At 41.5% G+C, this 288358-nt stretch overlaps 7 protein-coding genes, 3 long non-coding RNA genes and 1 pseudogene across 31 annotated transcripts in view; 8 read left to right on the top strand and 3 right to left on the bottom strand.

Moving 5' to 3' along the window:
- The window catches only part of PAIP1 (poly(A) binding protein interacting protein 1), a 30417-nt gene extending 30022 nt beyond the window's left edge, over positions 1–395 (top strand). For all 4 annotated transcript variants that reach the window (XM_019464303.2, XM_019464302.2, XM_053906978.1 and 1 more), the window contains exon 11: positions 1–395. This exon is cut by the window's left edge and continues 806 nt beyond it. The gene's annotated coding sequence lies outside the window, so the exon portion shown is untranslated.
- A 3701-nt stretch (positions 396–4096) lies between these two features.
- Positions 4097–37758, top strand: CUNH5orf34 (chromosome unknown C5orf34 homolog). Of its 3 annotated transcripts, XM_019464293.2 has the most exons (14): positions 4097–5449; positions 8665–8898; positions 9058–9147; positions 12928–13574; positions 15312–15410; positions 16520–16643; positions 22623–22714; positions 23608–23677; positions 24943–25113; positions 25510–25604; positions 27290–27388; positions 31949–31989; positions 36330–36567; positions 37619–37758. In XM_019464293.2, the coding sequence occupies exons 2-13, from the start codon at positions 8704–8706 to the stop codon at positions 36521–36523; spliced, it is 1917 nt and encodes a 638-aa protein (XP_019319838.2). In that variant the 5' UTR covers positions 4097–5449; positions 8665–8703; the 3' UTR covers positions 36524–36567; positions 37619–37758. The 3 variants fall into 3 exon arrangements, with proteins under 3 accessions (XP_019319838.2, XP_019319836.2, XP_019319835.2); XM_019464291.2 differs by lacking the exon at positions 37619–37758 and having other exon boundaries at positions 4097–5525; positions 36330–36706; XM_019464290.2 differs by lacking the exon at positions 37619–37758 and having other exon boundaries at positions 4098–5449; positions 36330–36706.
- A 118-nt stretch (positions 37759–37876) lies between these two features.
- On the top strand, positions 37877–57774 carry TMEM267 (transmembrane protein 267). 3 transcript variants are annotated; one of them, XM_019464295.2, is made up of 3 exons: positions 37877–38540; positions 50788–51176; positions 55674–57774. In XM_019464295.2, the coding sequence occupies exons 2-3, from the start codon at positions 50865–50867 to the stop codon at positions 56007–56009; spliced, it is 648 nt and encodes a 215-aa protein (XP_019319840.1). In that variant the 5' UTR covers positions 37877–38540; positions 50788–50864; the 3' UTR covers positions 56010–57774. The 3 variants fall into 3 exon arrangements, with proteins under 3 accessions (XP_019319840.1, XP_019319839.1, XP_019319842.1); XM_019464294.2 differs by lacking the exon at positions 37877–38540 and adding an exon at positions 38559–38953; XM_019464297.2 differs by lacking the exon at positions 37877–38540 and adding an exon at positions 38953–39027.
- Positions 57775–73729: 15955 nt separating this feature from the next.
- Positions 73730–101947, top strand: CCL28 (C-C motif chemokine ligand 28). Of its 2 annotated transcripts, none has more exons than XM_019464299.2 (3): positions 73730–73861; positions 94268–94394; positions 101228–101947. In XM_019464299.2, the coding sequence occupies exons 1-3, from the start codon at positions 73798–73800 to the stop codon at positions 101418–101420; spliced, it is 384 nt and encodes a 127-aa protein (XP_019319844.1). In that variant the 5' UTR covers positions 73730–73797; the 3' UTR covers positions 101421–101947. The 2 variants fall into 2 exon arrangements, with proteins under 2 accessions (XP_019319844.1, XP_053762956.1); XM_053906981.1 differs by lacking the exon at positions 73730–73861 and adding an exon at positions 73908–73983.
- On the bottom strand, positions 82807–84379 carry LOC109275878 (uncharacterized). The gene is made up of 2 exons (XR_002084419.2): positions 83827–84379; positions 82807–83721 (listed from the first exon to the last, which is right to left on the bottom strand). It is a non-coding gene; the product is annotated as an uncharacterized LOC109275878 (long non-coding RNA).
- Positions 84273–86206, top strand: LOC109275879 (uncharacterized). Its single transcript, XR_002084420.2, has 2 exons — positions 84273–84703; positions 84949–86206. It is a non-coding gene; the product is annotated as an uncharacterized LOC109275879 (long non-coding RNA).
- Positions 101948–127178: 25231 nt separating the features above from the next.
- HMGCS1 (3-hydroxy-3-methylglutaryl-CoA synthase 1) lies at positions 127179–149274 on the top strand. Of its 2 annotated transcripts, XM_019464284.2 has the most exons (11): positions 127179–127323; positions 133104–133164; positions 139558–140015; positions 140341–140466; positions 140994–141158; positions 142517–142682; positions 143480–143650; positions 144124–144230; positions 145557–145682; positions 145915–146078; positions 147449–149274. In XM_019464284.2, exons 3-11 carry the CDS (start codon positions 139568–139570, stop codon positions 147536–147538), a joined length of 1563 nt encoding a protein of 520 aa, XP_019319829.1. In that variant the 5' UTR covers positions 127179–127323; positions 133104–133164; positions 139558–139567; the 3' UTR covers positions 147539–149274. The 2 variants fall into 2 exon arrangements, with proteins under 2 accessions (XP_019319829.1, XP_019319830.1); XM_019464285.2 differs by lacking the exon at positions 133104–133164.
- A 7957-nt stretch (positions 149275–157231) lies between these two features.
- Positions 157232–221234, bottom strand: NIM1K (NIM1 serine/threonine protein kinase). 3 transcript variants are annotated; one of them, XM_019464286.2, is made up of 4 exons: positions 220996–221234; positions 174396–175422; positions 160083–160351; positions 157232–158116 (listed from the first exon to the last, which is right to left on the bottom strand). In XM_019464286.2, the coding sequence occupies exons 2-4, from the start codon at positions 174685–174687 to the stop codon at positions 157367–157369; spliced, it is 1311 nt and encodes a 436-aa protein (XP_019319831.1). In that variant the 5' UTR covers positions 174688–175422; positions 220996–221234; the 3' UTR covers positions 157232–157366. The 3 variants fall into 3 exon arrangements, with proteins under 3 accessions (XP_019319831.1, XP_019319832.1, XP_019319833.1); XM_019464287.2 differs by lacking the exon at positions 220996–221234 and adding an exon at positions 205035–205130; XM_019464288.2 differs by lacking the exon at positions 220996–221234 and adding an exon at positions 196308–196401.
- Positions 216300–216920, top strand: LOC109275874 (N-alpha-acetyltransferase 20-like; annotated as a pseudogene).
- Positions 221235–230663: 9429 nt separating the features above from the next.
- On the bottom strand, positions 230664–261446 carry ZNF131 (zinc finger protein 131). Of its 11 annotated transcripts, XM_053906974.1 has the most exons (9): positions 261201–261443; positions 260817–260954; positions 260157–260295; positions 259028–259129; positions 251957–252101; positions 240916–241276; positions 240591–240813; positions 233299–233429; positions 230664–232580 (listed from the first exon to the last, which is right to left on the bottom strand). In XM_053906974.1, the coding sequence occupies exons 3-9, from the start codon at positions 260278–260280 to the stop codon at positions 231894–231896; spliced, it is 1773 nt and encodes a 590-aa protein (XP_053762949.1). In that variant the 5' UTR covers positions 260281–260295; positions 260817–260954; positions 261201–261443; the 3' UTR covers positions 230664–231893. The 11 variants fall into 11 exon arrangements, with proteins under 11 accessions (XP_053762949.1, XP_053762951.1, XP_053762945.1 ...); XM_053906976.1 differs by having other exon boundaries at positions 230664–232310; positions 240591–241276; positions 261201–261446; XM_053906970.1 differs by having other exon boundaries at positions 240591–241276; positions 260777–260954; positions 261201–261445.
- An 18474-nt stretch (positions 261447–279920) lies between these two features.
- On the top strand, positions 279921–280989 carry LOC109276035 (uncharacterized). The gene is made up of 2 exons (XR_002084488.2): positions 279921–280113; positions 280693–280989. It is a non-coding gene; the product is annotated as an uncharacterized LOC109276035 (long non-coding RNA).
- Positions 280990–288358: the final 7369 nt, after the last annotated feature.

The raw sequence follows: 288358 nt of genomic DNA, 5'->3' as shown, positions 1-288358 counted from the left end.
ATTTTTATTTTGTAGCATGAGTTGCATTGACTTTTTTACTAGAGAATTTTACTAGATCTTTGTCATTCAGGTTTTCATCTGCTTTATAATTGATACACCTTGAGGATCACTTTTCTAATACTTTTACTATAATGTAGTACCACCTCAGCCCTGTTTAAAAATATTTTTACCTAACGTCAAGTCTTTTTCCAACTAACTATAAAAGTAAAACTTCTGTACAAAAGGATTGCTTGTAAATAATGCATGTAAATAGTTCTGTTAATAACCCACTGTTTTACATTTGGTACATCTGTGTCTGCTAATACAGTTAGGTTTCTCACTTTTCTGCTTGTTTGTTCAGTCTGGATTAAAATTAGACTTTGAAAATAAAATTTAAATAGTTTTGTTTCCTCTAAGTTTTTGGAGTGATATCCTGATATTAAAGAATTTCTGTTGAACTTTTATGTGACATTGTAAAAGGGTTTGAAATCAAACTATGCTAGGAGAGGAGATAATTCTGTTCAGTGTGTGTGTTATTTAGTTCAATAACGAGTCTGCTTGGGAAAATTAACAAATGTAAAATACCTTTTAGATTCCTTATTGTAAAAGGGAAGTATATACATAGTTGGGGTTTTTGGAACTTGTAGTAGGATTCTCTTTTTCAGAATGGCTCCTGCGACATGGTAGATAATTACCTTCATCTGCAGTTCTCCAAGGACTGTGCTCCGTGTAAATCTTGGGGGTGGGGAAAAGGGTGTAGGGAAGGGGCAGTACATTAGACCGGGGACCAAGTACATCATAGCTGAGTATGCTCTAAACTTGTAGCAGTTGCTCTGTGAATAACCGTCCAGCTTTGTCCACTAGCTCATTGTCACTCACCACTGCTATACTCAACAGGTACCAATAGGACCTGGTTCAGTTCCAGTGTGTTCCAGTTAACTAGTGCTGCCTAAAAAACCACCCAAACTTAGTGTCTTCAAACAATAAGCATTTTATTCTCGTGAGTTCTTTGGTTCAGTGATTTGGATGGTGCACAATAGGGATAGTTGTGGGTTTGTGTTTTGTTTGTTTGTTTTCTATTCTGCAATGTTTGAGGCCTCAACCAGGAAAACTAAGGGCTGGAGGCAGTTCCAACAGCCGGGGGCTGTAATCATCTTGAGTCTTCTTCACTCACATGGCTGATGACTGGGCTGAGATGACTTGAAGATATCACTTAGCCAGACCCATCTACACATGGCCTGTCCGTGTGGCCTGGCCTTTTCACAAACATGGCAGCTGGATTCTGAGAGGGGGCATTGTAGAAGACCTAGGAAGAAGCTGCATTTGGAAGGTGCACACAGCCTTTTTTCCATTACAGTCTTGGTTCTAAGTGAGTCATTAAAGCCATATCAGATAGGCCATTAAGAAATGTGCGGACATGTTTTAAACTGCAACAGTATATCATGAAGAGATGGCCAGCGCTGTAATTGTTGGCCTTTAGAATTGCTGTATCTTCAACAGAAATATGGGTCCTAAGATCTTGTAGGTCTCCAGTGAGCAAGGACACAAAAGTGCTAATGAATGTCCTAGGCTTCTGTTCTGGTAACAAAGCACAAGTATTGGTTTGTACCAGCAAAATCTGGCTCGTGTCGTCAACTCTGACCTTATGTCTTTGCTTTCAGTGCCCTTCCAGCCAAAGACTACCAGGAACACACATGTATCTGAACAGGTTGGATTTAGTACTTTTGCAGTAAAGCAGAATACACACCAAGGGGAACTGTAGGGTGTGTCAGTGAGAGAGTGTTTAGAACCCATCATGGGGTTTAGGCTTTGGTTGGATAATTTGGGAGAGGGCCTAAGAAACTGGAGTTTCACTCTAGATTGGATAGGGTCAGGTATTCAATGACTAGGTATTTCGTGAACTATAGGACAGGTGGATATGGAGGAGGTTCTCATTTAAGAAAAAAAATCACACTTAGCAAGAGAAGATGATACTTGGTATGAAGGAGTAAAAACTTGTTCAGGACTGAAGGACTGAAAATCTGCTCTCACTGAAAAAGAAGTACCCTTGCTGTTAATCAGTCTGGGAGGACAGACACAGATAAAGCCAGCTGCAAAGTTAACAGGACACATTTACCCCAAAGTCATGCAGTTTTAACTGCCACCGTGACCCTTTGTATGGCCACTGCTTTGTTACCAATCCTGTCTTCAGACCTGCTTTGCTATCCCACCCATCTATTCCTGGGGATACCCAATTGCTAAATAGTCCTCCCCTCATGACATCACCACATCCCTAATTAATCCCTGCTTCTAATCCTGCTTCGGAAACAACATCCAACACAGAACCAGTATCCCTTCCCTCAGAACTTGCTCAGAATCCTTCAGCAGGAGTCCACATCTTACCAGTCGGTGCCCTCTGACCCCTGGTGTAGCAGGCCGTTTGTTTTTTCTCTGGAGTTTTCTCCCTTGCTTACAAGTCCCTATTTTAAGAGCCTGCTGGCTTGAGGCTGGTGATCTTTGGCTGACTAGACTTTGGTATACGTAAATAATTTGAGGTCACGTATACTGCTACTGTGTTGTCAGCCTGGCAAAGCACCAACCCTGGATGGACCTGCTTCACCCAGGCGGCTGGAGGCCATGTTTTCTGGTAGGTTAGTGCCAGTGTAAATTCATAATCGCCACCTAGGCTGTCAGCACTGCCAGCGATCTGTGTTTATTACCTTGTTTATCTCAAACTCTCCACTCTATTTGCTCCTCATCCCCTAAGGACTTGCTTCACAGAAGAAATAGGGCAGATGTATACAAATGCATCTGCGTTCACTTCATTTTTCCTCTTGTACAGGATGTATCCCTCCTCTTAAAGGCCAAGTATTCCACATGTGCCCAAAACCTGTGCCCTCTGACTCATGAACTCTCTTGTTACTTAGTCTGTACTTTTTCTTTTTTTTAACCTCTTTGCGTGAGCTGTCGAACATGTCATTCTTCTTGAGAGAAATCTGGCCCTTAAAATTTCTCTCTCAACTACAGTTCTATGCTTTCTAGTGAGATTTTTCAAATATCCCATTTTCTTCTACTTCCTATTTGCCCTTCAAACACATAGCTTCTGCTGCCACTATATACAACAGCCCTTGCTGATTACATTTATGCCACTAAATCAAGTAGACACTTGATTCTTTAGCTTGTTCTCTAGGCAATATCTGACACTTAAGTGACACCAAAATTGAAAACCTCTAGGCACCTGGAATAGAATAGCCTTTCTGGCTTTATGTGGTTCCCCAGTGTTTGTGGGATTCTCTTCCCTTAGCTAATCTATTGAGTATTGGTGTTCCTCAAAGCCCACTCCTAAACATTTTCTTCTGTCACTGTATCTTTGGGCTATTTAATCCTCTCCTAAAGCTTCAGTTAGCAGCTATCAACACTGACTTCCGGATTGGTTTGTTTCTACACTTTTGCTAACTTGCCATTTCCACTAGGACGACTCACAAACTTGAAGTCATGCTATTCCCTAAACTTTGTTTTCTTGCATCCCTCTTATTGATGGCACTGCTACCTATCCACTTGCTCCAACAGAACTGCTGGAACTGTTTTCAATGCCTGTTCAGTCATCCCCACGACTATCGAATTGATCTAAGTATTTCTTGGAGCTGTGCTCTCCAGACTCACGGTCTAATCTTGAGTCTGAAATGCCATCTCTCCTGTTGCTTTTTCAGACTATTGGGCTCCCCACATCTGTCCCTACATCCTACAATCCATTCTCTACCCAGCTGTTCCAGGTATCTTTCTAAAGTACAAATAGCATCATAAAACCCCCTTGTAGTAGACGGTTAACAAATAGGAGGTTCTTAGTCATTAGAGGGGAAAAAAGGTGGGAACAGGATAGGACCTAAGTACTGTGTGATACAAATTGATGTTACTGGTCAATGAAAACATGGCATCTGAGGGTCCCCTTACTATACTTTACATAAGCTTGAAGTCAATTTGCTTATCAGACTTTCAAAAATGGAGATGAATGTAAGGAGTTAGATTTCTCCCCATTCCTTGCTGTTGCCGCTTTTGCTTAAAGCCGTTGTAATAGTTTACCATTGCCTTTTTTTTTTTTTTTTTTTTTTAATGTCTATTTCTGAGAGGGAGAGAGAGAATCCCAAGCAGGTCCCACACTGCCAGTGCAGAGTCAGACTTGGGGCTCAAACCACAAACCATAAGAGTCGGACCCTTAACTAAGGCATTCAGGCACCCCTACCATTGCCTTTAAGATAGAATCCATAATTCATAAAACCATAATGATCTAGCCCTTACTTATCTCTATCACCCCCTTCAGGCTTTCTCTCCCCTAAAAGCCTCTCTCCTCTATAACCGTTCTTAAACCAAACTAGCTTTTTAAGGGTCAAGATCTTTCCTTCGGACCTCAGGGCCCTGTGTTACCTCCGTTTGAAACAATTTCACCTCCACAGTACCTGGCTAAACCTACCTACCCTTTGGATTTCACTGGAAATACTTCCTCAGCCTCAGGTCTGTCCACTACATGCTCTCACAGACCTCTGTATTCTATTTTAGGAACACTTACTACAACTGTGATCAAATTACTGTCTACTCCTTTCTTTCCAGTTCATCTCCAGTCCTCATCTTCTACCCTGGGTCTCACTCCCTGCTTTATTTCTAAGGTGACCAGCACATAGTAGGTTCTCCATAAATACTTAATGACAATAAATTTATCGGACACATCTACTTGCTACTTAGGAAAAAAGCGCAGATACATAGTTGAAAGATATTTTCTGATACCAAATTAGAAAAAGAAGAGGTCTCTTTGACCCAAATTTTTTTGGTTTTGTTTTTTTTTTACAGCTTTATTAAGGTATCATTTTTGTTTAGATTAAATAAGCGTTAGTCCACTAAAATCCACCCATGTGGTTAGCTCTTGGCTGAGCTATCAGATGCTGGTCCTCACGGGAGGAGTCACAACCAGGTGGGGCCGGTTCCAACCTTCGAGTATCGGAAGGAAAGATCAAAGAGGAAGCAACCACATTCAGGACTGGGAACGCCCACCTCCCCTACTTCCGGTCCCGTCCTTTGCTGGGCGCTCGACGGATTGGCCCCGGAACAGAGGGCGTGCCTGGGCGGGACTTCCGGTCTTTAGGAGAGGAAAGATGCTTCCGCGGGTTGAGGGAAGATTTGAACTGCTGATTTCCTGTGTTTACTTTGCGGGGAGGTGGTTGGCGTTTCAGCTTCTCTCCCGCTACTGACTCGACGAACGTCTCGGCTAAAAATATTCCCCCTGTGGCCTTATTCCTCTGCGCTTGTCACTGTTTTCTTTCATCAAGAAACATAACTTGTTGGTAATTTGTCAGATTCATGAAATATCCATCGAGAAGCAGTCGTGGGCAGACTTCAAGCATTTTGGCAAATTAAAACAGGGGCCGTTGATTGGCCTTATTTCCGCGACTTTTCATCTCAGAATTGCCGTGTTGAGTCCAAGACGTTGGTGGTTGTTTTGGTGAGGCTTTTTCTGTAACTACATATTGCCATTTTGAAAAATGAGGTCCAATTGATGTCAAGTACAGACTTGTCAAGTACGGAGATTGTTAAATATACTGTGACGTAATGTACTGGGTGGTGAAAACAAACAGGAATAAGACGGTAAAGATGAAGCTGAAATGTGGGTTGGAGCCGGATTATGTTTTTTTATGATAGGCTGGGAACTTTAAATATTCCACTGTTTCTTGTGTATGCCTGTTATTTAAGTAAATAACAACTATATCTCAGTAACTTTTTTTTTAATTAAAAACTTGGCCAAACATAGAGATCTTTTCCCATTCTATATTTCTATTTTTTTCTGAAATAGCAAGTAGACATCTGAGATATATATTTCTATTTATATGTGTTAACTATATTTCTATATGTTTACATATATGCAATATGAATACATGTATTGTTATGAATATTTATTGTTCGCTAAACGAACAAGTATGTAATCAAGTGTTGTAAAATGGTTGGTATGGTCTGGATAGTGGAAAGTTTCCTATAACAGCAATACTGGAAATGGATTGGAGAGGGAAGAAACTGGAAGAAGGTCCCAGATAGTTGCAGAAATGAAGGGGAAAGTTGATGAACTGAAATGGAAAAGGAGCCAGGTTCATAAAAGAAACCTACCAAATCAACAAGACATGTTATAGGTCTGTGGAGAGAAATATTGCTAACATTGAGATGCCATTAACTTAAATTGCAAATTCAGGAGGAACAAGAATTTTGAAATTCACTTGCTTATTCTTTCATCATTAAATAAATATTTATTGCACCCTTAGTATTTGCCAGCTATTGTTTTAAATGCCAGGGATACAACGGTAAGACAGATGAGGCCTGGTTTGATTGAGTTTATACCCTGGTGGGCAAAGTCAAAAAGCGACCAAATGAATAGAATCAGTTTTGATAGTGATAGATGCTATGAGTAAGAAAGATGAAATGGATAAAAAGTGATTGGGAGATGACTGGGAACAATAAAGTCAGGCCTTTGAGGAAGTGATATTTAAGCTTAAAAGACAAAGAGCCAGCCATGTGATAAGCCAGGGGAAGGACAGGCTAAGCCGAAAGAACAGTGCAAAGGTTCTGATATAGGAAACATCCTGTTTTAAAAACATTAAAAAGGCCAGTGTAGCTAAAGTGTCCTGAACAAGGAGAGAGTTATGAGATGACATTTGGAGAGGAAGATGGAGCCAGATTATGTGGCTGTTATAGGCCATGGTTAGGAATGTCATGTAAGTGCAGAATGGTACATTGTGAGCCAGCATGTGATAGATCTCATTTTTATTTTAAAAGATCTCTGTGGCTATTGTATGTAGCCTGGACTTGAGGGAGGTAAGAATGAAAGTGAAATTAGGGGATGTTGCAGAAGTTGCTTTGGTGGGAGTGATCATGTTCCATTTTGGTCATGTGGATTGAGTTTGATTAATTTAGTCATGTGGATTGAGTGGAACATGAAGAGAGGTCTGTCAGGCAGCTGGAAGCACTGGGAGGGATCTGGTGGATTTGGAAGTTCTCTAGAGAGAAGAAATAAAATTGTGTGGTTCTCAGGAGAGACCATATGGTTTAATGTTTACTTATATTCTGACATATTCTACAGAAGATTATAAGCCAGTCATATGTAGCCGATTACATACATTGAAAGGGGGTGAGACTCTTTTAAAAACCAAGGGTGGATGTAAAAGCAACACGGGTGTATATAGTAAGAAGAGATGAAATGGGGACTGAGGTCAGGTCTTGAATCCTTGATTTAAGAGAATGGTGAAAAGGAATGATTAAACTAAGAACAGAGGTAGGGGTGCTTGGTTGGCTCAGTCAGTAGAGCATGTGACTCTTGACCTCAGGATCATGAGTTCAAGCCCCACGTCAGGTGGGGAGCCTACTTAAAACAAAAAAGTCAAAAACAGGTAGATGTGGTGGGGTAAACCATGGCACTCCCCCCCCCCCCCGCTTTTTTTAAAAAAGTAAAAAGGCAGAGGAACACAATTCGGTGCAGAGAAAGGTAGATAACACTATCACAGTGACCAGTTTAGTAGGATGAAGACTGAAGTTACTGGGTGCAGGAAGACATCGGTGACAGTTCTGAATCAGTGCAACAATTCCAGCACGAAGGTGGAAGGAAACTGGATTGCAATGGATTGAAGATGGATGGGAATGAAAGTAGATAATGAGTGGATACTTTACTTGAGAAGTTTTTTGGTAGGAAAAAGGTAAACTGAGGAACGTTACTTTTTTCTGTCAGGTGAAAGTTGATCACCTGAGTGGCAAAAGATAATGTTCTAGAAGGGGTTGGGTTAGTGTTTAGAAAGGAAAGTCTTAAAAAGGATGATGTCCTAGAGGGAGGTGGGTAAGTGTCAGAGAGGATGGGGTTGGTGTTAGAAAGGAATCATAAGATTTACTGAACTTGACATTGCAATACTGGGACTGGCAAATGTGTTCCCTTGTTTAATCCTTGCAACAATCCTGTTACTGTCCCTCATGTTACAAATAAGGGAAACAGACAACTTGAGGCATTTAACTAGCCTAGTAAATTGTAGAGTATGAATGGAACCCAACCCTCTAATTCCCCTTCAGTCATCCCTATATGGAAAGCATAGGTGCTGACACATTCTAAAGGTAGGGAAAAAGAAATTGAATTCAGTGAAGTAAGAATGAGTCTAAGACACTCTATGATTAATTAACTTGCTCAGTAGTGACATGGAACTTCTTCCTTAATGTCAGACTAGGGACAAAAATCCAGGTATTGGGATTTCTTTTTCAGTACTCTTTTTTCTTAGGCCTGATAGTTTTGGCCTGCCTTTTGCATGCATTACAAATGATTTGCTGTATTCTTATGCAAAGGTGGAATTTCCTTTTATTTGAAATTAGTTACTGAGCATAGAATTTACAGAATTTAAGCTTCCGGAGAACTAAAGCTATTGAAATTGTAAAGACAGTTATAACTAGGTGGGCTTTCTTCTCCCTCTAGGTTATCTTCCCACCCTGGAGTAAAGCTCTAGGGGGTAAGGCATTGTTAAGGTTGTTAATTTCAGATCATTTAAAAGTATGTAGTAAAGTAATCACTTTTCCCCCAACAAAAATAAATGCAACGGAAATATGTTTTGTTTATGTTCTTAGAAAATGCATTCACTTTTTATGATAGAACTTTTGTACATTAAGGGAACAATTTGTGCTACCCTGTTTCCTATTCAGTCTTCTCCTTGGAAGGACATTTTATCCATAGTCATAGTAATGGCAGCTGAAGTGCGAATGGTACTTTATGAAGATGATTCCGTGCAAGTGCAATATGCTGATGGTTCCAGACTACAGCTTTCTCCTTGTGGCTCTGAATTTTTATTTGAAAAGGCGCCTCCTGTTTCAGCACATCCTTTAGAACGACCAGAAAGAATTCGTCAAAGGACACATTTTGTTATCAGCACTTACCGAGTAAGTAATGGCTTAAAAACAACTCTTTTTGGTACCAGAATATTGGTGAGGTAGTTAGAATATGGAAAGTAATTAGTATTCTAGATTACTGTCACTCTGAATTGATTTTCAAATTATTTTACATTTTTTGAAGGTTATGTTTTGTATTTCTTTCTGTAGGAGCAACTACAGCGAGCCCTAGATTTTCGAAATTCTTTTGCTACTTGCCCTTTTTTATCTGAAAGCATCATACCTTCTGAAAGAAAAAAGGTAATTTTTTAAAGCTTTTTTATAAGTAATATTTGAGGACAAGTAATTAGAAACAGGTAGTTTAATTTTTTTCTTCATGACACTTGGGAATACACACTGCTGTAGAATGCGTAGGCCTATATTGTTCACCAGACTATGATGTTCTGATATGATATATATATATATATATATATGTATATATTTCCATATATATCTTATATTTACATATATATGTGTATATATATATATATATATTTTTTTTTTTTTAAATAAAGTTTATTTACTTAGAGCATGAGTAGGAGAGGGGCAGAGAGAGAAAGAGAGAACACAATCAGGAGAGCGGCAGAGAGAAAGGGAGAGAATCCCAAGCAGGCTCCATGTGTCAGCACAGAGCCTGATGCAGGGTTTGAATTCACGAACCGTGAGAACATGACCTGAGCCAAAATCAAGAGTCAGATGCCCAACCGCTGAGCCACCCAGGCGCCCTGTTATGTTATGTACTGATTGAGACCCAGAAGATGCATAGTTCATCTTCCTGACCTTTTCTTTGTAGCCAAAGATTATACTCAGAATTTTTCAGATTAATGACTTTTTATTTTATATTCATATTTTTCTGTTACTAGCAAGGATTTTAGCCTTCTTCCTTTCACATCTGGGTATGAATTAATTTACCGGAACACTGGACATTTTATTTTTATTTTTTATTTAAGGAAACTCTACACCCAGCATAGGGCTCAAACTCACAACCCCAAGCTCAAGAGTTGCAAGCTCTACTGACTGAGCCAGCCGGACACCTCCAGGTTGATGACTTTTTGATTCTCAGCGGTGTCAAAATTAAGAAATTATGTGGCTGTTTTCAGTAGTTTATGTGCAGTTCATGTGTAATAGAGATGTGTATATTTGTAGGTATACATATTTTATTTTTTTGCTTATGTTCTATTTTGAACTTTTTTTAATGTTTATTTATTTTTGAGAGAGAGACAGAGAGACAGAGCTTGAGCAGGGGAGGGGCAGAGAGAGAGAGGTAGACACAGAATCTGAAGCGGGCTCCAGGCTCTGCGCTGTCAGCACAGAGCCCAACGTGGGGGTCAAACTCACAAATCACGAGATCGTGACCTGAGCCGAAGTTGGACACTTAACCAACTGAGCCACCCAGGCGCCCCTGAACTTTTACGAATAATAATAATGATAGCTGTCATTTATTGAGGATTTACTATGTGCCAAGAAATAGAAATGATATTAAAAATATTTAATAACACCAGTATGGCATGGGTCTCTGATAATCAAAGTGGGTATTTAGCCAGTCAGAATAGGTATATTGGCTGGATGTCATCCCCTTTATATATAGCTGAGGGAACTAAATCTCAGAGAGTTTACCTAACCTTGTTCATGGACATTTTCTAAGAGGTAGTCAGGATTTGAACCCAGTCTATTTGACTCTGAAGACTGTCTTCTTTTTTTTTTTTTAAGACTATATCTTTTAATTACTTTCCACTACTCGATAATGACAAAGGAGCCAAGAAAAATCGTAAGCTGTAATTTAGTGTATAAGGCTATTTTTCCACTATCTTTTGAGTAACTTTATTTGTTGAAACTGCAGTTTGCTGCTGATAGGGTTATTAGATAATCTAATTCTAGAAGAGAGAACTCTCTTAACTGACCACCCTTACAAGCCAGCTTTGCCATCAGTGAATACTGTACTAACATCTGTACATATAAATAGCAGTGTAGGTTTAAGAGGCTTTCTTTTCTAAATTTAAAGTTTTATATAAATGAAAGCTGAAATGTTTACCTGTTCGCAAAATTAATTGGCTAAAAGACCGTTAATGTGATAACGGCTGGTTTTATCTTATATGGAGAGATGCCATAGTTACTGGCACCTGTTATGAGTCTGTGCTATTGGTCAGGATCAGTTTACTTTTGAGTAATTCAGTTTTTAAAAATGTTGCTTTTTTTAGGGGCACCTGGGTGGTTCAGTTAAGCATCTGACTTCAGCTCAGGTTGTGATCTCACAGTCCGTGGGTTTGAGCCCCGCGTCAGGCTCTTTGCTGACAGTTCAGAGCCTGGAGCCTGCTTTGGATTCTGTGTCTCCCCTCTCTCTGCCCCTCCCATGCTCATGCTCTGTGTCTCTCTGTCTCTCAATAATAAATAAACGTTAAAAAAAAATGTTGCTTTTTAAACAACCTAGAATTTTTTATTTAACTTAATTAATTAATTATTATTTTTAATGTTTATTTATTTTGAGAGAGAACAAGCTGGAGAGGGGCAGAGAGAGGCAGAGTGAGAAGAATCCCAAGCAGGCTTCATGCTGTCAGCCCAGAGCCTGACATGGGGCTTGAACTCACAAACTATGAGATCATGACCTGAGCCAAAATCAAGAGTTAGACACTTAACCAACTGAGCCACCCATGTGCCCTGCTACCTAGAATTTATTTTAGCATATGGTATGCTAGGTGCTTTCTAGGATAGATAGTCTTAGTGTATTTGCTAACCCTTTGAGAGTACCATTTATTTTTATTTTTTTAAGTTTATTTATTTATTTGAGGGAGAGAGAGAAGGAGAGAGCTTGTGCGTGCTTTGGGGAGAGGCAGAGAGGGAATCCCAGCAATCTTTGTGCTGTCAGAGCAGAGCCTGAAGTGGGGCTTGAACTCATGAACCATGAGATCATGACCTGAGCCGAAATTAAGAGTCAGACGCTTAACTGACTGAGCCACCCAGGTCCTCTCTAGTACCATTTATTAAATCATTCTCCCTTTCCCTCCTTGTTCTGAAAGGTTATGTTATTACGTGTAGCATCTTAAGATGTGGTTGATTCTGTTTCCATATTACCTGAGTTGCTCTGTCAGTGATTTCTATACTAGTTCCATACTAATCATTTAAGTTATGATTGCTTTTAATATAGTATTGTTTGTAGTGATGTTTGTACATGGTAGTTAGTGCTGGTCTTCCCTCAGTATTCTTTTTCAGAGTAGGCGTTTGAGAAGCGTTGAAAATCTTTTTATTTCTGATTCATTGAACATTTTAAACAAAAATGTCTAACGCTAAATATAGTCAGGATAATTTTTTTATTTTTCTTCTCATTCTTTTTAAAAAATATCGATCGATTGATTGATTGATTGAGAGAAAGAGTGCACACATGTGAGCATGGGAGGGACAGAGAGGGAGAGAGAGAATCCCAGGCAGGCTCCACAAACCTGTTGTAGGGCTCTAGCTCACAAACTGTGAGATCATGACCTGAGCTGAAATCGAGAGTTAGATGCTTAACTGACCAAGCCACTGACAGGCACTCCTTTTCTATCTCTCTCTCTCTTTTTTTTAATGTTTATTTTTAGAGAGAGAGAGAATGAGAGAGAGAGAGAGAGAGAGAGAGAGAGAGAGAGAGAGAATGAATGAGTAGGGGAGAGGTAGAGAGAGGGAGACAGAATCCAAAGCAGGCTCCAGGCTCTGAGCTGTCAGCACAGAGCCTGACACCGGGCTCAAACCCATGAAGCTTGAGATATGACCTGAGCCGAAGTCAGACGCTTAACCAAATGAGCCACTCAGGCGTCCCTTCTCTCTCATTCTTTGTGTGTGTGTGTTTTACATCTCTTTCTGTAAGAGAGATAATCTTAATATCAAATATTCTTTAGAAAACCATATATATAGACCAACACCTGGCTCTCCATTTTTCATTCTCTCTAGATAGTAAAACACAAACAAAACTTTTAAGAGCTTTCTTATACAATATGTAAGCATCGAATGTATGGAAACATTGGACTGCTGACAAAATACTCCCCGTCTCTCTTTGTCTCCTCAACTCAGCGTATCTTCATTGACTTCTCAGAAGTCAGATGGCCCAGTCCTGATACTGATGATGGCATGCTGTGTATGCAGAGCGGCACCGTGAAGATATCATCATTAGATGGGCATGCATACCTTTGTCTGCCGAGATCGCAGCTTGAATTTACAGTACATTTTTTGTGTAAAGTAAGCCAGAAGCCAGATTCATCTATAGTATTGTCAGAAAAGAAGATTCAAGCCAGAAAGGACAAACTAGATGAAACAGCAGGCAAAATCTGTACATATGGAAGTTTATCAAGACAGAGACTGAAGAATAAAGAAAACGAACTTTACTATCAGACCATGAAATCCAAGGAACCTTTGGAGAAAAAGAGCTGTGTAAATGGAGCCAAAGGGAGTGGCGAGCCACCTCTGCCTGGTACAAAACACACGTGTGTATACACGTGGGTGAAACAATGCTGGCCTGTGGCCTCCTGTCCAGAGGAATGGAAATATCCCTTGTCTTTAGCACTGCATTTGCATAATAAAATCAGCAGTGTGTCTAAAATTGATGCAGCCATCACCCAGAATAAAACTTTGACTTCTGATATTTCAGAGGAAAGAGGAAAAGAGGTTTCTGTTCTTCCCAGGGCCCTGTTACTCAGCTGTCCTGTCCCACACCTGCACAGGTAATGGAAGAACGGCTTATTTGTCATAAAGCTCTTGTCAGAGCCAGTCTTTATCTAAAGATAATTTTTCTTTTGTAATAATCTGCTACCATTCATAAGGAAAGTTCACTCAGTGAGCCAAAACTTTGCTAATAACCGATAGTAAAGAATTTCCCTAGCCAATGTGTTCCTTATGTGTCTTACTCTGTGTCCACGCATTGAGTGGTTATGGAAGGCTGACTGACTATACGCTATATACTTTGTTAAGCACAGAGACTATAGAGATGTCTAAGCTATAGTCCCTGCTTTTTAGGAGCTTAGACTCTATTAAGGTCACTGTCACTGACAAGATGGTTAAAGTGTGGTAAGTAGTGGCACAGGGCTCTGGCAGTGAGCACAGAGAAGCCTCAGCTGCACCCAGTGGAGCCCGTTACCTTGTAGCTGGAGCATGGTTCCGACCAGTTGATGAGCATGGGTTCTTTCTTTCATACCTAGTCTCAGAGGCCACCCCTGTCTTTGGTTAGCTGACTATAAATCTATTTATGGAAATTTTTTGAAAAAAGGGGTAAACGTGGAGAAGCCTCTGAACACCAAATATAAACCTTTTCTCTCCCTAAGAGGTGAATAAGCTAATGGTTACAGATTTGTAACATGAACTTCCATAAGTAGTAGAGTAATAATGGTAATAGCTAACACAAAGCGTGTACGTGCCGGGCACAGCTCTACTGTAGCTACTTGATTCTCATAGTAGCTCCATGAGGAAAGCACTGTCATTGCCCCATTTTGTTGAGGAATCTGAGACACAGGAACGTGAAATAATCTGAGCAGGGTCACGTAGCTAGTGCTTGTAGAATTGGGGTTTGAGCCCAGGTAGTCTCCCAATATGTATGTATTTGTTATTTAAATACATATTTTAAATATGATTTTTCAGGCTGGTCATGATTATTTGGTTAAAATTGAAAGTTCTAGTATTATAAGTACACACTGAAAGAGATTTAGGCTTCTAAATTAACAATTTTCAGTAACTTGCCACTAACTTTGGATTAAAATCCATTATCTTTAAACATGGCTTAACAGGCCTTCCATTTTCTGGTCTCTTCCTACGTCTATGATCCTCACCACGTTTGCCCTTGCTTTTTCTACTCTTGCTAAACTGGACTTTTTACAATCTCTAGAATGCCTGTTCAAGCTTGGTTTCACCATTGCACCCACTCTTTCCTCTGCGAGGAGCACTCCTTTACCTTTCTCAGTTTGCTGACTTGTGCACGTCTTCTGGTCCCAGCACAAGCCTTTCTTCCTTAGGGTGGTTATCCCCAAGTTCCTAGACAGGATTAGGTTCTTCTACGTGTCCATAGCATCCAGTAATTCTCTTTTCTTTGTGTTCAGTGTTTACTACTTAACATCCCTGCTTGATAGGAATCTTCCCTGAGGGCAGTGACCATGTCTGCTTTTTTGGGTGTTATATCTGCAGTGTGCATAGCATAGATATTGCGGGAAATATTTGTTGTTTGGATCCTTAATTTATGTAATTGTGCTGAGATTGAATAAGAAGATTGTTAAAAATACTGAAGGAAAAAAATCCATGGAAAAATAAGATTAGTTTTCAGTTCCTTCATACACTTTTATATTAATTTTTACTTTTCTTGGATCTAACAAGTTAAGCCAGAAATAAATGTTACAGTTGCCCTATTTGGTTGATTTCTAAAGGTAATTTTGTTGAGCAACCAGAATTAATAGCTTGTATTTTGTCCTTCACAGGTGGAATTTTTGTGATTCACTTTCACAAGGACAGTTTGATGAAGAATATTCCTATCCTGAACTAGTGAAAGTGGTTTGGTACAAAGGTGTGACTTATCGGTAAGGCACCAGTGTTGGAAGTATTTAGTGATGTCTGAAGGGATGGGACTAGTCTTGCAGACAGACTCCCACAAAAGGACACAGTTTGGCTAGGGCCATCATTCTTATGTTTGGTCCTACGTTTTATAGGTCTTAAAACTTAGTTTTATTAGTGCACACAGGAGTCTTGTGACTAATTCACATTAACCATATTCACAAGATTTTTGTGACAACTCCAGAGCCAGTGAGGCTTAGTTTTGCTACTGAATGAAATACTTAGGTCAGTTATTTAGGATACCCCTTCCAAGCATCGGGGGATCTAGTTGTCTGAATTAGTCACATCAAAATGTTGCCTATTGAGCATGGAATTAGAGAAGATTAGAGGCTCCTCTGTGTCTGCACTATTCCATTGAATTATCCCTACCCCACCACAAAGTACACCTCTCTAGTGACTAGAATACTAATGTTGGCTAGATTCAGGGTTTTACTTCTATAAATAATGCTAGAATAGCATTGTAAGATTTTGTTCTTAGGGCTTTCCTTTTCTTGCATGAAAGCCCATCCCCTTCTGACAATATATTCTTCATATATTTCTCAGTAAAAACTGACTTGGCTGAAGTTTTGTACATTATATATACCCACTACCTTGATTATACTTGGCTACTTCAAATATGATTAGTCACCTTCTCTTAGGGATGGCTCCTTTTACACATGGCTAATCTCATTCATCAGGTATAGATTCTACTAGTTTGATTACTAAAGGATTATCTTATTTTCAGGCTCTGGTGTTGTCATATTTAACTCCTTTGCAGTGGGCATTTCTTTGGTGACTAGTATATGCCAGCTACTATGATTGGCAGAAGGGACACCAGGATGGTAAGATGCCTGACCTCCAGAAACTAGGCTTAGCTGTTGAAATAGATACATTAACTGATTCTGTGTGTTCTGTTTATTTTTTGCAAAAAATTTAATTTAGCCAGTTGGGTGCAAAGTATGAAATTATCTGTTTTGCTGGATAGGCAGAATTCCATATAGTACTTTGCTTTATTATTTTTTCTTTTTTGATTGCTCTCATTTATGTTTTAATCTTAATTAGAAAAAAAAATTTAATGATTACTTTTCTTCCTTAGACTTACCCATAAAAATGTGAACTCAATAGAGATTTATCCTGGAGATGGCTCTGTTTTCAAATCTGAGGGAGCTCATTTTGGGAGCTATTTTACTTATTATTCCATTCAGGAAGGATCAGAAGAGGTAAGCTGACAATGAGTTTTCAGCTCAAAAAGGCTTTTGTATATAGCTCTTTCTAAATAATTCTGAACATACATAGGAAATTTGATCTTTATATAATGTTGCTTGCCTACTACTATGCAGTCTGGAGAGTTAATACAACGTTACTGCCAGCTGTGGCACAGTGATTACTAACCACCTTATGTTTATTGCATTCTCCTCCTGTATTCTGCCAGTCATTTGCCTAAGTAATTTCCATTTATTTTTTTTTTTTAAGATTTTATTTTTAAGTAATATCTACACCCAAGGTGGGGCTTGCACTTACAACCCCGAGATCAAGAGTTGCACACTGTACTGACTGATCCAGCCAGGTGCCCTAATTTGTGTTTAAATCAGAAGTTAAATTTAAATTTCTTATGTCATAGAATTCATCAATACTAAAACCAGCAGCATATCTTTGAATTAATACATGCACATTAAAAGCACATTCTTTTTTCCCCACCATGTAATTATTTGCATGTTTAAAATACCTCTTAACTCCTGAATCTTTATATACAAGTAGAAAGTTGAACAAGGTTGTTCTCTGTTGTTGAAATAGTGAAATATAACGATATATTTAATATATCAGGCCGAAATGTAATCATATGGATATATTGTCAATAGTCTAAATTTGCTTGTTCCCAATCTGACATTTGACATCCACCCTTATGTATGGATCACCATGGTATCACATGGCTTTGCTTTGCAGAATGGAACATAATATATATGTTTTCTTTTTATATTACAGTGTGGAATTTTGAGTGATAAATTGTTTATCACTTGTTCCATCTGTACTTCCACTGCTCCCTCCACTCCCTATTTATTTTTAAGTAAATCCCAAATATCTGCATTCATTAAAATTTTAGAATGAATATTTCATTCATTTTATATATGTGTGTGGGGGGGGGTATGTATCTGTGTGTGTATATATATATATATACACACACACATACACACATACACACATACATACATACATGTATGCAGATTCCCCACTGGGTCCATTTGTAAGAAAGTATTCATTTATTCAATCAATACATCTTAACTGAACCTTCCTAGGCAGGCACTCTGCCAAGCACTGGGTGAAGACAAAGAACTCCTTCCCTCAAGGGTTCAAAGTTTAGTAGTCAGTCAGACAGGCCAAGAAGCACATGAAATGAAAGCATGACCACTGCTATGTGTGCGTGTGCGTGCTTGTGCGTGCGTGTGTGTGTGTGTGTGTGTGTGTGTGTGTGTGTAGTACATGAGATCATCAAGTAAACAGGCAAATAGAGTGGGTGTGTGCAGTTACACTGCTGACTGCTGTGTATTGAGAGTTTGAAAAAGTACAAGATAAATACTGTACATCTTCCTGGAGCTTCAGTTTTACTCAGAGGTGTCAGGGGGAGGGATGATAATTTTCATACTGAAGCAAACATATCATGGAGGAGAACATGAGCTTTGGGATAAAACAGAACTTCCAGATGACCTGTGCCTTTGTGGTAGACTGCTGAGGGCTTCACTCTCAGACCTCTGTCCACTTGAGTAAGAGATTTGGAAACAATTGGCTGTCTTTTCAGGAGAGAATTATTTGCTTCTTACTTTAACCCATACTCTAAAAATAAATTCCAGAAGGGTTAAAGGGCTAAATGTAAGAAACCAAAGTTTATCATTGTTAGAAGAAAATCTAGAAGAACAGTGTTTATAATCTTGGGGGAGGGGAGGTCTTCTTAAATACAGTACAAAACACCAGAAGGCACAAAATAAAAGTTTGGTAACCTTGGTAAACTTACGTTAAATTTTAAATATTTAATTTTTGTTAAATTAGATAAAGCCAAAAAGTCAAAGGTCTGGAAAAAACTATTCTGTACTATAAATCAGTAATAAAAAGACCAAAAAAATAAAAACCTCTCATAGAAAAATGAATAATGGTTAAGCCATAGAAAAGGCAATATAAATAACTTATAAACTGCTTGCATCAAAGAAATGCAAATTAAAATAACAACAACATAACATTTTTCACTCATCAAATTATCAAAAGGTTGTTAATATCTATTGCTGGCAAGGGTGCGGGGAAAAGGGTGCTTTCGTAGTACTGGGTTGGAGTGTAAATTGATTTAGCCTTCGTGAAGGACAGTTTGATAATACCAAGTTAAATTGGCTAGAAATTCTGCCTCTAGGTATCTATCATAGAAGAATATTAACACATATATATACAAAGAAATACAGCCAAGGATATGGAGTGTGGCATTGTTTGTAGGAGCGAAACACTAGAAGCAATCTAAATGTTCCTCAGTAGAGAGATGGTGAAATGAGAGATGGTCAGATTACAGGGTGCTTTTGTGGTGGCTTAAAAGAATGAGGAAGACATAGATGCATAGAGAGATGGAAAGATCTTCAAGACACTGTGAAAAAAGAAAGTTGCAGAAGAACATGTACAACAATATCTTCTGTGTAAAAAACAAAAACAAACCCCAAACCCAAATATGTTACTGTGTATAATACACATGTAAATGCACAGGGAAAGATTTGGGCAGGTAAAAACCAAACTGAAGCAGTTACTTTTAGGCGGGAGGAGCAGGGAGTGTGGGATTTTGTGAGGGAGGAAAAGTAGGGAGGGACTTAAATGTATTTTCTTAACTTTCTTTTTTTCCAAAAACATAAAATAAAATAGTAATGTACTGTTACTTGCATAATTAAAATTCTAAGTAGGAAAGATTGTCAAGGGCTCATGATGTAAGTGCCCTCATAGAGATAAGAATGTGGTGCTTTGGGACCACATAAGGGGAGGGGCACCTGACCCAATTTTGGAGAAAAGTCAACTGCAGGAAGACACGGCTGAGCTAGGAGATTTTCTTTTCCTTTCCTTTTTAAGTAATATCTACATCCTGTGTGGGTTTCAGACTCACAACCCTGAGATCAAGAGTCGGATGCTGTATCGACTAAGCCAGCCAGGTATCCCTAGGACCTATACTTTTAAAGGAGTTATACAAAAGAGGGATGAAGGTTGGAGGAATATATCACTGAGGGAACTACTTGTCCAACTCTTTGCATGTCTGGCTTCCTATCATTAACATTTCTATTTAAATGTCATCTCCTGGGGCACCTGGGTGGCTCAGTCGGTTAAGAGTCCGACTTTGGCTCAGGTCATGATCTCACAGTTCGTGAGTTCGAGCCCTGCATCAGGCTCTGTGCTGACAGCTTAGAGCCTGGAGCCTGCTTCAAATTCTACGTCTCCCTCTCTCTCTGCTCCTCCCCTGCTCATGCTCTGTCTCTCTCTCCTTCAAAAATAAATAAAAACATTAAAAATAAATAAATGTCATCTCCCAACTATCCAAATTAAAGGAGCTACTTTTGACACTATCATGATACCCTCCTCTTTTCTTCTTCATAGCAATTAGTGCTATGTGACATTTTCTTACTGATCAATGTTTGTTTGCTAACCCACTCTAGAAGTAAGCACTGTCTTGTTCAACGCAGTATTATTGCTAGAGCATAGAACAGGTAGATAAACTCACCTAACTGGAGGCTAGAGCCTGGGGCAAGGATGGAGTGTTGAAGGAAAAGAAAATGCTATAGATAGAGAATGCTGTAAAGAGAGTATTGAGGGGAATTTCCAGGGAAGAGACTAAACTGCTAAGTTGAGCCAGCTCATAAATGGGGCATGAGAAACCATACTGCTTTTGCACAAGTGCTGAAGGATTAAAATATGGAAGTGACATCATATTTTTGCTAGGTCATTTCAGAGGAAGATAAACTGGAGTGGGAAAGAGATAGTAGACCAGTTAGAGGACATTGATAGCAGTTCAGGGAAGAAAGTATGAGGAACCAGGCAGTGGTAATGAGAATGAAAAGCTAGGAATGGACACGAATATTAAGGAAACAGAACTGATGACTGACTGGATATTGGGGATGAGGAAGGGGTTGAAAATGATGGCAAATTGTTGAATAAATCAATGAGTGGTGGTGCCAGGCTCTGTGTTAAACCAAAATTTTATCAAGTCTAAATTGTTTTGATGACGGTTGCTTTTGATCTTACCAGGAGGTGTCAATAAAACATTTAAATTCTATTATATCTCAAACTCACCTACCTGAAAGTAAGATACTCTTAAGATGCATCCAGATTTCAAAGAGGCTAAATTAGGAAAACTGAGTATCTTAGAATTGAAATAGGGTAGTGGAAAAGACAAGAACTCTCAAGGAACTCAGTGTCCAATGAAGAAAGATGTAAATAGTTAAAATGCATTAGTTTGAGTGCCTATCATGTACTAAGGCACATTGCTAACAAATGCTAGGGATTCAGACAGAGGTCAGAAGAACAGATACAGCCCCTACCTTCATGAAGCCCCATTCTAGCAGGGAAGACAGACACTTAATAAAAAAACTATGAAATTGAAATTATGATGAAAACCAAAAAGCAAGAGTGGTGGGTGCGGTGCTTGTGGACGTAAGTAGGGGATTTCACCTATTCTGGGTAATGGCTTCCTGAGAGCAAAGAAACGCAGGAGTTAGACAAAGGAAGATGATGGAGGAGAGAGCTGAGATCCAGGTAGAGAGAACACACCACAGGTAGATCTGAAGTAGAGAAGGAGAAAATGCAGATTTTGAAATGAAGGTAATTCCATTTTTGACACGTTGAAGTTGAGATGTCTTTGTGATATTCAGTGGAGAAGCCTCATAGAGATTTAGATATTCAAGTCTATAGTCCAGGATAAAAGAGGAGGGACTATTTTTTGAGTAACTACTCTATGCTGAATTCTGGCCTGGGTGCTTTATATATGTATTACATCATTAATGCTCAAAACAATCTAGATGGTAGGTAGTATCCCCATTTCACAGGTTATAGGCACTGAGGTTTACAAAAAGTTGCGTAAACCTGTCCGTCATTATAGTTAGTAAGAGGCACCTGTGATTTGAATCCAGCTTTGTCTTCAAAGCCTGTCTTCTCTCACTGATGGTAAAGTATATATGGGGACTATGTTCTCTTGTGGTTCAAATTAGATCTGTACAAGCCCTCAAGCCTTAAAGGCTTAAAAAAAAAAAAAAAGTCTGAGAAAGGATACTCAAAAGGAATAACAAATTTTTTTTTTTAATTCAGAAAGCTGAGCTTGTAAATAATGTTGTCTTCTATAAACTGTACCGATAGTTCTTCCATTAATAAAATATGGCAAAATTGTATATTTGTTCAATTACAATTGTGTTTTTGTTTTTTAAAGTTTATTTATTTTGAGAGAGCGAGAGCAGGGAAGGGGCAGAGAGATAGAGGGAGAGAGAATCCCAACCAGGCTTTGCACTATCAGCACAGAGCTTAACATGGGGCTCAAATTCATGAAATGTGAGATCATGACCTGAGCCAAAATCAAGAGTTGGACACTTATGGGGTGCCTGGGTGGCTCAGTCGGTTAAGCATCCGACTTCAGCTCAGGTCGTGATCTCGCGGTCCGTGAGTTCAAGCCCCGCGTCGGGCTCTGTGCTGACAGCTCAGAGCCTGGAGCCTGTTTCAGATTCTGTGTCTCCCTCTCTCTGACCCTCCCCTGTTCATGCTCTGTCTCTCCCTGTCTCAAAAATAAAAAAAAAAACGTTAAAAAAAAAAATTAAAAAAAAAAAAAAAAGAGTTGGACACTTAACCTACTGAGCCACTTAGATGCCCCTGTTTTTGTTTTGATCTAAAGGGGAAAGGCAGCTTATAAGTTTTCTGCTAATGTGTAGGAAAATTAGTTCTGTTGCTATATTAATTTAAATATAGCCAAAACTTAAATTGGACAGTATGTTATAGGGTATTAGAATATAACTTCTGTAACTATCCATAAGGAATGCTAGACTTAAAAAAAATGGGACAATGGAAAAGCATAAAATACCTTTAAAAATATTATGGGCTTTTGGTTAAGTTAAAATAACTGCTTGCCTTGTCACAATGTAAATACATATTTCAAGAAAAAATAATAATGGCCAACATTTATTGAGATATTTTAAATTAATTTTCAGAAAGAAGAGAAAACTTATTCAGTAAATAACCTTCCTCCTGATAGACCAGGAAGTCTGTTCTCTGTGTGTTCTCTAATTAAACAGGCAACCAGGTAAGTTTTTCACATTCACCTGACTGAAGTGTTGTGTCTGAGAACCCTGATACATTTTCTAGTGGTTAGGGTAAGAGTAAGAAATGGTAGGTACAGTGGAAATATGTGTCTTTGGTAAAATCTGTCAGCTTTTCTGGTCTCTTCATCCACAAAATAAGGTAATCACATCATTGTAAGAGTACTGCTGGCTTTGAAATTTAAAGTTAAATGTGGAGAAGCATCCATATATAGCAAGCATGCACAGTTAGGAAGTAAGTGCCTTTTCTCTGGGTGAGTGCATCCTTATGGTGTCTTGGAATCAAGTTAAGGATTTGATGATAATTTAAAATTTTCATATATTTTATTATCCTCAGAGTAATAAAGATTCTGAGAGTATACAGAAGATGAAGTGCAGTTCAGTTCTTCGGTTCATATGTTTTTTTTAAAATTCTAATTAATCTGTGGCAGTCAGAAGCATGAAAGTGTATTCCTGAATTAAATTATTAATTTTTTCAAACTTATGTCTAAGCAACTTCCAGAATAGATTTGAAGGAACAGAATTGGTAATTTGATTTTTTATGGATAGTTGATTCACCTCCCCAGCACTCTTAGACTACACTAAACCTTTCAGGTGCTGTGAAACCATCACCTCCTAGAAAGGAGCACCTGAAAATTGTCTCCATTTGGAGTCATTTCATTACTAAAAATGAGAGGAGTAACCTATGTAAGATTAACACAAAGGGAAGCAATCACCTTCTAGGGGATTAAGGACTTCAGGAAGAAAGGAGTTCCAAATGTATTTTAGTGGAAATGAATTACTTGCCTAACATGTTGTATAGCAGTAAGAATGCATTGCTAGAATTGGAAAATGTGATTATTTGCAAATGTTTAAGCAGTATTTTTCATGTTCACAGAATTCTTCAGCACTGTGCGAAGACAAGGCTTTCTTTAAGCCATAACTATCGTATATGCTGCTGGAAAATGGTATCTTAAAATTATTATTATTTATTTATTTATTATTTTTGAGAGAGAGAGAGTGTACATACGCAAATGCACATGGGGGAGGGGCAGAGAGAGAGGAGACAGAAGGTCCAAAGTGGGATCTGCACTGATAGCAGAAAGCCCTATGCAGGGCTCGTACTCACAAACCGCGAGATCACGACCTGAGCTGAAGTCGGACATTTACCTGACTGAGCCACCCAGGTGCTCCAAAATTATATATATTTATTTATTTATTTTTGAGAGAGAGAGAGAGAGAGAACTCATGTGAGTGGGAGAGAGGCATAGGGAGAGGGAGACAGAATCTCAGATAGGTTCTACACCTATCTGTACACCTATCTACACCGCAGGAGCCCAGCGCCAGGCTAGGTCTCATGTCCTTGAGACCATGACCTGAGCTGCAATCAAGAGTCAGATGCTCAACCAGCTGACAGATCGTGAGCGGTAGAGGGGCAGGGAGAGAGAGAGGGAGACACAATCTGAAGCAGGCTCCAGGCTCTGAGCTGTCAGCACAGAGCCCAATGTGGGGCTTGAACTCACAAACTGCAAGATCATGACCTGAGCTGAAGACGGATACTTAACTGACTGAGCCACCCAAGCATCCCTATTAAAATTATTTTAAAAGCAAGATTTTTAAAATTGTTTTATTGTTTACATACATACCTCTAAGTTCAAGTTACTTTCATTGAAGTCATGTGAGAAATTCTTTGTAACATTAATATTGGTTTATTCAGAAAAATATCCACTTACTAGATAAACACTGCAAAATCTGGCTCTTATGTTATACTTTGCCTATAATTTGTTTTGTTTCTTTTTTCTCAGTGGAGGGGGAAGGGCAGGGAAATTGATAAGATTTGAAGTATGTCAAAATGTGGTTATTATAAACTATGATAGTACAGTATTCTCTGTTTCTATAACAGTAAAAGTAATTTCTTTAACATGGACTTAAAGGAAGTGATTCTCAAACTTTGAATTCTGTATCTGTACTAATTTAATTATAAACCTATATGTTGCTGTACTTCCTAAGTTTTGTCTGTGTTCTAAAATTCAGAACATGGACTTTTCAAAGACTAGAACTTAATCTGCTTGTAATAGACTAATTTGGCTATCCACTTCTGGAAAAGTGAAGACATATATAAGGATTCTACAATATTCAACTTCTGAATAAAGTTGCCTCAGAGTTTATTAATCATTTAAGTCTTATCAATGGATAACTCTCTTTCCTGCTGTTTTTGTTTACTTGGTTTTAGGTACCTGGGATAAATGATAGCAATATACTGCCTTTACTTTTGAGAGAATCGCTCATACCCAGCGTGGGAAGATTTCTTGCATACTCTGATGACAAAGTACATGCTCTCTTTTTAAATGGCATTACTCTAACCCTAAATTGGAATTTCAGCTCTTTTACTGAAAAGAGACAGGTGATTATATTTCATACTGAAATCTACTTTTTTATTGTTTCTATCAGTGGAAATAGAACAAAGAAAATCAAGTACCACACTATCTCAATTTTATTTTTTGAGATGTAAAATCTGTCAAGAGGCTTTAGTGATCTCATTGGATTTCCTAGCAAAAATCAGAAAGGTGTGACAAATAATCATTTTTATAAAGGCAACTGATTATATAGAGAAGGACCAGAGTGGTGGTTAAACAATACCCATAATCCATGTAAAATATAATCTTTAAATTAGTCAAAATAAAGTTTTAATGATTCATCTACATATTTTTTAAATTGATAATGTAAAAGAGGCTTTTGTTGTGAGTTTTGTCTCAGTTTTAGAACGATAAAACTTGTTTTTCCCTCTTTTCTGCTTAAGGTAAACCAAGGTCTCAACTTAGCTTGGTGTAAGTTAACTTTTCCTGATGGGCAAGATCAGTTAATTCAGATTCAACACCCTGGACCATATGAAAGGTACTGAAAAGCAGTTTTAAAAACTATTTTTATGATGGTAAACAGTTTTCTGACAGAGGGGAAGCATATAAACCTATTTAAATGTTATATTTTTAGTTTTTTCAGGTAGATATTGTGCATGTATCATTTCAGCAGATTTCAGAGTTTACAGAAGTATTGGCATCTTGCATAACTAAATAAATCAGATCATTTTTAATCATTTCCATTTGTATTCAAGTGGTTTTTCAAAATGAGTATTTTCGATACACTGGTCTTGCTGTGGAAGTTGGACTGTGGTCAGCTGTGTTAACCATTAATTAATCCCCTAACCTTTTGAAATAAGGTTTGCACAAATAACTAAAGTTATGTATATTTCTGTGACGTGGAATAAAATTAATTCAGTGATGCTTTTTCTTAAGATGGAGAAGATTCTTAAAATCCATTTTTATGAACATGCTTTTTCTGTTTTGGTTTTATGTAATTTGCTGTAATCAGTCTACTTGTGATGTTCTCAGCATGTTAGTGATTTTATTTGAGAATGTTCACGAAAGAATTGCTTTTTTACCTCATGAATTTATTTTCCTGTTGGGATTTATTGCATTTTGGTGTAAATGCTCCAACATTCATTGCTAGTTTGAATAATTTGCCTCAAAAATACAGAGCATCTGGGTGGCTCAGTCAGGTAAGGGGCTGACTCTTGATCTCGGTTCAGGTCATGCCTGATCTCACAGTTCGTGAGATTGAGCCCTGCATCGGGCTGTGCACTGATGGCATGGAGCCTGCTTGGGGTCCTTTCTCTGCCCGTCTCTCTCTGCCCTTTCCCCACTCATATTCTTTCTCTCTCTCTCTCTCTCTCTCTCTCTCTCTCTCAACATAAATAAATAAATAAATAAGAAAAAATGCAGTGTCTTTGACAAACATTACTATTTGTTTCAGGCCATCACTTGAGATCATTTGTTTTATTGAACTTGATACTTGTTTTGTATATTGAATGAATTATATATAATTATACATTTGTGTATATGTGTGGGAATTAATGGCTGTGTTCTGGTTTAAATTTTAGAAAGCAAATGCTCACTTAGTCTTAATGTGTAAAGACATTTTCATTATAAAACATAATGAAATTTATTTCACTTTGGAGAATTTAGACATTTGAATTTGAATTTTGAATGAAATCCAAGTATTGCTTTGTTCTGATTCTTAAAGCCTGTCTTTATTGGGGCACCTGGGTGGCTCAGGCTGTTAAGTATCCGGCCCTTGATTTCAGCTCAGGTCATGATCTCATGGTTGGTGAGATCGAGCCCTGTGTTGGGCTCTGTGCTGACAGTGCAAAGCCTGCTTGGGATTATTTCTCTTTCTGTCTCTCTCTGCCCTGTCCCTGCTCATGTTCGTTCTCTCTCTCTCTCTCTCTCTCTCTCTCTCTCTCAAAAATAAATTAATTTTAAAAAATAACTTATAGAAATATCTTTACTAATCATGAATATGAGTAAATCATTTTATTCTTGATGAATAATGAAAAAAACTTAACTTTTCCATTTGCTTTGAAAAAGACTCAAAAAATTTACCAGTAAATGCCTCACTTTGGAATTTTTTTCTTTATCATTTTTCCCCAAATTGTCTTAATGATTTTTCCTTTTTAAAAAATGTTTTTAAAAATACTATACAACTTCATTTTTCAAATATTTATTTTAATGTTTTCAATCTAGATATGTGACAGCAGTCATATCATGGTGCAGAAGCCTGACCCAGACTAATCAGAGAGAGATGCCCACACATTCTTCATCTTCTATTCTTGAAGAAAATTGGTATTTATATTTCTTTTAAACTTTATCTGTGTAAAAGAGTCACAAAAATTAAAAATGTCAAATGGTAAGCTCTGAGACTCTTTTCTGATAGCTTAAGCTTGAAAATAATTTATCTTTAATCAGATATCCAATTTATTATATTACATCGTATTTTATTTTATCTGAAGTTCAGAAAACTGCATTGAAAACTTCTTACCAAAATGGGTGATTCTTTTTATATGATAAATTCATCCCGAAAACTTTATGGAAAAATTTAAAGCAGAATTTTTAAAATTTTAGCAATATTAAAAGAAGTAAAATGTTGACTAACTTTCAGAAAAAATTGATTTTGAAATCATTTTTATCATATTAGTTACCTCCCCCAAATCAACTGGCAAATCAACAAATAAAGTATTTTAGTCCATCCTACGTGCCCTTCAGTGTGCAAGGGGACTAGAACTGGGCTTCAAAGGAATATTTAGGGAAATGAATAAGATATTTTAGGGAGGGAGCAAGGGTAGAGGTAAAAAGTATATTTTGTCCTGTGGAGACAGTGAAAAAATGTTTTTATGGAGCAGATGCTATCTGTTAGGGTGTATTGTGGGTTTTGAAGAATAAGAATAGATCTTGTGATCAATAGAAAAGCTCACACTTGATGGAATTACGAGTTCCTAGGTGGAAAAAATGACAGGAAGAAAGGCCCTTAGGAAGGTTAGTATCACTGAGAGCATACTCTGAATATACAGGTATCCCCTACTTTTTGGAAGTTTGCACTATGCCGCTTCACTTACATGAAAGACCTACATTAGCATGTCCCCATTTTTCTACAGCCATACCACCCTGGATGTGCCTGATCTTGTCTGACCTCGAAAGCTAAGCAGTGTTGGGCCTGGTTAGTACTTGGGAGTATGTTCCTGTCTTTGCTAACCAAAAAAAATTCGAGAAGTATTTTCGCTTTCAAGGAAAAAGGCAAAAAGTGAAAATAGCATTCTGCATTTGTTTAGCAGCGAGCTCTTACACGGAGGCAGCTTGCACCCCCAGCAGGGAGCATGGTAGCTCTGAGCTCCTTACCTGAGAACTACACTCAGCATCTCAGCTTCAGTCTGCCATAGCTTTGAACTGTGTCTGTGAGCCTTTGTGCTTTATCCCAGTTTATTTTGTGCATCCATTAGCAAGATGGATCCTTAGGTGTCAGAAAAAGCCTTAAGAGAGGTTATGTTTTGGGTGTGGGAATGATCAAAACATTTTCCATAAAAATGAATGGCAATTGTTTTTTTCACTTTGTGCCATTTAAGTTTATGAATGTTTTCATAGAACACTCTACCATTGGATAGTGGAAGAAACCTGTATTGGAAAAGAGGGATACCAGGAACAATTTAGGAAGCTTTAAAGTGGTTTGTAAGGTGTCTTAGCATAGCATGGTGAAAAAATACAAACATTAAGCCTAATTCTCAACACCTTTTCCTAAGTGACTTAGAGAAAGAGGTCGAAATCAAATCAGTAGATGTTATTTGAATATGTTAGGTATCCTAAGGGTTCAGCTTTCCAGATCCTCCATTCTTGAGCTACAGTCTTTTTGGGAGCAGAAAAATTGCCCGAGTAGCTAGCAAAAAACATAGTTGGGATGAAAGGGAAATTATGTATGACGATAAAATTGGTCACTTCATTGCTCAGCTGACAAAGTTTGTAAGATGCTAGCCTTTTTACATGAAGACTTTGAAGAGGATAACTGTAAAGACAACTAAAAAGTGAGGGCATGAGAGAAGTGCATATTGGTGAGAGCAGCCACGGGTGGAAGCAAAAAGGAGCAGCAGAAAGACAAAGGAATTGAGGAAGAGTAGGGAGAGGAGACGCAGTCCAGTCGCAGTCGCTTACAATAGCTCCATTTCCCTTGCAAAGCCTAACACATCTCCACTCTGATTTGTTTTCTTGTCAGAGAAGGGTTGAAGGAAGAGAAATGACTGCACAATCGATAGCTACCTAAATTGTATTTCAGTATTTTTTTTCCAGCTCACCTTCTATTATTTATTTACTGATTCAACTTCTTAATAGGGATGCTAGTCAAAAATAGTACAGAAGAGAGTTCATAAGAAGTTGGGTCATCATTTGAGCAACAGCACTAAAGGTAGTTTGTATTGTTGCTTACAGCCAGAAAAATGTCGTATGTGGAAAAAAAAGATGTTTTTCAGTGATGAATAATCAGCGGGCCTTGGAATAAGTCATATCGAAGTCTTTACCACAGATGCTTAAAATGTTGAAAGATCTCTTTCATCCTTCATCCATAGACTAGAGTACAACGAAAGAGTACAAATTGACAAGGAGGTGAATACATTCCACTGTAGTAAGGCCAGTAAAGCAGACAAGTTCCATGAACTGTGAAGACTTTTCTAGTGACTTGAATAGAGAGATGTTTTAGATATTAAAGTCTTCATTAATTTTACAGTGAGCTAGTTAAGTTACACTATTTTCTAGTTGTGTGCCACTGCTCACATTTCATTCTAGCTTAATGAGGAAAAAGAGAAAGGATACACACGTCAGAGATTCTGCCCTCTACCCATTACCATTTGTCCCAGTGTCTGTTTCTGTGGAACATGGTAAGAGTTAATGTTCATAATGTTAACCCTTCTATTCAAGGAGAAGAGAATATGTAATATACTGTGTTTAAGAAAACAATGAAATGAGTAAGTAGTCTATTCCAGAAGAAACTTAATAGAAAATACTTATATTTTGACACCTAATTCAACTGTAAAAACTTGGCCCCCCAAAACCATCTGTTTCTGAAGGGTTCCATATAAATGAGGCCTTACTTATATGTGCAAAGTACAGAAGAAAAAGAAAAAAATCCTTTCTCCTGAAAAAGACAATCTAGGTATGAAAATCAGAAGGTTAAAGAGTTCAAGAGATTACAATGAGTATATGATTAGTTAACAGTGCTATAGAAATTCAAGGAAGGAGAGAACACTTCTTTCAGAGAAGTGATAGGATTTTAGTAGGTTTTTAACTTTGACTAAACTTGGAGGAGGAAAGAAGAGGGTATACCAGGTGAGTATTAAAAAAGTTGTAGCAGGCGGGATCTGTGGGTAGATAGGTGGACAGAGGAGTGGGGCCTGGAACTCCAGCAGGATATGGCAGAGGGAGAGAAGAGTAGGAAGTCTCCAACAGAAAGCCCCAATTTTAGAAGTGATATCTAGATTTTCATTCCAGTTTGTTTTTGTCTTTTGTTGTTTAGATATCAATCTTTAAAAAAATTTTTTTTTAATGTTTTTTTAGAGAGAGCAAGCGAGCATGGGGGAAGGGGCAGAGAGAGAGGGAGACGCAAAATTGAGGCAGGCTCCAGGCTCTGAGCTGTCAGCATGGAGCCTGATGTGGGGGCTTGAACTCATGAACTATGAGATCATGACCTGAGCCTAACCGACTGAGCCACCCAGGCACCCGTCGATTACCAATCTTTTAAATTCTTGCATTTCAGTAAGAAAGCTACCTTTTTATGGATGTTATACAGTTTATTGACCTAATATTTGCAAATTATCTGTTTGAGCAGATAAAAGTATGTAATAGTGCAGTTTCATATGAGAGTTTTTTTTCTTTTTATTTCCTTTTTTTTTTTTTTAACTTTATAATGTCTCTCAAGTTATGGCCATGTACCTGTGCCACTGAATTTCCAGAGTGTAGCATTTTTTTTTTATTGTACTTCAAATAGAAAAAATGGTTATATAAAAAAACTTCAAATAAATAGAAAAAAACAGTTATATAAAAGAAAAGTTGGGGTGCCTGGGTGGCTCAGGTGGTTAAGCATTCGACTTCAGCTCAGGTCATGATCTCATATTTCACAAGTTCGAGCCCCGTGTCGGGTTCTGTGCTGACAGCTCAGAGCCTGGAGCCTGCTTCAGACTCTATGTCTCCCTCTCTCTCTGACCCTCCCCCGCTCATACTCTGTCTCTCTCTCTCAAAAATAAATAAAACATCAAAAAAAAAATTTGTTTTTAAGTTGTGGCAGGAATGCCCGTTACCTTCAAACATCAACACCTGATTCAAAAGTCCTTGAGGTGAGGACTTCTATTCACTTACATTATTCATTAAAAGCACTCAATAGCAGGGAGCCTGGGTGGCTCAGTCAATTGAGTGTACGACTTGGGCTCAGGTCATGATCTCATGGCTCGTGAGTTCGTGCCCTGCATCAGGCTCTGTGCTGACAGCTTGGAGCCTGGAGCCTGCTTTGGATTCTGTGTCTTCCTCTCTCTCTCTCTGCCCCTCCCCCACTCATGCTCTGTCTCTCTCTCTCTCTCTCTCAAAAATAAATAGACATTCAAAAAAATTTTTTTAATTTAAAAGTACTCAATAGCTATCAGTTGAATCAAGTTGATTTGTTACTAAATAAAGCCAATATAGAGAGAATTCATATGCTCTACTGGCTGAACCAAACAGGCACCCATATAAAGAGAATTCTTAACTTCTGGGCACTTCTTTCTAAAATTCAAAACTTTATGAAAAAAAAAATCAAGTATGCTTACTTGAAATATCGTGGATATAAAAGATTCAGACAACTATCATTAACTTACTTTTTTTTTTCTTTTTGCACAGGTCTGTGGCCTCTGAACTTGAAAAGATAAAGAAGTTTAACTGTATCCTTTAAACAGAATGTACTGTCCTGTATAATTACTCCCTTTAGGTTCTAGGCTTAATTCATGATTCTGTACTTTATATTAATCCATACTTATATATTCTGGAGCTTTACTGAATAACATTTAAGATGGTAATTTAAGATATATCTTGTCTAGGGGCACCAGGTGGCTCAGTTGGTTAAGCATTCAACTATTTTCAGCTCAGGTTATGATCTCACAGTTTCATGAGTTCAAGCCCCACGTCGGGCTGTGTGCTGACCCTGCAGAGCCTGCTTGAGATTCTCTCTCTCTCTCTCTCTCTCTCTCTCTCTCTCTCTCTCTCTCTCCCTTCCTCCCTCCCTCCCTCCCTCCCTCTCTGACCCTCCCCTGCTCACCCTCTGTCTCTCAAAATAAATAAACTTAAAAAACAAAGATATATCTTGTCTATAGAAGGTATATCATGTCAACATTTATACTTTTGAGTGAGTTTGAATAGGGCAGGGGACAGTGAACTAGGGTTAAGTTCTCCTATGGAGACTTTTTCACTTATATAATTATATTCTAAATTATAACAGACCTATGTCTGACTTTTTCTTTCTTTTTTCTTAGGATATTTATTATTAAAAATTCTTTTATTTTTAATTTCTGCTTTATTGAGGTATAACTGACAAAATTGTAAGAGATTTAAGGTGTACGTTGTGGTGACTTGACACACACATATTGTGAAAGGATTACCCTGTCTTGTTAATAATGAACACCCATGTCACCTCACATATCTATATCTATATGCCCCATATCTATTCCTTCCTCTCCCCACCCTTTTTTTGGTAAGAACCTCTGAGTTCCATTCTTCTAGCAAACCTCAACCATACAACATAAGGTTATCTACTGTAGTCACCATGTTATACATTAGATCCTCAGACCTTATACAATTTAGAGCTGGAAGTTTGTCTTTTACTAATCTCTATTTTATCCACCCCCACCCCCTGGAAACCATTTTTACTGTTTCTATCAGTTTGACTTTTTTAAAAAATTCCACATATAAATGACACTGCAGTATTTGTGTTTCTGTCTGGCTTATTTCACTTAGCATAATACCCTCAGAATCCTTCTGTGTTTTAAATGGCAGGATTTCCTTATTTCTCATGGCTGAGTAGTATTCCATTGTATACATCTACCATCTCTCTCTTTTTTTTTTTTAATTTTTTATTTTATATTAGAGAGAGAAAGGAGAGAGAGAGACACGTGAACACGGAAGGGGCAGAGAGACGGAGACAAAATCTGAAGCAGACTCCAAGCTCTGAGCTGTCAGCACAGAGCCCAATGCGGGGCTTGAACTCCCAAGTAGTGAGATCATGACCTGAGCTGAAGTCGGACGCTTAACCGACTGAGCCGCCCAGGTGCCCCTATACCATATCTTCTTTATCCGTTCGTTTGTTACTGGACACTTGGTTTGTTTCCATATCTTGGCTATTGTGAATAATGCTGCAATGAACATGGGAATGCAGATATCTCTTTGAGATCCTGATGTCATTTCCTTTGGATATATCTGCAGAATTTGAATTGCTGAATGGTATGATAGTTCTTTTTTTAATTTTTTGAGGAGCTTCCATACTGTTTTCCATAGTGTCTACACCAATTTACATTGACACCAAGGTACACAAGGGTTCTCTTTTCTCCACATCCTTACCAGCACTTGTTAACTATTGTCTTTTTGATGATAGCCATTCAAATGCATATGAGGTGAGACCTCACTGTGGTTTTGATTTGCATTTCCCTGATAATTTGTGATGTTGAGCACTTTTCCATATACCTATTGACCATTTGTATGTCTTTGAAAAAATATCTATTCAGTTTCTCTGCCCATTTTTTTATCAGTTTTTTTTTTTTTTTTTTTGCTATTTAGTTGTATGAGCTCTTTATGTATTTTGGATATTAACCTCTTATCAAATATATGATTTGCAAATACATCCTCTGATTTCATACATTGTCTTTTCATTTTGTTGATGGTGCCCTTTGCTGTGCAGAAGCTTTTAAGTTTGATGTACTTCCATTTGTTTATTTTTGCTTTTGTTGCCTTTGCTTTGTTATCAAATCCAAAAAAATCACTGCCAAGACTGATGTCAAGGACCTTACCCCGTGGTTTCTTCTAGGGGTTTTATGGTTTCAGGTCTTATATTCAAGTTTTCAGCCCATTTTGAGTTGATATTTGTGTAGGGTGTAAGATAAGGGTCCAGTTTTTCCAGCACCATTTATTGAAGAGACCATCTTTTCCCCCCATTGTATATTCTTGGCTTCTTGGTTGTAAATTAATTGACCGTGTATTACGTGGGTTTATTTCTGGGCTCTCTATTCTGTTCCATTGATCTATGTGTCTATCCTTTTCCCCATGCTATACTGTTTTGATTACTATAACTTTGTAATATAGTTTGAGATCAGGAAGCATTATGCCTCCAGCTTTGTTCTTAAGATTTGGCTCTTTGGGTTCTTTTGTGGTTCTGTGCAAATTTTAGGATTGTTTATTATGTTTCTTTGAAAAATGCTATTGGAATTTGATAGAGATTGAATTGTATTTGTACATTGTTTTGGGTGGCATGGACATTTTAACAATATTAATTCTTCCAATTTAGGAGTACAAAATAGCTTTCCATTTATTTGTGTCTTCTTCAGTTTCCATCATGAATGTCTTAGCATATAGATCTTTCACTTTCTTGCTTAAATATATTTCTAGGCATTTTATTCTTTTTGATATAATTATAAATGGGATTGTTTTCTTAATTTCTGATAGTTTGTTATTAGCGTATTTAATTGATTTTTTTGTACACTGATTTTACATCATGAAACTTTACTGAATTTATTGGTTCTAACAGTTTTTGGTGGAGTCTTTAGGATCTTCTATATATAATATCATATCATCTGCAAATAGAAACAGTTTTACTTTTTCTGACTTGAATTCCTTTTCTTTTTTGCCTAATTGCTCTGGCTAGGACATTATGTTGAATAACACTGGCGAGAGTGGGCATCCTTGTCTTATTCCTGATCTTAGAGGAAAAGCTTTCAGTTTTTCACCATTGAGTATGATGTTAGCTGTGGGCTAGTCATATGTGACCTTTATTATCATGAGGTACATTCCTTCTATACCCAGTTTGTTGACAGTTTTTCTACATCTATTGAGATAATCAGGTAATTTTTATCCTTCATTTTGTTAATGTGGTGTATCACATTGACTGATTTTCATATGTTGAAACATCCATGCATTTCTGGAATAAATCTCAGTTGATTATGGTGTATGATCATTTTAAGGTATTGTTGATTCCATTTGCTAATCTTTTGAGGATTTTTTTTGCATTTATATTCATCAGGAATATTGGCCTGTAATTTTTTTAACATTTATTTATTTTTTCATTTATTTATTTATTCAAAAGCAATCTCTTCACCCAATATGGGGCTTGAATCTGTGACCCTGAGATGAAGAGTCATATACTCTTCTGACTGAGCCAGACAGGCACCCCGATAATTTTTTCTGACCAGTGTTCTTGTCTGGTTTTGGTTGTCAGGGTAATGCTGGACTTAAAGATTTGAGTTTGGACATACTCCCTCCACTTCTATTTTTTGGAAGAGTTTGAGAAGGATTGGTATTAATTCTTTTTCAGTGCTTGGAGGAATTCACCAGTGAAACCATCTGGCCCTGAGCTCTTATTTATTTGGAGGTTCTGGATTACTGATTCAACTTCCTTATTAGTGATTGATCTATTCAGATTCTCTCTTTCATGATTCAGTCTTGGTAGGTTGTCTGTTTCTAGGAATTTATCTGTTTCTTCTAGGTTGTCCAATTTGTTGACATATAACTGGGCTCATTTTCTTAAGAAACTTTTTGTTCTGTAAGTTCCCACCTCATTCATTTAAATTTATCTAATGATTTTTCTGTAATCCTATTCAAATAATAAAGTAGCTCTGCAACAGAGGACAGGTTTCTTTTCATTCTAGATCTTTTTTAAATTAAAAAATACAACACATAGATTATTTATATTCCTGTCACTCTTTTGTTCTTTTAGTCCCATATCACTTCTTCACTTAAAGGAATGTTGAGATTTTAATTCTTTTCATCTCCTATCACCAAATTTCCATCCAAATACACACACATACCTACTCTTTCCTTTCTTCTTCTCTTCTACTCTAACTAGTTTCTTTATCAATAAGGGGTAGACTTGATAAGTTCTAAAGTACCAAATCTATTATGAATCTAAGAGACCTTCCTAACAGAGAAATAATATTTTAATATGAAGACCAGGCTTTCTGAAATTAAAAGTACTTATATAATGAAAAATGTGGGGAAAAAACTCCTTAACTAAGCAACTTAGTGTTACTGGAGAATAGTGGTATCCTAAACCAGATTTCCAACAAAGAAAATGAACGGTCATCTGATCATTATGAACCAAAACCTTCAGAAACCTTGCTGGAAGAAGTTAATGAAAAGAGAGTATCAGTGGCATTGAAAAAAACCTCTGAAATCCTTCAAGATATTGACTGTCTTCTATTAAATTCTAAAAAGTGAATCACAAACCTTAAGGATGTTGTTTCAAGTGACTAGTATTACTAGTAAGCCAAGAAATTACATATATTACTTCTGTGCAATGATTATATGAAAAAATGACAGTTAACTTTGGGGGTTACCTAACTTGTAAATTTTAAGATATATATTTATAATGTACCTTATTAATAAAGAAATATTTTAGAATTTTGAACAATTATTTCATATTTATGAAAAAAAATTATAAAATCATAGTTGTTACTGTTTTATCTTGCGGAGCATTTACTATTAATCCTCAAGGTTGTTTTTTTTTTTTTTTTTCCTTTTTAAATATGCAGAATTTTGTGCATTTGGTCATTTGCTCTTTGGTGTCTCCAAATATTTTTCAACAGAACTGCCCAAAGAGAATTAGATCTTTAAATCATACAGGCAATATTGCTTCAAGCTAAGAATTGAGCACTTCATCAAAGACCAATTTTATCTGAATTGGCTTATTTCTTTTGAACATCTGAAAAAAACTGATGCTATACAAGTGTGTGCAACTAAAATGAGCTCATCAAAAGTGCTGTTTATTAGAACCTTGCCAATTGGAAAATAACAAAACCACACACTAAAGAGACTTCAAGATTTGACAAATATAGCAAAAATATTCTGATTAACTTCTGATTTCTAGAAAAGACCAGCTTCTTGACATGGAAGAAAGAACATAGGAAACAAGGAGAAAAAGGAAATGAAGTAGAGCATAGATTAGGAGTGATAATGTCAGTGACTTGAATGGGCACAGTGTTCTCTTGATAGCTTCTCTCTGGTCTCCTTGCCACCTTTAAATCTCAGCACCAATTATTACTTCTTCAGAAGGGCCTCCCCCATTAGTCTCTATTACATCACCCTAGTTATTTCCTTTATAGCACATACTGTAGTTGTACAACTTTTGTTTCTTTGTAGTCTAGATCCTTTGCTAGAACTTGAGCTCCATAAAGTCATTCTATAGCCTGTTACTAAACATGGTGTTCAGCACACAGAGAATTCAGTATGTATTGTAGAAATGAATCAGTGCCTTCGGACTGTAGGCTGACTGCACAGAAAAGAACTAACCCTTTCTCTTTGTTTTGGTTGCAGGAAGCCTTCCATGTTGTTCTTCTATAGCTCTAGAAAGCCTGGAGTATAAGATGTACAATGCTGCCATAAGGGCAATGTGAAATTGTTACTACAATTGAGACAAATTGTCCTTATCATGACTAAAAGCACCCCATATTGTGGTTAATGTGTTCTTTTTGATTAGCTTTTAAACTATGTGAGTTAAATTGTGTATCGTTTTCCTCAGTTGAATCTTTTCCACTGGCTAAGGACCAAGAGTGTGGCAAGCAATGAAAAGTTCTATCACCGAGAAACTGAGTCACACTTCAGGGTTTTGTGAGAGGCCTAGGAGTTTGCTTGATATTGAAGATCTCACTTTCTACTACAGAATTCTCTTTCAACTCTATGATTAATATAATCCCACTACTACCCTTGCTTTCCATCTGACACTTGTTCTGAGAAACTGTAGGTAGGAAGAAGAAAGCAATGCCCCTCTTTGAGCCTATTCTTTTGAGCCAGTGCTTCCTAGAGCCAGTGCCAAGCTAGACATCTCCTCGGTGCTCACTCAGGCAAAAGACAAGCTGGGACCTGACCATAGTCCCATTAAAAAGCTGCATCTTGTGAGTTTGGTTAATTAGGGTCAAGCTACATTTTACGCAGTTTTTTCAGCTCCTGTGCGTTTAGCAGTCATGATTCAGCCAGGCCTGCCACTGCTGCTACAATAAAGTGTAGCACCCACTGTCCGCCCACAAAGTGGCGAAGTATAATTATCAAGAATTCCCCAAGGGGGCGTTGGAGCGCTATGGAGGAGCGGCCGACCCGCAAAGCCGCGTGGTGTCTCCGTCTCCTGAAAAACTCTCCGACGCCCAACTTGAAAGACATTTCTCCACCTCTTCGGGAGCCAAGACGGCCTGTGGCTCCCAGCTCAAGCGTCTGAGCGTATGGCCTGTGCCTCCGACATTCGGTGAGGCCACTTCTGCTTTCTCAGCTTTCTGGCCGCCAGGGAGGGTGCATTATGGGTATATCGGCCAAGTCTGGGGCACGGCGCCGGCACAGCCAAGAACGAATGCTCAGGTTTGACAGAGGAAACCAACAAGGCACTTTGCACTTATCCCCCCACTATCCCAAAGGTCTCCTTATGGGGTACGGCAGGAGAAAACTGCAGGAACCCACCAACTCCACCAGCCGACCCCAGAGATTTCCGTTCCGGTCCGTTATGAATGGGGCCAGTATCCCGGCGTCCTCTCGGCGGACGTTTGGGTGTTGCTGGGGCCGCTCTGGCCGGCGTCCGGCGTCTCTATGGTGCCGGCCTAGGGGAGGGAAGAGAGGCGGGGCCGCCGTTTGTGCTGCGAAGGACTTCAACCTGAAGAGCTGAGGGTGGGTGCGGCTGAGCTCCGCGAGGGACTGGGCGGGAAGGGGACGGAGTGGACGCCGCGAAACTGCGTCCTGAGGTGGGAGGCCGAAGCTCCAGAGTCTGGATGGGGTGGGCTTGCAGGGGCGGCGAGCGCGCGGGACGCGAGAGCAAGCGGGGTGTACTGGACCCGTGGGCCGTCACTGTCTGATGGTCCCGGGATCTGCTCGAAGTCCGGGCGTCTCCCTCAGGCTTCGTCGCGCCTTCGAGATTCCATAAGCACCGGGTCCTCCCCTAGGCTTTGTGCCCCGGCGTTTCCCTGGCCCAGAGCGGCGTGGCGGGGGTCTTGCCGGAGTTGCCCATTGCCCTCTTTACCAGGCACGACAGTCCTGCCCGCCCCGGATCCCTGGAGGCGTGACTGTTAAAAGTGTGACACGGTCTCTTCCCTGCACATGGAACGTTTGGTAACGTTGACGCCAGGCCTTCTGCCCCATTTTCTTAATCGGCATTTTTAAGATTATTGCATCACACCAGCCTTAGGAAAGAACGCTTTGGGAATTTGCCGAGATTTGAAATATACTGAGATTCAGAATTGTATGTTTTGTTACTAATAGTGTAGGAATTAAACATTTTATGTTCAGGCTATAAAAAGTTTCTGTGAAAGTGAGGATTTGTGTTTCCTTCCTTTGCAAATTAGCTGCATTAGATTGGGCATCTGCTCTAGGTATTGTAGCATTAAAAATATATATGTATTTGGGGCGTCTAGCTGGCACACTGGGCGGAGCCTGCTACTTGATCTCTGGTTTGAGTTCCAGCCCCACCTTGGGTGTAGAGATGACTTAAAGAAATTAAAATTTAAAAAAAAAATTAAATATATGAACTTTTGCAGCACCAACAGTGAAAAAGACTTCTTTGTAAAACAATACTAAAGGTAGTTGTTGGATTTGGGACTACATTTACCTCAGGTTTTTATAAATATTTGTGTGATGAGAGAGGGAAGTAGGTGACATTTACATGGGGAATTTGTTAGCTCTTTGTTTTGGCAGAAATATTTGTCTAAGATTATTAATGCATCATAGTGTATAATTAAAGTAACTGACTATGTGAGTTAAGGAAAGATTACTACTATGTATACTTTTTTAAAAAATGTATTTAAAGTTTATTTTTGAGAGAGAGACAACATGAGCAGAGGAGGGGCAGAGAGAGAGGGAGACAGAAAATCCAAAGCAGGCTCCAGGCTCTGAGTTGTCAGCACAGAGCCCGACGCGGGGCTCGAACTCACAAGCGGTGAGATCATGACCTGAGCCCAAGTGGGACGCTTAACCGACTGAGCCACCCAGGCGCCCTACTACTATGTATGTATACTTTAAAGTCCCCATAGTTGATGACATTTTACTGTAATGGGATGGGGTGTGGCAGTTTTACCATTGTAGAAAGTGGCTACAAGTCATAAGGAGAAATTTATCATCTGGGTAACTGGTTGTTATGAGATGAGAAGGCATCCTAAATAATATGTTTAGTTCATAGGCTGAGGGTTGCTTCCTGCTTATACCTTGTATTAGTATACTGAAATATTTGTCGAATACCTTGTGCACATTGGGTTTTATGCATGACAGGTTTAAGAGAAAATTATAGTTACTAGTCTTAACAGAACTGCCTAACAAAAGTGACTATGTAGAATAAATCATTATTTTACGGTTTTTGAGGTCCATTCTACTTATAGGGAAGGGGTAGGAAGTAGAAAAAGGTATGACGAAAAATGGATACACTTGGGTGTCCTAGTCAGAGACAGTAACTAAAAGGACTACATTCATTAAATTTCGTTTTCCAAAAGAAAAAAATTCTCTTTCTCATACTCAGAATCTAAGCCAGAGATGTTAAATATCTGCACTAATAATTGGAGTGGAATAGATGTCAGAATTGTATTTCTGGGACCATAATTATATTCTTTTAACTTTTTTTAATGTTTATTTTTGAGAGAGAGCGCGCGCGCGAGAGAGCCAGAGCATGAGAGGGGGAGGGGCAGAGAGAGAGAGGGAGACAGAAAAGCTGAAGCAGGCTTCAGGCTCTGAGCTGTCAGCACAGAGCCTGACGCAGGTATTGAATTCATGTATCATGAGATCATGACCTGAGCCAAAGTTGGACACTCAACCAACTGAGCCACCCAGGCACTCCCATATTATACCTTTTTTAAAAAAAGGAAACAGGTCCTTGGGTGGCTGAGTCATTAAGCATCTGACTTGGGCTCAGGTCATGATCTCAGGGTTCAGGAGTTCGAATCCCACATCAGATGAGCTCAAGCCCTGCTTCCAGGTGAGCTCCTGCCCCACTTCGGGTGAGCTGAGCCCTGCTTCAGGTGAACACCAGCCCCGCTTCTCTTTCTCTCTTTCCCCCCTGCCTCTGCCCCTTGTGGGATTCTCTCTCTCTCTCTCTCTGTCTCTCTCTCTCTCTCTCTCTCTGCCCTTTGCTCACTTGTGCCCTCTCTGAATGAATGAATGAAACAGTATTGTGTTAGATACCTATTACTGTATAACAAATTACCCCGAAACTTAGAGGCTTAAAACATTTAACAAGTATTATCTCACTGTGTCTGTGGTCTCGGACAAGGCTTAGCTGGGTGATTCTGGCTCAGGGGCCCATGTACTTGCAGTCCAGAAGTTTGCAGAGCTGCAGGCATCTAAAAAACTTGACGGGCTAAGGGATCTACTTCCCTCATTAGTCTTTTGTTGTTCTCTCATCAAGCAAACTGTTTTATACTTTCCATTTATAAAATGTATTTCATGCTGCCCCGTTTTGTGTATGTGTTCCTGTTCAAACAACGATATAGTTATAAACAATAAGGTCTTCTTTTTTGGGTCACTTTAAATTTGAATCATCATTTAAATACTTGAAGTGATCTTTTGATGTTTCACTTTGCTCTTAACACTTCATTAGCTACCCTGTCTTTTTAGAATCTGAACTTATGTAAAACACAAGGTTGGTAACATTTAAATATATTTTAGGATGTTAAAAATTGTTTCAAGAGTAAAAGAAGATGGGGGTACCTGGCTGGCTTAGTTAGTGGAGTATGTGACTCTTGGTCTTGGGGTTGTGAGTTCGAGCTCCATGTTGGGTGTAGAGATTACTTAAAAGTAAAATCTTAAAAAAAGAGTAAAAGAGTTTGGATGTAATGCAATTTGCAATTAAGTGGATAATGACCTTTTTTTTGTCTCCTTTCTGAGATAAGATTTGAAAATAAATTTGTAATAAATGCATATACAGTAAAACCTTGTGTTGTGAGTAACTTGTTCTGCGACTGAGTAGTACATGATGCCTAATGTCACATGATCACAAATGAGCCAATCGTTCTTTTCTCTCTCTTTCTTTCTCTCTGCGGGATGGTGGGTGATCGTCTCCCTTGCTCAGATGCTGGGCCTCATGCTGTGGTGTTTGGCAGAAATCAGTGATTTTTCAGAACATTGGAAGGTACCCAAAACTGGCGATAGTGTATTTTTTGTCACTTCAACAGTCCTTTGCTTTTCCATACATGAGTAAGCTTAGGAATGCTTTGCTTCATTCTAGGTCAGGTTGCCTGCAGATAGAGACCCTTTCCTCTGCTGCATTATTGCCAGTTACATTAAATACAGTATATGACAAGAGTTTATTAATAATGTAGTATAGTTGACATCCATGCAAGTGTATACAATGGCCCCCATGCAGAAAAGGATTCCATTGAGCCAGTAGATAGCAGTGATTTCATTAGTGATAGTGAAAGTCATCCTACACAATAACCCTCTCTCTTGTCTCCCTCACACCAGCCACGAAGGTTTTCAAAGGTAAGTGCAGGTTAATTTATTTGTCTTTATATTTTGTATTTTCTTTATTGTTGTGTATTATATTACAGTATTGTAATGATTTTTATGTGAATATTTTTGGGATGTGGAACAAGTCATCTGAGTTTCCAGTATTTCTTCCGCTTTGACATACAAGTGCTTTGGATTACAAGCATGTTTCCGGAATGAGTTATGCTCGCAAACCAAGGTTTTCCTGAATAAGCATAGTTTCAGTGGCAGCAGAGCTTTTCTGTTAGGCTTTTGTGTGAGTGTGCACAGCCTTCCCTCTCACACTCATCTGCCTGAGTGGCCTTCTTTCTCCTTCGGGCTAATTTGCAGGCCACTGCTCACTGAAGGAGGGGAATATTGCTGCCAGTGCAGCACCTCTCTGACTTGGTCATTAATTCAAATTTGTGTGTCCCGATTCCCATCTGCCTAAGTGGATACTGGTATCTAGCTTTGGTTCAAAGGGATATTTTATAAACTTTAAAATTATGTGCACTGAACCTTTAAATATGTTGACTTCTTTATCCATGCAAGTGTCAAGAGTTTATTTGTAAAGTGGAAACAAATGATTCATTTATGGGACTGTAAATCCTCGGGTTTAATTAAAGGATTCATGACCTTGGAGGTATCTTTTGGATTCTTACATTTTGGTCTTATCTCTTGCTTGAAAGTACTTTGAAATCATTATTTCCTCATCCTGGAAGAATCTGTAGGCTCAAACCCAATCTTAGTGCTTTTCAGAACAGATTTCATTATTGCAAATGACAAGAATTTGAGGATTGTCGTAGACTCCATTATCATTTGCACAGTTGGTCTGTGCAAAGCAAGTCTTCTTCACAATATGAAAAAATTAAAGGAATCTCTATAAGTTTATTTCACCTGGAGATAGAGAAATCTTTTGTAGTCTTTGCATGTGTCAACTAATACATAAATAGGAACAAATAATTTTTATAGTATAAATTTGGCTTATAAGAATCGTATAAAATTTTATTAAGGTTTATTTTAATTTTAATTTTTTTTGTTTATTTTTGAAAGAGAGAGCAGGTGGGGTAGGGGTAGAGAGAGAGGGGAGAGAACGAATCCCAAGCAGGCTCCGCACCGTGAGTGCAGAGCCCGATGCTGGCCTTGAACTCACAAACGGTGAAATCATGACCTGAGCCAAAATCAAGAGTTGGGTGCTTAACCTGAGCCACCCAGGCACCTCTATTAATGTTTATTAATGTTATATATTCTCATATTTTTATTAATACATATTTATGATGTTATAAATATACTTTTACTTTTTAAAAATTATACTTTGAAGAGGCTGACAAGCATCATGGTCTGAGTTGTTTAATGACTTCTGACTAACTTTTCAGAGTAGCTTTAATGGTTTTGTGGTCATAATATTAAGGCATTGAAAATGTTTAGGGAATCAAACAAGGGGAAAAAAGTAATGATCATATGTAAGCCCATGAGTGAGATAGGAGCCAAATGAACAGTCTTCTCTATTTTTAAATGTACAGTATAAGTACATATTTTTAATAAAAAGTAATATTTTACATATTATCTTACAGGCTGCCTTTTAAATGTTAATATTTTGAACATCTTTTCATGTCAGTAAAAACAGAAATAAGTGTTTTTTAATGGCTGCTTAATTGTTTGAAATTAATTTCACTAGTCTTGTATTTAGGACCTTTAATTTCTAATTTTTCCTTATTATAAACAATGCCATACTGAATATCCATATATACCTCTTTGTATTTAAATCTACTTATTTTCTGTGGATAAATTTGTAGAGTTGGAAATGCTGAGTCAAAAATATTTGTTCATTTTTAAATGGTTTTTTTTTTTTTAACTTTTTTTTTAACGTTTATTTATTTTTGAGACAGAGAGAGACAGAGTGTGAACAGGGGAGGGGCAGAGAGAGAGGGAGACACAGAATCTGAAACAGGCTCCAGGCTCTGAGCTGTCAGCACAGAGCCTGACGCGGGGCTTGAACTCACAGACCGTGAGATCATGACCTGAGCCGAAGTCGGCCGCTTAACCGACTGAGCCACCCAGGCGCCCCTTGGTTTTTGATACATTTATTGTCAAATTGTCCCCTAAAAATTATACCCACTTACACTCCTGCTAATACTCAGTATGAGTGATCATTTCTCTACCACTACTAACAGAAAGTATTAGCAATTTTTTTGTCAATCTTACATTGAAATCTCATTGTTTTAATTAATTTATTAATGCTTATTTACTTTTGAGAGAGAGAGAGAGAGAGAGAGTGCATGAGCAGGGATGGGGCAGAGAGAGAGGGAGACAGAGGATCCGGCGAAGGCTCCCCGCTGACAGCAGCAAGCCTGATGCAGGACTCGAACTCATGGACAGTGAGATCATGATGTGAGCCAAAGTTGGACGCTTAACCAACTGAGCCACCCAGGCACCCCTTATTGTTTTAATTTAAATTCAATTGATTACCAATAAAGTTGAAATCTTCTAGTAATTTTTGATATTTGTATTTCTTCCTTTTCAAAATTGCCTTTCCATAGACATTGCCCGCTTTATTACTGGGGTACTTATTTTTCCTTCTTAATTTTAAGTGCCCTTAATAAAGTAAAACTTTAAATCTTTCTCCATCATAAAGGTTCTAAATTTCCTCCATTTGTCTTTAACTTTGCCATGCACAAGTTTTACATTCTTATGTAGTCATGTCTATCAATATTTTTAAAATAATTTTGAGCTCCCCTCTAAAAGTCTACCTGGCTGAACTATGTAGAAGTCTGTTTACAAATTCATGTAAATATCCCAAACTTGATAATCAAACTGATTACAAAAGCTATCTAATCATAGAAATTTTCCAAGCAGCTACAGATTCCCTTTCTTAATTTAACCAGGGAAATGGTCTATTATATTGCAAAACTGTAATCCATTTGAATGTTGTTTGATTTAACAGCTTTAAAACCTAGAGTTGATTTAAACAGCTTTACTGTGTAGAACTGTGCATTGCACAGATTGAAAGCAGATGACCCAGTCTCAGGTTTTGTCTGATGATTGACTCTCTCCAGTACTACTTGGCACTTAACAGACTGACAACCAGTGTGGACTGCTCATTTCCTGTCCAGATAGTATATTTGTCAGATTGCTCTTCTAATGCAACTGGAAGAAACAAAGAGCACTCTTTCTACAATACATGCTGAAAAGGCTAAGTACTGTCTTTTCCAACCTCCCTTGCAGCAAAGGTCTGGTCATGTAATGTAGAGCCAGCCAATCAGACACATACACGCTGCCCCACTCCAAATTTTGTATTGAGATTAAAGAACAACAACAAATACTGCCAAGAATCTTTCATGGCCGCAGCAGACAGTGCAGCTTTCACACCAATGCCAGTGGTAACATCTGGTGACAGGGCTTGGGCAGTGTAAGCTGGGGTCAGTGGTAGGGAGATGGTCACCAGACCAGTTGTCTGGTGTCATTTTCACTGAGGTACTTGAGGCATAGATTTGAGGCCTGGTTCTTAAAACCTGGCAAGTCTGTGATTTCCAATATCCTTTTAATAAGTTTTGTGTTTTGCATTTACTTCTTTTCTTTTCCATGCACTTAAGAAGCCTAACTGATACAGGATCTGAGTTAAATAATAAGTGTTCCTCTATCAGTTTAGAATTATACACACATTCCCCACTCCCCCATACACACACTTAATCTGTTTCTGGACTTTGTATTCACCTTTTAGTACTTATGATACTCTGCTTTTTCAAGTTTATTGGCATTTACTCCTTTATTTTACCTGAAGCAGAGCTCATGTTCACCCAAAGCAGGGCTCGAGCTCACCCGAAGCGGGGCACAAACTCACCCAAAGTGGGATTTGAATTCATGAACTGTGAAATCATGACCTGAGTCGAAGTCAGATGCTTAACAAGTAAGCCACCCAGGCACCCGGTATTTGCTCTTCTAAATGAAATTTAGAAACATTTCATGAAGTTCCTAAAAGAAAATCCCTTTTGATTGTAATTAGGAGTATATTAAATTTATAGATTCCATTGGAAGGGAATAACACCATCAATGTTGTCTTCTTACTCAATAAAATGGTCTGGATCTTGTATTAGTTAAGTTCCATCAAAGAAGAAGAACTACTTGCCTGCTAAATAATGTGGGATTTATGACAGGGGTTAGACCTTCCGTAATTGTGGGGGCTGGGAGAGCATTCTGGGCAGACGCTTGCCTCTGAGTCTATTGTTGAGCCTGAAGCTGCTGCAGATCAGCTAGGCAGACAGTCAAAAAGGGAAACTGAATGTGGAGGAGAGCAAGGACAGAATGGAATCTGCATTGGCTTCTCACCAACTCCAGTTTTGATGCTGTGGGTGATCTGCAGGAGAAGCTAGCATTCTTGACTTTGATTCATTTTGATGTATACATGAAACTTATGAACCATGAAACTATTACCATAATCAAGATAGTGAACATAACTCTTCCCCCAAAGTTTCCTTATGTTCCTTTTTAATCCTTCTAAGTCCCTCCCTTCCCCAGGCAACCACTGATCTGCTTTCTGTCACTTAAGTTGATTTGCATTTTCTAGGATTTTATATAAATGGAATCATTATGTATTCTTTAAAAAATTTCTAAATGAAAATTTTAAATATATAGAAAAGTGGAGGATAGAATAATGAACTACAGGGTATCCATTACCGATATTGGACAATTATAAAATTTCCCATATTTCCTTCATTTATGTCATTTTTAAAAATTAAGACTTTATTTTTGAGAGCAGTCTTAGGTTTACAGAAAAATTGAGCAGATAGTACAGAGTGTTCCATATGTTACCTCTCCCTCCATACATATTTCTCCCTATTATTAACATTTTGTGTTAGTGTGGCACACTTGTTACAATTAATAAACCAACATTGGTGCATTGATTGGAGTCCATAGTTGACATTAAGGCTCATTCTTTGTTTTTTTGTTTTGTTTTGTTTAAATTTTTTTTTAATGTTTATTTTTGAGACAGAGAGAGACAGAGCATGAATGGGGGAGGGTCAGAGAGAGAGGGAGACACAGAATCCAAAGCAGGCTCCAGGCTCTGAGCTGTCAGCACAGAGCCCGACGCGGGGCTCGAACTCACGGACAGCGAGATCATGACCTGAGCCGAAGTCGGACGCTCAACCGACTGAGCCACCCAGGCGCCCCAAGGCTCATTCTTTGTGTTGTCTAGTTACATGGGTTTTGACTATTACTCCATTTTTCTTTTCTTTTTGGTTTGGTTTATTTCACTAAGTATTTGAGGTTCATCAATGTTTTCGTATGTATTACTTTTTTATTTCTTTTTATTCCATGTTTTGTTTAGCCAGTTGGGCTGTTTCCAGTTTGGAGCTAATGTAGATAAAGCTGCTGTGAACATTCATGTACAAGTCTTTGTATGTCTGTATGCTTGCATTTCTCTCCAGTAAATACGTGGGAGGAGAATGACTATGATCGAAGTATGTTTAACTTTGGAGAAACTGAAAAGTGGTTACCATTTTATATTTCCACCAGCCGTGTGTGAGGGTTCTGGTTGCTCCACATCTCTTCAACATTTGGGACGATAAGTCTTTAATTTTAGCCATTCCAATAGGTATATCTGGTATCTCATTGTGGCCTTAATTTGCATTTCCCTAATAATTGATGACATTGAGCATATTTCATGTGCTTGTTGACCACTATATATTATCTTTGTAATGGACCTTTTCAAATCTTTAGCCCATTTTTGTGTTCGTTTATTTTTCTGTTACTGTGTTTTGAGAATTCTTTGTTCTGGGTAGAAATCCTTTAGCAAATACGAGATACGCAAATATTTTATCCCAAATCTGTGGCTTGTTGATTCATTCTCTTAATGTTTTTCAAAGAGCAGAGCTTCTTAATTTTGACAAAGTTCAGTGTATCAATTTTTAAAAAACAGATTGGCCTTTTGATGTTGCTTCTAAGAACTCTTTACATAATCCAAGGACACAAAAATATTCTATGCTTTCTTCCAGGAGTTTTACAGTTTTATATCTTACTTTTAGGTCTGTAGTCCATTTTGACTTAATTTTTGTATATGGAGTAAAGTATGGACCGAGGTTCATTATTTTTACATATGGATATCCTGTTGTTCCAGCAGTGTTTGGTGAAAGGACCATCTTTTCTTTGTTTACTTGCTTTTGCATGTTTGTTAAAAATCAATTGACCGTAGGGGCGCCTGGGTGGCTCAGTCGGTTGAGCGTCCGACTTTGGCTCAGGTCACGATCTCGCGGTCCGTGAGTTCGAGCTCCCTGCGTCAGGCTCTGTGCTGAGTGCTCAGAGCTCGGAGCCTGTTTCAGATTCTGTGTCTCCCTCTCTCTGACCCTCCCCCGTTCATGCTCTGTCTCTCTCTGTCTCAAAAATAAATAAACGTTAAAAAAAAAAATTAAAAAAAAAATCAATTGACCGTATATGGGTGGATCTATTTCTGATCCCACTTTCTATTCTGTTTCATCAATCTATTTGTCTATCTTTATATCAGTACCACATTGTCTTAATTACTGCGGTTTTATAAAACTTGAAATCAGATGGTGTAAGGCCTTCAACTTAGTTCATCTTTTTCCAAGTTGTTTTCTGATTCAAGGAATGTTTCCTTATAAATTCCGGAATATATATTATGAGCTATGTATAGTTTTTATGACAGAATGGAAGTTGAATCATTCTTAATACGTCATTTAGTTATTCTTTAGTCTCAGAATTAAAACAGAACAATATAAAACAAAAACTTCAGGTATCACATAATGTTGATAACTTTAACTGTATAAATGATTTCAGTATCCTATGCCAGGTAAGCACTAAGCACAGAATTATGATTGCCTTTTTATATCAATTAAAGTTCCTCGGTTAGAGGCAACAGAAAGGAAAAAGGGATTTATTGGAAGAATGCTAGGGTAGCTCCTAGAAGTAAAAGGTAAGCTGCAGGAATGAGGCCAGCTCTGAGAAACTTAAAAGCCTGGACCTGTGGACTTGATGTCCTTATGGTTCTTTGTTTTTAGGGTGCTCCGTGTAGTGAAGCCCATGGTCTGTAAGAAGAAGAGTAACTTTCCCCTACCAGCTCCACTTAGGAAAATTCTAGAAGGGAGTCTGATTGGCCCAGCCTGGGTCACCTTAATCACTAGAGTATTCACCACTAGTCCAATCACTACTGGAAAATGATGACTAATTACTACTTACTAATAAATTACTACTACTAAGAGAGACAGGGAATTCTAACTGGTCAGCTCCAGAGTGGGTCTTGCGATGAGCAGTTTTCCTAAAAGGAGATGCTGTTTTCAGAAGTATGGAAAATAGATGCTGGGTACACAGACACGGATGCCCACTGCCATGTAGCACACATTGCTGAGAGAGAGAACTGATGGATGACCTCAAAGTAATAGATTACAGTTGGTGGGCTTTCTTAAATTCACCTTGATACATACTAACATGTAAACTGGTGTTCCTATTCTCTTTGTGCTACATGGCATATTGTATATAACATGTAAGAAATACGATTTTCTTACACTTGAAAATTACTAACAGAGTAGTCTTAAATGTTCTTGCCACACGCACAAAAAGGTAACTATGCGAGGTGACGGAGATGTTAACCAATATATGCGTATATGAAATCATCACATTATACACCTTAACCTTATACAGTGTTATATATCAGTTGTATCTCAGTAAAGCTGGGAAAAATAAAATGAAATTACTGACAACAGTTTAAAAAAAAAAAAAGAAATACCAGGGGTGCCTGGGTGGCGTAGTCGGTTAAGCATCTGACTTCAACTCATGTTATGATCTCACGGTTCATGGATTCGAGCCCCACATTGGGCTCCGTGCTGACAGCTCAGAGCCTGGAGCCTGCTTCGGATTCTGTGTCTCCCTCTCTCTCTGCCCCTCCCCCTCTCACATCCTGTCTCTTAAAAATAAACAAAACATTTAAAAAAAAATTTTTTTTAAATACCAGTTTCTACAATTTGATTTTGTATTTGTGAAATCATTGCTGATTTTGTTTTGTTTAAATGCTATGTGGCATTAATATTTTTCTTTGCTTTCTATTTTAGGGCGACTGGGGAATATAAACAAGAATAAGCAGTTTGTCTCCTGATGGCTTTTGCTGTATACTGACGTATTATTTGTGATGGCATCTGAGGCTGAGAAGACCCATGCTTTACTCCAGTCTTGTAGTACTGAATCTCTTTTTTCCAGCCTCGGTCTGGGAATATTTTGCCTAGTAGCTGACAGACTTCTTCAGTTTTCAATAATTCAGCAAAATGACTGGCTTCGAGCCCTCTCAGATAATGCAGTACATTGCGTGATTGGCATGTGGTTGTGGGCAATTGTCATTGGAGTCAAGAAGACAACTGACTTTGGAGAAATCATTTTAGCTGGATTTTTAGCCTCTGTTATTGATGTAGACCACTTTTTTCTAGCTGGATCTTTATCTTTAAAGGTAAGAGGCATCCATGTTTAATTTTTCTGGTCTTTAACACCATTATATTGACCTTCACAGCATCATTTTAGAGCTAGGGGTTATCTTTATTTTAAAGTAAGAAAGCTCATTCATCCCATTTTTTTGAGCACTCAGTACTTTCCTGAAGATGAATACAGACATGTTGCTAATCAAGTTACTTCGCCTCACAAAGTGCCAAGGATGCATACAGAGCAAGGACTCACTAAATGTACCTGAAGAGTTCTGTGCTGGCTTTACCGAGGACGGTGCTTAGCCAAGTCTTGAAGGAAGCATCAGCCAACTGGTTTAAAATAATGGGGGTCATTCTCGGAGCTAACCTGTTTCTTTTTTCTGTGTTCTTTCTTCAGGGCCACAGTTAGGATTTTCCCCCTTACGCTTCATGTTTTACAGTTAGTATGCAGCTCCTACGTGCTCTGTAACAGTGAAGCAGCTTTAAGATGATTCCGAGTCCCGGGGAATGACTTCGGTAGATTCATTCCCCAGCCCCTCTTGGAACCAAAGGTGTGCATTTCAAGGGACTCCTTAGGACACCGTCGCTGGCGGCGAAATTTGAGGAATTTCATTGAGGCTTCAGATGTTTAGCTATACAGTGACCTGCTAGCTTTGCAAATGAGCTATGCTTAAAATGACAGTTAAGACAATATTTTCTTTTTGCTTTTTTTTTTTCCGTTTTAGAGAGAGAGAGCGTGCACACGAGCGGGAGAGAGGGTCAGAGGAGAAGGAGAGAGAGAGAAAGAGAGAGAGAGAATGAGTGAGTGAGAATCTCAAGGAGGCTCCACGCTCACCATGGAACCTACCCAGGGCTTGATCCCATGACCCTGGGGTCATGACCTAAGCCAAAATCAAGAGGCACCCAGGCACCCCTGTTCAGATAATATTTTCTAAGTGTCAACAGATTTGCCTACCTTTTACGTGTTTATGACCTGTAAATATTTCAGGAAAGAAACACAGACCCACAGAGCAAGGACTTTTCTTGCTCACCACTGCCTGGAACGCAGCCTGGCTCACCTAGTAGGTGTTCGGTAGATATTTGTTGAATGAAACGAGAAATGATCACTTTTTCCTTTATGTGTCACACACCAGGTACTTCTCAGAAATTGTCTCACTTATGAAAACATTTAATCAGTTAGGAATCACTAATTCCTGATTAAAGACACATTGTAACTTTTTGGCTATAAGGGGAGGCAGAATAACATTGCGTTTGAGATTGGCATCAGAAGACCTGAGTTTGAATCCCGGTATGTGGTGGTGTTAGCAGAGCCCCTTCCTTCTTTAAGCCTCAGTGCCCTCATCTGTAAAATGTGGATTCTGTCTTTACTGATCTCGTTGGGTTGTCTTGAGTGTTAAGAGAGCATGTTACAGGATGCACCGTGGTAAATAGTTCACAATAAATGTTAGTAGAGCTTTGGATAAGCTAAACCAAACCACAGAAAGTGTGGTTCATAAGTGTGTTCACCTAGAATTTAACTATGGTAATTTTTAAAAACATTTAGGCTACCTACTATATTTAGGCTACCTACTATTCTTTGACTCACTTAGAAGTGGTAGTGTTAAGAATATGAGCCAAACAGGGCGCCTGGGTGGCTCAGTTGGTTAAGCGTCCGACTTCGGCTCAGGTCATGATCTCGCGGTCCGTGAGTTCGAGCCCCGCGTCAGGCTCTGGGCTGATGGCTCAGAGCCTGGAGCCTGTTTCAGATTCTGTGTCTCCCTCTCTCTCTGACCCTCCCCCATTCATGCTCTGTCTCTCTCTGTCTCAAAAATAAATAAACGTTAAAAAAAAATTAAAAAAAAAAAAAAGAATATGAGCCAAAGAGTCAGACAGACTCAGTGTTTGTACAACGTGGGGAAGCTACTTGTTGTCTGTAAGCCTTGGCTCCCCGCTCTGTAAAATCATCTCTAACTCATCCAGTTGTTGTAAGGATTAAAGGAGGTAGTGCATAGAAAGTATAGCATAGTGCTGGTACTGATCCTTTTTTTAAAATGAAATATGAACGTTTTTAACCATAAAATTGTTTGTGATCGTCAGTAATAAGTACCAAAACTAAGTACTTATGATACTATTTAAAAAATTTTTTTAACGTTTATTCATTTTTTTAGAAACAGAGTGACAGAGTGCAAGCAGGGGAGGGGCAAAGAGAGAGAGAGCAAGACACAGAATCTGAAGCAGGCCCCAGGCTCCTGGCTGTCAGCACAGAGTCTGACACGGGGCTCAGACTCATGAACTGTGAGATCATGACCTGAGCTGAAGTCCAATGCTTAACCCACTGAGCCACCAGGCACCCCATTATGATACTATTTTTTAAATGTCTGTTGTTACTTCTTTTTTTAAGTGATCTATTTTTACTTCTGTAATTTTATGATAATGTCCTTTTATTCTTTATTATTTTTCTTTTTTTTAATGTTTATTTATTTTTGAGAGAGAGAGCGTGAGCAGGGGAGGGGCAGAGAGAGAAGGAGACACAGAATCCGAAGCAGGCTCCAGGCTCTGAGCTGTCAGCATGGAGTCCAATGTGAGGCTCAAACCCACAGACCACGAGATCATGACCTGAGCCAAAGTCAGACGCTTAATCAACTGAGCCACCCAGGCGCCCCCATTATTCATTATTTTTCTATGAAGGAAAAGCCTCGATTGAAGTTTTAGAAGTAAGCCAAGCAACAGAAATTTCTTTAGCATCTATTAATATAAATAGACTTCACAAATGAATGCGTAAAGAGTCAGACATATCCAGAGCATAACTGCTAATCACGTCAACTTCAGGCTATTGCTTTCTTCCAAGTAGGGACTACCATAGGCCCCCTTGTCCCACCCTGCTGTTAAGGAGCACGATACAGCGTGGGTATAGAACCAAAAAACAAAGGTAGAGACAAGAATTGAGTAACAATACAGAAATGTCACATGTGCCGGCAAAGTAGAAATAAAACAGCTAAAAATGTAGAGAAGGGAGAAGGAAGGGGAATGTAGCATAAACTCCCTGATTGATGTTTAGTCAGTTGGTGGGAGTAGAGAACCCTGGTTTAAGTAGTGCGTTTAAGAGACCCCCCCAGCCGTGTGACTTCACAGGGTGGCAAGGTATAGTGTCTGTCTCTCTCTTTTTTAAGTTTATTTATTTTGAGAGAGAGAGAGAGAGCAGGGGAGGGGCAGAGAGAGAGGGAGACAGAATCCCAAGTAGGCTCCACACTGTCAGCACAGAGCCTAATGTGGGGTTCGAAGCCACAGAACTGGGAGACCATGACCCGAGCCGAAATCAAGAGTCAGATGCTTAACCAACTGAGCCACGCAGGCATCCCCAAGGTACAGTTTTTTTAACAGATGTCTTGTATTTTAGTGTGGTGGGAAGGTTATGCCTCCTAATTTTTTTTTTTATAGGTACCTAAGTTGTTTTTTTCACTACTCCTTTTCCTCTTGACCGTCCCCAAAGGGTTCCTCTCCCTTCCTCTTTATCATCTTCTCCCCCAGAACCAGTGCCTTGTAATGCCTTGAATCACGCACACTTTGAAGTCTTTGCTTTGTAGCCGGTGCTCTGATCTATGAGGGCCCTTTTCAGTGTTTCTCTTTCTAGTAATTTTAGATCAATCTTAGGTCTCCTCGTCCTTCTTGGCTTGCGGTGGAGGTGTACAAGAGAGCACGCTGATGTGGTGTTTATCTTAATGCTTTAGAGTATTTGAAGTTTTAGGTGCTCTCTGACGTCTGTCTAATGCCGAGTGGGATTTGGTATAGTTTTATTTGTCCTTGTCTGTAGTGTTTTTGAGGATGTGTGGGGAGATTCAGATTTAGGCAATTTTCACTATCCTCGGCTTCCTTTTCATTTGAAGTTATCTAATTGAGAGGAGCCTGGATGGCTCAGGCGGTGAAGCATCTGACTCTTGATTTCAGCTCAGGTCATGATCTCTCTGCCCTTCCCCAGCTAGCTAGCACATGCACTCATGGTCTCTCTCTCTCTCTCTCTCTCTCAAAATAAAGAAACTTAAAAAAATAAAATAATACAGTCTTTCTAAATGTTGTTGTAAGTGCATTCTGAAAATATTCAAGGCCAATATAAACCGGTTACAACAAAATATGTCTTTCTTGCCTTTATTGATAGAAGAATATTTTATTTGGTTGTGAGATTTTTTTTCAATGCTGTTAGAGGCCCCAGATAATTCTCTAAAACTCCAAATTTACACAAACCATACATTTGATGTATAAATTATGTTCATATTGTGACTTTTCTAAGCAAATAATAGAAAACTTTAAAAAATTGATGGCGAGGTTCTTGAGATCTTGATTCCATTTTTAACGCAAAGAAATATCCTACTCACACCTATATCTTCTTTGCTTTACACATACCAGATTTAATATGTGTATTCACAGGTGACATAGAAAATGTTTCCATTGCATTTCTAATAGACTCCTGGAAAATATTTTAGAGTCTTAAGAAGCATCTACAAAATTTTGTTTGCCAAGAGGGAAATGATACCAGCTACTTTCCCCTGCAGGCTGCTTTGACTCTTCCACGAAGACCTTTTCTTCACTGTTCTACTGTGATACCTGTCGTGGCTCTGACCTTGAAGTTTACTATGCACCTTTTCAAGCTCAAAGACTCATGGTGCTTTCTCCCCTGGATGTTATTTATATCCTGGACCTCACATCATATCCGAGATGGAATTCGTCACGGCTTGTGGATATGCCCATTTGGAAAAACTTCTCCTTTGCCATTCTGGCTCTATGTCATAATCACATCCTCTTTACCTCATATCTGTTCATTTGTTATGTATTTAACAGGGACCAGACAAATGATGTCTGCAAAACATGGAATTCAGATTGACGTCTGAAGTAACTGTATGCCACTCTGAGAGAAGGAAATGGTTCAGACGATAATTAAGGGTTGCTGACATTATAAATTAAAAAAATATATATTAATTATTATAATTCCTGAATCCTCTTGCTTAGGAGGCATGTACCCTTTTTAATATATATATATATATATATATATATATATATTTGTTGTAATTTTACTTCTCTCTTCTATAATACACTAGTACAATATTAGAGTTTCATTTATTCCATGACATATTTTTATTGTGTCTTCTGTTTATCTGGCTTTACCAATAGCTCTAGTAGACTAACATCCAGTTACATTTTCTGGAGGTATACATTTAAGGCAGTCCACTTCAGGATGAAAAACAGATCAAATTGTAGGGTGCTTAATTTGAAGGCATTTGTGTCCACATTTTCCTGAGATACTGAAACAGTGAAAGAGCCAGAATAAATGAGATCCTGAATAAGACGTATGGTGACCACTAAGATTTCTTCATTTTCCTCTATGTTGAACCTGAGTGAAGTTTGATTTGCCAGGTACTTTAGTGAGTTGTGATTACTGGTGGAATCTGTGCCAGTACACTTGTAAGAAATCATCATATTCATAAAAGATAGTAACTAATATTAGATCTAGATTATTGTTTCAGGAATCACTTTAGGAAATAATTATTGTAATATGTTGCCTGGAGTAACATTACTCAAGTATTATTTTTTTAAAGTTCAGCTATTTATTTTGAGAGAGAGAGTGTGTTCATGAATGGGGGAGGGGGAGGGAGAGAGAGAGTCCCAAGCAGGCTCTGCTCTGTTGCACAGAGCCTCATGTGGGGCTTGAACTCACAAATCGAGAGATCATGACCTGAGCCGAAATCAAAAGTCAGACTTTCAACCGACTGAGCCACCCAGGCGCCCCAGTATTATTTTTTTAGTATCTTTGCCCCCGAATCCCATGTGTTAAGGTTTTAACTGTTCTGAAAAAACATAATTAAATTAACAAAATATTAATACATGGCTTATAACCATGGAATTTGAATTCACACAAAAAAAGGACTTACCAGTAATGTTATTTCAGATGTAAACTCCTGAGGTGTCATTAAAATTGTTTTAGTTGCTATCAGTTTGTTTACACACTATTTAAAAATATTATACCAGTTAAATAATTTTTAAAACATATGCCTGATGCAGAGAGACAAAACATACGTTTTTCAAAATGAAAGAGTTTTAGGAAATTTGCCTTTTCCTTTGTCCTTTCAGGTTAACCTGTCAAAAATGATTAACCTTTATTATTAGAGAAGGAAAATTTGGTTGCTATAAAATTTTACATTTTCACAGTTTAATGTCACTTTGATATAAACATCAGTGCCCTAAAGACACTTGCTTTGTTTTTTTGTATCCTATGTGCCATCTGCTGTCTTTAGATTTTCTCACACATTTGTGATTTGTAATGCTAGTGATTGTGTGCCTTATTCTCTGAGAAGTGCTGAAGCAACGCCTTATCCAAAGCATATTCTTCTTATTTATTAAGTTAAACAGAGCTCTGTAAATTGTCGCAAATGTTCATTTTACTTTGGTTTTTCTTTTTGTTGTTAACCAATTGGTTGCAATCTGTTATATCTCAGAATCTATTAGATTTTACAATCTATTATCTTTTGAGAGCAATGATTGTGTCACTTTGGTTGGTATAATAAATATTATATAGTGGAGGGAAATTTGAATAAGGTAGGGATTTTTTTTTAAGTATATGATGTCAGAAATCCATGGAAATAAAGCATATATCTTCTATCGCTTTTTCTGACTAAATTATAAAACTACTTTTTCTTTCTCCATATAAAACGAAGGACTGCTATTAAAATATAGGGCCTTATTTAGGAATGTCACACTGGCATTTTAGGGGTTGTTTTTGTATTAGAATGGGAATTGACTTTGACCATGACTCATTGCTTAACCAGTAACTGCACATTTAAAAAACATTTTTTTTTTAACGTTTATTTATTTTTGAGACAGAGAGAGACAGAGCATGAACAGGGGAGGGGCAGAGAGAGAGGGAGACACAGAATGTGAAGCAGGCTCCAGGCTCTGAGCTGTCAGCACAGAGCCTGACGCGGGGCTCGAACTCACGGACTGTGAGATGATGACCTGAGCCAAAGTCGGACGCTCAACCGACCGAGCCACCCAGGCGCCCCAGTAACTGCACATTTTAAATGTGGGTTTATCTTCTTTCCTACCTCTACCATCAGAAATGATCCTTATCTTCTAAATGGTCTGTGACAGCTGTGGTTGTAACCTCTAGAAATATAGCAGCCAACTTCCCATGCCACCATTTTGTTTTTCACCTCATTGAAAGAGTTTGTGTCGATACGGCATTTATATTGAAAATTGGTGCCGGAGTCCAGCTCCAGCAGGTCCAGGGGTTTACGAAGGATGAACGGCGTCGGCGAAAAAGTGAAAAATAAAAGCAAAAAACAAAAATAAAAATGGATACAGACAACAGCAGTGTGTTGAACTGGCTGCTTTATTGTGGCAAACGTGGTATTATATTTGTTAGCAATTTCCTTGTAGCGTGCGTCATCTATGTTTTCTAGCATTACCTAATTCTAAAAATGTTCCTATGTGTAATCACCCTTTAAGGAATAACATGGTTATTTTCTCATAACGTTCCCTCCTGCCCTTTGCTTATTGATTAATTTCTTACATTATTTTCATTATGTATCTACGTTTATCTATAATCTATAACGCATTTGCTTTGCTGTTTTCATGAAAAGTCATCTCTCTCTCAACACCTCAAGTGGAACAGTTGCAGGGACGTGACCTCTTAGTTGTTTCTCTGAACCATTTGTGGCTTGAGGAGCAAAAGTGTTCACCTCGGTCTGAGGTTCCAGGAGGGGGCCAAGAGGGCCTTAGGAACCCACGCCTTATACATTCTCAGAGAGACAATGCACCTGGGAACTAATGACCCATTCTGTACCTTAACCGACTAGGTTCAATCATCATCTGGAATGCCTCCTGGGGGCCAAGTGGGCCTAGGGGTTGGAGTAACTTGTGCCCAGAGATACACTCCTCTGTTGCTGGAGTGGGGCTTTTAAATCCATTTATTCCTCCTTTGCTGGCAAATGTATGAGGCTATCCTTCCTTTAGGTAGAGGAGTCTTTATAGGGGGTGGCAAGGGCTAAATGTTGGGCCGCACAATTTCCTCGCGGAACCTTATTTCTTTCCCCAATGGTTCTTTTCCCAGGGGGCCTGCCGAGGGCAATTCCCCAACAGACAATTCCCCAGGTACTTTTATTAAGGCCAAATTACATAAAAGCGGGAGTACGAGAAGCTTCACTGTCGGTGGACCGCCTGCAGTCCCGATCCGTCCACCGCCCGGGCCCTGCCATCAGGCTGGTTGGATAGCTTGGCTTCCGACAAATCGGATTGTATCTTGTTTGCATATATGTGCTTTCTTCATCCACTAAAGTCCTCCACTCACTTAGTGGAGGCTGGTCCACTGATCTAACCTTCCAATCTGCTGTTTTCTAGAGGCATGTTAGTTGTAGCTTCTCAGAAAAACTTCCGCCATTGACCTGCCATTGAACTCTACTCTTCCTCAAGTCTAATTCCCTTTAAGTGATAGGCTAAGTTAAAACACCTCTGTGTCCACACTTCCTTTCTTCAACTTAGGCAGCCACCATCACTACTACCTCCAATCAGGCGGACACGCCCTGGTTCCATTTTGTTTTGGCTAGTGGGACAATTACTTAGTTTTTCCCATTTTCCCAACTGAAGAGGAGAGGAAATAGGCCATATTCTGGTCCTTGCTCACTATTGTCATGGCTAAACCTATTATCCACCCTAGTTCCCAGTTTTTCCTTTGATATCTCAATATATTACTCATTCTTAATCCTCCTCATCCCCACATGCTACTCTCTCTAAGGCTCACTTTCACCTTCTTTGATGATCTCTTTTTTCCTTTTATTCCAATGCTTGATTTTACCCTCAGTCATCAGATGAGCCACCTGAATATTCCCCTTTTTCTTCTATACCAGTGACTCATCAATACATCACACCAGCCATGCACAAGTACAGCAGGCCTGCTTTTTAAATGATGCTGCTCATTGCTGAGATCTCAAACGTTGTTTAAGTTTCTAGACCCGTGGTTCTCAAACTCTAGCATACATCAGAATCACCTGTAAGACTTGTTAGAACAGGGATGGCTTGAGACCCACCTCCAGAGTTTTGATTGGGTAGATCCCAAGAATTTGCATTTCCAACAAGTTCCCGGTTGATACTGTGAAAGGTGAAATGAAATGGGCTCACTTATGTCAGGTACCTTGAAAATGGAGCTGGGAGGCCATTAAGGAGATGGGCCTCCTGCACGCCCTCACTGGTGGAACCATGAACTCTTGAACTGAGCCAACCTCAACTATTACAAGCACGCAAACACCTGCAACTTGCTACACTAAGAGACTTTGCTTAGCAACAGCCTTAGCAACCAATTTATACTCCCTCAAGAGTAACTTTCTGCCCTGAGCACCAATAAAAAAATTCTTTTGAACAACCTATACAAACTTTCCTTTTTTGCTTTAAAAACCTCTGACTTTGCTCCCTATTGGGACCCTATTTGGATTACTACCCAAATCTGAACTGCAATTCTTTGATCCCAAAAAAACATTCTTAATTATTGCCTCCTGACGATTTTAGGTTGACAATATTGATGCTGTTATTCAGGAACCACACTTTAAGAACCACGACTCTAGACTCAACCTGTTTCTTTAACTTTATTTCCTTTGCTCCTCTTCTTGAGCCGACTCTTGCCTAGTCGATATCTTTAATGTTTCTCAGCCTTCCTTTGTTGCTAGGTCCATCAGTCCTCTGCTAGGCACATTTGACTCTGTCTTTCTACCCAGGCAGTGCTCTGGGTTACTGTTTACTATTTCAGCACTCAGTGCCCAGACGCCCTGTGTCTATCCAATCAACTGACCAACTATCCAATCAGCTGACCTAGAATAATACGCATAGTCGGCTTTCCCCAGTTTTACTTGTGAAACCCTACTGACTTGGCCTGCTATCTAACTTCAACTGGGTATCTTAATAATACTTTGCCCACTACTAAACAATTTTTTTCCAAATACTGTACCCGAAAAGAGAAGCCTCAGAATTTTGGCCCGTATTAGATCCAGCCCAAAGTCAAGAGGCTCACAGCATTCCACTGATCTGAGAAATTTATATTAATACTCAATCTCCACAATGACCTTGCACTTTGCATAAACCCAAGGCATTGCCACGTGTGTCCCCTTGGCCTTTCTTTACTTCCCAGGAATAAAGATACAAATAAAAACATTTCTGAAGCATCGTACCCTTTGCCTGACCTGGCAAGGAGTTATTTGGCTTATGTACCCAGCAGCACTAAGTAACGTTGCTTTGATGTCTGGCAACGGGGAGGGGAAAGTCTTCGTCAAGTTCTAACACTCATTTTGATCCTCTTCAGCACGCTGTGTGAGATTTCAAAGAAAGCACCTATCCGGATTCACACACCCTTTCTCATTCAGTATTCATTGGACTTAATTGAAGCAACACCCAGGTTCCCAGGTCAGCATCATTGGTGCCATGCACATAAAGTGGAAGGCAGAGAGAAAATTTTCCCTAGATATCTGGGTGATGCTCAATAAAGTATAAAACACGGGATAGTGGTTATGTAACAGACCGCGTGCAGGTGTAAAACATAGCTCAGTGACAGCGGTCAGACTTCATTACCAGCAGCTATTTCACACGGTCGCAGGGAAATGATTGGAGCTTTTTAAAGTCTTCATGAAAGACCCTGCTATAAGGACGTCATTGTGTGCTGTAGAGGCCTTCCTCTCCTTGGAGAGCCGTGTGTAAATACTACCCTTCCCTCTTCCTGGACTGCCACGGCTGTTTGCCCAGAGTCTGTAACAATAGTCTCTCAGTGTTAGCCCTGGTATCCTGGCCAGTAGAGGCTCCAGTGTTTCTTTAGATTCTGAACAGATTGACACAGGACTGGCTTCACGAAGGGTGGCACGGACTCCAGGCCATTCCTTCTGCAAAGGGCTCTGTCATTCCTCAGATATGAGACCCACAGCCAGTCACTTGGCAAGTTCTCTGCTCCCATATCCACATGTCAATCCAAGTGAGATGGGATTAAATTAAACCTCAGAGGATCTTTGAAAGGGGGAAAATACTACAAAACAGTGAGAAGAGGGGTTCCTGGGTGGCTCAGTCAGTTAAGCATCCGACTCTTGATTTTGGCTCAGGTTCGTGCTGAGCGTGGAGACTGCGTGGGATTCTCTCTCACCCTCTGTCTCTGCCCCTCCCCTGCTCATTCACTTGCTCGCTCTCCCTCAAAATAAATAAATAAGCTTAAGAAAAAGAAAAAGAGTGAGAAGAAAGAAGAGAGATGGGAAGCCTGTCTCCTTGGCCTGCTTAGAGGTTGTAGGGTATATGCCTGTGTGTGTCCCCTATTACTCTTCTTTTGCTGCTATAACAAATTAGCATACATTTATTGGTTTAAGACAAGATAAATGCATTATCTTCCAGTTCTGGACGTCAGAAATCCAAAACAGGTCTCACTGGTTAAAATCAAGGCATCAGCTGGGACGTGTTCCATCTGAGTTTCTAGGGAAGAATGTTTCCTTGCCTCCTGCAGCTTCTAGATGCCACCTGCGTCCCTTGGCCAGTGGCCCCCGTAGTCTGTCTTCAAAGCTAGCAACGGCAGGTTGGTTTCCTTCTTCACATGCATCTTTCTGATCCTCTTTGGATAGTCGAGTCTCCCTCAGACCACAGCTGGGAAGATTCTCTTATTTAAGGACCCACGTGATTAGATTGGGCCCTGCTGGATAATCCAGGCCAAGTTCCTCAGCTCAAGGTTCTTTATCACATTTGCAAAGCTTCTCTTGCCATGTAGGTTAACATATTCACAGGTTCCAGGGATTAAGATACGGGGGTCACTCTTCTGCTTACCCTTAGATATTTTTAATTGTTTTGTTGGTGGTGGTTTTGTTTGTTTAATACGAGCTGGCAAGACACTTCCCACATAACAAAGACTGGTCTCTTGAATCCTGTGCACTGGACCAGAATTTAGCCCTGGTGTCTTTGCACAAGTCACATGTCCTTTTTGAGCCAGTGAGGAATAGGCCAAATGCTTTCCAAGACTCTCTTCCTGCTCTAGCTTTCTATAATCCCAGCTCCTTGTCCCAGGAATGGGGGGCTCCTCAAATTCTGGGGAGATAACCTCCAACTTGTCTTGCCAGAGTTAAGTTTGTTTTTGGGAAAATAATGACCTTTTTTCCTTTGCTATTGACACTACGGTTCTATTTGTCCTCTATTTTCTCCGTGTGGAACCACTGAATCTTAATACAAAGTCTTTCTCCATTCTCCATGCAAAAAAAAAAAAAAAAAAAAAAAAAGGATTTAAATTCATAAAAGCTTTGGCCAGTTAAACATCCATAGTTCATCTGAGTGAAAATGGAGCCAGTACTTGCCCTCACACAACACCGGTTCACTTGGCCACTGAGCAAATGTTTAATGTGTTCCTACTCTGTAGCAGACCTCGTATTAAACATTAATGATCTGGGGACGCCTGGCTGGCTCAGTTGGTGCAGCATGCAACTTGATCTCAGGGTTGTGAGTTCAAGCCCCACATTGGGCATGGAGCTTACTTAAAATAATAATAATAATAATAATAATAATAATAATAACAATGTTCTAAGGGTGAAAAACACATAGTCTGCATCTTGAACCCGTAGGCTAATGGCAGAGACATACAGAAGACAGGCCATTTCCGTATAGCAAGTAGGGCAACAAGAGCAAACACAGGGCCTCTGAAGTCCCATTAGGAAAGAAAGGGGAGTTCCCTGAAAACTAACAGAAAAGCAGGAGGCTCCAGTGAAGGCCAGAGGGAGGTGATGGAAAGGGTGGGAAGACCCCCAACGCTGAGGGAACAGCAATTACGAAGGCTCAGAAGCCCCCAGTGACAGCATGTAGGTGGGACAACAGGTAATTCAGCTTTGCTGGATTAGGGTGTCTGGAGTGGGAGAGGTGAAGGCTGAAGGCAGTCAGCTGACAGCACGGGGCCTGGATCCTCCTCTGCTAGTTGAGGAGCTGGGAATACCCTGAAGGCAATGTGGAAGACTGGAGAGGGGTAAGGGGTAGGAGGAGCAGGTTTGCCTTTCTTCCTGGAGGCTGTAACTGGGAGTTGACGCCAAGAGCCCCTGTGTTGGAACTGATGTCACGCAGCCGTGTCCTCTTCCCATCAGGAATGATGAAGACTAGAGGCACAGGCCTATGTGGCTCAGTGCCGATGACTTCTGAATTTAGGCTATTTACAATCTAAGAAGAAAATACTAGAAATAATATCTAAGCAAACCGGGGATGTGGCCCCTCTCCCCTTGCGTGTAGCCTTTTCAGATCGGGTTCTGCCTCTGCATGGAGCTCTGGCTGATCGGGAGTGCCCAGAATGGAAAGTGCTCACGCTTGGCTTTGGGTACGTGCTATTCCCTCTGGCTGGAAGGCGTTTCCTTCCCCACTTTGGCGTCTGTGTAGCTCTTACTCCTTCAAGATCACCTCAAGTGCATCCTGTCTGTAAATCACTTTATTTAATTTTTATTTATTTTTAATGTTTTTATTTATTTTTGAGAGAAAGAGAGATGGGGGGGGAGGGGCACAGAGAGAGGGGCACAGAGTATCCGAAGCAGGCTCTGTGCTAACAGCTTGCACTCATGAACTCTGAAATCTTGACCTGAGTTGAAGTCAGACAGCTTAACAGAATGAGCCACCCAGGCGCCCCTGTCTGGAAATCAATTTAAAACTCTCAATCCAGCCTCCAAGGTAGAGCTAGGACTCCACTTCGGTCTAGTCCTCTGCATCCTTCTGTTTTGTGGTGTGGTGGCAAAGGACCAAATGCTTTCCCTGTCCCATCTTATTCAGCTTCCTCAACCTCCACAGCGAAGCCTTGAGTTAGGACTCATTTGGGCATTTACCACTGGTGATCTCCAAAATGGAATGCTCATTTGAGGCAAATGAGGTCTTGAGATTGTAGCCCCAGGATATTAGTTAACAAGAGACCAGTGCAAACATACATTAATGAGAGGGATAGGACTTTCTCGTCTCACCAGGAGCTCGAGCGGAAATGAATCTTGGCCCTTACCTTTCTCTTTTACCTTTACCTTTTGCTGAGTAGCGATAACTGGGCAGAGGAGGAAAGGACAGGGATACAAAATCTGCATGTCACCAGTGAGGATTGAGACTTGATTATCTCCATAGGGAGGTGCCTGCCAGAGCAGAGCATGGGGTGAAGGGACGCTGAGCAGGTGAACGCTAAGGGGAGAAGGCCACAGAAAGGGAGGCAGAAGCAGAAAGAGATGGGAAATGATGCCCGTCTGAGGATCCCTCCGAAGGCCCGGGGAGAAGTCCTAGCGGGTGAATCAGGCAATAAGGCCTTGTCCCAGATGAAGAATGGCTCAAGCAGTGTGTGTTCACTCTGAAGAAAAATGCGAGGAAGGAAGTATCAGGAAAATTGATAGATGAGGTACTCTAAAGGTTACCAAACTTCCTTCACTTACAGTTGGTGTTCTTAATGTCAATAATTTTTTTCACCGCACCACAAGGCCAAAAGAAATATCAGATAGCTCCTGTTATTTAGTTAGATCCAAATGACTTAATAGTGGTTGTGGGATGGTATCCAACAGATGTCCCTATCGTTCCCTCAATAATTTAAACTTTAAGTTTTTTTATTTATTTTGAGAGAGAGAGAGAGAGAGAGAAAGAGAAATAAGTGGGGGAGGGGCAGAGAGACAGAGAGAGAGAGAGAATCCCAGGCAGGCTCCATGCCGAGTGCAGAGCCTGACATGGGGCTCAACCCCATGACCATGAGATCATGACCTGAGCCGAAATCAAGAGTTGGATGCTTAAACAACTAAGCCTCCCAGGCACCCCTCCCTCAGTAATTTAGAATATCCTATTGCACCCCTAAGAGTTCATCTTGGTACCCTGGGGTGCCTTGGCACACAGTTTAGGAACTGCCTTACTAATTTTAAAGCAATGGCAGCCTTCTTTCCGAGGACTTGGGTGCTACTAAGCATCAATCCCAGACAAGACAAAGACCCAGCTGCAGACCTGTAAGGGGTGGTTACCATGATTTTCACACTTGAGAGAGTAACAAAGGGGTCACCCTGAGCGACGGGGGGGATGGGCCCTACTATGGGAATTAATATGGAGGCTGTTGTTTCCCTTTCTCTCCTCCTCTAGCAGCATGGGTTTCTGGAGGGCAGAGCCCCTGTCTTCATCTCTTACTCTTTCCCTAGGGCTGTGCTCGGTGCAAGGTGGAAACTCAAATATTTTGTTGAACAGATGAATGACTGAATGGTCTTATTTCCTTCATCCTTCCCTATTTTTTTAGAAGATAAGAGCTGGCATGTCTTAGACAGTCCTATCTCAGGAATCTTCCCTGAAGTGTCAGCCAAAAGAAAGAAAACATAATCACTCGGGTTCAAAGCCAACAGCAAAGTCCTGATAGGAGCTTAAAATTTCATTTGTTCTCCACCCTGAGGGAAATGTAAGAGGAAAAGGTGATCTAGGAGTATAAAAACAGGAAAAAGAAAGACATTAATGTTTTATTATTTAAGATTGTGGAGCCCTTTTCTTGACGTTTTTGAAGAAAAGAATAGCTAAATTATTGGGATGGTTTGAGTACAGGCTAGCTCTGAGCTACAGAAATAAATTAATCAATCTTTTGTGCAAGATTGACAGCAATATTTCAGGTCCTCACGCTCTTCTTGAACCTTGCCACTCTCCACTGAGAGGTGAAGTCTTTTTCCCCCTCCTTTCCAACCTGAGTAGGACTTTTTGACTATCCTGATTAATCAAATGCAGTAGAAATGAAACTGTGTAAATTCCAAGACAGGTCATACAGCTTCTTGAGTCACACAAAGTTTTTGTTTCTTTGTTTATAAGTATGCTTCAGTCCCAGTGTGGAGCCCAATGCAGGGCTTGAATTCACAACCCTGAGATCAAGACCTGAGCTGAGATCAAGGGTCAGATGCTTAACGAACTGAGCCACCCAGGCGCCCCAAGGGCAATACAGCTTCTACCCGGCTCGCTCTCTCGCTAATGGGATACTTGCCCTTCGTACCCAACCACCATGCTGTGAGGAAGGCAAACTAGTCACATGGAGAGATTCACATAAAGAACAACTGAGGTTCCCAGCCAACAGCCAGCCTCAACTGCCAGTGTGGGAGTAGTAACCCGCCCAGATGTTTCCAGCTTCCAGCCTCAAACCACTCCAGGTGATGCTGAGTGGAGTAGACGTGAGTGGAGCCGTCCCCTGCCTAAAAAGCAGACTCATGAGCAAAACAACAAATACTGTGGTGGCCGAAGCTACAAGTGTTGGCATATTTGTTATATAGCCTCAGTTATTGGAACATTAAATTCTTGAGATTGGTGGCCAACATGGCAGAGAAGTAGGGGGATCCGTATACTTCCTGCATCTCCCAAACAAAGAAGGGCTGAAGCCAAAGGAACATTAAATTCTTTTTGTACCCCTGTACATATTTGCAAAATGCATACATGGTGTAGCAAGGAAGACGGGACTTTGAACGTAGGCTGCCTGGGTTCCAGTGCTAGCTCCAACACTTACCAGCTCTATGACCTTGGGCAAACTATGTAAACTTATGCCTCTGTTTCCTTATCTGTAAAAAAGGAGGAAGAATTCCTACTCCATAGGATTGTCCTGACCAATAAGTAACTTCATGTATGCAAAATGTTTGAAACAGTGCCTACTGTGAAATGAGCTCTACTTTAGTATTAGATGTTCTTTATTGTGATGGTTTTATAGTTGGTAATACTGATGTCTAAGAGCCTGGTGACTTGTGCCTCCTGGTATCCACACTATTGTACCATCCCCTTGTCTTGAGTGCAGGTGGAACCTGTGATTTGCTTCTAACCGATAGAATGTGGCAACGATGAAGAAATTTTGCAGATGTAGTTAAAGTCCCTAAAGTTGACTTTAAGTCAGTCGAAGATGTAGGTCTCCTGGGTGGAGCTGACCTAATCAGGTGAGCTCTTTAAAAGAGGATCTAGGGATCAGAGACTCTTCCGCTGACCTTGAAACAGAAGCCACCATGAGTTTAACAATTGTGAGGAAATGAATGTGGATTACCACCGGACTCTTAAGTCAAAGGATATCTTCATTTTATTATTTTTTTTTAAATTTTTTTTTTAACGTTTATTTATTTTTGAGACAGAGAGAGACAGAGCATGAACAGGGGAGGGGCAGAGAGAGAGAGGGAGACACAGAATCAGAAGCAGGCTCCAGGCTCTGAGCCATCAGCCCAGAGCCCGACGCGCGGCTCGAACTCACAGACCGTGAGATCGTGACCCGAGCTGAAGTCAGACGCTTAACCGACTGAGCCACCCAGGCGCCCCGATATCTTCATTTTAGATTGACAGGTATTGCCAGATTAATGTCCTAAGACTTTGCACCAACTTGCACTCCTGCTACCTACTACTAAATACTTGCTAACACCCTGTAATATGAAATACTTTGCTCTTTGCCAGACTGGCAGGTACGAAATGTGTCTCATTTTGTTGTTTTTATTGAGGTCTAAGTAATTTTGAAGAATGCCAAGCATTAAAAAAGTATTTATAAGCCTTTTTATTTCTGTGAACTATGTGTTCATATCCATAGTCCATTTTTCAGGGAATTGTTAGCCTCTTTCTTATTGACATACAAGCCCTTTGTCTGTTGTCTATTGCCTTACAAATGCCCTCTTTTCCACACACAACTTTTTACAAAAGTTTTGACTTATTTATTCATTTAAATAATCTCTACACCCAACGTGGAGCCCAAACTCACTACACCGAGATCAACAGTCACATGCTCTTCCAATTGAGCCAGCCAGGCACCCCTCCCACGAAGTTTTTGCCATTTGTCTTTAATTGAGTTTTATTTTTCCATGATGGAATTTCACTTTTTTGTATGGTCGAATTTTTCATTCTTTTCTTTTTGGCTTCTGAGTCTTATTTTATGCTTATAAAATCCTTCCCCAGGGCAGAGCCTGCTTGGGATTCTCTCTCTCCCTCTCTCTCTGCCCCTCCCCCATTCATTCTCTCTCTCTTTCTCTCTCTCTCTCTCTCACACACAAATAAATAAATAAACAATAAAAAAAATAAAGACCTCCCCTGTTCCAAACTTAAAAAAAAATCATCCACATTTCCTTTGTACACTTCTATATTTTAATTCTTTACGTTAGATATTTAATATGTCTGAAATTTAAATCTTCAACTTTATCTTTTTCACATGGTTAGCCAGTTGTTTCAAAACCATTGAATAAACCACGGTTTTCCCTGATGTAAAATGCTAACTTCATTATATATATTAAATTTTCCCAAGCATTGTATCTTCTGGATTTATGCATTGGTGTCTAGAATCTACTATTTTAGTTACAGTAGATTTACAATATATTTTAACATCTAAAAAGGCTAGTTGTCCACCATTGCTTTCCTTTTTAAGATTTTCCTGGGAGCAGTCTGTTTGTTTTTATTAGATTGTGATACTATTCTGCTCTATAATTCCCAATTTATTGACTAATTTAGTCAAGTCACCTAACTTTTGTGCCTCAGCGTACTCAGTATAAAACTGATAATGACGATATTGGGATGAATTTGGATTGTTTCTATATCTGGAAGGCATGAATGCTAAAAAAGAAAACAGTTATACATTTAAGTCTGGAGAGGAAACTAAAATGTTAACCAGGAATAAGAAATTCAGTGCTAGGGAAATTCCCTACTTTGGCTCTAGGTTCAAACTCTGTTCCCACTGATTAGTCCTGCATTTTTTCTTCCCTGTTTGCTTTAGCATATCTGATGCCCAACCCCATCACACATTTAATTAACTACAGAGTATATATAAATCATGAAACCACAGCCTGGCCTGGTTTTGCTAAAAGCCATCTTGGCTGGAAAATGTACTATCTTATTTTGAAAGAGTACAGATTTCTGAAGTATCTCTCTCTCTCACACACACACACACACACACACACACACACACTGCTCTTGGTCCTAATTTCAATCCTATAAATCCCCTGGTGATATATATTTTTATAACTAATCATCCTCCATGCTCTAAGGAAAACTCTATAATTTTTTTGTTTGCTATATGATATAGAAAACAATTCCTTCTATGAAATGAACATTTAAATATTATTACCAGGGCTCCTGGTTGGCTCAGTTGGTTGGGCATCTGACTTGATTTCAATCAGGTCATGATCCCAGGGTCATGGGATTGAGCCCCACATTGGGCTCCCTGATGAGTGTGGAGCGTGCTTAAGATTGTCTCTCTCTCCCTCTGCCCCTCCCCCCTGCTCGTGTTCTCTCTCTCTCTCTGAAATAAAAAATAAAATTAAAAAATAAAATAGAAATCTTCTTCATCCTCCTAATCCAAATGGGTCATTTTACCTAGAGCATGGATGGTATAAAGTATTTTTATGAATGTCTGAGTTTATACTTAATTATCTTTAAGGTGAAAACGATTTGCTTTTTCCTGGTAAAATAAACAACTTAAAAAAAATGTTTATTTATTTATTTTAAGAGAGAGAGAGAGAGAGAGAGAGTGCATGCTCAAGCCGGGGAGGGGCAGAGAGAGAGAGAGACGGAGAGAGATAATCCCAAGCAGGCTCTGTGACAGACCCCAACTTGGGGCTTGATCCCACCAAGTGGGAGATCATGACCTGAGCCAAAATCAAGAGTTGGATACTTAGACCGAGAAAGCCACCCACGCGCCCACCCTTCTGCAAAAAGAATTTTGTAAAGTTTGCCTCCTGGTATTCTTAGCCAGGGACATTTCACAGTGGGAAACATGAAACCAAACGTACTTTTAGGTTGTCTTCAAACTGAGTCCATGGCTCTACCCTCCAACTATTCTCTAGGTCCTTAGGGCACACATTTCCCAGTCTCCTCCTCATTTGGTTTTGTAGAAGCTCCAAGCCCAGATAAAAACATTTGAATAATCAAAGTTGTTCTCATCTCAGTCTTTCAAGGCTCCTTCCCAGTTAATTCTGGGTAGAATGATGCCCGGTGAACATCCCATCACACACAGACACACATACCCCATAACTAGCTCGCACCGTGTTCCCCACAGGCAAAAATTCCACCATTCAGTTTGCCCTCCCCCCCAATCAAACTGACCTGCCCGGCATTGCTCTCATGCTCATTACATAACAACACGGCACAGGGATTTCCAGTGGTTTATGGGCTCCTGCGGGTCTGTGTCATGTTTGCCTTTAAACACCAGGCTGACATAACGCCTTGTCCCAGGGCTGTCGTTCTAATGGTGGTAATCTCATGAGTCCCATGTGTAACACCAGTTGTCTTCCAGGAGCTGCTACCCAACCCACCACCTCATTGCAGTGGCCCCAGGAAGAAGTGGGAAGGAGAGGGAAAATGCTAACAACCTGAGACCACTCAAGGAAGAGCCCCTGTGTTTTCCAAGTGTTTGGATTCTGTCCCCATGCCTTCTTCCTGGAAGGCTCCTGGTGACATTCCCTAGCAGAACAGCACACAGTGAAAGGGAAGCTGTCCCATTAAATAGAGAAGTAAATAAGGGTACAAGAGTAAGAACACAGGCTCTTTCTAACCCCAGGCTCATCAAAATTGAGCTCAGCCTTCCTGTTGGATTAAAAATCCCTCTGGGTTCTCCAACAGTCACCCTTCATTTCATCTGAACAGAGGCTTTATTCTACTGCAGAGAAGCAGGTCACCTCCGCAGCTCCTTTGTGCTCCATAATCAAGACAGGGTCCCCTTGCTTGTTGGAACCACTACTCTGCGTGACTGGGTCTTCGTTCGGGCCCCAGTCTTTGTCTATACCCAGGTACTCCAAAGCTCCAGTTTCCTAGTTTATTATCACTCTGGTCCTTTTTAATTTGCTTCTCTTTAAAATTTTTTTTTAATTTATTTTTTAAATTGGAGTATAATTAACCTACAGTATTATATTAGTTTCAGGTGTACAGAATAGTGATTCAACAATTCTATACATTACTCAGCACTCATCTTGGTAAGTGCCCTCTTAATGCCCTTCCCGTATTTCACCCATCCCCCCACTCACCTTCCTTCTGGCAACTATCAGTTTGTTCTCTATATTTAAGAGTTTGGGCGTTTTTTGCTTGTCTCTTTTTTTCTTTGTTTTGTTTCTTAAATTCCACATATGAGTGAAATCTCTGTCTTTCTCTGAACTGACTTATTTCACTTAGCATTATTCCCTCTAGCTCCACACATGTTGTTACAAAATAGCAAGATTTTGTTCTCTTTTATGCCTGTTTTTTTTTTTTTTTTCATGTTTTATTTGTTTTTGAGAGACAGAGAGAGTGCGAATACTATAGGGGAAGAGAGAGAGGGAGACAGAGGATGTGAAGCAGGCTCTGCGCTGACGGCAGTGAGCCTGATGCAGGGCTGGAACTCACGAACCTCGAGATCATGACCTGAGCCGAAGTCCACGCTCAACTGACCGAGCCACCCTGGCGCCCCTATAGCTGTTCTTGATAGTGAAATTGGAGTTTGGTTAAGTACCATGACTTGACAGAGGGGGGACAATTCTGGTCTCGACCTCTTGACCTTACAAAGTAACTGCCCAGTGCAAATATAATGTAAGCTACATATGTAACTTAAAATTTTCTGAGTAGTCATATGAAAAAAGTAAAAAGAAACAGGAGATTTTAATGGTAATAATGTTATTCAACTCAAATATCCAAATATTTTTCATTTCAGCATTTCAGCATGTAATCAATATGAAAATTATTAAGGAGATATTTTATATTTTTTGTACTAAGTCTTTGAAATCTGTTGTGTATTTTATGCTCATAGTGCCTCTGAATTTGGGTGAGCACATTTCATATGGTCAAGGGCTACATAAGGACAAGAAGTTACTGCATGAGACAGAGCAATTATAAAGAAAGCATGGCAAAATTTTGGAGAGCGTCCAGCCTGACTTGTATTTGCAGAAAAGTTAAGTACATATTCTGAGGTTATACAACCAGTTAGTAAAAGAGGCAGGATTAGAATCCAATTATTCTTACCCTACCGTATGCTCTTATTTTCAAAGCTGATTAGCAACAAAGCCAGACTAGAACTCGAACCTCCTCATTCCTGCTTACGTCTGCTCTGGGCCTCTCTTTTCTACCAGGCATAGCCTAGAGGGAATCGGCCTTTCTACCTGTCTTTTCTCCTAAATAAACTAACAGCTTCACTGAAAACAATTTGGCTGCAAACCAAGGCCAGCGGGGGGTCGAATTTTTCCATATCCTTCCACCAGATAATACTGTTTTTTTATGACTTGTCACCCTTGTCCCCAGAAACTCTTAGTTTCACCAAGCTACTTAAAAACGGATTCCTTTACGCAACAGTTCTCAATGGAGGGGTCCATCAGAATCACCTATGGAGCTTCAAAAGAATTCAAATCACTAGTCCCCTACTCCAGATCCTGAATTCTAGGTGTGTGGACGGATTCGAGTAGACAGCTATTTTTTAATGGTTCCCAGGTGATTCTGATGCACACCCCCAACTCGCAATGACCTCGCCAACTGCCAGATCACTGCTGACGTTGCTAGACCCCCAGGTGGCTGTACACAGTTCTGGTCGTAAGAAAGAGCCTGGTCTCAAGGAAAGAAATATGAGAAATAGGTACCCCAGCACCTCCCAGGGCGGGGCTGCCCGGCTTACTTTTCCTCCACACTCTCTGCACCCAAGGACACCTTCAACCTCATTTCCTGATCCTACAGCCTCACCTGTGGTACAGCCTGGGGCTGGTGGGGCAGGCAGGAATGCAGCAGACAGGACTCGCTCTGGTGGCCTTGGCTGCCTGTGTGGCTTTTCCCTCCTCAGAAGGTGAGTGGGGGTGTTGGCTATGCAAGCCTCCCGTGGAAAGAGGGGGTGCTGCCTCCCCAAGATGGAGCAGGAAGGAGTGAAGTCCTGGCGGCAATTTGGGGCAGGAAGTTCGATCTCTTCAGGTAGGAATTTCCAGTTATCTACGAGAGACTGGCATAGATTTACATTGCTGATCTTCAAGAAGGATGGAACCTCATTTGAACAGGTATTAGTAATTTGTCTCATGGAGGATGAGATCTTTCCACACAACAACTTTGAGCTGTGTTTCCTTTGCTGATGACAGTCTCTTAGAAAATCCCCAGGTAGAGGTTGGAGGAAAATCCCTATTATTCATCCGTCTCCTCCTTCCCCCAACCTGCTACACTGGAGACAAATGTGCATGTTCCTGCAGGAAAGGCAGACGTCACCTTCTGGGTTAGGGGTTTGGGAAGCAACAAAGTCAGCCCTGTGGATACTGAAAAGCAAAACTGCAATCTGACCTTTAAGAAGGGATGCAGGATAAAGGAGACTGAACCATACAAATTATATCAAAGAGAACTCAAATTGTGAATTGCTAGCATATATATGGAGATTGTAACTGCATTTGAACCGGAGGCAATCTTTTCTACAGTACTTAGGAAAACCTAAACAGAAGTACTAAATACTTGACTGACTTGACTCTTTCCCACTGTCGTCTTTTCTGAAACTTGACCTTGAATAGATTCTCTAAATCCAGAAGAGAGGTGAAATATAAGTCATGTCTGATCTGCTTTTGAAAGCATTTGCCAACCCTTAAAAACTGACAGATTTCGTATATACATTCTCACATATACACCCAAATTGTATTTTAAAGCTTCTCTTGAAAAATCACATCTGGCAACAACGGTCCCATGTCCTCTGGCAGGAATTGGCTAGAGTGCAGTAGCCCCTGTCCTTCTCTGAAGTTGGCTATCGTCCTATTAACTGCCTGGTTCCTGTAGGCATTTGTTTAGGGGACCTGATATAGTGCACCAATGTACTGGTCTTGTATTACCGAGCATGGAAAGATCTAGATAATTTCTTCTTCATTTCTATCTGGATAATCTCTTCTTCATTTCTATCAATCTATCTATCTTATCAAGACAAAGACACAAGTGTATCATTTTCTATGTTTCTGTAAAAATTTTTCAGAAGAACTCACCATTGAAATTTTAGGATTCACTTTCACTGTTTCTCAAAGGCTTACCTGCTCAGGCTTTATTTCTAGTTTTGGCAATGCACTTTTTTTTTTTTTTTCACATAAAGCTTTGAAATAAAGCTTTGAAATGTATCTCCCTTCAGCTTCCTGATGTGTTTCCAGCTGCCCCTCAGCAATCACAGCAGCTGTCCTATGGGAGAGGAGGGAGAGACAGGCAGGCAGAGGGGCAGGGGTGATGAGGGATGCCCCTGCCAGACCCAAGGCCAGACTTCCCATGGGACCGAGTCCTGGCAGAGAAGGTGGGACAGCAAAACACAGAGGTGTTTGAAAAAGGTCCAGTTGGTGATGAAAGAAAGAAAGAGAACTGAGGAGACCCCGCAGTGGCCTTTTGGGTGATTCCCAGGGCTTTTCCTAAGGCAGTTCGGGCCACAGGAAAATCACACGATCTGGGAAGCGCCCAACCCTCTGCCGTCTGAAAATAAGTGATGTTGGGTTAAAATACGAGAGGGTAGGCCTGAGAGCAGTTGTGGAACCTAGAGGGGTAACCCACTGCTTTCCATAAAAGCCTTCCATGGAGTATCTGTGTGTCCCACGTGCCCTGTGGGAGGCTCTAAGGGACTCGGACCTGGGGGAGGAGCAGGAGAGGAAGGAGGCAGGAAGGTGGGGAATACTGGGAAGTGCAGGGAAGGAGGTATAGGTGGCTTTGACAATTGTCACAGGCTCCGGGAGGGGATCGGGAAGTGGTCTGTGCCAGTTGGTAACTTTGAGAAATACATTTTGTTCTTCCAGGCACCAATGGTTCCACTGCCTTAATGGTGCCTTAAATGGCCATTTTAATGTTATGGCTCAGTAATTGGCATTCTCAAAGCATTTTGCATGAATCAGGAAGCAGTTGACTTACCTGTAATTAAAAGCCTTGGGTTCTACCCAAAGGTAGGAGGGTATATACACCTGCTGACGTGGCTGCTGGCTCCCAGAACTCAAAACCGAGTCCATAAAAGTGTCTATCATCCACTCCGGTGGCCCTAAGCCAGATTATTTAAAGCCACAATCTAGGGCTTTGTGGGCTGGCTGTTGTTACTATAGATATTTTCAGACTAAGGTTCCACTTGTCTCTGGCAGATGCAGGGTGAGGCATTTTGCCTCACAGTCCCAAACCGACTTGGTTCTGACAATCCGTTTTCTCACAGCAGGATGGTTCCTCCTCACACAGGCACTTGCTGGGGACTTGTCGTCTGCATCCTAAAAAGACATTTTATTTTCTGTTTGTTTTAATTATAGGACACTCGCTAGGGAGGATTACCAAGAATGTACATTTGTGCTTGAGGGGCGCCTGGGTGGCTCAGTCAGTTAAGCATCCCACTCCAGCCCAGATCATGATCTCACAGCTCGTGGGTTTGAGCCCCACGTCGGGCTCCGTGCTGACGGCTCAGAGCCTGGAGCTGCTTCGGATTCTGTGTCTTCCTCTCTCTCTGTGCCTCCCCACTCTCTCGCTCTCTCGCTCTCTCTCTCTCTCAAAAATAAATAAGCATTAAAAAAACAAAGAATATGCATTTGGGCTTGAAAGTTGTTCTGCACAGTCAGGACCCTCCACTTCCCCAGGAGTGGTCCATGAGGGGCCTGACATGAGGGCCACCAACCTGTTCTTCGATTTCTCTCCAGGTATGCCCTTCTGTTAAAACAACATACCCTGCTTTCCTTAATTCAATACCATTGTTAGACTAAGAGTCTAGATTTTGGTTAAGGAACCCAGTCATAGTATTTATACTGTAGTTCAGGGGTTTCTTTAAATGTCCTTTTTCTATGTCTGGAGAAACAGAATAATTTAAGAGCAGCCTTCTCAAATCTGAGTCATACATGGGCCCCTTTACAGGAAAACATTCTTTTTACTCTCAGTGGTAACCTTTAATTATTTTACTATGTTACTTGGTATATAAACATGAAACCAGTTATAAACCCCCTGTGTGTATATCTTTTCTGCAATTTTAAAACCAAAATAAAATTTAAATTTAAATAAAAACACAACTGCAAAGCCAAGAAGAGTTCAATCAAACAATATTAATTTAAAGTAATGGTTAATATTTGGCCAAAACTACCATCACTGTTCCAAACACAAATATAGCACTGATCCTTAAGATGCAGATTTTGACTTTTATGTGCATTTGTTAGCATGTTCAGAACGAGAAGTGTTTTCTCCCCACCACTTTTTTGTTTGAACCAGGATGATATAACTGAGCCCTCCCTTAGCATGAATGCATTACAAAATTCCGCTCTGTTCCTTTCTGACTGGCCTAGGACAATTAAGGTAGGATCTGACCCGATAATAGCACTAGGCATAAACATAAGCAAAATTCAAATGTCCTGAAAGTGCTCTTTTAAGATAGTCTTCCAGAAGATCCAGAACATGTCTATTTAAATATCATGATCGAGATGACATATTAAAATTTAGGAATTGTCTGGAGAGCTCATAAACCCTGAGAACATGCTCATGAGCCCCCTGCTATGAAACCTTGTTTGAGAAATGCTGGCAAGCCTGGGAAGAGTCTCTTTGGATTCCAAAAGGTCAAGTCAGAATTCTAACTACATGAACTTGAGAAATTGTCTAACGTTCTGAACCCCAGTTTTCTTAACAGTAAAACAGGAATAAGGAATAACAATGCCTCTCTTACCTAGTTATTCTCAGGATTATATGAGATAACAAGGAAAGTGTTGGGCATAGAAGAGGTGCTCAATAATCAATTGTTAGTTTCCTTTCCTTTCCTTTCCTCTTGCCAGGTTCTATCACTAACTTGTGTTTTTAAGTTTATATATTTATTTTGAGCGAGAGAGAGAGAGAGCACAAGTGGTGAAGGGGCAGAGAGAATCCCAAGCAAGCTCCGCACCATCAGCGCAGAGCCCAATGAGGGGGCTTGAACCCGCTAACTGTGAGATCATGACCTGAGCCAAAACCAAAAGTCAGATGCTTAACTGACCCAGCCACCCAGGCATCGCTATCACTAACTTTTTAAATTAAAATTATGAGGGACACCTGGTTGGCTTAGTCAGTTAAGCGTCCAACTTTGGCTCAGGTCATGATCTTGCATTTTGTGGGTTCCAGCCCCACGTTGGGCTCTGTGCTGATAGCTCAGAGCCAGAAGCCTGCTTCAGATTCTGTGTCTCACAGCCCCTCTCCACCCCTCCCCAACCCCGCCTGCTTGCACTCTCTCTCTCTCTCTCAAAAATAAACATTAAAAAGTTTCTAAAATTAATTAATTAATTAAAATTATGGAAAGTCACAAAAATCAAATAATTTAATTCCTAAAATTATAAAAATTATAAAATAACAAATACTTGGGGTACCTGGGTGGCTCAGTCAGTTAAGCCTCTGACTTTGGCTCAGGTCATGATCTCACAGTGAGTTTGAGCCCCGCATTGGGCTCTGTACTGAGCGTGGAGCCTGGAGACCGCTTCCTGTCCTGTGTCTCCCTCTCTCTGCCCCTCCCCTGCTCATGCTCTGTCTCTGTCTCTCTTTCTCTCTCAAAAATAAATAAACATTAAATTTTTTAAAAAAAGTAACAGTGTAAATTTTTAAAATACAGAATAAAATATATGAAGGTCCCTTTTCTCTATTCCTTTCATCCCTCTCCCCCACCCAGAGGTAATAAATAACCCCTCTGGCTTCTGTGTATCCTTCCAGAACTTTCTCTATGCATTTACAAATATGAACTCACACACATTCACACAGATTTTTAAAAACATAAAAAGGACAACAATCTACACATTACCTAATTTTTCTTTCACTTAATCATAGATAACAGTATAGCTGTTTCACACACATAGGCATTTCTTAAAAGTTTGGATCATTCATCTTAGAGATAACATACAAACTTCCAGGAATAGTTTAGGACATTGAAGTCTCATTTATTCATTCATTATCAGTCAGAGTCCAATTAAGAGACAAAAACAAGACATGAATTTGAATAGGGAAAGTTTAATATAACAAATTATTAGCTATAACAAGAGATAGGCTAGGAGGCACACAGAACCCTGAAGAATACAGGGCTGGGTAGGGCTGATACTGGTAGGGCTGAAGTGGAGTTTTTGAGGGAAGAGATCCCATTACCCCTTCCCTGCCCAGCTGAGATTCAGACCTTGTTAGAGAGGGCACAGCCATGGCTCACCGAGTGGCAGGAAAATCACTGGTCTGCCTTCCAGTTTTCAGGAGCAAGTTCTTCACAGGGAGGTGTCTCACTGGAGACACTCTGCTCCCAAACTGCCCGAGTTGGGGTGCTGTTAGCTGTCATGTGCTCCCAGAGCCTGGTGCTGCAGAAATGATAGGCGTGCACCCTGAAGCCTGGAAGGAAACCCCTCTTGCTGCAATGCCTTTCCAGTGTCCCCCAATGACAAAGGTTTAACATCGTGCCAGCCCGTGAAGGAAAAATATTTAAAGGGCCCATCTTAATTCCCTAGAACTGGCAATTAAGGGTGAATTTGAAGCTGAGGGGCAGTAAATGGACAGTGGGTGCATTCCACAAACTTAATATTGACACCTGGATGCCTACTGTGGGGCAGGTGATGTGATTTTGTTTCTAACTATTGAGTGTTTACTATTTGTCAGCCTGTTTTTTTTTTTTTTAATAAATGGTTATTCATTTTTGAGAGAGAGAGCGAGAGAGAGCAATTGGGGGAGGAGCAGAGAGAGAGAAAGAGAGAGGGACACAGAATCCCAAGCAGGCTCCGTGCTGCCAGCACAGAGCCTGACAAGGGGCTTGAACTCACGAACCATGAGATCACGACCTGAACTGAAGTCGGACACTCAACCAACTGAACCACCAGGTGCCCCTGTCAGCTTGTTCTAAGCACTTAATGCATAAACTCAAGCAGTTGTCACAACACCCCTGTGAAGAAGGTGCTATTACCATCCTCGTATTACAGATAAAGAAACTGAAACAGAGAGAATGAAGTAACTCATCCAACATAAGCTTGTAAGTGATAAAGCCAGGAGTCGAGCCTGGTTGTTTGTCTCTGTATGCTTAACCACTGTGCAGTAATGCCATAGGGCATGTCCCTATGGCACAAAATTATCCTGATCCCCTTCAGGAATATTCCCTGACCGGTCCAAGTGTCCATGCTGTGAGAAGCATTAGTGACCAAATGTCTTCATATGAAGGTAAAGAAAAAGCCTCATTCACTCTTTACATTATCCCAGGGTTCCAAAAATATCTGGGAGGATTTTATTTGGGAGGATATTATTTGGGCATAGCAATCTCATGCCTCATTGCTTGGTGAGTCCTTCCTACCTCCTCGATGTTGGCAGTGGACACCTCCATTTGTGGTTATATCCACAATGTGATGTGGCTCCATTAAGGCGTGAAGTCCACTAGAATAGGGAAACGTATCCTTAACCAAACACATACATGTTTATTTACATATTGCTCTTCTTAAATTGCACTCACAAACTTGAGACAAACTGACAGCAGGCAAATGAATCTTATTGTTTTTATCTTTATCCTAGGAATCCTTTCCCCAACAGTGGCATAACATTTGCTTTGTTTCCACTTTACTGTGTTCTATAAAGTGTTCTTTATACTGGTGTTTTGCAAACTGCTTTCTTTCTTTTTTTAATGTTTATTTTTGAGAGAGACAGAGACAGAATGTGAGTACGGGAGGGGCAGAGAGAGCGGGAGACACAGAATCCGAAGCAGGCTCCAGGTTCTGAGCTGTCAGCACAGAACCCAACACGGGGCTCGAACTCACAAACCATGAGATCACGACCTGAGCCGAAATCGGACTCTTAACCGACTGACCCACGCAGGCGCCCCGCAAACTGCATTTCTAATAAGCCGCCCGGTGATGCCATTCCTGCAGCTCTGGGAACCACATTTTGAGTGGCAAGAGACTATACGATACATCCAAGTAAGAGAAGAGGCTGGTTCATTCTCTCTGTAATAACAGAATCATTTCCTTAAAAACCAGAATCTAACTTTCACATCACAGATTTGATGAGAAGTGTTTTAGTGTTCATCTGAACAGATCTTGGGAAGGAAATCTTTAAAGCCTCGGTCCAAAATTGGATCATAGGCAGAACCAAATCAGGGACAGACAATCGTGGCAAATCACCCACCCAACTCTCTGACACTTAATACTGGAAACATTACAACAACAAAACCCCAAACCAACAGAATTGAGAGCAATAACACTTTAACAGTAAGACAAATAGTAAGACTTTTAATGAGACACTGATATCTTTAAATTATTAAATATAATGGGGCAAATGATTTATCATCATGAGTTGACCCCTAATTACTTGAGGGTGGAGGGATGATGTTTCTAAAAGCATTGTGTAATTTAAGGACATTTGGGACACAAGACCTTGACCAAACACTGATAATCTTATTTCCTAAAAAAAAAAAAAAAGGAAAATAATTTTAATAGCATTATAAGCCTTAAAACAAGATAAAATGAAATAGAAGACATGAGAGCTTAGTTCAGCTCAAGAGACATTTATTGAGCACGAATACCAGGCACTGTTCTGTGTGGTGTGGGCACACAGATACACTGAGGGAGCTCACGGTCAAAAGACATAGTCCTTGGGGCGCCTGAGTGGCTCAGTCGGTTAAGCAGCCGACTTGGGCTCAGGTCATGATTTCGCGGTCTGTGAGTTCGAGCCCCGCGTCGGGCTCTGTGCTGACAGCTCAGAGCCTGGAGCCTGTTCCAGATTCTGTGTCTCCCTCTCTCTGACCCTCCCCTGTTCATGCTCTGTCTCTCTCTGTCTCAAAAATAAATAAACGTTAAAAAAAATTTAAAAAAAAACCAGTCCTATCAACCCTTCATTTTATACACGGTAATGACAGGAAAGCACAGGATGTTGTGGCACCACGGACTCACATAAGGAAACAGCAAGACTGGGGGAAAGGAGACTTGATGAGGTCTTGAATTCGGGCAGTGGTAACAGGGATGAGAAGGTGGGGGACAAATCTGAGAAACGTCACAGAGAGTAAAATATACAGAAGTTTGTGACTGGCTGTGGAGTGCCGAAGGAGGATGGCGTGACACGTGGGTTTCTGGCTTGGGTAGCAGTAAATGACCTTTCAGTGAGACAAGGAAAGGATGTTTCAGTGGTAGGAAATAATGTCTTCAGTCCGGGATTTATTGAGTTATCTACAGCCTGTGGACTATTCGGATGTATGTTCAACAGCAGTGGACGGACACCTGGGTGTCTCCGTTGAGCATCCGACTTGATTTTGGCTCAGGTCATGATCCCAGGGTGGCGGGATTAAGCCCTGCGTTGGGCTCTGCGCCGAGCATGGAGCCTGCTTAAGATTCTTCCTCTCTCCTTCTGCTCTTTTCCCCCACTCATGCTCTCTCTCTCTCAAAAAAAAAAAAAAAAAAAAAGACAAAACAGAGCAGTTGAACATACGTCAGGATTACTGGCATACAGGGTAAAGTAGATAAAGATATTTAAAAGTTACCGACATGGGTAGTAATTCAAAGCATGAGATGTGAATGGAAAGAAGAGTGGAAGGTCAAGGATGGAACTTTGAGGAATAACTGTTGAGGAGAGGAGGGGTTCAAGAGCAGAGAATGCAATTTCTCACTATTAGGAGAATTAGGAGAGATGCGTATTTTGTTAATCTGGGATATGGAAAATTTCCAGGAAGGAATGGGTACCAATGTCACGTGCAGAAAGGAGGTCCTGTAAGATAATGTTAGAAAAACATCTGCTATTGGAGGTATCCTGAGGGCAGGTACCATGACTTACTAATTTTTGTATATTTAGTGCTTAGAACAATAAAAGACACAAGGTAGGTACTATACAAATGCTCATGGAATTTTATTGACCTATCACTTTCATTAGTAAAATGATGAGTTTATTCAAACCATTCAAACTCAAAAACGTTTGAGATAGTGTCGATATTTTCCCAAGGGAGTTTTTCCTTGACCTAACCCAAGCTAAATTTTCAGTAAAAAAACAAAATAAATAAAAAAAACTTATCAATCCAATGAAGGAAGGGGGGGAGGGAAGGATGATAAAAAGAAAACAAAAAAATAAGGCGAATAAGTAAATTTAGCCAAAAGGTTAGTGTCACAATATTAATAGTAGAAAAGTAGAATTTAGGCAAAAACTTGCAGTAGGACTAAAGGAATTTTACAGAAGGATAAAAAGTATCAGCTCACCAAGAAGGTACATTTAGACCTGTCATGCAAGTGCAGGGTCAAATTTTGTTTGTTTTTTTTTTAATTGTAGGAAGGCTGACCTTTGAACACCCTAGGAGTAAGGAGCCCTACTTCACCCTACCCTAGAGATAAATCCCCACATAACTTTTGACTCTCCCCAAACTTGACTAATAGCCTACCCTTGACCAGAAGCCTTACCAGTACCATAAACAGCTGATACATATTCTGTATGTGACATGTATTATATACTGTACTCTTAAAGTAAGCTAAAGAAAATGTTAAGAATACCCTAAGGAAAGTCTATTTAAAGCACTGTGTCAAAAAGAAATCTCTGTATAGGTGGACCCACACGGTTCAAGCCTATGTTTTCCAAGGGTCAACTGTGTTTTATTCATCATTTTTTTGGTATAAACTTTTGTTTTTAAAAATATTGCCTGAAAATATTATTTATCTCAATTACTGAGTTTTTTTGGGCGTCCATTTAAATTTTGTCCGAGGCTACTTCACTCCGATCGCGGTTGTGGTCCAGAAGGATACTTGGGTGCATCTGAAAAATATAACTCCAAGTGATATATTGCAAATGGGGACAGAATCGGAAGAAAAAAAATCTGACATAATCTCGACACCAGTGTGAGATTTTTAACATACCCACCTCGGAAACGGACAGATCAATCAAAAAACTAAAAATTTCCCGCAGCTCTATGAAGGGCAGCGGCCGGTAGCCCAAGCCGGAGCTGGGTACTCCGGGCCTCAGTCCGCGCCGCCCAAGCGCGGCCTCAGGACGCTGGGGGCGGAGGCTGGAGTCGCCAGCGGCCTGGGGAGGTCCCAGGCGACGCCGAGCAGGTGCCTGCAGTTCCCTCAGGCGGCCGCCATAAGAGGCTAGCGCTTTCGGGAGCCCGTGGCCCCTCCCCTGGGCGTGGTCCTTAGTCTCCTCGGGCCGCTTCTCCGCGAACGTCCTCCTCGGCGCCGCGCGCACCACCCACGGGCTAACAGAAAAGCCGCCGGGCCTCGCCAGTGGCGCCAAGTCCGCTGCGCACGCGCAGAGGCAGGAGGAGCGGCGGGTTGTGGCTCCGGTATGTCACAACAGACACCACCCGCTTCTTGCTGCAGCCGCTCTCCCTCCTCCTCCTCGTCCTTGGGCTCGGGATCCGGTTCCAGCACCAAGGCTCTGGCTCTCGGCCTCTCCTGCTTCATGGCCGCCACGACCTCAGACACGTGAGCGTGACTACCGTAAAGCGCCGCGACGTCGTGCTTTTGTTTTTTTTCCCCCATCTCTGGTTTTTGTTTGTTTTAGTTTCCTACGAGGTTTCTTTTCCAAGTTCTTGGTTGAACGTTTGTTTTTTTTTCGTGCGTGTGCAAATAAATGCACTTAGGCTAAATTTATAACCCACCCGTTATAATAATGAATAGCACTTACACTTTTCAAAATATTTTGTGATTTTTTTCTTTGACCTATGAATCGAATACGTTTTTTTAGTTTCAAAACACATGATATTTGTAAGTTTATAACTATTTGGTATATTATTTAGGTTCAAGCTTTTTTTTTTTTTAATTTTTTAACGTTTATTTATTTTTGAGACAGAGAGAGACAGAGCATGAACGGGGGAGGGGCAGAGAGAGAGGGAGACACAGAATCGAAGCAGGCTCCAGGCTGTGAGCCATCATCCCAGAGCCCGTGGGGGGGGGGGGGGGGGGCTCGAACTCACAGACCGCGAGATCGTGATCTGAGCTGAAGTCGGAAGCTTAACCGATTAAGCCACCCAGGCGTCCCTAGGTTCAAGCTTTTAAGGGGTTACTTCGCATAGGAACCTCCTCTTCAAACACTATTAAGAATGAAAAAGGAGCCCTGACTGGAGATAATACTATGCAACTTTGTGATGTAGATGAGAAAAAAAAACCCTTCATTCTACCCTTAATAGGTTCTTGACTGGGGTCCCTGTAACAAAAGGCATTAAAAGGGGGAAAGCATACACATCTATATAAGACATGGGAGCCTTCATAAGGAAATGAAAACCTAAAGAAGCTGTTTGAGTCAAGACATAATTAAGTGGGGCAGAGTGGTAAATTGTGGCAAAGTGATAAGACGAAGGTATTTGGGCCAGGGCGGTTAGCACCAGAAAGAGAAGAGTTAGTTTAACAGGATTTGCACAGATTTCTCTTGGCCTCAACTTCCCCACTCACAGGGAGGGGTAAAGTGCCGCCCCCTAGTGATAAAAATGTCTCTCTTCCTCCTGGTTCAGGGAGGGCACCTTTTACTTGGGAGTTTTATCTCCTGCTTGTAGGAAAGTTAGAATGCCCTTTTTGCAATGCTAATTTTAAGTGGTTTTAACTTAATATGATAGAGTGGCACTTTTGGGGGTGGAGTTTTCCGAATGCCTTTAGTGAAATTAAATTAGAAATTGTCGATGAAATGGACAGTTTCTTAGAAGACTAAGATATCAAGATTGGAGAAGATATAGGAAACCCCAAAAAAGCAAATAACTGTTAAATCAGAGTTGAACATGTTGCCCTCAAACAGACATCAGGCCTAGATGGTTTCAGAGGTTTTACCAAACATTGGAGGCACAGACAATCCACAAACTCTTCAAATAATAGAATAATAGAGACAACTACCCAATGCATTGTTGAGATTAATACAGCCTTAATACCCAAAACATTCAAGGTTGATATCAGGGGATAAAAGTATGAGCTAATCTTGTCTATGAAAATAAATGCAAAATTTTAAATAAGTAGCAGATCAAACTCAGAATCATATAGAAATTAATACATAATGACCAAGTATGGTTTATCCTAGGAGGGCAAGGAAGAAAATAGATTAATCCATTATATTAATTAAAAAATTTGTTTATTGAGGGGCGCCTGGGTGGCTCAGTCGGTTAAGTGTCTGACTTGCGATTCATGAGTTTGAGCCCTGTGTCCGGTTCTGTGCTGACAGCTCGAAGCCTGTATCCTGCTTGAGATTCTGTGTCTCCCTCTCTCTCTGTCCCTCCTCCACTCACCCTCTGTGTCTCTCTCAAAAATAAATAAACATTGGGGTGCCTGGGTGGCTCAGTCGGTTGGACGTCCAACTTCGGCTCAGGTCATGATCTCGCGGTATGTGAGTTCGAGCCCCGCGTCGGGCTCTGTGCTGACAGCTCAGAGCCTGGAGCCTGTTTCGGATTCTGTGTCTCCCTCTCTCTCTGACCTTCCCCCGTTCATGCTCTGTCTCTCTCTGTCTCAGAAATGAATAAATGTTAAAAAAAAATTAAAAAAAAAAATAAATAAATAAACATTAAAAAAAATTTTTTTTAAATTTGTGTTTTGAGTTTACAATGGGTTAAGCACTGTCTAGGCATTTAACAAAGTAATGGATTAAAGGAGAAAAGCCTTTTATTTCTATACAGGAATTGAGAAAGAAGAGATAAAAACATCTCTTTACCTAGAAAACCAGACTATCCACTCCAAACTCTTACAACTAAAAAAGTTCAGCAAAGTTGCTGGATACAAGAACAACATAAAACAATCAACAGCATTCCCACACATCAAAAATAACTAATTAAAAACACAGTTCTTCAAAAGACCATTCACAGTAGCACAAAACCTATAAAGTACCTAGGAATAGATGTAGGATAAGATATACAACAATATTTTATTATTTTCTTCATAAAGGTCTTGAAGGACATTGAAGAAAACCTGAATAACTAGAGTGATAATTCCATATTTATGGATGGGAAAACAATATTTTTCAGATGATTCCATGTGTAGGTCTATTCTCCTCAGAGCAGTGGTTCTCCAAGTGCGTTCCAGAATTAGCCGACTCGGCATCACCTGGGAAGTTGTTAGACATGCACATTTTTAGGCCTCATCCAGGTTGTACTGAATCAGAAACCTCAGGTGGGGGAAGGATTGACAGCAATCTGGTCTAAAAAACCTTCCAGATGATTCTGGTGCACATTTAATTTTGAGAACCACTGCCTTAGAGGAATTCTCATACAAGGCCCAGGGAGACATAGAAGACCAAGCAAAGCTTAACTTAGTGGTTTTAAAAAGTGTCAGGCTATCTGGATTCCAATTCCAGCCCCACCATTTCTTGGCCCTTTAATCTGGAGAAAGTGATGTAGCTTTTCTGTTAGTAACCCATCTATGAGATGGAGGTAAATCTAGTACCTTCTGCATATAGTTGCTGTGCATGAATTAATTCACATATGGCAGTGGCTGACACAGAGTAAGCACTCAACAAATGTAGGCTCTTATTATCATTAGGATATTTATTGCAGCCTTGCTTGTTATCAGTAAAGTATTGGAAAAAGATTTCTTAAAAATAAAGCTGAAAGCAAACATGGAAAAGGATTAAAATTGGTAAAATTTTGAATGGGGTGTATAGGTGTTGTATCATTCTTTGTACTTTTCTGTGTTGAATATTTTGATTTTGTTTTTTATTTATTTTTGAGAGAGAGAAGGGTAGGGGCAGAGAGAAAGGGAGACAGAGAATCCAAAGCAGGCTCCAGTGCAGAGCCCAACACAGGGCTTAAACTCACTAATCCCTTGTGGGGTTCAAACTCATGAACCATGAGACTGTCACCTGAGCTGAAGTCAGGTGCTTAACCGACTGAGCCATCCAGGCACCTCTCTATATGTTGAGTATTTTGGAAGCAAAGGAGGAGAGCAGAGGGTGTCATCAGTTCTCTCTCCACACTTAGATTTCCACAGAAGATTGTTAAAGTAAATCATGATGTCTTCATTAAAAATATTTCCGTAGGGGTGCCTGAGTGGCTCAGTCAGTTAAGCCTCTGACTGGCTGAGGTCATGATCTCACGATTTGTGAATTCTAGCCCCACATTGGGCTCTGCTCTGACAGTGAATAGCCTGCTTTGGATCCTCTGTGTCCCTTTCTCTGCTCCTCCCCAGCTTGCTCTCACTCTCTCTTTCTCAAAAATAACTAAACATTAAAAAAAAAAATGTCCTCGAGATTACTGAACTTGTGTTTTTGACATATTCCTCTTACAATTTGCACTCACAATGTATAATTTCACCAAATTTGAATATATTCTATCTTTCCCCACATTTGTGCCTTTATACTCATTGTCTCCTCCACATCTACTGCTCTATTCAAACTCTCCATCTTTCAAGTCCCCAGCTCAAATGCTACCTCCTTGATAAAGATGTACGTGTATCTCTGTTATAATTTTCTTTTCTGCCTGTGAATGCAGGACACTCATTCTATTTCTCACATAGCCCTTGCCACATTCTGCCTTATGTTAGAAGTGTTTCCCCCCTACTTTGTCTCACACTTCTTATACAGTAGCAAATTGTCTTTTAATGGGGCAAAGATTAGTATAGTCTACAAAAAATTGGAGAATGATTCAAGTATTGAGTTCAATTTACTGAATACACACATCAGATGCTACGCATGGAAACTATATGGTCCGGGCTCCACTGGCTGGTGAATAGCCATTATGATGTTCCGAGTCCCCACCTTGTTGCTTAGTCAGTCATCCCACGTGTTTTTCCCAGGATTCTCTAGTCCAAATATTCTTGATAATTCTCAAATTGTAGGTTGTAGAAAAAGGGCTCTTCCCTCTAGGAATCTGGGAGAGGTGGTCTGATAGGGTAGGGATGCTGGCCTCTCACGTGATCAGTGCCCCTACCTGCAGTATTAGGGTGCCTCTACTGGGCAGCTGCTGTTGACCCACTGCCTACTCACTGGTGGTTGCCTCCTTCCCCCAGAGGGCTGACCTTAGACGGGCAGGGAAATGCATCCACTGTTCTCATAAATCACCTTTTCAAAGAGATTCCCAGGTGGAGCAATTGGGATGACACACTCCGGAGTGTCCTTTCCAAAGCAAAAGGGCATGTCTGGGGCAGTTAGGAAAGCGGGTGAGGGTGGAGCGGAAAAAGCCTCACAATAAACCTCAGATCTTTGCTCGTTCATACCTCTGGGCCCTGCAGCTTTATTAAGCCCCCTCTGCAAAGCCTTCTTTCTTATTTGCAAAAATTTTCCCATATTTCCCTCAAGGAACCCCTACTCCATCAGACAGGTCTGTGTGTAAACTCCAGCTCTGAAACAAAAATAGGTTCTTTCCCATGGGATTCCGTGCTTTGTGTAGTGGTGGCCCTAGGGTGGTCTTTTGGGGAAGGCGTAGTCTTCTAATCCCTGATCAGCTTGCTTCCCCAACCAAGTAACTGTATAAATTGAATTAAAACTCTGTAAATGCAGAAGAAACACCACCTAATCCCTCTTTTCAACCTCATTGCCACCTCTAAATCTTTCCTGTCTGGAAATTCTGGATCATCATTGCAATCAGAGGAAGTTGCTGACCATTCTTTGAAATGGAAATACTCTGACAGGACGCTGATCGAGAAAACCTGTAGGGGGTGCGGTTCTCCAAAAGAATCTTGGCATTGCCCTCGTCCAAACTACCCTGTTAATAGTCTACGCTGCCTAACTTTTTGAGCATTCTTCCGAGGATTCCATCTCTCCTGACTTTTTATATTTCCAGCTGCCTCAGGAGGGCACCAGTCACATCTGCCAACATGAAATAAATCTGGCCTGCCTCTTGCCTTTTGATAGTTAATCCGATTTAGATTAAATGATCTCCAGGTGAGCCTGTCCTACCTTCATTTATGAGAAATGTAATCCAATTTACTAAGTGCATATAGGTCCTGCTTGCTTTTCTGGCTTAAAACTATTCCTTGAATTGATGTCAGCACTCAGATAACTCAAATTCCTAATCACACAGATCTGCCAGTATTTCTTAATTCCCACAATGCTTCTGAAAGTCCATTTCATATATTATAGTTGCTTGGGTCACAACTAATAGCAGTGGTCTGAGTGTTAGCTCTCTGAAGCTAGTAACTCTTCATCTGTCTACTCCCAGGGTCTAGCTAGCGACTCAGTCTATAAGAATTTACAAGTATATGTATTTGGATATTACTCTATAAGAATTCACAGAGTGATTCTTATGTAGTAAGACGGTGAATGAATGGACGGATACACGAATAAACCCAAAACTTTGGGATTTTAAAATAGTTTGACTTGGAGAATAGGCACCATAGTGTAGCTGAAGAAACAATTCATTTTAGGAGATAAATACATTAATAAATGAAAGGACAACCAATGTCCTGTGCTCCTATAGCGCTTAAAAATGGAAACAATTCACATACCATAAAATTTACCATTTTAAAGCCTACAATTCAGTGGTTTTTTAGTATCGTCACAGAATTGTACAACCATCGCTACTATCCAATTCCAACATGTTCATGTCTCCCCCAAAAGAGACCATGTACCTGTTAACAGTCCCTCCCCACTCCCTCTAACCCCCAAATCCTGGCAGCAACATCCCGTCTCTATGGATTTGCCTATCCTGGACATTTCATATAAATGGAATCACACAATATGTGGCCTTTTGAATCTGGTTTCTTTCACTTGTAACCCCATTCCACTTTACACATCAATCTGCTAACGTTTGTTTTGCTATGTTGTGATTATTTGCTTACCTCCCTGCCTCCCACTGGACTATTAAACATTGCAAGGGCAGAAAGTTTGCCTTGTTTATTTCAACATTTCTAATGTTCAGGACCTGGCACAGAATGGACACTCAATAAATGCTTGATCTTCCTATTCCAGTCAGTCTGGTTTATTGGTGTTTGGATGTGCCTCCATGCACACTCCTTATATGCGTAACAAAATGAAAAGCCGTTTACTGCATCTAGATGCAGAGCAAAGAGGCTCTCCTCCTTAAGGCTATGAGACTAGGGTCAAGGCATTTCCCTAAGGCTCTGGAGAGGATCTGAAGGCAGCACAGAGGTTCTTGTACCATAGTTGATAAGAGTCTTGCCAGAGTATCCTTGCCCTGGTCTAAGACACCAGCTTCTATGTGTTGGACTTGGATTCTGTGAGTTATACAAGCAATAAAAACATTCTTTTCTCTCCTACTCCAGTGCTCTGGACACATAGTTCCTTCTACTTGGACTGCTCCACTCCCTTTCTCAATCAGGTGAATTTTTACTCCACTTTTAGAATTGAGTCCAAACTGATGCCTACCTTGTCTTTCCTATTCAGAGTTAATTTCTCTCTAACTTTCTGTGTTTCTATAGGACTTGGTTCAGATTTCCATAGCGTTGGAGGTTTAAAAAAATACAAATATTGCATGCCAGTTAAAAAGTTGCCCCCCTCTGGAAGTGGTCTTTGCTTATAAATTTGGGCATATATAATTCCGTGATTTTTCCTCTGTGTATGTGTCACATTCTTTTTATAAAAATGGGGTCATTTATAGTTCTTATACTGAAACTAGCTTTTCTCCCGTAACAATAAAACAATAAATTGTGGATATTCATATATCTTAGTGCATACATACACACACACACACACGCACACACACCCCTCATCCTTTATTCCATTTGGATGTACTATTACTTATTTGTTGGTAGACATTCAGATGGTCTCTAATTTTTTGCTATAGTGAACAGCTGTGCATCTGTCTTTATGACTTGTGGGAGCCTTTTGGAAGAACAGAATTCTATAAGTTCAATTATAGTGGGCTAAGAGGGTTGTATCCTAAGCGTTTAATTCTAAATGTGCCTCCACTACTATAGCCTCTTGAGGACACGGACATACTGTTATATTTATTCTTGTATCCCCCACTTACTGGCATTGTGCCTAGAACATTTTACCTGCACAATAAATATTGTTGAGTAATTAATGAATAGGTGAATAAATGAATAATAATGGAAAGTTTTGATGCTCAAAAAGTGAGTCACATAAACATTCTTAACTTCATATTCAGCTCCTCTACTCCATAGTTGTGAGTGACCTGATGTTTCCATGTGGACAAAGCATGGATATTGAGATTTTCCCCTATCCTAAGGGTAGGTGCCTCTATTGTTTAGAGCTGACACTATGAAGAGGTCAAAACATTTCTTTTAGCACCTAATTCAGGAGCTAATTTCTGTTATCATGAGGCTGCCACCTGCACCCACTGTGGGCTGTAATTTCTAGAAAATATTTTTAAAATTCACTGCCCACTTGGTGGACTGGGAAGCATAGGAGAATACCGCGTGCATGTGGCATGTAGGAGTTTGCAGATACACGTTTTAACTTTTTTTTTTTTAATGTTTATTTATTTTTGGGACAGAGAGAGACAGAGTGCAAGTGGGGGAGGGGCAGAGAGAGAGGGAGACACAGAACCTGAAACAGGCTCCAGGCTCTGAGCTGTCAGCACAGAGCCCGACGCGGGGCTCGAACTCACAAACCGTGAGATCATGACCTGAGCCAAAGTCAGACGCTTAACCTACTGAGCCACCCAGGCGCCCCCAGATACACGTTTTAGTCGGGGATCGGATTCCCTTTCATATTTGTGTTGCCTTCCTTACATCTGGGTAACGTAAGCTCCTCCTACCTTGACCTCCTTCTCCAGTCACTCTGCACCTTAATGCATCTTGCTTATTATCACTGCAAGATGGATTTCCCTAAAACTCTTCTCCTTTCCCAAATCTTTAATGATCCCCATTTCATAAAAGATAAACCTCCTTAGACTGACAGTCAGGGCCTCACTGGTGTGACCAGTCTATCTTTTGAACCATATCCCCAATAGCTTACCTTCCTAGCTACTCATTTCAAACAGTGTGGTCTATTTTTCTCCATTCCCTAAATACATCTTGGTCTTTCCTATCTCGGAATTCTTGACCATGCACTTTATTTAGTCTTGACAAGTCTTCATTTTCTCCACCCATCCAAATTCTTAAAGATTCATCCAAGTCCTTCCCTGGTAGGAACTTCAAACCTGTTCCAGGGACCCGTGTGGTCCCTCTCTTCTAAACTGTGTGGGATACTCTGTCAACCTCACTTCTTTCAACTCTAATCAGGTCAGTCTTCAACCCTGCTAGCATCGTTGTCTGGAGCTATTTTTCATCTCTTCACTTGTTTTGTGTCTTTGTGTGAACTTAATGTTTTATCTTTCCCAAATACAGTGTAAGCTCTAGAAGGGAGAGACATGTCCTGTCCCAGGTCTGCATTCACAGAGCCATCAGTGAGTGTTTGCGCCTTGCTTGAGTGGATTAGCATTCTGTTTCTCTGGAATCTACAAAGAGAGCCAGGACCAGGTGGTTGTCTATTTGTTGTTTGTTGTTTTTACTTTTTGTTTTTAAATTCCAGCAGAGTTAACATGCAGTGTTGTATTAGTTTCAGGTGTATAATATCGTGATCCAGCCATGCATACATCACCCAGTTTCTCCTCACAACAAGTGCACTCCTTAATCCCCATCACTTATTTCATCGTCTCCCCACTCCCTTCCCTCTGGTAACCATCAGTTTGTTCTCTATAGTCAAGAGTCTGTTTCTTGGCTTGTCTCTTTCTCTCTCTGTCTCTCTTTCTCTCTCTCTCTTTACCTTTGCTCATTTGTTTTGTTTCTTAAATTCCACATATGAGTGAAATCATATGGTATTTGTCTTTCTCTGATTGACTTATTTCACTTCGCATTATACTCTATAGCTCTACCCATGTCATTGCAAATGGCAAGATTTCATTCCTTTTTATGGCCAAATAATATTCCATTGTATATACATATACTGCTTCTTCTTTATCCACTCATCTATTGATGGACACCTGGGCTGCTTCTATAATTTTGCTATTATAAATAAGGCTGCTAGAAACATAGAGGTGCATGTATCCCTTTGAATTAGTGTTTTTGTATTTTTTGGGTGAATACCCAGTAGCGTGATTGATTACTGGATCATAAGATATTTCTATTTTTAACTTTTGAGGAACCTCCATATTGTTTTCCATAGTGGCTGCACCAGTTTGTCTTCCCACCACAGTGCATGAGGGCTCCTTTTTCTCCACATCCTTGCCAACACTTGTTGTTTCTTGTGTTGTTGATATTAGCCATTCTGATTGGTGTGAGGTGATATCTCATTGTATTTTTGATGTGCATGTCCCTGATGACTGATGTTGAGCCTCTTCTCATGTGTCTGTTGGCCATCTGGATATGTTCTTTGGAGAAATGTCTGTTTCTATCTTCTGCCCATTTTTAAATTGGATTATTTGTTTTTTGGCGTCCAGGCCATTGTTCTATGAATTGTAAGATGTAACATTTTCTTTCTTTTCTTCTTTTAGCCATACTTCCCATTGCCTCCAGCTGTTGCACTGAGGTTTCACGTCATATTTCCAGAAGGCTTCTGGAGAGAGTGAATATATGTCGCATTCAGAGAGCTGATGGGGATTGTGACTTGGCTGCTGTCATGTGAGTGCCCTGCCTCAGGGAGGTCTAAAACTGTCCAGTGATCATTTCTCAGCCAGTGAGCAGTAGGTTGGGAAGGCTTTGCCTGAGTGCAGCATACAAGCGATCATTCAAACGAGGGGGGGAAGAGTAAATACTCCACCTTTCCGGCACCAGGCTCCCTGGAGTGAGCACACAGTCTCTGAGTACCTGCATGTTCAGAGCCCCACACTGGCCTCCGCTGCCCCTACTGCAGTGCTGTGATTCAGGATAAATATCTTCAGTCACTGGACAATGTGCGTGACTTTTCTAAACAAAACTAGGCACACTCTGAGTAAAAGAACAAAACAAAAAGAAAACCAGAAGGTGACTCTGTTTTATTTTGTGACTTTAACTGTAGCTTTTTCCAGGCAAGTATACAGGTTGCTGTCTTTTTTACTCTCTGAATTCATCAGGGGTATATACAAGGTTCAAAGAGGTAGCACCTCACACCTATCAGAATGGCTAAAATTAACAACACAGGAAACAACAGGTGTTGGCGAGGATGTGGAGAAAGGGGAACCCTCTTGCACTGCTGGTGGGAATGCAAACTGGTGCAGCCACTCTGGAAAACAGTGTGGAGGTTCCTCGGAAAGTTAAAAATAGAAGTACCCTACGACCCAGCAATTGCACTACTAGGTATTTATCCAGAGAATGCACACGCACTGCTTCAAAGGGGCACATGCACCTCAGTGTTTACAGCAGCGCTGTGAACAATTGCCAAAGTATGGAAAGAGCCCCTATGTCCATCGACTAATGAATAAAGATGTGGCGTATATACAATGGGATATATTTGGCTATCAAAAGGAATGAAATCTTGCCATTTGCAACAATGTGGATGGAGCTAGAATGTAGTATGCTAAGTGAAGTAAGTCAGTCAGAGAAAGACAAATACCATATGATTTCACACATAGGTGGAGTTTTAGAAACAAAACAGGTGAATATAGGGGAAGGAAAAAAAAAGAGAGAGGGAAGCAAACCATAAGAGACTCTTAACTGTAGAGAACAAACTGAGGGTTTGTGGAGGGAGTTGGGTAGGGGATGGGCTAAATGGGTGATGGGTATTAAGGAGGGCACCTGTTGTGATGAGCACTTACATGTAACACTGGGTGATAAATCACTAAATTCTACTCCTGAAACCAGTACTACACTGTATGCTGACTAACTAGAATTTAAACAAAACTTGAAAAAATGGGGGCGCCTGGGTGGCTCAGTCAAAGCACCCGGCTTCGGCTCAGGTCACGAACTCATGGTTCGTGGGTTTGAGCCCCGCGTTGGGCTCTGTGCTGAGAGTTCAGAACCTAGAGCCTGCTTCAGATTCTGTCTCCCTCTCTGTTCCTCCACCACTCAACTCTGTCTCTGTCTCTCTCTCTCCAAAATAAATAAAGATTAAAAATGTTTTTTTAAGCTTGAAAAAACAAACAGAAGTATAGAGATGTCTGTACCTGTCACATGCAATCAAGCATGAATGCTCATCTTTGCTCTTGATTCTGGGCTGTTGGCTCATGGCGAACCCTTTCACCCTTACCTCTGGCTCAGTTATTAAAAATTTTAGATTTCTGTGTTCTTCATGTCTCCATAGAAACTTGAAAACCAAATCTGGATTCTGACAACAATGCTGTGAGGAAGGCGTGCATTATCTCCATGTCACACAGGATAGAGCTGTGGCTGAGGGGATTACATGGTTAACCTGGGTGACGTACAGCTAGAGAATGGCAGAGACGGGTTGTGCATCAGGTCTTTCCATTAGGAACACCACATGCCTCAAAGATCTCTCAAAAGTGATGATGCAACCGACCATAAAATGCTCTCTCCAAACTTCATGGATTCTGTTTAAATTCTAGTTTAAATTCCACTTATGGCTGCAGGGGGTGCTAATGAGCCATTTGGTAACCCCTTCTTTTAGCTCCACATAAGGCCATTGCTTATGCCTGAGTTCCTGAGTCACTGAGAAGCTTCTTTATTTATTCAATGAATTCAACAAATAGTTATTGATTAACATTTACGTGCCAAGCACCATTCTATCCTCAGCTTGCGCTGGGGATGCACCAGTGACACAAAACAGACTATGCCCTCCTGCAGTCCCCAGAGATTCTATTCAGCTGGGTCCTACAGACCATTCTCTGAGATTTAAGATACATTTTTATTTCCCTTTCAGAGGAATCCATCCATTACCCAACTTTGAAAAACACTGCTCCAAGACAGGATTCTTAGTCAAAGGAAGAGGGGTGCCTGGGTGGCTCAGTGGGTTAAGTATCCCACTCTTGCTTTTGGCTAGGTCATGATCTCACGGTTTGTGGGAAAGAGTCCTGTGTCAGGCTCTGTACTGTCAGCACAGATTCTAGGATTGCCTCTCTCTCTGCCCCTCTCCCACCCTCAAAAAAAAAAAAAAAAAAATTAGAAAGAACTTGATTTTAATTAAAGGGAAACTATGAAGCCAATATCTTGGATCCAAAAATGCTTACTGTTGGGATGCCTGGGTGGCTCAGTCGGTTAAGCATCAGACTTCAGCTCAGGTCATGATCTCACGGTTTGTGGGTTCAAGGGCCAGGTCGGGCTCTGTGCTGACAGCTCAGAGCCTGGAGCCTGCTTCAGATTCTGTCTCTCCCTCTCTCTCTCTGCCCCTTCCCTGCTTGTGCTCTGTCTCTCTGTCTCTCAAAAATAAACCATAAAAAAAAAAAAAAACTTTATTAAAGTACAGGTTTGTAAATTGGTCTCTCTGTGCTATAAGACAACTGAAAAATAGATTAGTTATGACCTCATCTCACATAAGATGAATTTGACTAGGTGGTATTTTTAAATCATAAATTACAGATCTTCTTTGTTGTTTTTTTCTGACATTCAACATAAATAAAGTTCTCTTGTTTTCAAATTGTTTTACTACAGAGCATGTCTTTACTTATCTAAAATGTAGTCCCTTAACTTTGAATATATAGGTTCGAGAATAGTATTTTAGATGCAGAAAACATGGCAAGTGTTGGCAGTACAACTCCCAAAAAGCATTTATTATTAACCACAACTAACTAATATAAATTAGCTTATGGTGAACTCACTAGATTTCTTCCCTTTTCCTTTTCTGCCTAGAATAGGTCCTTTATTTCATACCCTATAAGTGATCATTGTAATTTTTGTTCTCTGAGAGAGGAGTTTGTTTAAATCCTTCTACAGTGACTTCATTAAAGAGCTTCTGGCAGTTTCTAAACATAAACACAGTGCAAAGTTGTTTATCTTGGGCAGAGGGCTGAGGTTTTGAAGCTCACAGATACTATCTGTTGGGAGGAAAACTTGGGGTTATTAAAGTTGTCTGGGAGGCTTGAGTATTTTTTCAGAAGTGATTGTTGAGGGGCTATTCTGCTTGGGGGAAAGGGGAAAGAAAAAAGGTTTAGGGAACAATTACAGGTTTAATCTCTATGGCGGGGCCAACCCCATCGGTCCATTGGCCGGTCCCTAGCTACTCTCTTTTGGGCAAAAGAACCAGGGGATCAGCTTTATGGTTTCTTAGAGCCCAAACTCTCCACCAGAGAGTACACAATGGGGTGGGGCAGCGCCCATCAGAATACCGTGGAGTTGGGGGTGGCTGAGGGAGTGTGGAATAGACCATCTCCTTGTCTAGCATGATTGCCTCGTCTCTTTTTATCCTGAGATGGAATACACAGGGGACAGAATGCAGTGTAAGCAGTCTTCAAACTTTGGGATTTGAAAACATCGTAGAATCTCAAATTTGGGAGCTGTGTTCCGGTAGCTGATCTTTTCCCATTGTATTACATTGAAAGTTTGAGGCCCAACTGGGCAGGCCTTTGAAAAGGGTCCTGGGGTGCCTGGGTGGCTTAACCAGTTAAGTGGCCAACTCTTGATTTCGACTCAGGTCATGATCTCACGGTTTGTGAGTTCAAGCCCCGCATCAGGCTCTGTGCTCACAGAGTGGAGCCTGCTTTGGATCCTCTGCCTCCCTCTCTCTGCTCCTCCCCCACTCGCTCTCTTGCTTGCTCTCTCTCAAAAATAAATGTTAGCAAAAATTTAAAGAGAAAGGAAGGAAACAGTCTTGCATGGTAGCTGCTGCTGCCTGTTTTCCTGGGGATCTCCACTTCCCTGGTCCTCTGTGTGTTGCCCCCATCTGGTGCCCCCTTCAGCCCCAGTGCCTGTGCCCCTCATGGGAGTGCCTCATTCCTCATGGAGTAAGGGAATTGAGTGCTAGTTCCCTCCTGCATAACCTGCAGGCTTATCTGGTTGTCCGTGGAGCCTTTCTCCACTGGATGTCTGCTCAGGACCTTGCTGACACCACACAGAAGGGAGAGAGTTTTAGTCCTTTGGGAAAGATAGGGGAGTTTCGACTCTTTCTTGTTCCTCCACTGAATGCTACAGCCAGGTTCTCTTCTATCACAGCCAAAAGGAAAACAGCTGGCCACAGGGAGAGGGCGCTTTCCTTTGGAAGACCGCTCAATGTAATACACTTAGAGAATGTATTGTCTTCCTATCGGGAAGCCTCACTTCTTTCAAATTAATATTCCCACATGCTGGCTTGATTATACTTCAGCTCATTCAGACATTGTCCCAACTCTCCTTCATTTTGAGTCCCCACGTTAGTGGATGATTCCTCTTGGGTCACCTGGGGAAATGGCAGCCTACCCTCAAACCCCTGTTTCTTCTCCCAATAACACGACAGGAGTTCACTTGATCCAGACATGTTGTGTTTGTAGAGCCGGCAGGAACCGTGACATTTAACAAGAACTAAATGGCACCTGATGGCAAGTTAAAAGTCACAAAATGTTTTGTCACAAATTCTTCCAGTTATTGGAAACTGTGAATGCTGCTTTAGGGTTCTCCCACCCCAAGGTCAAGATGAAAACGAAAACATCTCAGATGGGGTGTAGATCTATAGTATATTAAAATGTTAACAGATGCCTGGATGATTTCTCGGAGCTCCTAACACCGCTGCTCATCTCCTTTCTGAAACTCTTCTCCTTTGGCCTCCATTGCCCTAAACTTTTCTGATTCCTCTCTTTTACTAAATGCTCTTTCTTAGTTGTTCTTAACCCCCCTTGCCCTTTTTCATCCCTAAATATAGGTATGTCCCAAGTTCTTCTCTTCAAAAAGTTTTCTCTTTGTGCTTTAGTTATCATACCTGCTGTCATGGCTTTAACTATATTCTCTATAAGACAACTACCCCATAACCATCTCTTTATATCTGATTACTCTCCTAAATGCAAACTTACTTTTTTTTTTTTTTTTTTTTTTTTGCCTATCAGACACCTTACAAGCTCCTTATGCTAGTACATCCCAAAGGGGAACTTTTCATCTCCTGCCCAGAAGCTTCAACTTCTGACCCCAACATCAATCCAGGCTTCCGGAAATGGAATTTCAAACTCACCTTCAAACCCTTCCTCTTCCTCATCCTCCAGTGTTTGATGAGTTGATAAGTCGTTTTTATTTGATTTTCCAGTTTCTCATGTTTGGTGTTCTTGTTCTATTTCTACCGCCGCCACCCAGTTCAGGCCATATTTGTCTTCTGCAGTAGCCCTTTCTTTATTTCTTTTTTAATGTTTTAAAAATGTTTATTTATTTTTGAGAGACAGAGTGCAAGTGGAGGAGGGGCAGAGAGAGAGGGAGGCACAGGATCTGAAGCAGACTCCAGGCCCTGAGCTGTTGGCACAGAGCCCGATGTGGGGCTTGAACCCACAAACTTCGAGATATGACCTGAGCTGAAGTTGGACGCTTAGCCGCTTAACTGACAGCCACCCAGGCGCCCCTGCAGTAGCCTTTTAAATGGTTTCTCTCTATTCTTTTCCTACTTCGACCTTTACCACATACTGTTATGAGACAAATCTGTGTTCAGTCCTGTCCCTTCCTTTCTTGAAAATCTTCTCTCTCTTTTCACTGCCTACCAAATAAAGTTTAAATTCTCTAGCATGCCCTTTAAAAGCCTCCATCAACCTGCTGTGATGTATCTTTCCAGGCTTCTTTCTCATCACCTGCCATGCTTTATCCAGGCCATGTGCTATTCCCTAAACACACTCCCTCCTTCCTGCATCTGCACATTTAAAAAATTATTATTAAAATGTTAACAAATGCCTAGAATATTTTAGTTGATTGTTTTGTTGGAAACAAAACCAGACTGTTCTTATTTGGAACAATTTCACTTCATCTCTATAATTAATTACTGAATTCCTACTGAACAAGGCCTTTTCAAGACAGTTCCAGACTATTCCTCCTTCGAGGAGATAACACCACAGGACAAGGAGAAGCTTTGAAACAAAAAGTCAAATAAAAGCATAAGTTAAGTGCCAGAAGAGAGGTAATGCTGAGAGACTCAGAGGGAAAAAAGGGCATTTAGCTGAGAGAATCTAGAAAACTTTATCGAGATGTTTGAGATGGGCCGTGAGGTATGAATTGGTTTTGGTGGGTGAAGCTCGGGGTCAGGAAAGACAATCATTTTTACTACTTTCCCTTGTTCCTTCTTTCCTCCCCCTCCTCCTCCTCCCGCTCCTCCTCCTCCTCCCGCTCCTCCTCCTCCTCCTCCTCCTCCTCCTCCTCCTCCTCCTCCCCTCTCCTCTCCTCTCCTCTCCTCCCCTCTCCTCTCCTCTCCTCTCCTCTCCCCCCACCTCCCCCTCCACCCCCTCTCCCCTCCTCAGATTCCTTCTTCTCTTTTTAATACTGATGTTTGAGGAACTGCAGGCAGAGGTATAGTAAAGATTCATCCTGGTGGTACTCAGTCTCTAAGAGTACACTGTGTCTAAAAGTGGGAACTGCCTAGAAGTCACTAAATTTTTACTTTCTTGCACTTTCTATCAGTGATTTTGTTTTTCTTCCCTTCTCGGCAGCCTTCACATCAGGCGCAGGAGGGTCTGCGTCAGCCCGCACAGTCACGTTATTAAGCAGTGGATGAAAGAACAAGAGGCCAAGAAAAAAGCTAAAGGCAACCTTTGCCACAAGAAGAAACAGGACGGCAAGAGGAACAGCAAAGGGGCACATCAGGGGAAACCCGAAACCCATGGCTATAAAACTCCTTATTAAAGCGTTTACAAATGAATCCACACAGACAGTTCCTGAAGTGAACTTGGCCATTGGTTGCTTATAAATGTATCACATCAAATATTCCTTATTGAGAGACAGCAGGGCAAAACAAAATATGTTTTTTAAAGGAACAATTATACAGGATACAAATGTAACCAATATTATACTCATCTGAAAATGAAATGAAAAGATACTTCTCTTCATACAATGTTTTAAGAGCAGCATACAGATAGAATTTCTCCAACTTTTGTATTAGGAAGGTTTGCAAACATACGGAGAAGTTGAAAGATTAGCACAATGAACACTCGTACACCTTTCACCTAGATTAATAACTGCTAATATTTTGCCACGTTTATTTACTCTCTTCTCTCTTTGCTTGTGTGTAAAACATTTTATATATAAATATGTAATTTTTTTGCTAAACCATTTGAAAACAAGTTGCAAACATCATGATACTTCACTTCTAATTTTTTTTTATGTTACAACTTAACATCCCTCAATAATAAAGACATTTTGTATGTATATAATCATGTTATCAGGTTTATGTCTAAAATATTAACATTTGATGTATTCCACCTTTAAATTTCCCCAACTATTTCCAGAGCATAATTTTTTTAAATTTATTTTTTTAATGTTTATTTTTGAGACAGAGAGAGAGCATGAACGGGGGAGGGTCAGAGAGAGAGGGAGACACAGACTTTGAAGTAGGCTCCAGGCTCTGAGCTGTCAGCACAGAGCCTGACGCGGGGCTCGAACTCCCGGACCGTGAGATCGTGACCTGAGCTGAAGCCGGAAGCTCAACTGACTGAGCCATCCAGGCACCCCTCCAGAGCATAAATTTTTTTTAAAAATTTGGTCAGCGGTGGGGGGTACCTGGGTAGCTCAGTGGGTTGAGCATTCGACTTCAGCTTAGGCCATGATCTTGCCTTCTGCTAGTTCGAGCCCTGTCTTGGGCTCTGTGCTGACAGCTTGGACCCTGGAGCGTGCTTCCAATTCTGTCTCCAAAATTTTTTACTGTTTATTCATTTTTGAGAGACAGAGCGTGAGCAAAGAGAGGGAGACACAGAATCTGTCAGCACAGAGCCCCAAAGCTGGGCCTCAACTCATGAACCGCGTGATCATGACCTGAGGTGAAGTCAGACACTTAACCGACTGAGCCATCCAGGCACCCTTCAGAGCATAAATTCTGTATAGGTTTTTTAATCAATCAAGATTCACATATTGTAACTAATGTTGACATTTTTTTAGTATCTTTTATTAGAAGAAAGTCCCTCTGCTTTTTTTCTTTTCTTTCTTCCCATGGCACAGACTTTTTAAAAGAGAGTCTCGGGCAGAATCTGTTCCACATTCTGGGTTAGCCTGTTTCCTCACGACCACATTCAGGTTTAACATTTTCGGTAAGAAAGAATGCTTTCTATGTGAATTTGTATATTTCTTATTGCATTACTTAGAGTTTGTGAACATCGGCGTTCATTTTCTACATAGAAACGTTTTAACTGAATATCACTTTAATATCACATCTAGTTTAACTACTGTTGTTTGGATTGATAAATTCTGATCCTGCTTTGCTCAGGAAGCCATCTGCTTCCCAAACTGAGTTCTTGGATCACTAGGGAGGGATCCAGAGTTGGAACCCATGTGGAATGATTTTACACTCTCCTCAACCAGGAGCCCTGTATCTTTTAACTCCTGGCCCATCTTCCCCACACCTTGTGGGTGGATCCCACTGTATCGCTCATCTCTTGGCCTCCTTGTCCACAGAGGCTTCCAGATGCAGAGTAAGACCTACTTTTCATAAATAGCCATCAGATGGCAGGAACACAGTGTCCATTTTACCAGGTGTCCGGTGTCCTGTGCCTCCCTGCTGGCCAGTTCCAAGCAGTGGTGTTGCCAGGCTGACTCGGAGGTGATAATGGGTCACACGAAGTGCTGAGCTTGATGTAGGTTAAAATATCAAGTGGCTGTGGTCTGATTCCCCTCATGGACACCAATTTAGCACGTGATTTCTTTATTCTCGCCAACAATCCTTTGAGCTTTGTATTGATATTTCTACCTTGTGGATGGAGAAATCTGGAGCTCACGGAGATAAAATGATTTGCCCAAGATCATGCAGGAAGTGGCAGAGACAAGCCTTGTGCCGGGGCCTCCAGACCCTCCTCGGTTCTATCACCCCCAGCAGTGGACCCTAGAAGATGTGGACAAGGAGGTGGGGCAGAGGGAGAGGAATTTGGATAAAGATCTGTGTATCTGGTGCCTCACGAAGGGCTCGGAGATGCCAGCTGACAATTTCACCTGGAAGCCTGGTATTAAAACATGCTGCTACTGGCATTGCTGGTGCAGATACCGACGACAGCCCCCTTGGTGGGTTCAAACAGGCCCCAACCTGATTTTACTGGGTTTCACACTCCTAGGCAGAGTGGAGGAGATGGCACACTGTAGCCTCTGTTGCAAAATCTCCCTCAGCAACTTGTTCTTTTCAACTTAAAGATGGATTTTGTAAAAACAAACAAAAAAACAGCATTCTTCCACTCAAATCCATCATGCTTTGAAATTTCTTTTTCAACATTTATTTATTTTTGAGAGACCTAGAGTGAGCAGGGGAGGGGCAGAGAGAGAGGGAGACACAGAACCCGAACCAGGCTCCAGGCTCTGAGCTGTCAGCACAGAGCCCGATGCAGGGTTGGAACTCAACGAAGCGCCAGACCATGACCTGAGCGCAAGGAAGTTGGGCGCTTAACCCACTGAGCCACCCAGGCGCCCCCCATCAAGCTTTTTAATATGCTAATACGATCATGAGGAAAATGGTTCTTAAACGTCTTAGCCTGTTCAGGCTGCTATAATTCCAGAGACAAGGCGGCTTATACACAACAAACATTTATTTCTCGGCCTCTCTAGAGGCTGGCAAGTCCTGGATTCGGTATCTGGCGAAAGCCCTCTTCTGGTTGCATATGGCTGACTTCTCCCTGTGTCCTTACAAGGTGGAAAAGACCGGGGGAAGGGGGGGGGGGTGTCTCTGAACTTTTATCAGGCACAAAGCCCATTCATGAGAGTTCCAGCCTCATGATCTCAGCACCTCCCAAAGGCCCCACTTTCCACTCCCATCCTCTTCTGGGGGTTAGATTTCAACACATGGGCTCTAACGGGGACACAAATATTCAAACCACAGCACTAAATATTCCTTTTTAGCTGTGTAGTACTATCATCCAGGGTCCTCAAATTACAGGTTTTAAAAGCTGAAGAAAGCCACATTAAAGAAAAAAATGATAAAGTAATATGAGGCTAACTTAAAAAGAAATCACAAGTTTTTAAATTAGTCCTAATAATCAACATTGGTGAAAAGTCAGGATAAAATACAAACATTGGTTAAATGGTAAAATTTCCAGTTATAAAATATAAAAGTTTTGGAGATGAAAATTACAGCATAGGGAATATAGTCAATACATTTAAAAAAAAAAACAAAAAACAATCGGTCTCTAAGTCTCTCTGCTAACAATTTGGATTATTTTAAATTTTATCTCTCTTACCAGTGCAGATCCAGAGTTCTACACAGTTTGAGGGCAGCTATAATGACAGGTTATAGGCTATATTAAAAAAAAAAATTTTTTTTTTTACATTTATTTATTTTTGAGAAACAGAGTGAGACAAAGCATGAGCGGGGGTGGGGCAGAGAGAGAGGGAGACACAGAATCCGAAGCAGGCTCCAGGCTCCGAGCAAGGGGTCAGCACAGATAGGCTATATTTTTAAAATGCTGGGGAGCCTGGGTGGCTCAGTCGGTTAAGCGGCGGACTTCGGCTCGGGTCATGATCTCGCGGTCTGTGAGTTCAAGCCCCTTGTCGGGCTCTGTGCTGACAGCTCAGAGCCTGGAGCCTGTTTTGGATTCTGTGTCTCTCTCTCTCTCTGACCCTCTCCCATTCATGCTCTGTCTCTCTCTGTCTCAAAAATAAATAAACATTAAAAAAAATAAAAATAAATAAAATGCAATTTTGTTGCAATGCGGGTAAGCGAAACTTTGTATGAGGACCGCGTGCCTGGAGAGCAGCTTCTTAAATTCTGTTTTATATGCTATCACACTTTACTAAAACATTATTATATAACCATTGCTGTTACCTTTCCTATATGAATAGATCACCCAGGTTAACCCCTAAGTTTTTTTTCTAAGTTTACCTTTTTATAAAGCACTGCAAGTGTGTAGTAAAAAAAATCTAAAGTTCAGCAGAATTTATAATTAAAAACATTCTCTCACTGTCTCTTCCTTATTTCCAGACTTCCTTTTTTTTTTTAAGTTTATTTATTTTTGAGAGGGGGGGGGAACAAGCAGGGGAGGGGCAGAGAGAGAGGGAGAGGACAGAGGATCCAAAGAAGGCTCCCCGCTAACAACTTTGACACTGACAGCAAAAAGCCCAGTGTGGGGCCTGAACACATGAACCTCAAGATCATGACCCGAGCCTAAGTCGGAGGCTCAACCAACTGAGCCACCCAGGTGCCCCCAGACCTACTTCTTTGATGCAACCGCTTTTAACCTTTTTAAAAGTTTTAGTTCTAGTGTTACAGGGGAGGAAAAGATTTCCTCGATCTTTTTAAGGTCCCCAGATGGGTCTGAAAAATAAGCTGACAAAGGCATTAACAGAAAAACATACACATTTATTTAATAAAAGTTTTCATGTTCTATCTGAGGGTTTTGTGATCCGTTACAAGGAGAAAAATGGGGAGAAGAGCAGAGTGATCTCGCTTATGGCATTTTCTCAAACTCCTTCAGCCTAAAACACTCTACATGTTAACATGCCATATTTTGGGGTAACCCATTGGTGGTTACCTCCACAATTTCAGGTGAATGCTGAAAGTATGATTTGGTTGTTTATCAGTTTTCAGCAATATCTATTGTCTCTTTACTACTCTCAATTTCCCTTCCTTTCTCCCTCCCCATCTTGAGTTTTATCACTATTACTTTTCTTTATCTTTGTAACTTTTTATTTTATTTTTTTTAATTTTTTTTTAACGTTTATTTATTTTTGAGACAGAGAGAGACAGAGCATGAACGGGGGAGGGGCAGAGAGAGAGGGAGACACAGAATCGGAAGCAGGCTCCAGGCTCTGAGCCATCAGCCCAGAGCCCGACGCGGGGCTCGAACTCACGGACCGCGAGATTGTGACCTGAGCTGAAGTCGGACGCTTAACCGACTGAGCCACCCAGGCGCCCCAATAACTTTTTATTTTTTAATTTAATTTAATTTAATTTAATTTAATTTAATTTAATTTTTTTAAATTTTTTTTACTTTGAGAGAGACAGAGACAGCATGAGCAGGGGAGGGGCAGAGAGAGAAGATGAGAGACAACCCGAGCAGGCTCTGCACTTTCAGCACAGAGCATGATTCAGGCCCAAGCTCGTAAACTGAGATCATGACCTGAGCCGAGACGGAGAGTTAGACGATCAACCAGCTGAGCCACCCAGGCGCCCCATCTTTGTAACTTAAAAAAAAAAAAAAAAAGTTCATCTATTTATTTTGAGGGAGAGAGAGAGCAGGGGAGGGGCAGAGAGAGAGGGAGAGAGAATCCTAAGCAGGCTCTGCACTGTCAGCACAGAGCCCAATGTGGGGCTCCAACTCATGAATCTGTGAGATCACCACCTGAGCTGAAATCAAGAGTTGGTCGCTCAACAGAGTCACCCAGGCGCCTCTATCTTTGTAATTTTGAATATATCCACTTTCCCATCCATTAGCCTATGCATTCTAGAATTTAAGTCTCCTCTGTATGTAAGATATAGACAGTATTCCAGACCCCTTTCCTTTTTATCCTCCATGTGTGTCACATCAGCTACACTTTTATATTTACGTGACTGAGAGTGATAATGATAATTCTGTAGAATAACATTAAGGCTAAGGAGAAGAAGCAAGAGGAGGAGGAGGAGGAGGGGAAGAAGAAGAAGGAGAAGAAGGAGGAGGAGGAGGGGGAGGAGGAGTAGAGGGGCACTTGGGTGGCTCATTCGGTTGAGTGTCTAACTTCGACTCAGGTCATGATCTCACAGTTCATGAGTTCAAGCCCCGCGTCGGGCTCTATGCTGACTGCTCGGAGCCTGGAGCCTGCTAAGGATTCTGTGTCTCCCTCTCTGCCCCTCCCCTGCTTGCACTCTGTCTCTCTCCCTCTCTCAAAAATAAATAAACATTAAAAGAAAATTTTAAAGCTCAAAAAAAAAAAAAAGAAGAAGAAGAAGAATTTTCTTTCATGCTCTCTTCAAGGTGGGCTTTCTCAAACCGGGCTGGATAATTATTTTGGGGACTCTCCTATGCATTGTAGATTGATTATCAGTATATCTCTGGCCTCTACTCAGTAGATCATATCCAAGAATGACTCCAGATGTTACCAAATGTTCCCTAGGGGAGGGGAGCAAAATCACTCCTTACCCTCATTTGAGAATCACTGGTCTAGTAGAATCTATGGTATATTCAAAAATTGAAAACCAGAATAGCTGGAAAAACTCTAAAGTACCCCCTGCCCCCAGAAACTAATTTCCCATACGTGCCTTCTCCCAAACACTAATGTAGGCATTGCAGTGAAGGTATTTCTGCAGATGTAATTAAGGTCACAAATCAGTTGACCTTAAGACAGGGAGATTATCAGCATGGGCGTGACTTAATCACAGGAGCTCTTTAAGTCTGAATCTGGAGGTCAGAGACAAGGTTGTCAGACTCAAAACATAAGGACTCAACATGCTACTGCTGACTTTGGAGATGGAGGGGGCCAAGTGAAGAGGTTCAGGGCAGCTCCCCACACCTCCCCCACCAAAGTGACACTTTGACATGTGGATTATTTTGACCTCAAGGCACTTGAGATTCCAGAGAAAAATTCCAGAGAAATTTTTGCCCCTCCCTTACCTACAGAGAAGAATCTAAATTGGGAGTCTTTCCCAGAATAAGTGTCATTAACAGAGATAAATTTTATCTGAGAGACCCACCTGTATAGTAGGGGAATATCTAATTCCCAAACATTTGCTCTTCTTATCACCCTGTGAAATACATTCCCGTCTGCTGAAATCCCAGACCCCTCCCCGCTTCTCCTTAGTTCAGAATGACATATGTACTTCCTTTTGCTTGATTGTCTTTGGAATTTCCATGTCTATGTGGATTTCCCTTATGTACACTTACTAAATTTGATTTTCTCCTGCTAATCTCTTTCATGTCAATTTGATTCTCAGTCCAGCTAGAAGGATCTTTGAGGGGACAGGAATTCTTCCTCCCTGAAACAAGTCAGCTGAGAGCAGCCTTTAGCTGGCAGTTAGCAAGGAAACAAGGACCTCAGTCCTACCACCACAAGGAACTGAATTTAGCCAGGATCAGGAATGAACTTGGAGCAGATTCTTTCATGGAGCCTCCAGAGGGAATGTAGCCCAGCCAATGTCTTGATTTCAACTTTGTGAGACCCTAAGCCGAGAACTGTCATGCCATGTCTGGACTTCAGACTTACAGACTGTGAGCTAATAAATGGGTGTCATTTAAAGGGGCTAAGTGTATGGTACATTATTATGCAGCAATGGAAAATTAACACAGTCAAAAAATGGCACTTGAACCATCCTGACTATATAATTTTTGTTTCCTGCTGAGCCAAGAAGTGTGTTCGTTTACTACCCTTCTCTAACAATGAACCATATGTGATTCACTATTCAGGCAACCGGAGTCTGATGGAGTCTTTCTGGGTTATTCATGTGGCGTAGACATTTTGCTTCTTTCTCAGGTATGGCCAGGCATGCAGATTTTGTATATCTGCTTCTTGTTTTTGTCAGTCACTCATTTGAGGTATCAAGGCTCCCCCTACTAATTACAGAGAAATCTGCATTTGTGCACTAGAAGCTGTTCAAAATTCTAAGATTTTCAACTAATAGTGTTCTTATCTCTTTTGCTGGAGAGAGCTGTGCTCTTCAATAATGCAAACTGTCTGCAATAGGTCTGCCTCCAAATACATAAAATCTGGCAATGGCCTTCTAACAGCATAGCCCCCAGCTTTCCCTTTGTGAGATAAAAAGCTGCCTCTGTGTTCTGGTCACCCTGAGGTGGTGGATGAGTTTTATATTTGTCCCTTTTGAGGCGGGAAGACTACTGAAGCTTTCAGTCTAATCTAAGTTGAAAAGGATCTTCCATTTTGTAAATATGGACTCTATGTAGCACCATTAAATGTCCACTAACTATTCCAGTCCAAATTGGGTTTGCTAGAAGACAGTCTAGAATACTTCCACTCATCACGAGGAAGCTTGACTAGCAAGTGTGGGAAGGTGGGCAAGGATGACCTAAGGCTTATTGTCTTATAAGATCTGGATTTTTATATGATCACAGAACAAATAGAACTATGGCGTGTGCTTCACAATTTATACAACCAATTTGATGCTCTTTTGACAATTGTAGCACTTCTTAAAAATATTTTCTTTTAAGTAATCTCTACACCCAACGTGGGGCTTGAACTTACAACCCTGAGATCAAGAGTTGCATGTTCTACTGACTGAGCCAGCCAGGTGCCCCATTATAGCACATTAAAAACAAAAACAAAAACAAACAACAGTTATAAAATAAGGTTTTCCCTCTGGTAAATTTAAGAGAACTCCAAGTTCATCCCATCCTACCCCAAATGCTGTGATTATACTCTCTCAAAAATCATTGAAAAATAATTTGCTTACATGGCATATTGTAGCTTTTCCATCTTGTTGCCTGTTCTACCTCTGCATAAACCACTGAAATAGTAAATATCTCCTTCCTTCGTCCAGGGTTTGGCACTTAGTATGCAGTCAGTAAATATTTACTGATAAAACTTATGTAGGCAAGAGACCTCTCATCTGGCCAGTTACAATGAAACCACAGAACAGTCATGCCCTCCTAATAACAACCACCCACTACTGAAGGGTGAGAAAGGTACTAAGGGTTAAATTCTGCCAAGACCTGGGCTGGGAGAGTATATTTAATAAACCAGTGGGACTGGGCTCCAGTGTTCTCAAGCTTTTCTTAATCTCAGAATTTTTATGTTCTTTATCTCTTCCCTACAGCTCTGATACAAGCCTGTCCATAAAATGGACCTTATCTCCATTTTTGTTCATCTTTCTCAAAGGGCATAGTAATCTGTATCAGTGAGTTAAAGAAACTCCTTTGCAGAGGAGGTAAAGCAAGAGAGGTGGTTTCTGTTGGGTTGATTTTGCTAAACCTAGATCACAGTGCAGGCAAATTGTACCATCTGCAAGAAAATCTAGGTTTGGGAAGAAAATGGGATCATGGAGGCTTAGGGAATTATAAAGAGTGAAGAAAACAGATGATTCCCTGTTTGATTCTCCGCTTTTAGAGTTGCCCTTGGACCTACCAGAATGAATTAAATTAAAAAGATGAAAATACCAAGTGTTGACAAGGATGTGGAGCACCTGGAACCCATCTGTTTACTGAAGGGACTGTAAAGTAATAAAATCACTTTGGAAAACTGTCTAGAAGTATCTACTAAGGCTACATACCTATGCTATGGCCCCCAAATCCTACTCTTAAGTAATATCCAGTTAAGTGAATATACTCACCAAGACACACGTACAAGTTCACGGCAGCCCCAAAATGGGAAACTACCTAGTGCCCATCAACGGCAGGATGGATAGATTTAGAATGTTACATTCATAAAATGAAATACTATCTGACAACGAGGAAGGGCAATTTATAATTCATGCAACAATATGGGTGTACTGACGAGGGAACAAGATTCAATGCAAAGGAATCAGTATCATAAACGCCAGTAAGGAGCAATCTGTCAGGCTTAGCTTTTTGCTTAAGTTCAATTCACTTTATTGTCAGCTCTGGTTAGGGATTTGAAGATTTGTATGGGAGACATCAAAAATGTCCATTTCTAGACTTCATGGGTTAGCAGATAGGCAAATAAAGTTTCATAAATAAAACATGCAATGGCATACATATATAAAATATTTTGTATTTATGTATAACACCCTATGCGACACACACACACACACACACACACACATTTTGCTTTTGTGAAAAATTACTGTCCTTTCTTTCTCCCCTCCTAAGCCCACCCCCAAGGCATCACTTTGTTCTGTGTTGCTCTAATTAAACATGAATCACCTATGGGGCGCCTGGGTCTTTCAGTCAGTTAAGCAACTGACTCTTGGTTTTGGCTCAGGTCACGATCTGATGGTTCTTGGAATTGAGCCCTGTTTTGGGCTCTGTGCTGACAGCATGGAGCTTGCTTGGCATTCTTTCTCCCTCTCTGCTGCTCACTCTCTCTCTCTCTCTCTCAAAATAAATAAATAAACTTTTGGAAAAAAAAATCACCTATGATCTTAACTTGTATGTAGAATTTAAGAATCCCCGAACTCATAGATCCAGAGAATAGACTGGTGGTTGCCAGAGGCAGGGGGCAGGAGGGTGAGTGAAATGGGTGAAGGGGTTCAAAAGGTACGAAATTCCAGTTATAAGATAAGTAAGTCATGGTGATATAATGTACAGCATGGTGACTGTGGTGGATACTATATTGTACATTTGAAAGTTGCTAAGAAAGTAGATCTTAAAGGTTCTCATCACAGGAAACAAAATTGTAACTATGTGGTGGTTAATGAAACGTATTGTGGTAATCATTTTGCGGTATTTGCATCTATCTAATTATTCTGTTGTACACCTAACACTAATACAATGCTATATGTCACTTATATCTCAGTAAAAAAAAAGTCTCAATGTTTATTAGCAAATAAAGACTATACATAAGAATTCTCTGGAGAATGCAGTGCTGTTATTGTTTCAATGATCTCAGCCTCTTTGTTTCTAGGCAGAAAGGGGCAGTCACCATGCAATGGTGATTCACTAGTCTCAGTTGTTCTGTGAAAGGTTTCTTGAGTGGCTTCCATTTACCACAAAACTGAAAGGTCAGTGGCGAAGGCAAAGGTCACGGCAAGATCTCCCTCTCCCCCTTTCTGGCTTAGCAGCCGTTTCTTCCACAGATCTATGCAATGTTCTGGGAAAGAAATACTTCTTTCCCAGAAAGGGGATCAGCACTCTAACTGGAACGGCCGAAATGGGAGTTCAGGGTAACCTGCCAAAACCCACTGGCAGGCAAGGCACCAAGCGCTACTAAGAGAAACTAACCTGAAGGGCAGGATTCTTCTCAGCTGGTGACTTAGGCTTGGTAAACACAGGCTCCGTGTCCGAGTATGGAAGTGGATTCTTTCTACCTCAGTGTGTGGTTGAGAGGCAAAGCCCTCAAGACCCTGCCTCTTAAGTGTTAGTGTCTGAGCCTGTGACCCCGGAGAGCCATGCTGCGGGAGCCAAAGCGCGGAGCATTTCCATACGCTGGTCTGTGCCTCCGGGCCGGTGATCCTCTGGGCTCCATAGTACTGGGAAAGACTCATGAGGACAGAAGCCATGTGTCCTGTGTTCCCAGCTGCATTCTTGGTGCTTAGCCCGGTGTCTGGCACACAGATGGTGCTCCGTGAATATTTGAGCACAAAGTTGAGCATGATGAAGGATACAGGATTCAGAATACAGCAGCAGCACATTTGTGGTAGCAAGCACAGCGGCTGTGCTGGGAGACTCCAATCTCTCTCTTTACCTGGTGTTTGCAAAGGAGGAGTGTTCTACTTTGCACTGGATTCTTAGACGATTCAGGTGGAAGAGAGAGAGAGGCCTTGAGAAGGAAATACTCTAAATGTGAATAAAGGTAAATTAATTTGCAATCAGTTGATTGGAAAAATAAAGAAATCTAACTGTGTTTACACCCCCAAGCCAGTGGAGCAAGTCTTACTGGTTACATAAGGTATTGTTTCAAATATTTGAACCCTGTAGATCACAAGTGATGATTCCAAGACGGATTCCTGGAGGGGACGTGCCCGAACAAGGCTTATTTCAACTGGGTTTGTCCTTAACACACCCACATTAATTTTTTTTTACGTTAGAAATAGCTCCAGATTCCTCAGTGGGCTCAAGTTACTTTTCAGGGGTAAAAGGAAAAACTCAGCATTTTTAGTTCCCCAAACCAAATCCCCAAATCAGGTCAGCTTTCCCTTATTTCAGGATGCGAAATCAGAGGCAGTAAAGACCACAGCAAAAATACTATCTGGCACTAACTACTATACTCTCAGTAATCATTATGTAAATAATTCCAATAAAATATTAACTTTAGTAGCCTTGCTTGAGTTTTTAGGGAGTTAAAAACTGCTACTTAAAACCTACACATGCAACTTAAAAACTGTATGTGAATCTGTTTTTATAAACTAAAAGGCCCTGAAGTACTCTGAAATACTTAGAAACTATGTCAGTATTGAATTTATTGTTGTAAGCTGAATTAAATTTTAAGTGAAGTAAGAGAGTCTCTTAAAGAAATGTTTCCAAATATATCATTTGGTAAAAATAAGTATTATTTTTTTTTAAGAGCTAATGTCAATATTTGATTTTTCGTTTGCGCAGCATAACGTGGTAGGAAAAGAGTACTGGATTGTTTTGATCAGACCTCACTTACAGCCTTGTAGAGAATGTTGGATTGTTGATCTGCAAATGGCAATAAGCAAACCTAGCTCAAAAGATTGTGCAGTTAGAGAAGGAGATACAACACCTAAAGAATAGCCTGTCTCTGAGAAGAACGGTGATGCGCTGTGAGAAAAATCTGACCGACTCTTGCTGGCTTAGAGGCTGGAGGGAAGAGGGGTGCAAGCCCATGGATGCCGGCTCTAGCAGCCGGAAAAGGCAAGGAGAGGGATCATTCCCGAGGGTCTCCAGAAGGAATGCAGCCCCCCAAATACCTTGCTTTTAGCCCAGTGAGACTCATTTCAGACCTCCTGTCCTCTAGAACTTTAAGGTAATAAATTTGTGTTTTAAGTCATTAAAAGAATCGTTGTGAAGGTTTACTGTAAAACACAGTGCTTGATATCTAAGAGGCGGCCAGTAACTATTAGTTCTTGAGAGGCCTGAGAAAATTAAAACTTAAAAGCTTAAGTTATGGGAAACTGAAACCTAACCAAGCTTAACCAGCTTGTTCCGCTTCTGTACAATTGCTTGGCGCGCCCATGTATTCCTGATCAATCATTGTTGCCTGGCACATCCGTATATTCCTGGTCAACCATTGTTACTTGGCACATCCGTGTACTCCTGATCAATCATTGTTGCCTGGCACATCCGTGTATTCCTGATCAATCATTGTGATACCCATACCCCCGGTTGTGGTCTGACCTAAAGGCAGGAACCAATCGAATACTGTTAAGTGTCCAACTTTAAACACCAACCAATCGCAGCTCTGTAACTGTGGAAAATTCCTGATTTCCCCATGACTTGTTTGTACCTGTCTATAAAAGGGGTGTAAAAACCTCTCTCAGGACCTCTCGGCGTCACCGGCAACGAGGGCGCAGAGGTCCAGGTTCGAACCTGCAATAAATGACCCTTGCTGCTTAGCTTTGACTCTGGACTCTGGTGGTTCGTTTTTGGGGGTCTCTTAGACTCTGGGCATTTCATTCTGTCTTGAGGAAAACTGTATTCTGGTTTGTTTAACGTGAGAAAAACCTCTGAGATGAAGATGTTCTCCCCAACTCGACTCCCTCTGATTCCTAACACTTGAACACCCGTTAGACCTTACAACCCGGCCTCATTTCTGCTGTGGAGAGCTGGGAAGAGTCTGCCTTGTGCCTCAGAGAGAATAACTGAAGGGAGAGCCGTGTCCTCACAAGGCCTGAGTGGTGACCCGGGGGCCATCACCAATAGAACGGAGGACCTCTGTGCCCCTCAGAGCAGCACCTTCATGTGGGTCATTGGTAGCAGAGGCAGCAAAGGGCAGCGGGAATAAGGCCAGAGCAAAAGTAGACAAATCGCCTGTTCCTGAGCGCAGTTGGGATAATACCCTTGGGCCCTGGGGTGGGGGGTAGGGGGGCATCCACACTGAAAAAAAGCAACATCTGACCATGAGGTCGGTGGAATTACACGGTATCTGAATTGAGCATCAAAATAATGTGTCCCTATCTTTTAGTCACACGTGCTATTTGTTCCCCAGCAGGAAAACAGCTTCTGTTTCGTTGATTTGCACTGGGCAGGGAAGAAGTTTGAGAATGTGTCACAGCCTACCCGCCCCCCTTGCCCTTTCTTTATCAAGAGACCTGGATGGGAAGAGCTGGAGAGAAAGAGAACACAATAAAGGGTAAAGTACAGCAACAGCTCTTCGTGATAAGGGAGTTTGTAATGTTTTTGTTGTTTATTTTCCCTCTGCTTCCACTTTTCACCAAAGCCATAGCGGAAGATCGACAGCAGTAACTGTTTCGGGCTCTCCAGTGTTCTCGGAGCGCGTCAAATCACTGAAATTGAAGTGTAGGATGATCATCCGTGGTATACTCAATTATGGGCCCCAGTGCTTTGTCTTTCTCTACATCCACAAGTCACTTTGCAGTTCCTGCCACCAAAGCAGAGTGTATTTCCCCTCCTTTCGACTTTGGACTTGACCCCATGATTTGCTTTGGCAAGTTAGCAGATGTGAGGTAAATAGAAACTCCAAAAGTCCTTATGTGGCGAGGCCGAGCCTCCTGCACCATCACTGGAGAAGAATCCTCCCCTCTGTGCAGCTGCTCCCTCAAGTCTGGGTCCCAGAATGAAAACACACGGAGAAGAGATCTGAGCGGGCCAGACCCACAGCTTGAACGGAAGCTCTTGCTGAACCTTACCTAAATCAGTTGGCTAACCTGTGGACGTGTGAACAAATAAACGATTGCTGTTTTAAATCACTGAGTTTTGGAGTGATTTGTTATACAGTGGTAGCTAACACACCACATTTCTGGTGGAAGAGAAGTAGAGAGAAAGGAATACTTTTTCATATGGATTCACAGATTCATATGGATTCATGGATTCACAGGGGAAATGCTGCTCCATCAAAGGCTGGAGGAGAAGAAAATATGTAGTTGGGCCAGGGTGACAAGGAGACTATAAGAAAAACAAGATAGGGGCACCTGGGTGGCTCAGGCGGTTAAGCGTCAACTTCAGCTCAGGTCATGATCTCACAGTTCATGAGTTCGAGCCCCACGTCGGGCTCTGTGCTGCCAGCTCAGAGCCTGGAGCCTGCTTGAGATTCTGTGTCTCCCTCTCTCTCTCTCTCTGCCCCTCCCCTGCTTGTGTTCTGTCTCTGAAAAATAAATAAACACTAAAAAAATTTTTTTGATTAAAAAAATTTTTCTTAAGGAAGAACAAGATAAATCTGGAGGATGAGAGAAAATAAAATAAGTGTCACCCCTGGGGCGCCTGGGTGGCTCGGTCGGTTAAGCAGCCGACTTCGGCTCAGGTCACGATCTCGCGGTCCGTGAGTTCGAGCCCCGCGTCAGGCTCTGTGCTGACAGTTCGGAGCCTGGAGCCTGTTTCGGATTCTGTGTCTCCCTCTCTCTCTCTCTGACCCTCCCCCGTTCATGCTCTGTCTCTCTGTGTCTCAAAAATAAATAAACGTTAAAAAAAAAAAGAAAAAAAAAAAGAAAAAGGGACAACAGGAACAACATCTTGGCAGCAAGGGGATAAAGCTGTGGTAAAAATCCCAGCAGAGCCTGTGGTGGACCAGAGAAGGTCTTCCTCTGAAGGGCCAGGCTGATATTGCAAGTTACTGCATGGTGGAGAACAGGGGGCATGCTGTTTCTGCAGGCTGACTGCCTACAGGAAGGGAGAATTTATCCCTCGTGTCTTCTTCCAAAGCCTCTAGTTAAGTAAGTTACTCCTTCCTGCCAGGGGAAGGGAGAGAAAGTAGGTATGGAGAGGCCAGTAGAATTATACAGTCATGTCCTCCACATGCCACCCCCTTCCCCCCCAATAAGGTCTATGCCATTTTTTAAAAGTGTTTATTTTTGAGAGAGAGAGAGAGAGAGAGAGAGAGAGAGAGAATCCAAAGCAGACTGCACTGGCAGCAGAGAGCCCCACGCAGGGCTCAAACTCACGAACCATGAGATCATGACCTGAGCCAAAGTCAAGAGTTGGATGCTTAACCGACTGAGCCACTAGGTGCCCTAAGGTCTATGCCACTTTTATGTTTTTTCTGGGTTTCACAAGGACTGATTTTAAAAAGGCACAGGCACAGTTGGATTATAACACATATCAGTTAAAACCCCACATTCAGAATCTCCCAATAACAAAATAGAGAATGAAATAGCGTCAGAGGATTTTTCTTTAGCATAAAATTAAGTATAATAAATTCAGCAAAGTACAACCATAGATAGCTGGCCATTGTATTGGCCACCATTTCTGGCTGGTTTCAGTAGAAAAGGGATTCATTGCAGTGATGTTGGGCCTCATGGAGAGCTTCAGGGAAGGCTTAAAAGGCAGGATTGGAAAATGGGCAGAAATGAAAGGAGGCTAGCCAGCCAGGAAGGGCCTGCCTCCCCTGCCGAACACACACCAGGGCTGTGGCTTGCATCACTGATCCCGAACACATTTTTGGCCTTTGCTCACCATCACCCCTCCCCAACCCCCGCTCCACCCCACGAAAATGGATGGTGCAGCCACTGTCAGAAAGAATGCTCTACTTGCTTTGCTTCTTTCCAACGCTAACTTCAGGTTCAAAGACCTAGGTGCATGCATCTGACAGGCTAAATCCAGGTCATGTACCCTCTCCCTGTTAGGTGATGTGACAAAGTCGGTATCTGCTGTTCTCACCTGATTGTGGGAGGGAGACCATTCATGGGGAATTTCCTAAATATAGGAATGAGGTCCACAGGCTCAGAGGTGAAGATAGAAAAATGACAAATGGACACTACGACACTTTTCGGCAGTGGTGCCTACAACCAAATATTCTTGTGTATTAAGGCAAATCATGCCTAACCCCACCATTTTGTATTCTATAGTGCTGTTATGACCACCAGAGAGATAAACACAAAGTGCAATTTATCAGGAATTAAAGTCCACAAAACAAAATGTTAGTACAACAATAAATCTTGGTTCCAAGGAGGAGAATCAAGGAAGAAAATAGCTAAGACAGGAAATATGGAAGTTCTCATGTGCACTATATCACACGTTTTTGCTACTTTTTAAACTCGAAGCATTCGTCATGTGAGTACAGTGATTTAACATCCTCTTCTCAGTTCAGAAATGGAACCTCAGGCCAATATTTAAAAATGGCAACCAAACTTTTGTTTTATTTCTTCCTGTCTTTTTCTTAAGTATTCAGCTTTAGTAACAATGTTGATAAGTGTTCTGGGCAGATTGCCCCTTAATTATTCTTTATTTTAACACTCGCTACAATTCAGGACTCTCATTTTGAGAGTAAGGTTATGCTGGAATATAAACAGTTACTATTTTAAAACAACGTTTGCACGGTAGCATTTCCTTTCCTTGGTTGGAAGCCGTGAGATGGAACTCGCTGCACTCTTCCCACATCAACTCGTCAGTCCTAGACCGGACATACCTGCATGCGTCAAAGAGAGCTTCAAAAATATTTTTTAAAATACGTTTGCGAATTGGCATTCCTTATTCTTGATTACGCGTTTTATGTGCCAGCACGTTTCTCCAGGCAACCATACTTGAAACTGGCATTCTGAATATATCATAATGAGCATGATAAACTTGACTGATGTGAGTGCACTTCTGGTTAAAGTTATGGTTCCCACACTGCTACTATCCTCTTTGCCTAAAATAAATTAGGATCCTTCTCCCCTCCCCCGCCCCACCTCCACCCTGCCCCATCTCCAAGTCTGGCTAATGCCTGTTAGTTCTTTAAATTCAGCTCAGTCATACTTGTCTTCTGTCTGTTCATCAGACAGGGGTCATTTATTTCTGTCTCAGAACCTTTGTACTTGTTCTTCTTGCAAGTTCCAGGGCCTCCTATGACTGGCTCCTTCTGATTATTCATTTCTCAGCTCGACTTTCACAAGAAATGACTGTTTTACTAGTCCCCTCATGTATCACCATCCTCCTCCCAGCCAATCATATTTCATCCAATTATCCTGCTTCATTTTCTTAGTATTGTCTCTGGAAACATTGCAGCTTATTTATTAACTTATTTATCGATTTGCTTACATATTTCACTGGCTGCTCCCCATCTTTAACACTGTGACTTATAATTAGAAATGTATTTTTGGTCTGTGTCCCATTTCTGGCACAGAGCTACGAAAACCCTTGGAATATCCTAAGTGGTCAGAGCGATAAATGTGTCATTATTCATAACAAACCCCTTTCAACCACACTTGAATTTATGTTGATGAGGTGACTTTAGGAAAGCACCTAAAGATGCTGGCTGGTTTTCAGTGGAACCAACCCTGTGTTTAGAGGATTGGAACTTTCAGTCCCTCTATCCGCCCCCTGTCACCCACCCCCCGGGAGGGGAGAGGGGCTGGAGATTGAATTCAATCAACCATGCCTAAAACATGAAGCCTCCATAAAACCGCAAAAGGAGAGGGTTTGAAGAGCTTCTGGGTTGGTGAACGAGAACCTACCCAATGCTGGGAAGATGGCACACTCCAAACTCCATGGGGACAGGAGCTCTTGTACTTGAGACATTTATGGATCTTTCCCTACGTTGTCTTCATTTGGCTATTCGTTTATAGCCTTAAAATCCTTTGTAATAAGCCAATAATTACTACTGTCTAGTAAGTAAACTGGTTTACTGAGTGCTGTGAGTTGCTCTGGAAAATTAATTAAACCTAAAGGGGGTGCCATGGGAATCTCTGATTTATAAGTGGTGGGTGAGGAGCACAGGTAGTAATCAGGACTTGTGACTGTGCCTGAAGTGGTTTGAGAGGGAGGCAGTCTTGTGAGACTGAGCCTTTAACCTGTAAGATTGGATGCTGTCTCCAGGTAGATAGTGTCAAAATTGAGTTAAATTGCAGGACATCCAACTGTTGTCGAAGAATTGCTTAATGCGTGTCAGAAGTGAAGTTGTGTTAGAGAAAATGGAGGAAACATATAGCAGTGTGTTTTTCTTTAGACCACCCCACTAGAAAGAAAGTTCTCTGGGCACAAGGACATTGTTTTGTTTCAAACTGTTAGCCTTGTGGGATGGGAATCTTGAGCAAGGAAGGTGCCTTTCTGAGAAAAATGCCAACACCAAGGAAATCATTCTCCACAGTTGTGGAGAGTGCTATAGTAGTAAAGACATCAACTGACCTCTTGGATCCAATTTTCCTAGAAAAAAAAACAAACCTCCTGGATTTTTCATTATACAAACACATTGATTAAGTTAGTTGATGTTGGTTTCTGTTCTTTGCAACCAAAAGAGTATTGACTAATACACCAGTGAATGGACTCTCCAAATTAAATCACCCAGTTAGGCAACCAGTTAGGGTTTGAAGGGTGTATAATTGCCATAAAATCCCACGTCTGGCAGGAAGAGTCCTGGGATTACTCAACCTTCAGGCAGCTCCCAGACACCCATATCCACACACAGGAAGGTGGCTGTTCAAGTAGAACTCCTCCAAACGGCAGATACAGTTCCTGCCTACGCTTTAGTCTTTTGCTCCGTATTCCTTATAAATAGAACCCAGAACTTCTTTTAGAGAAGGCTGAAGCTAATAATGATAATGGTATTCCCCCATAATGATTGATTTAGGAATGGGCATGTGATGCCATTCTGCCCAATGAAATACGTGAGAATCCAGAGAGGCTTTTGGAAAACTTGTCTTTGCTCTTCCAAAGGGATTTTGGGAAGGAAGCCCTTTCCCCCTCTTCCAGCCTTTGGGTATTGTTAGGCAAAGACATAAATCTTAGACCTGTTGCAACCATCTTGTGATGTGACTAAATAAGCCTGAAGACAAAAGCCAAACAAAGCCATGGGGGTAGCGGAGCGAAACCATGGCCGGATCTTCCCGCAACAATTACTCCCTGTGTGCTATGAGACCCTTTACATGCATCTGTGGGAAGCTCTGAGGTTCTCTTTCATACTCGTTTAGTGTCATGGTGTCATAGCACAGGAGCCGTCCTCTGTCTCCTTCGCAGGCAATTCCTCATGCGACCATTCCAACACATTTTCTTTAAAAAATCTACAGACCAAAAGTAGGCACTAATCTTTATATTTAATGTGCTCCCACTCTCCCCCCGGGGGATGTATGTAAAGTTCTTCCAATTCTTCCTCCATGCCCCAAAGTGCTCCTAAGGCTGCCGTGGGACAGGACTTCAGGCCCTGCAGCTCAGCAATCAGGCAGTCGAGGAGGGGAACGTCAGTATTCTCTTCCTGTCAATAACCAAAAGTTTAATTTAACCTGGGAGCAATGGAGAAAGAACCACCCTTCCTCCAAAGGGCAAGAAGAAATTGCCCTCTCCCTAGTATCCCAAACTTCTCTCTGGACTTATGTCTCTTGACCTCCCCCTCTCCCTACCCTCACCACCCTCTTTTCTTTTATGTTGTGGAGGTATAGTAGGTGGTGGTTGATTGCAGAAAGGTTTTTCTTTCACCAATTCAAAATCCCTTTGTAGGAATGAAACTGGCTCCAGTGTTGCTCTTTATAGACTGTAAGGTATTTAGTGCGTCTTTATTTCTCAGCTTTGGGCCCCAGTGCTCAGTGCCGGCCTGGGTGCTCCAAATCTAGGGTGACTCACATTGAGTAACTCAGGGTATCTGTGAGCTGGACACTATCTTAACATATTCCTTCCATACACTACTGTGAGGGACAGTGAGGGCAGTATGTGTTTTCAGGAGGTGGAGTCTTCGGTGAGGTACCCCCTAAGGACCCGGAAACTGGGTCATCCACTGAAGAATAACCTTTAAGAAGTTGACACATACTGAAGCAGAGATAGAAAACGTTACTTCAAAGAAACCAAATGTTACTCAGGCAGTAAGACTAGACTTTAACCTGATTGATTGTACTGACTTGTTTAGGGAACAGAATGGGAAGTAGAGATGGTCAGTCATGGCTTCATAAAGAAGAAGTCACAGATACAAACGCAAACCGTGCCCAATTAAGAATGGGTCACAGAAGAGATTAGGAGTGGATTGTGTATCCAGTGTTCTTGAGCCATTGGCAAAGCCAGTCTTCAAGTGGCATGGGCGAAGTTCATTGGTAGTTTCGTGGCCTTGGCATATCTTCATTCCTATTTGGAAGACTGTCCTATTGAAAAATGGATGCGCCATGTCACCGTAACCTGATGAGAAGAGGAGCTTGAAAGAGCTGTGTTTCTAATTTTCTTCCCAATTCCATGTGTACAATCAATGTCCGAGGATGACACGACCTCCCGTGTTGGTTAACCTAGAGGGTGAGTCATGCGGACTTCGAGGGCTGGGGTCCCTTTTGTACTATCGGTAGTGAACTGGCATTCTGATTTATGCATCATAAACGTGGTCAATGTAGTGCACCCCTCAGAGACGGACTTGTTCTTAGCAGGCTGATAGAGGACGTCTGCTGAGCCCAGGAGCCAGGCACCAAAAGAGTCCCCAGGGTACTCGGTGCTGTCCTCTGAAGCCTCTTGGGAGAAGTTACCTACATTGCCTTCCTCGACATCTACCACCCCACCCCAGTCTACCCTCTTTGAACACAACTGTGTTTCTGTATACACAATAGTGGAAGGAACATGGGTTTTGACATCACAAGACCTGGATTTGAATTCCATTTTTGCTACTTTTTAATTAACTTGAAACAAGTTACCTAACTTCTCTGCACCTCACTCTCCTCGTTTGTAAATTGGGTTTTACACGGTGGTGAATTAGAGGGATAGTGTACACAATACACATATTATAATCTCTGAAAAACACTATACACTCAATAAACCCTTACTACAAATGACGACAAGTGAGAAGTAGATTAACCTCAAGATCACACTGTAGGAAGAACATTCCATTGAACTCACTCCCTTGCCTCCCAAATTATATGGAAAAAATATCATACTCTTGCTCTCTTAACACTCCTTTTACCTGAAAAACCCAGCACGAGGGAAATTTTACTGGAACTCGCCACCACTTGGACTTAGGCTATCACTCTTGATTGAAGTTGCAGTTCCCACGTTATACAGTTGATGGTTCCCTTTCCCTGAAATGATGCCCCCTCCCTGGTCCACGACCCAGATATCTCCGGTCACTCCTCCAAAACTCAGCTCAGACACATGGGCCTTTTGTTTTCTATTCTTCAACCGGGCAAGCCTTTGCCCTTCCTGGCCCTTTCACTCGGCATCCCTCTGACTCCAGAGCTCGAGAGGTTCTTCCTCTCCACCTCATGGACCTGTCCACCCAACAGGCATTTTCTTGTCTCATTACTCCACTGCATTCTTTTCTTCACGGTATGATCACTGCCTGAAGAGACATCAACTTATTCTTTTTCCTACATAATGTTTGGTTTTCCTCCACTAAGCTTGACTGGATCAGAAACTGTGTCTGTCTTGTGTGCCACAATGAACCCTTGAGCCTAGAACAGTGCCTGGCACACTGTAGTGTTCAATAAAGATCTCTGAATGTGATAAATGGACAAATACCACTTGCTCTGGAAAGCCTTGCTTTGCCACCAGGATGAGTTAGGTCCTTCTCCTCTGAACCTCCAGTGTCCTTTGGGCATGCTTCTTTGTATAACGCTTGAACTATGTTGTGATTATTAATTGTGTTATTGAAGAAATACCTGTCATGCGTCCTCACACAGTAGTAACCCTTTCAGGGGTAAGGTGGGAAAGAGGAAAGGCAAGAGATAAAACCCTAGAGAGGAGTTGTGTTGGAAACACCACCTGTTTGTGGGGGTAAAAGTGCTAAGTCAGTAGGGTTTTCAATCAAGTTCCCATTAAGAAATTTTGGGAAGGGGGTAGGCGATGGTTCTGGAGAGAGGAGACTATATCCCTGGGCACCACAAGCCTACTTTGGAGTGCAGCAGTGGAGGTGAACTAGTGTCATTGTGCTGTCAGGTAGGGACAGGTCCCGAGTTGTGTGGAAGCAGTACAGAAACTTCTCACGTCGCGCAGAGCACAGAAGAGCTGAAACTGACCATGTTGAGGGGCTGTGCTGCAAAAGGGGCCGAGGGAGCCTCTAGCAGAGGTCTGCTGTAGGACTGCTGGTAGGGCATCCAATGAAAGCCGTGATGAGCCTTAGGACTATGCAGAGGTGAGCCCGGGTTCCTGTGAGCACAGGGAGGCCAGTATGAGGACCCATGAGCATGGCTGAGCGCCCTACCCTCCTCTGATGTGACAACAACCCAGTGAGCAAATCCAGGTGCCATCTTGCCCAGTAGAGGGACTTGTGGAGAAATAGCCCTGAGAAGGAATTAAACTTTCAATCTATGGAATATTGAGGCAAAATAGAGCTGTTAAACCTGAAGAGACGGAATTGCAAATTTGAAAATTCCTCCTACCCCACCCTCTCCTACTCTTTATCTAGTGAAATAAAGGCTGGAAACCCAGCCTTTTGCCATTTTTACTTTTCTCCATTCTTTAGACTATGAACTCTTTGAGGAAAGAGTGTTTGGTTGTGTCTTCCTACCGTCTAGCACAAGTGGGAGCCCAGACAAAGTTTTCCATTTTCCAGCAGTTACACGAAAACTAAAAAGAAACAGGTGAAATTAATTTTAATAACATATATTATTTAACCCCACATAATCAAAGTATTATTGTAACATGTACCAATATGAAAATAATTAAGGTGATATTTCCTTTTTTTGTACTAAGTCTTAAAAATCGGGGATGTATTTTACACTTCTCTCACTTTGTGCCAGCCACTTTTCAAGTACTCAAGAGCCACATACAGCTAATCCTTGTTTTATTGGACAGCATAGACCGGGCACAATCCCTGCTGCAGAGCAAGTAAAAAAGTAAGTGTTTGTCCAATGGGTGAATTTATAATACTAAATGCTATCATAACATCTTCCTGCCTCTAATAAAATTTTTGTTCCTTTCAAAGCAGGGCAGAACAATAAACTATATTTTGCCTTTGATGTGTAGCATCTATAGTGCTTGACCAACATGACTTAGCATTCAACTTAGAAACTATAAGGAAACATAGATCTTAATGTCTTAAAAATGCACATTCAAGTATGACGTTGACTTGACTATGCTTGTATAAAATCGTAACTCAAAAAAAACTTGCAGCCCCTTCCGAGATAAATATATGTATATTTTGTCCTCAACTGCATGGGCCAGAGCTAATATTTGCGTAGCTTGGTATTATCTATTATGTTTCACAGAATCTCTGAGGCTTGTTCTTAAAAATTCAATCAAGATGCTCTGTATCTAATTATTAACCCATTTCATGGTTTATTGCTTAGCTTCCCAGTTATCAATAACTGTGCTCATTTTGCTTCACTGAAGATTAACTCGATCAAAAAGACAATCTGTGCCTTGTGGGAATTTCCTGTTGTGCAAGATGATCATTCTCACGACTATCTGGCTAATCATTTCCTACTGTGAACTCCCGGAGTTGGAACTATTTGCTCTCCCTTTCTAAGAATAAAGCTGTATCTTCTTTCTTCTGGTTGTTTTTACTGCTTTTCAATGCATTCTATGCCAAGAATGTTTAATTCCCCCCCCCCCCCCCCAAATTGCTGTTGATCACAACTAGGCAATTTTTGTCTCTCTTTAACATCTACTTTTTGAGTGTATGAATTGGGCAATACTATGGAGTGACAGCCATTGAGTGGCCTGTTCTCCCCAAGTAATTGATGCCACCAGTTCACAGTGGTTCCATTGCCAGTACATTTTGCCACTTCGCTGTTGAGAATGTCTCTTACTAGGTTAGTATCTATAGCGGATAATAAATTTCATATAACAGTAGTTGTGCGATGCACAGAATCATCAATGACCACTTGTTAGCAGCATTCCTGGGTCTCAACGAAACAGAGGGGGAGGAATAGGAACAACTCTCAGGGTCCCCCACCCAAGCAAAGTTTACGGATTCTCAGTCTGAGGAGGAGATGGGGCAGAGTCTAATTTAAGGCCATAATTATCCTCCTTTGGATTCTCCCAAATGGTGTTCCCGGCGATTTCCTCCAGCTTGCTCCTCTCTTGCTCCTTTCTTTCCTGGGGAAGTTAGGTAGTTTGTATCCCATAGATTCGCTAAACCTGCAATTATGGGGCCCTTCCTTCTTTCAACAACCTTTTATTTGGCATCTACCACATATCAAGCTCAGAAGGTACAGTGGGGTCAGATGGAGCTCCTTTCCTCAGAGTGCGTGGGCTACCAAAACTCCTACAAGCGTGATCAACTTCCCTGCTCAGGCCAGGAAGTCACTGGCGTCCTCACTGGTGTCTAACCCCAAACTTTTTTCCAGTTTCCTTAGGAAGAATTGTACCAATACCAGTCTCTTAAAATTAAGTCAAGGTAGTTTTGAATAGAGGTATTAGGTACTTACAAATCGGGTGTTTAGAATATTTACACATTTACAAATTCTGAGTGATATCCTGTTCCAACTTGTAACGTAGGCGTGCTTGGCTTCTCTGGAAACTAGAAAACGTTAAGATTGAATTCAAAATAAGTATTTCAGAAATCTTACAGGTGAAACCCAGATCTGTTGCTAGGCAACCTGACAGAGTCCCAAGTGGGGACCAACTTGCCTCCCACACTTGACCATCTCTCCCCAGTGGTGGGACGCGGAGACCTCATTGGCTCCCGTCTCCTCTCACTAAACTCCCATTGGTCGGAGAACCTCTCACTCCGTTCCTGTTGGCTCTCGCTGTCTCTCGCCGCTCTGTAATTGGCAGGCCGGCTCTCGGGCCACCCCACGTCACTCTCTCACCCCACTTCCTCGGCCCTCCAACTTTATCCCCGCCCCTTCCCCCGCCCTTCCAGCCACGAGGGAAAACCCTAGCAAGATCCCGCCTCTAGTTTTCTTCGGATTGGTAGAAGCCGGGCTGGGGGGCGGGCGCTGCCGGGCTACTCTGTGGGCCACGATTGGCTGCTGGAACCACTGTCCAGCCTCCCACCGACTGCCGGCCTTGCCGGAGTCGGGTGGGTCGGCGGCTATAAAGCTGGTGGTGGAGGGGAGGCCCCGCGTACTGCCCTTTCGTGGCTCGCTCCCTTTCCACGACCACCACCCGGAGGTCACGTTTGGGTGAGTGCCCCGCGCGGAAGAGAGCTAAGTTGCTGCGGCGCTGCGGGTGGGCGAGGTGAGGGCCGAGCCGAGGCGGTGTCCTTGACTAGGCCCGTAGGAGGTCCTGCTTGGTTCGGGTGGGGAGGAGGTATGGACCCGGCCCGAGAGGAAGGGGCGCCGCGAGCAGGGCCGTGAGGGGCCTCCCCTGCCAGGGGCCCTGGGGCTCACCGCGGTAGGTCTGACGAGGGGCCGAGGAGTCGCAAAAGGGAGAAGGCGAAGGGGCGTTGAGGGCTAGGGTTCTAAATGACATAGCCAGGTGCTGGAGGTGCCGGGGACATGGCTGTGATCGCCGGGGGGGGGGGGGGGGGGGGGGAATTTGGGGGCAGGGAGGCGCATCAGGAGGGAACGATGAGCTGGGCTGCCAGGACGTTCCTGGAGCTCTGGGTTAAGGGTAGACGCTGAAGGATGGGGAAGATTATAATTAGATGGAAGCTTGTAGGTTGGCAAGTGGGTGTGTCCTCCTGCAGCCACATAGAGATTTGCTGGGAAGTGGGCATAACTTTTGTTCCCTGGCTCAGGTGCAAGAAAGCATCACAACCGTGATTTAGCCTGGAGGAATACTTGGGCTCTTGACTGCTTCAGGCAGCTTGCTTCAGCTATCACAGATTCCGCCTCCCACCTTCCCGCCTCCATATTTTTTATGCCCATATTAAAAAAAAAAAAAAAAAAAAAGGTTTCCTTGGTGTTCTGAAATCCCGTACCTCCCTCCTGCTAATAGCTTCGGGGCCAGCCCGACCTGATATGGTGATGTAATGGGGAGGCACCCACAGGGCCTTCACACACAGTGGGTTTTGGATTAAGCCAGGGACATTTCAAAGCCAAGTATATGGTGTCTTTGAAAAAGGTGCGTCCTGCTTTGACCGGTGGTGGAGAAAAAGATTACTCTCACCTACGCTGGAGGAGGGATTTGGACAACAGATAATGAGATTGTCTCTGCTAGTCATGTTTGCCCTATGGCCTTGGCCATCACAGGCTTTTTTTCCGAGGCTCACCTCTGAGGCATGTCTTCCCTGCTCCTGATGCTCTTGTCATCCAGCTGCAGTAGAAGGAAATGTTCTGGCTGCTGCTAAGTAACATTTGCTCGATTACACGGATGAACTATGAAAAACAGTGGCAGGATACGTGACAAAATTAAGACAAATGGAAGTGCTCATATAGTTAACAGGTTTATCCTTCTGCGATGGAGCTTGGGCTTTCATTGTACAGATTCTGTTAGAAGGCGGATTGGAAGTCCTTAACATGGATCTGTGCCAAATGGTTCTTTGCATCTTGAGACGTCTAAGCTGTTTGTGTTCTTTCTTTGATCAAAACTTTGTTTTTAAAATTTCAGTTATTTTTGTGGGGTGAGGAGGGTAGGGATAGCATATTTTATGGAAGAGGAGAAAGACTTTATTTCCTTAGTGTTTAACCTTTGCAAGTCTCTTTCTCCTAAATGTGTAGGTTTATCCTTTATTCAGTTCTAGTTTAGTCAGGAACCCCAGTTCTCAGGAAGGTGTTTCCAAAGGGGGGAAATTATGGGATATTATGTTTGAGGCCATAAGAGGCCACATCATCTACTGGTAGTTTCTGGGCCTTGCTTTTTCATTTTGTTTTCTTTAAGTATTTATCTAGAGTGCTTTTATATCTTGTTATTCTTTTTTATTTTATTTATTTTTAATTTACATCCAAGTTAGTTAGCATATAGTACAATAATGATTTCAGGAGTAGATTCCAGTGATCCATCCCCTGTGTATAACACCCAGAGCTCATCCCAACAAATGTCTTCCTTAATGCCCTTCACCCATTTAGCCCATGCCCCCACCCACAACCCCTCCAGCAACCCTCAGTTTGTTCTCTGTATTTAAGAGTCTCTATGTGTTGTCCCCCTCCTTGTTTTTATATTATTTTTGCTTCCCTTCCCTTATGGTCATCTGTTTTGTATCTCAAATTCCTCTTATGAGTGAAGTCATATGATATGTGTCTCCCTCTGACTAATTTCACTTACCATAACATAATACCCTCTAGTTCCATCCACATAGTTGCAAATGGAATACATTGGTATTCTTAACTGTGGGAATGACTAAGATTTTTTGATTGAATTGAGATTTTAGCTAGCTTTTCTGGAAGGAAGTGCAAAACCCTGATATTGATGTAATGTGTGTTTCCTGGGTACCCTAAAATTATTTAAACCCATAAAGCAGTGGAGCTGAAAGGAGATGCAGTTGAGGTTCTGGTTCAAGGAATTTGATTGGCTATATATTCAGAATCTATATTTAGTTTCATGTAGAAAGGAACAGAGTCTTCTAATTTTATGTTGGGTTACTAACAAACCAAATAGAAGGGTGTGATATTTTTATGTTTCTCAAGATGGTGGGATAGATTCAGAAGGTTTGAAAACATGTTACCCAATCTAATGAGAGGGTGGTAGGACTCAATTCTTAATAATCTATTCATTCTGACACTTGGCATGTGATGATCAGTTGCTGTCTGTCAATCGAGTGTAGATAGAGTAGAGGAGCTTACAGGCTTCATCTTGGCAGGGTGTGTGCCTGGGGATGTATACGTACGGGAATGTTGGTAAGACCAACAGATGTCCTCTTATTCCGTTTGGACTCCTTACATTTTTCAGTAGAAAGCCACTCTTCTGAAACACCTTCTAGGCACTATTTGGTGCTGCAGCTCATTTACAAAGCGATAGCAAAAGGAACTGACTAATGAGGGCTGCTCTGTGTACTTGAATCTAAACGATTCGTCCTCTAATTGTGATAACTCCAAATTTAGCTCCTCAAAAACTGGCAGTAGAATGCCCTTTACTCCAAGGTCTCAAAGGGATTTCAAAAGAATCAAAATACATCCCCTCTCCCATTAGGAGCCTAGGAATCTAGTATGGATAAGAAGACTGTCAATAACTAGTTTTCCATTGAGAGTAGAATATGAAGACTTTGAGTGAATCACATACTTGCCGAAGAAGTGCGGGACCCTGATGAGAAAACTCTAGGAAACCTTGCTGGAAGAGGTAGCTTAGAACAGGGCCTTGAAATAGGAGTAGAATTTATAAGCAGACCAGTAACTCTGGGGAGAGGCAGGAATGTCTGTTTTTTACTTAGAGAACTAGACCAGAGTGTACAGGCGTTGCCAAAGCCTTCACCGTAGTTTTGCTTGCTTGCTCCTAAGGGAGAAAGATGGCCAGCTCTTTCTCCTGAGAGAGGATGTCCTGGATTTCTCTCCTTTTATAGCGAAAAAGATCAGCAGGCAACTGCTTACCATTTATCATGGACCAAACTGTGTGCTGGGTGAACTTTTCTGACTACTTGTTTGAATCAAGGCTGTAGAGGGATGCCAAAGATGGAATTCAGAACTCTGAATAAACCCCAGGAGAAAGCATCACTGCATGAACCTGGTTGGCCCTGGCAGTCTCGGCAGTTTTCAGTTTTAATCTTTGCCAAACTAGAAGTGCCTATATTGGGCCTCTGGAGGCTCCAAACGGGCTTTGTGGTAACAGTGCCCAGCCGCTTGCTGTTTATTAACTGCTTATTATCCTGACCCATGCTGCTCCATGATTTGCCCTGAAGGGACCTTCTGTTAGAAATATGCTGATGATCAGCTGGAGACTTTGGCCTTGCTGTTTCAGTCAGGACAGAGAACCCTTCTAGCAGTTGCAGAAGAGAAAGGAAATCCCTTTCTAATGGGTTATTCCCCAAAGTGGCATTTACACCCTCCATTTCCTTTCCTGGTCTCCTGGCCTCTTCTTCTCCTGGGAGCTTAAGTAGCACAGCAGTCCTCTGTGAATCTTTTTTCTTGTGTTTCTTTCTTTGCTCTAATGCCTTTTTCTCTGTCTCCTTTTCTTTCCCCTCTTCTCTTCCCTCTCCTCTCTTTCTCTTCCCTCTCCTCTCTTTCTCTTCCTCCCCTTTCTCCTCCTCCCCTCCTCTTCTCTCTGCCTGTCTCCCCCCACCGCCCCCCCCGAATTTAAATAATCAAAATTGAAAGAGGGAATATTGGAAGTTCAGGAGAAATTTCCTTGGGAAAATAGTGTCAAATACATATGCCTACATGGTTTCAAGAAGAAATATTACTAAGTTATTTAAATAGTCTCAACATGGAAGGGGAATCATGTTTTCCCCTCACCAGTGAGGACTAGTCCCTGTAGTCTGCTTAATTTGCAGGTTACAAAAGCATAATTGAAATAGCAAAGAACAAAATGCAGGTTATTTCTCAAAGTGTATGTATAATTCTGTAATCAAAGAGATCTTTTGAAAAGTTTTTTTTTTTTTTTTAATGTTTTTTTATTTTTGAGAGAGCATGAGCAGGGGAGGGGCAGGGAGAGAGGGAGGAGAGGATCTGGAGTGAGCTCTGCACTGACAGAAGAGAGCCCGATGTGGTTCTCAAACTCACGTACCAAACTGTGAGATCATGACCTGAGCCAAAGTTGGATGCTTAATCAACTGAACCACCCAGGTGCCCCAAAGAGATTTTTTGGAATGTAGTAGTCTTATCAGGGTTTATTTATTTGGGGTGGGGGGGCTAAACTTAATGAAATAAAAGGAACTAAATCTGGGAGGAGCTCTTAAATGTAATCATGTAAAAGAAATAAATCTTTACTAAATTATTTACTAAAAATAATTCAGACTACTGAATGCGGTCTCTGGTTAATCAGTCAAGGGCAGACGCTAAATTTGCCAATAGTTACATAGAGAGAAAAGGTAATTGTGTTTTCGTTAATATAGGAACTATTGTCTCGAGCAATACTCCTTCAGAACAGATGGCCTGAAGAAAGTGCTCCAGTGTCACCTTCCCATTGCATTTCCACATAATTTAAATGATGATAAAGCTTAATGCTCGTTTGTCTTGATACTGCATGCTTATCTTTTTAACACAAGCACTATAGGGAAAATTACTTTTTAAAAAGTTGGGGAGGGGGAGGGTGGACCTGTTGAAAACTAGGAGCACAAGATTAAATACAGGAAGGTAATTAGGTCTTGCTAGAAAGATACGTATTTCATTTGAAAAATTCTAAGAACTAGGATAACGATGAGTTGGTGCTTGATATTACAAAACATTTTTTAAGCTTATTTATTAATTTTGAGACAATGAGAGCACAAGAGAATGAACATGAGCAGGGTAGGGGCAGAGAGGGAGAGAGAGAATCCCAAGCAGGCTCTACACTGTCTGCACTGAGCCCCAGTGCTGAGCTGATATGTGGCTCAATCTGACGAACCCGTGCAGTTATGACCTGACCCCAAATCAAAGAGTCGATCATTTAATTGACTGAGCCACCCAGGAGTCCCTTCACTCCATTTTATAGAAGAGGAAATTGAAGCTCAAAGAGGCACAAATCACTAAAGCCACCAACTCTTAAAAGTGTAGAGCAAGCTCTTGAATGTATCAATCTCATTACTCCAGAGCTTGCTAGTCCTGTACAACTTATTGATATTTCTTTCCTTCAATTCTTAATAATTCAAAGTTAGTAAAGACAACTAATAACTCTCCCAGCATCACACTTGATTTAAAACCTGAATCGGTAATACGAACTTCGTATGTCAGGTCATTACCGGGACCGAACCTACCATTATAAGCACTAATGAAATAAGGCGGAGATGTTTAATAAGCTTTAAGTACCATTTTTCCAAGCAAAGTCAAATTTGTTCTATGTCATGTGATTGGGCAAGGAAATGCTTATTTCAACACACTTGGAATTGGAGTCATTATTTGAATTCGTGTGGTGGTTTATGACTTTAAAAGAAGTTCTTATTTGAAATTCCTAGCGCCTGAAGGAGGAACCAGAGTGACAGACCTGGAGACTGCAGTCCTTTATCCCTCACACAGGTATGGCATCCTGTCGTGCTGCCGAAGGAAAGCGTTCCTCTCCAACAGAAGGGGGAAATTTAATTTTCATCCCAGGGCTAATAGCCATTTGTGTGCCCCACACACTCTTAAAATCCATTACAGAGTTATACCTTATCTTCAAACACGAGTTAATGCTGTAGTGCCTTGGGAGACCATTCAATTTTGTGATTGTCAGACTGATGTTTAAAATCTAGAAACTAATTTTTTTAAGAAGTGTGCCTTTTCTCTCCTTTTTAAAATTTTGAGAGAAAATATCTGTATTTTATTATAAATGCAGAATAGAATCCCCATTATCTCACTTACATATTTTTTAATTGCACATACAGTGCTCTGAAAAATAACAAAGTACCTTTTTATCGGCAAAAGGTTAAAAATATTTGAAGGTGATTTTTTAACTGTCAGATCTTTTTTTAAGTTCATTTATTTTGAGAGAGACAGAGAGGTGCGAGTGAGGGAGGGGCTGAGAGAGAGGGGAGAGAGAATCCCAAGTAGGCTCCATGCTCAGTGCAGACCCGACAGAGCCCGATGTGGGGTTCGATCCCTCAACTGTGAGACCATGACCCAAGCTGACATCACGAGTCAGATGGTTAACCATCTGAGCTACCCAGTCATCCCTAAACTGTCAGATTTTTTTTTTTAATTTTTTTTAACGTTTATTTATTTTTGAGACAGAGAGAGACAGAGCATGAACGGGGGAGGGTCAGAGAGAAGGAGACACAGAATCTGAAACAGGCTCCAGGCTCCGAGCTGTCAGCATAGAGCCTGACGCGGGGCTCGAACTCACGGACCACGAGATCATGACCTGAGCCGAAGTCGGCCGCCCAACCGACTGAGCCACCCAGGCGCCCCTAAACTGTCAGATTTTTAAACTATATTCTATTTAGAGTTTTTTTTGTGATATTTAGAATAGTGAATTAACCCATTCTGTATGGAGTTAACACCATAATGTGAAAATCTGAGATCTTTAGCTGGCTTTTTTCTTTTCCTTTTTATAATTTATTTTTGGCCTGCTTCAGAGAGCATTGAGAGGACAACACAAGAGCATATGCTTAATAGGATAGTTAAAAGTAAAGATTACAGATCAGAAACTATACCATATTTTTTGTTGTTTGAAATGCCATGGAAGCAATTACTTCCTTGTATTAATTTTCCATTCTTTTCCTACTTAATCTTACTCTCCCTTAATTTCAACCAAAAGCTAAATATTTCAAATTAGATGGCTTTTTATTGGGAATATAATAAACATCTTGGCCATCAAAACCCCTCAAACAATGAGCAATATTGATTGAGTCAGGTACTGTAAAACTTTTTCCATACCAAGATTAGGGTCATGATTGACTTTCAACCTGATGTGAGTGGGTTAGTTAAGCTACACTTTTTACCCCAAATGAAACAAGGTACTTAGTTAACCCCTCGAAGGTTTAAGAATAACAGAGTTATACCTTATTTCTTAAGTACCGTAATATAAGAACTGATCAGAGCTGGTCAGATTATGGTAAATATGGATTAATTCTGGGATCAAAGCCTTGCATTATGGCTTCTTATAAACTGGTTTATACCTTCAGAAGATTGTATATACTTGTCCATTTTCTTTCCAAAAGCGTTGCAAGCTGTTGGGCCAGGCAAGGGAAATCGCAGTGTCCTCCGGACATTTAGAGCAGTTTGGAGAGTTGTAAAGAACCTAAAGTGTCAGCTTGTGGGAAAGGCTGGGAAGGTGGGTGATCCTCCTGCCCCTGGTGACTTTGAGGATAGCATGTAGGAGGGATTCCTCTTCTAGGGATATGGACTGGTCTTTGTTTTTAAACACAGTTATAGAACTCTTTTCTGTGGATTATGCAGAGGACTTCATGTTATTTTACTATAAACTGAGAATCTGCCTAGTGACATTTTAGTTCCATTATGTCTTTATTTCAACTTCAGTGTAACGCAGTTTAGATGATCATAAACTGCTAGGTTTCCAAGGAAGAGGGGAAAGAATAGAAGAAGAAAACAGATGCCTCTCTGTTCATGTAGCCAATTTGACAGAATGTCTGTCTCGTCATGACGGTTGAGGATAGAAATCTGGGAGCCATCCTAAACACTTCCTTCTTTTCTTCTAGTCAATCACAATTTCTGCTAGTTTTTTGCTTCCATATCTTTTGAAGCTGTTCCTTCTTCACCCATCATGTAGTAATTGCTCTGGTTCATGACCTGTCTTCTCTGGACTGCTGTATCTGCTCCCCAACTCACATCTGTTCTCTACACAACACCAGTGATTGTGCAAAATGTTGACTCTCAAACTTTTTTGACCATGACCCTCAGTAAGAAATATACTTTATATTGCAACCCAGGGTATGTGTGAATAATTGAAACGTAATTTTCATGAAAAAATTCTTAAATTTACTGTGTGCCATGCAATCTGATGTTTTCTGTTCTTTACTATTACATTTTAAAAAATGTTGTTTGCCACCCACTAAATTGATTTCCAGAGTTGGAAAAACACTGATCCGAACACTAATATGACCCAGGTCACTCCTGTTTAAAACCTTGATGGCACCTTAATGTCTTTATGATGAAGTTGAAGCTCCTTACCATTAGCGTAGCAGAACTGTTATGACCTGACCCTGATCTAGTTCTACTGACCTATTACTTGTCTGATCTACTCCCTGGGCCTCACATTTCACTTAGTAAATTAGTAAAACTTTTCATAGTTCTTTGCTCTGTGCCTTTATGTATGCTGTTCACCCTGTTGAAAATCTCCTACCACCATTTGCTTCTGTAGAGCTTTACTGATTACTCCTTACTCATTCCTAAGACTCAAGTCAGCACCAGTAACCAAGAAGCCTCTCTCCCCACTCTTGCCCCACCACCACGTTGGGTTGGGTAGTTCTCCATAACATAATCTGACTGTCTCTGCTGTTTCACTTGTTTAGTATTAGGTGTTTGTATCTTACACACAAGGTGGTGAATATTTATTTGAAAGGGCAAGGGTTATCTCCTGTGAAACTGGTCCCAAATGTTCGGCATATAACATGTTGTCATTGTTTAGGTGAATAAAAAAACATATACATAAGATTCTTGTATTTAGAAGGAAGATTCAATGATATCCCTTAAGACCTTTTTTTTTTTAATGTTTATTTTTAGAGAGAGTAAGCATGATTTAGAAGGAAGATTCAATGATATCCCTTACGACCTTTTTTTTTTTAATGTTTATTTTTAGAGAGAGTAAGCATGATTTAGAAGGAAGATTCAATGATATCCCTTAAGACCTTTTTTTTTTTAATGTTTATTTTTAGAGAGAGTAAGCATGATTTAGAAGGAAGATTCAATGATATCCCTTAAGAGCTTTTTTTTTTTTAATGTTTATTTTTAGAGAGAGTAAGCATGATTTAGAAGGAAGATTCAATGATATCCCTTAAGACCTTTTTTTTTTTTTAATGTTTGTTTATTTTTAGAGAGAGTAAGCACGGAGGAGGGGCGGGGAGAATCCCAAACGGGCTCTGTGCTGTCAGTGCAGAGCCTGACGTGGGGGGCTTGATCCCACAACTGTGTGATCATGACCTGAGCTGAAATCAAGAGTCAGACACATAACTGACGTAGCCCCCTAGGCGCCCCACCCTTAAGACCTTTAACTTAGATTTTGTGATTATATCTCTAGGGGCTTATTTTTTAAGTTTTAATATACTCATGACTTGATGGCTTATGGGCTCAGAGTAGATTATTACATGATTTAAGGATAACCTCTCTGTTATAGATATTCTGTCAAGATTTCCATAATTAACAACTCACTATGGCCGTAGTTTGTAATTTGTTATACCTGATAATATACCAGAGTTTGCAGAGTGGCAGGGGACAAATGACATAAATATAGGATCTTATTTTCACGTTTAGGAGTCAAAGTAGTGAGTTGGTCAATGCTGTAGAAGGTTGGTGAACCAGTAGGACCCAGGTAACTCTCATAAACTAAGACCTTTAGGTCAACGAAAACCTGAAATTCTGTCACCTAAATAGCACCTTCTAATTGTGTGATGCCTAAAAAGGAAATTGAGTTGTAGAAGTTTATCTTTTTTAAGTTTACTTATTTTGAGAGAGAGTGAGGGAGGGGCAGAGAAAGAGGGAGATGGAGAATCCCAAGCAAGCTCCATGCTGTCAGCACAGAGCCTGGTGCAGGACTCGAACCCACCAATCGCGAGATCATGACCTGAGCTGAAATCAAGAGTTGGATGCTCAACTGACTGAGAGCCACCCCGGCTCCCCAAGTTGTGGAAGGTTAAACAAAGAAAAGGTTCTTTCTCTAAAACTAACAGGCTGTGCTGTTCTTCAAAGCCTGACGACTATATTCCTCTGACTCCTGTGCCAGCTGGGTTCTGGGTAGACTGCCCATGGAAGTACTCAAGAGAGATTGGAAGGTGGGGAGAGGGGCGGTCTTGTTGTTGTCAGTGGTCAGTGGCGGTGGCAGGAATGGTTGGGATGGGAGGGGTATCTTGGCTCTAGCTCAGTAGCAGAGGTGCTAGTGCTGACAGCCCCAGCGGCTTCAGCAGGAGTGTGAGCTCTGGGGATTTGAATAACCACCTTACCCTTTTTGCTCCTCTAGCCCAGCCAACAAATTTGAAACCGTTTCCCTCTATTAAATTCTCCCCTGTGAGAAATAATTTAGAATAACTTCTCTTAATGAATACAATCTCTTAAAAAAATTGAGACTCTGATAGGTCATGTGACTTGCCCGTAGGCAGGCACGTAGCAATGGTGCTGAGTGGCTAGCACATTTATTTTACTGTTAGTAAATAAATCTAGGCACTACTGAAAGTATGTATAGTGTGGCAACAGTTTTCTATAGTGCCCTCTTTAAAAAAAAAGAAGGGGTGGTTTTAAAAAAAATTTTTTTTAACGTTTATTTATTTTTGAGACAGAGAGAGACAGAGCATGAACGGGGGAGGGTCAGAGAGAGGGAGACACAGAATCGGAAACAGGCTCCAGGCTCTGAGCTGTCAGCACAGAGCCCGATGCGGGGCTCGAACCCACGGACCGCAAGATCGTGACCTGAGCCGAAGTCGGCCGCTTAACCGACTGAGCCACCTAGGTGCCCCAAGAAGGGGTGGTTTTAAGAGGTGTTATCTAGATGCCACATAAATAATATATGGATTACCAGTTTTCAAATTTGAATCAGTTTTTTTTTTTTTCCCTGATTTAGAAGCTAAGTGATACCTTGTGATCATTTGTTGCCTATATACTGGCTGTAGAAAGTATAGGATATTGGCATATCACCCTGTGATGGGTCCTGGAACTTATTTTTGCTTAAAATTTTAATCATATGGGTTCTGGGTGAGGGAGTGGGGTTCTTTATAATAACAGGGGCCTTGTACGGATTGATTTGGTAGACTTCTATAGTATGGCTTTTCTTTAAGTTTGTTTGTCTGTTTGTTTATTTATTTAGAGGCAGGGAGGGGCAGAGAGAATCCTGGGCAGGCTCCACACTGGCAACTTAGAGCCCAGTGCAGGGCTTGAATTCATGAACTGTGAAACCATGACCTGAGCCGAAATCAAGATTCAGAGGCTTAACCGACTGAGCCACCCAGGCGCGCCTGATTTAACAATTTTTAAAGTCCCTTAAAGTCAATAGCTGTGAATAATCCATATATCTATGATGAGTGACTGACTGACTTATTTAAACGCTCTTGGGTGACCAGGAATGGATTAGGTACTTGAATTCTGATTTGTGGACCATATTACTAATTGTCATTGTATTTTATCTTATAGTTCTTTACAACAGAAGAATCTTATTTGAGTTTTCTTTACCTTTAATAATCATTTCTTAAATCTAAAGAGGTCCAGGGTTTTGTTTTTGCTTTTTAAAGATTTTATTTTAAGTAATCTCTGTGCCCAGCATGGGGCTCAAACTCATGACTCCGAGATCAAGAGTCGCACGTTCCATCAACTGAGCCAGCCAGGCACCCCTGAAAAGGTCTAGTTTTAAATCAGGTGCAAATCTTTGTAAAAGACAATAATTTTAAATAATAGTATTCCATTCATACTACAATGACTACTTTCACGTATTAAAATTGCCCCTAATATAGTCAGTGGTATTGTAATAGCATTGGTGGTGACAGATGGTAACTACACTTGTGAGTGGGGCATATTGCATGGAGTTGTCGAATCTCTATGTTGTACACCTGAAACTAATGTAACATTGTGTGTCAGCTATACTTCAGTTAAAATAATAATAATTATTATAAAATAAACTTGACTGCCCTAAGTAAAATATACTAAACTTAGAACCTAAATTAACATTTTGGGTGATAGTTGAACTTTTAATGTTGATGTCTTAAGTTTGAACTTGACAATCTGGAATTTATAACCTAAAACAACATTTTTTTTCTGTTTTTCTTTCTCAAGCTCTTTCACCATGCCTGGGTCACTTCCTTTGAATGCAGAAGCCTGCTGGCCAAAAGATGTGGGAATTGTTGCCCTTGAGATCTATTTTCCTTCTCAATATGTTGATCAAGCAGAGTTGGAAAAATATGATGGTGTAGATGCTGGAAAGTATACTATTGGCTTGGGCCAGGCCAGAATGGGCTTCTGCACCGATAGAGAAGATATCAACTCTCTTTGCATGACTGTGGTTCAGAATCTTATGGAGAGAAATAGCCTTTCGTATGATTGCATTGGGCGTTTAGAAGTTGGAACGGAGACAATCATCGACAAATCGAAGTCCGTGAAGACTAATTTGATGCAGCTGTTTGAGGAGTCTGGGAACACAGATATAGAAGGAATAGATACAACTAATGCATGCTATGGAGGCACAGCTGCTGTCTTTAATGCCGTTAACTGGATTGAGTCCAGCTCTTGGGATGGTATGTTACATGTTATATGTTACATGTTATTCCAAAGAAACTCTCCTTGAGGATGCATAGGCCCAAACGACCTTTTAATTAATGCCATGTGCAATCTTGCCGGTTACGCTTGTTTGAATATGCTCAGAAATATAGCTCTTTCAACTTATCTGAATTATAAACTTGTTATCTTTATCATGTAGGACAAAATTATAAAAATTTGGAATATTTTTTCTTTGCCAAAGATGAGGAAAGCACATTCTAGAAAAATAGAAGACTTCAGTTTATATGTGTGATATTTATAGTGGTGATCACCTTCTTATGTATTAACAAAAATATTTTTCAGGACGGTATGCCCTGGTGGTTGCAGGAGATATCGCTGTCTATGCCACAGGAAATGCTAGACCTACAGGGGGAGTTGGAGCTGTTGCTCTGCTCATTGGGCCAAATGCTCCTTTAATTTTTGAGCGAGGTGAGTGTTTGAGAGAGCATTTCTTTTTTTATTAGCAAAGTGTGCCAAGAAAGTTGAAAACAGAAACAGAAGCCGGTATTTACTGAGTGTTCATTAAATGCGGGTACTGCCTGCTCAGTGCTTTGTGTTATTGTATTTAGTCTTTAGAGCAATTTTATGAGGTAAGTAATGTCATTCTCATTTTACAGAGAAGTAAGATGGGTTTAAGTAACAACCAAAAAGAGCAACTGGCCCATAGTCACTCATTAGTGACAAGTTTAATTTGTTTTCAGTTCAGTAGAGCAATTGTGATGTCCCATTTAGACATATGAAGCTTGTGTAAAATGTTGCAATGAAAGAAGTCTTAGGCCCATCCATGGATACTGTTGTTTCATTTCAATTACATGTTGGTCTCACCTTGTGATTTCTATACTGCAAGTGGCAAGAGTAGATTATTAAGGAAAGTCCCCATATAATGGGATATGCTTACTAACATACAAACATCAAGAAGCAGAAATACATATCATCTTCCTTTTTTGTTCTAATAGGACTTCGTGGGACACATATGCAACACGCCTATGACTTTTACAAGCCCGATATGCTTTCTGAATATCCTATAGTAGATGGAAAACTCTCCATACAGTGCTACCTCGGTGCATTAGACCGCTGCTATGCTGTCTACCGCAAAAAGATCCGTGCGCAGTGGCAGAAAGGTGGGTTTCATCCATTCTCCTTGGTTTTGGTATCTGTTGAGGGCACTGTGGTATACTAAGTATCTTTAGTGAGATGTTGCTTTGTAGGAGTGTCCTTTAACCATTTCTTCCTCACCTACCAGATTGCATTTTCCCATAGTTTTTGGGAATGTGTAATTTCGGAAAACAGGTAAGCTTTGGAAATGAGGTATGTCTATGCAAAAATACTTAGATTTATCCTCAGTAAAAAATTAAAACTAGGGTTAAAGAAAGTGACTTGGGGGCACCTAGGTGGCTCAGGCAATCAAGTGTCCGACTCTTGATTTCAGCTCAGGTCAGGATCTCACGGTTCATGAGTTCGAGCCTTGTGTTGGGCTCTGAGCTGACAGTACAGAGCCTGCCTGGGATTCTCTCCCTCCCTCTGTGGCCTACCTGGGATTCTCTCTGCCCCTCCCCTGCTTGTGCTGTCTATCTGTCTGTCTGTCTCTCTCTTTCAAAATAAAAAAACTTGAATTTTGTTCATCTTTTGACAGAGGTACTTTTATAAGGCTTTAGTTTGCAACTGTGATCCAGAGCAAACTCTAATGAAAATAAATTGCTGAAGTGACTCCCTCCACCCCATAGGTTGTTTGCATTTGACCTGTGAATTCATACTTGCTTTTTCAGTGTCCTCATTAATCTCTATCTTTAATCCTAAAAAAAGTTCTTGAGATATATTCAAAAGTACAGTATTTGAATTAGTGCTATTAAAACACACAGTATCCTATAAATCAGGCTTTTTCCATAAACTAACTTTGCTTTATAGAGGTTGTGAGAGAGGGTTAAAAATTGAATAACATAGTAAGATTGAATAACATAGTAAGATTCATGGTGGTCCTGGAGAAGAAGCATTCTTACATTGTGTAAAATGTCATACTGTTTAACAGTATTTAACAACACAGTGATTTTCTAGCTTTTTATTAGGATCCATAGTGAGAAGTACATTCTACTTTGTCTATGCTTGCTAAACGGAAACAAAAATATCATGAAATTACTTATCCATGCCACAAGCTATACAGTTTGCTATTTTCTACTGTATTGTCTTTCATTAAAAAAATACTCTTAGGTTAAAAAAAAAACAAAACAAAAAAAGCTGGCCCCAACCCACTAAATTAATTACAGACTCTTAAGTATGGAAACAGTGATGTGGTAGTGGATATTGTTCTATCTCTGGATGTCTTTTTGATCTGCATTTTAAGCCATTAGAGATTATTTCATTATACAGTATATTTTTGGTTGCTTTTTAAAGATATAAGAACATCGTAGCCTTGTTCTAAAATCAGCCTTCCAAAGATAGTGGTTTAAATGAATTTCATAATTTCTTCGCGTTTCTCTTTCAGAGGGAAATGATAGAGATTTTACCTTGAATGATTTTGGTTTCATGATCTTCCACTCACCCTACTGTAAGCTGGTTCAGAAATCTTTAGCTCGGATGTTGCTGAATGACTTCCTTAATGACCAGAACAGAGATAAAAACAGTACCTATAGTGGCCTGGAAGCCTTTGGGTAAGAGGAGTTGTTGTGATTTTTTTTCCTTCTGTGTGAGAGTATCATTATTTTTACAGACATGAAAATTTTAGAGTCAAAAGGATCTTAAAAGTCATCTAGTCTAACCCATCTATGTCATTAGTGAAGAAACGGAGTCCCAGGCAGGAGGTGGCTTATCTACATGAATTCTTTAGTTATTTCTCATATTTTCTGATTTCCTCCTTTTAGATCTGTTCCTGTTGTCACCATAATAATATAGCCTGATGAGTGCTCATATTTACTACTGCAGCCTCTTAAATCTTTTCCCTGCCTCTCAAGTCCCTGTGCCCCATCCCATCTCACACGCTGCAGCTATCAAAGTCGCCTTTCCTACTCCTTCCACATTTTCCCCACTCTTGGGGCTCCCTAGAATGCCATGCCTGTTCCTTCTTGCCTGTGGCCCTTCTACGTCTAATAAAATTCTACTCAACTTTTTAAGACCTGGCTCCTGTAATATCATGACTTTTCTAACTAAGTAGACATTATTATGGACTTGAAAGAGTAGTGTGTTCAGCTTGGTGACGACGAAGCTTTAGTGAGTTTATAAACCCACTAGAATTAAGTTGTCTTAACATGATTATAAAAAACTTCAACCAAAAAGACTGTATGTGTGCAACTGTTACATCTTCCATAACCATTAGCATGTTGCTACTTGGCTTTTAATAAATAAGGAAACTAAATCATACACACAGATTAGAATATTAGTTACATCCACTAGTATAATAAAAATGTAGTCTTTGAGCATTGTAAGATGGTCTTTTTTCTTAATCTTTCAGGGATGTTAAATTAGAAGATACCTACTTTGATAGAGATGTGGAAAAGGCATTTATGAAGGCTAGTTCTGAACTCTTTAATCAGAAAACAAAGGCATCTTTGCTTGTGTCAAATCAAAATGGAAATATGTACACATCATCAGTGTATGGCTCCCTTGCTTCTGTTCTGGCACAGTAAGTACCCATTTCGGCTGCTTCACTCCTCTCATTTGGGGATGTTCAATTTCGAAGACTGAAGCTGCTGGCAGGCATGTTGTTGGCAGGTCACAGGATGACATTTTATTGCTAGGCTCTCTACCTACTGTCCATTGACCTAAAGAGAAATGGGACGAGGCTGCAGTTACTCCTGGGTACTTCGTTTCATACTGGCTTTCCTGGCTGCTGTTCTCGTGGTCTTCTTACTCTTGACCCGCAGTTGAACTGTAAATCCCTGGTTGGCAGAGTAACTTATTTTATGACACGATAACTTTCATAAAGCCCCATCATTCCCAAAGAGGCGAATAGTCTTGTTTCCAGTGTGCTTGTTGTAAAGCGCTAGGTTGCTTCCTGCGGCTACAGGATAAATTTTGACTCCCAACTCAGTCTTCCCACACCTTGTAGTTTTAGGTCAGTGGGACTTTTTCATGACATTTCTTCCCTCTGCGCAGGTACACGCCTCAGCAGCTGGCAGGAAAGAGGATCGGTGTGTTCTCTTACGGTTCTGGCCTGGCTGCCACCATGTATTCCCTTAAAGTTACACAAGATTCCACACCAGGTAAATGCCAACACTCCCAACGAGTGTGTATCGAGAAGCTGCCGTACCAGGGTCCATTCAGCGGGCTTCCCAAGTGAGCGCTTGAATCTGTCCCGCAGATAATTACATTTGAATCTTCATCACTTCTTTCAACGTCGCCAGAGTTTTACTCTTGAATGATCTGCCTTAACTGGGTAAATAAATGGCAGGATTATGTCTGAGTTGGGAGATCTTTTTCCCTCTCATCTGAGTCAGAAAAAATATATAATGAGCTTAAAAAATCTTATTATGGCGGGGTGCCTAGGGGCTCAGTCAGTTGAATGACCATCTCTTGATTTCAGCTCAGGTCATGATCTCATAGTCTGTGAGATCGAGCCCTATGTTGGGCTCTGTACTGAGCACTGAGCCTGTAGCCTGCTTAGGGTTCTGTCTGTCTCCCTCTGCCCTCCCCTGATCACGAGTGTTCTCTCTCTCTCTCTCTCAATCTAAAATAAAAAGAAAGAAAGAACACAGCACTGCACTATACTTCCTCTTCCCCAACAGTTTTAAAAAATATATTTTTTTAGAGGTTTTATTTATTTTTGAGAGAGAGAGCTCAAGGGGGGAGGTGCAGAGAGAGAGGGAGATAGAGGATCAGAAGCCGGCTCCGTGCTGACAGCAGAGAGCCTGATGTGGGGCTCGAACTCACAAACCTCAAGATCATGACCTGACCTGAAGTCGGGTGCTCAACCGACTGAGCCACCCAGGCGCCCCATTAAAAAAAAAAAAAAAAAAAATCTTATTATGGCACAGTGTTTGACTTTTCCTTCTTCAGCAAGTAACTATTTTTATCCTTTGTGTCAGTTTTAAAGCATTTATAACCAGGGGATATAGGTAGGGAAAGGGATGCATATCTGTTTACTACAGGCAACTTTTGAGTCTGATCATACGAGTAATAGCAAACCGTTTCTTTTTGGTTTGGTTTTATACTAAGATATTTGATTTTTATAGGTTTCTAGTTTTTGGCTTATATTTTGAGAAACTTTTGTCCCTTCCCTGAGTAGGAAGGAGCAAAACATGGAAAAAAACTGGTGGAAGACTTGGCATTACTCTAAGACTGGATCATGTATTGACCATAGACAAGTTACTTATAGTTTCAGATCCCAATGATTTCCCGACTTGTCTATTGTCTGATACCAAACAAATGTCATAGGGAGGCTGCACCAAACAAATACTATCATATCTTTCAATTAAACAATATCAGGTAGTTCTACAAGAACAAAAAGTTGTTTTTCCATTTGGTAGCATTTTGTTCAGGCTTTGGGGCATGCTACTTTTGTCTTTTAATTTTGGTGTTTACTGTTTTAGGGTCTGCTCTTGATAAAATAACAGCAAGTTTATGTGATCTTAAATCAAGACTTGACTCAAGAACTTGTGTGGCACCAGATGTCTTTGCTGAAAACATGAAGCTCAGAGAGGACACTCATCACTTGGGTAAAAATACTAAATTGTGTTTAAACATTTAGGTATATACCCAAAAGCCTATTGGAGGGCTCTAATAATATGAAACATGTTACATGTAAGATAAGGATATCTAGGCTTTATTCGATACTAATCCGGTATCAGTAAAAATTGTGGGGAAATACGCAACTTTTTATCTCTAGTTTTATTACCAGGTGAATTGTATATCATAACTAACGTTTCATATTCTCTTCCTTTCCTTTAGTCAACTATATTCCCCAGAGTTCAGTAGATTCACTCTTTGAAGGAACATGGTACTTGGTCAGAGTGGATGAGAAGCACAGGAGGACCTATGCCCGGCGCCCCTCTCCCAGTGACGACACCCTGGGGGAAGGAGTGGGACTTGTGCATTCAAGTACAGCCACTGAGGTGGGTAAAGCTCGTCGTGCTTGCTCTCTGCCTTTGACAGCGTAAGAAATTTCCATCCCCACATCTCCGGGGGACCCGAGACTGAGCCACCTAAAGGAATGTCGAGAAAGCAGAGTAATTCAGAGCTAGGGCTCTGGTGTTGGATTCCAGCTGTGCCATTTTCTACTGTATGAAGTGCTTTGCACTCAAATTATTAGCAGTTTGAAAATGGATAGTAAATACTAGGTTTTATTAAGAATACCAACACTTAAAGGAAAACTGATGTAGAGAGAAGGCTCATTTTGTGGTAATGTCTTGGTGAGAGAGGAGCCCCCCTCGTCTCTTCAGGCCATTGTCAAATCTCTATAAATTGTCAAGCAGCAACAATAATAGCAATGATTTGAATTCCTATTATATGCTAGGAACTTCATTTACATTTTATTTTTTTAATGTTTATTTGTTTTTAAGAGCAAGAGAGAGGGGCGCCTGGGTGGCTCAGTCGGTTGGGCGGCCGACTTCGGCTCAGGTCATGATCTCGCGGTCCGTGAGTTCAAGCCCCGCGTCGGGCTCTGTGCTGACAGCTCAGAGCCTGGAGCCTGTTTCCGATTCTGTATCTCCCTCTCTCTGACCCTCCCCCGTTCATGCTCTGTCTCTCTCTGTCTCAAAAATAAAATAAACATTAAAAAAAAAAAAAAAAAAAGAGCAAGAGAGAGAGACCAGGGAGGTACAGAGAGAAAGGGAGACAGAGAATCCTAAGCAGGCTCTGTGTTGTCAACGCAGTGCCCGATGTCGGGCTCGAACTCACGAACTGTGAGATCATGACCTGAGCCAAAATCAAGAGTCAGATGCTTAACCGACTTAAGCCATCCAGGCGCCCCTATTTGCATTTTCTAATTTAGTCCTTACAAAATCCATCTTGAGTAAATGATGCTATCCCCATTCTACAGATGAAGCTGCAAGAAGTTAGATGATTTGCCAAGTCAAGGCCACGCTTTAAACTAGGGACTTTATGACCTTGAAGTCGTTTATTTTATCTGCTCATCACAAACTTGATGAATGCATAGGCTCGCTTCTTGCTCTTACACAAATTAGGTAGCAAGTCGTGGCGCTAGAGTGAGAGTTGGCAACGCAAGAGTAGCAAGTAGAATACTGTGTATGGAGGGTGTCGGTGGTCTTCTCTCCCTCGCTCTGAGTATTTGTGTATTACTTCACCATTAGGTAAAGAATCGCTATTTAGTTCCTTCCCTGAAAGGTTCTATAGGATATGTGTTTAGCATCAACCTCTCCAAAGTTGTCCTTTCTCAGGTTTTTCTTTAATGAGAATTTTAATTAGCACTCTATCTCTAAAAAAAACCCCAAGGAGTCAACAACTCTTTTTCCTTCGATTTTAGCACATTCCAAGTCCTGCTAAGAAAGTGCCAAGGCTCCCTGCAACAGCGGCAGAACCCGAAGCGGCTGTCATTAGTAACGGGGAGCATTAAGATACTTGTGTGAAGTGGAAGACTTCAGTGTGGGTTCGGGTGGGGGGTATGTATGGGAACAGTTCTGGGAATGGGATGTCTGGGGACAATTTTAAAGGATTACATGTTATGTAACTTTTTATGTGACTGACATGGAGCCTGGAAAACTATCGTGTTCTTGGGAAAGTCTCTTTGCTCAATTTGCTAACATGCTTCCTGTCGTGGTCTAGCCAATGCTTAATGTACCGGAATGATGTTTAAGGGCTCTGTAAACTTCATACCTCTCTGGCCATTTGTATGCATGAAGCTTAGTTTTTAAATGTGGTATGACGAATTGTGCGCTTTGGGCGAAGAAAGCAGAGGTACTGGTCTCCGATTTTAATTTTTTTAAACACGTAAGAATTTTGTACTTTGAACAAACAAGCTTACTGAAAGTACCTGTGGTTTTTGAAAAAAGTTTCTAGTTCAGGGCGTATGGTCTTAAAATGTGATATGCACAAACCCTGTTTAAAAATGGCAAGACAAACCTGCTCTTTTTCTATAATTTATAAATCCTGAAGAGGGAGAAGAGTTGGGATGATATGGCACTGGTTCTGGAAACCGGAATGTCGCTTTAAATCCAGGCCAGCAGGGATGAGTTATTGCAATGACCTCTGTGAACAGAGAGATGCTAGCCTTGAGTGGACGTTTGGCATAGACAGCGTGCTGCACTGGGAGCTATGGCTGTACCTCTGGGTCTGCTTCTGGATCGTTGGCTCAAGGTGGATTATGCCGAACAACACTGAGATGTCGGTGGAGCTGTGTATGAGGAAGTGTTGGGATCCTTCTTTGCACCTTATTTTGAAGAATAAGTAAAACATCTTTCTGGCTGCCTTTAAAACTTTTAAAACAAAATGGAAGGATGAGGCAGGGCATTATTAGGTTACTTCTGATGCTTCAGTGTTACAAATTCAACTTAAAGACTGACAGCCTAAATTCATGGTGTAAGTATTCCTTTTTTTTTCTTTTTTTTTTTTTTCTTTTTTGGGTATATTTTCAATGAAAAAAACAAAAAAAAAAAACACAAAAAACTGCAACCCACGTTTTTATATAGTATGACCAGCCAAAAAGAGTATTCCATTTCAAGTTCTGGAAGTAGGATTTATAAAGCATTTTTTTAGACTTTCACCTTAAAAAACCAACAAAAACTATCACATAGGATGAATAAGAAGACTGGTTAGATCGTTTTGTAGATCTTCTTGGTGCTGAATATGACATGAGCCTTATAGATTGTAACATAGAGATAGTTGGAACTAATGTACAGAACTCAATTTTTTAAACTTTATTTGCTGTTAAATTCTGTGAAGTTTCAGTTATCTCAGATAAACTTACACAAATATGAACTGTAATGTTTCAGATTGCAAGGTAATATGTAATGTAGTGTTTGTAAAATACTCTTGTCTAATATTAACTAGTGGTATTTTGATTTGTACAGTCATAATTTGTTAAAATGACTTCATTTTAACATCTACTGATGTAGATTAATAATGTAAGTTCACATTTAAAGATTAATGGGAAAATGGTGCATGTAATACTTTCACAAGTATTGGGAGTTTGGTATGTTTTGAAAAGAGTTAATTTAACTTTTGGGTGTCAGGAAATGGGTTTCTCAAAGTCCATTGCCGGCAATGGGCAAGCCTGGTGAAATTGTCAGAGCATTAACTGTACACCTCATCGACAGTGAGGTGAATAACTTTGAATAAAGTTTTAGAGAAATATTTCAGATATTTGAGTATTCTTTTTTTTCCCTCCTGAACTAAGAATTCAGGCAAGAAATCAGCCAAGGTGCTGTTTCTAAATATGGGCATTTGTTTCATTTCATTTCATTCATTCACTAATTTATTCATTCATCACTCAGCAAACATTTGAAAACCTGATATAAGCAAGGCACTCTGCTTAGGTCAGAATTAAAGAGTTATAAGGCATAATGTCTTGTCGTCAAGGAGCTATTCATCTAGTGTGGAAGAATTTGTACTCATAATTTATTCTTACCTTTTAAACAAAGTGGGTGGTCAGCATGTATAAATTTGGCTGTAAATATTTATGAAGAGAGTTACTGTGTTTTCCCTGAAACAACCTAAGATTAAGAGTTACCAATTAAAGATCAAACTTTACAGCCAATGAACTGCTTCCAACCAGCAAGAGCCTCCAACGTAAGAGTCACGTGGTGCTGGTGCTCCCAGGGGTTTTATAGAGAGAATTTTCACATTGGCAGTAATACTGGACCATATCATCTCTAGGAGCCGTATCAACTCTTAGGATTGTATGAATTAGGAATTAATCCAGATTATTTGCTAATCCCAATCAGCTCATATCATCGTGTCATGTCTACATTCAATACTTAGTGATAATTTCTTAACCTTCTGGGTTTTTGTTTTTATGAACACTAGTGAGTAAGTTTAAGATTAGCAGTAGATCAAACTCAGACGGATGCAAACAGCTACTTTTGATCCTCCTGTGATTCAGTTGAAACGCTTCTTCCCTTACCTCCTGTTTGAAATGTCCTGAAAGAAACACTAAAGATGTAAACAGAGCAAGGAATGAATGTAACAGGGCTTGAAATCATTTCAAGCGAGGTAATCTTGACATCAAAACGAACACTTTTCTTTAAACTTTCCAGCAACTACTTTTAATTAAGTCGTAGGTTCCTTGTGTTTTTCCAAATTGGTGGTCAAAGAAAACAGTCGTCCTGTGATTCCCCTCCCCCAAATTATTATAATGGTAGTAATTTGGTGCTGAAGATTATGAATAGCAATCCTCATGAAGTTTATAGATCATCAGAGTTCTGGCTTATAATAATAATAATGCATTTTTATTTTAAATGTTTAGAAGTAAAAAGGAATTCATCTTTTCTTTGCCCATGTTTCATCATTGTGCAAGCCTCTATAGTAAAAAAAAAAAAAAAAGAAATGAGGGGCGCCTGGGGGGCTCAGTCGGTTAAGGGTCTGACTAGCTCAGGTCATGATCTCACGGTTTGTGAGTTCGAGCCCCGCGTCGGGCTCTGTGCTGTCAGTTCAGAGCCTGGAGCCTGCTTCGGATTCTGTGTCTACCTCTCTCTCTGCCCCTCCCCCACTCATGCTCTGTCTCTCAAAAAATGAATAAACGTTAAAAAAAAATTTTTAAAAAAAGGAAAAATTAAAGTTTTGTTAGACTGATTTTACAAAAGCATCCCTGTGCCTCCATGTCTTTCAGATGCTATTAAGCAAGCACCTCCAACCCACCTTAGCAAAACTCTCGATCTTTAGGGCAAGAGTTGCTTCCTCCCTGAAGGCTGCCTAGACTGCATATGTGCTTACTGCAAATGTGCTTACATTTCACTCTTATCAAATTCCTTATTCAGGCTTGCAAACTCCTAGAGGATCTGTTCTCTGCCTACTTCAACTCAGTACCACACTCACCAAGATTTACAATGTTTCCATCTACCCTGTCTTCTCCCTTCCTCAAAATGTGCCAGGTTTATTCTTCAGGCCTTAAAGCCTTTGGTCTATGCATCAGAACCCTTCGACACATTTCAGATGCTCTCTGCCTTGCCTTCAACTCCAGCCACAAGGGTGGCAACTGTCTCCGGTCTTTGCCCAGGACCCCGGAGAATGTGATAACATCTCCCTTTGGATTCCCGCTATAGACCTTTCGCTTCAGCCTCACTGTGATGTGGGGGTCCCCGCAGAACTCACGTGGCACTCACAATTTCAACAGGCTGCAAGTGCAGAGGAGTTAAGTTCCCACGGCCACCCTTGACCAATGATGGACCTGGCTGGTGGATGTTTCCTCCTTTTCTCCCTTGGGCAGACAGTTCTGAGAAACGTTCCAGAAGTTTCCTCAGAAGATCCTACAGAATCAACCACCAGTTGGCCCGTGGCCAATTTGCAGTGCATCCTTATGTGGCTTTCCTCTATTCGGTTTTACTCCTGTGCATCTCCTGTGTCCTGGGTCATTTCCCAAATATGTGAGTTGCATGTAAGCTTTTGTCTCGGGCTTTTTTTTTCTTTTCTCTCTCTTTTTTTTTTTTTTTTTTTTTTTTAGAATCCAGGCTAAGACGATTGATACCCAGAATAGCCCTATAATGCAGACCCTCAGGGTAGGAGTTGAGGGCTGGTTTACTCACCAGTCATGGCAATCACCCCATTGCTGTTTGTAGTAGGCATATGATTCCCCCCGCATCCCCAAAGATGAACATCTCTAGAACTTGTGAATATGTTTACCTTACTTGGCAGAAGCAAATGTCATTAAGGACCTTGAGCTGGGGAGATTATGCTAGGTCATCTGGATAGGCCCACGCTAACCATGCAGGCCCTTAAAACCATGCAGAGAACTTTTCTGGGCTGTGATCAGAGGGAGATGTGAGTTATAGAAAGATGGTCAGAGAGATGTAACATCGCTGACTTTGCAGATGGAGGACCGGGGCCACAAACCAAGGAATGTGGACAAGGAATTTGACAATTCTTTATCAAAGTCCAAGCCTTGGTAAGAAGAGATTGGGATACTGGGGCCTGAGTTAGTAACCACAGTGTAGATGAACCTGAAAATGCTGAGAACAAGATTCTGCTTACACAGGACTGGCAGAAGCAGCTGTTCTCCCTTGCCTGGAGCCCCTGCCAATGTCTCTGGTGAGGCAGATGCCTGCAAGCTGAGGCATGACCTCCTCGAGACCATCTTCCAATGCCCTTATTATTCTCCAAACCCAGAACCAGGTCAGGCCTCAACAGCTGCCACACAGACTGAGGATAGAAATACAGCGTCTGTGTGGGAAGAAGTAGCTTGGGCACAGGAGGAATTGCAGAATCAAGCTAATATGTATTATCAGGAACCAGGGCAAAATGTGTTCGAGTAGATCTTGAAGACATTGGGCCAGGGGTGGAGGTCGAGGAAGAATAGCAGGTGGGATAAGGGAGAGCTAATCATCCTGGGAGCATTTACCCATGACTTGGAGAGGACACCATAAACTGGTCCTAACATGCAGCCGGGATGGCTATAGAGGTTTGGACATGAGTGCGGCCTGCAGTAAATGAGGCAGAGATGTCACAGTGTTAAGGAAAAGGTAAGAAAGTTCTGGGAGGTACGAATATTAGAAAGGTTTCATTAAGTGAGACTGAAGAACCACCTACGTACATTCCCCAGGAGGACGTTACCTTCACTTGAGGCAATAAAGAATGTTCTGGGAGGGGTGTACCAGCACTTATGTAAAGGTCAGTGATGGCTACACACTGCCAGTAGGCCTTGGCAGTGGGAAATGCTGCCACGGAACCAGGCGTGCTATGATCAGCGGGGATGATGGGATTCCAGAATGACAGAGGCCGTGTATTATCACTTAAATGTCAGAGGTGAGGTGGACATAATAGAATGGACAGTTGGCTGGAGGGAAAATCAAGGAGCCTTTGTTTTGTGACAAAGGCTAATAGTTCAGAGTTCTGAGTGACAGCTGGCTAGTGTTACCTGACTTGTATAACAAAAAAAAAAAAAAGAAAAAGAAAAAGAAAGGAAAGAAAAAGAGGCAAGCTGGTGAGGAGAGGCTGATATAGCCTGTCACGAGAAAATCATGGTCCCAGAGCTAAGTTATAGACCCAGTGCACAGTGACTGGGAGGCCAGGTCTTGAGGAAAAGCCTGCTGGCACAAGTATATACGGTATACGTGCCCAGAATTTTTAAGGACTGTTGGCTAAAAAGTCCAAACTGAACTGGATACCAGGAAATCCTAAACACTATTATGACCCTAAGTGTGGATGGGCGTCTTTAGAAACCAGGTGATGAGTGGAGTTCTGGCCAAAGTCTGTCTCACAGTGGGTCCCACCTTGGGGTTCCTTCCCCAGTCTCCAACTATCTACTTGGGATCGATACTTTTAGACCACTGACCTGTGGAGGAAGAGCCACGTGGAAACCTCCAGGGCTGTACCCTCTCCCAGGCCATGTTCGTAAATCACGAACAAGCACACGAGGAAATGCAGCCATCAGTATTACCATCCAAACTCAGCTTCACTACTAAAAAAATTTAAAGTCACAAAGGTAATGGGCTCCATCAAAACCTCCTTTAACTTATCCATCAGACTTCTAAGAAGAGAGCAGGCAGATAAGAAAGGATGATGGCTGTTCTCTGTTGTCGCCCCCACGCAGGATGCGGATGCGGCATCTTCACTGGCAGCCTCTGGCACTGATAGGCAGCTGTTACTTTGGAAAATGCTTTCCTTTCAATTTGCATCAGAAAGGAGGATCAAAACAATGCGCAGGACGGGCGGCTGGTCTCATTTGCTCCAGGCAATTGTCAATCTCCGGCTCCAGGTCACAATATCGTCTGAAGGACTTTATCCTGACAGTGCGGAATATCACCCTAGCCCACTGTATTGTGACAGCGTCCTAGGTGGGTTTAGCATCAGAAAGTGGCAAGAACTCAGATGCCCTAGTGAGACTTATGTGTGCCAGAGCGTGGGTGATAAACGCCCGGAAGAATCAGGGGCCTGTTATATTGACCAAGTATTCAGAGGCCCAATGACCTGGGGCAGGCCTACACATTCCTTCTAAGGTAAAGGACAATTTGTTGCATCTTTTACCCCTTAGTGCTGAGGCAGAGGCACAGGGTTTAGTAGGACTCTCTGGGTTTTGGAAGTACATTATGTTTAGTACATTCTTCCAGTTCTGTCATGGCTGCCCGTTTCCAGTAGATCTCTCTCTCTCTCTCTCTCTCTCTCACACACACACACACACACACACACACACACGATCCAGTTTCAGGCTTTGCAGCAAACTGCATTGCCACCCTGGCTGTATTACATGACGGTGAGGGATACTGTGGGGGGTCCGGCAATCCCAGCGGACGGCTACAGCACAGCCCTGTAGGGTCCTGGAGTGACACCACACTTTCTGCAAAAGAGAACTGCTTGGGCTCCTGGTGTGTTACGGGGCCCTAGTAGAGACTAAGCACCTGATTATGGGACGCAAAGAGACAAAGCAAACGGAGCCATCTCCTCATGCACTGGGTCACTATCAGATCCATGGAGTCATAAAAGCAGATGGCACAGCAGCGACCTTACTGGAATTGACATCTACTCAGGATACAGGTTTGCCTTTCCTGCCCGCAGCGTACCCTCTAACACAATCATGCTATGACACAGAGAATATCTGATCCGTTTTCATGGTATCTCTCATGGCATTTCCTCAAAGACTTTCGTGGCAAAGGCAATGGGCACTTGACCATGGGATCTACTCATCTCACTATAAACCTCAACACCTGAAACAGCCAGCATAAATAGGACAATGTAGTGGTTCAGCCAAGGCACTGGCTCTATAGGACAGTATCCTGCAGGGTTGAGGTTGGATCCTGACAGTCTCCAGGACTGGGTACAAGCACTTTAACCATGGCTGATGGATATGTGTCCCCTGTTGTTAAAATACACCGGCCTGGTGGGGTGCCTGGCTGGCTTGGTCAGTGGAGCATGGGACTCTTGATCTCAGGGTTGTAAGTTCAAGCCCCACATTGGGGGTAGAGATTACTTAAGAAAATCTTTATAAAAAAAAAACAACAAAAAAAAACTATAGGCCCGGGAATCAACAGGTAAAAGTAGGATAGCCTTCTCTCACATCAGTGATGTGAGAGTGACCCACTTGCAGAATTTGTACTTCTCTTTCCTACAGCCCGGGTTCAGCTAGATTAGAGGTTTGGGTTCCCAGGGGCAGGGGGATGCTTTCACCAGGGGACCCAGTAAAGGTCCAGTGAACTGGAACCCATGACTATCGCATGGTCACTTTGAGGTCTCTGTGCCAGTTGACAAGCAAAGAGAGGAGCTATCATACTCGTGGAGATTATTCACTCTGATCATCATACGGGGATAAAGAGGAGAATGTCTGGAACCCAGGAAGTTCACTGGAGCCTAACTTTGGGGCCTCATGATACCAGTGAACAGGCAATTGCAGGAACCACGGCCTGACAAGGGCAAGGCAACTCAAGGCTCAAATCCTTTTTTTTTTTTTTTTTTAAGATTTTGTAGAATCTTTACACTAAATGTAGGGCTCAAACTCACAACCCCAAGATCGAGAGTCACACGCTCCACCAACTTAGCCATCCAGGCACCCCTAGAGGCTCAAATCTTTGATGATAAAGATTTACACCATACTAGACCAATCTAGGCCAGCTGAAATGCTGGCCAAAGGTGAGGGACCTTTAGAATGGGTGACAGAGAAGGGAGGGATGAATCCAATCCTAGCCTCGGGACCAGCTGCGGTAGTGACTGTGGCTCCATAGTCTTCAAAGCGTGGTCCCTAATGGCATCGGCATCACCTAGGAACTTATTAGAAACGCAGGTTCGGGGCGCCTGGGTGGCGCAGTCGGTTAAGCGTCCGACTTCAGCCAGGTCACGATCTCGCGGTCCGTGAGTTCGAGCCCCGCGTCAGGCTCTGGGCTGATGGCTCGGAGCCTGGAGCTTGTTTCCGATTCTGTGTCTCCCTCTCTCTCTGCCCCTCCCCCGTTCATACTCTGTCTCTCTCTGTCCCAAAAATAAATAAAAAACGTTGAAAAAAAAAAATTAAAAAAAAAAAAAGAAACGCAGGTTCTTGGGCCCCGCTCCAGATGTGCTGAATCAAAACTCTGGGGGTGGGTTCTCACGGTCTGTTTTAACAAAGCCTCCAAGAGATTCTGATGCACTGGACCTGAGAACCACTGTTGTAACTTGTCCTACTAATCCTCCTGCACGGAGTGCCAGCAGTGACTTGGATTTAACAGAGGGTGGGTCGGGGCAGAGCCTGGGGTGGTGTGTGTGCCAGGTAGCAGCTATGTGCCCATCGGATCCTTCCAGCCACGCTTCTCCCTCCAGCCACTGAGGCTGTGACTGTTTCCATACAAGTTTGAACAACCTTATGCAGGTCCTACTTGATCGTATCTTGTCACCTGACCCTGGCCACCTCCGGGGCTTCTCTGACACTATGGCATGGGAAGCACCAGGAACTCATCTGGTGAGTTCACACATCATAATCTGCAAATGTTCTTCCAAAGCATGCTCCAGGGGTACTTACACACAGCAAATTCTGGGGATGCAGGGCAGGTGACACCATGGGACCACTCTTGACTAGTGGTGAACAGGAGGTGATGGGTAAATGTTTCTCCATTTGTGCCCTAGGCAGACACCTGAGATGTGTTCCATAAGGCTCCTCAGAGCGTCCTGCAGGACTGAGTGCCGACCACCCATAGCTCTGGCCAATGTGTGTTGGCTTTTCCTGTTTCTCTCCCCTGCCCCTCTCTCCTCTCCAGGATCATTTCCCAAAGAAACTATTCTACATGGAGCCTCTGTCCTAGGCTTTGTTTGGGAGGAACCCAGTCTTGAACCCCTAGCTGCCTGGAATGCTCTTGGCCTGCTTTCCAAGGGTCACTGCTGCTTCCTATTCAGATCTCAGACTATCTACTCCAAGTATCCTCTCCTAACGGTCCCATCCAAGGTAGCAAACCTCTAATATCACATCACCCTATTTGCATTCTCTTTAAAGCATCTATCACTATCTGACATTTTTCTGTAAAAAATGTCTTTGTCGCTGCCTTTGTCCGGCACTAGACTATCCTGAACAGGAGGGGAGGGGCCGGGCCTGTGTCATTCTTCGCTCTTTCCTCGGCACCTTAAACAGTTCCTGACAGAAATATTTCTTGATTAAATAAATGAATGAACGCTAGAGTTGAAGAACAAGAAAGCAAATCTAGGCTTTTCTGGGGGGAAAATGCAGATCTTAAATTTAAATTTATTTAAAAATTACAAAAATGTCTCCACCCAAGTTGTCCATGAAAAAATTTAAAAGCAGCAACAATGCTCTTGGTTAATTATCAGCAGTTAACGCAATTTATAAAATTGAACAAAACTTAGATGTGTGTCTTATGCCTCTATAGACACGGGACCCTTTCTTCAGGTCCCTTTCTTTCGGGTCTGGTAGTATCATTATCGGGACACTTTCCAAAGCCTTTTTTCTTTGGACTCTATGTAAAATGATCCGATAGACCCCTGTAATGGAGCTTCGGGCATCTCTCCCTTGGTTGTTTCGAATGTGCTCTTCTGTAATACCCAAGTGTTCTAAAGTGCTTTTGACCTCGTTTTCTTCTTCCTTGAGGGTGCTGGTTTCGGACAAATGTTTGGGATCCAGTTGGAAAGGCTCCAGAGGGGTGGGGTACGGCACCCCTTGCATCCACTCATTGCTCATGATGGAATCGATGCCGTGCCTGTCGGTGGGTACGGGCTGAAGGACGCCCCGGATGAGGCGGAGGCAGGGCTCGGACACGTGCGGAGGCACGCTGTATGTGCCCTCCAGGATGCTCTTCTTCAGCTTGGCCACGGTCTCTGCCCGAAACGGCATGGTGCCGGTCACCATGAAGTACAGAAGCACCCCCAAGGCCCAGATGTCCACATAAATGCCGACATAATGCTCGTCTCGGAAAAGCTCGGGCGCTGCGTAGGGAGGCGACCCGCAGAAAGTGTTGAGCATGTCGCCTTTTTTACTTACTGTGCTGAATCCAAAATCACCCACCTTCACACAAGTATTACTGGTATAAAACACGTTTTCTGCTTTCAGGTCTCTATGAATAATTTGGTTCTCATGCTGTGGAAGAAGACACAGGGAAAAGCTATCATTTTCAAGGAATAATACTAACAGAAGCAAATGTGTCAGTTGCTCGGAAACAGTGAAGTGATAGATGACGGAGTAACAACCAGTTCAGCGGATGTCAACCTAACTCAGACTGCAAGCCTCGAGGGCCGCCCGGCCATGCCCTTTAGCCAACGTGACACCCACACATCCCCCAAACAGACCAAAGGTTCTTTTCTTCCGTGGGGCAATGGTTGGAGTCTGTCTGACACTTGTGACTCAGGAATCAGTGCCAGAAATGAAACTTAGATCTTTTGAAACTACATGATCCAAAACACAACGAAATGGTAATCCTTCATGTTTGAGGCCATGAATGAGTTTTTCTGGCTGAGCAGCTCTTGACTAGAGCCAACACCAACAAGACTTAGAGCCCTCCCCAACTTTTCAACCCTGCTCCTTTGTGGGGGCTCCTCTCCAGAATCCAGTAGAAGGAAAGAGGCTATATTCAGCAAGTTTTAGCAAGTCCCACTGTGGGTGGCGAGCATGTACCCCACCCCCACTCTCACATTCTGGATCCATACAGACAACCTTGAAGACCCCCGACCTACTTAGTCCCGAGGGCTCTTGGGATGGTTTAATGTGACTTTGCTGGGCTTCCTGGGGTAAGAATCTGGGCTTTGGGGCCTGATGGCTGGGTTAATTTTAGGTTCAATGATCCCAGCAGTGTAACATGAGTGTTTCCCTTCTTTGTAAAATGAGATGCCGGGAGCCACCTCATGAGATTGTTGTGAGGGTGGCCAGTGGTACTGTATCTGCAGTGCTCAGCAAGGTCCCGGCCCAGAGTGGACACGCTCAGTGGAATCTGGATCTGTGTCCATGACTCACCACTGGACAGATGGGAGAAATGTCAGGGCACGGAGCTTCAGAGGCCTCAGTCTGAGTTCCCTCTGCTCTCCCACTCAATTTCTTTTCCAAGTAGGATGTGGAAGACTCTTTGCCCATCTGTTCCATTGCTCAATGTGGGTCTGGCTTACTGCCTGGCCCTGGGACAGTTCACCACAGCATGGGGCCACTTAAATGACACCTGGTGGAACTGAAGATCTGAAGCACCCACCCCCATTACGGTTGGGCTTTTCTCTCTCACTCACTTCTTTTTCCTTCTCTTCTCCCTCCCAATGCCTATCTCGGGTCCCTGGGTCACTAATTTCCCTTAGTAATTTGTCCAGGAGGTCACTGATGACAGTCTTGCCTCCACAGCATCCAGTCAGAAGAACGAACTAGAAATAGCCTCTCACCTCACATAGACCCCAGACGAGTGTCTCTTTCCTGCCAACTGTACTGAGACTGTACTAGGTAAAGAGGACAGCCCAGACTTCTGCACTAATGGAGCCGTAAAGATGGTGGTCAGGCCCACGTGTCAGGCTCCTCAGTGTGTGGGGGCAAAACAGCCAACAGTGGAGAAGGCATAGCAGAACCAGTTCTGGGAGGAACTAGGGGTGTGTGTGTGTGTGTGTGTGTTTTAGGAGTCCACATTTACCTAAAGAAATGATCAGAGGACTAAAGTAAGAATGACATAATAAATGTTAATCTGCTGAGCACAGAGGCAGCAAGAGCTGGAGGAATTCACCAAAGGCAAGAAGGGTCTGTATGAGCTGACGTGACATTGAAGAAAATTCCAGAGAGAGACAAAACTGAGCAGAATCATGAAGGGTGGAGAGGATTTGGAATGTGAGACGTGGTAAGAGGGCAGAGAGACACAGAGGCAGGGAGACAGGGCCCCGAAGCAGCGTGGAGCCAGCTGTCTGGCAGTGACGAGATGGGGGCAAAGAGTGTAATCTCGTCTAGACTCTCACAGAAGGGACTACTGTCTGCCTTTTGCAGGACCGAAGCTTCCGGGGACGCTTGGAGGGTGGCCAACTGGAGCCCACGCTCCCACTGTGGGCCGTGTGGGGGCAAGACTCCATCCCTCACACCCACTCACCATGTGCTTCACGGCAGACACAATCTGGGAGAAGATGAGCTTGCTTTCTGGCTCTGAGAGTTTCCCTTCAGTGCTGATTTTCCCAAAGAGTTCCCCACCCCCTGCATATTCCATCACCAAGTGGAGCTTGGATAGGGTCTCCACCACTTCATACAGACGGATGATATTGGGATGGTGCAGTTTTTCCATGCTGGAAATTTCACGGGACAGTAGCCTTTGGGTTTTCTGGTCCAGCTTGGTCTTGTCCAGGATCTTAATGGCCACCTTTTCTGGGGAAAAAAAAAAAAAGAGAGAGAGACGATGTGCCCATGTTCACAGGTACATAGATAGTTAGAAGTGTGAGGAACCCACATGGGCCCCTTTGTTTTACTGGACACAGAGGTTAAATGGCTGTTCCCAGGCTCCTGGAGCTCGTCAGTGGTGATGACAGACAGATGGGAGTTCCTTGAGCTCACAACAGTGCTCATTCCTGGGATCGGTGTGAGTTTTCCACACACAGCTTTTGTGTGTTTTCCTGTCTTCTAGGACTTCCGGACTTCCAAGACTCCTGTCTTCCAAGGAAGTTTCAGTTTGATGATCTTTATCTAGTTGTCTGGGTAAAGTGTAAGCTTCTTTGCTTAGCCCAGAAAGCCCCTCCTCATCAGACCCAACCCACCTCTTCTGCCTCATCCTGCATCGCTCCTGTCCACAGTCCCCGCAGCCCCACGCACAACGTTACACAACTGTTTGTTGTTCCCTGAAAAGGGACTGAACATCCATGCCTGGGACCTTTCCTCCATCTGGATCATTTCCTCTGCTTGGCTCATCACTGCTTCCCTGTTCTGTACTCAGGTAACTCCTGATTACCCTTCAAGGCTAGCCTCAGAACCAGTCCCAGGACGTCAATTCCGTGTATTCTCCTTACGATAATCTCAGCACACCGGCCTATAGATGCTGATTCCTTGTCTGTCTCCCCCTCCTCCCTCTTCCCACGTGGCTACGTTTTATCTGACTTTGGCAGCACAAAGCACATAATGTAAGAGTACGGGCCACACAGAGGTCTGTGCAGAGGTCAGGGGGTGCACGAGACTGACCGGCAGGGTGACGTGTGGCTGGCGGGAGGGTTCGCTGGTATGATGGCTCTGGACTGCAGTTTACTGTTATGCATTGAGAGCTTTAAGCATGGCTGCATGTTTTGAGCCAGCCATTTTGCTTTGGTCGATTAACCTTAAAGAAATAATCTGACATGGGCACAAGACTCCCTATGTCAGAAGACTTTGGTGACATTGGGAACAGCACCCAGCAAGAGAGACGGCTAAAATGAAGTGTGGTCCATCCATCTCTATAATGGTACACCATGCAGCTGTCAAATTAATGATGCTGATTTTTATTAATTGACATGAAGTGATGTTCAATACAGAACAAGTGAGAAAAAAATACAAATACACATTTGCATAGAAAAAAGTCTGGCAAGTTATTCACCAAAAAGTTTAGAATACTTATTTTATTAATAGGGGGATCGCGGGTGGTTTTCCGTTAATTTTTTTTTTAACTTATCTGTATTCTCTAATTTTCCTACAATTAATCAGACAATTAACATATATTGCATAATAAAAATGGTTACTGTTTGAACACGGTGAATCTACTCCAAAGTAAAACAATTCTTTTTTTTTTTTTTTTGGTTCGAATTGGATCACATTTTGTATTAGGAAGAAAGAAGTTTCCAGGCAAGTAAATGGGAAAACAGGATTGCAGGGCCCCTGAAGACCCACAACTGCTTTGAAGAACTTGGGCACAGTGGCTGTGGGCGCAAAAATAGATGCCGCTAGTTAAAAATAGGAGTGTTGTTTATATATTAAAGTAGGTCCTCAGGGCTTCTGGAATGGAAAGGGGCAGGGTTCTCTGGTCTCTGAGGTCATGCTTGCTCTAGAGGAGGCAACACTAGGGAAGAAGGAGGCGAGTCACAACGGAGCAGAACCCTTGGGGTTTTGTGTCACCTCAGTGGGCCATCGGCCCCAGGGATGCACTGCCACTACCAGCCGTCTGGGCCTTCTGCCTCCCCGTCATGTCTTTTCTACTGTTCCGTCCTTAGGAGTAAGATTCACTCCACCTGCTTACCAGAAGCAGAAACTCTTGGTTTTGGGTAGCCTGTTAGGTAGAGCTGCTATTTTATTTTTTTTTCTTTTTTTTTTTTAATTTTTTTTTTTTCAACGTTTTTTTAAATTTATTTTTGGGACAGAGAGAGACAGAGCATGAACGGGGGAGGGTCAGAGAGAGAGGGAGACACAGAATCGGAAACAGGCTCCAGGCTCCGAGCCATCAGCCCAGAGCCTGACGCGGGGCTCGAACTCACGGACCGCGAGATCGTGACCTGGCTGAAGTCGGACGCTCAACCGACTGCGCCACCCAGGCGCCCCGGGTAGAGCTGCTATTTTAACAGCTGGAATGATGAGCCCCATCCTTTAACCTGACAGATCGGCTGCAGAAGAGCCACCACCGCTGCTCTTCCCTGATCCTGACCCTGAACCTGACCCGGACTCCTGTTAGGGTGCATATCCTCTTTGCTGCGTGGCAGGCAGAGGCACGTGGTCACCCACGTTGCGGGCACCCAAGAATCAGGTCACGGTGAGGTCAGGCTGCTGTCACAAACCTCCTTTGAGCACAATTCGAGTCTTATTTTATTTTTTGTTTTTCTTTTATTTCTTAAAGTTTATTTATTTTAAGAGAGAGAGCAAGCAAGGGAGGGGCAGAGGGAGAGGGAGAGAGAGAATCCCAAGCAGGCTCTGCATTGACAGCACAGAGCCCGACACATTCCCATGAACCATGAGATCATGACCTGAGCCGAAGTCAGGAGTTGGACGTTTAACTGACTGAGCCACCCAGGTGCCCCATTTTTTTATTTTATTTTATATTTGAGTGGCTCTTGGCAAAGGCTTCCCTCCCAGAGCCTGGACCAGAATAAGGCAGGAGAGGAGCTGCGAGAGGGAGGCCTTTCTTTTTTATTATTATTTTTTTAAAGTTTATTTATTATTGAGAGACAGACACAGAGCATGAGCAGGGGAGGGGCAGAGAGAGGGGGAGACACAGAACCCAAAGCAGGCTCCAGGCTCTGAGCTGTCAGCACAGAGCCTGACGCGGGGCTCGAACTCACAAACTGTGAGATCATGACCTGAGCCGAAGCCAGACGCTCAACCAACTGAGCCACCCAGGAGCCCCAAGGGAGGCCTTTCTTAAACTCTGTGCCCTGGATCCCCCCGGGCCTCACTCCTGTCCACCTGTTTCCTCTACTTGGTGTCGAATCAGATTATTGCCATGTCTCCTAACATAAATGTATGATTATAGAAAACATGAAAAAGGCTCCAGTATCCTGGATTGTCACTAAGTGAAAGAAACTGCTCTTCCAAGGAGAGCGAGGTCTCCAAATCCACTCTTTCAACAAGGGTTCCGTGAGCACGGACACAACGTGCCAGGCAGTGAGGAAGACACAGTCCCTGCAGCTCAGCAAGGGACAGAGACTTTTAAAAAGCCCATATTACAAGTGCAGCACGTGTGAGGAAGGGGTGCGGGTGGAGCATGGAAAGGCCTCCCTGGGAAAGGACATTTGAGCCGTGACCGAGAGGTGAGGAGGGAGGCCAGGCACGTGGCTGTGGGATCACATGTGTGCCAGGCCCGGGCGAGGGACAGAGGGACACGATGTGTGCTCGAGGACTCGAGCGGGAGCCCACTGTGCTGGACACAGAGAATGAAGGGAGCCCAGTGGGGTACGCGGGATCAGAAAATCCGGGGCTTTGGAGGCTGCCTTAAGAAACCTAGGCTTTGCCTGTGGGACAGCGGGAAGACAGTCCACGGTTCTCGGGAGAGTGATAATCTGACTTCTGTGTCTGAATGAGTACTCGGGCTGCACTGAGGGAAACGGATAGAAGAATAGGCCCGGGAGCAGGTTGGCGGGTTGGGAGATCCCAGAGAGAGGACTCTCCCGGTGCTGGCAGGAGGGAGAGAGACTGGACACACTTGAGTAACCCTCCCCTTTCTCCAAATCTGGTCAGGAGTCTGACACAGGTCCTATGTAGTGGGCAACACATTCCTTAAACTAGGACTTGCAGACTTGAATATCTCGAGAGGCCAGGGTGGTGATAGGGTGGCGAGCTTGCATAAAGCAACCGGGAACAGTGGGGACCACGGTGTCCTGAGGAGGACATGCCCTGGTGCAAACTCAACTCCAGACACTTGTTGCTGTTTGCCACGGAGACTCGGTGTTGTCACAGCTGATTTTTTTCAAGAGAAGCCAGACCTCTGAATTTTTATGCAAACGTTCCAATCACTAAGTGACAGCAACTAATTCACATTTTTAAACCTAAAGTGAACCAGGCAGAATATATCTGGAGGACCAAAGGGAAAAGGGGAGAAAATCGATATTAGAACACAGAGTGTGGTGTAAAAAATTTGCCACGAGAGGATCTAAGATCGTCTTTACAGACACAGAGCCAGGGGCTGGGAGAATAGGTATCAGGCCCTCCCTCTCGTTCCTTTGATCCCCTGCAAGAGACCAAAGCCAACTGGAACCCAGAGAACTACAGAGACATAACACAGTCTGGGGCAGAGAGCAGAATGGGGGGCGGAGAGTGGATCTGGAGAGGCAGGTGGAAGATGCTAGGCACAGCAGGCTTGCAGGGTAAAGGTGAGGGAGGTGATGTGGGTGAAAAGCAAGAGGCTGTGCTTTCCCTGGAATCTGACTAAGTGTCAGCTAGAAGAATGTAGTGGAGAGGCAATGAGGGAAGGTTCTAGTGGTAGGGATGTATAGGAAAGAAGATCTTGAAGCAGGAAAGGCCCTGATACCTGGGGGTATTGGTCCACACAACTTTTGATTGGCTTTCTTTACCCATGAAATATTTTTGAGCACTACTCCGGTTTCACTCAGAGGAAAAGCCAGAGTCCTTCCTATGACATAATGACCCCACGTGATCTGGTGGCTGCTGTCCCCTGGCCTCATCCCTCTGGCTGTTCCTGGACTACTACAGGAACTACAGTACTACACTCCCTCCTTAGGCTTGCTACCCTCTCTGCATGACCGCTTCTCTCCCACATCTGTGGGCAGCAACCTTATTTCTTTCAGATCAGTGATCACCCCCTCAGGAAGGCTGTCTCTGCCAACTTATCTCAAATAAATGTGGCCCTCTCTGTGTATATATATATATACATATATATATATATATATATATACACACATATATACATACACACATATATATGTATATATGTATATATATATAATATACGTGTACTAATATACACATTTTAAATGTATATATAATCATGGAAATTCAAAAGATATCGTGACAAATAAATATAAATGGAAATTCTTTTTTCCAAGTTTATTTATTTGTTTTGAGAGAGAGAGAGAGAGAGAGAGAGAGCACGGGGGAAGGGCAGAGAGAGAGAGAGGGAGAGAGAGAATCCCAAGCAGACTCTGAGCTGTCAACACAGAGCCAGGTGTGGAGCCTGAACCCACAAACTGAGAGGCCATGACCTGAGCCAAAATTAAGAGTGAGCCACTGAACTGACTGAGCCACCCAGGTGCCCCTGGAAATTCTAATACTGCCTTCCCTTATCCAGTGATCATCTTGGGCATCCCCTAGGGAATGTGCACCTTACTTTGGGAGGCCTCTCAGGGTCAGCAATGACCCCCAATTTGCTAAGACCAATTGTTATTTCTTAGGCTTTATCCCTTCTCCTTGAAACACCTTTATCACTTGGTTTCTATGGCATTTCTCTTCCCTCTTTCTTGTGTGTTTTTTTTTTTTTCTTATTGAAGCATAGCTGACATACGATGGTATATTAGTTTCTGGTGTACCATATACTGATTCAAGTTCCGCACATAACGCTCACCTCGGTAAGTATTCCCCACCCGTCACCATGCAACGTTATTATACTATTATTGACTATATTGCCTGTGCTGTGCTTTCCATCTCCGTGACTTATTTATTTTACAACTGGAAGCTTGTGCCTCTTAGTCCCCTTTGTCTATTTCACCCATCCTCCCCCCACCCTCCTTGCCTCCGGTAATCACCAGTTTATTCTCTATATTTAAGAGTCTGTCTGTTGGTTTTGTTTTTTAGATTCCACATATTAGTGAATGCACATGGTATGTGTCTTTTCTCCTGCCTCTTCTACTTCTGAGCCTCTTTTGCTGTGTCCTTTTCATCTCGGTAGCCTCTGAGTGTTGGCTACCTGGAGGCACAGTCCTTGGACTCCCTCCCTACAACCATTTCCTTGGTGATTCCAGATGCAGAAGCATGTCTGCCTGCATGACCTCTCCACTTAGTTGTCTTAGTTTGGATTCTGCCTGAAGCAGAGTCCGAGGCAGGGATGCAGGTGCAAGTAGTTTACGAAGGAGATAACCCCAGGAAATACAGATAGAAGAATGAAAAACCGAGATGGGAAAGGAAAGACGGCCAGTAAATGATGTGTTACTAAGCAAGTTATCGGTCATCCTGCTGAGTTACTGTGCCTTGATATCACAAGAAGAGCTGGCGTATTTATGGATCAACTACTGCCGGTAACTGGTTTTTGGCCACTCCTGGGGGATGTAAATTCCCCTCTCCTTCTGGCCTCCCATGCCTGCGGGAAGAGCAGGCTCCAGAACCCAGAGAAAGTCCAGAGGCAGAGAGATAGCGAGACTGGCATGTGAAGGTTAGGCTTGCATGCACCGAGGTGGTAAGGTGCCTGGAGACGTGGGTGAGGCCCCCGACACGTATGCGTAATGGATGTGTAAAAGTACGTACGACACAACATGTTCCGTACTCTGGGTCTCCTCCCCCCACCCCCAGACGTGCTCCTCCTACAGTCTCCCCAGTTTCAGTAAACGGAAACTCTATTCTTACACTTGTCAGGACCAAAACCTTTGAGGATTTGACTCTTCTCTTACACCCCACTTTGAATCTGTCAGCAGATCCCTACTAGATACAGCCAGAATCCAGCCGCTTCTCAGCATTCCACTGCTAACTTCCTGCTCCAAGCCACCACTAATCTCTTGCCTGGATAACTGGCACAGACACCTACCTGATCTCTCCTTTTCTGCCTTTGACCCCTCGCAGTCTATTTTCAACAGAGCAGCCAGGGTGATCCTATTAAAGCATAAGCCAGATCGTGTCACGTCCATGCTTGGCTCCAGTTTCACTCAGAGGAAAAGCCGGAGTCCTTCCTATGACATAATGACCCCACATGATCTGGTCACTGCTGTCCCATGGCCTCATCCCTTTGGCCATTCCTGGAGTACTACAGTCACACCCCCTCCTTAGGCTTGCTACCCCCTCCGCATGACCACTTCTCCCCCACATCTGTGGGCGGTGACCTTCTTTCAGGTCAGGGATCACCCCCTCAGGAAGGCTGTCCCTGCCAACGTATCTAAAATGTGGCCTTCTCTGTTCCCTATCCCCTTTGCTTGATTTCCTTCTTATCACTCACCACTATGTAACATAATGAATATTTTCCTGACTTATTTTTGTCTGTCTCTCCCCAGTAGAACGTAAGCTTCATAGCACATACTGGTGTCTATTTTGTTCCCTGCTGTATTCCCAGTCCCTAGAAGAGCACCTGTTACACAGCAGGTGCTGAACAAATATTTGTGGAATGAAGGCTCTGATCTAACCTCACAAGAACCCAGGGTGAGGAATATCGTCACAGAGTAAACTCAGTTTGGCACTTTGCTTTTTCATTGACTGTTCTGTTCCGTGCACCTTCCACGTTACTGTAGACTCTTCAATAATCCTGATTTTTAATGGCTGTGTAACCTTCTATCCAGTGTATATGCTCTCATTTACCTGGCAATTCTTATATCATTGGATCACATAAGGGATTTCTAGTCCTTTGCATGATAAATAACACCCACAATGAGCATTTTTTGGTTACAGTATTTCCAATATTGGACCTATTTAGGATGGATTCACCAAAGCCGCTTTAAACCGTTTTTAAAATAAGAAAACAAACTTTAATTGCTGTTTTAATGAATGTGTTCAAGAGGAGGTATCATTTCTTTAAAATCCATGAGCCTTCTCTATGAAGCTTTACTCTAGACTGAGTTAGTCCCCAGTCCTGTCTGCCAGGAGGTGACAACAGAGAGGACTTACCAGAGAGTACTGCCATGCCTTGCTCCCTCTAAAATCTCTTCCCTGCCCCCACTGGGTTCTCATGAGGCATTTTATACTAACTTAAGTTACCAAATATTCGTTGAATGTTTAGTTGAACGTTTACTATTTATAACCCATGTGGGGAAATTCTAAGGATCAAAATGATACAATGACACCAAGGAGCCTGTAACCAGAACACCCAAGATTTTCGCTACCCCCTGGATGTGTTAAGCCCCAAATCTTTATTTCCCGTTCCTACTTTCCCTCAGGCTCCAGGGTGGCCGTTAGACTCCATGACCTTCATGTTCCCCCAAATCAGTGCTTCCAAATCTTCCCTCTCAAATCTGCTTCTTTTTCTATAGTCACTACCCACTTCTGAGTTGCTAAATAAATGGGACCCTGGGCATCACTTTCAATACCTCTTCTCCCTTCCTGCTGTCACCCATGCAACTGACCACAGGGTTTTCCAATATTCTGAAATATTTCTCAGATGCATCTCCTTCTCTCCATCCTTCCTTTCACTTCTTTAGTTGAGATGGACATCATCATTCGTCTGGACTATTAGACTAATACTTTTTCTGACTTCCCTGACTCTTGTCATGCCCCAACTTCAATTTGCTTTCCTCACTGAAAGTTGATCATATTAATCACTTTGTATTAATTGCTTGCTTAAAGCTCTTTGGTGGCTCCCCAATACCTAAATGACAAAACCCAAATGCACAGGAAGACTCTCCATGATCTAGTCCCTGCCTGTGTCACCTTCTGCATCCCCCTTGCCGAATTCCTTTTAAATTTCCAAATACTCCCCTCACTAGCTCATACCTCCATGCGCTTCATAAACTTCTAGGCCTACTGCAAGCCTGTCCCGGTCAATGACCCTTTCCTGCTCCCCTTGAGCACAGCTGAACACACCCATTTACCTTACTCTGCGGCCACACCTTCCAGTCATATCCCATCTCCAGTACCTACTGTGAGTTCCTAATAGGCTACCACCACATTGTACTCGACTCTGTAAGGCCCAGAACAAAATATCGGTACGGGAGTGTTTATTATATTTTTAAAAAGGAAGGTGAGGGGGCATGAATAAACTGATGAATAAGTAAATTGAGAGAGAAGAAGAAAGGGTTCTAGAAACATGAGACTAGAGTAATACACAGGAAGACCAGGGAAGAAGAGGTCAGGAAGGGCAGCAACAGAGAAAGGGACAGGCACCCGTGGCCTCATTTACTTTTGTTTGTGACAACAGATGGAACATAAAATATTCAGAGGCTGAGTGCATCATCTCTTTTGAGAAATTTCTAATCAGCTTAAAAGGGGACTCATAGCTCTGCCCTATCAGCTTGCAAGGCCCAAGGGAATCTAAGCTGTTAGCTATAAAAATAAACTCCAGCCAACAGGGGCCTCCACTGGAGCCTTCCTTCTAGAGATCCAAAACAGCTGGTGCCCTTTGAAAACGACTGTCCTAGGAGCTGCCCCACCCCCCGCCCTCCCCCGGCACTGAAACTCTCTGCTTTCCTGGGAATCTCCTCCATTGTCTTGTCCAGGCTGTCCCCATTGCCTAGAAAGCCTGATGACAATTCCAGGCCAGCTGGCTTTGATGGGGACCATACTTACACAATCACTGTCCACATTGTACAATCTGATGTGGCTGGGCAATGGGACAGCTGTTTGAAATTCCCAGCGAACCTTTCTAAGCCAATTGCTGGTAAATCTCCTCCTCTCTCAGAGGTAAAGATTTGGAAGGAACGTTACTTCTCTCTTTCCTTTCCAGTCAGCTCAGGGTGGCCAAATGTCCCTCCTCCTTTCCTCAGGCCAGTTCTTCGGGTCCCTGAGACTCCACTTCCCAGGACCTGAACCACCCTCCTCTTTCCTGAGCCTTCCCTGTCGTTGCATCTGGGGGCTCCCCCTGCTCCCCTGCCCAACCTCTCAGCTCCCTTTATGCTCACCTTCCTGCTCCTTCCTGACCGGGGGCCTACTGAAGGCAGAACCCAAGAGAGGCGGGGCGCGGAGCCAGGACGAGCCCGTTACAGGATGGGCCTACCAGTGAGGCCCAGGATTTCCTTTTCTGTCGCTCAATTACCTGCCATTACGTTTTCTGTTGTTCAAACTTGCTTGTTGAACTGATTTTTCCACCCCCTGTGCTTTTGGCCTCCGTCCCCCTCTTTTGCACATATGTCCCATAGCCAGAGGGTGACACTGAACCTTTGACAACAGGGCTACTCTGTGGTGGGTCAGCACTGAGGAGAGCATGTCAGTGAGGCCACTGAGGCACCCAACTTGCACAGCAGAAAAATGCCGTGTTCTCTGAAACTCAAGGAACTAGAATTCAGTTAATTTTGTAATACAACAGATGAGAAGCCTTCGGCACTTGAGCAGGAAGTCACCATGTAAATGCCAGTTGTTGCTGTCATGCGTCGTCTTCTGCCCTCCTTACTTAACAGCCTGTCTGCAGACTTAGACGCTTGCTTGCTAAGGGCTTGCGCTGATTTCTGTGCTTAGCTGCTTATCGGCTCTACGGCGGATGTGTCCGTTGATTTGCTGTGCTCTCTACTCTCCCCTCTCAGAGACACTACTTTGGACCTCAGGCTCTGCTGAGAGAGCCGTGGGACCTGTGGCCCTAGAGGCTGCCGCTGACCCGATGCAGGCGTGCCCTTGAACTCAGTGGCGGCCTGCCATCGGTTGGCGGGTGAGCAGTCACATTCTCTCTCCTCAAAATTCGAGCTGTCATAGAATGAAACTGGTGGTATGGAGATGGGTAATAAAGCTGGGACATCGTGTAGACGTGGAACTGGCAACAACCATTCGTGGCCGTGCGTCTTCCGATAATCACGCAGAGAAAGCCACTCTGCAGAAGGAAGTATAGAGAGGCAAGACTTTCATCAAGGGACGCAGAAATGAGCAACCGCGAGCCCCAGAGAAAGAAGAGATGGAGAGTGTGATATCTTGAGACCCGGCTCTGCTTCCCTGCTGTGGGCCCACAGAATTCCCCTCGTACACACGAGCTAACCTGAGTAGGCTTCTGTTCCACGAACCCAGCTATGTGTGACTCGGCAGGCCTAAAGAACAGAGACTTTTTCGAAAAATCAGACTAATAATAGCATTTGATGAATGGTTAGTGTGGCTCTGTCTAGGCACATGGTAGATATTCAGTGTGTTAGATTTTTAAATTTTACTCATGAAGAAATTGAGGCGCAGGGGTGCCGGGGTGGCTCGGTCAGTTAAGTGTCCCACACGACTTGGGTTCAGGTCATGATCTCACGGTTTGTGAGACTGAGCCCCACATCGGGCTCTGCACTGACAGCGAGAAGCCTGCTTGGGATTCTCTCTCTCCCTCTCTCTCTGCCTCTCCCCGGCTCGTGCTCCCTGCCCCCTCAAAATAAATAGGTAAACATTAAAAAAATTGCACAGAATGATAAAGTAACTTGTTCTGGGTCACACAGAAGTAAAAAGAATAATAATCCCACCCAGGTCTCACTGATTCCAAAGCCAGTGTCTTTCCACAATATTCACTCCATGCCCTTCTGCTACTTAATGACACGGCTCTCTCTTAGGCACCGTCTGAACAGGGAGAAGGGCCGGAAGAAAGCAGGCTGCAGGAAGAACCCGTGTCACTTCTGGGACACGCGGGAGGGCTAGATGAGGTCCGTGTTTCCCAAAGTGAAGCCGGTAACACTCACGGGGCGCAAAATGATTTTTGTGCGTGGAAACCGCCTTAAATGGCACTGATGCACAGCATAAAAACACTATTCCTGCTTCAGTTATTCTTGAATTCTCCTAATTAAGGCAAAGAGAAAGTCTCAGATCGGTTTTTGGAATGTTTTACTTTTTTGTTACTTGGCGGTTTTCCTTCAAAACTTTGTGGAAGTTCCTAAGAGACTAAATTTTAAAAGTTCTCACCATACACAAAAAATCCTAACTACGTGAGGTGACAGATGTTTTTTTTTTTTTTTTAATTTTTTTTTTAACGTTTATTTATTTCTGAGACAGAGACAGAGCATGAACGGGGGAGGGTCAGAGAGAGAGGGAGACACAGAATCCGAAACAGGCTCCAGGCTCTGAGCAGTCAGCACAGAGCCTGACGCGGGGCTCGAACCCACGGACCGCGAGATCATGACCTGAGCCGAAGTCGGCCGCTCAACCGACTGAGCCACCCAGGCACCCCGGTGACAGATGTTTTAAATAACCTTACTGAGGTAATCATTTTTCAATATATACAGACATAATAAAATCACTGTGGTGCATATTTTAAACCTACCCAATGTTATATGCCAATTATGTCTCAATAAAGCTGGGCAAATACATAAATAAAAAATAAATCTTTTAAATTTGTTTGCAATTTGTTTTAAAATTGTTTTTGCCATTACCTTCTATTCATAGCAAGTGACGTTGGTTTTTCATTATTTAAATAACATTACATTTCCTTCTGAAGTAAGTTTATTTAAGTAAAAAAATCGAGTTGCACCAATGATAGCTACCCTTTATTGAGTGGCTACTATGTGCCATATACTTTGTATATGTTTTTTCTAATTTTCCCAACAATTCTAAGGTAAGAATCATTATCTCTATTTTATGGCTGAGGCAACTAGGGACCAAAGAGTAAGTGACTAGGAAGGGACTGAACCAGGACCTGAAACAAATTCATCTGATTCTGAATCCCTGTTCTTTCCACTGCCCCACGCTGCTTCCTCACCACTGGAATCTAACACCTGAACTCACACCCAGGAAAAAGCTCCAAGTTGGCCACATCTGGTAGCCTTTGCTCAGCCTTTGCCCCGTGGCCTTTCTGATGCGCTGGACATGCTCCCCTTTCTGAGTTCCTCCCCTGTTTTGCCTTTACCCAACTTCTCTTCTCCCCTTCCTAATCATGTCTTCTCTCCCAGTTTCTGGCCCCTCGTCTCCCTGTGTCCCCTTTGTCTCTCATTCTTGCTCCAGACCACTGAAAAGCAACACATGTCCCAATTAGATTCGAGTTACAGCACTAGACCTACTTTTGTGGATAAAGTCAGCACTGTCACTGTCTGCTGAAGTACTGTCATTTACCCAGGGAGGCAAGGTGAGTAGCCGAGATGTGAGGATGTGAACCCAGATGCTTGGGCTCTGAGCAAGACGGCGGGAGACTTGGAGCTCCAGTGACTTGGGACTATGCATGTGTGCACATGTGTGTATATGTGTTGGGGGGCGGGGGTGACTTTTATATAGGGGCCAAACATAGAGATGGAATTGAAGGTTGGAGCAGAGAAGAAAATGAGAGTCAACTCTAATATGAGAGAAGAGTGACACTGGAGATAGGGTAGCAGGCTGGGCCTATGGTGAGAAGATGTCAGTACAGTACTCTCAGGAACAGGATAGAGTCCATGGGCTTTAGGAAGTTGGTAAATTATATCAAGTCACAAATGTTATTTTCCTGCCTTACAACTCCCTTATGATAATCCCTAGGCTTCGGCTAAGTTACACGTGGCATGGGGGAGAGTCCACACTGGGCTGGGCCAACAAAGGGCTGCTGGGCTCTCTGTAGAGTTCTTCCTTGAAGCCAGAGTCGTGGGCACTGCTGGTCTGGGGTCCCGAGTGTCTGGATCCAGGGAAACATGGGTCTTTGCTAGACGGCAAGGAGCCAAGCAACAACGAGAACAGAGTAGACTGAAGCAGAGAAGGTCCTGAGATCAAAAGCCTTTCCCCCAGAGATAACAGAAGTAGCAGCCTCAGGTGAGGAGGGGAGACTGAACCCTGCTAGCTACTGGCAGTGGTGACCTGGGAGGCCTCCTGTGCCATCTGCATTGACACACAAACACAAACAGAAGTGATAAATAAGGACTTGGAATATGAGTTGCCTGGGAACCAAGCCCTACCCCACCCCACTTCTCCATGGCCTGACTGGACACAGTCCCCTCAACGTTGAGTGAGCTCATCCACACGGTACGGTGGGAGAGGTTTTAGAGTCAAAATCCTCTGAGATTGAACTGCCAAAAACCACATTTGACTTCTTTGGATCTTAGTTTCCATATCTCCAAATGGAAATACAAATCCTGACCTCACACCATTACTGTGGAAACCAACTGAGGTAACAGTGGAAGGCGTGTGGCACAGGGCTTGCGCCCAGCAGGGCCACCGGAATGTCGCTTCACCTGCTTCCCTGGCTCTGGCCTCCTAACCCTGTCCCCACTCTAGGTCCTGATACCACAGGAGACAATCCAGGAAGGTCAGATCCTACCTTTAGTTAGGGAATGAATCCCGAGCTTGACTTGGGAAAAGTTCCCACTTCCAATTTCCCCTCGGATTCTGTAGAAGCCAATACGTTTCCCCAGCGTGATCTCTCTCACCACCTTCTCATCTTGGGACATGTCCTGGGTCAGCTTCTCGAAGGGTGTCAGCTGGCGGGGCTGCCCCTCCTCATCCTCCTTGCTGCACTCCGTCTGACAGCCACTTTCCACGCTATCCCGCCGCTCCCACCTGGCATAGTGGGGGGTTACCAGGCCGCCTCCATTCATGTACACTGCAGTCATCGTCCACCCCAGGCTCACATCTCCGTCTCGGCCAAGGGCACCAATCGAAGGCAGGCTCGGGGAGCAGTGCCAAGGGCCCGGGGGATGGGAGATGGGAGTTAGGGCCTGCCAGAGCCCCGTGTCTGTGACAGCTGGCCTGCAGATCGGGGTAGGTTCCTTGATGAGCAGACCCCTTCTTGGTCTGAGGGGGGCAGAGGCACACGGGCCAGCAGAGTCTGCCCAGCCAGGCCAGGAGCCACCCACCTCACTCAAGACATTTCCCACCTTCCCTCACGTGGCACTTCCCAGCTCTCACTGTATAGGCCCGCACATCCAGTTACCATAACCACTCTCCGGCTCAGGCTCCAGGAACTTTCTGGCCCACCATGCAGTCTGATGCTCTGTGGAAGGTGGCTGCGTCCCAAGACAAAGCCTCCAGTTTGCTATTTCCTTTGATGGCCGGAGAATCTTTCATTGTGGTGTATAAGAGCCCCGTGGAGGCCCCCGGGTCCCTGCTGCTGGCGTTCCCTTCTGACCTCCTTCATTTTGCACTTCTCCTGCTGGCCAGCCTCAGGGCCCCCGAGACCCAGTGATCTGGACCCTAGGAGAGTGGAAACTTGCAAATCAGCCTTCTGGTCACACGGGCTGCCAGAGAAGGATTAAATCCCTGCAATGTCACTTTAGCCGGCCTTTATTTAGATGAGGCTTCCTCTAAGCCGTGAGCTGTCTCAAAAGTTTGGCAGGTGCTGATTCACCCTAAGAACAGAGAATAAGAAAATTTATTAGCCTACGCCAATGTACTGTACAGGGTTTATAATGAATGTGAAACTGCCTTGTAAGCATTGATCTAAAAAGAAAAAAAAAGCACTGTACAAATTTCAGTTATGACTGTCAGTAGTAAATGCTTGATTATAGATGATTTAGTAAGAAGAAAATGTACACACACACTCCTCAATCTACACTTTAGAAAAGCGCTCACAGCCTGTAAATAGTTTTAGCAAAACTATTTTTCTGTTTCTTGATGTTTAGGAAATATGCATGTTGCCTTAAATTGCTTTAAAGCCAGACTTTTAAAATAATGATATGGCATTAATGATGATAAAGATTTCCTATTAATATCAGTTTTCAAAAATTCTTACATTGATTCAAAGAACAATGTTCTTTACAATTTTTCCTATATTGGTTGTTCCCACTCCTTTTTTCTGTGCCATTTGTCATTAGCCATGAAAAGGCTAATTTTTCTCCAAGCTTATTTTCTGGGTATTTCTAATCAGGTATTAGCCTCCAGGCCCAACAGCTCATTCTGAAGGTGCAGAAACAGAGGATAATGTTACTGGAGGGAAAAAGTCTATGGCATCCTCAGTGATAAGAAATACTGTCCAGCGTGAATATCTTCATGACTTTTTCTCCTGCATCTTCTAGTAAGAAATAATCACTTTCTGAATCCCTACTGTGCTTTGTGCTTTTTTCCAAAATGTCTTATCGCCATGAAAGTGGGCACTGGGTTTAATTCATCTGTATTCCCTGCTCCCCTCCTCTCTCCCTCAGCATGGAGCACAATGTCTTACATAAAGAAAGTCTTTCCCTATCAAAATAACACTAGCATTCTTCACAGAGCTAGAACAAATAATCCTAAAATTTGTATGGAACAAGAAAAGACCCCGAATAGCCAAAGCAATCTTGAAAAAGAAAACCAAAGCAGGAGGCATCACAATCCCAGACTTCAAGCTATACTACAAAGCTGTAATCATCAAGACAGTATGGTACTGGCACAAGAACAGACACTCAGATCAATGGAACAGAATAAAGAACCCAGAAATGGACCCACAAACTCATCTTTGACAAAGCAGGAAAGAACATCGAATGGAATAAAGACAGTCTCTTCAGCAACATTGTGCTGGGAAAACTGGACAGCGACATGCAGAAGAATGAACCTGGACCACTTTCTTACACCAGACACAAAAATAAACTCAAAATGGATGAAAGACCTCAATGTAAGACAGGAAGCCATCAAAATCCTTGGGGAGAAAGCAGGCAAAAACCTCCTTGATCTTGGCCGCAGCAACTTCCTACTCAACATGTCTCCAGAGGCAAGGGAAACAAAAGGAAAAATGAACTACTGGGACCTCATCAAAATAAAAAGCTTCCACACAGCAAAGAAAACAATCAGCAAAACTAAAAAGGCAACCGACAGAATGGGAGAAAATATTTGCAAATGACATATCAGTTAAAGGGTTAGTATCCAAAGTCTATAAAGAACTTATCAAACTCAACACCCAAAAGATAAATAATCCGGTGAACAAATGGGCAAAAGACATGAATAGACACTTCTCCAAAGAAGACAGCCAGATGGCCAACCAACACATGAAAAAATGCTCAACATCACTCATCATCAGGGAAACACAGACCAAAACCACAATGAGATACCACCTTAATGTTAGTAAGGCTAACATTAACAACTCGGGCAACAACAGGTGTTGGTGAGGATGCCAGAAAGAGGATCTCTTTTGCACTGCTGGTGGGAAAGCAAGCTGGTGCAGCCACTCTGAAAAACAGTATGGAGGTTCCTAAAAAAACTAAAAATAGAACTACCCTATGACCCAGCAATTGTACTACTAGGTATTTATCCAAGGGATACAGGTGTGCTGTTTTGAAGGGACACATGCACCCCCCATGTTTATAGCAGCACTATCAACAATAGCCAAAGTATGGAAGGAGCCCAAATGTCTATCGATGGATGTAATGGATAAAGAAAAGGCGGTATAGGGGTGCCTGGGTGGCTCAGTCGGTTGAGCGTCCGACTGCGGCTCAGGTCATGATCTCGTGGTCTGTGAGTTGGAGCCCTGCATCGGGCTCTGTGCTGACAGCTCGGAGGCTGGAGCCTGCTTCAGATTCTGTGTCTTCCTCTCTCTCTGCCCCTCCCTCACTCATGCTCTGTCTCTCTCTGTCTCAGATATAAATAAACATTAAAAAAAATAAAAAAAAAAAAGAAAATGTGGTATATATATACAATGGAGTATTACTCGGCAATCAAAAAGAATGAAATCTTGCCATTTGCAACTACGTGGATGGAACCAGAGGATATTTATGCTGAGTGAAATTAGTCAGAGAAAGACAAATATCATATGACTTCACTCATATGAGGACTTTAAGAGACAAAACAGATACACTTAAGGGAAGGGAAACAAAAATAATATAAACAGGGAGGGGGACAAAACACAAGAGACTCATAAATATGGAGAACAAACTGAGGGTTACGGGAGGGTTTGTGGGAGGGGGGATGGGCTAAATGGGTAAGGGGCATTAAGGAATCTACCCCTGAAATCATTGTTGCACTATATGCTAACTAGTTTGGATGTAAACTTTAAAAAATTAAATTAAATTAAAAAAAAACTAAAAAAAACAAAGTCTTTGCTCAATGTGTGTTGAACATGATTTTTGAACTTGAGCATTCTGAACCAAAAGCCTGAGTGAACATAAGAGATTGTCTTGGGAATGTGAATTTCCAATTCTGTTTGATAATATCACATTATTACAATTAAGTACAGAGTTGCTTACATTATTACTGTCGTTAAGTATGGGGTTGCCAAATAAGATAAAGACAGGAAAAGAGTAAAGTGCCACCCAGCTCTGTTCCTCTTTTTGCACAGGGAGAGAGGAAGCTGGAAAAAGGATAAGGGATGGAGGTTTAAAAGGGGCCAGGTATTAGGAACCACACACATCTCTAGATTAGGGTCTGATTACAATGTTTTTAAAATGTTAAGATAAGAGATCCTTAATTAGGTTTAAGAAAATCTAGCCACTGGTTCTTTTTTTTTTTTTTTCAGAGAGAGAGAGAGAGAATGAGAGCACAAGCAGGGGAGAGGGGCAGAGGGTGAAAGAGAAAGAATCCAAAACAGATTCCACACTCAGCATGGAACCCAACATAGTGCTCAATCCCATGACCCTGAAATCACGACCTGAGTTGAAATCACCAGCCAGACACTTAACCGACTGAGCCACGCAGGTGCCCCTAGTCACTGGTTCTTAAGCTTTCTGGGATCACACTCTCCTTTGAGATTCTCATGGAATCTATGATCCTATCCCCAGAAATAAACAGCACGCACGTATAATTTGCATCCAATTTTAAGGGGTTAACAGACCCTCTGAAATCCATGCTCAGACTAAGAATCTCTATGCAGATGGAGTGGCACTAGATCTCCCCCGATCCCTGGCAGAAAGTTACCACACAGATGACAAGTGGAGTAACATGAATTATAATTCTGAAATTATAACTCTAGCTTTACCTACATAAAGAGAGTAGGGATTTTAGACAAGAAGCAGTGCTTGATCACCTCCTGTTCCAGCAAACTCTATGAAGAACTTGGCTTGGTGTCCTTCCTGGGCCTTTCATGCAACTCCAGAGCACCTCACCGCTCTACAGTCTCTGCTGCTGACCTACTCGTACCCCATCTAGATACGCACCTGGAGGGAAAGGACCTGCACCTTATTCTATTTCCCAGAGCTCAGCACATTGCCTGGCACGTATCTGATAAATGTAGACGAAGAGGGAATGCATTAATTTACCAATTTATCAACCATTACATTTGGATATGATTTAGTAGAGGTAAAGATTTTTATTTATAAAATAATAACGCTATCCCAAGATTTACTTGAATTATTTCAGAAAGCTTATTTCAGTCCATACTTCTGAGGCCAGAGCTAACCTCTCTCAGCTGTTAGGATTCTGGGCCCAACCTAGTGTAGGTGAGAGTTTAAAGGGAATTCCGACATCCCACGGAGAATTACCATAGGGCTGCTTAGAAATGCAAAATCTTCCTCCTCCTTGCCCCTTCCAAAGGATCAGCTCTCCTCAGACACCCACGCCACACCCAGGCCTCCTGGAACCTACTCTCTGACTCCCCAAGCTCGGCCATCTCTGCTGGTTCTCCCGTCTCCTGATTTGGGCTCCGTATCTTGAACCCCATTCAGGCCTGGGATTTACAATTGGCTTTTAGGCTTGCTACCCTGATTAGCTTCAGGTGCCCCCAGGAATTGCTCCTCTTTCTCTTCCTAATTCGAGAAAAGAAGGTCAGACTCAGTTGTCAGGTGTCAGGCGTTATCTTGCATAACACACACTCTACCTGCAAATTAAATTTCTTGCGCAATGACCTTAAGACCAATTGTCTTTCCACAATGGCTAGGGAGACAGTTAGTCTTCTGTTTATATCAGATAAAGAAATTTTGTAATTTTAAAAATGTTGCCATGGGTTTGTATTGAGGATGAATTGCAACCTGTTGAAACAAGTTGCAAGCTGACTGGAAAAAACTGAACCCCTAACTCATCCTACTCCAAAATAAATTCCAAACAGACCACCTGAGTAAATGTAAAAAAATGAAACCATAAAAGCTAGAAAAAAAGTTTTTTTATGATCTCAGAGAAGGTCAGAAAAGAAAACATTAAATTTGACTACATCAAATGCTTACTTTCTGTTTGCCAAAAGGTAACATAAACCAATAAGGCAAATTAAATGATAAACTGGTAGGAAAAGCTTTCCAGCAAGTATGACAAAGGCCTAATTTTTAGATAAAGAATTTTTACAAATTGATTAGAAAAATGCCAATATCCCCAAAGAAAATCATAAAGAACATGAGCAGACACTGCATAGAAAATACAAATGGCTCTAAAATACAGAAGATGCTCAACCTCACTTACAACCGAGAAATACACATGAAACTACACGGAAATTAGATTTTTTTACAAAGAAATTTGGAAACTACAAAAACATTTTTGGTAATGTCCCGGCAAGATAGGGTTTGGGGACACAGGGACTCTTATCCATTACATTCATTACTACTGAGTCCACGTGCCTGGAGGGTGATTGGGCTCTAGCTCTGAAAGCACACGTGCATATACCCTTCACTTCGGGGAGTCCCCTTCTGGAGTTTATCTTACGCACGCTGCACAAAAATATGCCTATTTCTAATATGAGGATTGAGAGACTGATACTCACTACCGGGTTGTTTTGCAGCAAAAGCTGGAAATTGTTTATGTGGCCATCAATAGGGAACAGGTTAAATCAATGATAATACGTATATAATGGATTGCTATGCACTTGTGAAAAAGAATGTGTTGCAATCTGCAAAATGTCCTGTTAAGAAGACAGAAAAGTGTATGTAAATGGGATAGCAAGAATGTAAGAGGGGCGCCTGGGTGGCTCAGGTGGTTAAGCGTCTGGCTTTGCTCAGGTCATGATCTCACAGCTCGTGGGTTCAAGCCTCACGTCGGGCTCTGTGCTGACAGCTCGGAGCCTGGAGCCTGCTTCGGATTCTGTGTCTCCCTCTCTCTCTGCCCCTAACCCACTCGCATCCTGTCTCTGTCTCTCTCAAAAATAAATAAATATTAAAAAAAAAATTTTAAGTCCAACATCTGATTATTAGAGTTCCCAGAGTCACACTATCGTGTCCCCAGTAAAGTAAGACATATGACTCCTATTGTACTCGAATTGCCAACAAATTTCAAAAATAGTAATGAATGAGGGAAAGTTCCAGATTCCCAGATATTCCAATACAACAAAAAAGTAGAAGAAAAAAATCTAACGGAAAGATAAATCCCACTTGGATATGTGTATAATGAATACTCGTTTTTATTTTGCAGAAAGTTTTTTTTTCCCCTAAAGACTTTTCTTAGATGTTTGGAAGTAGAAATCCTGACTGCAGGTCGTGGGCTTGCTACAAATAGCTTGCATTTACATTACTTTCTAGTAGTGGCCCAAAATGTCAAGTTACATCATGCCAAAAATATGCAAATGATGGAAATGATGACATATCTAGTTGTGGATGAAATCTTCCTTTTCTCAGATGCATTTGCTAAGGGTTTTCCCTTTTGCCCATTTGATTTCGACCAATGTTTATGAAAGCTTAGAAACCCAATCAGCCAAAAACATGAAGTCACATCACTGTAGCTCAAAGCTTCCGGAGGAGGCAGATCGGTCCTTAATTATTAGCTTACTGCTGTTGCATAGCAATGCGTTAAGATTAAAGAAAACTGAACTTACTTAGTAATTCATGCTCTTGACTTGCAACCCACTGCGAAGAGTAAATCAAAGAAAACCATCTGGCCTTTGTTCTCTTTGTCTGAGTTTAAATTACAAAACTAGGCAAGGCTTTCTGAGGACCTTTTCCCCTGGCTGGCAAGGGCAGGCACTGGTTTGCTTAGAAGAAAAGCTGGGTTTTCTGTGCGGCAACTGGCTGCACTGATAGCCGAATCCCATGTAATCCTTCTCAGGCATGGTGCATTTCTGGGAGAACTTTTAGCAAATAGTTTGCTTCATTTATTCTTCTTCTTCTTAATATTTATTTATTTTTGATAGAGCACGAGCAGTGAGGGGCAGGAGAAAGGGAGATACAGAATCTGAAGCAGGCTCCAGGCTCTGAGCTGTCAGCACAGAGCCAGATGTGTGGCTCGAACCCAGGAACCGTGAGACCATGAACTGAGCCGAAGTCAGAGGCTCAACTGACTGAGCCACTCAGGCGCCCCAAATAGGCTTCATTTAAAAAATATATTTTACAACTTAAAAATCATCTGCACTGTCTTAGCTTTTGCTCTTAGCTCTTTATTTCTCAACACACATGTCAAGATCTCCATGGGGAGCAGTTGGGAAATTTTGAAGCAAATGGAAAATCAGTATGAACTGGGTGTGCCCTACTGATGAATAGCAGAGCTGTTCTTAATACTACCCCTTGCCCTGCTTGACATCCCAGGCTACTTTGCCAGCCACTCAGCCCAGGTCTCCTCCATTCCACGGACACCCACCGTCCATGGCCAATCCACCCAGTCTGACGAGCTTATGACATCAGCTCTTCTCCCACAGAATTCTACCACACGTGAGGTTCCCTCAGCCATCAAGGTCAACCTCAGCCACCAAGGTCACAGACTCAAACACCTAGAGGGCCATGCAGGTGTTCTATGGGGCTTAGTGCAAGGCCCATGCCTTCGACAGTGCCCAACTCGGCATGACAAGGAAGTCCATACTCAGTTTAAGCCAGAGAGGCCATGCTAGAATGCAGGCTTACTTTTGCTTGGCCTTTTGTTAAAAGCAGCTGGAAATCAAGAAATCTTTGGTGAACTCTCTCAATTTTTAAATGGTAGATTAAGTGTGTGAGTTTGTGTGTGTGTGTGTGTGTGTGTGTGTGTGTGTGTGTGTTAAATATTTTTAAAATACTGTGTGGCCAAGTGAAACTGAACCATCAGGCCAGATTTGGCATTCAGGTTGCCAATTTGCAGTCTGCTCTAGGTTTTCTAGGGACATCACCAGAAGAAAAGGGGAGGGTCATCCAGAGGTCCACAGTCAAGGTCACCTGGGAGTGGCACAGATATCCGCATTAGTACCTTACAGTCTTGTAATATTTAACACACACACACACACACACACACAGTGTTTTATTTATTAATTTGTTTAATGCAGTGTCCTCGAAGTTTACTTAGCCATGTAATTCGTTCTCCCAGAATATCTTTTTGTCATGGGCATTTTTCTTATAATTCTGACCTCAGAGTTAGACAAAGCTATAAAATGCTCAACTGTTGGTTAAAATATCTGTAGGAATTTGGGTCCCAAGAAGATTAGTAAAACTGTTCAGTATAGAACGAAACAGAAAACAAATTTGTTGAGTTTAATCCACATAGCAGACTGGCTTGGGAAATGCCTGTCTCTGTGACATCTAGAATGACATAGTAGTTCCTCAGTGATCGAGTATCTTTTAACTCTGGGAAGATTTATCATTAAAAACAGAAATGTTTAAGAGACTCAAATCCCATAGTATTAATACTTTTGTTTTGATGATGTATAAAACTGGCATTTTATGTACTTGTGAAGAAAATTTAGCAGAATAAAGTAAAAAAAGTTTTGTGATGCTAATTTTCAATGAAGAACTGAATAATTGGTTTAGATTTGTGGTTTTGAGTTGGAATTTTATTGTTTATAAATAGCATTGGACTGTATTTAAGAAAACATGAGGTTTACCCTGTTTAGATGTTTAAGTCATCTATACTAAAAAAATTATTAGTATTTTGGAAGTTTTTTGTTAATCATATAAAATGCTTTATTTAAAAGGAAATGAAATAAATTATAAATGCAGTTTAAAATGTTTAAAAGGTTTAGGGGCGCCTGGGTGGCTCAGTCAGTTGAGCGACCGACTTCGGCTCAGGTCATGATCTCACAGCTTGTGAGTTCGAGCCCCACAATCGGGCTTTGTGCTGACAGCTCAGAGCCTGGAGCCTGCTTCGGATTCTGTGTCTCCCTCTCTCTCTGCCTCTAACCCACTCGCATTCTGTCTCTGTCTCTCTCAAAAATAAATAAACATTATAAAAATTTTTTTTTAAAAAAGGTTTAAAGTTTTAAGTGGGCTCAAACATAAATCTTTAAAAATAATTGTTAGATGAGAAGTTGGGCCACTTTCTTAGACCTTGCACAGAAATAAACTCAAAATGGACTAAAGGCCTAAATGTGAGACCGGAAACCATAAAACTCCTAGAAGAAAATATAAGGAGTAATTTCTTTGACATTGGCCTTAGCGACATTTTTCTAAATATGACTCCTGAGGCAAGGGAAACAAAAGCAGAAATAAACTGTTGGGACTACACCAAAAGAAAAAGCTTTTGCACAGCAAAGGAAACCACCAACAAAACAAAAAGTCAACCTACTGAATGGGAGAAAGTACTCACAAATGATATAAATGATAAGGGTTTAAGATCCAAAATATATAAAGAACTTATACAATTCAACACCAATAAAAACATGAATAATCTCATTAAAAATGGGCAGAGAATCGGGGCTCCTGTGTGGCTCAGTCGGTTGAGCGACCAACTTCGGCTCAGGTCATGATCTCACGGTTTGTGAGCTCGAGCCCTGCATCAGGCTCTGTGCTGACAGCTCAGAGCCTGGAGCCTGCTGCGGATTCTGTGTCTCCCCCTCTCTCTCTGCCCCTCGCTGCTCATGCTCTGTCTGTCTCTGTCTCAGAAATAAATACACATTAAAAAAATTTTAAAAAAATGGGCAGAGGACCTAAACAGACATTTTTCCAAAGAAGACATACAGCTGGAAAGCAGACATATGAAAAGATGCCCAACATTGTTAATCATCAGGGAAATGCAAATGAAAACCACAATGAGGTATCACCTTACACCTGTCAGAATGGCTACAATCAAAAGGACAAAAATAGTAAGTGTTGGCGAGGATGTGGAGAAACAGGAACTCTCACGCACTATGGGTAGGAGTGTACATTGGTGCAGCCACCGTGGAAAACAGTATGGAGTTCCTCCGAAAACAGAAATACCATATGACCCAGTGATTCTACTATTGGGTATTTACGTAAGGAGAACAAAAACATCAATTCAAAAAGATATATACGCCCCCAATGTTTATTGCAGCATTATTCATGTTAGCCAAGATTGGAGGCAATCCGAGTATCCATTGATAGATGAATGGATAAAGAAGATGTGGTACATATATACAAGCAATAAGCCATAAAAATTACTAAGCCATAAAAAAGAATGAGATCTTACCATTTGCAACAACATGGATGGACCTAGAGTGTAGAATGTGAAGTGAAATCAGTCTGACAGAGAAAGACAGATACCTTATAATTTCACTTACATAGGGAAGCTAACAAAACAAAACAAGTAGACAAGCAAAAAGCAGAAACAGATCCATAAATACAGAGAACAAATGGATGGTTGCCAGGCCGAGGTGGTGAGAGGGATGGGCAAAATGGGTGAAAGGCAGTGGGAGATACGGTGTCCAGTTATAGAATAAATACGTCACAGGGATAAAAGGTACAGCATAGGGGATATAGCCAATAGTGTTGTAAAAATGTGTGGTGACAGGTGGTAGCGACACCTGTGGTGAACATAACATAAGGTATAGACTTGTTGAATCCCTATGTGCTACACCTGAAACTAACGTAACATTGTGTGTCAGCTATAAGTCAATTTAAAAAAATCAAAGTTCTGGGAAAAAGCGTTGTTAGGTGAAATGATACGCCTGGAATTTCCTTCAAAATGATCAGGAGTGAAGGGAATAATGGAAACTTAAATGAAACAAGATGGGTCATGAATTGATCACTTTCAAAGCTGCATGACGAGCTCCCAGAGACTTATCACATGCTTTGCACCGTTTTTGCATCTGTTTAAACTCTATAATGCGCTTCAGAAAAAGATTGCTACAATCCACTAGATCAAAAATACATTCGTAGTTTTAAAATGTTAGGTATTTTACAACAGGTGACAGTGCCAAACGGATGGATGGATGCGTAACATGACAGTCCTACGATGTGGGTCCTACGATGTGGGGGGTTGTCATTCTCTTTTCATACATTGAAGCAAAAACAAAAAACAAAACGAAGCCCTAGGAAAGTTAAAAAAGCTAATTGGGCAAACAGACACATCACAAGGCGCTCACCATCGCCCATCAGGGAACCACAAACCACAAGTACAATGAGATGTCACCTCACATCTGTCAGGATGGCTAAAATCAAAAGCACAAGAAACAACGAATGTTGGCGAGGACGTGGGGAAAAAGGAACCCTCGTGCACTGTTGGTGGGAATGTAGAGCGGGGCATCCAGTGTAGAAAACAGTATGGAGGTTCCTCAGAGAGTTAAAAATAGAATTACCCTACAATCCAGGAATCACACTACTGGGCATTTACCCCCAAAACACAAAAACACTAATTCAAAGGGATACATGCACCTGTATGTTTATTGCAGCATTATTTACAACAGCCAAATTATGGCAGCAGCCCAAGTGTCCATCAATAGATGAATGGATAAGGAAGAAGATATGGTATATAAATACAATGGAATATTACTCAGCCATAAAAAGAATGAACTCTTGCCATTTTCAATGAAATGGATAGAGTTAGAGAGTATAATGGTAAGTGAAATAAGTCAGAGAAAGACAAATGCCATATAATTTCACTCATATGTAGAAATTAAGAAATAAAACAAAGGGGAAAAAAAGAGAGGAAAAAACCCCAAGAAATAGATTGTTATCTCTAGAGAACAAACTCATGGTAACCAGGGGGAGGAGTGGGGGGGATGAGGGAAATAGGGAAAGGATTAAAGAGTACACTTATTGTGATGAAAAAAATAAAATGATAGAAAAATGGAAATATGCATTTAAGTAAAAAGAGAGAGAGAGAGAAAGAGAGAGAAAGAAAGTTGCCTTTGATGTCCTGATTATTAACTCCATAAGAGTGGAGGCTGTGTAAGTAAACCTTATAACATGTGGAACCAGGAATTTCAAACACATAGGGAAGAGAACATTGTCATGCTCCAATCAAGACATGGCAGAAACCCAGGGCCTTCCCCATAAAGACTTCAATCTCATACATAATTCATTTCCAAAACACAAATCTTCCCATCTCCTCTGAGGGAATATGCCAGCCTCTAAAGAAATAAGGAAGGACATTAAGGCACAGGGTTGAGTAAGGCACAGCATTAAGGTACAGAACGGAATCATGGATTGAATCACACCAGAAAAACAAAATGTAGTCTTCGTTTCCTCAGAAATAATGAATTTAGGAAACAGTGTGCGAACATTCATGCCTATTTGCAGCTTATCGTTTATTTTTAGGGGTCTAAAAATATTTGCAAGTCAAAGCAGACATTGCTCTTTTGCTGCCTTAGAACTTCCTTCAACTCTGATGTAGTATGTTCACTGAGAAGCAGGGAAGAACATTTGAAGCATGGCCTTAGGAGGTGATGGGAAAACATTGTTCTTCTCTATCTGAGCAGAACTCAAGAAGGTCTGTCATGACAGGAGGCTGAAGGGCTATGGTCAGGGAGGGAGAGAACAGTGTTCCAGAAGAAAAGCTCTTACTTTTACCATATAAAAAGTTCAGGTGGATTTGAAACCTTTATCACAAGCCTCCCATACCTCATAAGTGATCCCTTCACACAGTATAAACAACAAATCCAAGAATTCTTAAATAAATTCTTAAATATTTAATAAATAAATAAATTCTTAAATATTCATAAATATACCCAGTAGTGGAAGTAAATGAGGGGTAGTGATGACAGTAAACAGGAGAGAAGTTATTGAATATAAAAAAGTGAACCAGGGGCGCTTGGGTGGCTCAGTCAGTTAAGTGTCAGATTTTTGATTTCGGCTCAGGTCATGATCTCACGGTTTGAGAGTTTGAGCCCCGTGTTGGGCTCTGCACTGAGAGCATGGAGCCTGCTTGGAATTCTCTCTCTCCACTTCTATCTGCCCCTTCTCGAATCCTGCTCTCTCTCTCTCTCTCAAAATAAATACACTTTAAAAACTTAAAAAAAAATGACCTGGGATGGTGTACAATAGCAATCTGCACTAACAGAATAGAGAATTAAAAAAACAAAAATCTCATAGACATGGAAATTTCCTATGTAATTGACATGGCATTCCAAACCGCTGGCAAAAGATAAATGATTTAGTACATGATGCTTGTGGAGACCGACCCAAAAGCTGGCTCAGGTAGGTGTTAGCTCATCCAACACCCAAAATTCTCCATCAGATGTCTCCATTCTTTGATATTCATATTTTCTTAAATTAATATAAAGTGCCATGCAGACTAACACAGAGGCTCACATCTTTTCCAGTAATATTACTACCCTAAGACCCATACATATAGAAATTCTAGTCAGTGTTGGGTGTTTAGACGTGCACATATGTATGTATGTATGTATGTGTCCACAGAAAAAGTATTTGCATATTCACAGTAAAAGATCTGGACTGAACTAGTGGATGACAACCCGAAGGGGCAGAGTAGTGAAGGGAGGGTATGGTAGAGGCTGTGAGTTGTCCCATCTCTATTGGTTCTTTGTTATGGCACTGATTCTTAGCTCTGACCCACATCAAAGTCACTCTAGAGCTTTTTTTTAAATGGGTAATCCCAAGCCCTGCTCCCAAAGATGCTGACTTCATTGATCTTGAGAGAGGGCATGGTTTTTTTGTCTGTTTTTAAGTTTCTCAGGTGATTCTATTGCATAGCCAGCTTTGAAAAGCACTATTCTATGACAAAGTTTTGTCTGGGAACACTGCTATCCAACTGATATATTTCCCAGTCTCCCTTCTAGTTTGGCTTGGCCACGTGTCTGAGTTCTGATCATGAGCTGTGAGCAAAAGTGATAAATGCAATGCCAGGTTGTGCCTTTAAGTTTCTATCTATCTATCATCTTTCTTTCTTTCTCTCTCTCTTTCTTTCTTTTGTCTCTATTTATTGAGAGAGTGCAAGCAGGGGAGGGGCTGAGAGCGAGGGAGGGAGAGAACCCCAAGCAGGCCTGGCATGGAGCTCAACACTCACGACCATAATCAAGAGTTGAACATTTAACTGACTGAGCCACTCAAGCGCCCCCAGGTTGTTCTTTTAAAAGGAAAGAAACATATCATTCTCCTCTTCATTTTTCCCTTCTTCTTGTAGGTTGGAATATGGATATGACAGTGTAAATGGAAATAGCCATCTTAGACCAAGATGGAAGCCATGAATTGAGAATGGCAGAGCCACAAGACAGGAGGAACCTGGGCCCGCAACACTACGCAGCCACCATATCAGCCCTGGATTGCTTACTAGTAGATTTGGTTGTGAGAGAATTAAGATTCTACCTTCTTTAAGTCTCCGTTGTTTTGACCTTTGCTAAAGCAACTTAATGTTTACACAACCTAATGTTATATAATGTTTATAATGTTTACAAAATGAACTTGTTTCATTTCTTACTTCCTAGGTTTCTGTATTGTTTGAATGTTTTAGAACATGTATAATTACTTTAAAAATTAGAAATGTACATATCTATAGATAGAAAGTACCTGGGTCAAGGAGAGAATAAGAAGTGCAGACGTCAGATACTGGTTTTCTGATATCCCAAAATATTCCAAATTATTTATACTTTCATACACAGAAAATTGACAAATATTTATTGAGGACTGGTCATATGAAAGAAACTAAGGTTATATGAATAACTATGTTGCTGTTTTTAAAAGCACCACATTCGACTTCAGCCAGGTCACGATCTCGCGGTCCGTGAGTTCGAGCCCCGCGTCAGGCTCTGGGCTGATGGCTCGGAGCCTGGAGCCTGTTTCCGATTCTGTGTCTCCCTCTCTCTCTGCCCCTCCCCCGTTCATGCTCTGTCTCTCTCTGTCCCAAAAATAAATAAAAAACGTTGAAAAAAAAATTAAAAAAAAAAAAAAAAAAAGCACCACATTTACTTAATTTACTTATGAGTAACAAATTAATTTCAACAAAACAATACCATCTATACTTTTCAAGTAATATTGTTAATCTAAATTTCATTGGTTTGAAGTTTTGTTTGTATTTAACTTGATAAAATTTGTTTTGCTTCACAGCTGTATATAAGCTATAAGGAAAAAGACTTAGGGTTAGAAAGAGATTAGGGTCTAGACCTTCCCACTAAATGCCTGTGTGACCTTAAGCAAGTCCCTTCCCCTCTCTGGGCTTCAGTTTGTCTACTGGCAAGTGAGAGTGATGGGCCCCATGATGTCTACAGAATCATTCCCTGACGTGAGATTCTTGATTTTAACATAGGAAAAAAGCCCTCCTGAAGTCCAAGTGTCACATTGCCCCCTTCTGGACCTTTGTAACATTCACCTGAATGAGATTATTAAAAACCCATAAGCCTACATGATGATGCTGAATATATTTTAGTCCAACTCCTTCCCCCTCACAAACAATTTAGAAAACCCAGTTTGAGTATTTTCCAATAGAAGTAATAGAAGACGAGCCAGGAAAGAGAAAGGGCAAAAAGCATTAAAGGAGCAGGTGCAGGTGTTGATATGGTGGTGAGGGTGGACTCAGGACACAGTAGTTATCTCCATCTCTTCCCCCAATATAATAAGTGGTATTGGCTGGTCTTTATCAAATGCCTACTATGTGCCAAAAACCAATTTTTTAACCGATTAAAAAAATCCTTCCAACAATTCTTCCAGCCAGGCCAAGAACATCTGTGTCCTGAGCGGCTCCTGATTATTCCCACAATTATGCCCTTTTTCCTCTAAGTCTTTCCCATCCTATGAAGATGGTTCCTTTCTTATTTCCTTCTAGAAGCATTCTTGACTACTTCATACGGCCCCACTACTATCCTGGAGCACTTGAGACCTGCATCTCATAATCTGGTCCTTGACTTCATGATTTTTCCATCTCGTGGGAGTCAAGCCTTCCCACAAACTCTCCTTGAGAGCAGGGTCCATGTGCAGGGCATCACGTCCACCCTCTCCCATTCCCCATCACCTAGAACAGTGCTGCTCGCATGGGGCTTGACTCACAAGATGACTATCTCTACTGCATCCTCCAACTACATCCTCTGTAGAGGAAATTGCTTGTACTTTGGGTAGCAATCGCTCATATTTACTCTAAAGTAGAAAAATCAAGCTTCTGATTTTCTTCTCCAAATGTGCTTCTTTCACATCTTGGTAAATTGCAACACATCTTTATAGCTGAAGCCAAAACCCTTGATTCTTCTTTTTACCTTATGTCTTGTGTTCAGTTTGTCAGCAAATCCTCTTGGCTCTACCTTCAAAATATATTCAGAACGGGATCATTTTATCCCATTATTACCCAAATCACAGTATTTGATTCAATCACATTATTTGATTTAATCACATTATTACCAGAGTCCAAGCCACAGCCGGGTTTAATTGGATTACGGTTGTGGTCTTCACAGCTGGTTTCAGAGCTTCTGTCTTTACCTGCCCCCTGCCGACCCCCAACATGGTCTGTCTTGAACACAACATCTGGGAAGATGCTTCTAAAAGATGTCAGAGCAGGGACGCCTGGGTGGCTCAGTCAGTTAAACGTCTGACTCTTGATCTCATCTCAAGTCGTGATCTCATGGTTCGTGAGATTGAGCTCAGAGCCTGCTTGGGATTCTCTCTCCCTCTCTCTCTACCTTGCTCCCCACTGGCATGCACATGCTCTCTCTCTCTCTTTCTCAAAATAAATCAACTTACAAGTAAATAAATAAAGGATGTCCAATCACTTCTCCATTCAAACCCTTTTGGCGGCTTCCTTTCTTCCTCAGAATAAAAGCCAAGACCCTTAAAATGGCCTTCAAAGCTCTGCCCAAGGTGGTCCTCCCTCCGGCATCATCTCCAGTCTCCCTTTCACCTACTCCACTCCAGCCACACTGGCCTTCTCGCTCTTCCTTGAGGGTATCAGGCCTGCTCCTACCTTCTGCAAACTCCTCCTTAGCCTTTAAGGATCACTTTATTACCTCTTTCAGGAATCTTCCCCATCCGCCCACCTTAAACCTGGTGGAGTTCTCGTTTGTACTTCCAACATCTGTGGCTAGTACTGTGATTTTCTCCATCTTTTTGTACTATTATGACTTCTACATCAGACTTTTCATCTCATCAGATTGTAAACCCATTAAGGGTAGTAATTGTGTTTGACTTATTTAAACTATATTCATAAGAGCTACAGTAATCAAGACGGTGTATAAGGATAGACCAAAAGATCACAATAAAGAGTCCAGAAATTGACCTACACATACATGGTCAGTTGTTTTTCCACCAAGGCACCAAGCCAATTTAATGGGGAGAAGGAAGTCTTTTTTTAACAAATGGTGCTGAATCAACTAGATGTCTGTGTAAATAAAAGTTGAACCTTGACTTTTATCCTATACCATACACAAAAATGAATTTGAGACGGATCATTGACTTAAAACCTAGGACCAAAATGTTTCCGGAAGCATACACAGGATAATAAATCCATGATGCTGAAGTAGGGCAAGCTTTTCAGACTAGATACAAAAAGCACAAACCATAGAAAAGAAAAAATTTGGTTAGTTCGACATCATCAGACTTAAAATTTTCTAGGCTATCAAAAGATACCATTAAGAAAACCAATAGAGAAATCACAGACTACACTAAAAATCTAGGGCTCTAAACAGCATCTGGCACACAATACATGCTCAATTAAGTATTTGTTGAACAAATGTATAAAAGACCTGCCTCCTTCTTGTCACAACATACAGCTATCCTGACAGGTGCAAGAGATGTCAACACTCTGACTGTTGAGTGGGCAGTGCCGGTTAGAGGGAAAATCTATCCTACTGGAGGGAAAGAAAAGTTATCAAGGCTATTTATCAGTTGAGATAAAATGTGTCAAGTCAGCAAACTCAAGAGCTTGTCTACAGGTTACAAGGACCTGTAGTGAATCACACAAAATAAGGAGTCGGTAACTGCAGAACATTCACATGAGTAAATTAGCTAAGAATACAGGTGGAATTTCACCAAATGGAGCAGGACGCATATACCTCCTTCCTCATTGCCTCAGTAATGCCAATGATGTTATAATGAGAACTAGAGACACTGAAACTAGCAAATGATGGTGAAGCTACCAATGTTCTACCTAGAGGAAGTGGGAGGAGTTTTATCAACAAAAACAAGGGGTCAGGAAGGAAAAAAATTTCATTGGGTAAAAAGGGTTAAATTGATCCTATATGCTTAAGAAACTGCTTCTGGGCATGGCATAGACCGAGGCTAAACATACATTCTGGTTTGCATAAGACTGTCTAAACATGTCCTGATGCAATTAACAGTAGCTGCTTTTTCACTCTCAAAAGTGTCCTTGTTTCCATATATAATATGATCATCCTACTTATATGTGGCATTCCTTCCTCTTACTTTGTTTTCTTCTTCCTCTTATTTGGGTAGTCACTGAGGATAAAAATAATCACGTAGTTGCATATTGGTTGTATTATTTGTTTTACCTATTCACATCACTCTCTGGAAGGAACCTCAGGCCAAATGAAAGTGAGTGTTCATTCTGATGACCAGTGTAAGACTGGGTTGAGGAACTATACAAGCTGGTGTTTAAATTGCTTCCCTGCTCCCTACTCTAAACAGGTGAGCTGGGCAGGGGGAGTCTTCAGTGTTATTATATAGTTCTATTTTATTCCGAAAAGCACCAACTTTTTAATCAATATTTTAACCCAGAATTTAATTTAAACCACAATATATTATTCATCAGGACTCTCTTTTAAAGACATGGAAACTGAAGGGCGCCTGGGTGGCTCAGTTGGTTAAGCGTCCGACTTTGGCTCAGGTCATGATCTCGCAGTCTGTGAGTTCGAGCCCCACGTCGGGCTCTGTGCTGACAGCTCGGAGCCTGGAGCCTGTCTCAGATTCTGTGTCTCCCTCTCTCTCTGACCCTCCCTGCTTCATGCTCTCTCTCTGTCTGAAAAATAAATGTTAAAAAAAAATTTAAAAAAAAAGACATGGAAACTGAGGCATGGAATGATCTAGTTAAATGACTTGTTTGGGATCATAATCTAGGGTAAAATTATCAGATGAGACTCCTATTTATGATCAATTTATTTTCAGTTCGCCCTCACCACCATCATTCATTCAACAAACACGTATTAAACACCTATTATGTGCCATCAATGTCCTCTCCACACGATGCGTTATTCAGGACCCTAAGTCCCGGAGAGTCACTGCATACGCATGGTCTAACATAGGCAATCTGTTGCTGAGAAAAGAATGTCAGGTGCTAATGTTCAATGTTTGAAGTAAGTTCCATGCTTCTACTAAAAAAAAAAAAAAAAAAAAAAAAAATTGGCCAGAAGGAACCTGCAGTTCTACAGTAAGACAAATCTTTTTTTTTTCAAGTTTATTTATTTATTTTTGGAGAGAGTGAGAGAGAGAGAGCACAAGCAGGTGAGGGGCAGAGAGAAGGAGAGATGGAATCCCAAGCAGTTTCCGCACCATCAGTGCAGAGCCAATGCAGGGCTTGAACTCATGAACTGTGAGATCATGACCTGAGCTGAGATCAAGAGTTGGACACTTGGCCGACTGAGCCACCCTGGTGGCCCTGCAGTAAGACAAATCTTACTTGTACTCCCGATTTGTACTTTAGGGGTCCAAGCAATAGTGGGTTATGGAGCACTTTGATGGGCAGAGGGAAGAGGTTCTTACATCCAGTAATGGAAATAACATTCAACCTTTCTACTGTATCTTTCTAATCTAAATATCTTTTGTAAGTCTCAAAAAGAATCCTTCAGGGGCACCTGGGTGGCTCAGTCGGGTAAACATCTGACTCTTGGTTTCAGCTCAGGTCATGGTCTCACAGTTCATGAGTTCAAGCCCCATGTTAGGCTCTGTGCTAAGAGCATGGAACTTACTTGGGATTCTCTCTCCCTCTCTCTCTGCCCCCTCCCTGGCTCTTGGTAGCTCTCTCTCTCTCTCTCTCTCCTTCTCTCTCTTAAAATAAATACATAAACTTTAAAAAAAGAATGTTTCATGATGCTGCTCTTTTACATGATAAAACCAACTACAGTCTTTAATTAGTATTTTGAATGACTCATACATTTACATTAACAGCATCACCTTTGGTGTCTTTGATTCCTGAGCCAATTGATCTGCCACAGCTTTGAAATCTCAGACAGCAATCCATTCATATTAACCTAATTTGAAAATAAATCAACTGCTTTCCAGCCCTCTGAATTATGAGGGCTCCTCTCTGTTCTGGTAACCTCTGGAATGGAGTTGGTTTTTAAAGGTAGAAAACAGCTCTTTGCCATAGTAATCATTTAACAAAATGAAACAAGCACACATAAGAAGAGGGTTGTTTCTTCTTAACAGCTCAAGCTTCAAAATCAATTCATATATACATAAATGGCTGCTACTAAGAAAATTTCTAGGTAGGTAGCTAGGTACTATGGATAATGGGAACTTTAAAATTGCATTGAAATTTACTAGATGATCTCAATTAACTATTGTGGTCGTTGTTTAATAATAATTGTTACAGCAATATTAATAGCCAGCTCTTATGTATTACATATTACATGGTAGGCAATATCTTATGTGCTTTATGTGTACTAACGATTTAATCTAGAAGTCCGGGAGGTAAGTATTAATATCTCTACTTTACAGAAAAGGGAGGTTTAATCAGCATAGGGAGGTCATCAGGCAACTCTACCCATCTGGGATTCAAACCCAGTCAGTGAGGCTTCAGTCTTGGGCATCTTAACCACTATAAAGGTCTATATAGTTATTTCCAGAATGTTCTTACAACAGTGAAGTACATTTTTTTGTTTAGGGTTTAACATTTGGCATAAGGAAAGTTGAATACGTTGTTATATCCATCTCTAGTCTAGTACAAAGCAGGCTTTCAATAGGTGTTGTGGGTGAATGAATGAGTTAATTAAGTCTAGAATTATCATAGGCTTCCTCTTAGTTACCTCACTGTCTATTACCAATAGTTTCCTTCTTCCTCTTCTTATTGCCCACCCTCCACCCTACCAACTTGGTTAATGATAAATTTATCCTGGCTTCCCTCTGCTAAGTCCTAACCAACAGGCTTGTACTTCTCATCTTTCAGTGATCGGACATCCTGCTGAGAACACACAAAGGCAGCTGACAATCCAGGGGGGTCTGTCAGCCCAGAAGAAGCACCAGGGTCACTGAGAAGAAGCAGAGGTTGTCCATTTGGGGAGCACAGGGACTTCGAAGACTGAAACTCTCTTGCCTCATCCCCCAAGATCTGCACCAGCCATAGGATGTTTCACTTATTCATTAAACATTTACTGAGCCTCTCCCAAATGTCAACTGTGCCCGACATCAGACACATCAGACACATAAGACATTGAATGAGAAAGACATTGTCTTACTTTTTACTGTGATCACTACCTCTCCCACAACAGCTCCACAATCATGTAATCTTATTCTCTTAATCTCTTCATTATTCATCTCCACATCTTTTGGGGATGCTCTCTCTCTCTCTCCACTTACTACCTGCATGGAGATCATTATTCATTCATTTATGTATTAGGTGAGCACCTACTATGTGATAAAGACTGTTCTAGGTGTAGGGGATATGATAATGAGCAACGTGGAAAGCATTTCTGTACTAAAGGGGTTCATAAAAACCTCCAAGACTATCTATTCATTCAAGACTATCCTTCATTCTTTCAGTTTCCTTAAAGAACATAAAATTACATAAAGTAACAATTACAACAGTATGTTGCATTTTTAACACATACAGATGTAACAATTATAACAATAATAGCAAAACAAAGGGGGGATGGGAATGGAGCTATAAAGGAGTACAATTTCTAGACCTCACTGCAATTATGTTAGTATAAATTTAAACTAGGTTCTGATAAGTTAAAAATATATTTTAAGCCCTAGAGTAACCTTTCAGAAAATAACTAGAAATATATAGTTAAAAATCATTAAAAGGCTATCTATATGTAGAAGAGTGAAGTTAGACCTCTACCTCACGCCGTAAACAAAAGTTGTCTCAAAATGCATCAAAGACCCAAATTAAGAGCTAACACTATAAAGCTCTTAGAAGAAAGCATAGGCATAAATCTTCACAACTGTGGGTTAGGCAATCATTTGTCAGCCTGTGACAAAAGTACAAGCAACAAAAACAAAAATAGAAACTGGTCTCATTGATTAAAAACTGTAATGCTTCAAAGGATGCCATCGAGAAAGTGAAGTACAAGCTGCAGAATGGAGGAAAAAAAATTTTTTGCAAATCATGTATCTGGTAAGGGACTTGTATCTAGAATCTAGAAATAGAACGCAATAATAAAAAGATAAATAATCCAATTAAAAACCTGCAAAGGACCTGAATAGACATTTATCTAAGAAGATACATAAATGGTCAATAAACATATGAAAAGATGCTCAACATCATTAGTCACCAGGGAATGCAAAATCATAGTAAGACCTCTTCACACCCACTAGGATGGCTAGAATCAAAAAGACATACTAACAAGTGTTAGCAAGGATGTGGAGAAACCAGAACCCTTGTATCCTGCTGAGGGGAATGTAAAATGGTTCAGCCCTTTGAAAAACAATTGGTCAGTGTTTAAAAACAGCTGAATATAGTTATCAGCAATTTCACTCCTCGGTATATACCTGTAACAAATGAAAACATATGTCGACACACAAACTTTTATACAAGTGTTCCTAGCAACATAATTCATAATAGCTAAAAAGTAAAAACACCCAAATATCCATCAACTGATGAAGGGATCAATAAAATGTGGTATATCCAGGTGATAGAATATTATTATGCCATCAATAAAAAGAATTGAAGTACTGACATTATGCTGTGACATAGACAAACCTTGAAGACATGGTGCTAAGTGAAAGAAACCAGTCACAAAGGACCACATATTGTATGATACGATGTACGTAAACTGTTCAAAATAGGCAAATCTTTAAAAAGAGAAAGCAGATTAGTTGACTGGGGTTTCGGGGAGGGGTTGGGAATGCTGTTAGGCAGAGCAGTGTTTCTTTTTAAGACTGATCGTGGTGATGGATGCACAACTCTGTGAATGTATGAAAAGCCATTGAATCGTATACTTTAAATGAGTAAATTGTATATTTAAAATATATCTCAATGAAGCTACCAAAATACACTTAAAATAATGAGAGGAATTAAAATGTTACACTAGAAAATATTCACTTAATGCAGACTACCCAGCCAGTTGCCTCCAAATCTTTTTCCGTAACTACCTCGACCATGTTTGGGATTAAATATCCTTCTGCTCCCAGACGATTCATGTTCTCTTTCCGTCCGTTTATATCTCTACCTGTAACTTCATTCCTGTTCACATTCTTAATAGCTATCTCCCCTTTCTTGCCTACAGGTCTTTGCCCAGACTGTCTAAATGCATAGAATAAAGAATTATGCAAACCTGGAATGTTAGAAATGGAAGACATCTCCATGCTCCTCTCTCCCACCTCTTCATTTCAGAGATGAGAGGACAAAGGCCCAGAGAGGTTATATGACTTGTTCATGGTCTCCAAAATACTTTGTCCTTGCTCACCTTCCCCCAAAAGCCCTCTTTAATTAAGCAAATGTTTCCTTATCTTTCTACCCAACCTCTGATACTTTTCTTTACCGCATTAGTCACAGGTATCAAATGCGTTGATTACAAGACATCATTCACATTTAAACTCAAAACTTGCATACCAGAGGATAAAAGCAATTCTTTGATCTCTGTAGCCACTACATCTGCTCTCAGCTGCTGCAGCTTTTCATTTGTTGTTACGAGGAACAATTCAAAATTCACAGGAGGCTGGCTCCTATGAGCTCCAAGTTGACTCCTGGCTTGGACAGCCAGGAGAAGACATAGGGATCAACTCCCTGCCTGGTTTCCATAAAGGACACCCCCTCAACTCACCTCACAGAGAACCATTCCTAAGGTCTTCATAAAAGAGCACTTTAGTGCATGTAAAATATAGCATCTCTACATTTTTAAATGCTCTCAGGAAAGAAAATGGTAACAAAGGGCATTTACATTTCTTTATCCATTTATACCTAGAAGTATACCAGGATCAAAGATTAAGTTGCTTTTTAAAAAACAAGTAAGTATTCATCTTGATGGGAAACAGAAAAGCTTCTAGGGGGGGCAGGAAATTCATAAATCATGCAGTCATTCTGGACTTTACATGAAGAGAAAATACATCGAAACCCCACTGGCCTTTCATCTGAAGGGAGCCTGGTATATAATGATGTAAATCCATTAATGAACACGAGTTGTGGAGTCAAAAATCACACAGGCCTACCTGGCTTGGAAAAGCAAAATAAACTGCTCTGAAAAACAGTATGGAGGTTCCTCAAAAAATTAAAAATAAAATTACCCTATGACCCAGCAATTGCACTACTAGGTATTTATCCAAGGGACACAGGTATGCTGTTTCAAAGGGGCACATGCACCCCAATGTTCATAGCAGCACTATCAACAATAGCCAAAGTATGGAAAGAGCCTAAATGTCCATCGATGGAGGAATGGATAAAGAAGATGTGGTATATATACACAATGGAGGATTACTCAGCAATCAAAAAGAATGAAATCTTGCCATTTGCAACTATGTGGATGGAACCGGAGGGTATTATGCTAAGCGAAATTAGTCAGTCAGAGAAAGACAATATCATATGACTTCACTCATAAGAGGACTTTAAGATACAAAACAGGTGAACACAAGGGAAGGGAAGCAAAAATGATATAAAAACAGGGAAGGGGACAAAATACAAGAGACTCATAAATATGGAGAACAAACTAAAGGTTACTGGAGGGGTTGTGGGAGGGGGGATGGGCTAAATGAATAAGGGGCACTAAGGAATCTACTCCTGAAATCATTGTTGCACTATATGCGGACTAACTTGAATGTAAATTAAAAAAAATAATAAATTAAAAATAATTAAAAATTTAAATATTAAAAAAAAAAGGAGAGTCAGGGCCTTCCCACGTCTGACTGTGCCTCTCCTGCTCCAAGAACTGCTTGGCACAGGCTTCTGCACAGAGGACCTTCGTGATTGAGGAAGAGAAAGGCAAGTGTAATTAGAGACACTTTGTTCCCTAGAGCGGCACCGTTTGGGGGCTGATTGAGGGAGTGATTACACAATGCTGAAGAGGCAGGTTAAGTGCTGCCCACCAGGGAGCCAGGAGGCTTTGGAAGCCAGTTCTGAGAATTACATACTGTTCCATAGTGCTTGCTAATTGACCCGGTATTTCTGGATGAAAAAATTTCCCCAAGGAGTGGTGTTAAAGTAGATAATGAGGATCTCTCATCTCACAGAGCAGTTCAGAAGCAGAGTTTGAGCTCTGGAGACTAGATATTATTTCAGTGCATCAAATGGCAAGAAGATCACCGATTGAACACGAAACGATTCGGTAGGTGCATCAAGGTTTCCACTGTGATTCTCAGCCCACACTCTGCTCTCCCGGCCCTGTACTACCTTAGTTGGAATAATTTTATGAATTATTTATAATTGTAAAGATAAGGCGTGTATAGGCGAACAGCATAAGGTCCACGAAATGGGCACATTTCTGAGAGCTTCATGAAAATAGTCACTATTCACTGAAGCAGGGATCTAGTCATACATAAGGAAAGATATCTGCCAAGTGCAGGAAAAGTTCTGGACCCACGAGTTCCCAACCCTTGACAGTGAAATGAAATTGGGCTGAAGGTGGAGAATCCGAGGAGCTCTATCATATTTTACTCTGTATACTTCTGCGTGTGCCGTTTTTACTATGATCACCACAGAGATTTTCTTGGCTTACGGGCTAAAAATATACATTTATCTCCACCAATATCTGGAGGTTGTGGCCTGTCTCTGATGACCATGGATGTAAAAGTGACTCCTCCCCGATATGGTAAACCACTCCCCCCACCCCGGACTGAGATGGTCTAGTCCAGTACTCCAAAGTCACGATTTTTAAAAGTTTGCAATTCAGAAATAAGATGGCTTAGAAAGAAATGAAACCTGGCACCACATTAAATCAAGTGGTTGAAATGGTGACATTGCTTATACAGAATAGATTCCCAAACAGAAGTAGACACTCAAATATTGGTGATGAACATACATGACACTTAGGGAGCCAGTATCCCGCACTGGGCCTGGAAGACCATGGAGAGGGAGCTAAGCCTCTATTCGAGAAGGCATCTGTAAATATTTTGTTGTTTGTTTCTCTTGAAGCTGGGGCTTTGGGAATCCTGAAGAAAACAGTGCAATGAGCCCTGGGCCCAGGATCATGGGGAAAATTCTCTTCTCAGTCCCTGATGCTTTGGAATATTCAGGAACAATCCCAGAGATATATTTAGCTGTTGCCTGGGGCTTTGTTCCCAGACAGATTTGGGGGCTGGGAGTGGGTGGTGCATGACGCTGGGAGAAAGATGAGTCTCTGTCAGGCGGCATCTTCTGTTTTGTGCCACTGAGCAGGAGTCCCAGAGTGAGTAAGGGGACCAGGTTACCTCTGCGTGGAGGAGCACGTGCCAGGGGGGGACAAGCGATGGGTGAGAGGATTGGGAGGCCCTGCTGAGCCCTCCTCTCCTGAGCCAACTTGAGTCAGGAGCCTCATGACAGAGCTGTGCTGAAATGGTGGTCGTGTCAGAGGCTGAATCTGGTCCTGAGGATTTTAAAGTCTGTGAGGGTCCCCAGAGGAGGGCATTTTAAAACACCCTTTGGAGGCTGGACGAAGTGCAAAACATCGAGGGACTCTGCAGGGGGAACAGATGGGAGAGGTGTGCCTGCCTCAGAGGGGCAGTAGCACTCCAAAGGCAGAGCTTGGCCAGTACCCTGTGGGCCCGGTCAGAATCTAAGCGCCATCCCAGGTTTCTCTCTTCCCTTTACCTAGTCCTGTAAGCCCCCCCCACTTCAATATCACCCCAGTCCTTTCACCCATCGGCCTGACTCCTGCACGACTGGATCCCACAGCAGATGGAGAGGCACATGCAGGGACGAGCCAATAAAAGTCTTAAAATATTTTGAAATTTGATCTTTTTCAAGGCATCTCAATAATCATCATAAGCAAAATCAGACCATGCACTTTATTAGGCATTTTATGGTTACCTTTGCCTAAATTCTAAATTGCACGTTAGGCTGATGAGGGCAATTGCCCCCTAATGGTCTAAATCCTGCCCTGGACCTAGCTGACTGAAACAGCCTCCTGACAGCCTTTCCTGCATGCTGTCTTTCCCAGCTCCACTTTATCCTCCAGGAAACCATCTGCAGGAGCTTTCTAAAATTTAGGTATTACTGCTCTGCTTAAACGAACTTCACTAAAATGAATATGGAACAGGGGCGCCTGGGTGGCTCAGTTGATTAAGCATCCAACTCTTGGTTTCGGCTCAGGTCATGATCTCACGGCTTCGTGGGTTCGAGCCCCACATTGGGATCTGTGCTGGCAGTGCGGATCCTGCTTGGGATTCTCTGTTTCCCTTGCTCTCTGCCCCTCCCCTACTCGTGCTGACTCTGTCTTTCTCAAAAGAAATAAGTAAACTTTTAAACAAAATTTAAAATCAATATTGGGTGGAATTCAATCTCCACTGCATGGTCTAGAAAGCTCTTCGAGATCTGGCTTTTGGTTTTATTTCTAGTCTTATTTCTCATGTCCCCTGCTCCCACTTGCCCCACTCCATATGCCCTGATAGGATTCAGGGCATACTACCCCAAATACGGCACTTTGATATATTGAGTATTTTAAGCAGGAGAGTCCGTTTGACTTCCTTCTCCCCTGAAACATGCTATAAAATCTTCAGGTGAGGGGTGCCCTCCCTGTACCTGAAGAAAAGGAGCATCCTTATCTCTGAAGATAAGGGGCACCAGTTAGAATCCTAACAATTAGGCCTTGCTAAGCTTCCCCCAATTTATACACTTACCTCATACAGTGGTCCCTCCTTATCCTTGGGGGATGTGTCCCAAGACCCTGAGTGGATGTCTGAAACCACAGAGACTACTGAGCTCTGTGGATACTATGATATTTCTTATATGTGTATATCTATGATAAGGTTTAATTTATAAGTTAGGAACAGTAAGAGATTAACAGCAATAGCTCATAATAAAATAGAACAATTACAACAATATGCTGTCATAAAAGCCATGTGCATGTGGTCTGCCAAAATATCTTACTGGACTGTATTCACCTTTCTTGTGAAGATGTGAAATGATAAAATGCCTGTGTGGTGAGATGAGGTGAATGACATAGGCGTGGTGACCTAGCATTAGGCTACCCTTGACCTTCTGCAGATAAGACAGAAGGAGAATCTTCTACTTCGGGGCTCCACTTGACCTCAGGTAACTGAAATCGTGGAAAGCAAACCCACGGATAAGGGGGGGACCACTGCACTTGACTTATCATAGTGTTCTTCCACGACTGTCCACTCCTCATCAAACCCAGCATAAAATACTCAGCTCTGTTTCTGTAGGTCTTCATTTCCTTGTAAAGGCTCCCATGTCGCATCAAACTTAGGTTGAACACATGTGTACATTCTTCTCCTGTTAATCTTTGTCAATTTACTTTTCAGACCCAGCCAAGGACTCTAGGAAGGTCCAGGAGCACTTTTCCTCCCCTACAGCGCTATATTTGAGAACATCAAAATACTTGAGGGCCCACAAGCACCCCATGCTGCTTCACGCCTCCAAGCCTTTGTACATGACATTCCTTCTACATGGACTGTTTTCTTTAACCTGTTCCCCGTCGAACCTTCCAAACTCTACCCCGCTGTGCAGTCTTCCTCGACTCCTTTAAGTCTGTGGTACTCTCAGAGTATTTCATGCGCCTGTCTGTGCACATCCGTCTCTTGTGTGAACATCTCTATCTGTCTAGACAATAAGGGTACTGAGGGCAGGGAGGATGTTCTATTCACCTCTCTCTCTAAATAGTGCCTGACACATCATAGGTACTCAATACTTGTTTATGGAATAGATGAATGAGTAAACAAATTAAAACAGAGTTATTTTGTTGGTAAGCACAACAATTATTTTAAATTCTTGTTTTACAAGAGATTAATTCCATTCTTTTTCTTATTTCAATAGTCTAATGGTTAAAATTCTACTTATTATTCAAACTTCTCTTCTCTTCTCTTCTCTTCTCTTCTCTTCTCGATATTTCAGGCAGAACACAGCTCTTCCTCTGGTATTTCCCACATGAACTCTGTGTTTTCCTTGAACATCTTCACATTCTGTCTAGTGTTTGTGCTACTTGTGTACATATTTGTCCTCCCTACTGGAATGTGGGGTTCTATGGGGCAAGTCCTCAATCTTATTAACTTCAGGATTCTGGACACCGAGTACCCAGGAGGAGTTCATAAATGCCACGTGAATTGATCTGAGTTGTGCAGATATTTTAAAGGGTAGTGTGGATCCCAGAAGATACAGAAATAGATATTTCTTTTATATACTTCTCTGGTGGAAAAACAACAGCAACAGCAACCACAACACTAAAACAACTGTTCTATGATAAAGAAAATATAAAGGCAAAAAAAAAAAAAAATGAAAACAACCAAACAAAATCCCAAAACTCTTTGAAGTATCTTCTCTTGAAACAAGGGCACATTTGTTACATGTGCCCCCAGCCAGAATAACTCTGGCTGGAAAATTTCTGAAACATTGTGGGTTTGGTGAGATGCCCTGTTGTTTTTCTACAACATTCTAAGGTTCCCAGTGAAGCACACCTCAAATGTGGGTAGACATTCCTAAGAAGGCTATTTGAGTTGGAAGCATCAGAATGTTTACAGACCAGCATTTGCTCCAGCCCACAGACAATAAAAACAGCCCAATTATGGCTTCCTTTTGGAAGGTTAAAATGATCACAGTAAGAATAAAAAAGGCTCCATATTCCTTTGTTTTTATTTTTAGGGTGTGATATGTTAGCAGCCTCCAGCAGAATTTGCTTTATTTTAAAGCATGCGAAATAATCCCTGCTCTATTTTCAAGACCTTCTCTGCACTTCTCAATTCCTCCAGAGCAGTTCTGCAAAATACACATCCATGCACTTGCCTTTTGCCCTTCTCCCCACTCCTTTCCTTCTTTATGTTTATACTTCCCCAGGGGAGCCAAAGCCAACACTAATTAGCAGTGAATTAAATCTTACCTCTAGGACACCAGAGGGTCAGTGTTTACCCAGGGTTCCAAGGCATCCCTGCTCTCCTTCCCACAGGCTCAGACTCATAGTTAAATATCCAGCCCTGAAGGGAAGTTCTGAGATCAGAATCAATTATGCAATTTATTCTTGAAGTTTTACTTTTCCTATCATAAAATATCTTTTTCCTGCCGGGGTAGTTTTACCTACCTAGCTTGCTAGGACTGGAACACATTTGCTCCTTACCTCTTTCAGCCTTTAAGACCCTACTGAAATATGACCTTCTTCATGTTTTCTTTGCTCTACTTACCTAGACAGTTAGTTGCTTCTTCCTCAGTCCCACTGAGTTCAATCTTGATATTCCCATATCTTATGTTCCATCTTGATATCCCACATCTTACATTCTATCAGTTCATATTTTAATTGTATTTTGTCTCTCTAGACTGATCTCTGCTGCTTATTTATCTCATATCTTCAATATTCCCCAGCATCTAACCCTAAGATATGAGAGGCACCAAATAAATATTTTTTAAAAGAAAAAGGATTAAGACATAATATGTGAAAGGCACTGTAACAGAAACTTATAAACTGCAAACTAATAGCACCTTTTGAAGGGCATTTGAAAGAAGCCACACTTTCAGTTGGTGTTAGCATAGTATTGTTAGCATTTTATTCATTCTAACAGTGGAAAAAATAAAGGTACTTCTTTTAAGCGTTTACACTATACCAGATACTGCACTCTATTATGGATTTAATCATTGTAACAAACTCTGTTTGATGATATTAAAATTCCCGTTGCTCTGATGAATAACTAACATTTTAGAGAGGTGAAAGAATTTGTCCAAACTCAACGAGCTGGCAAGTAGCAGGGAGAGCAAGGGACCCAAGCCTACCTGACTCCATTTGCTGCCTCTATTTGGTGTATATTACTGTGGAACTTAATGCTCTAGGGAACCAGCAACCACCACGAAGTCCAGACTTGGGCATGACATGAATCAGCCATAGTAGCGAGGGCAGGCAGGAGAATCAGAAAGGAGTATTCTTTGTTTTTGGATAAACCACTGGGCCCGATCAACATCAGTAACAGTTAATACACAAATTAATTTTTTCTTCATTCCCAACTTCGTAATGGGCTTATCACCACTGCAAAGCAGCCAAATTGACTTGATGAAACTCTAGATAACTCTGTGCTTTTGAATGACAACCTATAGTGAGAAAGTTCAAAATGGGTCATGATTATTATCATTATTGCTAAATGAGTCCTAATGCCTCAAAGGAGGTTATAAATAAATAAGAGCAATCCTTGCTATACATGTACACACCATAGAAAAAACAAGCTATACTTTAAGCTACAACCACAACTCAGGTCATTTTGGAATAGAATACCGATTGAAAGTTTGGCAGCCTCTACAAGAAAGTGAAATTATAAGCCAATTTCACTCCCTAACCATAGATATCAAAAATGTAAAATAAAATAGTAGTACTAAATCAAATCCAACAATATATTTATAAAGGCATCTCTCAATAAAATGTCTCCCAAGAATATAAGCCTTGCTTAACAACAGAAGATGTACAAATTTTATTAAGCACATAAATTAATTAAAGGAGAAAAGCAAAAGGGTATCTCAGCAGGTGCAGAAAAAACATTTGCTAAAACTGTACACTCATTATTAATAAAATATCAGCAAACTAGGTGCAGAGGGGAACTTGCTCAAGCAAGTTAAGCCTATCTACCAAAGACCTATAGCAAATATCTTTTTAAGTGGCTCAATATCAGAAGCAGTCTTGGGGTGCCTGGGTGGCTCAGTCGGTTGAGTGTCCAACCCTTGGTTTTGGCTCAGGTCATGATCTCACGGCTTTGTGGGCTCAAGCCCCACACCAGGCTCTGCGCTGGCGGCATGGAACCTGCTTGGGATTCTCTCTCTCTCTCCCTCTCTTTCTCTGCCCTTCCCCCACTTGTGCTATCTCTGTCTCTCTCAAAATAAATAAACTTAAAAAAAACAACAACGAGCTGTCTCTTCCTACAAAGTCAGGAAGAAAACAAGGATGCCTTCCAGTCCTGCTTCTATTCAATGTTTATTGGAACCTCTAGCCAATGAAAGAAGGCAATAACTAAATATTGAAAAGAAAGAAATAAAATTATTCTTATTTTCAGACACATATTTTAAACATGGAAAATCCCAGAGTCCCTACTCAGAAACTGTTAGAACTAATAAGTAGGTTTAACAGTGTTGCTAGACACAAGATTAGTGTAAATCCAGTAACATTCGTATTCACTGATAATACTCTGGTAACAATAAAGAAATAATATATATTCCATTGACAAGAGTAGCAATCAAATTCCTGAGAAACCTAAGCATAAATCCAATAAAGGAGCTGAGAGAGACATAGATTAGGAAAATTATGAAAGCTTATGGGAGAACATAAAAGAAGTTCTAATAAATGGGGGCGCCTGGGTGGCGCAGTCGGTTGAGCGTCCGACTTCAGCCAGGTCACGATCTCGCGGTCCGTGAGTTCGAGCCCCGCGTCAGGCTCTGGGCTGATGGCTCGGAGCCTGGAGCCTGTTTCAGATTCTGTGTCTCCCTCTCTCTCTGCCCCTCCCCCATTCATGCTCTGTCTCTCTCTGTCCCAAAAATAAATAAAAAACGTTGAAAAAAAATTAAAAAAAAAAAAACTGCCACTTTGTTAAAAAAAAAAAAAAAAAGAAGTTCTAATAAATGGAAAGACACCATGTTTAGTAAAGGAATGCTCAACATCATAAAGATGTAAACTCTCCCCCAAACGAACCTATAAGCTTAAGGGATTCCAGTCGAAATCTCCACTGTTCTCTGTTTTTGCGTGGTGGTATGCTTAAAACGGTATATTTGGTCTTTTGTTCCATGGCACCCACGTGCAAGCAGACCTGTTTGAGTTTCACAACACAGACTGGTACTGCAAACATCTAAACCTTCTAAAAGAGGTATGAGCAAAACTATTACATATGGGTGGTTCAGAATAGCCGCAGAAACCCAGAGTTTTGAGCAATTTTGGACAAGGCAATGAGTTGCACTGGGCATGGAACTGGGGGGAATCTTTTTCAGCATTTCCATGAATTAGGTAAAACAGGAAACATTCAGCAGATGATTGGAAACCTGACAAGTTGAAAAGTTGAGATGGGGTGTCTGGGTGGCTCAGTCAGTTAAGTGTCCGACTTTGGCTCAGGTCATGATCTCAGTTTGTGGGTTTGAGCCCCATGCTGGGCTCTGTGCTGACAGCTCAGAGCCTGGAGCCTGCTTCAGATTCTGTGTCTGCCTCTTTCTCAACCCTTCCCCCACTCGCACTCTGTCTCTCTGTCAGAATAAATAAACATTTTAAAAAACTAAAGAAAAAAAAAGTTGAGAAAATCAAAATCTACCTCAGGAAGATTTCATAAAAATAAATGAGTTTTTAGGAAGGGGGAAGATAAGGTAGGAAAGGAAGTGCCAATGAGGACTTATAAGGAGAAAAAAAACTCCAAAATAATTGCCAACCGCACTGAAGGTGGTCAGGGATGGGGAGCGTGGAATGACCTCGGAACAGCAGTCCTTAGAACCTTGAAGATATCAATCAGGCATCGCTGTTTCAACAAGCAACCTAGATATCAAAATCCAGGGTGCAGTTACTCCTAAAAGTGGCGGCAGGACATTGGAATACTAATCTCTTCAGCTATTTGATAAAATTATTTCCCATGAGAAAATCTAAACAAAAATTGGTTGGGTTGACTGAGCAGGCAAATTATCTAGATTCTAAATCTTTCATTTCAAAAATAAAAGTAATAAGGAACTAAGGTTGTAGAACATTGGTGATGTCATTTAGAAAGGAGATACAGCTTTCCCCCACTTTCCAAAAGTAGAGGGTTCGTATGAAACCTTTCATAAGCTGACATGGCAGAAAGTGAAGGAGTAATTACCATTCATTTTTATGGGATTTTTTTTTTTTTAGCATTCCCAGACCCCCAAAATACCCTTCTTGGGCATTTCTAATCCTTTGGGACACGTTTTGCTAGCAGATGCTCAAAATAAATTGCGACAAAGCACAGATGCTCACAGACAATAGCTCAAAGCTCTGTGATGCTCGTGTGCCCAGTGTAGTTCCCGAGGAAGGAGCTCGGTGTGGCCTCTGCCACTGTTCCGGGTGTACTGCCCCCATAGAGGCTCACGGCAAAGCCGATGCTGAATGCATGTTCACTTTTCGCCTTTTTTCATAAAAGCCAAAATCTTCTGCAGATTTCTCTCAGTGAGTGAAAACAGGTACCGATGTAGGTTTTTTGGTAAAAGCGGGATGGTGTAATGTGAACTTAGAAAAGCGGGGGATACCTATCACAGCAGAATGGGGGTGGGAGGGCTGGGGTTGAACCACCAACAGCACACTGTGTCAAAACTATTAACCTGTGACGTGCTGCTAGAATTTCTCAGAACACAAACCCAGGGACAGGTGAGTTATGCCTCACGGCCACTCTGCTCCTTGGACCAGAGATGTTAGGTCATTGAACGTGTAAAGAATTCAGAACCCGGAATAAAACAAGTCTTTTCCTTCCGTGTCTTTCTTCCCTCCAGCCCATCAAGTACCGCTGACCTTCCATGCTGTTTAGGAAACGCCTTCCTTCTGCCAAAAATGAATGGCAAGTTGCTTGGCTGGATGGATATCCATGCGATTTGTGACCTCATGTCAGTTTTCCTCTGCAGCCTTACTTCTTAACACATCCTCAGACCAAAGTGACCTGAGGCCGCAAGCAGATTGGTTGTTTCCTGGTTTCCCTTGATGACCCAAACACACCTATGGACTCTTAGGAACACAAAGTAGAGGACCCCCCACGATTATTTCATCTCTCACTTTGTATATGAGAAACAGATCCAGAGAGGAAAGAGACTTACTAACTGGTGGCCAGGGACAAAACAAGAACCAAATTTCTTTAATTTGTTTGTTTCCACTGTGTCAGCCCAACAGAATATATGCATTTGTAAAACAAATTGTTAGGATTTTAAAACCGAGCTAAGGGGGAAAAAAATAAACAGTTAAGTAAATAGTTTTATTTTAAATCAACTCGAAAGAATATTTGGAAGATACAAATATTTTCTCCTGATTAAGGAGGGCTTTATTACTAAATAGCCCAAGGTCACAGTCTACTACCTTCTCCACAAGAGAATAATCTAGAAGATAAAATAATGTTTCTTCTCATATGCAAAATTTCTCTGATAAATTTTGTGACGGCAGAAAAGTATACCTGCCTTAATATGTAAGTGGCTTTCTAGTCTGCGTCATCAGTCCTCAAAACACTCCTAGGCCAAATCAATATCGTAGTATTGTATCCCATATTACGAAGTGGCATCACAGCCATTTGCCACACACGTAATCTTGGCTTATTATTTATCGTATGGTTGCCTTCTATCTTATTAATAACTACCATTTAATAAGAGCCTACAGTAAATAGCAAGCGCTCAATAAGTGGAATGAACATAGCATTTGTCATTCAAACCAAGACACTTTTGAGAATAGAAGGGGTTGCTATTAATAATCACACTGGGACAACAGGTGCAAACCAGGGCTGTCGCTGGCAAACTGGGACATATGAGCACCCTATCAATAAGTGACGAGCCACTGCTGGCTGGCTCACTCAACATCTTTCCTAACTCTTTTCTCCCTTCCTCGACTTCTGCTATAGAAGCTGGAAGGCCCCCGTGCTCTTTCTCCCCAACAGCTAGGGCTGGCCCGGAGACACAGTTCTGGCAAATGGGACCTTAGTAAGGGATTTTCGATATCTTATGCTTCCCGATAAAATGGCATAGTTGTAAGTGGCCCAGCTCCTTTCCCTTTCTTCCTGTGTGGACCTTGTCTGGAGGTTTCGTGGCCAGCTAAGCACACTGAAATGATAACCATGAGAGCAAGACTTCGGAAGAATGGCAGAGCAGAAAGATAGCAATAAACTAGGTCTCTGATGGCAACTAAAACAAAGCTATCAATGGCTTCTCGTTATATATGAATTGTGTCTTCCCCAGAATTCACACGTTGATGCCCTAAGCCCCGGTGTGTTGGTATTTGGAGACAGGATTTAGGTTTAGATAAGGCCACAAGGGTAGGGCCCCCACGATGGGATTCGTGTCCTTAGGAGATCAGAGAGTTCCCTCTCTCTGCCATGTGAGGACACAGCAAGAACGTGGCCATCTGAAAGCCAGAGACAGTGCTCATCAGAACCCGAGCGTGCTGGCACCCTGGTATCGGACTTCCCACCTCCAGAACTGTGAGAAAATCAGTTTCTGTTGTTTAAGGCTCCCATTTTATGGTATTTTGTTATGGCAGCCTGAGCAGACCAAGACACCTATCTAGATCTCTTTTTCTACGTGAAAATAAACCTCTTTTAGCCAAGCTAATAAGCCTCTTTTTATTCCTTGCAGCCAAAAGCATCCTTAACTTAGAATAGCTACTATTATTTGGTTCCAATTAGTTGATACAGATTTTCTTTAATCCTTACAACCGCCCTGAAAGTTGCCTGCAATTTACCCTCATTTTTACGATGAAGAAACTGAACGCAAGAAGGACTTGATAACTTGTCCAAAGTTGTACAGACAAGAAATATCAGCTGGATTTCCAGCTCAGGCCTCTCTGACCTCAGAGCCTGTGCCTCACACACAACAGATGCTGCTGTGTTACCTGGTCTCACGAGCAGGAGCCGTGAGTGTCGCAGGCAATCCCCCGAAAAGATGTTGCTAGAAAGAAGGATGAAAGCGAGACGATTCTCCCTGACCTTCTTGCCACCCTAAGCAATGTGAGGTCACTACCTTCACACTCTATTATGGAAGATTCTGTCAACATCAATGAAATGTCCAGTTGAGCAAACATTATTTTTAAGTGCCTGCCTACTTTATGCCAACCGTCTGAGGTGCTCGCCAAGAGCCATGTGGATGAGAATAAGTCATCCGCTGGCGGGACAAAGTAGATACATAAACAGACCAGTTAAATATAATGGACAAAGCAGTTGGCTAGAGATGCGCACAGGAGAGTGGGTGCTCAGAGAACAGCTAGCGTGTCGTGAATGTGTAAGGAAAACTTCCTGAAGCAGATGAGGCCTGAAGGCAAGCAAGTACTAAGGTAAGGAAACGTAGGTGAGGAAAACAGGGAAACGCGGCATCTAAAAATGTATTGTTGGGGCGCCTGGGTGGCTCAGTTGGTTAACCAACGGACTTCGGCTCAGGTCATGATCTCGTGGTTTGTGGGTTCGAGCCCCACATCGGGCTGTGTGCAGACAGCTCAGAGCCTGGAGCCTGTTTCAGATTCTGTGTCTCCCTCGCTCTCTGCCCCTCCCCCGCTTGTGCTCTGTCTCTCTCAAAATTGAATAAACGTTAAAAAAAATTAAAATGTCTTGTTGAATTTGAGGCATTTATATAAAGGGTGAGCAAATCTGTACCTCTTCGCTTTCTACACCAGCTCACGAACTGGTGGTGTTGATTATGTCCGAGGAGTATTTGTCTAAACTAAAAGCTCAGAAAAGTTTAAAAGGCTTTATTATTTTTAAATATTTATTTATTTTGAGAGAGAGTCCGTGTGAGTGCATGAGCTGGGGGGTGAAGGGGGGAGAGAACCCCAAGCAGACTCCACACTGTAGCACAGAGCCTGATGCGGAGCTCAGTTTCACAAACCGTGAGATCATGACCTGAGCCGAAATCATGAGTCAGATGCTTAACCGACTGAGCCATCTAGGCACCCCAAGTTTAAAAGGCTTTAAAAGAAATCCTCATGATTCAATAAATATGATCAGAGTGTATTTTGTTAACCAAGAATGGAACTAATAGTCTGTATTTGAATCGTTGTCTCTGTGGGCAACGTTCACAAAATAATCTAGCATTTTGCACAAAATCTTGAACAGAAGAATTTTAAGTCACTGATCTGCAACTCACTGAATATTCTAGCAGTGTGACAAACAGGTTTAAGCCAAGAGCATCCTTACTTAGCATTGCTATATAGTAACCTTTGAAAGTGTCATGCCCTGTTTTCTATAGATATTAACCAATGCAATTGTTTTAGAGCTTTGGTAAATCTTTTTGACTTTCCTTGGCAGACAGCAGCCACCAGACCACACAGAATGGTTCTCACGTGGGTGTCATGTGCTACACAGAGTGATTCTTTTTTTTTTTTAATTTTTTTAATGTTTATTTATTTTTTAGAGAGAGAGCGAGAGAGACAGAGTGCAAGTGGAGGAGGGCAGAGAGAGAGAGACACACACACACCCAGAATCTGAGGCAGGCTCCAGGCTCTGAGCTGTCAGCACAGAGCCCGACGCGGGGCTCGAACCCACGAACCGCGAGATCATGACCTGAGCTGAAGTCGACACTTAACTGACTGAGCCACCCAGGTGCCCCCAGAAAGGGTGATTCTTAAGGAAGCCTGAGTTTAAGCAAGACAGAAGTACTCCTCTAAATAAACTGTTAAATGTCTCCGGCCACAGCCAGCCACCTAGTCCACACTCTTCTGAATAACATCTTTGCTTCCTGGGATATAGTAACTCTCTGGCATGTGCAACATGACAGAACACAAAAACGCCAACACAAATTTGCCTCCATGCTACATGCAGTGCTCTGAGGAGACACGAATCCTCACTGGGGCTGCTCAAGGCTTAATTCCAAAACCGTGAAAGAGTTGCTAAGTGACTGTTTCTGGCCACACGTGTCCTGTGTGAGGAAAGCAGGCAGGCGACTGTCATGTACTGTGGAAGAGCCAAACTGGGTCAGATCTCTCAGGAGGAGATGGGGGAGATCAAAGCAGGCCAGACTTCTGAAAGTGTCTATACACAGAAGCTTTCTCACTGGCTTCCTAGCCTCAACTAATCACTGAGGCTGTGAGGGAAAACCAAAACATCAGGCCATTTCTCTTGGCCTTTGCTGTGCATGTGCCAAGATCCACACCTCCCAGCTTGGTGGCCCTGCTGAGTCATGCCTCGCTACTTCCATTCAGGTTCTTGTCCATGCCACCCCCACTCCTCCATCATATTTTCACACGAGTATTCCCTCATTCTGCTGAATCCACACTTTTCAGGTGCCATCTCCAGAATGCTTTTATTGCGTAGGAAAAGATAAGACCTGTCTTAGTTGCAGGGGGACTTCTCAAATTCATGATGGGAGGAACTCTCTTTACACCTGCCCCAAGCCCAAAGGGTCCAGAAGAAAGGGCTGGCTTCCCAGACAATTAGTACTTATTGAGGGCCTAATTTGTAAGGCTCTGTGTTAGGATCAATACAGAAAAGAAAACAAATATGTCATACAGAGAATACTGACTATCCAACAACAAGGAAAAAAGCTCAAAACATAAAGATAAATGGAAAGAGCAACAAATAAAATTGTATGTATGGTATCTCAATTTTTTTTCTTTGTTTTTAACTACCAAAAAAAAAAACCCTCTGAAATGTTAACCATGATAATCTCTCTAGCTGGGATTATACACAGGATTAGAGAGAGATTTATACATGATTATTTCTTTCATTTTAACATTTATTTCTGTATTTTTGACAATAATACTAGCAACAATGACATTTATTTTGTGCCGGGCACCATTCTAAGAGCTTTACATGAGCCAACTCATTTAAGTCTTACAACAATCCTAGAAGGTACCTGCTGTTATTATGCCCAGAAAAGGGAGGCACAAAGAGATCAAACTATGTGCCCAAGGTCACATTTATAGTAAGTAAGTAAGTCACAGAGCCAGGATTCAAACGCAGCAAAGCTATTTCCAGAATTAAGACTTAACCCCTATGCAAATGTATAACTATTAGGACTACATCAAAATAAAGAGCGTCTGCACAGTGAAGGAAACAATCAACAAAACTAAAAGGTAACCCACTGAATGGGAAAAGATACTTGCATATGACACATTCAATAAGGGGTTAATATCCAAAATATATAAAGAACTTACACAACTCAAAAAAACACAAATAATCTGATTAAAAAATGGACAGAAGACATGAATAGGCATTTCTCCAAAGAAGACATCCAGATAGCCAACAAACACATGAAAAGATGCTCAGCATCACTCATCATCAGGGAAATGCAAATCAAAACTACAATGAGATATCACCTCACACCTGTCAGAATGGCTAAAGTAAAACACAAGAAACAACACGTGTGGGTGAGGATGTGGAGAAAAACGAACCCTCGTGTACTGTTGGTGGGAATGCAAACCAGTACAACCACTGTGGAAAACAGTATGAAGGTTCTTCAAGCAGTTAAAAATAGAACTACTCTACAGTCCACAAATCACCCTACTGGGTGTTTATGCCAAAAATACAAAAACATTAATTCAAAGGGATACATGCTCCTGTATGTTTGTAGCAGCATTATTTACAATAGCCGAATTATGGAAGTAGCTCAAATGTCCATCAATAGATGAATGGATAAAGAAATGGCATATGTATATACAATGGAATATTATTCAACCATAAAAAGAACGAAATCTTGTCATTTGCAATGACATGGATAGAGCTAGATAATATACTGCTAAGTGAAGTAAGTCAGAGAAAGACAAATACCATATGATTTCACTCATATGTAGAATTTAGGAAACAAATGAGCAAAGAAAAGAGGGAGAGAGAAACCAGGAAGCAGCCTTGGCATAGAGAACAAACTGATGGTTACCAGAGGGGAGGTGGGCAGGGGGATGGGTGAAATAGGTGATGGGGATTAGAGAGAGCACTTGTGGTGAGCACTAGGTAACGCACAGAATTACTGAATCACTATACTGTACCCCTGAAACTAATATTACACTGTACGCTAACTATAAAATTTATTTTTAAAACTAAATAAGACTTAACCACTACTTCTTGCTACCTGTGGAATATATATTGTTTTATAATACATAGTTTATAACAAAGAAGTAGAATATTTCTTTATAATAAAGAAAAAAGGTTTAAAGAAAGGAACAGAGGAGAGCCTGGTTTGCTCAATGAGCTAAGCCTCTGACTCTTGATTTTGGTTCAGGTCATGATCTCATGGTTGGTGGGTTTGAGCCCCACATAAGGGCTCCGTGCTCACGGTGCACAGCCTGCTTGGGGTTCTCTCTCTCTCTCCTTCTCTCTCTGCCCCTCCCTCCCTCTACCTCTTTCTCCCTCTCAAGATAAATAGGTAAACTTTAAAAATGAAAAAAGAATATATGACAAAGTAACCGAGGAGAGAGAGGAGGCTGGGTAAAAGAATGAGTGTTTAAAAGGGAGTCAGGGCAGAACGACTTCAGGCAGGGCAGGTGGGGATCCCGGCGAGCTGGCCTAGGAGGCCGCCGATGACCACACTCTGGGCCTTCACGTGCAACGACCTGTTCCGCTTCGACAACATTAACTTGGATCCACCTACAGAAATGTAACGGATTCCTTTTTACTTACAGCACCTCGCCCACTGGCCAGGGTATTTCATCATTGCAGAGACACCTGGTGGAGAGTTAACGGGTTAGATCGCGGGTAAAGCAGAAGGCTCCGAAGCTAGGGAAGAATGGCACGGGCATGTCACGGCTCTCTCTGTCCCCCCCCCAGAATTTCGACGCCTTGGTTTGGCTGCTGAACGTATGGAGTTATTAGAGGAGACTTCAGAAAGAAAGGGTGGATTTTTTGTTGATCTCTTTGTAAGAGTATCTAACCAAGTTGCAGTCAACATGTACAAGCAGTCGGGCTACAGCGTGTACGGGACAGTCATAGAGTACTATTTGCCCAGCAACAGGGAACGTGATGAGGACGCTTATGATATGAGGAGAGCACCTTCCAGAAACACTGAGAAGAAATCCATCATACCATTACCTCATCCTGTGAGGCCTGAAGACGTTGAATAACCATGGGCAGTGGTTCTGAGGCTGATGTTCCAGATATGTTAGGGGCAATATTATTTTCACTGGATGATCCTGGAGCTCTATCGGGAGAAAAGTAATCATTTAGGTCTTACAGACTTCAAGAAAATACAGGTTACAAATTTGAGTCTCATTGTTTCCTGTTAGCAACATCGTGCCTACTAAAGCAGTTCAGTGTAATAAAATTCAATCAAAAGGCAGCTAGGTCAGATGGAAACATTTCACTATTTGGGTTCAGAATATTCACTCTGTGTTAAGGGGAAAAACATGCTCCAGTCTCCTCCTACATTCTGTGCCTGAGAACCACTGCTACACACACACACACACACACACACACACACACACACACACACATATATTTGTTTTATATTGTCTGTTAATTGAAGCTTTAAAAGCATATGTGAAATGTACAAATCTAAGATGTATAATAAAATGCATTGTTGACCCTAAAATAAATAAATAAATAAATAAATAAATGGGACTCCGGAAAAATGACCGCACACTTAATATCTCTGGATTTGTTGCCTCACATGCAAAACAAGAGGGTGAACAAGTCTACATTCTAGAGAAATATTTACCTTGCAGGTCACCAATGGTTGGCATGGAGGTTGCCTCATTATTTTAGACTTGGCCATCACATCATTGATTAGTCCACAGCAAATGTACTGTTGTTGTGCTCTAATTTACTTGTAAAACCAACATGTCCCATAAAGCAAATATACAAAGAATATAAAAACTATTTGTAGAGCTAAGGGTATGACCCTATACGAATGAGAGCACTGATCATTGTTAAAAGACAAAAAGTGGTAAGAAAACAGAAATGGAATGCAGGATGATCTGGCAGCATGCATGATTCCAAAGAGCAGCAACCAAGTATTCAAAACTAAATATCTTGAGTTGATGCAGTCAAGAATAATCAATATGTGACAATGAAAAGTAACCAATAAAATGGAATGATTTTCCAAGTATGTCTATATCATTAATTCCCCAGAAGAGCAGGATACAAGTTCCTCAGGACCAGTAGGTAGATGAACATAATCTGTAGAAAGCAAGTTCATATTCAGTGAAACTTCACAAAACAATGAGAGAATCCTACAAGGTTCCAGACAGAAAAAAAATAGATATCATGACAAGAATCAAGAATCAGAATGGCACTGAACTTTCAGCAACATTGAAAGCTGAAAACAATTAACCGATACCTTCCAAAATTGGCAGGAATTAATTTCCAGTCAATCCTACACCCAAGCAAACCATCAATTAAGTGCAAGAGTAAAATAAGGACATTTTCAGACATGCAAGGTCTCAAAATTTTATTTCCCATAACTCTTTCTTAAGAAGCTACCAAAGTGGGTGCTTCAGAAAATGAAGCAGTAAACTAACAAAGAGGAAAACCAGAGAACAGAGAATGGGGACAAAAAGGAAGTGAAGGGAAATCTCAGAATGCTGGTGTATGTCAGGGCTAGGAAAGAACTGGTTCAGACTGGGGCTCCATTTTGAAGGGCTGGATGGGGGTTGGGGGGCCTAGAAGGATCTAAGGACTGTCTGATGCATTTCATTGTATAGAAAATACCAAGGAGAGGTGTTTTACAGAGCCATTAGAATATTTGATAAGAAAGAGCCAGAGGTTCTTAAAAATTAAGCAAGTAAAAAACAATTATTTTCTCCACAAAAACTTTTTAAAGAATGATGATAGGAGATGGCAACTATAGAATGAGACTAGTTTTGTAAACAGCTGGTCCTTTCAGCAACCAAAAGAAAATCAGCCAATGAATTGAGGTTTTTTTTAGTCCTTAGAGAAATACCATAATGAGACTCAAAAAATGAAGGTGGATTTCACGTTATATTTTAATTTTTAAATTCTTCAAAATGAAACTACATATTTGGCTATAAACATTAACCTACTAAGACAAAGTATTTTTTTTTCTTCTTTTAAAACTGTAAGTCTAGGGGCTTCCAAATTTCCCAATCATGTGCCATCAATGTACAAAATTGATTTTATAGGATTCACTGCTAAGGAATTGTGGATGTACTGTATAAAGGATTATAGTTCTTTGAAGACACCAACATTTGCTACTGAAAGTATCTGAATGATGCTACTGCTTCCCCCAAATTAATCCATCTTAATTGAAAACCTCAGGCTAAATCAAGAGCATAGAGGGCTCTATGGCCTACATGTAGTTATTACTGGGAAATTTAGATTTCATACAAACCTGCCTCTATTTTAAATGCAGTGTAGTTACTAGAAAAAAACGCACACCTCAAACTAAATATCCAATCCACATTTTTTCCTAACACAGAAGAAGGCCTCTCTAAAGGTTTTTTCCAGGCTAACCACTTAACAGTGGTCAAGCCAAAAATAAACCCATGAGGCAAATTCAACAGCACACAAAACAGGAGTCCATGGAGAGCAGGACTTAGCTTTTCCTCCATTCACCTCTTTCTGGGACCCCCACCCACATTCCCCATCTCCTAATTAGAGAGCTGATTAGGACTCCAAATTATAAAACGCTAAATGGGGAGGGGGATGTGGTGCAAGGCCGGGATTCCTTTAACACCAAACACTCTTCTCCTTCATGCTTCCCCCCCTTATTGCGGCGAGCTGTGGGAAGAGAGCTGGGCCAGCGGGGCTGATTGGCTGGAGGGCAGTGTTTACACTCAGTTGTCTAAGAAGGAAGGTCTGTGTCACAAATTGCAAACTCTGGAAAGATAAAATTTGAAAACAACATGCTTGGGCTTTAGTATTTTAAGGAAAAGAAACAAGTATCTTATAAGCTCATTTATTATTACCATGGTGACATGAGGGGACTTGAGGAGATCTCACGAACAGTTCCTGGTTCCAGCCAGGCTGCGCATCAACGGCGCGGGGCAACTTCTTCGGTTACCATGGCAACCAAAATTAGAAGTGCTTTTTGCAACACTAACAGAAACCATCTTTTGAAGCGCTTCTGTGAATCACATTGAATACTGATGATGCAAGCTTGAGTGATACATATTTTTCAAACATTAAAACACACACACAACGTATTGCCATACACAAATACTCCTTTTAGATCCCGCGTTGAAATCTTGACTTAACTTGGAATAGATTTTTCGGTCTGGTTTTGTTTGTTTCCCTTTTGGATTCCGGCGGACTCGAGTGCAAACGCGATTTGTTTAATTTCCAAACTTGTCTGAATTGCACGGGTAAGAGCTTAGAATGTAGTTCATTTGCTCCCATTTTGAAACGGGATGAGAAGTGGGGTGGGGGAGGGTGGGTCTAACAGAGAGCCCTCTTGTCTACTAAACTCTGGAGGACGAAAACGCGGGTGGGGGGGGTGAAACGGGGGTAGGGGGTAGGGGCAGGAGAGGCAAGGAGGGAGGAAAGAAGAGGGAGGGAAGGAAGGGAAGGAAAAAAATGCGGAAGGCTGAATCTTTGCTGCCCCAAGAGCACCTTTATCTGTTACTTTGACCTCTCCATCTGCCCAGGTGTTGTGTCGGGAACACAAAAGCTGATCAGAAATGCCATTTTACAGACCCCGTTGCCATTCTTTCCTGGTCATCCTGGAGCTCCTAATACTCCCGAAGGGGCATCCGGGAAGAGACGAGGTTCCTCCTTACTCGTACAGTCTTTAAAAGAGCACGATTCTTTAGGGAGCGTCGTGGTGTGGGGTGTGGTGGGCCACAGCCGTTCGCTGTCAGCGCCCTCTCTGCCAGTCCGGGTCACGCAGGTCCCCACCTGGGCTCACGTCCTGGGGCTCGGGTCCCCGCGGAAGGTGCGCGCCGGGCCGGGCGCGAAGCCGCCCTCCCGGGCTCCCGTGCGGGCGCGCACTCCGACGCGGGGGCCCGCACGGTGCCGGGACGCGGGGACACACGCGCGCGCAGACCCAGGGGCGCCGCACACTGCACGGGCACCGGCTAGCCTGCGCCTCCGGCTACAACGCCCTCTGCTCGCGCTCGCCCCCGGGAGCGCCTGCCCTTCTCCCGCGCCCAGCTCGCGCCCTCGCCCCTCCGGGAGCCGTGCCCCCTTTTCCCCCTCGGCTTGCCGGGGACGGGCGCTGCTCGCAGCCACCCCCCCTTCCCCCCGCCACCAGGTCAGCAGCCTGGGGGAGGAGGGGCGGGAAGGGTGGAGGTGCTGGCTGCGAGCCCCGCGGCCCTCGCTTACCTTCGTGGCGAGCCCGGCTCACGGACTCGGCGGCACGGGGCCAGGAGCTGGGGGCGGTTGGAGCTGAAGCGAGCGCGGCGCGGGAGATGCGTGGGTGGCGGGCGCCGTGGCCGCGCGGGAGGCTCCCTGAGCTGTCAGGGACCGCGGACCTGACCGACAGCGGCCCCGGCAAACCCCGCCCGCTGGCCCCGGCCCGGGCTCTGCAGCGGGGACAGAGGCGCCCCGCAGCGTTTCCCCGGAGGACCAATAGGGAGCGGGGGGCTGGCCCGGGGGAGGGGGCCAGGGGCCGGTCAGGCTCCGGGACTCGGGCCCGGACCTCGTAGGCCGGTTTCTATGGCAGCCAGGAAGGAGGGGCTGGAGGGAGGGGGGGTGCGCGGCGCGGGGACACCCATCGCAGACACTGGAGGAGGGGGAGGGGGGTTGGCCCTCTCACAGAGAGAGTCCCTCCTACGGGATGGATGAGAACCGGCGACACAGCCAAAAGAGGGTTGACACAGCTCTCGTCCGCTCACGCCTCGTACTGAGCCTCTCGAGCCTCTTGATCAAAGGTTTCCCGTGTCCTTGGTAGACCGGGACCCAGCAAGCTTACCAACAGAACGGGGTTTCCAGCAGACCCACCGTGACAGCTCCTTCGGGTGAGTCTGGCAGGGTTTAGGCTCTGCAGAAAGAAGTGCTAATGCCACCCTCTGCCCGGATCCCTCCCATACAATATATCCAGTTCCTATGGTGTCATTTAGACTGTGAATCCCTAATCTCTTGCCTACTCCCCAGCTATAACCCTCCGGCTAATGGTAGGTGCCAAATATTTTTACAGTTTACAAACAAGGAAGCCAAGTCACTGAATTGAGTGTTGAGCGGAGAATGCGATTCACAGACTAGCAAAACCCGTAGGATAACTAGAGGTTATCCACTGAAGTTCAAGTCCTTCATTTTACAGAGGAGGAAAGTGAGATCAGAGAGGTCAGTTAACAAGGATCACACAGCTTGGTTAATGGCAAAGCCAAGACCAGCACCCTAAGTCACAGCTCAGCAAGCACTCTTTCCACCTCCTCATGCTCCCAGATGCTGTCTTCCTGATTGCCAGGGCAATATTTACGAAAGCAAAAGTGTAGATGAATGAGTTTTAAATCTATTTATGGTAGAAATTAGGGAACCCAAAGATTCCTTGTTTTGCTATTTGCCAGGCCTTATTATAAATATTTTCAAAAGAGTAACTGATTAAATCCTCACGATAACCTTATTTTAGGTATTATTACCATCTCTTTGGACAGGTAAGGAAACAGCTCAGAAAGGTTATTTGACTGCTCAGCTGTCCAATGCTGGTGCTGGAATTCAAACCTAGGCAGTCTGACTCCAGAGTCAGTGCTTTTCTTCCTCACTCTGATGCCTCTTTGTGTGATTGAAGGGACCAGGAACAGGAAGAGGAAGAAATAAAACCTTGGACAGCTCCAGGGACTGGCCACTGAGATTGGCGAGAAACCAAAACAACCTGGAATGTTTGCTTCCTTGTTTGATGAGAGTGGTTATCTACTTTACAGGATAAAAGTTCTCTGTGAGAAAGGTTTGTCTTTAAAGGGAGGCCCTTTCCTTAAAAGATAAGAGGCATTTTTTTTCTTTTAAGAGCAGTCTTTAGTTGGATGGCTTAGTTGGTTAAGCATCCAACTCCTGATTTTGGCTCAGGTCATGATCTCCCCATTTGTGAGTTCCAGCCCGGCATTGGGCTCCGTGCTGAGTGTGGAGCCTGCTTGCGATTCTCACTCTTCCTCTCTCTCTGCCCCTCACCAACTCATATGCACTCACACTCTCGTTCTCTCTCAAAAATAAACTTATCAAAGAGCAGTCTCTAAGATAGCACATGCCATCAGTTTGTTTTCTTTCTTTCTTTTTTGAAAGATTTTATTTTTAAGTAATCTGTGGTCTGGAACCCAGAACTCGGAGATCAAAAGTCACATGCTCCACTGAATGAGCCAGCCAGGCGCCCCTTGTTTTCCTCCTAAAGCAGGGTAACAGTTTACATGTTTAAAAATGTCATATAAAATACTCCTTGAATCCTATAACATGACAATACACAGGATAGGAGTTCATAAGGAAACTGCCTGGAAGCCAAGAACTTCAAACTCTCGAACATGGACTCTCTCATAGACCCTTGCATCATGCCCCCATGGAGTATCATAAATACTAGATTCTAGTGGCTTGGAAGGTTACTGAAGACCTGAGGCTATCACAGAAAAGGAAAACTTCAGCATCAGAGACGACTTCTAAAGTCCATTGGCCAGATTCCATTCCAGAAGCCTCCTGCACCCCTATTTCTCCTGCAGCTATTCTGCTGGGGTCTACTCCCTTTCAAATCAGAACCATTCCTTCACGCTTTCCTTTCCCTTGAAAGTCCTGGGACCCCAGTCATATAGGACTGACTGTTCATTCAGTTCCCTCCACTTGAAAGAAGTGTTGTTTTCTCCTAGAAAGGGCCATTCAGTAGGTTGATTACAATGTAACAGCATATAGAAGTTAAAAATTGTTGTTTTGAAGAGTATGGGGAAATATTTTCAACATATTAAGTGAAAGCAAAAGTTACAAAGCAGAATGATACAAATTTGTGATATGTTTGAGTAGAAGGAAATACACTAGATATTGGTAATGTTTTTTGTGAACTGGTGGAATTACAGGTGGTTTAAATAACCTTAATATTTTCAGCATTTTTTTTCTACAATGGACGTATATGTCAGAAAAAAATATTTTAATGTCAGAAAAATATTACTTTCCAAAAGAAAAAACCTATAAAGTCCATTTAGTTTCGGTTTTCTAAACCCTGCTCCATTGTGTTGGCAGAAAGTAGTCCTGGATGATTCTAACCCAGGAGGTACTTGTTCTATGCTTTGAGAGCCTCCTGGCAGTGGCTAAAAGTTTAGACCTTTGAGTCATAAAGTTACACCTTGACTCCCAGCTCTGCCACTTATTAGCTGTATGAACTCTTTAGTTGCAAGCATCTTCTAACCTCAGTTTTTTCATCTGTCCTCTGGGAATTGTGAGAATTAATGAGATAAAGTTACTGGCGAACAGTTTAACTAGGTTGTCTTAACCTGGAGTCCATGGGCTTGGAGTGGTTGGTGGGAGTATCCCCCACTGAAAGTGTTTAAAGTATGCTCCTTTCATCACAGTCTCTAAGTAGTTGGGGCCCCAAGCAGGTCAGCACTTCTTCTAATAAGTGCTTAATAAGTGGTAGCTACTTTTGCTATTTCAAGTTCTGAGGGATCGTTCCACATTTGGTACTATTCTAGGGCATATGGGGACATTCTACTCATTTTCTGGATATTGTTACCTGGTACACTGCATCCCTGCTGAATGTGAACCTGGGCTATTCCTGGGGTTGGACTATTCCTACTCTCCTTCCTCCTTTCCTCTGATAGGGATATTTGACAAATCTTGGGAGAGGAGATAAAACAAAACTTTTCTAAGACTGCATAGCGCTGTAGAACTGGGTCTGCAACTCAAAAGGCATATGTGGTTCCAGAAAAAAAAAATGTCTTTATCTTGTTTAGGATCTGTGTGCTACCTAAATCTGATAATTCATGTCTTTCCAAAATTCCCAATCTCTTTGAATATGACTCCTCTCCCATGTTTTACCTTTCTTTTAGGATTTCGAGTTGGACATTATGTATGTCAGAGCTCATTCTATCTCATGTCCTTTTTCATGTTTTCCAGATTTTTACCTTCTGTTTAACTTCTTTTACACTCTGGTAATTTCTTCAGATCTGATATTTCACAAATTCTCTCTTGGTTGTAATTGATTAGCTGTTGAACCTGCACACTGATTTTATAAGCCTTGTCAGTGCAAATACAATAAGATCACAAGGTGGAAGCATGAGAATGCCAATTTCATCATTTCACAGCAGGGGGTCAATTGACAGTTTAAAAATGAATCACAATCAGTATTTATTGAAATCCTTTGTCCTTAACTTTATAAGAATCTTTTAAGAACTAATATTTCTTGGGGCGCCTGGGTGGCTCAGTCAGTTAAGTGGCCGACTTCAGCTCAGGTCATGATCTCACACTCCATGAGTTCAAGCCCCATGTCAGGCTCTGTGCTGACAGCTCAGAGCCTGGAGACTGCTTTGCGTTCTGTGTCTCCCTCTCTCTCTGCCCCTCCCCCGCTCATGCTCTGTCTCTCTCTGTCTCAAAAATAAATAAACATTAAAAAAAAAATTTAAAAAAAAGGAACTAATATTTCTTGCAATAAAGATTTTTCTGAGCTTTACCATTTTATTCTGCTTATTTGTTAAATTAAGCAAAATTAAACTGAAAGAATTAAAACTAGCATGGTAATCCTGCTTTAAAAAGTCCTCTCTGCATCTCCCTCTCTCCTCTTCCTTTTCCTTCTTCTTTTTCTTCTTCTCCTTTTCCTTCTTTCTCTCTCTCTTGCTCTCACGTGTGTGTGTGTGTGTGTGTGTGTGTGTGTGTGTGTGTGTGTAGAGATAGATATTCATATATTCATGTAATGGTAACAACAGTTATTTCTGGTTAATGGGTCCTAGAGTAGATTTTTTTGCTTTCTTATTTCCTAAAATATGTGAATCTTTTACTTGTATAGGTGTAATTTAATATTAATAACAAAATGAAAAAAGAAAGAGGTCACAAATTTCAGTGGCTGAATGAGGGGCCACTGCCCCTGCCTCTGCCAGTCAGCTTAAATTCTATCGATATTCTTGGTACTTTATTTAATTCACTTGAGATCTTCCTGCCTCGTCATTTAGTCTAATGTTCAATATTGAACTTTCTTCCATAGGTAAAATACAACAAATAGAGAAGAAAAAGAAAGAAAAAAAAAAACTGTGATCTGAGAAATTTTCATTAAAATGTAATTTTCACCATGAAATTTGAGTCGCTGAGATTCTCACGGTTGTAGCAATTTTACTCTACACTTTTCTTGACCGTGTAACCACATACAGCAATTAGTGTAATATGTTCTTATAATTGGCACTTGGGTATTACTTACAATTGGGCAAGGAAGAATAGTTTAAGAGCCCCAGGCCCATTGATACTTGAGCAAAATTATTTTTTATGAAAATTTATAAAAATCAAATTTGAACCATTACCTTTGAGTCTTTAGTTTTAAATAAGCCCCATTTTAATTGGGCCAGGGTTCTGAACCCATAGTATTCCCTCCAAAGTGTTTCCTAGCTGTGTCTAATAGATAACTATTATTTTACAGGACAGTTTCTGTCCTCATATAGGCAGTTTACCAGACCGCAAAACCACAGCTAATGATCAGCTGTTCTCTTAAGTGAATTCATATATTGGCATTTACTTCTCAACAGATATTAGCTAAGATTTTGTGTCTAAAGTGTATTTGAGTTACCCAGAAGAAGCAAAGTATTCCTAGTCCATTATTCTGACTTTCTGGCTTTTAATTTCTTATTATTCTCTAACATTTCTTGTCTTTGTGGCATTTTCACTTTAGAAACAGAAAAGCAATGATTTATTGAAAATAAGCACAATGTTCTTGCTTGAAATTATAAAACCTAAGACAACTGCCTTAGTCCAGTCCATTACATGAATGATAAACATGAACAATAGTTAACAGGATATTTTTAGAGTAGCACCTGACTACACCATAAAAAAAAAAAGACTGTCAAAAAGGTCCATTCCACTGGCTACTCATCTGTGCTTTCTTGAAGTGTCCTATGTCTGCTGTTCAACTGATAGTGGTTCCAGGACTGAGGGTATTAGTAGTACCCAGGAACTTGTTAGATATGCAATTTCTTGGGCCCTAACCCAGACCAACTGAATCCGCAACTCCGGGTGTGGGATCTATCAATGTGTGTTTTAGCAAGATTCTGACACACACTAAGTTGGAGAACAATTACCTAGACAGTATGGTCTCAGGGCAAGGAGTCAGCAAGGAGACATCAGAAGACAATTCGCAGGGCGCCTGGGTGGCTCAGTCAGTTGGGCATTCCACTTCGGCTCAGGTCATGATCTCGCGGTTTGTGAGTTCGAGCCCCGCGTCGGGCTCTGTGCTGACAGCTCAAAGCCTGGAGCCTGCTTCGGATTCTGTGTCTCCCTCTCTCTCTCTGCCCCTCCCCCACTTGTGCTCCATCTCTATCAAAAATAAATAAAATGTAAAAAAAAAATTAAAAAAAAAAAGACAATTTGCTGCATGTATCTTGCCAGCTTTTCTGATCTCCTGCTCCCTCCACCCCAAAACCTATCAAGGGCTGATGTGGATTCCAAAAAGAAAATGGATATTTAGCTTTTGCTCTGTGCAATCCCATGTTGTCAACCACAAAGAGATCTCATACAAAGGTAACTGTATTTTAGTGATCAAGACTGTGCCTATGGAGTCAATTTCCTTGGTTTCAAATACTGGCTCCATTCTTTACCAGCTGTTTCTCATCTCCTCCTTCTCTTAATTTCCTCCATTTATATTTACCTCATGAAGTCATTGAGATGATTGTTTGGCATATACTAAGTGATTCATAAATGATGCTTTTAGGTTACAAGATTTTTCTATCCTGGCCTATATTTTGGTGCAATGCCCAACAAGGTGGGTGAATAATTATGTGTGATATTAGGTTTTAGGAAAGGTGAGAAGAAAATACTGCATTCAGGGCCTGCCTTCCTATTTACCACGTCAACAGGATTAACGAAGCAATGTTTATACAACACAGAGTAGTTTTAAGATATCCCCATAAGGTCAGAATACATTTATAATGACAGCCTCTGCATTTACCATTTTAAAGCAATACACTTCTGGGCCTCCAGTTAACTACAGAGGATCCTATTGATTGTTGTTGGTGGTGAGGGTTTAATAGTTTTAATTCCTGCTGCTTCTCATTTAGATCTCTTATGACAAATTCTGTAAGAGCCATAGCACAGCTCAGAACATTATATCTATTAAACATTGAGCTTAGGTTCTCCCCTCCCCTGATGCAGCCAACAGTGTTAACCTAATGAAAGCAAAGCTATTTTGTCCAACAGAATCAGGCTAAACTTTTAGGCTAGGCAACCGACTTCTGCCAGGTCATGATCTCAGTTTGTGGGTTCGAGCCCCATATCGGGCTCTGTGCTGACAGCTCAGGGCCTAGAGCCTGCTTCAGATTCTGTGTCTCCCCCTCTCTCGACCCCTCCCCTGCTCATGCTCTGTGTCTCTCTCTCAATAATAAACATTAAAAAAATTTTTTTAATAAAAAATAAAACAACCCATGCTAAATTGAAGATGTTCATTAAGACACACTTGATATTCTGGTGTAGACTTTTATCTATATTTAGGCCTCAGTACTGTTGGCTTATTCCAATTATCAAGTGGGTAGTCTATACCTTCAAAGACCCTTTCAATCTTGGTATCTTTAATTCCAAGTTGAATGTAGCAGAAACAGAAGCATTTACATTTCCACGAAAATATTCCTACTTTCAACAGTGTATGAGGATGGTAGCATTTTTAAACTAGTAAGACTGTAAGAACCTTCTCTTTTTGTGCATATTCAAAAGACTTCTGGGTTTTACATGTATTATTAGAGTTCTGTTTAGTGTTCCTTTGAATCTCAGATTGTAGGTGTGGTATAATAAAAAATATGTATCCAGTCTTTGACCCTGGTTCTTGGCACAGAGCTCTTAAAACCCTTGGAATTTCCTGATGTCTTTTATCATAAGCTCCCTTTTGCTCATCCCTGAGTTTATGCTAATGAGGTGATCTTGGCAGTGGTCGCCAGAGGAACTAACCACATAATTAGAGGGCTAGAACTACCAGCCACACCCCAAGATATCCAGGATGGAAGGCCTGGACAGGGAATTCAGTAATCAAGGGCTAATGATTTAATCAATCACATCTAGGTAATGAAACCTTAGTAAAAAAAGAAAAGATTAAGGGGTTAAGAGAGCTCCCAGGTTGGTGAACACATCCATGTGCAGGGAGGGTGGAGCACCAGGAGAGCCTGGAAGCTCTACCTACTCCACTCCCCCAACCCCCTTTGCCCTTTGCAACCATTTGGCTGTTCCTGGATCCCCCCCCCCCCACCTCCTTTTTTCTTTTTAAAGAGATTTTAGGTAATCTCTACACCAATGTGGGGCTCAAACTTACAACTCAAGAGATCAAGAGTCGCACACATACTCTTAAATCAGCTGAGCCAGCCAGGAGCCCCTGGGTTGTATCCTTTATGATAAAACTGTACTCAGAAGTGTGGTGCCTTCCTCAGTACTGAGTTGTTCTAGTGTATTGAATCTGACAAGGGGGCAGGGACCCTTGATTTGTAGTCGGCAGGGCAGAAGTGCAGGTATCCTTGGTACCCCATTTTTGGCTACCGTCTGAAGCAAGGGCAGTCTTGTGCTACTACTACTGATCACTTGTGGAGTCTACGCTAACTCGGGCTGTTGTCAAAAGTGACTTGTTGGACACCCAGTTGGTGTTAGAGAATCCGAGCACTGCTGTGTGTTAGATCGGTGGAATAGGGGAGACAGAAGAGGCTCTCCTATCTATCATTCTGCCGTGCACGTGGGATTCGTTTGCTGATCAGTGTCTGGCACTCTAAGGACCAGCTGCCACTGTAGACCTAAAAACGCCACTAGGAGTAAAATGAGAGGAAACAATATATTCAGTTCAGTTCTTAAATACACATCATGGGTTTTCATAGTTGTTTTATTATATGTAAAATGCTTTGCAAACTGCAAAGCCTAATCAACATATGGTTTACCACCAGTGGGTAGTTTTCCTCTCCTTCTGCAATCAAATTTACCGGCATTCAGGATACACTGATAAAGCCTATATACCTTTTGGGAAAAGTAAAAGGAACTGTATCTGATCCTCAAACCTGTTTTGAAAGGCCTTGCCAAATCTGGTTCGCTCAAATGTTAAATTTTTAGTATTTTGTTGTGCTTTTCAATACTTTGTTGTGCCTTTGTCCATGATCTCGATGTTGTGGTCAGAGCCTTTTTAAGATTATGTTTAAAAATAAACCTCGCTTCATATCTTGGCTTAAAGGGGACATCATGAGCTATTTTCAGCATTCAAAATTCGCTAGATACTAACTAGTAACTTACATACCTGAAACCACTATCTGTCAGGAATTTTTTTTTTTTCTTTTTAAGTTATAACTAACTCAGGAACCTGGATATCTTAAGGCAAACTGAAAATTCCATGTAATATAATTTAATTCTATCATTTTCTGACTTTTGAAGAAAGAAAACACCTATGTAAGCTTTGTGTAAGTGTCCAATTGCCGAACAGAACAGACTTGGAAATATTCATATACTTTTTTAACCTTAAAATAAAAACTCCATCTCCTCTTCCTGTATTCTCTCAATCTGTGACCTCTCCACTTGTGGGAAGCCATTCCCTTTGAAACAGGTCATAAATGTGATACCACTGAACCACTAGGATTACCAAAGGAGAAGCTGAACTGATCTTTTAAACTGAACACACTAGGTAAGAGGAGAAAGTGCATTAAAAGTAGGCTCTTCCTAAAAAATTCCATTGGCTGTTGTGCCCCACCGTGGAAGAACCACAAATGCCAACCTCTTCCTCCTCCCGTTCTTCTGAACTGATTTTTGGGGATTAGAGGTGCATACTGAGAACGGCATATCTTAATTCACGTATCAGTCATGTTAATACAAATGAGTGAAGATCTTGGACCACGAAACCACTTCTATACTAGTAAAGAGAAAAACGAGTCATGAACACATAATTTTAAACTTTACTTTAAAAATGTAAATATCTCCCAATATTTAACAGGTAAAGAAAATAGCATATTGGTTTATTTTATGTGGTTGTTATATTTTATTTTCCAAGTAATACTGATTAAAAATATTTACACACCTACTTTTAAGTCCACAGTTTAGCACTCTTATTTGTATGGCTTTAAAAGTTATAGCACAAGATCTTTACATTAAGGATCGGGGAAAAAGATTCATTCAAAACAAAGCCTGATATATTATATACATGTTTTTCTCTGTACTTTACTTTAAATACATTAATTTTTAAATGACGCTCCTTTTTTTCATCTGGTGGTAAAATATTAGTGCAACTTTTCATTAAAAAAAAAAAAAAAAAAGTTTACCACAGATATAAATGAATTTTCCCAATCGGAAATGGCCCTTCAGTTGCCATTAAATGCTATTTCTCACCCTACCTTAAGTTACCAAGAAAAAGAATTGCTAGTTGCCATTATAAGCAAAAACAAAGTACTACAGCATCACCTACATCGCTCCTTACAACACAAACTTTGAAAGAACCAGAGATGTTTTATAGAAGTTTAGTTGGCTTTGAAAAGGCACATGGGTGTGTGTGGGTTTTTTTTGTTTTTTTTTTTTGTTTTACATTCTACAAATTTTGCCACCACCACTGTTTCCGTTGCAGAGATGACATTTGTGACTATCAGTATAGACAAGAAGTTTGTTCAAACTAAAGAAAGCCAGAAGCCAAAATTTAACTGCACAGTAACAATGTACTTTTCTTCATGCAGCCTTGTGTTTCCTATATATTCAATTTTCTAACATGCATTAGAATACACGAGTTTGTATTCTAATGATTTTACTTTTGATTTTACAACATGGAAAAAATCTGAGAAAGGACGTGACCTGGGAAAGAGAGAGGGAGAACCCTTATCACAATGAAAATAGATACATTCGTACCCAACTATATAATAAGAATATAATCCATTTAAGTTTCCAGAAATAATACTTCTCAAAGCTTCCCATTACTTATGGGAAAGATCCCTCCTGTGTGGCATTAAGTGTGTGTGTGTGGGGGGGTGGGCGTTGGAATCAGTTTGTTTCAATAGAAACAGTTCACAACAGGAAAGACTTTAACTTTGGTCCACTTGTCTGTTAGCTTAAGGACAGTCACACTGCCCATGATCAGTTCAAAAACCCAACACATTAATTTAAAAATATATTCATTTGTTATTTCACTCTAAAACAGGCATAGGTGTTCTGTTTTCACTCCCTGCCCTTTCAGCTTGGGAATCCACTGTTGTTTTGGTCTCTAAACCCTCAGCATCTTCATGATCTTCTCTGGCAGCTTCAGCAGCATCTGCTTGGGTGGTCTCGCTGTCCTCCTGGTTCATGATTTCAGGGGTCACTTGTTCCAAGTCAGCTTCTAGAAGTTCAGTTTGTACTTCCACTGGCATCTGATTTACCCGTTCAACGTGCAGCTCCTCCACATGTACTTCAGTACCTTCTTCAGTCTGAATCCGACCCACTTCTAGATAACTCACCTGAACCTGCTCTGGAAGCTCGCTCATATGTGAATCATGCACTTGGCTGTCCTGGAGCAGATCTGGATGGACCTGTTCCACAGTCACTTGTGCTGAATCCACTTGAACCTGAAGCAATGGTAACACATGCACTTTCCCAACTTGTTCTATAATAGTCATTGATGTCACAGGTTCAGTTTGCACACGTGTTTCTACTGAAAGAACTTCTTCAGTTACTAGACGCTCTGAAATATTGTGAGTATCACTGAGATGCCTCCTTAATTCATTTCCTTGCATAAACCACAAGTCACATAAAGTACAATGGTTGGGTTTATCACCAGTGTGTATTACCAAATGATCTTTGAACTGGTCCCAGCTGTTAAACACACTGTTACAGACCTGAAATAACCAAACATATGGTTTTAACACTACTAATATTCAAGCCGAAGAAAGCATGAATGCATTTATTCTCTGTTAAGGAAAAATTTGAAGATTTTTCTGAAAAATGTTATGAATATGACATTTATAATGTGATCTAAGAGAGTTCATAATTATGTTGTTTATTTGGTCTTTTAGCTGATGTAGCTAACAACTTAGATGCAATGTAGGAAACATAATACTGCCTTCATTGCTTAAATGTCATATAAATTCAAGGGATATAAAGTACCAATATTATAATTTCCTACAATATATCATTAGCATTTAGAACCATTACATTATTTGGGATACATATACACTAATCATGGAAAAAAAGCTGATCACAGCCAGTGAGCCTTCCACTGCTCCACTCCCTAATTCTATTGTTTGCTCAACGGTGAAGAATAGTTTCAGGTTACCTGTTATTTAGGACATAATTTTATTGACATTGATGTCATCTAGAGTTGAGTTGGAAAAAAAAAAAAAGGCAACAACCCAAAAAACCCTATTCTAATCTCCCTTCTAAAATCAAAACGATGAAAAAAATAAATAAATAAAATCAAAACGATGGATGATGTTTTTTACTCATTCTTTCCAAACTGCCAGCTCTATACTTTTACTCTAGACTCTGCTACCCTTCACTTTTAATGATTTCAAACACCCAACTCCTTTGCTAAGGACAGAATACACCCACACGTACCTGACATTCATAAAGCTTCTTTCTTCCCTTTTTTGCCCCCACTCCAGTTTGGCACGCAGTCAGGTGACATTTGAGGGTGCTATTTCTAGCAAATCTTTCATGACAATTTGGACATTCAAAAGGTTTTTCACCTATTCGAATAGAAAAAAAATTCTATTGGCAAATCAAGAAAAACAGAAAAAGCAAATAAATTTTTTTCTTTTTGGTTAATTCTAATAGCACTTTCTTGAGAGGAAGGTCTGAATTTGTAATTCAGATGTTTTCTATCACATCCAGAAGACTCTTCTAGAGGTGAAAATAATAAGTTTTCAGTGATTATTATAATTGAATCTGTACTCTGAGGAAGAAATAAAAATTGGATCTGAGTTCTATGTTTTAGCATTTCTTAAAAGTGCAAGTTTTCCCTTAGGTAAAAATCAAGCTCAATCTCTATTTTGGGGAAATGCATCACTATCCATTCCACAAGTATTTTTTGAGCACTTACTATGTGCCAGACCATGTGCTAGGTGATGAAGATAAATTGCCCTTCTTTAAAAACTTCGTATCACAGGCCACAGTATCTTATGAACGTGAAATATATACAAATAAACACCTGCAATGTACTGTAGAAAACCTGTTTCAGAATAAAGGGCAATGGAAAATGTAAGGCAGCAGCACAAAAGGAGAGGGATTAATTCTGCCTGGAATGGAATAAGTGAAGGAAAGAAGGAAATGTATTCTAGGCAGAGACACAGAGGTACAGAACAACATGGGTGAGGAGTAAGAGGGAGAAGGTATCAATAATGATTCTCAGACCTCTAGCTTAGAATGCCAATCAGAATCAAGAACACAGAAATCCAAGTAGGTTTGGAATGCAGTGTATTGAGAAAGATTATAAATTTAGTTTTGTATCTGTTGATTTGAAGGTACTCAAGGTGGAAAAGTCTGGTAAATAGTTGAACAGACTCCTCTGAAGTCAAATAGAAGGTAGACTGATATACAGATCAGGAGTTACTTTAGGTAGTAATAAAAACCTTTGATGTGGTGAAAACTCTAAGTATGTTATGTGATAACAGAATCAAGGACAGAACTCAATGAAACACCAAGTTAAAACACCAGGTAAATGAAGCAGCAAAGAGAACAGAAACAGAACAGCCAGAAGCAGAAGGAAAGAACACTGCGGAAATTAAGAAATTTCAGGAAGATGAGGGCAGTAAACAAGTGCTAAACTGAACAGAGATGTCAGGTAGAATAACAACAGGGGATTGTACTAACTCTAGTAGGAATAGTGTAAGTAATATGGTGGGGTTAGAAGCCAGACTACAGTGGGATGAGAGGCAAGCCCATGAAAACAGTAAAGGGGATGGAGGGTTTTGAAAGATGACAGATATGTCATCTGCTGGGGTGAGGTGTGGGCAGAGTCTTGAGTATCGGGCTGAAGGCCCAAAATAGCAATCTGGCAAAGAAAGCTTTAAATCAGACACCAAAAAGGCCTAATTTAAGGTCTGATATGAATTTTTTCCAACAGTGCTCAGCAGGGAGTAGGGGTAATTGACCGCAATAATTCCAGGATTTTTTAGAGGCCTTTTTAGAGCAAGTGGGTTCAAAAGCCAAGGGAATGTGCTTAGAGTACAAGAAAAAGTGATTCAAGTTGTATACAAGGAGGACAAGGTAAGATAGAGAAGTCAGAAATAGGGCAATAAGCTAGATGGAAAGAGATATGAAAGGACTGGCAGGCTAACAGGTAGACTCCAGCAGTCTGGAGTAAGACAAGAAGAGAGAGGATTCAAGGGACAGCATGACGCTTGCAGAGAAACAGGCTCCAGTGATGAGATCCTAGTTGTGACCTTCATACTAGTCAAGTTACTTCGAGCTATAGTTTTTCCCTGACAAAAAAACCCTCTGTTTTTTGTATAATGTTCATGAGATGGGAAAATTAGAAAGACCTAATCACCTAGAATTAGTGCTGGTACAGAAATTCCTTATCATATCCCCCAATGTTGCAAGATACTGCTAAATACAATGGTTACGTTTTGTGGTTTCAGTAGTACATAATTTTTCACTATAAATAAAACCTACAAATATAAATTGGTATAGCTCCTTTAAATAGCAATTTCATAACAATGCCAAGATTTAAAATGTACATATTCTTTGACTTGGCAATTCTGCTCTTGAACATGTACACAAAGATATATGCAAAAGTATGCTTACTGAGGCATAGCCTGTAACAGTAAAAGACTAGTAACAACCTAAATGTGTATCAATATAAATAAATTATGGTATACCCATACACTGAAACACCATGCAGCCACAGTGGGGGAAAAAAAAAAAAAAGTAGATTCCTGAATTTTCATGTATTAAAAGACTTCAGGGGCACCTGGGTGGTTCAGTTGGTTAGATCAGGTCATAATCTCACGGTTTGTGGGTTCAAGGCCCATGTCAGACTCTGTACTGGGTGTGGAGCCTGTTTGGGATTCTCTCTCCTCTCTCTGCCCCTCTCCCACTCTGTCCCCCTCTCTCTCTCAAAAATGTTAAAAAAAAAAAAAAAATTAAATAGTGTAAAATGGCATCACACTGTACTACATGCCTCTATTTTTTTCCCAAAAAACCCTCTGTGTGCATGCCTGTGTATGGTTACTCGAAAATGCAAAGAAGAGATATGGAAGGATAAGTAAGAAAATGATGGCAGTAACTGCTTTTGGAGAGATCTACTGAAGTAGAAAAGAGATTCATTTTTCATTGTCATTTCGGCTTTTATGTCATTTGAGCTTTTGCATTTTAAAAACTTAGGAAGTCCGATGAAGTCTAGAAATAGCAACAGATTAATTATACTTTAGATGTGTGGACAGCAGCCTGCAAAGTGCTTTTCCCTGTAAAGTAAGTTATTGCCCTTATTTACACAAACAAGGAAAGAGGGCCAGAGATAAAGCGACCATTTAAGTTCATCATACTGTCAAATGTTGGAATTGGAGCTGCAATCCAATCTGATTTTCAGACCCACCCAGGGCCCCTGAGTGGCTCAGTCAGTTAAGCGTCTGACTTCGGGTCAGGTCAGGATTTCCAGACCCACATTGTTTCTATAATTCCACATTACCTCTCTGGCAAACGAGGTACAATCATTTAAAGACATGATTAAAGGTCACCTTTAGGTTCTCTTTCATATGAGGTGTCCCACTGGTAAATCTGTCAAAAGTTCTGGTATCTCCTCCCACCGCTAAAGTGCTTACCCTTCTGTATTTTTCTAAATTAATAATAAACCTCCAACTATGTAGCCACCCAAACCAAAGAGCTAGGATTTACCCCCATATCTCAATGGTCACCAAATCCTGTTGACTCTGCCTCCTTAATGTTCTTCACATTTCCAACCCTCTTCCACTATCACTGCCTTTACTCAGCCTCTCCTTCTTGCTTAGATCGCTCCAACAGCTTCTTAATTAGACCTTGTAGGTTTCATCTCGCTCCACTCTATCTTGCCCGTCATGACTCTAAAAACAGAAATGTGATCCTGGCTTAAACTTCTTTAAAATGACAGTTTTCCAAAATAAAATCTGAATTCATTTACAGCACTTATGAAAAGTAACTATATGATCTTGGCTTTATCTCCCATCACTTTCTCATCTCTTGCCCTTGAACCACTGGTAGACTGTCCATGATGCCTAAGTGCATGCCATGTGGGCAGCCCTTCCTAACAGCTACACATGCTGGCATTCCTCAACTTGGACCCAATCCCCCGGCCTCAACCTACCAGCAGCATTCCAAACAAGTTGCTTACGCTCTTTCCTCTATGCCTGTGCATGCTTCATTTCTTTTGCCTGGAATGCCCATCTCCTGGAAAACTCCTTTTCCTTTGGGTGTCATTATAGGGTGAATACTCCAGGAAACCATCCTGGTCTCTTCCATCATAAACAAACAGTACAGGCAGGCATTCCCATAAGACTGTGTGCTTACCTCTATTAGCACTTAGCCCGTCACATGTGACTGTGCCTGCTTGTCTTTCCCAACATAACTGTGAGCTCCTTGAAGGCAGAGACTCTAAAAATTCCTTATCTCCACGACCTAGCAGGTTGGCATTACCATTACTATTTTCCAAATGGAAACAAAATAATTCAGAGGACGAGTAACAGCCAAAATTTTGCAATTCAAGTCATAGATTATAGCGCATGCTTTAAGAACACTGAAGAAATCAAACCACTAAACTAATAAAAGTATGCAAAATGTGAAACTGAGGGGGATTTATATATATTTTGAGGGTAGGAACACAGGAATGGGATTGTTCCTTATCTTTACACTTAGTTTGTTATAAGCAAAAAACCATCCATCCTTCATTAACATAAGCACAATTTAAAGCTGTTTACTTATGCTCCTCTTGAATTCACCAAGTCACTGATCACATCTGCAACTATCTTGTTACTAACTACTAATACAGTTAATTGAGGTTAAATGCCAACAAAAGTTCAGTTTGCTTTATGTGTTAAACTGTTCTTCAAATTGACATCTAGTTCTATAATTTGTAACAACGTAATTATCTCACATAATTTTAAAGATAAAGACATACAACATAATATACTTTAGCTCTATATTCTGTGTTTAATCCAAAATACAACGTATAGGACTTGAAAGACACATTTTAACTTCCAAAATAGTCTGTGTTGCCTGTTTTCAACAGGCAAGTTATCAGGTTATGTTTTAGGTAAAAGAGACAATTGCTTCTACTTTTACAATGCTAGAAAATAATATGAAAGTGACTGATTATCTGTTGGGACACAGGAAACCCTTATTAAAACACACTAGTTACCAATTAACATTTATTTACTAGTTTAATGGTATAGCAATCGTTTTTGCAAAACTACATTAAAATAGATGAATATTTGTTTTAAGGACTAAAAACTATTACTATAGGCAGTTTCTAAATATACAATATACCTGTATGTTTGAAAATCAGAAAGCATTTTCCCAAAAGGTTTCATAAACACCTATTAGTTACCCAAACCAGTACCCTAAAGCTTTTTAAATCTATACTAGATGAAATTAAAGTAGGAGATTCTCTTGCTATTCATGTAACCACTAAGTATTGATCCTAGGCATTTATTCAGTCCCCGAGTATGGATACTAAACATTTAAGTGAGGGATGCCACATTTATCTGAATCTATCCGCTTCCTCAATTTCAAGTAGTATACAGCAAGCAACTCAGGACAGCAAGGAAATCTATGAAAAAATTGCTTCAAAATTCTCCAAACTCCAGCAAAGAGAAAGATTTTGAATAGTATGGAACACCTGTGTTGTCTTCACTGTATTAAACCATCTAGACAGCATTAGCCACCACAGAGAACTTGGGAACGCGTGTCCAGAGTCTGACACTTGGCACATCTTATCCACTGCTCTCCCCACACCCGAGATTCAAAGCATTGGCAGAAGCTCCTGTGTGTGGCACAGGAGACTTAGCAAAGAGGCTTGAGAGGCAGAAGGACAGGGTGTCTGACAGGACAAAAACAGGCACAGGAGATGGATGCAGAGCTATAAGGACCAGAGGCCGAGTGGGACACTCCCTGGAATCACTCCTGCATGCCTGAGATGGCTCCCACGAGGAGGGCAGTAAAAGACTTTACCTTTCTCATCCCCTTTGCTGTCCATCAGTGCCAACACTGTGTGCCCTCGGAGAGGGGTGGGAAGATGAACATATGCTGACTACTTCACCACCAGGTCATAACAGGTGACCAAGTGTACACAAATGGATAAACATGCCAGGGATTTTTGTAAACATATTGATCTATGTAACATATAAATGAGATAGGAAATGTAAAAAAAGGAACGGTGAAGTTTCCCTGTAATTAGGATTTCATAATTTATCATCCTTGGTAAGTAATCACAAGCTGTGTTATATGTATTTCTTTTAAAAATATAAAAATTGGCCCTGTAAAACAAATAATCCAGTGAAGAAATGGGCAGAAGACATGAAGAGACACTTTCCAAAGAAGACATCCAGATGGCCAATAGGCACATGAAAAGATGCTCAATGTCACTCCTCATCAGGGAAATACAAATCAAAACCACACTCAGATACCACGTCACACCAGTCAGAGTGGCTAAAATGAACAAATCAGGAGACTATAGATGCTGGCGAGGATGTGGAGAAACGGGAACCCCCTTGCACTGCTGGTGGGAATGCAAACTGGTGCAGCCGCTCTGGAAAACAGTGTGGAGGTTCCTCAAAAAATTAAAAATAGATCTACCCTATGACCCAGCAATAGCACTGCTAGGAATTTACCCAAGGGATACAGGAGTGCTGATGCATAGGGGCACCAATACCCCAGTGTTTATAGCAGCACTTTCAACAACAGCCAAATTATGGAAAGAGCCTAAATGCCCATCAACTGACGAATGGATAAGGAAGATGTGGTTTATATATACAATGGAATACTACTTGGCAATGCGAAAGAATGAAATCTGGCCATTTGCAGCAACGTGGATGGAACTGGAGGGTATTATGCTAAGTGCAGTCAGTCTGCTGAGTGCAGATATTGTATGTTTTCACTCATGTGGATCCTGAGAAACTGAACAGAAGACCATGGGGGAAAGGAAGAGGGGAAAAATAGTTACAAACAGAGAGGGAGGGAGGCAAACCATAAGAGACTCTTAAATACAGAGAACAGGGTTGATGGGGGGTGGGGAAGAGGGGAAAGTGGGTGATGGGCATCGAGGTGGGCACCTTTTGGGATGAGCACTGGGTGTTGTATGTAAGCCAATTTGACAATAGACTGTATTTAAAAAATAAAAAAATAAAAAAATGGGGCGCCTGGGTGGCGCAGTCGGTTAAGCGTCCGACTTCAGCCAGGTCACGATCTCGCGGTCCGTGAGTTCGAGCCCCGCGTCAGGCTCTGGGCTGATGGCTCGGAGCCTGGAGCCTGTTTCCGATTCTGTGTCTCCCTCTCTCTCTGCCCCTCCCCCGTTCATGCTCTGTCTCTCTCTGTCCCAAAAATAAATAAAAAACGTTGAAAAAAAAAAAAAAATTAAAAAAATAAAAAAATAAAACTGGACTAGGAAAAAAAAAAAATATATATATATATGAAAATTGGCAAGGTGCAAGAGTGACAACTACTTCCAAAGTTGATACTGATTCTGCTTTTAAAGTATCAATATTTCAACAAACTAATACCAAAAAAACAATGTGAACTCAACCTGCATATTAGAAAAAACAGGAGATGGTTTCTGTGGTAATAATAATAAAAAAAAAAAAAAAAAAAAGGATTTAGACATTGAGACCTGAAGTGAATGTGGAAAAATATACTTTTAACATAAAGTATTTGCTAATTACCTGTATGTTTTCGAAGATGCTCTTTAAAATGTCCAAAGTGGTCAAACTGTTTTTCACAGTATTGACATATGTGAATTTTTTTCCCAGTTCTTTGCTTCTTACTGACTCCACCTTCTTCGAGGTGGTAACAGTTGAGGTGCTGTTTCCATGCGCTCTCCCGAAGATACCTTTTATTGCATATTTCACACTTGAAACTCTCAGTGGAGTGTGATTTCATGTGTTCCTTAAAATGGTAAAACAATTTAAATGAACGGTTACATTTCTCACAATGGAACAAGTCCTTCACATGTGACAGCTGAAGTTCCACAATTTCAATACCTTCTACCTGTTTGCTTGTGGGGTCAGATGCACAACCATCTTCTTCCTTAATCTGCCCTTTCCTATCACCTTGACGGTACTTGCTGGTAATATCTGCCAACAGTGCCAGGGCGGAATCATCAGAAGAACCTGTGCTCTGAATGTACTTTATGGACTGCTTGGCAGAAGCCACTTCCTCCAACGTTTCGATGCCTTCATCTTCCACTTCGATTGTGCCTTCGGCAATCTCCACCTCAATCTCAACAGGTTCTGACTCTGCAGATGGCAATGACTCAGTGATAACATTTGAAGTTTCTGCAATCTTTCTTTTTTTTGCCTCGCTTTTTCCTGTGGTATTTTCCTCTAGTGGAGCTGAGTTTTCTTTGTTCCTGAAATACATAATGTATGGATTTAAAAATCTGTAAGGTCAATCAAATTCCTAGCAGGCTTTTGGGAAGAACTGGTAAGCTCAAAGTAAAATTTATATGGAAAGGCAAAACACCAGCTTGGATGACTTATACTACCTGATTTCAAGACTTACTGTAGAGCTGCAGTGAGTTAAGATGCGACACTGGTGAAAGGACAGACAAGACGTGAAGATTTGTGGGACAGAATGAAGTCCATCAATAGACCTACACTTATTCAGTTAACTGATTTTTGAAAAAAAGGCTCCAAGGTAATTTAATGGAGGAAAGAATGTTTTAACAGTGGTACTGGAACAACTGGTCTTTAAATGGAGAAAATAAATCTCAACCATCACTTTCAAATCATACCCCCCAAAATTAATTAAAATGGATCACAGACTTTAATGGAAGAACTAAAACAATTAAACTTCTAGAAAAAATAGGAGAAAATCTTTGTAACATTGGGTTACTAAAAGATTTCTTAGAGGCGCCTGGGTGGCTCAGTCGGTTGGGCATCCGACTCCGGCTCAGGTCATGATCTCGCAGTCCGTGAGTTTGAGCCCCGCCATCGGGCTCTGGGCTGACAGCTCAGAGCCTGGAGCCTGTTTCGGATTCTGTGTCTCCCTCTCTCTCTGACCCTCCCCTGCTCATGCTCTGTCTCTCTCTGTCTCAAAAATAAATAAATGTTTTAAAAAAAAAAAACATTAAAAAAAAAAAAGATTTCTTAAATAGCACACAAAAACAGAAAGCTTAATAGCAAAAATTAACAAAAGAGATTTCATCAAAATTAAAAACTTCTGCCCTTTGAAATAGTTAACAAAAAGGCAAGCCACAAACCAAACAAATGGCAACCACAGACCAGAACATGGGCACACGTATATCTGCCAAAGGTCTTACATAGACAGTATAAAAAGAACTGCCACAATCCAATAAACACAAAGAAGATAACTATTAGGTGACAATTATCCATGAGTCTCATGTTTCTGCACATCTTCTGAACTGACAGCTTTTGTTCTGGACTCTCTTCAAAGATGTCTGCAGTAGAGCCAGCAATCTGGAAAGACAGAGTATGGCTCCCTCTAGAGCAGAGGGCAGCTGTGCTTACTGTCCATATAATAATATCCCCCTTTGGGCAACGTCAGTCAGGTTTGCTTGCAGCCCATTATCTAAGATTGGGCTTCCTAAGCTGGAGTTTCTTCGACTGTGATGTAATCCAACCACATGCAGAGCTTTCACCTGGGCCACTCTATGTCACCCCTGTGAGGGAGAAGGAAAAACTGGCACAAATACAAAACTCATGCTGCTTGCTGTGCAAAAAAGAAAATCTTTCTAACCTAAAAGTCTCATATCCTCTATCAGTATCTATGAAAACTGTGCAGGATAAACTGTTGGCTTGTAAATAGGGTAAAATCTCAGATCTGTCACAGTTCTTGCCAGGTTTTGGCAACAAGGACAAAATGCTGAAAAAGAGCAGGTTTACCAGAAGACAAAGAATCAGGCCTCACAGAGCAATTAATGGGATCTGAGGAAGTCCACTGGAGCTGGCAATAAACATGTTGACCAAACTGCATGATCAAGTGGGCAATGCGTCATCTTCCATTTAGTTGCTGACTGCTTTGAGTTAAACTGTGTCCCTCAAAAAGATATACTGAAGTCCGGACCCCTCATACCTGTGAATGTAACCTTATTTGGGAATCAGTCTTTGTAGATGTAATCAAGGATGAGGTCTACAACTCCGTCCTTGTAAGTAGAGGTTCATTTGGGCACACACACGAGAAAGCCATACAAAGAGACAGAAGACAGCAACGTGAATGAAGATGTGGGCAAAGACTGCAGTCACACTGCCACAAGCCAAGAACACCTGGGGCTCACAGAAGCTAGAACAGGCAAGGAAGGATCTTCCCCTACAGGCTTTTGAAGGAACATGGCCCTGCCAATACCATGGTTTAAAATTTCTAGCCTCCAGAATTGTGACACAGTAAATTTCTGTTATACCCAGTTTGTGGTACTTTGTTAGGGCAGCCTCAGAAAACTAAAACATCTGTTAATGAGGAAAAACTAGGAGGGTGGTTGCAGGATGAATACTAGAGAGTAAGTTCAAGGACAGCTGCTCGAATGGTTCCTGGTTGTTGCAAACTCTCCCAGTGTTGGGAGAGGACCTCTCTGCCAACCTGGTGGTCTGTCATAAGTGCAATCCATCAAAACAACTAAGATCCACAGGTGGGAACAGGGGTGGAGACAGAAGGTTCCACCCCTTTACAGACAAGTTATCTAAACCAAGGGTGACAAGAGGGAAATTTGCAACTGCTACTAACAAAAACAAGTTGAGTCATTAGAACTTTGGCTGGTCCACATGAGAGATGAAGGGCAACACGATGCTTGCCAAGGAAGAATGGCAACACCTGGGCAGGGCTCACTCTCCTGCAGTGTCACATCTACCTTAGATTCATTTGGAGAGGACACTAAAAGGTCTCGGGTTTTTTCCTGCAGTGTGTCCTGGCTGCCATAAAGGTGCCATGGTGCTCTTGGGGAGATTTCTCGGAGACAAACTCCCGTGATGAAGCACTGTCTAGTAAGTCTTCTTGCCAACTGGATTTTACAATGCTCATGAAGATGAGTCACTGGGGAATAAGAATCCAAAATAATATAAATTCCTGTGGTCAAGCCTCCTGAAAATCCCAACTTTTATGTTAAACCAGGTAAAAACATAAGAGATGTTTTATAACAACAGGGCAGCCAATGTCTAGGATTAAGGTATACTTTTTTTTTTAAGAAACAGAGTGCGAGCTGGGGAGGGAAAGAATCCTAAGCAGGCTCCATGCTCAGCACAGAGCCTAATGTGAGGCTTGGCCCCATGACCTGAGCTGAAATCAAGAGTCCAACACTCAACCGACTGAGCCAGCCAGGCACCCTGAACGTACACACTTTAAAGCTCACTGGCATGGAGTTACTTTCTTCCTCCATATCTCTTTCTCTTCTACCTCCCCTCGCCTGATGCCTTGACTTCACCAGCTTGGAGGAAGATAATGAGGGGTGGAGCCAAGGTCTCCCTGTTTCCAAGGGTATAGTGAAGACCCCCATATATCTATCCAAGTATGCTGAGGGAAACTCAGGAATGGAAGAGACTCAAACTTTCATGGCTCCATTAGATTCAGGTGTCCAACTAACCATCCTATCACAGGGAAAGGAGGCACTTACATTCAAGGTTTAGGGGTTTAGGCAAAGTTCACAACAGGAAAGGGAGGCTGTCTTAACCCTGTGGGTAGAGCCGATTCTACATACTGGTGTTGCCTTGACATCTGAATGTATAGCAGGAATTGGTATGGTATTTACATTGCTCTATTCTGTAAGTACCAGAGATAGACTGTCCCAAACGGAAAAGAGCCACAGGTAGAGAGGAGCTATTGGAAGAAGCTCCCCTGACAGATGCCACCAACAGCTGGTCAAGGTTTAGCACAAGCGTCTCTATCTCGTGATGCCTAAAGTTTACACTATACGGATGTCCTGTTGACTTATAAGCTATAAGTCTGTCTCAAAGGCCCTGATTTCAGTGTTAGCACACCTCCATCAGTAGGTGTTGCTGATAAACCCCCAACAAAATTCAGAGGCCTATTCACCGAGTGAAGTTTCTTGGGACTAAGTGAGTAGATTCACAACACCCAATCCCTCCAGCAGTTAAAGAAAAACTGTTCCTTCACCTCCTTCCTCTCCCTACTAAAAATGATGATCAGCATCTTATTGTACTTTTTTGGGTTGCTGGAGACAGCATGTACCTCACTCGGGCATCCTACTTCTTTGTATCAGCTCATCTGCAAATCAGCATCTTTTAAAGTGGGGCTCTAATCAAAAGGCTGCACTGGAAGTTGTCCATCAAGCTGTGGTACATTCTCTACTTCGGAGGTCCTATAACTCTTAATGACCCCTCTGAACTACAAGTCTGACACTGATGCTTTTGCAGAGTAGAGCTTCTGACCAAGGGAGGCAGGCTCCACCCACAAGGTAGACCTTGTAGTTTTGTACTGGTCAATTCCCTGACACATCTGCACGGCACACTCCCTTTGAAAAGAAAGGATTAGTGTGCTGTTGGGCTCTTGTTGAAACTGATGCCTGATTCAGTGAGGCTTTGAGGCTCTCTAGCCTGATACTGCCATTTGGGAGCACGTCAACTAGGACTTTAACGAATAGCAAGGTAAAACAAGCCCACTAAGTCTCATTTCTCAAAATAAGTCTCATTTCTCAAAGTAAGATACTCAAGAAAGCAATTGACCTCTTCGCTCTACATGGGAAAAAAAAAAAAAAAAAAGGTTGCTTGCTCCCTCACTCTGATGCCCAAAGAAAGCCACTAGATCAATGGGGTTTTTGATTCACAAATGGTTTGGCTAAACTCACGACTGATGGTATTCCCTGGGCTGCTGCAAATGCTCAGCTTTAGCACCGACTACACAAAACCAAAAGTGGATGTGGTTGCTGTGCTCAGAGGGCAGAACTCAAAAGCTTTCTTCATAGCTCTAGACAACATTCTCCACAATGAACCATGTTATACTGTATTGACTCCTGGGCTGCTGCCAGCGGCCTAGCTGTTTGGAAGAGACAGAAATCGTGGCAGATTAAAGACCTCTATCTTCAGGACCACAACTGTGGAAACAAATAGCAGCTGCTGATCAAAACTATCTGGATCACTGATTCATGCCCATGGGAAGGGCCCGTTCTCTACCAACCAGATATCAACCAGAAGGAAGAGGCTGATCAAGGCTGCACTGCCTAGACTTCCATCACGGACTCCTAGGATCCAATATTATTCTGAACATGGTGACATATCCACCATCACAGATTAAGCATAAAGTAGCCTATGTTTCTAATGTGGAAGTTGCCACTGGATGCCAGACTTGTGACACCCACCGAAAGCTGGCCTGTTTGTCTCACCGTGAAGGAGGCCACTGGACCTCTGACCCCATTTTAGAGCCATCAGTACTGCCTCACCAGTGTTGACACTTTTTAAGGTCACAATGCTGCGGTTCCAGACTGATCTGTTGGTTCTGGCCACACCACTGTGGCCCCTGAGACTAATCTGTGTCTTGTTTAGCTTTCTAGATCATTTGCAGTCTGATAATTTTGTGCCAAAACCTACTCAATAATTGGCTAACAGTCAAGGTATTGAGGAACCCTTTAAGCTCCCCACCATCCACAGACACTTGTAATACAGACAGCATTGCAAAGCCTCCTCAAACACTGACTCAGGAAGATTTCTAACTCTACTTCCCTCCCATCCTTTGTCCAAAAATCTGAGTAAGGCACTTTGTGATGACCAGACTCAGCTGTCCCCAGAAAGGGATTATCTCTTCTCATCTGCTTCCTGGGGAATGATCAAGACAAAAATGGGTGGAAAGTTATAGAAGCCTAATTGGACATTTGAATTCTGCCCTGACCATTCTTAGACACAATCCTTACCTTTCCCACCACAATGGCAACACTGGCACAGCCTGGTTGGTATCTCTTCCAGGTGACAGCCCAGTCAAAAGTGGGCTTAGGAGATTCAAACTTAATTCTAGTTCAGCCATCTGGAGTCTCTTTTTGAACTGACATCATCTTACATCCTAAAATAATGACCACTTGGCTGAATATACTGGTTGCCAAGTACACTTAAGACTGCCCCTGTGAGCCAAAGTGGAAGACACAATGGGTCTAGACGGTTTATGAAAATGACCTTGTGTCCCTGACCTTTCTGGATGAAAGGTCTGGGTAAGAGGAATGGATGACTGGAAAAGAATGAGGTTATAGCTACCAGAATGTAACACAATGATTCTGTGGAGGTGAAGAGAGAGCAACAATTCTGGCACCTGAGGAGACTTGTCCTTCTCTTATCCTTCCAAACTGCCCCCACAGCCTTCCTTGGGTAGGAAAATGCTCTGATGCAGTTCTCCCCATCTGTTGCAAGCCAACGTTTAAACTGACTGCTAGATCTGCCCTCCCCTGCCAGATGACTCGGACCATGATTTGACGATCATCTCCCTTAACTTTACCAAGAAGTCTTCTGCAAACAGCAGAGGATGGCCAAGTTCCTGCATGTTCCATGCAAAAACAAGTATTTGCCCCACTACCATTCCCAAAGCTGAGGCTCAGTTTGTGAGATGGATAATTAATTACCACTCAGGTAATTAATTCAGGTGTTGACCACCTTTAGACCCTTCTAAAAACCTTTAGACCAGATTCAATCAGGGAAAGGGTAAAGCCACATTTGAGGCCTGTGCCCCTGACTGATGAAGGTCCTACTGGGCACAAACAACTATAAACACCACTTTCTTTCCAACCTACCTATAATCCCTTAGGACCATACTTCTCATGTGCAAGCCAGGTACTAACTTCTTTCCCTCTCTAAAGTATGATGACCTGCACTTCAGGAGTGGGTAGAAGAGATCATCATCCTGTTTAAACAAAACACCACCAGTAGATCAGTTTAGTTCTCAGATGACTGCAGAGATCTCCCCAAAACGAGGCAACTTTTGGTTATTTGGGGGAGCTTCCTGGAGGAATAACTGACTTGTTATTTATGTGTGCTCCATGCATAGTTTTCCCAACAATGCGAATCATCTAAATAAAAAGGTGGCACAAAATCTGTGCCTGACGTAAGCCTATGTAATCAAGGACACCACTTGGGCCCTGGAAGGCATTCATGTCAGCTTCAAATCACTGGCCAGGGTTATTATGGATACACTTGCCCTAGACCTCCTCCCTGTGGGCCAATGAGGGACTGTGCAAGTGCTAAAAGATCTTGCTATACTTGGATTAATGCTTAGGGCTAAGTGAAAAAGGTCACTTTCCACTTAGGGCTAAAGAATAAAGCTACCTGGCTTTCTAGGAATTTGTTCAGCTGGCTGAGTCTAGGACCTTAAGAAAATGGGTGGATGGGTAAGCTCAGTGGTGCAGGGTGGCCACATCCTGCTGCTTCAAGTTCTGTTTATAGTTGCCTTCATTAAATCCAGTGTGAAAAAATTCAATGGATTAGGACCCAGTCCCTATTGGTCAGATTAATCAGAGTGGCCACAGAGTAGTGTACTCATGGAACAATTTACCAGAAGCTAAAATAATATAGAAACAAGGATATTGTTGGAAGATAGTTATGGATCCCTCATGTTTCTGCATGTCTTGTAAACAGACACTGATAGCCTTTTGTTCTGGATCTTTTCAATGCTGTCTGTATAGCAAATAGCCTTAGAAGAGAGAACTGGTCTTCCCCCAAGTGGGGGACAGGTGCATCTATAGCTCATTATAAAAGATTTGGGTTTCCTACAGCTCAGTGTTCCTCAAATGTGATGCAAACCACTGTGAGTACAGCACACACCTAGGCCACCCTGTCTCACCCCCATGGGACTTGCATGTGGGCTAAGGAGGATAAGAAAAATTGATGTGAATGTGAGAGTTCATGCTGCTCCTTATGCTGTGAGAGAAATGAAGTCCTTTTTTCTCTGACTCAGGAGTCTCCTGTCTTCTGCCAGCATTCAAAAAACAGTGGCAGGACAATTTATTAGTTTGCAAACAGGATAAAATCCCAGACCCTTCACAGTTCTTGATAATAAACCCAATTTAAAAATGGGCAAAAGATCTGAACAGACACCTTGCCAAAGAAGATAAGCACATGGCAAAAAAGCACATGAAGTAATGTTCATCATTAGTCATAAGGGAAATGCCAACTAAAACCACTACACACCTACATCAGCACAGCTAAAATGAAAAGGCCTGATCATATCAAGTATCAGCAGGGCTGTGGAGCAACAGGAACTCTCACACACTTCAATTTGGAATACAAAATGGCACAGCAATTTGGAAAGCAGTTTAGCGGTTTCTTAAAAAAAATTAAAAACATCTATCATACAACCCAGCTATTCCACTCCTAGGTATTTACTGAGAAATGAAAGCATAGCCACTTTATTTGTAAAAGGTGGAACCCTAAATGTCCATCAACAGGTGGTATAGCCATACTAGGGAACACTACTCAACAATAAAAGGTAATGAAATAGTAATACCCACAACAACACTGACAAATCTCTAAAACATAATGCTAAGTGAAAAAAGTCAACCAGAAACTACACTGTAGGAATCCATTTATATGACATCCCAGATAAAACTACAGTGATAAAAATCAAAGCAGTGGATAACTGAAGCTGGGGATTAGGGCTGACTAGAGAGTCATGAGAAACTCAGAATGATGGGAACGTTCCTATGTCTTGATTATGGTGGTGATTACACCACTGTATACAAACGCCAAAATTCAAACTCTATCCTAACTGGGTGAACTGTTTGACATGTAAATTATACTTCAATAGGCTGGCGAGGAAAAATCTATAAGGCAACTGCTGCTCCCTAACAAGTATCAGGAAGCTTCTCATACATAGCTTTAAATACACAATAATGCAATTCTAGCAAAGCAAAATAAGTCCCTAATATTTTTCCTCAGTGTCATTCAGAAAGTTGACACCGTATGCCAAAAATACTTGCATAATGCGAAAGTGAGAAGAGCACTTATTTCACCTTCTGTATCTACAAAACAATTATACAATAATCTTCTCAGTATAGAATTGCCTTAACCAGTCAATTTAACTACAACTAAATTAATTTTTATTCCTTAATTGCATTATCATTAACAGCCAACATGTAATGCTGCTTGCTGTCTTCTTGTCTTTAAAGAACTCTTCAGAGGACGCTGCATGCCTAACTGCTTCAAGAAACAATTCAGTATGTTATTGTATTTACATTGAAAAGCATTCACTGATGGTTGTAATTACTATAAAGATCCCACTCTTATAATAATAAATCTTCCCAAAGTTTCTAAATAGGCCTGGGAAAAGAGCCATGCCCAGTTGTTCTCACCTTCATCTCACAGTGACTATACACAATGAACTCAAGTCCTAACTCTTCCGAATCCAACCTAGGCTGTCAGAATGTGTTCCACTGTTCTGCTGCCAAGGACTTTCCCCACAGCTGGATACTAACTTACTAGTACGAGCAGCAAGGAGAACTACACAGATAGAACACTTTTTCAGTAGATTCTCAGCCAGGATTTAACCACATCTGATGTTGCCCTATCCGTATTATATTCCCTTTCTACTTTCATTCTGAAAAGGTATGACATCAGGTACTATCTTCAACATACCTCTATTTTGCTACCCAGGTCTCAGCTCTCTCTGCAGGAGTGTTGACCTGGTTTTAACTGGTACACACCCACCCATCCATTCACAAATGTGCACACACATACTATGTGCCAGGCACTAGGCATTAGAGAATACATACATACCAAGCTCGTGGTTTAATCTTGAATTCTGTCATCAAACTAATTACAAGTTCATTAGGAGAAATGGTACTTATGGATAATTATAATTCAATTATTTCTTAGAATTATTCTAATTTGCATCTTTTGACTAAACCATACCAGTGAGTTGGACTAAATTATTTTGCCCCACGTGCAAATGGATTTTACCAAACTGCACTTTAGTGTTACACCAATGACATCACAAGAAACACAGCCGGGAGATATTAATAACAATGCCAGTTCACATTCGGAGTACTTTATACCAGACACCATGCTGAGCACTTTACGTGCATTAATTCATTTAATGCCCATAAATAATCCTGTGTAGAAAGTACCACTATTACCCCCTTTGACAGATGAGGAAACTGAGGTGCTGACAAGTTGAGTAACTTCATTACATGGTAGAGAGCTAAGCTATTACCCAGGCAGCCTGACTCCAGAACTCTTGCTCTCAGTCACTGTATTTATTTTTATTTTGTTAACATATGTATTATCTTTATTTTAAAAAGAGACTGTGTGTACACATGTGCATGAGCAGGGGTGGGGCAGAGAACATCCTAAGCAGATTCCACGCTCAGCACGGAGTCCCAAGAGGGGTTTGATCTCACAAATGCGAGATCACAACCTGACCAGTATCAAGAGTCGGATGCATAACCGCCTAAGCCACTCAGGCACCCTGGTCACTATGTTATATTGCCACTGTTTGTTATGCAAGATGTTGAGTCTTTGTTATGTCATTTAATGTTTTAATACTTTCTCTGAGAAATTTTGTGTCTTAATGCCAGGAATGGCTCCGAAGCAACTGATTTGTTCTCATAGCCATGAATAATGTAGCTTAAGGTTTTTCTTTCCTTTTTCTTTCCATTAGGTGCTTCAGAATTCAGAGCTAGATTTAGCCCACCTAGCAAGTGTATAGACTTGAATGCCATGCATATTGGCTACTGTATTTCTAACTTCACTGATTATCACCTCATGTGGCCTATTTATCTTCATCCATTTCCTCACTATTTTTAAACAGGACTATGTTAATCTTTGTAAGCCAAATTCTTTTTAGAATAAAGCTTGGTACAATTAACAACTCAAACCCAACAAAACAACTCCTTAAAAGCTGCCTAGTCTTCCCGATTTTATTAGACACAAAAGATGCTACTTTAATTACCCTTAGCAGTTTTTACAGAAGGACAAGAAATCAAGTGTGAGAGAAAGAGCAATCAGTATCCAGAATTTTATAGATCCTTAAATATTCTTAATTTCAAAATGTCAATCCTTTATGGCATAACACATACAATAAATTCTTGACTAATAGGATGTACATGACTGAACAGAACTATCTGTGCATCACTAAGAAAATAAGTAATTACCTGACTTCAAGGGCTTTGATAGCTTCTAGCATTTGTAGAAACTCTGCTGCTTTCCATACATCATTGGCTTCTTCTTCTCCTTGTATCATTAATTTTGCTGTGTATGTGAACTCAATTAAATGACGGAAGGCCATTTTACTAACACCTGTAAAAAAAAGATGTGCATTAGCATGTTTGCCCATTGATTCAAAACTTCTAACATTTAGTAAAGAAAAAAAAAAAGCTCAGTGTTCAAAACCTGATTAGTATCTGAATTTCAGAAAATTAATTCCTGATGGAATTCTCATTAACAGTACAGTAATACTATAGCCAAAGTTCCTACCAAACTACTTTAAGATCTTTCCCAAAGGTTTCCTAATACTCTTATGAATAGTAAATAGTAAAATCTATCACTTAAATACATGAATTGGCTAACTATTACATGTCAGACATGCTATGTTTCTTGCCAGGGATCACTACATCAACTCAGCTCCAAATTTTCTTTTTTTTTTTTTTTTTTTTTTTTTTTTTAAATTTTTTTTTCAACGTTTTTTATTTATTTTTGGGACAGAGAGAGACAGAGCATGAACGGGGGAGGAGCAGAGAGAGAGGGAGACACAGAATCGGAAACAGGCTCCAGGCTCCGAGCCATCAGCCCAGAGCCCGACGCGGGGCTCGAACTCACAGACCGCGAGATCGTGACCTGGCTGAAGTCGGACTCCTAACCGACTGCGCCACCCAGGCGCCCCAGCTCCAAATTTTCAAGGGCCTTCCACAGCTCAGCAAAAAAGTTCCAAACCAGTCTGCCTTTATTTCAAGGTACTTCACGTTATTTTCCTATTTACCACTATTTTCCCTTCCAAATTTTAAACTGTATCAATCCCATACTATATACTGATCTTTAAACAAACCCTTCACTTCTAAAAGTTTCCTTGCCTTAACACTCACCTTCCTTAATGAATGCTCAGTTTGTATCTGTATAAGTCCTATTGCCCTTGAAGGCCCAATTCTAATGCCACACCCTTAATGAAACTTTCTAATACTTCCCCCAGGCTGAACTCTGTACCTGTTCTGGTAATTAAAACCCATGGGCATCTCTGGACTCTAAGTTACACGAGGGAAATGATTTTTGTCTCTGTACACTCACCTCCCAGTATCTAAAACAATGCTCCCTAAAATGCAGACACACAAAGTAGGAGTGAATAAGGGCTAAAGTCACTTCCAAAATTAAATTTCCATGATTCCAATTTTTCTTTACAAGTTTTATGGTTAGATTTTGGCCCAAAAGGATACTCTATTTCTTTGTTCTCTTCAATGCTATATATTATTGTTTCAGTCTGCTAATGCAAGACAACAAAAATCTATTGAAAGAAACAAATAGAAAACCACTTTTATTTAAGGATTTTAAGTAATCTCTACACTCAAAGTGGGGGGTTGAACCTATAACCCCAAGATCAAAAGTCACATGCTCAACCGACTGAGCCAACCAGGCCCTCCAAGAGAAAGCTACTTTCAACACTGAATTTTTACACTAAGAAATGCCCAAGTCTAAACTGCACACAATTTGCATAACTGCAAATACAAAAATACTTTTATTTTCTTCCTATGCACTTTATATACCTGAATAAGCAATCTAAAAATGACTGGATTCTTTTCAGGTTGCTTTTATTTGGATCTCCCCTAAATCTCTGTTTTCCTGTTGTCTTTTCACCATGGTATTCATTATTATATGAGAGTAGCCTGAGGTACAGATAACTAAACTTAAGGAGTTTTGATCAAATGTTTAAAAGTATAACAAAACACCTTTGTTGGGGTGCCTGGGTAGCTCAGTCATTTAAGTGTCTGACTCTTGATCTCAGCTCAGGATACGATCTCACCGTTCATGAGTTTGAGCCTCACGCTGGGCTATGTGCTGACAGGTCAGAGCCTGGAACCTGCTTTGGATTCTGTGTCTCCCACTCTCTCTGTCCCTCCCCTTCTCAAAAATAAACATTAAAAAAAACTTTTTTAAATGTGTATTTTTCTCGAAATGGAATGACACATATAATACTACAAATACCAGGCATGACTCTAAACACGTCACAAGTATTAACTCCATCCTCATATCAATCCTATGGAGAACTTACTATAATAATCCCATTTCACAGACAGGAAAACTGAGGCACACAGAAGTTAATAACTGTGACTTTGGCAAGTTACTGAAAAGATTAAACTAGAATCAAACACAGATGGCTCGACTCTTAAGCCCAACATAAGATTTTTTTTTAAATAATGTTTATTTATTTTTGGGAGAGAGAGCAGAGGCAGAGAGAGAGGGAGACAAAGAATCTGAAGCAGGCTTCAGGCTCTGAGCTGTCAGCACAGAGTCCAACGCAGGGCTCAAACTCACAAACCGTGACATCATGACCTGAGCTGAAGTCAGATGCTTAACCAACTGAGCCACCCAGGCGCCCCCAACATAAGATTTTTAAATAAGATGATGGCAGGAAACACTCCTGCTTGGAAGAGTTTGAATATCCACAGCTTAATTCACTACAGGCCCACAATCTCTTATTCACAATTCCAAAGTCCCCCAGATCTCTTAAGACCAGAAGTTTTCCCATTAATTTGGCAACAATATTTGATCTGAATGGACATTAGGCTATTTATAGTCTTTATCCCACTTAGAGTAAATATTAATATGCTACTCTGCTGAAGTATTATTTCGTTATAGAATGTCACCCCCTAGACCCCACTGGGAGTATAATGTACTACACAGACTGCATTATCTTTAGAAAATTTGTAATTTCAAGAAACATCTGGCCTCCAAGGATTTGAATAAGGAATTACAGACTTAGTTCCCAATTTTGGTTAATTAGAATCATTGCAGACTTAAAGCATGGGTCTCCGATCCTTAGAATCAAAACCAGGATAGGAAACTTTTTTTTTTTTTTATAAGCACCTTAGGTGCTTAAGTCGCCAGTCCAGCACTAGTCCTAGGAATAAACTACTGACCTAATTAGCTAACATGGACCAAACGGCTAACATGTGCCCAGGGAAGTGATGTGGTGACAGATGATGCACAGCTGCGAAAACACTTGGTTCTCTATCAGGACTACTTTGATAACTTCCAAATCTCAGTCGACTTCACTAATCCCTTGCTCCTTTCGTAAGAGAAGTGGGCAAGAGAATATAGTCTTTCTGAGTTATCTAAGGAAACTGTTAATATGAACACCTTAGCCTGAATCTTCTTTTTTTCCCTTAGGAAGAAGCAAAACAGGGCAGCATTCTAGACATATAGAGGTCATTATTCATATTTTACGGAGGGAGGTTAAAATTATAACTAAGATGGAGAAAGCACACTCCACCCTATCTTGTCCACTGATTACAATTAAAAATCCTGGGCAGAATACATAAAGCAAATACATAAGGACTCTGAAACATAAATAGAAACAAGCAGGCTGAGGACAGAAATCAAAACTCAAAAGAGCAGCAGTGAGTTTCCTGGTTTTTATTTTTCCTCTCACATATCCCAGCTTACACTTGAAGACAGCCCAAATCCTGTAACTGTGTAGCAGGTACAGAAGAAAACTCTGGCTAGAGAATCAGGAAAGGGAACAGAGAGTACATGTGTGTTGGGGGGGGGGGAGATACTTGGATTTATTCCTCTCAGCCCTGCCTCAAGGCAAGTCCCAGTTCTGATGCTGCACACCTGTGGCTGGTGGCCGCCAAGCAGACACTAATTCTTAGAAAAGGTTCTTCTTTCTGACAGAAAACTAGCAATGATCTCCAAGAACATGGAGAGAATTTTTTTCCCCCCCCTCTCATTACTTTGTCTAGAAAATGGATCCCACTATGGGAAGTCTATGTCAGCACAGGGAAGCTAAAAATCCCAGTTTTCCAGCCAGAGGATCAGGAAAAGTTGCCCCGAGGAGCTAAAGTACTGAAGTCAGAAGAGGGAGCTAGAGAAAGGTCCTTGTGAATGCAGCCTAGCACTAGCCACTGAGCTACACATGTGGAACTGACCTGAGGCAACACAGTAAAGGGTCTAAGACCTGCACTATGTATGATGTGGACCCAGGCTGGCACACCTGGCACCCGAGCAGCACAACAAAGGTTTTGAAAAATAAACTGGCATTGCATCCACAGCCCACATAAGCCCAGACTGAACCTAAACCAGGCTGACTGCCTGCTAAAAACAAAACCAAATCAAAACAACAACAGCAGCATTCTCCAGAGGATTTTAACAGCACAGAATGTCATAACATTAAAACGTCCGTGACATAGTGAAAACTTACTTGACATATCTCACAGATAAGAAAAAGAAAAGCCAACATGTCCAAGGTTATATAACGACAAAACAGTGAAGCCAGGACTACAAGGCAGGTTGTCTAATGACATGTCCAGGGCTTTCTTTATAGCCAAGTGACCTAGACAGATTGTACAGTGATCCTGAAGTTAAGGGCTTAAGAAAACATTGAGCCAAGGGGTGCATGGGTGGGTCAGTCAGTTGAGTGTCCAACTTCGACTCAGGTCATGATCTCGCAGTTTGTGAGTTCAAGCCCCACTTTGGGTTCTGTGCTGACAGCTCAGAGCCTGGAGCCTGCTTCGTATTCTGTGTCTCCTCTCTCTGCCCCTCCCATGCTCATGCTCTGTCTCTGTCTCTCAATAATAAATAAATGTTAAAAAAAAAGAAATAAAAAAAAAGAAAGAAAGAAAACACTAAGCCAAGGGGTTCCTGGGTGGCTCAGTTAAGCGTCCAACTCTTGATTTCAGCTTGGGTCATGATCTTGTGGCCCATGAGTTTGAGCCCCACTTCAGGCTCCTCACTGACAGTGTGGAGCCTGCTTGAGATTCTCTCTCTCCTTTTCTCTCTGCCCTTCCCCTGCTCACATGCGCGTGTGCATGTGCTCTCTCTCAAAGATGAAAACATTAAAAACAATTTTTTAATAATAAAAAAAAACACCAAAAGAAAAACAAAAACACACTGAGCCAAACTGATTCTTTAAACCTGAACCTGGCAAATAACAAAAACAGAAAATGTTCTTACACTTTCTCATTTGTCATGTTAAGTACTGAAGGCTTGTATGTGCTATCCTATAATGAAGGCAGCAGGTCAGAGGTACTAAGAAGTACAAGAGAATCTCAAGGTGATTAGTCTCCAGAAGAAAAGACCCTACTTCTCCAGGTATATTCCTTGTTCCAAAAGCAATGCATATTCTAGACTGGGCCACTTATTTGCTTAAAAAGCAGAAGTCAGCTCCTCTTTGAAATCTTTATCTCACCAAGGTAGACTAAACCACTCGTCCTCCCTCCTCGGCGACACCATTCCACAATAAAAGTCTCTGCAACACTCTTTGCTCTCTTTTCTGCATCTGTTGCTCATCTGTGATTAAATCTGCAAATTCTTTAGTCTGTCTCATTCATCAATTTTTCACTTCCTGGGTCCAGTACAGTACATAACACATAACAAGTATTAATTCTGACAAACAGTCCCAATTTATTAAACTTTGACAATGTACCAAACACTATGCTCAGCGCTCTGCACATGTTATTTCAAGTAATTGTGACAAGCCTATAAAGAAATGAGGAATTTTCAGATGAAAATTTTATTCCTCTCAGCCCTGCCTCAAGGCAAGCTGTCTATGCAACTAAGGTAAAGTAACCTGCCTGGCGTCACAAAGTACCTCAGGTAAATAAATGGATGAAATCTTGCCCTGTAACAGAAACTAATACCGTATAGGCAGCTAGATTCTCACTTTAGTAAGCTTCGTGGATTTCCATTATGCCTGTGGCTGTCCATCACAGATAATGAAAAGATTATCTATGGATGTATCAGCCAGAATGCTAAACTGGAATGTAAAGCCACCCCCCCAAAAGGAATATGCTTAAGTTTTCACATTTTCTTTACTCCCCAGGGCACCAAATTTTCCCAAGGGAACAGTGTTTCTAGGCAACTCGTTCATAACAAATATATATATACACACACAGTGAAGAAGATACAAAACCAAAGCTCAAGAACACTGGAAAAGCTAAAGTTCTGTATTTATGTAGACAAATATTTCCTACAGTTTTGGATGGTGGGGAGGGGTAAGTAATGTCATATCAAAAGACAAAAGCATGGTAATTAATACACAAAGTGAATCCCTTCCTAGCTGGGCAACACTGAGCAAGTAACCATTTGGAGCCTGTTCCCTGATGTATAAATTGGAAATAATACCACTTACTTCAAAGGATTGCTTTAAACCTCAGAAAATGCACCTAAACTAAATAGCACTATAGCTAGCACTTGGGAAGCTATTATCACAAAAGTCAAACAAGTGCAAAAATCACTTTCTACTTTAAGGTTGTATCTACTGAACGATTCCTTCCATCCCAGACTCTATATCCACTACAACTTCTGAATGCTGCTTCGGTTCATCTTTCCTAGCCTTTTCCATATTGTGGCAGCACACTTCATCTTGCGCATGTCATAAGTACCTCTGCTAATAAAGCAGCTCTACTGTAACCTGTGGCATTCCCACCAGTCTGAAACATAAGCCCACTGAACAAAAATGGGAATTCACTTCTAATACATGTTTTCAAAAGAGTGAGCACTGGTCTCAGAAGTTGAAAAAGACTCTTTTATGAGATCAACATCTACCATCTAAAGTAAGGGTTTTCCCTGGCGGATCATTTTACCATGCACTTTACGGAAAGCAAGAATTCTCAAGTGTCAAAAGAACAATTTATCCAGTCAAGTAACAGGAACCACTGATACCTATTTCCTACAGTACCTTGCTAAAGTAACACTTCTTCATTAATTATTATAATGTTTGCTAAATATTGTATTTATAACAAGCATTTACCAGGGCACCTGGGTAGCTCAGTTGGTTAAGCGTCTTCAGGTCATGACCTCATGGGTTCGTGAGATCCAGTCCCAAGCCCTGTGTCCCGTGTACCCTGTCCCCTGTGTCGGGCTTGCATTGCCAGCAAGGAGGCTGCCAGGGATTCTCTCCCTCCCCTTTCTCTGCCTCTCCCTCCCCCATTTGCATGTGTGCACACGCATGGGCCCTCTCTCCAAATAAGTAAATTAATTAAAAAACAAACAAACAAACAAAAACAAGCATTTACCTTCAATCTCCACCAAAGGTTCCTGAGTAAACTCCTGAAAGAATTTGTAGAAGAACTTACTGCAAGCAGCCAAAACAGCTTTGTGGGCCTTAAAATGGTGTCCTAGATTAAAAAAAAAAAAAAAAAAAGAGTATCATATGTATTCAAAAATCAAAAGTAAAACCATAAAACAAAGTAGTAAATTATATAAAGATCTTTCTTCATAATACAATCATAAGACTATATAAATTACGAAACTAAAGTCAGAACATTCTAAGCAGCTATCTTGATAAATTTCAATTTCAATTAAACATTGAACCCAATCTTTACCTCAAAGACCTCATAAAGTCAATTTATAAAAGCCAGTTTATAAAATTAAAAGAGATAAGAGAAGCTTCTTACTACTTAAAGAGTGAAAGGCATATCGGATTCAGTTTAAACTGCTAAATATAAACACAACCCAAAAAGTTATACATCACTTGGAAAGAGACAAAAAAAACACAGAATAAACATAATGCTGGATGTATCTGCTATGGAAAACATGTTAATATACCTAATATTTGGAAGCAGCAGATCTACAGTAAGCAGATCTATAATAAATAGCTTGCCTTGAGGAGTCTATTTTCACTAAATAGAAAAGATACCCAAGCTACGTTTGTCTCCATTATAATGACAACTCCTAACACTGGTAAAGACCCCATTTGATTTGTACCCAAAGAGGGTACAAATGCTGCAAAGGTATGTCTCACGTTCTCCCTCCAAGACCATTTGGGAAGGTAGGAACAATCAACACTTCTCAAATGATTGTTGTGAAAGGCTCCTTAAAGAAGTTTATGAGCAGAAAGCTATTAACCAAACATTTAGAGACATCCTCTCTATCTCCACGCCATCATCTTACACTAATGTGTGCAATAGGGAAACTTCAAGAGGCTGCAACAAGTTAAGATGTGATGATTATGTTGAAAGCATGACTAGCCAACTAGCCTTCTGCAACACGGTCTATGTGAGTGGCCACTGACAAGTACCCCCTCGTCCCAGCGCACACTCAATAGGCACAGTCCACAGAGGGTTGGGTATAAAAGGCGGGTGGGGGAAGGGGAGAGAAGAACGGTAGCCACAAATTCACTGCTCTGCCCACCACCCTACCCACCATCGACAATCAGGGTGATGTCAGTAAACCGATCCTGCTCTCGCTGTTCATTCAATCGGTCCAGGATCATTTTATGATGTTCCGGGAACTCCTGAAGGCATTCCATCGTCTCTTCGGCCTCCATGGCCGTCGGGCTGCTCTACAAAAGAGGAGCATGATAATGTACACCCATGAGCTCGGGCCGAGGCACAAAACCCCTAAAGCATAAAACAACAAAACCCAAAACCCCAGCTACGTGAAAAGAAGGGGTGGGGGGAGGGTGAGGCAAGAGGAGAGGAAGGCGAGGGAAGAAAGAAAGGCGAGCCGGGTGGCCGCCGCGCGTTGGGGGCCGGAGCCACGGCCGCGGGACTCCGAGCCTGACCTAATTGGAGTCGGGAGACGCGAGCTGAAGCGGGGTGGGCAGAGCGCCGGAGGCTCCGGGCGCCGGGGCGCGCAAGTCCGGCAGGGGAAGGGACCCGACAGCCGTGGCGGCGCCCTAACGGCCCGCCAAGCCCCTCTGCCCGGCCCTGGCTCCTGCGGCCCCGGACCCGGTCCGGCCCGCGGCCCACAACGACTCCCGGGTCGCCTCTCCCTCCCCCGCCCTCCCTCTTCTCCCCCGCCCCGACCGGGCCGGCACTCACTCAGCGAAGGAGGAGCGGCCCGGGCCTGCGCGTCACTTACGTCGACGTACTGCGTCACCGCGCTGGGCTCCGGCTGACGCGGACGCCGACCAAGCGCCGACCACGGAGCGAAGAAGCCACACCTCCACCGCCCGGCTAGTGGCGGATTTGGCGCTCGGCGAGGGTGAGGCGGCCAACGCTGGGAGGAGGAAGTCGGGCTGTGCTAGGGTAGAGCCAGTTGCGGGCCAGGCTGTACCCGGGGCAGGGATCCTAAATCATAAATCCTAAACCCCGCCCTTCCACCCACCTTCGCAGGACTCCAGGTGTGAGCGCTTCCGACCCGGACCTCGAAATAAACTCACAACTCGTCCCGGGTGCGCTTTTATTCCGCGGCTCCTCCCGCCCCGCCCCCTTCCCTCCCAAGCCTTGGGTGGGCCCGCCTTACCTAGCTCTTGATCCTCCCTCTCTCCTCTCTGGCCCTCGGATCTTCCCGGCTCTCACCTCTCTGGGCGAAACTGAACCCACACTGTTCCCTACCCCTAAATAGCGCCTCGCCCTCCATTTCCTCACGATTGCCCGGGCACTGCTTCTGCTGGGTCCGACCGGCACACGTGCGCTCGCTCCGAGACCCTGGCGGCCGCGGCGCGGGCGGCGGCCACGGGCGCGAGCACGTTCCGGCCGCCTGGGACCTTCCTCCCCGGTGCCCGCCCTCTCCGCGCTCTGCAGGCGGCACGTGCTTGCTAGGCTTGGGACCTAGATCTGCTCGGATTATTTACACATGATGCTATTACTACAGCTCTCCACTCCCAACCCCTGCGCTTAAAGAGACCAGTGACCTACAATCAGCCTCTCTTCCCTGGGTCATTCATTCATTCATCCGAAAAAAATGCTTTTGGAGGGTAACAGTCGAGATTTACTTTTTCTCGCAGAAGAAAATAGAGTGAGGATTAGGGAAAGACTCAAAATACCTGGTTATATGCAAGGGTGAGTGTAATCATTGTTTCAACAGACATTTATTTATTGAGAGCCAGCGCTGTGCTAGGCACTGTTTAAGGGACTGAGAAATTAAGTGGTGAATAAGGCGTATGTAGTTTGTTCCTTTCTAATCTTAGTCTGATGGAGTAGATAGATCTTTTGTACAGTTAATTGCCTGGATGCAGATTTCTGAGTGTTATGTGAGATGTGAAGAACAAGGTAATCTGGGGCGGGGAGTAGGGCTCCTTGAGGAAAACTAGTGACCTGTAAGAAGCAATATGAAGTCTGAGTGTTTTTACGCCAAGGGTACACAGCGCATTCAGAGACAGCGAGATTATAGCATTCGAAGAACTAAAAAAGAATGTTGGTGGGGCAGACCCACCGGGGCCTGGTAAACAGTGTTAAAGATGATAGATTTTCTTATAATCACAAAGGGAAACCTTGAAGGTTGAGGAGGATAGTGACATACAAAGATTTACTTTTTAAAGAGGTAGTTCCAGCCCCAATATGGAGAATAGTCTAATAGGTGAAGATGCAAGTAGAGACCAGAGGGAAGCTGTTAGTAATCTGGATTAAATCGTGGTGGCAAATGGGATTAGAGAATTGGATGGAATCTAGAAATAGAATCAACATTGACTGGAAACATGTCATGGGTACTAAATAAATAATGTTGGATATATTCATGGTAAGAGAAAAAACACTCAAGGATGGCTCCTAGATTTCTGGCTTGAGTGGATGGATTGTTGGTACAATTTACCAAAATAGAGAATATAACTGGAAAAAATGATTGGGGAGAAAGGATGGGAAGGGGAGAGATGATTTTAAGGAGACAACTAAATACAGATGATGTCAACAAGGCATTTTATATATGGACCTGTATAGAATTTAGGGGAGAGAGCTAGCCATAGGGATTTGGAAATTTTTAGCATAAAGTGGATATTAAAGCCATGGAAACAGATTTTTTTTTTTCATCTATCCTAATGCAAATTTTGTTTATTTATTCATTCATTCATTCTTTAGTTCCAATATAGTTAACACACAGTGTATTAGTTTCAGGTGTGCAACATAGTAATTCAATAATTCCATACATCCCCCAGTGCTCATCAGACAAGTGCACTTCTTAATACCCATCCCCTATTTCACCTGATCCTCCACCCACCTATCCCTGGTAACCATCAGTTTGTTCTGTATAGTTATAGTTAAGAGTCTGTTCTTTGGTTTGTCTCTTTTCCTTTGCTCATTTGTTTTGTTTCTTAAATTCTACATGAGGGAAATCATCTGGTGTTTGTCTTTCTCTCACTTATTTCACTTAGCATTATACTCTGTAGCTCTATCCATGTCATTGCAAATGGCAAGATTTCATTCTTTTTAGGGTTGAATAATATTCCAGCGTGTGTGTGTGTCACTTCTTTATCCTTTCATCTATCAATGGATACTTGAGCCACTTTCATAATTTGGCTATTGTAAATAATGCTGCTATAAACTTAGAGGTGTATGTATCCCTTTTTTTAAAAATGTTTTTTTTATTTTGGGGAGAGTGAGTACACAAGTGGGGGAGGGACCGGGGGCGGGGGGGAGGCGGGACGGAGGATCAGAAGCAGGCTCTGCACTGACAGCAAAGAGCGCAATGTGGGGCTTCAACTCAAGAACCCATGAAATTATAACTTGAGCTGAAGTCACTCAACTGACTGAGCCATGCAGTTGTCCTGCATATATCCCTTTGAATTAGTGTTTTTGTATTCTGTGGGTACACACTAGTGCAATTACTGGATTGCAGGGTAGTTCTATTTTTAATTTTTTGAGGAATCTCCATATCATTTTCTATAGTGGCTGTACCAGTTTGCACTCCTACCAACAGTGCAGGAGGGTTCCTTTTTCTCCACATCCTCACCAATATTTGTTGTTTTTGTGTTTTTTATTTTAGCCATCCTGACAGGTGTGAGGTGATAACTCATTGTGGTTTTACTTTGCACTTCCCTGATGATGGGTGATGTTGAGCATATTTTCATGTGTCTGTTGGCCATCTATGTGTCTTCTCTGGAGAAATGTCTCTTCATGTCTTCTGCCCATTTTTAAATTGGATTATTTGGGGTTTTTTGGTATTGAGTTATGTAAGTTCTTTATATATTTTGGATACTAACCCTTTATCGGAGATGTCATTTGCAAATATCTTCTTCCATTCAGTAAGTTGCCTTTTAGTTTTGTTGATGTTTCCTTCACTGTGCAGAAGTTTTTATTTTGATGTAGTTCCAATAGTTTATTTTTACGTTTATTTCCCTTGTTTCAAGAGACCTATCTAGAAAAATGTTGCTATGGCCAATGTCAGAGACAGTACTGCCTGTGCTCTCTGTAGGATTTTTATGGTTTCAGGACTCCCATTTAGGTCTTTAATCCATTTTGAGTTTATTTTTGTTTATGATGTGTGAAAGTGGTCCTGTGTTATTCTTTTGCATTTATCTGACCAGTTTTCCCAAAACCATTTGTTGAAGAGACTGTCCTTTTCCCATTGGGTATTCTGCCCTGCTTTGTCAAAGGTTAATTGACCATATAATTGGGTTTCCTATTCTGTTCCATTGGTCTATATGTCTGTTTTTGTGCCAGTACAATACTGTTTTGATTACTACAGCTTTGTAATATAACTTGAAGTCCAGAATCATGAAATCTCCAACTTTCTTTTTCAAAATTATTTTGAATATTGGGGTCTTTTGTGGTTCCATATAAATTTTAGGATTGTTTGTTATCTTTCTGTGAAAAATGCTGTTGGTATTTTGATAGATTACATTAAATCTGTAGACTGCTTTGGGTAGTATAGACTTTTTTTTTTAAGTTTTCATTTATTTATTTGAGAGAGAGGTGTGTGTGTGAGCTGGGGAGGGGCAGAGAGAGAATTCCAAGCTGGCTGCACACTGCCAGCACAGAGCCTGATGCAGGGCTTGAACTCACAAAGCATGAGATCATGCCCTGAGCCGAAACCAAGAGCTGGACACAACCGACTGAGCCACCCAGGTGCCCTGGGTAGTATAGACATTTTAACAATACTTGTTCTTCCAATCCATGAGCGTGGAATGTCTTTCCATTTCTTTGTGTTATCTTCAATATCTTTTATCAATATTTTGTAGTTTTCGAAGTATAAGTCTTTCACCTCTTTCATAAGTTTATTTCTAGGTATGTTATTATTTTTGGTGCAGTTGTAAATGGGATTGTTTTCTTAATCTCTCTTTCTGCTGCTTTATTATTGGTGTATAGAAATTCAACAGATTTCTGTCCAGTGATTTTGTATCCTGAAACTTTACTGAATGCATTTATCAGTTCTAGTAGTTTTTTGGTGGAGTCTTTTGGGTTTTCTATATATAGAGTATCATGTCATCTGCAAATAGTAGCAGTTTTACTTCTTCCTCACCAATTTGAATGTGTTCTGTTTTTCTTGTCTGATTGCTGTGGCTAGGATTTCCAGTACTATGTTGAATAAAAGTGGTGACAGTGGGCATCCTTGTCTTCTTCCTAACCGTAAGGGAAGAGCTCTCAGTTTTTCCCCACTGAGTATGATGTGGGTTTTTCACAGATGGCCTTTATTATGTTGAGGTATGTTCCCTCTAAACTTACTTTATTAAAGGCATTTATCACGAATGGATGTTGTACTTTGTCAAATGCTTTTTCTGTGTCTATTGAAATGATCATGTGGTTTTTATCCTTTTTTCTTATTGAGATGATGTATTATGTTGATTGATTTGAGAATATTAAACTACCCTGGCAATCTGGGAATAAATCCCACTTGATCATGGTGAATGATTTTTTTTTGATGTATTGTTGGATTCAGTTTGCTAGTATTTTGTTGAGGATTTTTGCATCTATGTTCATCAGAGATATTGGCCTGTAGTTATTTTTTCCTGTGGTATCTTTATCTGGTTTGGGTGTCAGGATGATACTGACCTCATAGAATGAATTTAGAAGTTTTCCTTATATTTTTTGGAATAGTTTGAGAATAGGTATTAACCCTTCTTTAAATGTGTTTGGTAGAATTTGCCTGTGAAGCCATCTGGTCCTGGACTTTTGTTTGTTGGGAGTTTTTTGATTACTGATTCAATATTCTTACTGGTAATCAGTCTGTTCAGACTTTCTATTTGTTCCTGCTTCACTTTCGGTAGGTTATATATTTCTAGGAATTTATCCATTTCTTCTAGGTTGTCCAGTTTGTTGGCATATAGGTTTTCATACTATTTTCTTACAATTGTTTGTATTCCTATGGTGTTGGTTGTTACTTCTCCTCCCTCATTTGTGATTTTGTTTGAATCCTTTCTCTCTCTCTCTCTCTCTCTCTCTCTCTCTGAATCTGGCTAGAGGTTCATCAGTTTTGCTGATGTTTTGAAAGAAACAGCTCCTGGTTTCATCGATCTGTTCTATGGGTTTTTTTAGTTTCTATATCATTTATTTCTGTTCTAATCTTTATTATTTCCTTTCTTCTGCTGGTTTTGGGTTTTTTTGTTCTTTTTCTAGCTCCTTTAGGTGTAAAGTTAAGGTGTTTATTTGAGATTTTTCTTGCTTCTTCAGGTAGGCATATATTGCTATGAACTTCCCTCTCAGAACCACCTTTGCTGCATCCCAGAGATTTTGGACCATTTCATGTGTTTTCATTTTCATTTATTTGTATGTACTTTTTGATTTCTTCTTTGGTATATTGGTTGACCCATTCATTATTTAGTAGCATGTTACTTAATCTCCATGTATTTGTGGTCTTTCCAGACTTTTTTCTTGTGGTTGATTTCTAGTTTCATAGCATTGTGGTCAGAAAAAATGCAGGTATGACTTTGATCTTTTTGAATCTGTTGTGGCTTGTTTTGTGGCCTAATATGTGATCTGTTCTGGAGAACGTTCCATGTACACTTGAAAAGAATGTGTATTCTGCTGTTTTAGGATCAAACATTCTGGTGCTCACTTCGGCAGCACATATACTAAAAATAGGATCAAACATTCTGAATATATCTGTTAAATCCATTGGTCCAGTGTGCCATTCAAAGCCCCAGTTTCTTTGATGGTCTTCTGTTTGGATGATCTATGCATCAATGTAAGTGGGGTGTTAAAGTCCCCTACTATTATTGTATTACTATCAATTAGTCTCATTATGTTTGTTATTAACTGTTTTATGTTGGGTGCTCCCATGTTGGGTGAATAAATTTTTACAATTGTTACATCTTCTTGTTGGATTGTCACCTTTATTATTATATAGTCCTTCTTTGTCTCTTCTTGCAATTTTTGTCTTAAAATCTATTTTGTCTGATATAAGTATTGCTACTCGGGCTTTCTTTTGACATCCATTTGCATTATAAATATTTCTCCATAGCCTCACTTTCAATCTGCAGGTGTCTTTAGGTGTGAAATGTGTCTCTCGTAGGCAGCATATAGATAGGTCTTGTTTTTTTTTTTTTTATCCTATGTCTTTTGATTGGAACATTTAGTCTATTTACATTCAAAGTAATTATTGATAGATATGTATTTATTGCTATTTTGTTACTTGTTATGTGGTTGTTTTGTAGTTTTTCTCTGATCCTTTTGGTTTGCTCTTTTTCTTTAGTGATATACTTTGATTCCTTTCTCTTTATTCTTTGCATATCTGTTAGTGGTTTTTGATTTGTGGTTACCATTAGGTTTGTATATAACCTCTTCTGCATATAGCAGTGTATATTAAGTTGATGGTCGCTTAAGTTTGAACACATTCTTTACTACTCTTTCCCCAATATTTTGTGTATTTGTATTTCATATTTTACATCCTTTTATTTTGTGAATCCTTTGAGTTTTTACAGAAATACTTATTTTTACTGCTTTTGTGTTTCCTTTTTTTATACTCTCTTTTCTTACTGTAAAGTATGGCCTTTAATTTCCACCACAGAGTCTTTAATATTTCTTGTAGGGATAGTTTAGTGGTCATGAACTCCTTTAGTTTTTGTTTGTCTGAAAAACTCTTTATCTCTCCTATTCTGAATAATAGCCTTGCTGGAAAGAGTATTCTTGGCTATTGTTTAAAATTATCATCATTATTCACATGGTGTTTTTCAAGGTGAAGAAACTACACACAGAAATAGGCTTTTGAAAATTCTAGTCTATAGGACTACTTTCCTATACAACAATTGGGTTAGGATAAATAGAAACTCTCTCTCTATTTGGGATTCAAACTATCTAGTTCACAGTCTTCATCACTTTCTAAGGTCTTAAATCTAGTTCATATCATTCATTTTTACTTGCCTTGTTTTTAGAGCACATGCATTTGGACTCTTGGTACACACGATCACAATGGAAGAGGGTGTAGAATTTTATCCCTGCTAAGTATCGATGTTTATGGGTGGAGTACAAAAGAAGAACCTCAAAGGACAACATGGCAGCTGGAGAAAGGAGGAAGAACAGGTCAGTGTTTCAAAAGAGAGGTTGTGGTCAGCAGTGCCAGATGCTACCAAGTGGTCAAGCTAACTAAATAAAGATTAGCAAGGGTTGGTCCATTAGATTTAGTATCATGATGTGTTTGGTAGAAGACCTTAGCAAGAACAGTTTTTAGTTAACTTCCCTGGAAGGTGGTAGTGGTGGTGAGAAGCCTGTATCCAAGTAGGTTAAGGAATAACTAGAAAAATAAAATGAAAGGATAATGATAGAATTCTCATTAAAAAATGAGGGAGGAAAGGGAGGGGTACATGTGGGTCAAGCTAGTTTTGTGTTTGGGGATGGGAGAAACTTAAGCAATTTAAACGCTGATGGAAAAAGGATCCAGTAGAGGAAGATGATGAAACTACGTAAGGAAAAGGGGCTAATTGTGTAAGAGAAGAAGAAACTGGAGAAAGTGATGTTGAGAGGATATGTGAATGAATCAGCCTTAGACAGAAGGAAGGACATGTCTTATCATTGAAAAGATTAATAGAGTGAATGCTCTTAGGAGTGTGGATTTGCTTTCAAGAGTTTGAGATTCCTCTATAACTGAAAACATTTACTTTTTCCATGAAATAGGTGGCTGTTATCTACTAAAAGCCAAGATTAGGAGGGGTGTGTGTGTGTGTGTGTGTGTGTGTGTGTGCGCGTGTGCGCGTGTGTGCATACACACACTAGTGCGCACGTGCTGGGGAGGAGAAGTTTGAGATTGGAAGATATTTTAGTTATTTAAGACTGTGTAACAAATTGCCCCCAAATGTAGTGGCTTAAAACATTATTATTTCACAATTTCTGTGAGTCAGGAGTGTGGATGTTACTTAGCTGGGTTTTCAGGGTCTCTTAACAAGGTTCCAGTCAAGATGTCAGCTGCTGTGACCTCAAGGGTTGGCTAGGGGAGGATCTGCTTCCAAGGTCACTTGGAACAACAAGTGGTTGTTGACAGAATTCAGTTTCTCCTGGGCTATTAGACTGAAGACTTCAGTTTTCTTTGCAAGGCCTCCCTCCATGTGGGGCTCACCATAGGGAATGACAGCTAGATTCCATCAAAGAGGAAGAGAAAGTGAGCAAGACAGAAGCCAAAGTCTTTTTGTAACCTAATCTGAGAAGTGGCATTCCACGACTGTTGCTGTATCTTTTTGTTAAAAGCAAGTCACTGTGTGCAGCCCATAGCCAAAGGAAGGCACATTCTGGGAGATATAATCATTGTAAGCAATCTTTGAAGCTGCCTATCACAGAACAAAATGGAAAAGATTTGAAATGGATCTTGGGCATAGTAATATCACAGTGGCATTGATAGGATCAGTAGAAGTTGGTGAGCAGCCCTCAACACTGCAATTTAAGATCTGTTTCTGACCCACTCATCGTTGTTGTTGCTATTGGTTTTTCTTGAAAGATTTGTGCATAGGGCTTAAGAAAGAACCCTATTTGTGCATAGGGTTCACACAATACTGAAATGACCCCATTGATATGTCTGTCCCTGAGATTGGAATTTTCTTGAGGATTGATAATATGTCTGATCTGTGGTCTCTCAGAAGTCAACAGGGCATGACCACTTTCACCTTTGGAGGTTCCAGGTATATTAAAAAAATTAAGAAATCTCAAAGTAACTTTCTAAAAACTGTGACCTGTTTAAAATATTTAACAGATTTCTACTTTTTCACAAATCAAAATATAATACAATGTAGTTATGCTTTTCGAAAGATAAATGACAGGATTTTCGGAAAGAAGATATTAATTCATAGTGCCGAGCAGGCACAAAAATGTAAAGTTTTAGAATTACCATATATCATTCTTGTCACTGCAGCTCTGTGGTTGAGGCCTTTCAGGTAGATGAAGCCTCGCTTCAGAGGGGCCTCCCGCCTCCTCTGGCACCAACTCTCAAGCCTAGGATAGTGGTTGGTTCATAGCAGACATTTAACAAATGTTTGTTGACATTTTTTCTGAAACAAAATCTTTCAAGAATGATTCATTTGACTTCTGAAAGTCAAGGTACCAGAATATGAGTTTTCTATTAGGACTCTTAAAATTCCATTTTACACATGATTTTGAGACTTTGAAGTGCTTTTACTATAGTTCCAGTGCATGACTTTCCCTCAGGCTTTCCTAGCATGATTCATAATTCTCCTTTGGAAAAATCTAAGCTGAATTCAAGGAATGTATGTGTAATGAGAAAGGGGCAGGGGAACAAATAAACACAGAAAATCTCTACCTCAACTTTTGACCCCATGAGCCCATGTTATTATGGATAAATCCAAGGGATGACTGAATCAGGGAACTCTAGAGCCATCTTACATGTATGTTAGGGTAAAGACTCTGGAATGTACTAGATACATCCTAGCCATCCCAGGCTCCCCCAGACTAGGAAGACCAACACCAAGTCTTTGGGACAGTGGGAATTCCCTGAAACTCAGCTTCTATCATCTTATTCCATACACTTTTGCCTGGTAAGCTCATTCTTGGTCTTGCTGAATATATAATCCACACCTATATCTCCAGCTTCGACATTAATATTCAGCCCCAGGCTGGTGGCTCTGTTGGGATGCCCCTAGGGTACCTCAAAACCACATCTAATGTACATTAAGATTCATTACCCTCATTAAAATTATATTCTTGGTTATTGATACCTACATCTACCCATTAGTAGAATAATTCAGAAACCTGAAACTTTTTTTCCCTACTTCTCTCCCACACAAACATCTAATTGATATATTACCCAGTCCTGTTTATTTTAAACCTTAATAACTCTCAGGCAACTGATTAACGGTATTTCTGGAAAGATATTTGGCCATTTTTATGGAGGAAGTTTGACAGTTTCATATCCTTCCACAAGTTGTATAATATTTTTTAAAATTTTATTTATTTTGAGAGAGAGAGCACCTGTGAGCACATGGGGGAGGGGGGAGAGAGAGAAAGAATCCTAAGTAGGCTCTATTGTCAGCACAGAGCCCAATGCAGTGCTCCAGTCCACGAACCTGTGAGATTGTGACTTGTGTCAAAATACAGAGTCAGATGCTTAACTGACTGAGCCATCCAGGTGCCCCACAATTTGTACAGTGTTATGTAAGTCAAGGGTACAGTAAAATCCCCAATTTTAAAGTATATAGATGTGAGTATGGGCATGGCAAGGGTGGGCATTAAGAAAATGCAACAATATATCAATACTGGCTGTCTTTTGGGGCGCCTGGGTGGCTCAGTCGGTTAAGCATCCGACTTCGGCTCAGGTCATGATCTCACGGTCCATGCGTTTGAGCCCTGCGTTGGGCTCTGTGCTGACAGCTCAGAGCCTGGAGCCTGTTTCAGATTCTGTGTCTCCCTCTTTTTCTGACCCTCCCCTGTTCATGCTCTCTCTCTCTCTGTCTCAAAAATAAATAAATGTTAAAAAAAATTAAAAAAAAATACTGGCTGTCTTTTGATGGTAGAATAAGAGAATATTTTTCTTTCTACAAGGTTCAGTATTTTCTAAATGTTTTACACCAAGTATGTGTTATTCAATGTGAGTCCCATGAAGTCAGATACAATTTTTTTGTTCACTTACGTATTTGAAGTTCCGGAACAGTATCTTATATGTGGCAGGTGCTTAATAAATATTTGTTTGTTGAATGAATGAATCTTTTTTTTTATGTTTCTCAGTCTATGTGTTCATGATTGCTATTGAGAGAGACAGACAGACAGAATGTGAGCAGGGAGGAGCAGAGAGAAAGGGAGACAGAATCTGAAGCAGACTTCAGGCTCTGAAGTGTCAGCACAGAGCCTGACATGGGGATCGAACTCACAGACCGCGAGATCATTACCTGAGCCGAAGTCAGATGCTTTAACTGACTGAGCCACCCAGATGCCCCGAATGAATGTATCTTTATCATGTAAAAAGTCATATGAAAATTATTAAATGTACTAAAATTCCATTTCATCCTCTTCTTGGATTGTTTCTTATTTTAATAATTATTCATCCTTTCCTTTAGATCACCTGTGGCTGAAATGGTCAGCAGTGGCCATGCCTGCAAAAGTGGTTCCTGGCTCTTGATTTTTTTTTTTTTTTTTTTGCCCAACCTTACAAATATTTGCCCTCTATTCTTTCCTTTCAAGTTCTTCTGCAGGCATTGCTAAGCAGATTGGTCCAAAATGAGTTTTCAGAGAAGTGACATTAGCATCATGGTGGAATAAGAGATTTTCCTTTGTTTTTGGCTGCCCTCTCAACAACATTGATTCAACATCCATCCACAGACAAAAGTGGTTTGTGGGAGCTGTGGAAGGCAGCACCATACACCAAGGGACCCAGGCGAAGTCTTGCCCACCTATATGTGAGGTAGTAGGCATACATACCTTGGTCCTGACTGTGGACCCTGCAATGGTCCATGAACCAGCTCCAGCCCCTCTCAGCTGTGGTCCTGGAGACCCTGGAGAACACTGTCTTACACAATCACCAACAGACAAAAAGAGCTTTTGTGGAAATCTAGGTTTCTGAAGAAGTTCTAGCATGACGTTGGAGAAGAAAAAAAAAGTTTGGATGCATTGGAGAGAGTAAGAAAACAGCTTGATTTTATCTTCATCATCCCTCCCCTAAGAGAGCACAGCTTGGGGCCAAGATCTTGGCCTGTGATTTCTCTGGAGTGGGGGCAGGGAATGCGCATGTGAGTGAGCCCTGCCTGCCACACCACCCCAGCTATGCAGAATGCCCAGAAGGAGGCACTCTCCCTACTGTGGCAGCAAGAACAAGTTTTGGCTGGTGGCTAGTGAGCATGCACAGAAAGCCAGTTCAAATCAGCAAGCCAGAGACCATAAACTTGAGCTTTAGTGCCACCTTTGGGAAAACAAAAGAGAAACTCAGCACTAGGTCAGCACTAGGCGAGGTTCACTGTAGGATCCAGAGAAGGCATACTAACTTAAGAATTCTGCCACAATAGGGAGCAAAAAGCATGAAGCAGGTGTACCTTTAGCAGGTCTAAGAAAGATTAAGAATCTCTAGCACGGCTGACAAGGCACTTCTCTCCCAAAAACAGTTAGTAAAGACTGGAGAAAGTGATTGCCATTTCAATTGGGAAGACAGCAATGCAAAACTTCAAGGAACATGAAAAATCAAGAAAACATGACACCACCAAAGGATCACACTAATCTTCCAGTAACAAATCCCATAGGCATGGAAATCTGTGATTTACCTGATTAAGAACTCAAAATTTTAAGGAAGGTCACTGAGCTATAAGAAAATAGAAAGACAATTCAAGGAAATCAGGAAAACAGTGTGTTACCAAATGAGAAGTTTAATAAAGAGATAAAAAACATAAAATGGAACAAAACAAATTCTGGAGGTAAAGAGTACAGGGAATAAAATTTTAAAAAATGCAACAGAGAGCAGCACCAACAGCAGAATGAATCAAGCAGAATAAAGAATCTGTGAGGTAGAAAACAGGAGGAGAAATTCAGAGGAGAACAAAAAAGAACAAAGGAAGAATGAAGGTGTGAAGAAAGCTTTCTCTTGGTAGAAGAGAAGCAATCTGTAAATTATTGGAGAATCAGAAGAAGGGGAAGAAAGTTAATTGAAAGAAATAATGATTGGACTCCCAAATCTGAAGGAGGGATTTGTCCATCCAAGTTCAGGAAGTGCATAGGACCCCAAACAAATTCAACCTAAAAAGTTGTTCTCCAAGATGCATTTGAATAAAGATGTCAAAAATCAAAGACAAAGAGAGAATCATAAAAGTAGTAAGGGAAATAAAACATCACTTACAAGAGAAGCCTGCTATCAGCAGATTTCCCAGCAGAAATGTTAGAGGTTAGGAGAGAGTGGAATGATACTATTCAAGGTTCTGAAAGAAAAATCTGCCAATCAAGAATACTCCATCTGGTAAAGTTAACCTTCAGAAATGAGAGATAAAGATATTCCCAGATAAACAAAAGCTGAGACCAGACTCATGGCAGTTCATTGCCATGAGACCTGCTTTACAAGAAATGCTGAAAGGAGTTCTGTAAACTGAAATGCAAGGGCACTAATGAATAACATGAAAAATATGAAAATATACACAAATACATGGTCAAATTCAGAATACTCTAAAACTGTAATATGGTGGTATGTTAACCCCTTACTCTAGTATAAAGGCTAAGCATATTAAAAATAGCTATAGCTACGATACAGGTATGCCTCAGAGATATTGCAGGTTTAGGTCCAGACCACCACGATAAGGCAAATATCACAAAGTGACTCAAATGAATTTTTTGGTTTCCCAGTGCATATATAAACTTACACAATACTGTAGTCTATTAACTATGCAATAGCATTCTAATATATATATCTTAATTTAAAAATACTTTATTGGAGGGGGAACCAGGATGGCTCAGTTGGTTAAGTGTCCAACTTAAGCTCAGGTCATGATCTCATGGTTCCTGAGTTCAAGCTCTACATTGGGCTCCACCCTGGTGGTGAGGAGCCTGATTAGGATTCTCTCTCTCCCTCTCTCTCAGCCCCTCCCCTTCCCTCAAAATAAATAAGTAGACTTAAAAAAATACTTTATTAGTGTGCCTGGGTGGCTCAGTCGGTTAAGCATCTGACTCTTGATTTCAGCTCAGGTTATGATCTCTTGGTTCATGGGATGGAGCCCTGCGTTGGGCTCTGCACTGACAGTGTGGAACCTGCTTTGGATTCTCTCTCTCTCTCTCTCTCTCTCTCTCTCTCTGTCCGTCCTTCCCCCACTTGTGCTCTCTCTATCTCAAACTAAAAAAAACCAAAAAACAAAAAAAAACTTCATTGTTAAAAAATGCTAACCATCATCTGAACTTTCAGCAAGTCATAATAACTGATCATAGATCACCATAACAAATAATAATGAAAAAGTTTGGAATATTGTGAAGATTACCAAAATATGACAGGGGCAAATGTTGTTGGAAAAATGGCACCAATTAGGCTCGCTCAAGGCAGGGTTGCCACAAATCTTCAATTTGTAAAAAACACAGTATCCGTGAAGTACAATAAAGCGAAGTGCAACAAAATGAGGCATGGCTGTAATTTGTTAATGAATACACAGCATACAAAGTGGTAAGTTGTGACCTCAAAAACATAAAACAGGGAAGTAAGTGGGTAGGGTTTTTGTATGTGAATAAAGTTCACTTGTTCTCAGCATAAAATATGGATATAGCTATAAGATGTCTTACATAAGTCTCATGGTAACCAGAAAGCAAAAATCCATAGTAGATTTCACAAAAGAGGAAGAAAAAGGAATCAAAGCATACCACTACAGAAGGTCATCAATTCATGAAGGAAGGCAGCAAGCAAGAAAGATGGGAACAAGGGAAATACAAGAAAGCCAGAAAGCAATGAATAAGATTGCTTTAGTAAGTCCTTCCCTATCAATAATGACCTATGTAAATGTATTAAATTCTCCAATCAAAAGGTATAGAGGCGTACCTGGGTGGCTCAATCTGTTAAGCATCTGATGTCGTCTCAGCAAATCATCTCGAGGCTCCTGAGTTTGAGCCCCACATAGGACTCTTTGCTGTCAGCACAGAGCCTGCTTCAGATTTTCTGTCTCCTCTCTCTGACCCTCCACCACTAGTGTGCGTGCGCTCTCTCTCTCTCTCAAAAATAAATATACATTAAAAAAAAAAAGGTATAGAGAGGTTGGATGAATAAAAAAATAAGACCCAACTCTATACTGCCTGCCAAAGAGTCTCTTCAACTTTAAAGACACACATAAGCTCAAAGTGCAGGCTAGAAAAAGATACTCCATGCAAGTGGAACCAGAAGAGAGCAGGACTAGCTATGCTTACATCAGCCGAAATAGACTTTGAGCTAAGTGGTAACAAGAGACAAAGAGGGTCAATATATAATCATAAAGGGTCAATTCATCAGGAAGATACAACAATTATATGTTTTATATATATATATATATATATATATATATATATATATATATCCAACATCAAGCACCTAAATATATTAATAATATACTAACAGATCTGAAGAGAGATAGACAGCAATTCAGTGAGAGTAGGGGACTTAAATACTCCATTTTTAACAATGGATAGATCATCCATACTGAAAATCACTACAGAAACATTAGACTTGAACTACATTGTAGACCAAATAGACCTTATTGACATATGCAGAATATTCAATCCAACACATTCTTCTCAAGCACATGTGATGTATTTTGGATACACCAAAATACAAGATCTATACCAAGCATAGACAATATGATAGGTTACAAAACAAGTCTTAGCAAATTTAAGAAGATTGAAGTCATACTAAATATCTTTCCCAACCACATGCTATGAAACTAGAAAACAATAACAGGATGAAAACGGGAAACTTACCAAATATGTGGAAATTAAACATTCCACAGCTAAACAACCAACACATCAAAGAAGATATTAAAATGGAAATTTAAAAAAAATCTTGAAACAAAAATTAAACACAGCACACCAAAATTTGTAGGATGCAGCAAAAGCAGTTCTGAGGGAAGTTTTTTCTATTTCTTTTTTTTTTTTTTTATTTATAAAGAGATGGAAACCAAGAAACAGGCTCTCTCTTTTTGTTAAGTTTATTTATTTATTCTGAGAGAGAGAGATTGCGCATGCCTGAGTGCAAGCTGGGAAGGAGCAGAGGGAGGGAGAGAGAGAATCCTAAGCAGACTCCATACTCAGTGCAGAGCCTGATGCGGGGCTCAATCCCAGGAACCACCTGAGCCGAAATCAAGAGTCAGACACTTAACCAACTGAGCCACCCAGACATCCCATATTAGGGGAAGTTTACAGTGACAAATAAACTTATACATTAAGAAAAAATAAATCTATCAAATAAGCAATCTAACTCATATCTTAATGAACTCGAAGAACAAACTAAGCCCATGCTAGCAAAGGAAGGAAGTAACAAACAGAGCAGAAAGAATGAAATAGAGACCAGAAAAACAACAAAAGGAATCAATGAAATTGAGAGCAGATTTTGTTTTTAACTTTTTATTTATTTTTGAGAGACAGCATGAATAGGGGAGGGGCAGAGAGAGAGGGAGACACAGAACCTGAAGCAGACTCCAGGCTCTGCACTGTCAGCACAGAGCCCGACACTGGGCTCAAACCCACGAGCTCTGAGTCATGACCTGAGCCTAAGTCGGGTGCCCAACCGACTGAGCCACCCAGGTGCCCGATGAGAGCAGATTTTGTTTTTAAAGTTAAACAAAATTGACAAACTTTTAGCTAGATTAACCAAGAAAAAAAGAACACTCAAATAAATAAAACCAGAAATGAAAAGGAAACATTATAATGAATACCACAGAAATACAAAGGATCATAAAAAATTACTGTGAAGAGTTGTACGCCAATATATTGGATAAACTAGAAGAAATGGATAAATTCCTAGACACATAAAGTTTACCAAGACTGAATTAGGAAGTTAAAAATTTGAACAAATAATGAGTAGGGAGATGGAATCAGTAATCAAAAACCTCTCAACAAAGAAAAGCCCAAGACCAGATGGTTCACTGGTGAATTCTACCAAATGTTTAAGAAGATTTAACATAAATCCTTCTCACTCTTTCAAAAAAAAAAAAAAAAATTGAAAACGAGGGAACATTCCCAAACTCACTTTAAGAGGTCAGTATTACCCTGACACCAAAGCCAGTTAAGAACAATATGAGAAAACTACAGGCCAGTATTCCTGATAAATCAGATGCAAAAATTCTCAACAAAATTCTAGCAAACGGAATTCAACAGCACATTAAGAGGATCATACACCATGATCAAGTGGGATTTATCCCTGGGATATAAGGATGCCTCAATATACACAAATTAATAAATGTAATATACCACATTAATTGAATAGAAGGTAAAAATTATTATAATCTTAGTAGATTCAGAAAAAGCATGTGAGAAAAATACTTTCATGATAAAAACTGCTAACAAATTGGGTGTAGAAGGAACATACCTCAACATAATAAAGGCCACATATGACAAGCCCATGCCAATATGATAATGGTGAAAGTTTGAAACCTTTTACTGTAAGATCAGGAAGAAGACAGGGTGCTCACTCCTACCACTCATATTAACATAGTACTGGAAGTCCTAGCCAGAATAATCAGGCAAGAGAAAGAAATAAAGGGCATCTAAATATGAAAGGAAGAATAAAACTGTCTTTGTTTACAGATGATTATATATATATGTGTGTGTATATATACGTATATATATATGTAATGTTATAAACATATGTAATAAATATAAAATAAATATATAAATATTATATATGTGTTATGTCTAAAGAAAAGCACGTTCAGAAGAATGAAATGGGATCCCTTACACCCCTCACAAAAATTAACTCGAAATGGATGAAAGACTTAAACATAAGACTTGAAACCTTAAAACTTCCAGAAGAAAATAGGAAAAGCTATAGGGGAAAATCTGAACTTTGGTCTTGTCAATGATTTTTTGGATATGGCACCAGAAGCACAAGTAACAAAAGCAAAAATAGTAAGTAGGAGTATACCTGATAAAAGGCTTCTGCATAGCCAAGGAAACAACCAACAAAATGAAAGGTAACCTACAGAATCCAAGAAAATATTAGCAAATTATAGGTCTTAAAAGGGGATAATATCCAAATATATAGAGAACTCTTACAACACAATGGAAAAAAAAACTCATTAAAAAATGTTCATAGGAACTGAACAAGAAGACATACAAATGGCCAATAGGTGCACGAAAAGATACTCCATTATTAATCGTCAGGGAAATGCAAACCAAACCACAATGAGATACTGCCTTAGAGCTCTTAGAGTGGCTGTCACCAGAAAACAAGAGATAAATGTTACTAAGGATGTGGATGTGCACTCGTGGTGGGAATGTAAATTAGTACAGCCATTATAAAAAACGGTATGGAGATTTCTAAAAAAATTAGAACTAGAACTATCATATGATTTATCAATCTCACTTCCGGGTATACATCCAAAGCAAATGAAATCAGGATCTCAAAAAGATATCCGCACTCCCATGTTCATTGCAGCATTGTTCACAATAGCCAAGATATGGAAATAACTTAAGTGTCCTTCAAAAGGTGAGTGGATAAGATATGGTGTGTGTGTGTCATATATGAATACCATTCAGCCATGAAAAAGAAGGAAATCCTGCCAACAACATAGATGGAACTTAAGGGCATTATATTACTTTTAAAGTATTTTTTAATGTTTATTTTTGAGACAGAGAGGGCGCAAGTGGGGGAAGGGAAGGGAGAGAGGGAGGGAGAGAGAGAGAGAGAATATGAGAAGTAGGTTCCCAGTCAACAGGAAGCAGACAGCCCAATGCTGGGCCCAAACTCCTGAACCGTGAGATCATGACTTGAGCCAAAGTTGGACACTTAACCGACTGAGCCACTCAGGAGCCCCATGAGGACATTATATAAGAGAAATAAGTCAGGTGGAGAAGGTAAATATTGTTTGGTAGATTCTACATGTAGAATCTAAAAAAGATAGACACAGAGTAGAATGGTGGTTGCTAGGGCCTGGGGGGCAGGGAGAAATACAGAGATGTCAGTCAAAAGGTACAAGTGTCCAGTTAGAAATGAAAAAGTTCTGGGAATCTAATCTACAGCATGGTGACTATAGTTAACAACACTACATTGTGTACTGAAAGTTGCTAAGAGAGTAAATCTTAAATGTTCTCACCACGAAAAAGAAATGGTAATCATACAAGGTAATGGAACTGTTCATTGAGGCTATGGTAATAATCATTTTGCAATATATGTCAAATCAATACCTTGTACACCTTAAACTGACACAATGTTATATGTCAATTACAGCTCAGTAAAGCTGGAAAAACCAAAACAAAATGAGTTTTCAATTCCACTTTTTTGGGGGGAAGGCAGCATCGCCTCCTAGTGGCTGTATCAAGAATGGCAACGTTGATCAATCTTCAAGACTGCGTAGCATTAGGCCCCTGCAAGTCCCAGGTTCTCCAGTGAACCAGGAGGTCCTGCTTGAAGCCCTGCGTGCTGCTGCCCCCTAGTGGTGAGTGAGCAGGCACAGGCCTCACAGCTTTTCTCTAAGGCTGGAGGGGATGCGAAACTTCCAGGCAGAAAGTTAGCAAACGTTGAAATTGGCTGGGCTATTGAAACCAGCCACAGTCCACCATCCTCCCTTCAAGCCTCGGGAGATATTGGAGTCAGGCAGGAGGAATCGTCAGGGCCTGCACTGGGAAGAGGGCTGAGATGTGGTTCTTCGGTGGAGCAGCAGGATCTGTCGGTGCCATTCCCCTACTTGTGTGTATGCAAAATGAACACAACGCGGAAAGAGGACGGAGCGCATCTGCTCGCAGTGACCCAGGGCCAAATGGTCTTTTTCTTTTTTTTCCAAATGAATTCAGGTGACTGTTGGTTTGCGGGGGCGGGTGTCTCTAACGGATCAAAAGTGACAGGTGCGTCACACTCCAGTTCGCCTTTCAATTCTACAGGTGTTTTGGTTGTTTTAGTTTGGGGTTGTTTGTTTATTAGTTTTTGCTTCCCAGCCCTAGGTTTTGAAAGAGGACTTCCACTACCCCCATTTTGACCCCAGTATGTACTTTCTAATTGATTAAGTTCTTCTTTCCAGCGTATCTCTTAACTTAGGCAAAAGACCCTGTGGACAGAGCATCCTGTGATGGGAACCGAAATTACCCCTTTAAGCAATAAGCACTGCCCTGTGCCAGCAAGACCCTGTGATCGATCCCAAGATGATGACCGATCTGACCTTTACTGCCCACCTGCACATACCCAGCAACTTTGTCTCACATTTTCCTTATATAAACCTAGAAGTATTTCCAGCACTTTGGACAGGTTGTGTGACATTAGTCCACTTTTGTCCCAGTGCTGGCCTCACTGAAATACATTCCTTTCTGGTTTCACCACCGCTGGTCTCTCTGCCTTTGGATTTTGTCAGTGTGGCCAAACCTGGTCTGTTTGGGGCCCCCGAGCCAGGTGCTCTTGCACCCCTGTACCCCGTTTACGGTTTCCTTCTCTCCCATTTTTTTTTCACCTTATTTTTCTCCCTCGATTCACCTGCTCTGATAGCTCTAAGCCTCAGTGCCATCTTCTTTTCCAAGTCTAGAACCAAGACTCATGCAGCCTTGAAGGGTTGTGGCATAAATGCAGGTGTATTCAAGATGAGCCCATGGAGGCACCTGGGTGGCTCAGTCAGTTAAATGTCTGACTCTTGATTTTGGCTCAGGTCATGATCTATCTTATGGAGCCCCCCCCTCACCCCCCCCCCCCAATCATGCTCCATGCTAACAGCACAAAACCTGCTTAGGATTCTCTCTCTCTCTCTTGCTTCTGCCCCACTTGTGCATGCACACTTCCTCTCTCTCAAAATAAATAAACTGTAAATATTTTTAAAAATAATAAAATGAGCCCATATTCTTCCCTGTTCTCTTTATCATTTCTCTCTGCCCCTCACAGATACACCTGAGTCCACTGTTATGGAAAAGAATAGATTCCATGATATAAATGCCATTTACAGTGATGTAAATGGAGAGACATGACCAACAGACCAATGGAACATACTATTGAGCCTAAAAACAGCTCTGCACAATCTGGACACCACATGTCTCATAGACTAGAAACAGCACTATTTGTGAGACATATCCTGATTCCCAATATGTTAAAATAAGAAAAAATTTAGAGTTCCTCTGCATATAATCAATGCCTAATCTATGGCACTCCCAGTCCCTCCCAGTTCCTTCCCCCCCCCCCCCCCCACCTTCACACCCTAATTGCTTTCATGAATGGATGTTCTTTTCACAGCACTTGAGCTCAGAACCTCTCCCAGTGGGCAGGTAGCCTTTAAGCCAGGCCTTAATGATCACTATCTCCTAGTATTCATGTCTGTCTTTTCATCTTCTTGATGAAGAAGATGGGTTGAGATGGGCTGGACCTGGTGATTTTCTTCCAAATATAGCTGGGTAGATTCAAAAGCTGAGTCAGTCTCTGCTGAAGCTGAGAGCTGGAGGTTTGTCAGATAGCTATCCTCCTCACAGCTGGGCATCGAGTCTTTTTATTCAGGGGAGAACTGAACAGTAAGTATCAAACTCATCAAATATACCAGAAAACCAGTGTTCATACTGATACTTAAAACTAACTGAACTGGGCACCCTGGTGGCTCAGTCAGTTAAGCATCCGACTTTAACTCAGGTCATGATCTCACACTCCGTGAGTTCGAGCCCCATGTCGGGCTCTGTGCTGACAGCTCAGAGCCTGGAACCTGCTTCGGATTCTGTGTCTCCCTCTCTCTCTGCCTCTCCCCTGCTCATGCTCTTTCTCTGTCTCAAAAATAAATAAAAACATTAAAAAAATTTTAAACTAACAGAACATTTATTAATCACCACTGGATGTTGCTATGACATACCTTTTCTCTGCAAATTGATAAAGGAAAAGAATTAAGCATTTATTCAGTCATTGCCATATGAATTGCATCTTAGTCTAAGAAAACAATTAGTAAGAGAAAGTACATATTTATAGTAGACATCTATTAATACATGAAGGTGAAAGATAGGATGAAGTAATCATCATTTTGTAACATGTCCCCAACCCCCATGATATAATGGATCTAGGTAATAATCATTAACAGATGCTAATGCCACTAATTAACACATTAATGGGAGAATATGTAACTGAGGGATCAAACATATATTGCCTAAATCCAGCTATAATTCTTAATCTCACTGTAAGATATTATGTACCTTTTAATTAACAGGTAAATGGCATCACTTATGAAATATTTTTGCCTATAAAATTCAAACTAAATCTAACAAATATCAAGATCTTATGTTCATACAGTTATGAATAATAAAAGAACAATTAACACCGGAAGAGATCAGTCAAATCCAGGAAGTGGAAAATTCTACAGGATAAATTACCTACATTTTCAACAATAAAAGGCAAGAAAAAAGGCCTTGGTAAATTGCCACAAATAAAAAATATTTATGAGGCAAATCAACTACATGTGTTGTAATGTGTGGATCTTCTTTGAATCCCGATTTAAAGAAATCAAGTGAAAAAAGGACATTTTTAAGACTGGGGGCAATTTGAACACATACCGATGATATAATACTAAAATTATTGTTAGAACTATAAAATGTAATAGTAGCAACACGATTATGAAGAAAGTCCTGGTGTATTTTAGATGCTGTAGTAGTGACAGAGTGAATGATACGACGTCTATTATTTGCTTTAGAATACTCTGGGGGAAAAATGTGAGGGACAGGTGAAATAAGATTGCCAAACGTTGAAAAATAGTTAAAACCTGGTTGACGGATACATTAAGGTTCATTAAACTATTTTTCTCCATGGGTATATTTGGATTTCTCCATAATAAACATTTAAAATGAAATTTTTAAACTTAGAACCATATCAAAAGGTGTCCAAGATATATAAATATAATTCAAAACTTGATGACACAGTTTATCTGTGTGTATGTAAAAGATACATTCCAAATATGTTTAAAAATTGGTTGACCTCCCAATGTCAGATTCAGCAAACCTCTAACATGATATGCACATACTATTCATCTGAATTCGAAAGGGAGGTCAATGTTTACAACCCAGTATGAGAGCCCAGATACCTCTTTGTTCCGGCCCTGAAATATTATCATGCATTTTGCCATTGCACCTTGTTGGTAATGGATGCGGAGCAGACGGACGCCATTGCTGGTTCTCTCTGTAGCGACTTCTTTCTGGTGCACCCGTAACACAGGCCAGCTATGCCTTCCTTCTCCCTTGGGTTTCAGCAGTCACTGGGTTCAGACAATTCTGACTTGGCCTCCCCCTTCTAAGAACCCAGGCTGAGCTCTCCTATTCTGTGTATCTTTGTTCTGATCTTCACCTCAGCTATGAGAATCCGAAATTGCTCCCATAAACCTTTCAACTAGCTACAGCTTTCAATCTGCCATCTTTACTGTCTATTGTTCGATTTTTCTGTTTTGTTATTTCTCATTTATTATTCTACTGTAGCCTATTTTTTTCCCCCTGCAATTAAACAAACAATACAAGTCTCACTTTAAAGGGAGGTATCATGTTTGGAATATACCTCTGGTGATGCTCACAGCATTGGCTGTGTTCTCTTGACTGTGTCTTTGCTCTCTCCCTAGAATGTAGGGTCTGAAAGCTACAGCCGGTTGTCTTTGTGTTGGGTGGCTCCCCTTACAGCACCCGGAACACAGAAGGATATCAAAATTTGCTTCCTAAGTGTTGGGGATAACTAGACTTTATTACAGTAAGATGAATATCTAGTTGAGGAAATCTATAATGTATTCACAGATGCTTTTGTCAACAGGTTGTTAGACACAGATGAAGAGGAATGTATTACAATGCAATACACCATCGACATGATATACTAAGGAAAAACATAATCCATTTAGAGAAAGAAAATTCCCCCAGAGGCAGTATTTAACATTTGTTCTCATTAAGATTATAATTCTACCCATGATAATATTGAGAATGATGATAATCACAGTAATAATTGAGCAAATTAAAAACATGGACGTGCACGCTTGCACTGCTCCAGCTACCTTGTAAGGAGAGGTGATTTGTCCCCATTTCACAGATGACAAAAGGAGGCCTAGAGAGGTGAGATAATCTGCTGAGGAGAACTTCCCCTTCACCCAAGCCGTCCAGTTTCTGCAGCTTCTGGGAGAAACACCGGTCCAAACACAGTCTGAGGTCCTTGGAATTGAGCAATCACCAGGAGAAGGCAACACTGGGAAGTGAAAGTCCAATGTAAGAACTGGCTCACCACCCTTGCAACCTCCTTCACGTCACAAATTCCCTTGTCACTCCCCCCATTCAGAGTGTTCAGCCTGGAAACCTAGGTTTCTGTGTCCATTCCAACATTACAAACCAGTGTCCCCCCCAGTTTTCTTTTCTCAGGTGCACTAGTCCTTTTTATTGTCAAACCCAATTCAATCTATCACGAAGAGAATTTGATCCTGGATAATTTCATCCAAGGTGATTGGGTTTTGTATGAATATCATCAGGTCTTTTGATGCAATTATCTGGTGTGAGCTGAGTGCACCACCACCCTGAGCTCAGCCACTCTCTTCTCTCGGGACCTGGAAGGGCTCTCATGGGACCGCCAAGACTTCCCCTGGGAAAAACGCTTTCCAGTCCCCGTGGGCTTCTGCGCTGGCGCTGCTCCGGTAACCGACACTTGCAGAGCCTGGAAGACATGACCCAGGACGTCCGCCCCCCACCAGGAAACCCCCTAGGAGCCAGAGGCGCCCCGGTCAGCCGGACGCCAGCCAGGAGCCAGGCCGCCGCCCGCCCCCGCAGCCTCCCGCGGCGCGGTCGCCTCTCTCCGGGACCCACGAGAGGAGCCCGAGGCCTCTAACGGTGGGGACCCTTCAGAGGGTCGCCCTGTTCCTGACCCCAGGAGCCACCACCGCACGTCCCAAGGCACTGGATCCGAAGCGCTGTGGCCCAGACGCCCCTGGCCACCAAGGAGCCCTGAGATTTCTGCCGAGACCCTTCTCCGCTCACCATCCTTCGCGCACGGAAGGCGTTACGGTGACACCTGTGCGTTTGCAGGATAACCACGGAAGCAGTCTTGTCTTCGGAGTCCGTAGACCATTTTCTTTCCGCTACTCACTGACCAGGAACAACGCCAAAGTCTTTATTTCTCCCGCGTGTCCCCGGTTCGTCTGCCAGGGAGCGACGAGGCGCAGGGGTGCGGGTGGCCGGTGACGGTTCCCGCGCCGGACCCTCGGCCGACGGGCTCTGCTGCGCGCGGGGAAGGCGGTGGGGTCTGCGGTGCATTGGGGTGCAGTGGGGGCGGCCAGGAGTACAGCGTGGCGCTTGGTGGGTCCAGCAGACGATGGCTCCTGGAACAGCAGGCAGGCGGCCGGCAGCCTCCAGGACTCCGCTCAGCCGGGAAACGCCCCCGCCGCAGGGCCCTGGCCGTTCCGAGCTGGGCTCTGTCTCAGAAGCCCTCGGGGCATTCGCAAGTGTCTCTGCCCCCGCCACCACCGCACTCCCCCACCCCCCTCTCCAAACTCCCCCGGAAGTTCAGGGGCCCTCAGGCGCCGGCCAGAGCCCAACGAGTGCCCCTTATCCCTCGACTCTCTGCAGCCTTTTGGCCCAGCGCCTGCCAGCGTCCCCCGAGCTGACCTGCCTCAAGGTCGCTGAGGTGCAAGGTGAGGGACGTCGTGACCTGGACACGTGACCTGAGAAACCGGCCCCCCTGCTGAGAGCGGAGGGTTTGTGGTTGTGGAGCGGGCGTGCTCATTTGCAATCTGCATCTCTGCGAGGTGACTTTCTCAAGGTGCCTTAACTCCCAACACCGAAGGGACTCCATCCTGGAGGTGGGAGGGAACTCTCCCTTGAGAACAATACCGAACAATAAGGCAAGAGTGTCGGGCTCAGCAGGTGCGGCCACTTTAGAATTCCCCAACTAGATGAATTCTAACACGCATCTGCCCCACCCCCAAGGTTTCTGAGAAGCTATTGTGAACCTGTCAATTTTCTAGTTACAGTATATCCGTATGTAAGTATGTAGCACAGAAATTGAACAATAATATACATACCTTTATGTAGCCAGCTTTGCCTACAAAATGAACTTTCTCAATTTCATTTACCCTAGATACATTTCTTTGGGGGTTTACAACGACTTAATTCGTACTTCCTATTGCTTTTCCCAGCTCTTAGTTTTGACTATAAACATGCCGATCTTGTGGGCAGATTGTGTGTGTGCTGGGGGGAGATGTGTGCTTGTTCGTGCACCGTGTGTAACAGACTGCCACTTAAGTTTTGTTTTTCGAGAATATGTGTGAGAATATGTGCTTTGTAAATTTGATCACTGTGTTACTCTACCAAATACAGTCCTAACTGCAGTGTAAGAAATATGTATTACCCTACAATGTGACAGTCATTGGTAGTATCAATGGGTAATAAATATCTTTTCAATTTGGTAGGCGAAAGATACGTGCTTTTGTTTCAATGTCTGTGTTTTTTTGTTTTTAGGAGTTTGAACCTCGTTTAATAAACTTTTTTAAAATAAGAAAATTATGTGATATGAATGGTATTTTGCTTTCAACAAAACCGAGGAACTAAATTTTACTTGTTTGAGATGAAGTTTAAGTTCCCTGAGCGATATTGGCTGGAAGCTGCCCTGAGTTCCTTGCCAAGTGGGCTCCTGCAGAGGTCGGCTGGTCACAAGAGATCCTGCCCCAGAGAGAAGTCCGGGAGAGGCCGTGTGAGCAGGCTGAGGCAGGAGCCAGGTTAAGCATGGAGTCTTTCTCCTGGATAATTTTCTTGCTTGCTCTAGCTAGGGAGCTACACTTTGGTCTTTAGTTTCAGGGTCCTCTCAACCCTCCACCCCTACCAGCAGCACCAGTCTCAGCTCCTAACCACATCAGACTCTGCATGATTCCATCTTTGGACTACTTTGTGCCAATGGGGATTGGAGAAGCTCCTTGTTCCTGTCCCAGGACCCCTATGCTAAGAAAATTAACACATAAAGAAGGGATTCAAATTCTTGATTAAAATGACTTATTTCTTTTTTTTAATGTTTATTTATTTATTTTTGAGAGAAAGAGAGAGAGAGAGCGTGCGTGCACAAGCTGGGGAGGGAGGGAGAGAGAGAGAGGGAGACACATTCTGAAGCAGGCTCCAAGCTGTCAGTGCAGATCCCAATGAGGGGCTTGAACTCACGAACCAGGAGATCATCACCTCAGCTGAGGTCGGATGCTTAACCAACTGAGCCACCCAGGCACCCCTAAAATGGCTTATTTCATTCTTGATGGAAGGATGTGTAAGAAAGGAAAGATGTCAGGTTTCAAGATGAAATATTGAGAGAAATTTTTCTTCTTTAAAGTTTATGGTTTCATCTAAAAAATCACGATCAATATAAAACAAATATTCTTAAAATATCCTGAAAACAGAAAGAAAAACTTCCAATATTTACACATTATTAAGGAAGTCTAAATCATTCTTCTAAGATGGTTAAAAGGAAAAGATTATAATAAGTAAATATAATGTTGAATGTGATATCACTGTTGTATTCTTTTTATGCTTTTTAGGAACAGAAATGAAATATGCTCAAATAGTTGAAGCATCAAATAACTTATTAGGGGATAATTTTTTTTTAATTTAATGGAATAATGAGGACATAGTTTAGACTGAACAACAGTAATGGTTTTTAGAACCACAGAGCAAAGTGGGTCCCAAAGAGTAATCAGAAAACACGAATCCACAACTACTACTACTGTTGATCTGTTCAGAATCACCAAA

The sequence above is a fragment of the Panthera pardus genome, unplaced genomic scaffold (genome assembly GCF_024362965.1).
Source record: "Panthera pardus isolate Hobbes unplaced genomic scaffold, ASM2436296v1 HiC_scaffold_2, whole genome shotgun sequence".
Taxonomy (NCBI): Eukaryota; Metazoa; Chordata; class Mammalia; order Carnivora; family Felidae; genus Panthera; species Panthera pardus.
Note: the sequence above shows the minus strand (reverse complement) of the source record. Positions and strands in the feature narration are given on the sequence as shown.

Excerpts from the sequence above, each read along its gene's own strand:
- CCL28 (XM_019464299.2), top strand. The coding sequence starts at position 73,798 with ATGCAGCAGACAGGACTCGCTCTGGTGGCCTTGGCTGCCTGTGTGGCT. Across the intron at positions 73,862-94,267 it reads GGCTTTTCCCTCCTCAGAAG|CCATACTTCCCATTGCCTCC; the intron begins GTGAGTGGGGGT and ends TTCTTCTTTTAG. Across the intron at positions 94,395-101,227 it reads TGTGACTTGGCTGCTGTCAT|CCTTCACATCAGGCGCAGGA; the intron begins GTGAGTGCCCTG and ends CCTTCTCGGCAG.
- TMEM267 (XM_019464295.2), top strand. The coding sequence starts at position 50,865 with ATGGCATCTGAGGCTGAGAAGACCCATGCTTTACTCCAGTCTTGTAGT. Across the intron at positions 51,177-55,673 it reads CTGGATCTTTATCTTTAAAG|GCTGCTTTGACTCTTCCACG; the intron begins GTAAGAGGCATC and ends TTTCCCCTGCAG.
- CUNH5orf34 (XM_019464293.2), top strand. The coding sequence starts at position 8,704 with ATGGCAGCTGAAGTGCGAATGGTACTTTATGAAGATGATTCCGTGCAA. Across the intron at positions 8,899-9,057 it reads TTGTTATCAGCACTTACCGA|GAGCAACTACAGCGAGCCCT; the intron begins GTAAGTAATGGC and ends TTCTTTCTGTAG. Across the intron at positions 31,990-36,329 it reads AAAGATAAAGAAGTTTAACT|TGTTACTGGAGAATAGTGGT; the intron begins GTATCCTTTAAA and ends TAAGCAACTTAG.
- NIM1K (XM_019464286.2), bottom strand. The coding sequence starts at position 174,687 with ATGACTGCAGTGTACATGAATGGAGGCGGCCTGGTAACCCCCCACTAT. Across the intron at positions 160,352-174,395 it reads GATTCATTCCCTAACTAAAG|AAAAGGTGGCCATTAAGATC; the intron begins GTAGGATCTGAC and ends TTTTTTCCCCAG. Across the intron at positions 158,117-160,082 it reads TGTCTGCCGTGAAGCACATG|CATGAGAACCAAATTATTCA; the intron begins GTGAGTGGGTGT and ends CTTCTTCCACAG.
- HMGCS1 (XM_019464285.2), top strand. The coding sequence starts at position 139,568 with ATGCCTGGGTCACTTCCTTTGAATGCAGAAGCCTGCTGGCCAAAAGAT. Across the intron at positions 140,467-140,993 it reads TCCTTTAATTTTTGAGCGAG|GACTTCGTGGGACACATATG; the intron begins GTGAGTGTTTGA and ends TTGTTCTAATAG. Across the intron at positions 141,159-142,516 it reads CCGTGCGCAGTGGCAGAAAG|AGGGAAATGATAGAGATTTT; the intron begins GTGGGTTTCATC and ends TTTCTCTTTCAG.
- ZNF131 (XM_053906970.1), bottom strand. The coding sequence starts at position 260,280 with ATGGAGGCCGAAGAGACGATGGAATGCCTTCAGGAGTTCCCGGAACAT. Across the intron at positions 233,430-240,590 it reads GCATCTTCGAAAACATACAG|GTGAAAAACCTTTTGAATGT; the intron begins GTAATTAGCAAA and ends CTATTCGAATAG. Across the intron at positions 232,581-233,298 it reads AGAAGCTTTATGAATGTCAG|GTCTGTAACAGTGTGTTTAA; the intron begins GTACGTGTGGGT and ends TGGTTATTTCAG.